At 38.9% G+C, this 288,358-nt stretch overlaps 9 protein-coding genes and 1 long non-coding RNA gene across 21 annotated transcripts in view; 8 read left to right on the top strand and 2 right to left on the bottom strand.

Moving 5' to 3' along the window:
- Window positions 1-7,765: 7,765 nt before the first annotated feature.
- Window positions 7,766-22,181, bottom strand: LOC137028854 (uncharacterized). Its single transcript, XR_010896210.1, has 4 exons — window positions 22,120-22,181; window positions 20,855-20,976; window positions 8,395-8,461; window positions 7,766-8,303 (listed from the first exon to the last, which is right to left on the bottom strand). It is a non-coding gene; the product is annotated as an uncharacterized lncRNA (long non-coding RNA).
- An 83,443-nt stretch (window positions 22,182-105,624) lies between these two features.
- LOC137027477 (fish-egg lectin-like) lies at window positions 105,625-107,753 on the bottom strand. The gene is made up of 6 exons (XM_067395642.1): window positions 107,691-107,753; window positions 107,549-107,610; window positions 107,250-107,477; window positions 106,679-106,890; window positions 106,035-106,159; window positions 105,625-105,919 (listed from the first exon to the last, which is right to left on the bottom strand). The coding sequence occupies exons 2-6, from the start codon at window positions 107,604-107,606 to the stop codon at window positions 105,775-105,777; spliced, it is 768 nt and encodes a 255-aa protein (XP_067251743.1). The 5' UTR covers window positions 107,607-107,610; window positions 107,691-107,753; the 3' UTR covers window positions 105,625-105,774.
- Window positions 107,754-136,737: 28,984 nt separating this feature from the next.
- nfkbil1 (nuclear factor of kappa light polypeptide gene enhancer in B-cells inhibitor-like 1) lies at window positions 136,738-139,689 on the top strand. The gene is made up of 4 exons (XM_067395641.1): window positions 136,738-137,155; window positions 137,234-137,346; window positions 137,475-137,583; window positions 138,819-139,689. The coding sequence occupies exons 1-4, from the start codon at window positions 136,882-136,884 to the stop codon at window positions 139,400-139,402; spliced, it is 1,080 nt and encodes a 359-aa protein (XP_067251742.1). The 5' UTR covers window positions 136,738-136,881; the 3' UTR covers window positions 139,403-139,689.
- Window positions 139,690-152,294: 12,605 nt separating this feature from the next.
- atp6v0a2a (ATPase H+ transporting V0 subunit a2a) lies at window positions 152,295-171,216 on the top strand. 5 transcript variants are annotated; one of them, XM_067395638.1, is made up of 21 exons: window positions 152,295-152,473; window positions 152,730-152,927; window positions 155,701-155,779; window positions 156,083-156,180; window positions 159,464-159,601; window positions 160,844-160,941; window positions 161,085-161,211; window positions 161,442-161,524; window positions 163,189-163,282; window positions 163,446-163,658; window positions 163,782-163,932; window positions 164,902-165,041; window positions 165,163-165,320; window positions 165,655-165,745; window positions 165,900-166,018; window positions 168,107-168,317; window positions 168,428-168,547; window positions 169,220-169,318; window positions 169,871-169,988; window positions 170,116-170,287; window positions 170,502-171,216. In XM_067395638.1, the coding sequence occupies exons 2-21, from the start codon at window positions 152,811-152,813 to the stop codon at window positions 170,602-170,604; spliced, it is 2,529 nt and encodes an 842-aa protein (XP_067251739.1). In that variant the 5' UTR covers window positions 152,295-152,473; window positions 152,730-152,810; the 3' UTR covers window positions 170,605-171,216. The 5 variants fall into 5 exon arrangements, with proteins under 5 accessions (XP_067251739.1, XP_067251737.1, XP_067251741.1 ...); XM_067395636.1 differs by having other exon boundaries at window positions 168,428-168,565; XM_067395637.1 differs by having other exon boundaries at window positions 152,308-152,434; window positions 168,428-168,565.
- Window positions 171,217-171,668: 452 nt separating this feature from the next.
- On the top strand, window positions 171,669-180,681 carry ewsr1a (EWS RNA-binding protein 1a). Of its 4 annotated transcripts, none has more exons than XM_067398161.1 (16): window positions 171,669-171,704; window positions 172,527-172,563; window positions 173,097-173,151; window positions 173,259-173,397; window positions 173,513-173,723; window positions 173,835-174,145; window positions 174,221-174,413; window positions 177,756-177,793; window positions 178,432-178,443; window positions 178,530-178,645; window positions 178,867-178,996; window positions 179,079-179,198; window positions 179,290-179,431; window positions 179,516-179,613; window positions 179,763-180,000; window positions 180,091-180,681. In XM_067398161.1, exons 1-16 carry the CDS (start codon window positions 171,689-171,691, stop codon window positions 180,128-180,130), a joined length of 1,896 nt encoding a protein of 631 aa, XP_067254262.1. In that variant the 5' UTR covers window positions 171,669-171,688; the 3' UTR covers window positions 180,131-180,681. The 4 variants fall into 4 exon arrangements, with proteins under 4 accessions (XP_067254262.1, XP_067254261.1, XP_067254260.1 ...); XM_067398160.1 differs by having other exon boundaries at window positions 173,832-174,145; XM_067398159.1 differs by having other exon boundaries at window positions 171,675-171,710.
- Window positions 180,682-181,481: 800 nt separating this feature from the next.
- On the top strand, window positions 181,482-211,804 carry LOC137028852 (oxysterol-binding protein 2-like). Its single transcript, XM_067398157.1, has 14 exons — window positions 181,482-181,639; window positions 185,102-185,307; window positions 197,487-197,737; window positions 197,875-198,043; window positions 198,331-198,454; window positions 198,941-199,007; window positions 201,592-201,720; window positions 201,811-202,056; window positions 205,042-205,162; window positions 207,291-207,394; window positions 208,349-208,444; window positions 208,583-208,767; window positions 210,552-210,772; window positions 211,419-211,804. Exons 1-14 carry the CDS (start codon window positions 181,482-181,484, stop codon window positions 211,559-211,561), a joined length of 2,220 nt encoding a protein of 739 aa, XP_067254258.1. The 3' UTR covers window positions 211,562-211,804.
- Window positions 211,805-214,830: 3,026 nt separating this feature from the next.
- On the top strand, window positions 214,831-228,284 carry slc35e4 (solute carrier family 35 member E4). 5 transcript variants are annotated; one of them, XM_067398154.1, is made up of 4 exons: window positions 214,831-214,964; window positions 219,487-220,100; window positions 220,450-220,476; window positions 222,594-228,284. In XM_067398154.1, the coding sequence occupies exons 2-4, from the start codon at window positions 219,506-219,508 to the stop codon at window positions 223,172-223,174; spliced, it is 1,203 nt and encodes a 400-aa protein (XP_067254255.1). In that variant the 5' UTR covers window positions 214,831-214,964; window positions 219,487-219,505; the 3' UTR covers window positions 223,175-228,284. The 5 variants fall into 5 exon arrangements, with proteins under 5 accessions (XP_067254255.1, XP_067254254.1, XP_067254252.1 ...); XM_067398153.1 differs by lacking the exon at window positions 214,831-214,964 and adding an exon at window positions 215,312-215,328; XM_067398151.1 differs by lacking the exon at window positions 214,831-214,964 and adding an exon at window positions 217,771-219,379 and having other exon boundaries at window positions 220,453-220,476.
- A 1,795-nt stretch (window positions 228,285-230,079) lies between these two features.
- Window positions 230,080-241,582, top strand: smtna (smoothelin a). Its single transcript, XM_067398156.1, has 9 exons — window positions 230,080-230,181; window positions 233,763-233,815; window positions 234,288-234,416; window positions 234,523-234,598; window positions 236,129-236,263; window positions 236,373-236,436; window positions 236,518-236,641; window positions 237,650-237,801; window positions 240,608-241,582. The coding sequence occupies exons 3-9, from the start codon at window positions 234,300-234,302 to the stop codon at window positions 240,756-240,758; spliced, it is 819 nt and encodes a 272-aa protein (XP_067254257.1). The 5' UTR covers window positions 230,080-230,181; window positions 233,763-233,815; window positions 234,288-234,299; the 3' UTR covers window positions 240,759-241,582.
- Window positions 241,583-241,768: 186 nt separating this feature from the next.
- Window positions 241,769-272,808, top strand: LOC137028849 (inositol polyphosphate 5-phosphatase K). The gene is made up of 13 exons (XM_067398149.1): window positions 241,769-243,042; window positions 250,078-250,746; window positions 252,317-252,424; window positions 252,644-252,752; window positions 254,955-255,071; window positions 256,855-257,030; window positions 257,835-257,946; window positions 258,741-258,850; window positions 258,930-259,140; window positions 259,313-259,450; window positions 261,063-261,128; window positions 261,392-261,496; window positions 270,766-272,808. The coding sequence occupies exons 2-13, from the start codon at window positions 250,082-250,084 to the stop codon at window positions 271,237-271,239; spliced, it is 2,391 nt and encodes a 796-aa protein (XP_067254250.1). The 5' UTR covers window positions 241,769-243,042; window positions 250,078-250,081; the 3' UTR covers window positions 271,240-272,808.
- A 6,742-nt stretch (window positions 272,809-279,550) lies between these two features.
- mat2aa (methionine adenosyltransferase 2Aa) overlaps window positions 279,551-288,358 on the top strand; it is a 10,649-nt gene continuing 1,841 nt past the window's right edge. Inside the window, exons 1-9 of the mRNA XM_067398146.1 lie at window positions 279,551-279,806; window positions 282,910-282,987; window positions 283,084-283,206; window positions 283,380-283,492; window positions 283,585-283,728; window positions 284,400-284,618; window positions 285,780-285,962; window positions 286,888-287,021; window positions 287,218-288,358. The exon at window positions 287,218-288,358 is cut by the window's right edge and continues 1,841 nt beyond it. Of these exons, the coding sequence (XP_067254247.1) occupies window positions 279,716-279,806; window positions 282,910-282,987; window positions 283,084-283,206; window positions 283,380-283,492; window positions 283,585-283,728; window positions 284,400-284,618; window positions 285,780-285,962; window positions 286,888-287,021; window positions 287,218-287,320 (1,188 nt within the window). The 5' untranslated portion in view covers window positions 279,551-279,715 and the 3' untranslated portion in view covers window positions 287,321-288,358. The remainder of the gene's footprint in view (window positions 279,807-282,909; window positions 282,988-283,083; window positions 283,207-283,379; window positions 283,493-283,584; window positions 283,729-284,399; window positions 284,619-285,779; window positions 285,963-286,887; window positions 287,022-287,217) is intronic.

Below are 288,358 nucleotides of genomic sequence, written 5' to 3'. Positions count from 1 at the left end.
TATTAACGTTACTGTAGTATGAAGCAGATCAGGACCGAGTGTTGCAGGAGCTGAACGAGGAGCTGGAGCGATTGATCAACACGCGCCTCACGAGCAGCGGGACTTTTATTATGACACAGTCGCCGGTGCCGCTTCCGCTTTTCCGGTCATTAGTTTACGGGAGCTGTCCTTGTCGACAGAGCCAGCGGCAGATGGTAAACAGTAATTATGTTCCATAAATAAGTAACACAATCCACCATAAAACGTGCAAGAAGTAAATAAGGAACTGCTTGAAGCAAGCTAGTGGTTTGCTGGACGCTAGACACTACTTCCGCATTTGTCCACGGCACTGTTGTCATGTGGTTCCTACGTCAGTAAAGGCGGTAACAAAGGGTAACTGACGTCATTGACAGGCGACTGTTGTCACTGTTTAGAATGGGAATTTTCTCATGATTTACAAGTAGTTGAAAACATTAGAGATATTGTTAGTAATCAGCTGGACAAAATATATAACACTATCCTAGTGTTTTTTGGATATTTTACTGCAAAAATTTTACATATTGTACCTTTAAGAGAAAAATCTGGTCTGTTTTATACATTTATGAAAATTCGGTCCATTTTGTATACTGCATGTTACATGCATGTTGTTCAGCTATAGTATTATCTAATGGTATAGATAATTTGTTAATAGCATTTAACACTTAAAACAGTTGCAGCTGATTGGAAAAATGTTTTTCCATGCATGCTTGAACTGACTACCCTGATAGCACACGTACATCTCGGAGACGTCTATTTGATGTGCGTGTTTACGTCTGGAAGACGTATTATTTAGGGTGTTTTCTCATCTGCAATACGTCTATAGGAGGATCTTTGTTGACATCTTTGTACGCATGCGCGAGTGGTGTGGCAACAAAACAAACAGTATGGCGGGCTGTAAAGACTTGACGAGCACTTTCAAGAGAGTTAGCGGGCGAAATACACAATATATAAGCACTTTAACATCTGAAGACCGGAGGAGGTTTGGAGAAAAGCTCAAAATTTGTATTGGTGACAAAATTGAAGTTATTCAAAGCCCCTATATGAGATCTGGGATGACAAAAAACGTTGGTCCGACTCGCCCGTGTCTTGGCCACCAATCTACTGGGGAGACATTTATTCTTATTTAATAGAAACCCCTGGACCCTTCACTCATGAAAGATTAAAGGCTTTCAAAAGTCTGGAGGCCTATGATTATTTTGTTTCTCGCAAAGTTGGGCTGATCTTTTCTGCCAAACAGAAAGCAGTGATCGTGCTAAAAGCAGAGGTTAGACCTGGCCAAGCAGAGTCACAGCGTGATTCGCATCTCCCGTGGGCGATCGCCAAAGAGAACGGCGAAATAATCACTGCGACTGCAAAGCCGGGTAAGTCTTCATTGATCAGTGTTCTTATTTACTTATTTATTGAAAATGTAGTGACTGTTGTACCAATTCAATTGTGTTCAGTGTGAGACTTCAGAACACGAAAACATATGACTCGGTTGATTTGACTCAGTTTTATTTATTTTTTATTTAATCTTCTATAAATACATAGTCACTAAGACTTACCATGAACAAAATGTGCCTCACAAACTCGATCAGAAGCTGCAGGAATCCAGGCTTTCTTCGGAGCGTCCAGGTTCAATCACCTAATTGCACGCAACCATTTCTTTCGTTTTTTGCTATCCTTTTCGGAGGGAATTCGAAAAAACTTTTTATCAGGCCCCCAACGAGCCGTACAATCGACCACACAACAAGAGTGAACCATCCTCTTCTCTAAATTCTCCTCCAAATGTGCAAAACAATCAAATTACAGGTATCTAGCGGTGTTTCTTGCCACACGACTCCCATGATGCAACGCGACAAACATAAACAATGACGTCACAAAAGATCCGCCTATAGGACGTGTCCTGTCAGATGTCAAATAGACGTTTAGAAGACGTCTTTAAGATGTTTATGATTTAGAATGTATGTAAAACTGACATCTTAAAGACGTCTATTAGATGTTTGTAAACAGCAGATGCTTTCCAGATGAAGTGATCTTTAACAGACGTCTTGCAGATCGCGAATATGTTGCCCGTGGTAGGCCTCGGCATGCTGGGCCGGTTTGTTTGGGCGAAGACCCGCGAGATAACGCCGAGGGATCGGCGGTGGTGCGGTGTGGAGGATAATCACTTTTTAGGCCAGAAAATTGAAGTAAGATTCCTTGAGGACGAAGAATTCTTCATCGGACAGACGGCGAGAGCTTGATTTTAGACCGGAACGTAGGGTGGGGCCTAATGCTGATAAAGTCTCAGATGAACAGAAGTCAGTCTGCTGAATTTATACCTTTGACATTGGTTGAGTTGATTAACTGAATGCTCTCCACCTGTGCTAATTAGGTTAATTATCTGAACTTGCTCCTCCCGAATTTTGTTAATAAAACATCATATAAAAAATTGACAAAAGACCCAACTAGATGGTATTTTCAGCATAAATGGCTGCAAGATGAAGAATTTGTGAAATATATAGAAAAACAGAAGAGTTTTTTGAAATCAATACTACCCAAACCTCTGCATGTACAAAGTGGGAAGCATTTAAAGCTTTAGAGGACATATTATTAGCTATACAAGCTCAAAATCAAAAAAGGCATGTGAAGAGAGATTACAATTGGAATATAAAATAAAAACACTTCAGGGTAAAATTTATGAGAAAAGTGACCCACAGGTGGAAAACAAGTTACTAATTTTGAGGGATGAATATGATAAGTTGTCAGCTTCCAAAGCCGCCTCTAGTCTTATGAGATTAAAACAATCAGTCTTTGAGCAAGGAGATAAATCGGGTAAATTACTAGCATGGCAAATTAAGCATTTGGAGGTCAAAACGTCAATCACAACTCTTATAACCAATGAGAAGGTTATAGTGGATCCTATAGAAATTAATGAAGCTTTTAGAAGCTACTATAAAGAATTGTATGATACAAACAAAGATATTAATTCACAAAACTTAAATAGATTTTTAGATGAACTGCCTATACCTCTTATACCAAATGCACATAAAGAAGACCTGGAGATGGAAATTAACAAAGAAGAAATAGGGAACGCCATTGATAACTTGAAGTTAGGAAAAAGGGCAGGGCCAGATGGTCTTCCAGTAGACCTATATAAAAAATGTAAAAATAAATTGTTAACTCCACTTTTGGAAATGTTTCTGGAGGTATTTCAGAAAGGCAGTTTTCCACCCTCTATGAATAGTGCTCTAATCATCTTACTACCCAAACCAGGTAAACCCCCTAACAAATGTGAAAACATGAGACCCATAAGTTTGTTAAATTCTGATCTAAAGATAATGTGTAAACTCTTAGCAAAACGGTTACAAAACCTATTGCCAAATATAATTAATAAAGATCAAAATGGATTCATAATGGGAAGGCAGGGTTTCCATAATGTAAGAAGGGTATTGAACATTATTCATACAAAGAATTATCAGATACGGCACTCCTATCATTAGATGCCGAGAAGGCCTTCGATAAAGTCAAATGGCCCTATCTTTTCAATATTTTAGAAAGATTTGGAATTGGAAAGAATTTCATAAAATGGGTTAAAGCAATATACAAAAATTCGACTGCAGAAATCTTGACAAATAGAAATATTTCAAAACCAATAAAAATCAGCAAAGGATGCCGGCAAGGGTGCCCACTCTCTCCTTTGTTGTTCACATTAGCAATTGAACCTCTGGCAATTGGAGTACGTTCACATCAGCAATTCTGTGGTATAAAGGTAGGGCCAACAGAACACAGAATAGCCTTGTATGCTGATGATGTTATTTTATTTATGTCAAATTTAAGTAAATCACTTCCAGCTGTGTTACAGCTAATTAAAACATTTGGTTATATCTCTAGATATAAGGTAAATAACACAAAATCTTCTATATTGCTGCTTAATTCAAATGAAAGAAGGAATCCGATCTCAGAGGTAATTCAATTCAATGTTGTAGAGCAGTTTAAATATTTGGGAATATAGATTTTGCCAGGACTGGAAAACATTGTCGATGCAAATCACGAACCTTTAATGATGGAAATGAATGAGTCAACTGATAGATGGATATCACTACTGGTATCTTTAATTGGGAGAATTCATATTTTAAAAATGAATATAATACCCAAACTACTTTATTTATTTCAAAATATTCCACTTCCACCACCTTCAGATTTGTTCTTAAAGATTAAAACATTGTTTGTCAGATTCATATGGAACAATAGAAGGGCAAGACTTCGTTTGTCTTTGTTGTATTTACCATTTGACAGAGGGGGCTTAAAATGTCCAATCTTATTATGGTATTACTGGGCTGCACAGCTGAGGTCTATTATGTTCTACTTTTCAACAAGTGAGTCTCCACATTGGACTGAAATGGAATCTCACAACATAACCTTACCTCTTTTCTCATACATATATTCAGACACAGCAAAAAAACTACGGAAACAAACTAAAAACCCAATTGTAAAACATATGTTAAAGATATGGTATGATGTACAAAAATATTTAAAAAACTCCAATTCGATATCTCAATATAGTCTAATTTGGGGTAATCGGTTCTTTGTACCTGGAAGAGCAGATGCTACCTTCAAATTGTGGCATTTAAAGGGACTCAAAATGATTCAAGATCTATATTTGATAGATTCTGATATTATGATGTCCTTTGAGGAGTTGAGGCTCAAGTTCAGCTTCAATAGGAAGCATTTTTTTCAAATACCTCCAGATCAGAAGCTTTGTTAAAGCAAACCAAGATAATGTACTTACTAGACCATTGCATTCATCTTTGGAAAAAATAATGATAAAGGATCATTTGAGAAAGGGTATCATATCTGAAATTTACGGGCTGCTGACATCTCACTCATCTGAAAACTCACAATATAAGTTGAATGCATGGATGGATTTCGGATGAGGATTGGAAAACACCTTGTATTAAGGCTCAAACTATGTCTATAAATACACGCCTTAAACTTATACAATATAAATGGTTAATGCGTACATATGTAACACCAGTGGAATTAAATAGATACAATAAAATATACCAGACATATGTACCAAATGTATGGAAGCTAGAGGAACTTGGTTTCATTGTATTTGGCAATGCAGACAAATTCAATTATTCTGGGACGAGGTAAGAGTAATAATTGAGAAAATAATTTTAAAACAAATTTTACTGGAACCTGTTACGACCTGCGTTCTTGTATTTGGTATGTGTTTTTTTTTTTTCTTTTTCCTTTTGTTTTGCCTGTGCTCCAATAGGTTGTCTAATGACGATCTCCTCTCTCTCTATTGGTGGTTCAGAAGAGGCGTGGTCTTTATAAGGACGCTGTTGGCGTTCAACATGGAGCTCATTTCTGGTTCGGCTGCGTTTGGGTTGGGAGCTCCTGGATCCCTCCTCTGGCTGATGATTAAACTTTTAGAGAAAATGTGTTTGAACAACCTGTTGACCATGTTCTATTGTTTCTGAAGTTACCCTTTAAGAACGTGGAGCATAGGGGTGTCCTGCCTTTTTATTTTGATATCCTGGTTTGTACTTTGTTTTTCGTTAGGGAGTTAGGGAAGGTAAATGTATCTTATTTTTATGTTCATGTAGGTTATTTAACCCCTTTCTCCTTTTCTTTTCTAGAGTTTTTTTTGTTTGTTATTTTTGCCTTTGGACACTGTCATTTACTCAAGTACAATTTTAAACTGACTACATTTTTACAGTACTTTTTACCCCTTAAAATTTTATTTCAACTTGAAAAGTACTCATGCACATTAAATATGGTAAATGGAAGCTCAAACATGCAGGCTTAAAGTGCGAGAACCAGTGATCACTGTTTTTGTGCATCAAGCCCACGTTTCAGCTTCATTTATAACTGGTGTACATATGTGCATTTTAAGACGTTTTAAGGCCAACAATTTGGATAACAATAGCTTTAAAACCATGTCAACAAATACATACATGCATGCACAATTTTGAGGCAGCTTTAATCGCATGTTTGGTAATTTCATGACTTTCATGGACTTATGACCATCGTGGTCGTAGTTTCTTTTGCGCTTTATTTGAGCTATTATAAAATAATTATGCAATTCTTGAATGCGCTCCATGAGCACAGTATACTGTAAAAATAAAAGGTGCCTGTAGGAACCTTTTGGGTTTCTTCACTTTGCCACACCGGCGGAACCATCTGTAGATCCTCTAGGCACCCTTTCAAAAGGGTTGGTTCTCTGAGGAACCATCCAGGTTTCCTGAGGAACCCTTATATGAAGCATTGTGTGGAACCGCTTTGGGTGCCTCCTTTTTTAATTATTAATTTATTTTCATGTTGGTACTATGGTTACCCTTAACTTCTATTATAAAAACTGTTTATTGCATATAGATGAATTTTATTACATACACTTTAAGGCACTTAAAAAAAGCAATAGGCTTAATATCAATACACATCTAAAAAATTGTGTAATACATAAGCAACATGAATAACCAACCATTTATAAACAATAGGCTATACAAGAATAGACATCTCAACAAAATGCATGGAAACACAAATGTCCCATGTAATAAATCAATGTTTAAAAAATGACATTAAAGTATTAGTTAGCCCAAAAATGAAAATTGTGCCATTAATTACTCACCCTTATGTCGTTCCACACCAGTAAGACCTTCGTTCATCTTCGGAACACAAATTAAGATATTTTTGATGAAATCTGAGTGATTTCTGTCCCTCCATAGACAGCTACGCAACAACCAATTTGACGTTTAAAAAAGTTCATAAAGAGATAGTAAAAATAATCCATATGAATTGAGTGGTTTTGTCCAAATTTTCTGAATAAACTCAATCACTTTAAATGGTAAACAGATTTATTTTAAGCTTTTATTCACATGTAAACATTGATCTGCGAAAAAAAACTCAAGCTCAACTGAACCACCTCATTGGTTCTTGCTAAAGCTCAAACTTGCTGTGTAACACAAGAATGAACCTCGTTGGTTCTTGCACGTTAAACAAACATGTTTAAGCTTCCATTTACCACATTCACACGCCAGTAAGACCTTCATTCATCTTCGAAACACAAATTAAGATATTTTTGATAAAATCCGATGGCTCAGTGAGGACTCCATTGACAGCAAGACATTTAGCACTTTCAATGCCCAGAAAGCTACTAAAGACATATTTAAAACCGTTCATGTGACTACAGTGGTTCAACCTTCATGTTATGATTTGTGCCAAAAAAACAAAATAACAAATTTATTCAACAATTTCTAGTGATGGGCGATTTCAAAACACTGCTTTATGAAGCTACGAAGCTTTACAAATCTTTTGTTTCAAATCAGTGGTTTGTAGCGCATATAAAATTGCCAAAGTCATGTGATTTCAGTAAATGAGGCTTTATTATGTGATAAGTGTTTCGAAATGTCAATGGTTCACCACTGACTTTGGCAGTTTGATACACGCTCCGAACCACTGATTCAAAACAAAAGATTCATAAAGATTCAAAGCTTCATGAAGCAGTGTTATGAAAATGGCCATCACCAGATATTGTTGAATAAAGTTGTTATTTTGTTTTTTTTTGGCACACAAAAAGTATTCTCGTCACTTCATAACATAACATTAAGGTTGAACCACTGTAGTCACATGAACTGTTTTAAATATGTCTTTAGTAGCTTTCTGGGCATTAAAAGTGTTAAATGTCTTGCTGTCAATAGAGACCTCACTGAGCCACCGGATTTTATCAAAAATATCTTCATTTGTGTTCTGAAGATGAACGAAGGTCTTACGGGTGTGGAACAACATGAGGGTGAGTAATTAATGACAGAAATTTCATTTTTGGGTGAACTAACCCTTTAAGGTGCAGTAAAATTTGCTGCTGTTTGGAGAATGTATTCCAGTAATTTCAATGGAAATCCACACAATCATTAATTTCATGTGTGGTCAAAAATGTCACTATGAGTCCAAGTTGGTTACTCAAATTCGCCAGATTTGACCAACAGAAAGCTGACTGAAAGTGACTTCTATATGAGCTCCATCATATAATACATCACTATATTGCTGATAATGATAAATTGACCTTTTTGCCTGCGTGATTTCACAGAAATGTCACAAATGTGACTGCACCTTTACTTGCGGCAACATAAAATCCAATCAATAATAAAATCTTCACAAGGTACATTTGAGGTAATTAATCAGAAAAAGTAAAAAGGTACAGCAGCTTTGTTTTCTGCTAGGCTTCTTTTTCCTCTTTTCTGGTGGATGATCTAGGCACTTCAATGATTTCCAGGTCTACAGGAGGATTTTTGTTTCAGTATACTAGGCCAAGATCCCTGCAAAGTACAAAATTTACTGTTAGTAACATTACTAAAGTGATAGTTGTAAAATTAAAATAAATTTCCTCAGCCTTGTAACATTCCAAACCTGTTTGACTCTGTCTGTGGAACCCAAAAGCAGATCTCAGGCATAATGCAGTCACCGTTCAATTTCACTGAATGACACACAAACAGAAAAAAAAAAAGTGTAAATCATTCATGAATCAATTCAAGTCTCATTCAATTCAATGCATCAATCTATGTAAAATGGATAAATATTCTAAGCTCCAAAAATGTCCAAGAAAAGATCCTAAAAAGTATCATACGAGTGCACAAATCATGTGTTATGAGTTGTGTTGTAAGTCTTCTGAAGCCACACAATATATTTATTTTTTCTTTGTTTTTATAAAAAAAGACTAAACTTGAAGATGTAATTTCAAGTTTTTCATATGTCTTAAATTCAAATGCAAATGATTAAGGCATAAGAAAAAAGGCATGTAGCATTATTGATGCCACACCTGTCATATTATTTATATGAGTAACGTGAATGAGATTTGAGAGCAGGAGGGAAGTTTATGTTTGGGCCCTACTTATGCTACAAACATCATAGATGTATGATGTATGGAGTAGCACAAATTACACAAAAATTTAAATATGCTTTGAGGTTCCTAGAACAAGTAATATTTCCCGGATCGTTGATCTAATTGGTTGAAGGACTATCCAATTGCGTGAATTATGCTTGTTGATCACGCCTCTTGTGCAGTAGGAAATACATAGCAAACTCCCCAGACCAATGTTCACTTTTAAATTGAGCTTGGTCTGATGATAGCCAGACTAAAACTTGACGGGAAAATGTGCGCACTTCCACGCAAACTCTGACCCGTGCGTACGAACATTTTGGAGACAGAGCAGTTTGGCCACACTGATGGTGAGCTGAGGGACTGACGGCAGATGAAGGAAAACCACTTTAAATACTCATTATAATCATAAATACAGTTCATGTTCACAATAACAGTTTAAATAAATAAAATAATTATTTAAACTCGCATGGAAACAAGTTTTCATTTGATAAACATTGTAACGTCTGGATGGATCCATTCGTAGTCAATAAACTTTGAAATTTTCAGAACGCTTGAAACCTGATGAACTGTGTTTTTAAATCACTAAATCAGCTCCGGCTGACTGCGACTTTTGGCATTTTTGTGAACCCGTGAGGTTAAACAGAAAACTCCAACTTCCTAGCTCTGGAGACTTCAAAAGGATCACCACCCTTTTGTGGGCCCAGAGACTGACCAGACAAATTCCACACACACACCCCACACAGACACACAAAAACACACAAACATGCTTAGAGATTGTATGTACAGCTACTCTTAAAATATGACTGTGCCATAGTGTACCCGTCACGTATATCAAGTGCATGTATGCTTCCTAGTGTTTAGACTTCGTTTAAATTACTGTATTTGTGCTAGTGTTTGTTTTAATGATGGAATTTTGTCTGTAAACCATAACTTCTTTTACGTGCTTTTCTTATATTTCGAGTTTAGATTCATTTTAAAGCTATGTCCACGTCTCATTCACCTATGGATATTACATGGCTGTTAAATGCATTGTTCTATTTGTTTAATGGTACTGTGAAGAAAGTACTACCCAAAACTGATACTCATAAATTATGCAAATTCAGTTAGGAGACAAAGGAACTTTGCCCGCCAAATAGTGCTACACATCTATTGGCCATTCCAACTCAGGAGGTGTGTTAGCTTGGTTTTCCATAAAAGCAACGACACACAATTTTTCCTTCGCCTCCTGATCGTCTCTCGATTACCCCTGAACTGCCTCAGGTGACAGCGCTGCAGTCACGCGCTCAGCTCCCCCCGGGATGACCATTTCCTTGGACTTTCTCGCTCTCTTCTTTCTTCTCGGCCATTTTACATGCCAGTTAAGCCTCGTTTGAAAACCCCGCCGGAGAAACCCTTCGTTGTAATTCATTCACAATATATGTTTAATTCCACCTTGGGTCAGTATGTGCATATATTGAGTCATAAAGCTTTATGACTTATTATATTCATATGCCCCACCCATAAATTGATTAATAACTGTACAAATCACTACATATTATTTGGTGGAGAATGTGGGCATGAATAAACAAATGTTATGAGCTTAAACCACTGTCAACTTAAAAGTGTGCATTTGATAATTCCGGTCAGAATACGACAGACGATGCGCATTTTGGTCACTAATTGCTGGCTTGTTAAATGCTGATAAAGTGATAGCTTGAATTGACTGACATCTCTACTGTAACTGAAAGAGTCTTGACACATTTTAGCATATGTTCAAATGGTATCAGTGTAAAGTTAATCTGATTTTAGTGAAGAAATCCTAATCAATAAAATAAACTGTTTGAATTGCTCTGATGTGCATTGGTTCCCATGACAACGACTTGTCACAGGAAGTGCTAACTCATCACCTTGTGACGCCATATTGTAAACAAACCAGGCTAAGTGGCTAAGATAACCCCACCTAACAGTCCTTCACCTCAGGCCAAGCTAACTAATAGCTTCTGCAGTTAGTGGTTAGCATCATTTACGTGAAGCCTTTAACTATAGCTTGTGAGTATACAGTGTGAACTGATCTAAACCAATTTCCCTTAACCACATTCCTGGTTTTCTGATTTCTCTCTTACCTTACCTTTAATTCTTCTCAGCTAATTTCACCTGCACTTAGGTGCATTTCTCCCTGAACACGGTTCAGCTAAATCTGCAGTTACTAGGGTAATTAAATCTAAATTTAATTACATGTAAACTGTTTAGCTAAAGAAGAATTCTATTATTTATTGAGATTTTATTGAGCTCCAAATTCTGTTTGATCTTGCATTAGTCTCTTGCCCTTACTCTCACTACAAGCATGCCTAAATGTTGCAGATGCTCAGCCTAACTGCCCAGATGGCAGACCAAAAGGACTGGCTAGGAACACCCTCCTAACCAGGGCTGCCGATCACTTGCAGTACCAAAGCCAAAAGCAACTGGTCAACAATGGAAGAGAACTAAAGGAAGATGACTCAAACCAGAGGTATGATCACAAAGATCTGACTGAGGTCATCTTCTTCCTGGCCCACAACCTCACATGTTTGAAACGAAGTAAACGACCTCAAATTCCAGATCGCAGGATCTCACAAGGAGCTGACACATGCTAAAAGCCGCATAGACCAGCTAGAGATGAAGCCTCAGGATAGACACAAGGACCCTGACACAAGAGTCACAGAAGAAAATCCACAAACTTCAAAAGGCTCTCATAGCTCCTCAGCAACGAGAGCAGCTAGAAAAGGCAGCCAGAGAGGACCTGGAAAAGGAACTCTTTCACAAAGAGTCACTGTTAAAAACTGCAAATTCTGAACTCTTGGACAAAGACGCCAGAATCAGGGCCTGTGAACGTCACCTGGACAACACCAAAGATGAACTTGACATTGCCCAAAGAGAACTGAGACTCTCTTACCTGCAGCAGAAAGAACCACAGCAGGAGAAATATCTCACTTCACCACACAGAATCAGCAGAAGAACCTCCCCCATCCAAGCACAGAGGTACCAAAGGGGGAGCCAAAGCCTTCTGCTGGACACCTTATCAGACAATTTCCTGAAATCTTCTGCAGCTTCAGAAGGAGAAGGATTAATTCAGACAGACCCTGAAATGTCACGTGAAGTGGCATTCAAAGACCTTCAACGAATAACCAAGCACATCCCTGCATTCACCCCAGATCAGACCACGATGTCCACGGCTACTTACGAGACCTTGACTTTCACCTGCAGTCTTTGACGAGTGCGACCCACCAAGATAGACTCTTTCTTCTCTGGATCACTTCCAGACCAGAGGTGCGGCACTTTTCTGGCCCGGCAGCCAGAAAACATCCAATCTGACTACCGGCAGTTGAAACAACCCATGGTTAAGGAATTCTCAGACTCAAAGTCTGAAAGTGGACTGATTGCTGCCCTAGACACCAAACAAGGCAGACATGAAATTCCTTACGCCTACTACCATAGACTGAGACAAGCCTACTTTGGAGCTCGCAATGAGTCTGGGATGGAGGAGGACACCAGCTTTAAGAGCCTTTTCCTCCGAAATCTCCATCCAATTGTAAGTCACCATTTAGGCTAGGGGTACTCAACAGGTGGCCCGCGGGCCGCATCTGGCCCGTCAGCATTACATTTGTGGCCCGCATCATGCTACATATAAATGTATTTTTATTATAATTTGCATTCAAAATTAGCATGAATATTACTTCGTTTTTTTACATGTACACAAGGGTAGGCGTACAGTGCACGTGACGCTGTAATCATCAGCAGAGATCGCGTATAGTGTACGCGCGCAGCACAGTTTTTCTAACCGCAAAGAACAATATAAATTGAAGGCACTTTGCACGCGCGCATTGAATAGTTTTTGCACTAATTTAGTTTGTCCACAAGGTGTCCACAAGGGCTGTTGTTTCAGTCTGAAAAGAAACGGAGAAGACAGAACAAGAGTAACAACAAACACCTACCGTGTTGAATAGCGCTCGTTTGAGGGGATTAAAAGATACCAGCAACTCTAATTTTAAAGAAGTACAAAGAGATTTTATTGTAACTATTTGAGCGAAAAAGACTAGACAAGCATTAATCTCTCTAGTGCGCATGTGTCGAGCACTTGTGTTCGTGAACGCCACCAAAGGCTCGAGACTGTGCGCGCAAGTAAAAAACAAAGTAACCTTATTTTTCCATGATGAAATGCAGTTGACATTCCTCAAACTTTGCAGTGTGTAAGTTGCCGAGCAGCATGAAAAACACACCTTTTATTCTTAATGTCAATGTGTTATAAATAGAAAGCAAGCAGTTAGCGCTCCCATTACAGATCTGTCATCACATCATTGAGCTCACGGAGAATATCTGATTTATCATGTTTACAACGTTGGTTATAGTTAGATACTTCATAAAATTGTGATTGAACATTAAAAAAAAGAAAAAATATTTTTGGATTCTGACCAAATTAAAAGGTAGGTAATAATAATACAAATAATAAAACATTTATTCTCTGAGTATAAACAATTATTTAACAATATATTTATTGAATTACCCATGAACTCACTTTATCAAAGTTCTGTTAACCCATCCCCCTAAAACTGCAACCAGCATCCCAAATGTAGCTAGCACACAGGCACAACTAGGTGTCCTGTTACAGATATATGATGATCAGCAAGAATGCTATAGAGACTAGTGACTCATTCTTTCTGAGAAGGACAAATAAACTCTCTTAATCCTAGGTATTCTCTATATAACCACTTGGGAAATGTATAAACATGTATCAAATTTTCCCATCTAATGACTTTCCTTTTATAGGCTTTGTTCTCTGTATTAACACTCTGGGGTTGGCCGTCAGGCCGGCGTGATCACCGCATATTTTTTCTAACTAGTGTGAAAGAGACTCAAAATACTGTGTCAATGTTGCACATACAATTAAGAGTTATACACCATTTTAATCTGTGGAATATTTTCTTTTATTTGTGTACACTCAGAGTAAAAACAAAATGTTGTGCTTTTTGTAAAATAAAGAAAACAAACATGATGCGTGATCTTTCGTCTCCCTCTGAACGAAGTCCAATCTGATAGTTCTCAGAAAATGAACTGTAACTTAGTGAATACTAATCACAAAAAAAATAGACTTGTGTCTAAAAAAAACGTTTAAATGTCAGGTTTTAAATCGTGTAAGTCAAATCGAAAACAAACATTCTGTGTTTATGTAATCTGTATGAAAAGAGAGCCATGTCAGCTCATTACCCGCTAATGCGGCCACGCCCACGGAGTCAGCGCCATTCAGACGCAAATTCTGAGTCAATACATGCATTCATCGTCTCAATCGTGTATTTATTGTCTTGAAAAGTGTTTTGAATAGCCATAGTTAGCGATCTCTGGCCTCTGTTAGTTCAGTTATTTCCTGGATTGCCTATTCTTCTTCAGTGCTCAGGCATTTGTGGACAAAAGGGGCAGAGCGCCCTCTGGCTTCAAGTATGAATTGTAAACACAGTATCCAGCACTCATTGTAATGACAATAAATCCTGAATATTACTCCTCTGTATAGAAAATTGACAAACATAAGAGAATCCATCAATATTTCTCCAAACGTGCATGCTTTTAAGCTAAAAGCCTATGAAATGCCATTGAGGTAACATAACTGTTCAGACACTTTGCATCACAGAAATACATTATATTTTAAAGAATATAATACAATACCATTATTTTAAATTGTAATAATATTTCACAGTGTTGCTGTTTTTTCTGTATGTTTGATATACACCATGAGCTTGAGACATGATCAATGTCTCACAGGTTTTTTCACAGCCTACCTGACTGAAAGAGCTCATTATTTATGCAGCTCATTAGAGCTCTTTATGCAATTCTTTTGTTTTCTAAGGTGAGAATCACCCATTATACATGAGGATTCACGCCTCCACGCATACTGTGTTTCTTGACCAAAGATGTTTTAGAAAATTTAAATCTCTCTATTGTTTTATATGAACAAGCAGGTAGCATAATTTTTACCTCATTTTGAAGCAAAAACTCTAGTCTACAACCTCAAATACCCAGAGGTCTTGTGAACAAAGATTTAATATATATTTTTTGGCCTTATTTCAGTGACTTAAGTATTATTGTAGCCTAGTTTGTGCTGAATACAGTATAATGACACTTTTTCCATTAATATGTTTATGAACGACTGAAGAATAAGATAAGAATCTAGAAGGTTCTTTTCTCATTCATCCAATCCAGTGTCTTTTGCTAATATCTTGCTTCATTAAGACAATATCAGCAAAGATTCAACGGAAGCCTCCACAAATTGCATCAGGGCAGTTTTAATTCAACTTGGAGAGACATGCAAGTATCAAACTTAGTTTCATTATTTGATACATTGAGTATCCTTACCCCTTTTAAAGAAGGGCCTGTTAAAACTAAACTGATGGTTTGCTCAAGGCTGTTGATCTGCTGAATGTCCAACAATGCTGTAACTTCTTGCTTTCCTGTACTCTGCTTTAGCTCTCTCTCTCTCTCTCTCTCTCTGTGCGAGTGCATGCTGGGAGTGAGTGTGGACGGAGCCTGTTGGTGGGAGTTTCTCTCTGTTTGAGTGAGATTTCTTTACTTTTTCTGTTGGTTTTCATAAAATTTTTCGTATAGTTTATAGGTTTCGTTAAAGGTTTCCTGACTTCGGTCAGTGAGTAGGGATAATGGGGTCGGAAGCGGGAGATTTCTCGCAGTTAACACTCAAACACGAGTGTAAATGTATGCCTGAGGCCACTGTGTCGGTGGAGGATTGTTTGATAGCCGTGAGTGAGGCTGTTGGTGGTGCTAATATTAGATCCACCTCCCGAATGAATAAAGCCATTGTGTTCTTTCTCAGTGAAAGCCAAATGGTGAATGACTTGATTGAAACTGGATTGGTAATCAAAGATATTTTCGTACCTGTTTTGCCTTTGTCAAGCCCAGCCAAGAAGGTAATTTTATCAAACATACCTCCGTTTGTTTAAAATGAAAAACTAGAGCAAATACTCCAAAGGTACGGCAAAATAGTGAGTTCCATCAAAATGATCCCTCTTGGATGTAAAAACCCAGATATTAAACATGTGATGTCTTTTCGGCGTCAGGTTTTTATGATTTTGAACTCTCAGAGTGATCCATTAAATTTGTCGGTAAAATTGAGCATTGATTGCAAAGATTACACTATTTTTATTAGTTCAGAGTCGATGAGATGCTTTGTTTGTGGTGAATTTGGACACGTTAGGCAAACTTGCCCGAGGCGAGACAGACCGATGGGCCTTCTTGCGGCTCCGGCTGCAGATGCGGAGAACAGCGTGAGGGCGGCCGGCGAGGATATTGTTGCGACGGCTGGGGAGTCAGAACCTCAGCCGGGCGAGGCGGTTTCGGCGCCAGGTGACGTGCCCGAAGGGAGACCGGTGCTGCAGGCCTCTGGAGACGGCCTGGCGGGGGCTGTTGAGGAGGCGGCCGGCCCGAGTCACATCCCCGCTGTATCGCAGGCAGAGACGAGTCCGAGACAGGTGTGTTTACAGTCTGTGATTGAAACTGATTTGATTGAAGGAAATCAAACGCAGCCTAATAAAATTGTGCACGATGCAACTATTGTTATTCATTTAAACAGAGTCAAGATGACTTTTTATCTCAAGAATCTGTGGATTTAATGGATGAATCTGGCAATGAACATGAGGACACTGAGATAATGGACAATGACGCGATGGATTCGGAAATTGTAATTGGAAGTAAGACTAAAATGTATTCTGTTCAGCAGATCAATAATTTTCTTGATACTACAAAAGGACTTCGTAAACCAAAAATTGAGACATATTTTCCAGATTTAAAACTGTTTCTGTTGTTTCCATTAAGTCAGTCACGTTCGACGTTACGTCGATACTGACATAATGGAGACCCCATTACGTCAGTATCGACGCAACGTCTCCGTTCCCTCCTTCTGGGAACGGGGGTTACAATAGTAACCTAGACGTTCCCATTCAGTCAGTCACGTTCGACGTTACGGTCTCTTTACTTGGAGTGGATTACAAGATTACAAGTGGATTACAAGATACTTTCGAAGTCCTTAACTAATAGAGTTAAACTCTACATTTCTTCAGTCATGTACCTGGGTGAAAATAAACTCCAATAGGGTGTCTGGGGCTAGGTTAGACAGAATTTAGATACCAATAAGTAAAAGAAATCTTTTCTCTAATAGCTGTAAATGTCCTACTGCTTTGTCTGATCACCATCTTCTATCTGTTGATGTCACTACTGCAGAGATCACGTTCAAGAATTTCTTTTGGAAGTTTAATAAGAGATTATTATTAGATCAAAATTTTGTGCACTCTTTCACTCATTTCTGGGAGATTTGGAGAGAGAAAAAAACACAGTACAAGTCCTTGAGCCAGTGGTGGGACATAGGCAAATCTCAAATTAAATTGTTTTGCCAAAGCTATTCTTCTTACAATAAAAGTTTTTTGGAAAAGAAGATGGCACAGCTTGAACAGGAAATACTTCTTCTAGATATTGAAGGGGACGTTGTCGATACCACAGAGTCCTTGAAACGCAATAATTTTCTTTTGCGGAATCTACTAGAGGAAAGAGCTCAGGAGACGCTGATTCGTGCAAGATTCTCTTCCTTCAATAGCATGGATGCTCCTACTTCTTTCTTTTTTAATCTGGAGAAGAAGACTGTGAATAAGAAGATTTTAAGCTGTTTGAGACTTCCAGAGGGGAGGAAAGTTACTGACTGTCATGGGACTATTTCTCACGCACTTTCTTTTTATGAGGATCTTTATAGCGCTGAACCTTGTGATGAGAAAATGGCTGAACTTCTCTTTCAGGATTTACCTCAGCTTTCGGAAGGGGAGAAATTTAATCTTGATAAACTATTGACTTTCGATGAACTATCTGTTGCTGTTAATGAACTGTCTTCTGGCAAATCTCCGGGATTGGATGGACAATGCAGAATTTTATAAACAATTTTGGTCAGTTATTGGAATGGATTTGTTTTCAGTTTTTATTGAGAGTTTTAAAAGAGGGACGCTTCCACTGAGTCTACGAAGAGCCGTGGTCACTTTATTACCTAAAAAGGGTGATCTTGAAGACATTAGATGCTGGCGTCCGGTCTCTTTACTTGGAGTGGATTACAAGATACTTTCGAAGTCCTTAACTAATAGAGTTAAACTCTACATTTCTTCAGTCATTCATCCGGATCAGTCATACTGCATTCCAGGAAGGACGATTTTTGATAATCTTTTTTTGATTCGAGACTTAATTTATTTTTCCAGAGTACAAAATTTTGATATTGGTTTTGTTTCATTAGACCAGGAGAAAGCCTTTGATCGGGTCGATCACATTTTCCTGTTCAAAACCTACTTTACCCTGTGGATTTTAGGTCATGGGTTTCTTTTGGTCTGGCATTGCTCAGAACTTTTGGTGGGTTAGGTGTTGATAGGCAATTGTTTTTAATGTCTTCTTATGATGGGAAGTTTTCGGCTGATGTAAAATTTTATACTTCTGTGTTAAACTCCTGGATAGGTATTAAATTGTTTAGAAGTGAAAATGATCATTTTGGTCTTGAAGAACCATTGTTTTATAACCCTTTTTAGGTGAAAATATCTGTACATCTAATACAATTGTAAAATAACTTTTAAAAAAAGGATTGACAAAAGTTTCAGACTTGATTGATATCTCGTCTAAAAGATGGAGATCAGTGAGAGATATTGGTAATCGGCTGGTATTAGATCAGTCAGGATGATAGAGGCTTATTGGGAGGTTAAAAACATCTTTTCCCTCCACACTCCTCATGTCTGTCAACTGTCATCTGTCTGGAGGTCCTTCTGGAGTTTTGTTTCCCAAGTTATGTGTGTCTCCCAAGGTTGGTTTGGAAGATGATCATGAAGGAAAGCTACTGACATTTAATAGACTACAAGAGCTTGATTTTCAGATGGTCGGAAAAAAAGATCTATATCAGTTATGAGTTAAAGTGGACCATTTTGAGTATATTAAGGGTAGAGAGGATACAAAATGGAGGGAATTTTTAACTGTTCCTAATGCTTGTTCACCTTCTTGGAGGCTTTTTTACAAAGGTCCCCTACCCAACGATCTGGAGACTTACAGTGGAGGTTATTACATTGTGCACTGCCCACTAATTCTCATGTTGCTAAATTTAACTTGAATGTTTTACCATTGTGTATTTTCTGCTCTTTACCAGAATCTGTATTTCATGTTTTTTCTGAGTGTTCTAGGTTGGTTCCATTATTTACATTGCTAGAACGTTTACTTGGAAACTTGGGATTTGTCTTTACAAAGATACTTATCATCTACGGTTGCAAGTATTCAAGAGCGCACAGTCAGCAATGTACTGTAGCAAATTTTATAATTGGACAAGCCAAATTAGCTATATGGAAGTCTTGTAGACTGGCTGCAGAAGGGCGAAATATAAATGTTTCTCTGCTATTTTCCGCTTTGGTGAAATCTAGAATAAGAGTGGAGCACAGTTTTTTTCAAATGACAAATAATTAAATTGAGTTTGAGTTTAAATGGTGTGTAAATGGTGCTTTACTGTCGCTTTGTGATGACGGAGAAATAATGTTTAAGGTGATGTAAGGTGGTTATATTATATTGTTGGTTATTTATTTATTTATTTTAGTTTATTTTATTCTTTTTTCTATTGAACGCTTTGCAATGTGTTGTGTGAGGTAGAATGACGTGGTTGTTTTTTAGAATGTTTGTTTTAATAAAGTGTGTTAAAAAGTCAAAAAAAGTCTCTCTCTCTCTCTCTCTGAGTGCATGCTGGGAGTGAGTGGGCGGAGCTGGATGTGTGTGGAGTGAGAGCGGTTACCTGCGAGTTGAGTGAGTTTTTTCATTCTTTCTGTTCTTTCTGGTCTTGCATTATAGTTGGGTTGCGTTGATGGAAATTGTTTCAGAGTTTGGGTACACTTAAAGAAAGTAAGGCGCTGTCGATCAGCGTGTGCTAATTGAGATGGCAGCGCCTGGACGTGTGAAGCTTGATCAGCTAACACGGCGGCATGGAATTAAAATTGTTCCCGCGGAACGCTGTTTTGTGGAGGAGTGTATTTTAGCGGTTGCACAGCTTGTTGGCCACAAAAGCATTCTTTCTGTCAGCATCAAGAATGAACAGTGCAATTGTTTTATTCTTAGATTATGTAAATAAAGTTAATGAGATCATTGTGAGTGGAATCGTCATAAATGAGGCTTATACAGCGGTAATGCCTTTAATGCAACCTGCAAAAAAGATTCTGTTGTCAAATGTGCCACCTTTTATCAAAGATGAAGTGATTGAAAGAGAACTGGCAAGGTATGGTAAAGTTGTGTCGCTCTAAGCACCCGATACTGGACCAGTGATTAGGTTTGTTACAGGAGGGTAAGTAACTGGGACACACAACGACACAGATAATAACTGGAAATGTCTTTGTATTTTGTTTGAGCAAAAAATAATAAAAACAATTGTAACACCGTCACAATAACAATTAAATAAAATAAATAAAACCAAATGAAATGATTGTTCCTTTTTAATGCCCTGTTGTGTTTTTTCTGTTTTTTATATCTTTGAGCTCTGTTTACTATTTGGTTCAAGTTATTATATAGTAATTGTTTATGTTTCAGTTGTTTAGTTCTAATTTAGTTTATATTCAGTTTCACTACTTTTAGTTTAGTAAGAGTTTTTCTTATCTTTGGGTTATTAGTTGTTGTTGTTTTTTTTTTTGTTCAACACTTTTATATTTTACTCATAGAAAAGATTAACCCAAATTAAAACAAATGAGGAAAGAAAATTACATCACAATAGTACAATTCGAACAATTCGAAAACAATTCAACTCTTCAAACAATATAACAGTCTGAATGTTCCTTTGTCAGCCAAAGTGAGAAAAAAAATGTTGGTGTGTGCAAAAAGTCTCTAAGTGTAGATGTAGATTAAGGCTGTATTTCAACAGTCAATAGTCGATGAAGGGAAGAAAAAAACAGATCCTACAGATCGGAATGTACTCAATGAAATAGATTCCACCTGATCAGCAGTAAGCACCAATCCAGGGGTGTGCACAGGACTTCTCTGTCTGTATCTCTCGTAGGTTGGTTGGGAGGCTCGCCATCTCGGTGTTCAATGAAATCACAGAAAAAAAACCTGACCTGTTTATACAGACAGCATCTTAAGTTTCAAAAGCATTTACAAAATATTTCCTTTGGAAAAAGCACAATATACACTACACATTCATCAATCTATATGTAAAAAGTTTTCAAAAACCCTTTTTTTCATATTCAACATATATAAAACATATATATGAATATATAAGAATATGTCATCATGTGCAATATATCATTAAAGTGCTTAAATGGAATATTATATTACATCTCACACTCCTTCAGAAACTATTACACACATAAAACACTTCAGGACATCAATAAACTAGGGCTGCAACAACGAATCGATAAAATTCGATTATTAAAAGAGTTGGCAACGAATTTCATTATCGATTCGTTGTGTCGCGCGACTATTACGCCTCTCAATCAGACGCGGAGATATTTGAGTATAAAAAGCGCGGTTGAGCGAGAAGCAGAGCGGAGCAAAAATAAATAAATAAATAAATAGCAGAGCGGAGGTAGAGGAAAGACCATCGGAGAGACCTGTAACATTGTTCTGTACAGGTGCGCCGTTGGCACGGGGGACAGGGGAGTCAGGACCTCCGCAGTTTTGAAAAGACAGAAATCGACCCCCGCACTTTTGATACGGGCTGCTTCAATCAGTCACACTATATCATCTCTTGGCCCTTGGATTTTTTTTTTTCAAATGAGACCATTTTCACGTTTCTGTGAGCTTTCGTTCATAAATAATCAACTATTTTGTCGCGGATGTGAACAGGAAATGCGCTCTCAAACGAGAAACACGCGATCTCCAAACAATCGATCAAAGCGTGCTAACGTTTTAGGACAGGTCGATGGTATATAAATCATGCCCGAACGTTAGCGTTTGTCAATCAAGCCAAACCGTCCATTCAGAAACCGAGAATTTGACCACTTGACAAGGTAAGGAGGCTGATCTCTCAGGTTGACGCGTGAGCTTGACTGAAGTTTTCGTGAGGATTTAAGGTTTATTGGGTTAAATATACTTTTAACATCCCGCATCGGATTTTACAAGGGTTCTCAATTAGTAGTCATCAGCGGCAATATCAACAATAACATTCTAAAAATAACCCAATATAGTTAGATAACAGGTCTACAACATATTATACATCATATTATTTGAATATTAGAAAGGATTATTTTGATATTTGCCTCAGATTGATCTTTGCTCACTCTCTCGTGATCAGCAATGCGTGTATCTCTCATTGCTCCCGCGTCTCGTCTCGATGACGTCACGCGCGGTCTCAATTTAGACTAAATATATAATTTAAGCAATTTGTCACTTTATCAATTTATTATTTCATTATTTCACACTGCAATGACTTTAATCAGCTTTATGTTTAATATTTTCAACATTTTATTAGAATTATAATTATTTCAAAATTATATTATTTACTTTGTTTCTTCTATAACTGAATTCTAACCTGTGTTACACTTTGACTGTGATTTATGTAACATCAGAAACAATGAAGTGTTTCAAGTGTCATCAGGATGGACATCTTGCTCGTGCTTGTCCAGAGAATGGAGAGCATGAAACATTTCAGAATAATGATGGAGAGGGACAAGTAGAAAATGTTGTGAGAGAAAAGCAACAAGAGGAGAATAGGGACAGAAATGAGGAAGGGGAAAAACGTGAGGATGGTGAAAAAGGTGAACATGGAACTAGTCAGGAAGAAAGTGTGAATAAGGAAAATGAGGAAAAACTTGTACAGGACACAGTTGAAATAGAAAATTATGTTGTTGGTAGTCTTGTAAAAGTGGAAACATCTAGAGACATTGAAATGACGGATGATGACAGTCTTTTTAAAACACCCACACTGAAATGAAAACTACAGGGAACAGAAGAGGAAAAAGAGCAAGGAAAGAACAGTTTCAGGAAATACAGTTGAAAGAGAAGATGGATTATGGAGTTGATTCTGATCATAGTAAATCTGATGAATCGGTAACAGAGAGTGAGTGTGAATCGGTGAGCTCAGTTGACTCAGCTTCTCTTAGGAAATCTGAAAGGAAGGCATACACTGTTGAAAAGATCAAAGCTTTTTTGCAAAGTACAAAAGGAATGAAAGGAGGTTCTTTCCCGATCGAAATTTGTTTATAGAGGCAGCAAGAGTGTCAATGAAAGAGGAAAGCTTGGGGGGTCTCACAGAACAAGAAATATACAGGCTGAAGAAAATTGTTCAGAAGTTGAGATCAACTATGTTAAATGATGAAAAAGCAATGCCATAATCTTTCTTTTTTCTTTGTTAATTTTTTGTTTTTTTTATGCTCAGTCTCTTTTTTTATTCATTTAAACATGAGTAATTTAAGGCTGGGAAGTTTGAATATAAATGGTGCAAGGGATCATAGGAAGAGAGCAATGCTGTTTGAGCTAATTAAGCAAAAAAATATTGATTTCATGTTTGTTCAGGAGACTCATACTGATGTGCAGAATGAAAATGAATGGAAAGTAGAATGGGAAGGGGAGGTGTTTATGAGTCATAAGACTAATATCAGTGGAGGAGTAGCCATTTTACTAAGAAAAAATATAATTCCAGTTTCCTTTGAAGTGGAAAATGTAGTTGAGGGACAGTTGTTGAAATTACAGGTTGAGTTTGAAAATTTTATATTTGTATTTATAAATATTTATGCACCAGTTCTGAGAGGTGAAAGGGTTTTGTTTTTAAACAAAGCTAAAGTTGTAATAGAAAAGTGCAAACCTGAAGAGTATTTATTTATTGGGGGTGATTTTAACTGTACAGAAAATGATAGCTTTGATAGAAACCATAAAGAACCTCATATGGAATCACAGTTTTGAGACAAATTACAAAAGAACATGATCTGTATGATATTTGGAGAGTGTTGAATGGAACACAGAGGCAGTATAAATGGACACAAATGAGAGAATATCATGTAACAATGGCTAGACTAGACAGGTGGTATTGTTTTAAACATCATTTTAATACAATTAAGTGTTGTGTGATTTCACCTGTAGGCTTTTCAGATCATTGTTTGGTCAGTTGCAATATTTTCATTAATAATGTTAAAGGAACACTTCACTTTTTTTGAAAATAGGCTCATTGTCTAACTCCCCTAGAGTTAAATAGTTGAGTTTTACCTTTTTCAAATCCATTCAGCCGATCTCCAGTTCTGGCGGTACCACTTTTAGCATAGCTTAGCATAGTTCATTGAATCTGATTAGACCGTTAGCATCGTGCTTAAAAATGACCAAAGAGTTTTGATATTTTTCCTATTTAAATCGTGTACTAAGACCAACGGAAAATAAAAAGTTGTGATTTTCTAGGCTGATATGGCTAGGAACTATGCTCTCATTCAGGCGTAATAATCAAGGAACTTTACTGCTGTATCATGGCTGGCTGCAGCAGTGCAATGATATTACGCAGCGTCTCTCACAAACGTCTCCATGGTTGCAAGGCACGTTCCCTGTGCAAGCAGGGGCTCACGGGCGCTTCGTAATATCATTGCACTGCTGCAGCCATGGAACGGCAGCAAGGTTCCTTGATTATTACGCCTGAATGAGAGTATAGTTCCTAGCCATATCAGCCTAGAAAATCACAACTTTTTATTTTCCGTTGGTCTTAGTTGTAATGTACCTTAGGTCATTTATTAGCTCAATTTAATTGTTACAAGGAATAAGAATTGAATCAACTGTAAATGATTCACTGTAAATGATTCAGAATTAATATTTAACACTTCATCAATTATTCGTCAAGCGAAAATTGAGGTTCCCTTTCAGTCGGTCACGTTCGACGTACGTCAGTAGTGACCGACGAATTGGGATATCGCTTAGAGAGCCCTATCAGCTTCGTGTAAACTAAAACAAGCCAATGGAATTGGCGTGCGATATTTGCATAATGCGCACCGCCCCCGACAGGTGTATATAAATAGGAAGCAGATGCAATCGCACTCTGTCTTTCGCTTCGGAGCCATTCAGTGGTGTCCTGTTTAAGAAGACTGTTTTGTGTGAACTAAACTGCCTCGAAGAGGATTCACAGCAAGCCGTGTGTGCCGTTGTAACGGTTGTACAGGTGTGTGTTGCGATTTGGGCCGGTTCCTCGGTGTGTCCAGGGAGTGGTGTACCTGGCACATCGCGTCACTCCCTGTGTGCTTCAGCACGAGCGAGTTGACTGTTTTCCCCTTCTAAAAGAGCTTTACAGACGAACCCTGACAGTATGTCACTTCGTCTGTGCGTTAATGGGTGCGGTCGTTCCCTGGTCCCTGCTGATGGGCACAATCGTTGAGTGGAACCCTCCACCCTGTCCCGGCCCATCTCGGTTGGACGATTGGTACTTGGGGGGGGGGGTTGCGCTGATCAAACCCAGCGTCCCACCCCAATGCCTTTCTTCCCGGAAGTACACGATGAGGTGACCAGGTCTTGGCAAGCTCCGTATAGGGCTCGTACAGGGCCTGGTCCCTCGTCCGCCTTCACCTCCCTGGACGGCGGGGAAGCCAGGGGATACGCGAGAATCCCGCCAGTCGAGCGGTCTGTTGCGATGCAGTTGTGTCCAACGGCCGCTGGCTGGCGCGGTGAGCCGCGTCTCCCGTCCCGGGCCTGTAAATTCTCAGCCGGTCTGACTGAGAAAGCTTACAGTGCCTGTGGGCAGGCTGCCTCTGCCCTGCACGCGATGGCCCTTTTGCAGGTCTATCAGGCAAAAGCGCTGTCGCAGATGCCCCAGGAAGGTCCTGACCAACAGCTGCTTGGGGAGCTGCGCGCTGCCACTGACCTTGCCCTCCGGGCAACGAAGGTGACAGCGCGTTCTGTTGGCCAGGCGATGTCTACTCTGGTAGTCCAGCAACGCCACCTCTGGCTGACCTTGGCAGACATGAGGGAGACCGACAAACATCGGTTCCTGGATCCCCCGTGTCTCCGGTCGGCCTTTTCGGCGACGCGGTGGAGAGCTGCGCCGAGGGCGCCCGCCTGCGTCTTCCTCCGTCCCTGCTAAGTCGGCAAAGCAGCAGCCTACACCAGCCAAACAGCAGGGTGCCGGTCGCGGCCCTGAGACGGGCGACCTGGAGCGGAAGGTTCCTGCCCTTTGGGAGAGTATTCCATCTGCTCTCCCACCCCCGGAGGAGGGCCGGGGGGATTTTGTGGCGTCTGTCCATCTACCGCCGCTGGCTCTCCGGAGTCCAGCGGTACCCACTTTGCCACAAAAAGAGCAGTTTTCTCAAACTCCAGGTCACAAGAGGTTTGCCAGTGTGCCATGCCCCGCCTCGCCACTCGCAACCCCCTCCCATTCCGCCAGTCGGCGGCAGTGTGATGGCGCAGACCGCGTCCCGTGCGCCATCTCCCATTCGCACTGCTGCCTCACAGAGTCCGACCTCACTCCGGGCCGCTCCCATGCCGTCCGAGTCGGGTCCCTCTCTGCCTTGCTGCCCCACCCCCGGTGCGTCTGTGGCGCCTTTGGTCCTGCTGGCTCGGAGTCTGGAGGCGTGGATCACGCTTCCCAGCCCGTCCCGCTGGCTCATTCGCACCATCAGACTCGGCTATGCGATTCAGTTCGCCCGGCGTCCCCCGGTTTTCAGGGGTGTCCACTTCACTCAAGTGTCGTTGGACAGTGCACCTGTTCTCCGGGCGGAGATTGCTGTCCTACTGGCGAAGGATGCAATCGAGCCGGTCCCTCCAGCCGATATGAAGTCGGGGTTCTACAGCCCCTACTTCATTGTACCGAAAAAGGGCGGTGGGCTACGGCCAATCCTGGACCGTCCCCAGGATTGGTTTGCAGCAACAGACCTGAAGGACGCGTACTTTCATGTCTCGATTCTGCCTCGACACAGACCCTTTCTCCGGTCTGCGTTCGAGGGTCGGACATGTCAGTACAAAGTCCTACCCGACATGGTTTTAGCTCAAAGCCGGTTGGGTCTTCGGGTCAACTGGGACAAGAGCAAACTCGCCCCCGGGCAGAGGATCTCTTATCTCGGTCTCGAGCTAGACTCGGTCGCACGGACTGCGCGTCTCACCGAGTGGTCACCAGTCGGTGTTGAACTGCCTGAGCTCGCTCAAGCGCAGGACAGCGGCTCCACTGAAAGATTTTCAGAGGCTCCTGGGGCATATGGCATCTGCAGCCGCGGTCACGCCGCTCTGATTGCTTCATATGAGACCGCTTCAACACTGGCTCCGCGGCCGGGTCCCGAGATGGGCGTGGCAGTGCAGCACGCTCCGTGTCCCCGTGACACCGAGCTGCCGTCGCACCCTTGTCCGGTGGTCGGACCCTTCGTTCCTGCGGGCCGGAGTACCCCTCGAACGAGTGTCAAGGCATGCTGTGGTCTCCACAGATGCCTCTGCCACGGGATGGTGGGCCACGTACAACGGGCATGCAGTGGCAGGTCTTTGGACGGGGCCTCAGCTGCATTGGCATATCAATTGCCTCGAGTTGCTAGCGGTTCGTCTTGCGCTGGCCCGCTTCAAGAAGCTGTTGTCAGGCAAGCACGTTCTAGTCCGCTCAGACAGCACTGCGGCCGTTGCGTACATTAACCGTCAAGGTGGTCTACGCTCCCGTCGCATGTCGCAACTCGCCCGCCATCTCTTGTTGTGGAGTCAGAAGTATCTGAGGTCCCTTCGGGCCACTCATGTCCCAGGTGTGCTCAACCATGCAGCCGACGAGCTGTCACGGCAGGCTCCACCCCCAGGCGGTCCAACTGATTTGGCAGCATTTCGGCGAGGCCCAGGTAGACCTGTTGCTTCCCCAGAAACTGCCCTATGCCAGTGGTTTTATTCCCTGACCGGCGGCACGCTCGGCACGGATGCCCTGGCACACAGCTGGCCCCCGGGTTTGCGCAAATATGCGTTTCCCCCAGTGAGCCTTCTCGCACAACTCCTGTGCAAGGTCAGGGAGGACGGGGAGCAGGTTCTGTTAGTGGCTCCGTACTTGCCCACTCGGACCTGGTTCTCAGACCTCATTCTCCTCGCGACAGCACCTCCCTGGCCGATTCCTCTGAGGAAGGACCTCCTGACTCAGAGATGGGGCACCCTGTGGCACCCGCGTCCCGATCTATGGAACCTCCACGTGTGGTCCCTGGACGGGATGCGGAGGTTCTGAGTGATCTCCCGCAAGCGGTCGTAGACACCATCACTTCCGCTAGAGCTCCTTCCACTAGGAGTCTCTACGTGTTGAAGTGGAACCTGTTCGTCGAATGGTGCGCCTCTCGCCGAGAGGACCCCCGATCATGTTCGGTCAGATCCGTGCTTTCCTTCCTGCAAGATGGGTTGGAGCGAAGGCTGTCTCCCTCCACCCTCAAGGTGTATGCTACCTGCAAGCGCTGCCCTCGGAGGAGGCAGACCCAGCCCTAGCTCTGCTCTGTTTACGTGGACAGAACGCGAAGCTTCAGGACCTCAGATCAGCTCTTCGTCTGTTACGGAGGCCAGCAGAAGGGAAAGGCTGTCTCCAAGCAGAGGATGGCCCACTGGATAGTGGATGCCATCGCCTTGGCGTACGAATCCCAGGGCGTGCCTTGCCCGCTCGGGTTGAGAGCCCACTCCACCAGAGGGGTGGCCTCTTCCTGGGCGCTGGCTCATGGCGCCTCGCTGACAGATATCTGTAGAGCTGCGGGCTGGGCGACACCTAACACGTTCGCTAGGTTTTATAGCCTACGTGTAGAGCCGGTATCCTCACGTGTACTCGCATCCACTAGTCGGTAGACGTGTTGTACCCGCTCTAAGTGTCGGCTTGCAATGCCATTCCCGCCACTGGCCGGATACGTGCATACTTTCACTCCAGTCGTGTTCCCCGCTTGGCGAACCCTGTCGAGTTCCTCCGCCTCCCCCTTCGGCTCGGACATTGCGGAGTGTCTGATGCCAGGCCTACATCCGTCGCTGACGCTGTCTGTTGGCTGGGGCCCATATGTCGTGACCCCTCTACGTGAGCGGTCCCATATGTGTAATTATCCACGGTTTAAAACTCCCTACGGGCCGAGTCCGTGTCTTTCCCTTAGCAGAGCCAGCTCTGCTGTCACCTGTCAGATGAGTCTCCCCCTACCAGGTGGAGCCATCCCAGGGACTCCATATGCGTACTGCCCCCCGGGCCAGTCCATATGTGTATTCCCACGTAAACTCCTCCCCCATTGGGTAGGTAGTGGTCTCCGCAGCGTCCCTTACGGGTTCGCTTCCCCAGTGTAGTCCAGTTTACTTAGTGGGTAGTGGTTAGACAGCAGTAGACGTCTCGGTGTAAGCTCGCCCCCTTCACCGCCAGCCGGTGCTATGGGCGGCTGAGCTTGCGCTGGGCGCTGGAAGGGGTTTCGTAACTGTGGCGCTTTAGTTGGGATCCCAATTCGTCGGTCACTACTGACGTACGTCGAACGTGACCGACTGAAAGGGAACGTCTCGGTTACGTATGTAACCCTCGTTCCCTGAAGGAGGGAACGGAGACGTACGTCCCGTCGCCACAGTTTCTGTACCCTCGCTGTAGCGCGGACACCATTTGTCTCCTCAGCGAAAAACAGAGTGCGATTGCATCTGCTTCCTATTTATATACACCTGTCGGGGGCGGTGCGCATTATGCAAATATCGCACGCCAATTCCATTGGCTTGTTTTAGTTTACACGAAGCTGATAGGGCTCTCTAAGCGATATCCCAATTCGTCGGTCACTACTGACGTACGTCTCCGTTCCCTCCTTCATGGAACGAAGGGTTACATATGTAACCGAGACGTTAGAGTATTTTACCAATTCTGGATAAAATATTATTCTGTGGCCAACAGTAACAATATTTTATTATGATTATTATTATTATAATTATTATATTATTATAAGCAAGAGGTAACTTGATCTTTTAAGTTCAAGGCAGTAATTTGACACACAGCACAAGAAACTCGTATATGTGAAAATCAAAACAAGGTTTATTGACTACTTCTAATGATTACAGGAAACTAAGACTAAACACACACACACACACACACACACACACACACACACACACATACATACATGCACACACATTCGCGGAGTTGATGAGTTATGAAAAGTCCCAAGTTCAGTGCTAACTTAACTCATAACCTGAGGAAAATCACAAAAGCAGAGCTTTGGCTTGATTCTTTAGGTTTAAAGGAGTTTCACCAGTTTCCAGCAAGAGAGAGAGAAGTTTGCTTGTACCTGCGTTTGCTCTGACAGCTGAGGTAATCGGGTTGTTCCGTGACTCGTGTACAGTGGAATCCCGTTCTGGATTGGCTGTCTTTCAGGTGACGTCTTCTCGGGAAGGCCTGTGGGTTGCGCGGAAGCTTTGAAGGATGTTTCTGTTCTGATCTGAGCGTCTGGCTTGAGCGGCTCTCTTCTTGGGAGACTTTGGTCAGATATTTCACAGAGGGTTTTGGAGTCTGGATGTGACGGCTGTTGAATGATCAGCGGCGTGGCTCGTAGTTGAAATTGGCGGCTGTTAGATGGAAAATCAGCCCCGATAAAGGATCTTCTCAACTTCTTCTGTTCAGCATGACCCAAGCAACTTTTCAGCCGTGGTCAAAGTATTTCTGACCGACTTCTGACTGGTTTCTGACTTCCAGCTTCTGACATTAGCTTGTTCGGACAGCATAGTTTTAAAGGAGCAATACTGGCTCCATCCTTCAGATGTGATCCTCCAATGAGACGTTGCTACAGAGATTAGACACGCCTCGTCTATTGTCTATTGATCACATCGCGTGATATCTGCAGAACATTCTCCTGTTTTATTAACAACTATATAAAGTTTCTTAATATTTTCCTGATACTGAATTTCAATGTTTCATTCACACAGAATTACAGAGAATTATAAACTCTGTATTTAGAGCTCAAACATGACACACTTCTTACACACATATTACTAGACTGACCTAATTAAAAACAATGATTACAAGAGAAAGAAAATGCATACGGGAATACAAACATACAATGCATTGAATCCAACATGTTAGTAATCACATCATATCAAGTGTTATTCTGGATATAGTTAATACTTTAAGTAATCGACAATTGTCCCTTTTGAGATTCAAGATTGAGTCCTTAAGCATTGTTTAAACTTTGACCGGAGTCACGAGTGACCGGGTCAGGATGAGTTGTTCAACACAAGGGAGGCATAGATAGGACAGATTCGTCTTTAAAGCCATTGATGGGTGTTTTCCTGTTCCGTCCGATAATACAAGAGGGTTTTGTGAGAGAATCAATAGATTTAATGTGATCAGATCCACGTGATGGGTTCTGATTAGTTTATTGCTGATGAGCTAAGAAGTCCTTTAGACAGAGTCCTTTGTTAAGAGAAGTCACGTCATCACTTCTGTTAAGGCTAGGTGTTTCCTGTCAGGAAATGGATCTTATTTGCAGACAATTGTTATTGTGAATAACCAAGAAGAGGTAGATAATCTAAGAGTATTAATTGATGACTTTGGGAAACTGTCCTCAGCTAAGGTAAACTGGACAAAGAGTGAAGCTATTGTATGTGGAAAGTGGGAAGGAAAATGCCTTCCTAATTTACCTGCTGGACTTGAATGGAAGAAAAATGGCTTAAAATATTTGGGTGTGTACCTTGGAGATGACTCAGTATTACAAAAAAATTGGGAGGGTGTTTTAGAAAAAACAAAAGGACGGCTTGAAAAGTGGAAGTGGCTGTGCCCCAAAATGTCATTTAGAGGCCGTGTAATAGTCATCAATAATTTGGTGGCTTCAACATTATGGCATCGCTTGGCATGTACTGAGCCTCCAAGTGGACTTCTTGCAAAACTACAAGCTCTCATTGTGGATTTCTTCTGGAGTAAGTTTCACTGGGTACCGCAGAGTGTACTATATCTCCCCAAGGAGGAAAGGGGACAAGGACTAGTACATCTAGCCAGCAGAGAAGCAACCTTTCGCTTACAATTTATTCAAAGATTTTTAATAGGACCTGAGGATCTTGTTTGGAGGAATGTTGCTAAATTTGTTTTGAGTCAAGCTGGAGGCCTGGGACTAGACTCTGCTTTGTTTTTAATGGACTCCAGGAAAATTTATTTGAATGGACTGACTCCGTTCTATAAAGGTGTCTTTAGAATATGGAGTTTATTTAAGAAAAGAAGGGGGGCTGTTGGATTGTCTTTATTTTGGTTATTAGAAGAACCCACTGTTTTGGAGCTAGATTTGATGTTTCAAGTGAAGCTGCATGTGGTTTTGAAATTGCAATGTGCAGAGCAAAAAAAGTTAAATTGTGTCATATAATAGCTGCTGGGGGTCCTGAGTTAAATAACTCACAGGAGGTTGCTGCTTGCATTGGAGTTAGATCAACAAGATTAGCAGGAAAATTACTGGATCTTTTAAAACAGAGGTTTACGGCAGAGGAAAAATCTCTCCTTAAAAGTTTTGGTGAAGGAAAAGTAGTTCCAAATGGAAAGGATCCCTTTCCAGAAGTTTACATTGTTCCTGATTTTAAAGGTGCAGATGGGGAATTGTTGAAGAATTTAGAGGACTTAATTATTAATGAGGCTAACAGGAAAAAGATGTACAGAAGTTGTGTTAAAATTTTAAATTCAAAAGTTTTAAATGGAAGAGTAGACACTGTTTGGAGAGATAAATTAGATTTAAATCAGAATATAAAACCTGTTTGGAGAGTTGGAAAATGAGCCTATTTTCAAAAAAAAGTGGAGTGTTCCTTTAATTCCTTTGTGCATGTTATAAGCCCTATTGTTTGTAATCAATGTCCTTTCTGTGGGGAAAAAGAGTCAATTTTTCATTGTTTTATGGAATGTACAAGATTATGCTGTTTATTTGATTTTCTTACATTGTTGTTTGGTAAGTTAGATGAAGTTTTTACTGTTCAGAGTTTTATTCTTGGATTTCGATATTCTGCAAAAAATAAGATGAAATGTCAACTGTTAAATTTTATTGTGGGAGAAGCAAAAATGGCGATTTATATAAGCCAGAAAAATAAAATTGAAGGGATCGAAGGATGGGAGGTTTTATCTATTTGTAACGTCTGGACCAATCAGCCACACAATTATTCATTGTATTTAATGAATTACCCATAAACTCACTCTCCCTATCAAAGTTCTCTGAACTCATCCCCCTAAAACTGTAACCAGCATCCCAATGTTGCTAGCACACAGGCCAACCTAGGTGTCCTGTTACAGTTATATGGTACTTTTATGATCCAGAAGAATTCTGGAGAGACTAGTGACTCATTCTTCCTGAGAAGGACAAATAAACTCTCTTAATCCTATGTATTCTCTATATAACCACTTGGGAAATGTATAAACATGTATCCAAGTTTCCCATCTCATGACTTTCCTTTTATAGGCTTTATTCTATGTATTAATTCTCTCTTTTGAACTATTTTGGTATTAATGTTCCATAGTTGCAAATGTATAGTTAACTGAGATCACATTGGCAGCATGCTTGGTATCTACGGACTCCAACTTTCATTTCCTATTTGGTAATTTATGTCACATGTTACTAACTCTGTGACACATTAGTATTATAAGAATCTAGAAGGTTATTCTCTCATTCATCCAATCCAGTGTCTTATGCTAATATCTTGCTACAGAACAAAGACTCGTAAAACTTCCCTCTGAAAGGGGAACTCCTTATTGGCTCAGACACCTCAAGAGGGTGTGACATCTTCACCCCTTATATTCACTGATCACAAGGAACCCCCTCTCTTCCTGCTCTTCCTCCTCTTCTTCTCTTTTACTGATGAATGCTGACGTCAAGATGATGCTTTAAGAAGCTAGAAGCTTCTAAGGAACCCCAAGCTTGTGCCAGGCCTCGGCCTAGACCTTCCATTCACCAAAGATCCTCTGAATCCAGCCGGTTCTCTTTCGTCAAGAAAATATCAGCAAAGATTCAACGGGAGCCTCCACAAATTGCATCAGGACAGTTTTAATTCAACTTGAAGAGACATGCAAGTATCAAATTTAGTCTCATTATCGGATACATTGAGTATCCTTACCCCTTTTAAAGAAGGGCCTGTTAAAACTAAACTGATTGTTTGCTCAAGGCTGTTGATCTGCTGAATGTCCAACAATGCTGTAACTTCTTGCTTCCTGTACTCTGCTTTCTCTCTCTCTCTTGGTAAACTGTATGCATGTATGTGTGTGAATGTTAGAGTAGTTTAAGTGTTTAGTCTAGTTAATAAAGTCTTGTTCATGTCACACGTAAGGTTGTCCGTGTTTTGCGCTCATGTACGGGAGTCCCTATTCATGTCGGTCCTGACTACAGGCTTTTAGTAGAATAAGATTGTTATTTCCCATAACCTGGAAATGAACATTTCTTAGAATTAATAAACAATTAACACTGTGTGTTCATTGAACAACAGGTTAATTGATTGTAATATTAAGTTTATTACATTCAGTTAATTTTATTAACTGATTAAAATATTAATTATTAATTATAACTAGTTATGATTAATTATTCATATTTATTTTGAGCTAATTTGCTACAAATGGTGGAGAATGCGGGGCATGAATAAACAAATGTTATGAGCTTAAACCACTGTCAACTTAAAAGTGTGCATTTGATAATTCCAGTCAGAATATGTCAGACGATGCGCATTTTGGTCACTAATTGCTGGCTTGTTAGATGCTGATAAAGTGATGGCTTGAATTGTCATCTCTACTGTAACTGAAAGAGTCTACTCTTGACACATTTTAGCATATGTTCAAATGGTATCAGTGTAAAGTTAATCTGATTTTAGCGAAGAAATCCTGATCTCAGTATTAGAGCGTAAGCCTGTGTTGATGAAGGAATCTCAGCTCAGCGGCATGTAAACTGTACCAGAATTGATTATTCTGCTTTGGTTGGAGAAATACCAATTGCAGTATTGCTTAACCTGTTTCTGATGAATGAATCTCAGTACAGTGTTATATAAATGTAGATTTGGGTAATGCTCCCCTGTTATAGTTAAGATTGATGTCATTCATCTAAACTTTGCCTGCACCTACAAGCATAGCTACCTTTTGACCAAAACTGTGTTTCACTCGCTGAAAGGAATATCAGTATTCATGCACAAGACGGACTTAACTATATATGCTTAAACAAGCTTTGACTTACAGCAAACTGTGTAATTACCCTTTAAACAAGTACAAGACGTTGTTTAAAGTAGAGAGAAGAGTTTACATGAGTAAAATTTGCAAATGCCAAAACATATTTGCATTTTACTGAATGTAATATCAAGTTTTTGAAAATCTGAAAGTATAAGCGTCACATTTTAACTCTATACGTAACTTGTTTGAAATGAGCAGACAGTCTCTATAAACTGTTTGAATTGCCCAAATGTGCATTGGTTCCCATGACAACGACTTGTCACAGGAAGTGCTAACTCATCACCCTGTGATGCCATATTGTAAACAAACCAGGCTAGGTGGCTAAGCTAACCTCACCTAGCAGCCCTGCACCTCAGGCTAAGCTAACTAATAGCTTCTACAGTTAGTGGTTAGCATCATTTACGTGAAGCCTTTAACTATAGCTTGTGTGTATGCAGTGTGAACTGATCTAAACCAATTTCCCTTAACCACATTCCTGGTTTTCTGATTTCTTTCTTTCCTTACCTTTAATTCTTCTCAGCTAATTTCACCTGCACTTAGGTGCATTTCTCCCTGAACACTGTTCAGCTAAATCTGCAGTTACTAGGGTGATTAAATCTAAATTTAATTACATGTAAAGTGTTTAACTAAAGAAGAATTCTAGGATTTATTGAGATATTTCAATAACACGTTGACTAAACTTCTGGGAGGGACACACACATGGTGTGGTCCTGAACACGCTGCAGCTGTGACCAACTATAGAGTGATTTCCAAAGCTAATCTAATTGTTAATCACTAGTGCTATTGACTATTCCCAATACCAGGTCATTCTGCTGTTTTAATCACTTCTTTAAATATTTTATTGATTTTAATTATAATAGCAGTCAGCTATTTGTTTTTACTAGTATTTCTTTCATCTATGTGATTTATTTACATTTTCCTGTTTAGTCTTGTGTGGTTTAATTTCCCAATATAACCACAAGCAACTAGACATACTCTTCTTCTTGATTTTGTTTATTTACAACAGTTGCTTCAATTTTATGAGCCAGTTACAAAGGAATCCGAATGATTGCTATGGCATAATTTTGAGCACCACTAATAAGCACAATCTAATAGGAAAGCTCTCCTCTTCCTCTCTCTTTCTCTTTTCCATTTGTTCGGAGGTCAAGCCTGTTGTGAGCCATCAGTAAGAAATACTAAGAAATAATCTGACCACAAGAACCATCTTAAGTCATTTATTAAAGCTAGCTGTATTTTATACACCTGGCTGCTCACTGTGCCTTTAGCCCTAAATTCTGTTTGATCTTGCAGTAGTCTCTTGCCCTTACTCTCACCACAAGCGTGCCTAAATGTTGCAGATGCTCAGCCTAACTGCCCAGATGGCAGACCAAAAGGACTGGCTATGTGTCGTGAGGAACACCCTCCTAACCAGTGCTGCTGAGCAATTACGGCACCAGAGCCAAAAGCAACTGGACAAAGATGGAAGAGAAGTAAAGGCAGACGACTCAAACCAGAGGTGTGATCACAATGATCTGACTGAAGTCAACTTCTTCCTGGCCCACATCCTCGCTGTTTTGAAACAGGAGGTGAACAACCTCAAACTCCAGATCACAGAGACTCACAAGGAGCTGATGCATGCTAAAAGCCACATAGACCAGCTAGAGATGGAGGCTTGGGACAGACGCAAGGACCCTGACAAAATAGAGACACAGAAGAAAAGAGAACTGAGACTCTCTTACCTGCAGCAAACAGAACCATTGCAGGAGAAACGTCTCACTTCACCGCATGGAGTCAGCAGAAGAACCTCCCCCAGCCAAGCACAGAGGTACAGAGGGGGAGGCCAAAGCCTTCTGCTTGACACCTTATCAGCCATTTTCCTGAAATCCTCTGCAGCTGCAGAAGGAGAAGGATTAATTCAGACAGACCCAGGTACCAGACCTACCACAGGGAGAAGCCAGGGATGGGAGCATCCTCTTCCTGCAGACACAGCAGGATCTCCAACAGCAGGCAGCACAAGGACGACTGGACACGCCTGCATCGGACCTGCAGGAGCTTCTAACGCTAGTAAGATAGCTCCTTGAACAGTTCTTACCTGAGGAGTACTCAGCAGTACAAGCTTCTGACCACTCACACAACACCAGCTCAGAGACCTGAGCTTGTCTACTGTCTACATCAACCGCAATGGAACGACCACCACTCCAGGAGACACATACAACCAGAGCCCATCACAGCCTGCCAGCCTTGTGTGCCAGTGGTGTGTCTGATCTTTCTACACCTTCAACGTCGCTCGCTGGTGTCCATAGAAAGAACAACAACGACCGAAAGGGGGATGTAACGTCTGGACCAATCAGCCACACAATTATTCATTGTATTTAATGAATTACCCATAAACTCACTCTCCCTATCAAAGTTCTCTGAACTCATCCCCCTAAAACTGTAACCAGCATCCCAATGTTGCTAGCACACAGGCCAACCTAGGTGTCCTGTTACAGTTATATGGTACTTTTATGATCCAGAAGAATTCTGGAGAGACTAGTGACTCATTCTTCCTGAGAAGGACAAATAAACTCTCTTAATCCTATGTATTCTCTATATAACCACTTGGGAAATGTATAAACATGTATCCAAGTTTCCCATCTCATGACTTTCCTTTTATAGGCTTTATTCTATGTATTAATTCTCTCTTTTGAACTATTTTGGTATTAATGTTCCATAGTTGCAAATGTATAGTTAACTGAGATCACATTGGCAGCATGCTTGGTATCTACGGACTCCAACTTTCATTTCCTATTTGGTAATTTATGTCACATGTTACTAACTCTGTGACACATTAGTATTATAAGAATCTAGAAGGTTATTCTCTCATTCATCCAATCCAGTGTCTTATGCTAATATCTTGCTACAGAACAAAGACTCGTAAAACTTCCCTCTGAAAGGGGAACTCCTTATTGGCTCAGACACCTCAAGAGGGTGTGACATCTTCACCCCTTATATTCACTGATCACAAGGAACCCCCTCTCTTCCTGCTCTTCCTCCTCTTCTTCTCTTTTACTGATGAATGCTGACGTCAAGATGATGCTTTAAGAAGCTAGAAGCTTCTAAGGAACCTCAAGCTTGTGCCAGGCCTCGGCCTAGACCTTCCATTCACCAAAGATCCTCTGAATCCAGCCGGTTCTCTTTCGTCAAGAAAATATCAGCAAAGATTCAACGGGAGCCTCCACAAATTGCATCAGGACAGTTTTAATTCAACTTGGAGAGACATGCAAGTATCAAACTTAGTCTCATTATCGGATACATTGAGTATCCTTACCCCTTTTAAAGAAGGGCCTGTTAAAACTAAACTGATGGTTTGCTCAAGGCTGTTGATCTGCTGAATGTCCAACAATGCTGTAACTTCTTGCTTCCTGTACTCTGCTTTCTCTCTCTCTCTTGGTAAACTGTATGCATGTATGTGTGTGAATGTTAGAGTAGTTTAAGTGTTTAGTCTAGTTAATAAAGTCTTGTTCATGTCACACGTAAGGTTGTCCGTGTTTTGCGCTCATGTACGGGAGTCCCTATTCATGTCGGTCCTGACTACAGGCTTTTAGTAGAATAAGATTGTTATTTCCCATAACCTGGAAATGAACATTTCTTAGTTAATAAACAATTAACACTGTGTGTTCATTGAACAACAGGTTAATTGATTGTAATATTAATTTTATTACATTAAGTTAATTTTATTGACTGATTAAAATATTAATAATTAATTATAACTAGTTATGATTAATTATTCATATTTATTTTGAGCTAATTTGCTACATATTTGTAAAAATAGGATAAAAGCAAGAGTATGGGTTGATTTTAAGTTTTACAAGATGATGAAAGACGGGTCAGTGGTGTTACAATGATGCTATTTGCTCTGTGGTTGATGAACTTTTATATTTTTTGTAAGGCCTGATTTTCCTGCTAAACAAAAACTGAGATAAAGCGTCCTGCAATAAAGTAATAAAACTTTAATCTGGAAAGAAGATCTCAAAGAAGTAGCAACCCAGGTAAAAAAGTAGTATACTTTAGTGTATTTGAAATATGAATGAAGTACATGAATTATAAAACAAGTATACTTCTACTTGTTGTACTTTATTTAAAGAGTATTTGATTTGTACTTTTTAAAAGTATACTTCAAAAAAGATGTAATTAAGTTCAACTTAATAGTCCAAACAGTAAGTATACTAATTTATCAGTAATCAAATTATTTTTGAAATGTACTTTTTGAAAGTGTACTTTGTTGTTAATGTATTTTAAATAGTATTGAAGTTTATTTTTTTTAAGTGTATTAAATTTGACATACTTAGAGTGGCAATTTAGTGTACTTATGGGAAGTATATATTTTTTGGAAATTAATTGTTAGTATACTTTTTTTAAAGTGTACTATGTTCTCACTTCATTAGAAGTGTGACTTCTGTACACTTTATACAGTACACTCTAAAATAAGTGTATTTTTAGTGGCATATCAGAGTACTCTCATAAAATATGTTAAAATACAAAAATGTATAGTGGTAATTTAGTGTACTTTTAGTAAGTACGCTTATTTGTAATACAAAGTATAATTTATTAAAGTGTACACTGATTTCACTTCATCTGTAGTGTAATCTTAGAGTCAGTCTGTTGTTCGTTATCTGGCCGGACTCGGTGTTCATCTTCAGTTCTCTCTTCACAGCAGTTCAGTCAGTGTACTGTTTGAGTACATGAATTACTCGGGGATATTGGTTTGTTTGAACTCAGAGGGAGTGTCAGCCACATTAAAAAAGTTAACAGCTTAAGTCATTTGTGGATTAATGTGTATTGGAGACGCGAACCGTTTAAAACGATTCAGTTCGATTTGGTGAACTGGTTCAAAAAGATCCGGTTACATCGAATGATTCGTTCGCGAACCGGATATCATCACAAACTGCTTTGTTTTGAACTCTCTCTCACAACAGATACGGAAAAGAAGACAATGCTGAATAAAGTCGTAGTTTTTGCTATTTTTGGACCAAAATGTATTTTCGATGCTTCAAAAAATTCTAACTGACCCTCTGATGTCACATGGACTACTTTGATGATGTTTTTCTTACCTTTAGAGCTCTCGGACTAAATCTAAAATATCTTAAACTTTGTTCCAAAGATAAACGGAGGTCTTACGGGTTTGGAACAACATGAGGGTAAGTTATTAATGACATAATTTTGCTATTTGGGTGAACTAACCCTTTAATTTGAAGAACATGCATGTTCACGTTATATCTTGGAATACAGACCTGACTTCCCAGATTACAAATTTGAAAATCCACTTAACTCTGCCATTTTTGATTTTCAAAACAGAAAAGTTCAAGTTCTTGTTTTAGCATGTTCATTTGTGCACTCAATACTTGGTTGGCAGCACATATTACAGCAAATGACTTGCTCCTAGCACAAATTACAGCATCAGTGAAGTGTGGCATGGAAGTGATCAGCCTGGCACTATTGGGCCTTCAGATCATCTGTATATTGTTGGATCGACTGTTTCTCATCTTTCTCTTGAAAATATCCCATAGATTCAGGTCAGGCATGTTGGCTGGCCAATAAAACACAGTAATATCATGGTCAGCAAACCACTTGGAAGTGTTTTTTGCACTGTGGGCAGGTGCTAAAGTCCTGCTGGAAAAGGAAATCAGCATCTCCATAAAGCTTGTCAGCAGATGGAGGCATAAAGTGCTCCAAAATCTCCTGGAAGATGGCTGCATTGACGTTGCACTTGATAAAACACAATGGACCAACACCAGCAGATGTCACGGCCCCCCAAATCATTACTGACTTCAGAAACTTCCCTCTAGACTTCAAGCAGCTTGGATTCTGTGCCTCTCCAGTCTTCCTTCAGACTCTGGGACCATGATGTCAACATGAAATGCAAAATTTACTTTTATCTGAAAAGAGGACTTTCGACCACTGTTCACTGTCCAGTTCTTTTTCTCCTTAGCCCAGGTAAGATGCTTCTGACGTTGTTTCTGTTTCAGAAGTGGCTTGGTAGTCCTTTTCCTGAAGATGTCTAAGTGTGGTGACTCTTGATGCTCTGACTCCGGCTTCATTTGACTCATTTTGAAGCTCTCCCAAGTGTTTGAATCGGCTTTACTTGACCGTATTCTCAAGCTTGTGGTCATCCCTGTTGCTTGTGCTCCTTTGCCTACCCAATTTCTTCCTTCTAGTCAACTTTGCATTTAATATGCTTTGATACATCACTCTGTAAACAGCCACCCCATTCAGTAATGACCATCTGTGACTTACTCTCTTTGTGGAGGGTGTCAATGATTGTCTCCTGGACCATTGCCAAGTCAGCAGTCTTCCCCATTAGTGTGGTTTCAAAGAACAAAAGATACCCGGAATTTATACTGTAGGGATGGTCATTTAATGAAACTCAAATGTAAATATTCTAATATTTTGAGATACTGGATTTTGGACTTTCATGAGCTGTATGCTCTAATCAACAAATTAAAAAAAAAAAAAAAAAAAAAAAACTTTTGAAATGTTTTACTTTACATGTAGGGAATCTAGTATAAATGAAAGTTTCATTTTTTAAAATAATTTACAATGAAAAAATGAACTTTTTCACGATATTCTAATTATATGACCAGCACCTGTAGATATGCATGTGTAGTAAGTTGTTTGCCATTGTTCTGTTCCCGGCATTTCAGAGAAAGTCGACTGTTCAAGGTTCCTCCTTTTGCCAATATCTGCTTTTGTGTGTTACTTTAGTGTTAATAATAAAGATCCTTTTCTGAAATGCAATTTGTAATCTGTTGATTTAATGTATTTGAACTGAATTGTAATGTAATACACTTGTAGTGTAATACCAACATTCATGCTTAAGTATAACAAAATGGGGATAAAATTACAAATGAAATGTACTTTCAATTTGTTTCTACCTTACACTATAATAACATTGCACTGAAAGTACGTGTCTATGATGTTTAGGTTGTAATTGAACTTCACTTCAAAAACATTATTATTGTCATAGTGGGACACTTTAAAAGCACTAAATATAGTTAGGAAGTGCATTTGTAGATCACTTGAAATGTTACAGAGGCATACTAAATTAACTGTTTATAGTAATTATAAGTATGATAGCAGTATGCACAAAATGCACTTAAACACAACTATAATTTGCACTGCAATGCCTTTTTAAGTGTATTTACATTAGAATAGCAATACAATGCAATTGTACTGTAAGTGTGCTTAATTGCTCATGAATCTTGATTTTCATTAGTGTATTTTAGTGCACTTGAAGTTTAAAAAAAGTTGTTCCATTTTAGTATACAATTTACACTAGAAGTGTAGTTAAATAGATGTTAAGTTGAAGTTAATACATAATTGAATACACTTAACTATACTTGGATTTGACGAAAATAGTACAAAATGTAGAAAATATACTTAGTACACTTTATTAAAGTATATTTTTAATATAATTCTTTTTCACCTGGGAATGGACAACGCCTTGCCCCAACTCCAAAAGGACAACGCCTCCCCCCACCACACACACACAGACACACACACACACACACACACACACACACACACACACACACCTCCCCTTCCTCTGGCTCAAGTCACTGAAAGTTATTCAAAACATATAATGTAACTTGTAATCTATTGTTTTTCCCTTTTCATGTTTGGTATCATTTAATTTGTCTCAGTGCGATTGGTAAAACGGTCTCAATTTCATAGCAGTCACTAGAAGTATGAAGAAGATAGAAAACTAAGGAAAATTCTGTCCCCTTTTTGGGTGGTGTCTCTTCTCCTCTCCCCCAAAACAGGTGTTGGTGTAATAAACATTTATGATCCTTTTGTTCTGGTTCTAGTATAAAAGGTAAAGAGCAAAGCAGTCATGGGGGATCATCTATAGGAGAGGCCCCCCCAGAGAGCGGTGAATGTCTGAGGACATTCACCCATCACTGTGTATATATGCATTTCTTTGAGTAATCGATGTTATGCATTTATCATTTCTGAATTGGCTTTAATTGGTTATGTGTGTAATTGACACGATACACTGTTACCTGACAAATAAAATGTTATATTTGATTTGCTCTGGATTCTCCTGATATCATTATTACCAGTAAATTATGGGAGGCTAATGCTACCGTAAATCTGTGTCCAGGGTAAAACAAACTGAAGGCGCATGAATGAAGGAGCAGTAGGCACTTCATCTGAAGACCTTTTGATTTCTGTTTACCGCTGATCTAGCAAGTTGTATGGAAGTGGCTAAATTAAAAAACACTTTTGTCCGAGTGAGCAGTAGGCAACCGACTAAAGGTATTAGCCAACTTATTACACCCTCTGACGAAGATCAGACTGGCGAGTTTATGTCCGTGAGTTTACCGCAAAATCCCGGGCGAGTATCTCTGTGCGGCATCGGGTCCCTAATGACTGAACAATTGAAATATGGAATATCCAGAATCATCAAATATCTAAACTAATGCATAACTAATGATGCATTTCTAATTGGAAACACAACCTAAGTGTAAGAATCATTTGAAATTGGAGTCAGATTAAACGAGTGAAATTAAGTGAACTTCATAGAGACGCTGAAAAGACGTACACGCTTAAATCTTCCCTGTCCTGTGGGAAACCGTCATTGGACCCATTAGGCGGGCCTTACATTTTCTTGTTCGTTACAATGATTGATCCCATTGTCAAATAGATTGAGTCATTATTGTGTTAGAATTGTTTTGAATGTGTTAAAAATTGTGAAATAAATGTTTGGTTAAAATTCAAATTCTCTCTCTCTCTTGGTAAACTATATGCATGTATGTATGTGAATGTTAGAGTAGTTTAAGTGTTTAGTCTAGTTAATAAAGTCTTGTTCATGTCACATGTAAAGTTGTCTGTGTTTTGCGCTCATATGCTGGAGTCCCTATTCATGTCGATCCCGACTGCAGGCTTTTAGTAGTACTGTACAATAAGATTGTTATTTCCCATAACCTGGAAATGAACATTTCTTAGAATTAATAAACAATTAATTGTGTTCATTGGACAACGGGTTAATTGATTGTAATATTAATTTTATTAACTGTTCCAAATATTAATAATCAATCATAACTAGTTATGATTAATTATTCATATTTATTTTGAGCTCATTTGCTACAACATTTACATTAGTATTACACTTTCACTATTGCCGATAAGCACTGAAATTACATTACGCAAGTTAAACAAAAGTGAATTGATATGAATTGAGATAGTAGATGTGCTACTTTCGATCACTTTTCCAGTGACACGCTGTTTTAATGACAGCGAGGAGCGCTGGGAGCACAATAATTCCTCTTTAAACTACACTGTAGATGTTATGACAAAATATTTTAGCGAGAACGATGATCAGTGATGCACACTTAAAGGGGTGGTTCAATGCGATTTCACTTTTTTAACTTTAGGTAGTGTGTAATTTGCTGCTTGACCATAAACAGTATCTGCAAAGTTACAGCGCTGAAAGTTCAATGCACACGGAGATATTGTCTTTTAAAGTTATGGCAGTTTAATGCCTACAAAAACAGGCGGTTTGGACTACAACGAGCATCTTCCCGGGTTGGTGACATCATAAACCCTTGCTATTAACATAAACACTGCCCCCGGGATCACGCAACAAAGTGGGCGAAGCCATGTGGCGCAGCATAATGAAAGCAGAAGAGTTGTTTACACCGAACGCGAGCTGTGTGACGCGGCGCGTCAAAAGATATAGAACCCATTATAATCTGTGATATTTTCTACACTGGATGCGGCGCTGAAGAAGCTTCCAGAATCTACACGAGTTCAATGCTGGATTTACACAAAGACTTTTACTGAAAGATGAAGCAGTTCCCACTTTAAAAGCAGAAGAAGTTGTTTATCGCTCCCGTTTTATTGTTTGTCTTTTAAACGTAATGTTATAGTTCTGTTGCTATTTTTAATGCATCAGGGACATATACAAAGAGCAACTCGTTTCCGCTAGCCAGTTAGCCAAGTTCTACTGCAACAAACTTCTATGTTCATAGACAAACAGTTGTTCATGCTATAAATTAAACGCTACCTTTACAAAAATGTGACAACTCAGGCATGTATTCGGCTACAGTAAAGCTTTAATCAAGATAAAACTGTATATTGAAAGCTAACAAACAGCAGTGACAGCATCTAAACACTTTGACACAAATACTAAATGAAATACCATTCATAAACGTCCTTTAAAAGCAGCGATTGCAGAGGTTCTGCCTGACCCTCTTCGTCTGGGTCTGATTTGGCTCAATTTGATACAGCAATATAGGCGCTATTATTTACTTTCCACCTAAGCACGTAACTACGAATGGTAAGGGGCGTGGCGTTTCCGGACGCTTCAGCGAATCACGACAGACTGGACCAGTTACCAATCTGCTAACCAATCTGAGCACATTGCGTATGTCGGAGGGAGTGGCTTCATAGAAGCAGGAAGTCAGACGAGCCGTTCATATGACAGTGGAAACAGAGGTGTAGAATTAAGATAAAATATATGAAAAATACAGCACTTAAAAAAAAAAACGAAGCATTAAGACATGTTAAACTGTGCCCCAAGAACACAATCAAGCCTAGAAAAAAAACACGTAACCACCCCTTTAACTTCGATATTATGGAAGACACTGCTTGATTCGGTGGTCGAACGGTCCGTTGTCCAGTTTGAATAGGTCCAATGATAATATCTTTCTGTATAACCGCAGCTGCAGGAGGTGTTGATGTCGTGTGAAGGATCTTCAAACAATTGAAAAAAAGGGGAGGAAACGGTAAGATTTGCATGTTTTCTTTTTAAAATACTTTTTCAGTGACGTGCCGAGACAGACGATTACACTGCAATAAATAAGTAGGCCTGTCTGTTTCCACTAAAAATAGCCGAAACTTCCTAAAAGATATGTTCACCTTATCAGCAAAACTGCATTTTTTTTTTTTAATTAAAACAATTAAAATAGAATTTGGCCAGTGGAAATGATTGAATCAGCTCTATTCTAAAACCTTATCTTAAGTATTTTATACAATTTTGTTTTTATGGATATTTTGATATATTTATTCTAAAACATAAAGAGGATATTGGATGATCTTTATGAATATAATGTGTGGCACAAATCAAATGGCATTTATAGTCCATTACTAATATTTTCCATTGTCTTCTACCTTTGATGGCGTTAACCATGGTGTCACATGGATGGCAGTGGCGGCTACTGGTCTGTCAGAGAGGGGAAGCTCATTTTCGGCCTACATCATAAAATTGTCTATTTATATAAAAGTAAATTCTGCCCTACGTTCCTTTTCAAGAAAATGGTCTGTGACCCTGTCGTACCAATTAGGAGTCTTTTCAAGTGACTTGACCAGTGTCCTCTCAATGGCCAGCAGAGCTAGGCTGCTTTAACGGCTATTTCATTGTGTTTAGCCACTTGAATGCGAGCACCTTCATTTATTGCATGCTCAACCCTGATCCTGCCCATGCAACTTAATCTTACACATGCACTCACATGTTCATTGCTCTGTTCATGTCTTTTATATGCCCTGTCAAAGTTAGACAGATCTCCAAACCCCACCTTTGACCAAACAACACATCCGTGAGATGGTTTCATCAAGAGGCATGGCCAGCAGTACATTTTATTTGGCACAGCACTTCCAGTCAGCCAGCTAACTTTGTCATACCAGGAGAGCTGAAAAGACCTTTTTTTTTTCCCCTATCTTTTGCACTAAATCAATCTTAGGTGTTGATCTGCCCTGCTGTTTAATTCTAAGTTTTTCCTCGTAAGGGAACACTTTCAAATGGCTTCGCCAAAATCAGGTTGACAATATTAGCACCGTCTGCCATCGTGCGCAGTTTCACCCACGACGCTAGCCTAGCCTACTAACGTTATATGAATGAATGAATGAATGAACGATCTAAAAAAAAAATTAAACTCTGTAAAACTGAAACAAGGAATGTGGTGTATAATTGTGTGAAATGTATGATGAAAATCAAGCAATTTCGCCAAGCAAATATCAAAGAAATAGGTTGCAGCAGTTTTTATTTCGACTGAACTTGAGAAATCCGCGATGGGACTGAGCGCGAATAGCTTCAGTGATTCCTTATAGTACAGAATCGCTGTCAGTCAAAAGGAGATGCAGTCTTTCGACAGACCCTCCCATCATCACGCAGAAGCTCGGAGTCCGGGCCAGCCCACTCCCCATTCACCCCCAGAGACGCTGAGCGTCCGTGGGCGGGACAATCGGTCCGTGTACGTTTTGATAGTTTGTTTTCCAATTTGAAATGAAATACGCAGAAACGAGAAAACGGTCGTTTTTCCCGTTTTTTCGTTTGTTTAAAAAAAACGGAAAATCGAGATTTTGACTCGATTTTCGTTTTTTCGGGTCACGGATAGAAAACGGAAACACGACTTCAAAACTCGTTTTCCACATGTGGGCGGTCATTACACGCCCCTTTCAGCCGATTGGTCAATCAAATCTGAGCCAGTTACATCATCTTCAGTTCATTCAACAAAATAACAGTCCTCTGCCGCTATATCGAAGATGTCATAAAATGGCTTTCTTCTGTGCAACCTAACGCGTAGGCACTTCACAGAAATATGTTTGCACAGATAAAAGCCGTTTAAAAAAACTACAGTAAATTTAATTAAGTCTGTTTTTAAGCTGTCATTGTGTTTTTAAAATGTAAATTCCTCTACATCTGTTACCAAGCGCATGACATCCTTTGGGCTACTACCACCGATCAATAGGCTATAATGATAGACTATTCTCTATTATAGATCAGTGGCTACTGCACTCATTTTTTTTTTTTTCTTCTTATTTTAATGTTGTGTTTATATTTTATACATTTAAATTCAATCATTTAGCAGATGCATTCCTTGCAGTAGTAGACTATGCAGTCATATTAGAAAATAGGCTATCCACTAGGTGGCATCAATAACGGTTTCGCCATCGGGGGGCTTTTTAGTTTTCCTTAGCTTAAATGGCCGTGCAGATTTTATCTCTTAAATTAAACACTTTTATGAACACAGTGAACATTATCATATGTCACAGTTTACTTGCTATCCTCACTTTTTCTGTCTTTCCTTCGCTTTTGAATGAATTAGCTACCCAGTAAACACAGAACGTTCCCCCAACGTTCCCATATGGTTCCCGTTTGGTTATTTTTTTGGGGAACCAAATAAGAACGTTCTGAGAACGTTCTCTATTGGTTCCCTTTTTTTTAACCTAAAGAGAACGTTCCCAGAACGTTCCCTGCAGGTTCTTTTTTTGGGATCATTTTACAACCTAAGGAGAACGTTCCCAGAACGTTCCCTGTAGGTTATTTTTTGGGTTCATTTTATAACCTAAAGAGAACGTTCCCAGAACGTTCCCTGTTGGTTATTGTTTGGTTTTATTTTTATAACCTAAAGAGAACGTTCTGGGAACGTTCCCTGCAGGTTCTTTTTTTGGGATAATTTTACAACCTAAGGAGAACGTTCCCAGAACGTTCCCTGTAGGTTATTTTTTGAGTTCATTTTATAACCTAAAGAGAACGTTCCCAGAACGTTCCCTGTAGGTTATTTTTTTAGTTCATTTTATAACCTAAAGAGAACGTTCCCAGAACGTTCCCTGTAGGTTATTTTTTGAGTTCATTTTATAACCTAAAGAGAACGTTCCCAGAACGTTCCCTACAGGTTATTTTTAGTTATGAATGCAGCTGTGTGATTTGAGATTATAATGCATTGACAAAGTTCAAAAGTAACCATTCACAGCAGCCGAAAATGAATCAAATTTGATGTGCACACTTTCTACAGTCCTTTAAAATGTTTTAAAAACTAAGATGTAATTTGTAATAAAAAATATTCACCGAAACTGTGATCAGTTAATTCAACAAGCCAGATATTACATTACCATTATCTCACAGTAGAGGACGCTCATGCACAATATTTTTTGTGTTTTGCTGTAAACATTTTCGGACGAAAATTAACTGTATAATATCCATCTGTATAATATGGTGTAAGACAGTACATTAACCAGGTCTAGTGTTCAAACAGCTGCACTACATGAATAAGTGGTCAAACATTTCTGTACTCAGCTCACTAGGAAAAAAAAGAAAAAAGAGGCAGTCAGGTAAGACAATGTAAATATTTGTGTTTTTTACCATTAAAAATCATTTTTGTATCACTACCCTTCTAATGCGCAACATGGGTCAAAAATGACCCGTATTCATTTCCTATGTAATTTCAATCATGGTTGAGTGTTTCTTTGCTGAATCTTTAAAAGAAATGTATTTTATCATTCATTTATTCCAGGTATTCCTTAAATATCTTGTTTTTGATTGTAAAAAATCATTATGTTCATTTTTTCTTTCTTACTTTATAAACAAACACAGTTTTTGTTTGTCTACATCAATTTTACACACATGGGTCAAAAATGACCCGTATTCATTTCCTATGTAATTTCAGTCATGACTGAGTGTTTCTTCGCTGAATCTTTGAAAGAAATTTATTTTATCATTTATTTATTTCAGGTATTACTTAAATATCTTGTTTTTGATTTTCTACGAATAATTATGTTTATTTTTCTTTCTTACTTTATAAACAAACACAGTTTCTACATCAATTTTACACACATGGGTCAAAAATGACCCATATAGAAATCTTTAAGATTTGCAAATTTTTGCAAGTAGGAACATATTTACTGCAGACAACTGTTCATCTGCCACACATTTCACATCTTAACAAGGCTACTTTTGTATATTTGATGGATGTAAGTCTTATTATATTTAATATATTAGGCTATATATTTCATAATTTTTAATTTTTTGTCATAAATCAATGCAATTGGTCATCCTTTATGTCTGTCAGCATTCCTGAAATGTAACAGTTTTGGACAAATACAACATGAGTCTAAAGTGACCCGAATTAGTTATTTTCTATATCGCATATATTACAATAAATTAATTTTATCATTCATTATTCCATCTATTACTCAATAACCAAATCCTTATTTTAATTTTTCCTTTCTTTTTGAATTAATTTTTTTGAATGTGTGTGTCATTACCTTTCTAAAGGCCAACGTATACCTCACTTTTTATGTGTACGTGAGGGTCAGCATACAGATTTTTGTAACTTTTTATAATTTCCGCCGGATTTCTGTAACTGTGTATGTGCAACCCTGCACATACACATTTAAATTGCGTTTGACTGTTCGCAAAGTACACTTTCAGCTTTTTTTACAGTGATTTCATCATCCACCTCAGTTCTGTTGAGGACCAGCCGCTAACACTCTAGATAAAGAAAATCAAAAGCACTGTTGATCGATTCACTTATTATATATTTTCACTGTTGGACAGAAACCTCAAAACTGTTACTTTTCAGGAACACTGATAGATGTAAAAGGTGACCAGTAGCATTGGTTTATGACAAAAAATACAAATTATGAAATATAATATACAGCCTATTATATGAAATATAATATGTCTTTCATCCATCAAATATACAAAAGCAGCCATGTTGAGACATGAAATGTGTGGCGGATGAACAGTTGTCTGCAGTAAATATGTTCCTTCTTGCGAAAATTTGCAAAGGTTTCTATATGGGTAATTTTTGACCCATGTGTGTAAAATTGATGTAGAAATACAAAACCTGTGTTTTTTTATGAAAAAAAGAAAGAAAAAATAAACACAATGATTTGTTAAAATCAAAAACAAGATATTTAAGGAATACCTGGAATAAATAAATGACAAAATACATTTCTTTCAAAGATTCAGCGAAGAAACACTCAGTCATGACTGAAATTACATAGGAAATGAATACGGGTCATTTTTGACCCATGTGTGTAAAATTGATGTAGAAACTGTGTTTGTTTATAAAGTAAGAAAGAAAAATAAACATAATTATTTGTAGAAAATCAAAAACAAGATATTTAAGTAATACCTGAAATAAATAAATGATAAAATAAATTTCTTTCAAAGATTCAGCGAAGAAACACTCAGTCATGACTGAAATTAAATAGGAAATTAATACGGGTCATTTTTGACCCATGTGTGTAAAATTGATGTAGACAAACAAAAACTGTGTTTGTTTATAAAGTAAGAAAGAAAAAATGAACATAATGATTTTTGTCAATCAAAAACAAGATATTTAAGGAATACCTGGAATAAATTAATGATAAAATACATTTCTTTCAAAGATTCAGCAAAGAAACACTCAACCATGATTGAAATTACATAGGAAATGAATACGGGTCATTTTTGACCCATGTTGCGCATTAGAAGGGGTTTTCATAGCTTGTGCATCAAAGGGTTAAAGGGTAAAAAAAATGTTTTAAATTGTTACAACTCACAACTAGGTGTTGTTCCATGAAACAAAAGGTCATACATGACTGGAGCAACATTAGGGAAAGTAAATTACAATTTAAGGTGCTATAAACACTGTTGTCACATGTAGTAATGAGTAAATTATATATAGGTTTATTTTTTTTGCAGAGAGTTTCGCCAAGAATTTTTGTAGCATATGTCCATGAGCCTGCAACGCTGGAGACTGACACTTTGAGGGCTCTGGAAGCTTTATGTTAAAATGACACTACACAGTCAGGCAGGATTAACTAGAAGCCAGTCAGATGGTTTTGCACATTTCCATGGACACTACAAAAAGTTCATGTTTAACTTAACCCTTGTACTTGTGTTGTATTTCTTCTGCCTGTTTTGTGTCATTGACCATTCAACCATCTGTGTCTTTTCTGTAATCCTTCCAAACCAGCCAAATAAGGAAACAGATGAACGCCTGTAAAATAATGATCGGAGATTAAATTAATAATGATAATCATCATCGACAGGTAAACAACAGGGGTTTGTTTTTCGTATGTGGATTAATCATCAGTATTTACAGTTGATGATTAGAGATGATCCAGGATTGTTAGATTCTTTGAAGTCATTAAGCTCAAACTTGCTCAGGAGCAGGCATATTTGACAGAAACATCTTTATAAGGTGAAAGTTTATCACAGCCACTGTTACTTTCTGAACCAGGGAAATAATTAAAAATATAAACTTACTTGTCATTACATACAGTTGTGCTCACAATTATTCATACCCTTGGTAAATATTACCAAAGAAGGCTGTGAAAATAAATCTGCAACCGTTTATTGGAGAATAAGAATTTTAAATGGTTAATAATACTAATAATATAATAATCTCATTATGAAATAAATGTTTTTTTCTCTAATACACACTGCTCACAATTAATCATACCCTTTTAATCTGTTTGTAACCTCTTTTTTTGTCAAGATAAGAGCTATGAAATGTACTGCTGGAATATTGTGGGCCTATTTTTCCGCCGGAGATCCTGGACATCTTGTTCAGATACATGGCATCATTGATTCTATCAAACAGCAAAAGATTTAAAAAAAAAAAAAAAAAAAAAAATCAACCTGACTGTCACTGTTAGAAGTCATATAATGGCTATCTTGGCAAAAGGAGGTTAAAAAAGTTTTGAATAAAAGGGTATGATTAATTGTGAGCAATGTGTATTATAGAAAATCATTTATTTCACAATGAGATTATTATTAGTATTATTAACCATTTAAAATTCTTATTCTCCAATGAACGGTTTGATTTTTATAAAGTTTTAAAATAAAAGATCAAAAGGATGAACAATGCAGATTTATTTTCACAGCCTTCTTTGATTATATTTACAAAGGGTATGAATAATTTTGAGCACAACTGTACATAATGTGTAGTCAATAGAGACAATTTTACTCATTGAGAGATTTATTTGTGAGTGAATAATTATCTTAATTTAATTGGAGCTTTACATTAAATACAGTTTGGATGAACCTTGCATTAATAATCTGAACGATGACAGCTATTATACTTTATGCAAAATGTAAACAATTAGGATAGTGGTTCCCAACCACATTCCTGGAGGCCCACCAGCACTGCACGTTGTCTCCTCAATCAAACACACCTGATTAAGGTTATCAGCTCATTAGTAGTGACTCCAAGATCTAAAATGGGTGTGTCAAAACAATCATTTACAAATTTTATTTATCTATTAAACATTTTATATTATTTTGCCAGCTTGGCTGTGTCCTATTTTAATTATATGATTTATTTATTTATTTTATTTTTTATTTGAATTAGGACAGTGCACATTGATCAACAAATCAGCAATGAGCATCAGTGTAAATATGCTGGAATTAGCACAATTTCATCCGTTGTCCTAAGGCAGGTATCATAAAACACAAAATACAGATTATTTACAAACATAACAACATACATGTAGACATATTACACAGAACAACAAAGACTAAGTACTGTAAACAGCAGTCACATAGAAGTTAAAAGGCCACTATGAACAGACATCCAAAAAGAAAATTATTTACATATGGGTACATCGCTGGTTTGATTTCAGCCATTGTTTAAGGTTTTTTTTTAAAGGTTAAGTAATTGTCACAATTCCTAACTTGAGCTAGACACCACCATTTGGCTAAATAGTTCTGCGCCATTGTACATTAAGTAAGTCGCCAAAAACCCTTGAGGGGTTTTAAGATGCTCTCAGTTGTATGAGACCAGATTGTATAACATTAAGTTATGTGAGTAAATATCATTGCATGCATATAAGCCTTTGCTGACTCAACAGTAAGAAAAGGCCTTATACGTTGGAAATTTGACAAGTTAAATTTTATAATATTTGTGATTTTTTTTTTTTACATGTTGCTTAAATGTCAGATGTGAATCAAAGACCACACCAAGATACTTAAATTGTTCTAACACATCTAGTCTATCTCCAATGACAAAGACAGATGGCTCTGGCCCCACTGCTGGCTGCCGTGAGAATACAATACTGTATCATCAGCGTATAATTGCATTTTTATATTTGAACAGACATTTGGTAAGTTATTAACATAGAGACTGAATAAAATCGGTCCCAGTATTGAGCCTTGTGGGACTCCAGCAGAACAAGTAAGATAAGATGACTGTGAATTTCCTATTTGTACAGCTTGTTTTCTGTCTGACAAATATGATTGCATCCAACAATGTGCTCTTTCAGAGAAATTAAAATAAGTCAATTTAGCAAGAAGCACATTATGATTAATGGTATCAAAGGCTCGTTTCAAGTCCAGAAAAACAGCCCCTACAAAGCCCGCTTTTTAAATTCTCAAGAAAATAACAAGTGGCTGTTTCTGTAGAGTGATGTTTGCGAAATCCAAAATGAATTGGATGGAAAGGGGTATCACTACTGTTTAGGTGTTCAATTAACTGTGAGGCAACCCATTTTTCAGCTATTTTGAAATTATAGGTAGAATGCTTATTGGACGAAAATTCTCTGGTTTTGACTTATCACCAGCCTTAAAGACTGGGATAACCCTAGCAGTCTTCCATGTTTAGGGCACTATTCCCTGTTTTATAGATAGATTTATCAGGTGTGCAATTGGGCTTGCAAGAGCCTCTTTATGGAGTTTTAAAAGATCATTAGTGAAACCAAAAGTATCTCTGGCTTTTGAACTTTTTAGAGATGAAATTATTTTTATAACGTCAGGAACAGATATATCCTGTATACTAAATATTGGTTTATTAGCATCTAGAGGCTTGTATGGGATGTTTGGGCATTTAAAATGCATTGTCAAATCCTCAACTGAGCTAATAAAGTATCTGTTAAAGCTATTGACGATAATGTCTAAATTATCAGTTAGCATACCTTTAACTTGAAGTTGCAGATCTTTGAAATTTATATCTTTATTTCGTCCTAACAGATCATTTAAATTTTCCCATATTAATTTTCCATTTCCATTTGTCCCTTTAATTATCTCAATAAAGAAATTTGCTTTAGCTTTACGGATCTGATTTACATTTTTAAAGTGATGTAAAAATCTGATGGTCACTTGTAATAAATTATATGATGTTGTTATGGTGCTTCCTTTCTGGGCATGTGACTTACCCAGAGGTGAACAACCTCATTCTATGCACCAGTGACACATGATAAGACGTCATGGCCCATCCGCTGTGCCATTCACCTGTCACCCATCAATGTCTTCCCAGTAACACTGCCAATTGGTCCCACCAAACCAGCAAACCTGGATTTTACAGAAGAAGCCATAAAAGACATTCAGGAACTACTTGAAAATGGTTTGGATGGAAAAGACATAAAAAAACAGATGTGTTGTGTGTGACGCACCCGCAAGAGCCATGGTAAAAAAATACTACGGACCAATGCCACATACCGTGCTGAAATGACAAGACGTCAGGAGAATGAAGACATTCCAATGTCTCCATTTTTGAACCTCCCACTGGACATGGTAGAGCAATTTCCAATCGACTACATGCACCAAGTCTGCCTGGGTGTAATGAAAAAGCTCATCACAGAGTGGGTTAGAGGAGACAGAAAGGTGAGAATGTCTGCTGGGCAAATAAATGAAGTGACCCAATGGCTGCTGTCACTCCAAGGGAAGGAGGACATTCCAAGCTGTTTTGCCCAAAAACCAAGGAACCTGTATACAGTGGTGCTGAAGGGAATTCTGGCGGACCAGTTGTACGAACATTTCATGGCGTTCAGTGTTGCCTTGGGTCTTCTGCTCTGCCCTACTCTGGCAGTGGACCACAACAGCTACTGTAAAGAGCTGATGACATACTTTGTTGGAGAAACAAAATAAATCACTTCATGGTGTACAATATACATTCAATGGTGCATCTTCCGGGACCGATTTTGGGAAACTGAAACGTCTCGTAAGGTCAGGAAAGCAGCCACTTACTCAAGTGGTCAAACGGCTGGGGGAAATGTCAAATTCCCCACTGTCTGTGGAGGCTTCCAAGTCCAAAATCAAAAGAACTCTATGGAGAAAAACAAAGTCATAATTTAGCATATGATATGCATTTTTCAGGCCACTGAAAAGGTGTCAATTTAACAATTTATTCATGAAATTATACTGAGATCCCAATATCTCTAGAATTAAACAGTATAGGGCCTTCAAAATGACAATAACAAAAGAAAGTTTAAGAACCAGAATCTAAAAGGATATTAAGATATATTAAATATTTCTTTAGTTACAGGTATGGGGTATTAAAATAGCAACAAATATTGCTAAAAACAACAGATTTTCCAAATAGACCTACCAAGCCTAATGGTTAGGGAGTCAAACTTGTAACCTGAAGGTCACAGGTTCGAGTCTCAATACAGGCAGGAAATTACTGAGGTGCCCTTGAGCAAGGCACCTAAACCCCAATTGCACCAGGCACCAAAAGTGAATGGTTGCCCACTGCTCTGTGTGTGTGTGTGTCTTCACTACTCACTACACCTAATGTGTGTGCACTAACTTCAATGGGTTAATAGCAGAGGACAAATTCTGGGTTACCATACTTGGCCTTCACATGGCACTTTCACCTTTTTTTCAATAAACAAAATTAATAAAATGATATAAAATCAATACTTGGTCTTCACTTTCACTAATGTCATTTTTACCCCCTGTAATTTGGGTTAATTTCAGGTGACATATTAATTTTCACCCCCTCTACAAAATATGTGATTAACGTTACTCAATAGCCATTATTTGTCATGGTATTCTTTGTAATAAACACCTAATAACATATAACTTCTCTGACACATTTGATTAAGTTTCAATAGTAAAGATAGATTTTAACAGTGATCCATTTTCAAAGTAATTTTATTTAGCGCGTGCATACCATAGACTGCATACACTGTGGTGCACGTCGGGGGGAAAACACACATATATCCCACAAATGACTACTACGATAAAATACAATACAATTTCAACATAACACATATACTACTTACCTCCAACCACTTGCACGTCAAAAACATCAAATGGTCCTACGCAACGTAGTTCTCTCGTGCATACATGCTTCTTCTCTTCCAGCATCTTTGACTAGCGATATCGCCACCTATGGGTTGTTTAATATTATATACATTATATACTATATTATACATATTTCCACATCCAGGTATCACCAAAACAATTGTTAATTAATTAATAATATAATATAATATAATACAATAAATCTAAGTTTATATATAATATACAAGGAATCAAAATGTACATTTTATATATATATATATATATATATATATATTGTCTTCATTTAAATTCTTACTCGCGTGCCAAGCCCGCGAAACCTGCCGGCGGGCATATATAAGCTGGGGTCTTGTGTCCACCGCGCGCAGAGCACGGTACCTTGTGAGAGGAAATCCCATCCTACGAGTTTTTCTCAGGTAAAGTACTTTTTTATTTAACCGATTTAGGTAAATTACTTTGTAATGTATAAATGACTTTAATGTAAATGTATGAACCCACTATAAATGTAAATAACATTTAAAACTTGAAGAAAGAAAGCAAATAATAAAATCTAATTATAGCCTATACTCAGGGTATACCACTAAATAACGGCCACTTTTACATAACGAACCTTTTAAATTGTCATAAAACTGATTAACTGTCATTTCCAGTAAATGTACATATATTGTTCACATAAACAATGGATTTCTGTCTTTTTATCCATTTATCAGCACCGTCAAATACCTGGTATAGCGTTAAATACCGTTAAATGCCGTTAGTCTGTGTGACGTCACTTGGGATAATAGAGCATATCCGCTCGGATTGAGAGAAGCTCTTTCATTTCAGAGTTATGTCTTTCCTGTTAACCTTGCGTAAAAAGAAATAAATTCTACAATTATAATATGTTCACTTTGTAATTATAATATAGGCCTATTCACTTTGTATGGATAGCGCCTTCAGGGCTGCGAGCGCGCACACGCGTCACTTCTAGAGCGAGACAAAAGCCGCTGTAAGATGAAAACTGTATAATGAAATTAAATATTGAAATTTTTTAATTTAATTAAAAAAAATATTATTATTGTTATTATTATTATTATTATTGATACTACTACTATTAATATTTCATATTTAAATATATTTAATTAATTAATGTTTAAAATTATTATATTTTAAATGATTATATTATACAATTATTATATTTTATTTGAATTATTATTGTTAACAGTATTAATAATAATAATTATTATTATTAGTAGTAGTAGTATAAACAATAATACTATTATTGTATTAATAAATTATTTAATGTTATTATTTTTATAATTCTTCCTATTAATAGGCCTATTATTACCACTATTATTGATATTATTTAATATTTAAATATTTAATCATTAATTCACTTTTGTAATTTATACTAATAATTATTCTCTTCTCTCTTTTTCAGTGTCAATTGTCGTCTGATTATTGTAAGTTATAATTCTACACATCCTGATAAGTCAGAAATCGCTGATGCAACTGAAAGCATTTTAATTTGTATACTCATGTTCTCGCCTCTTTCATTGTGTGTTAACAGCAGTTAAATACACCCAAAGGCTCTTTTAAGAGCCCAGCACAGAACGTTTTTGGCTTTGTAAGTATGTTTGATTTTTTTTTTTTAAGACGCATCCTGCATCTCTGATTTGTCATGCTCCTCATAACCTTAGTCATAAAACACTGATGAAACTGAATGCATTTTAATTTATATCATATTCAGACATGTTTCTATCCCCTTGTGTTTCTTACTTGTTATTTGGTTACTAGTATTAGTAATACCAATAATAATAATAACAGTTATTATGTTTTGTTATTATTTTAGTTTTAATAGTAATAATACAAATAATACAAATAATAATTAGCATATTACTATTGTTATTGTTATTATTATGATTATATTCAAGAATGACCATGTATTTTACTGACTTTATATGGTTTCTTACTTGTTATTGTAAAGTTTTATCAGATGCACTGCTGCCTGCAGTCTTCTCATCTTCATGCACTTTCAGAAGCTATTAATAGTTCAAGAGCCTTAAGTAACTTTTGTAATTTATACTATAAATAATTATTCTCTTCTCTCTCTTTTTCAGTGTCAATTGTCGTCTGATTATTGTAAGTTATAATTCTACACATCCTGAGAAGTCAGAAATCGCTGATGCAACTGAAAGCATTTTAATTTGTATACTCATGTTCTCTCCTCTTTCATTGTGTGTTAACAGCAGTTAAATACACCCAAAGGCTCTTTTAAGAGCCCAGCACAGAACGTTTTTGGCTTTGTAAGTATATGTATGACTAACAATCAGACATATTTGGGTTTCTTTAAATAACTGAAGATTTTTTTTTTCTTCTTTAAAATGCATCCTGCATCTATGATTTGTCATGTTCATCATAACCTTAGTCAAAAACCACTGATGAAACTGAATGCATTTTAAATCATATTCAGACATTTCTACTTTCTCTCCCCTTTCCTTGTGTCAACAGCAGCTACACAAGTCATCTTAGACTTTCAGGTAACTTCATATGTTTTAATGTTGTTTTACCTATCTAGACATGGCTGTTCAATAAAATATTTTGTTGTTTTACCCCCAACTCAAATCCATTTTTTTTTTTTGTTTGTTTTTTGAAATCTCAACTGAAAAGTTTACCCCTTGCAGAATCAGCAAAAAATGTTAATCATTTTAACAAAAAAGGATCATGAAAATTGCATGTTATCTGTTCTGAATAAAGTATTTCACATAATGGTTGTTTACATAAAGTGCACAAGAGAAAAAAAAAAGAGCAGAATTTATAAAAATGACCCCATTTAAAAGTTAACATAGCCTACCGTTGATTCTTAAAACTGTGTGTGGTTACCTGAATGATCCACGACTGTTTTTATGTTTTGTGATGGTTGTTCATGAGTCCCTTGTTTGTCCTGAACAGTAAAGCTGACCAGCGTTCTTCAGAAAAATTCTCCAGATCCTGCACATCATCTTCTTGTTCAAACGTTTTCACCCCTGGCCCTCAGTTGTCCTCAGTGTGAAAAGATGGATCTCAAAATCATTCAGTCACTGCTGGAGAGGGTTCAAATATGCAAAAGGTGCTGGTAAACTGAAGAATTTGCAGGACCTGAAGGTTTTTTTCTTAAGAAGGGTGGTCTGTTTAACTTTACAGGAAAAACTAGAGACTCATTAACAACCATCACAAGGTAACCACACACAATATTAAGAATCAAGGGTATGCACATTTTTGAACGGGTTAATTTTATATATTCAGCTATTTTTTGACTTAGAACTGTATATTCAGGACAGTACTATATCCAAATTACCCAAATAAGATGGGCTGAATTCTTCTTGTTCTATTTAATGGCAGGTCACAACTTAACTGTTATTATGGACACTTTCTGTTAGCAAGAACACTAATCTCTTCTACCCCCTCCCCTGTCTCTTGACCCATCAGTGCCAAAGCTTCAGCAAGCACTGTGTGCTCAGCTGCTCTGGTCTCCACAGTTCAGGGAAAGGTAAGAAGTATATAGAAATATTTGTGTTGCCCCAATACAGTTTTCTAAAATTTCTAAAAAAATAAATAATTTTTCAGTGATTTCAAGGCAAAAATTTTGTAATCGTTTAATGATTTTCAAACATGACAATGAGTTCAAGGTGCATATTTTTATTACACACACAAAAATGTTTATCTTTAACTTAATCATGACTCTTTTAAACTTCTCTTAACAAATGTACATGTGCCACTCAAACAGCAAACGAGGAGCAAACAATCATCTAAATCAGACTTTGCTGTGATAGTGCAACATTAAAGACAGTATCAGAGGTGCATATGCAGGACACATCACTTCAAGAAAACAACAACAACAAAAACAGAAAATATGATTGTGCTATATACCAAATATTATGTTGAAAATTGCTTTATTTACTATTTATGTTTAAATATGGTCTGAAAAATCTACAGAGAGGTTTAAAAAAGTATGGAAAGAATTTTGAAAGGGAAAGTTTTACAGGCATTTCCTCAATTGGGATCAAACAATTTCACTGTAAAATGCAAATCTCTTGCAGTTAACCATTATGCATGCGATAATATAAACATCACTGTGTTACTGATTTCACAGTTATTGCTTTTAAATAAAGCAACATGCAGCATAACATCAATATTTTCTGGCCCATGTTGAGACTTAAAGTTAGATGTTAAAGACATCTTTAATGTCTTCCTTTATCAATGCAGAAAAGTTTTCTGAAAACACCTACAATACTGAAAGAGAACTAAAATGAGAAAATTCAAGGGTCGATAGCCCAACTAAACCAAACACACAAATGAAACATTTTCAACCAAACATCAACATCTAAACTTCTGTTAATCTCAATAAGAAGATTGAAGATTGCCAGTGAGTGTGATGTTTAAGTGTTCACATTCTTTTGGCCATGTAGTGTAGGTACAGTGAAATACTGCAAAATATGCCATTACCACATTTTTATCAAGTCTAATATTTTTAATTTAGAATGGATTCAAAATCCAAGAGGCAGCGCTACACAAGGCAGTGGAAATATGCACGAAGATCATTGGCTGAAAGGTTTATAGGAGAGGAATCGTCAGAAACATCTGATCATCCGATAACACCTCATTCAATAACACCTCTTCCAATAGCACCTCAACACATCAATTCCATTGATGAAAACTTGTCAAGTGTTATTGAAAGTGTGCAAATTGGGGTCAGTGGGGAAAGCTGCAGTTCTGGACCTGGCAGTGTGGATGATGGGCTCAGTGAAGGAAATTTCATCTCAGGAACTGAGAGTGAAAAAGAAATAGCCTCAACTTCCCTCACAACATTTTTACAAGAATGGGCAACAAAACACTTAATCACACATAATGCCTTAGATGATCTCCTGAGGGGACTTAAAACAAATGGACACCCAGAGCTTCCATCAACAGCAAGGACATTGCTGAAAACTCCAAGACTTGTTAAATCAGTGATAAAGTCTGGAATGGAGTGTGTCCATTTTAATTTAAGAGAGACCCTTCACATGCAGCTGCAGCGCTATCCAAGGGAGGTAACAGAAGGAGTTAGCACTTTGGAACTATCATTTAATATAGATGGCCTGCCCATTTTTAAAAGCAGCAGGGCACATCTTTGGCCCATCCTCTGTGCCGTTCACCTGACACCCATCAGTGTCTTCCCTGTAACACTGACACTTGGACCCACCAAACCAGCAAACCTGGATTTTACAGAAGAAGCCATAAAGGACATTCAGGAACTGCTTGAAAATGGTTTGGATGGAAAAGATATAAAAATCAGATGTGTTGTGTGTGACGCACCCGCAAGAGCCATGGTAAAAAAGATCAAGCAGTATTCTGGGTATTATGGGTGCGACAAATGCACACAGAAGGGCACATGGGTTTCTGGTCGAGTGACTTACCCAGAGGTGGACAACCTCACTCTACGCACCAATGCCACATACCGTGCTGAAATGACAAGACGTCAGGAGAATGAAGACATTCCAATGTCTCCATTTTTGAACCTCCCACTGGACATGGTAGAGCAATTTCCAATCGACTACATGCACCAAGCCTGCCTGGGTGTAATGAAAAAGCTCATCACAGAGTGGGTTAGAGGAGACAGAAAGGTGAGAATGTCTGCTGGTCAAATAAATGAAGTGACTCAAAGGCTGCTGTCACTTAGGGAGGTCATTCCAAGCTGTTTTGCCCGAAAACCAAGGAACCTAGAAGACATCGACAGGTGGAAGGCAACAGAACTGCGTCAGTTTGCTGTATACACTGGCAAGATCGTGCTGAAGGGAATTCTGGCAGACCAGTTGTATGAACATTTCATGGCGTTCAGTGTTGCCTTGGGTCTTCTGCTCTGCCCTACTCTGGCAGTGGACCACAACAGCTACTGTAAAGAGCTGATGACATACTTTGTTGGAGAAACAAAAGAACTCTATGGAAGTCACTTCATGGTGTACAATATACATTCAATGGTACATCTACCGGAACAGGCAATGGCTTTTGGCAGTCTTGATGCGTGCAGCGCATTCCCATTTGAGAACTATCTTGGGAAACTGAAACGTCTCGTAAGATCAGGAAAGCAGCCACTTACTCAAGTGGTCAAACGGCTGGGGGAAACGTCAAATTCCCCACTGTCTGTGGATACTTCCAAGTCCAAAATCAAAAGGCCTAACAATGCCTTCATTCTTGCTGAAGGACATTGTTGCGAGGCCATCGAAGAGAGAGAAGAATTGGATGATTCAGGTTCCCAGATGCTGTTGTGCAAACTTTTTGAAAAAACTGAACCACTTTTCAGAGATCCGTGTGACTCAAGAATACTTGGCTGTTTCAAAGTGCAATCAAGACATTCAGTTATGAAGCTCATTCCAGAATGGCAGCTGACAAGAAATGCCATAATGGTAGAAAAGAGACAAGAGATGATTTTCTTAGCAATCCTGCATGAGCACTGATCACACAATCTCTCTCTCTCTCTCTCTCTCTCTCTCTCTCTCTCTCTCTCTCTCTCTCTCTCTCTCTCTCTCTCTCTCTCTCTCACTCACTCACTCACTCTCTCTCTCTCTCTCTCTCTCACACACACACACACACACACACACACACATTCTGGTTTATACTGCTGGCCCCACTAAGATAGTAAAGTCAGGAATTTACAACGTTGTGGTGAAAAGAACACACACAGACACACACACACTGCACTAGACTGCCAATGTTGAGATCTCCAGTTACAGGACATTCAGAGAAATCAAGGACAAGAAACAGTGAAGGTCATTAAATTTATAATGTTATAATACGCAAATACGCAATAATAAGTTGTTGAATAACTGTAATGCAATATCTTTATCTTTACATTTATTTATATATATATATATATATAATGTGTGTGTGTGTGTGTGTGTGTGTGTGTGTGTGTTTAATTTAATCTCAACAGATGGACACAAAAAAATATGCAGTGGTGGAATTTACAGAGGACAGTGCAGTGGAACTAGTCCCAACCTCGTGGTTGGAAGAGACCAAAGAGGTATGTTTTTGGTTTCAATAAGCTTTCGCAATCATTTACAGTATAAATGTCTGTTCAAGAATGGTAAAGCAACCCCTTTTTTTCTTTCAGGGAACGTTCTGTTACTGGACATTTGGAAACATAAGGCAGCTTGTAAAAAACTGCACAATGCCAGACAAAGGAAAGTGGAGGCGGTGTCTAATAAAAAAAATCTGGCTAAGAACAGGTAATTTAATAGTTTTTGCATTATTTAAATTAATCTACAGTATCTTCAGTACAGTGAGGATTGTTAAAATCATATCTAATTATCAAGAAAATTGCTTTAAAAAAAAGAAAAAAACTATACTTTACACCAACAACATATTTTCCAGACTCATACACCAAAGGTGTCCAGAAATGCCGGCGTGTTGTGGAGACCTCAAATATTGAAACAGAGGAAAGCTCCACAACGAAAAAAAAGAGTGCACACAAAAAGCCAACAAGATATCTGTCTGAAACAGATTCCTCCTCAGATGGTAAGTATTCAATAATGTTTTTGAGGATGAATTTTGTCCATGTTCTTAGCAGGGTCTAATCGTAATGTAAGATTATTAAAAAAAATTCAGCAAAAAAAAAAAAAAGATAAACTTTGACAAAAAGTAATTTTTATTCTTATAATTGTGATTTCATAATATTTAGATATGAATCCAACTGAAAAAAAACTTGTGAAAAGATATATTTCAGTTAGTCAAATAGCACAAATCAAAAGGTGGAGCTCTGCAGCCATTTACTGGTGAAAGATTTTTTTTTACTTTTAAAACTGCATTTTCCAAAAGATGGGCAAAAATCTTACACTAAACCATGTCAAATTATCCATGTTATCCACTTGAATGAAAGTTAGAAATGTGGGTCTTTTATAAAGTGATTTAAAGAAAGAACCTGAATGTACCCCAAACAAAGATCGCACAAGGGTTAAGAAAAAATATATATATTTATCTCAAACATTATGGAGTGCACGATGTGTCATAATTGTTTTATTAATTTCAGTTCTATTTGTGAACTCTGTTTTTAATTTTAGATGATAGCAGAGTTTTCCCAACTGAGAATAAAACCCTTTCAAAACCTCTTCCACCCAAATGTAAGTTGTTAAACATGTAACATGATTAACACATAACTTTTAACCAACCTATTAGATGCCTTTTCCTTTTTATTTTATATTCACAGATAAGCCATTCTCCAATTTTCAGCCTCTGGACAATGGTTTGTAGAATATACAAATATATTTTTAAGTATAAAGACATAATTAAAAAAAATATTTCTCTCTCTGCCTTCTCACTGGCAACAGATACATTTTGACTTGTCTCTCTTTTTTATGTATACTTATCCCTTCAACTTATGAATGCTAAGTCTGTTTGGATTTTATTTTTGCAGCAGAAGCATCACCGCCAGCATCCCGGCTATCGTGTATGGCACAACCCCTTCAAGGTATTTTACAAAATTTCATTATATTATTATATTATTGTATTAACCATTCTAGATAGAGTGATTTACTTCTAAACTTTGAAAAGTAAATTCTAATGTAATGCCACAGCTGCCTCACAGCTCCTCTTAGAAGAGCCCCAGTGTTCTTCAGAAGCAGCAACAAAGAGTAAGTCACGTTTTTGATTTTTCACACTATACTGTATTTTCAAGTACCAATCTGCAATATTGCTTTACAGACTATCGCACAAAAGTCTTGCAAAAACTGCAAGACATTGCAGAAACCCAGCAAGACATCTTAGCGATGCAAAGAAGCATACTGGCTGCTGTTGCTGGGACGGTGACAGTGACTGAGGAAGGGGGGGACATCCTGGAAAATGGACCATGCCAGACTGTGGATGAGCTGAATACGCTAAACACAGAACTGGGAAATAAGGACAAAAGGACCAAGCTGGTAATACATAAGTCACTTAAATGTACAACTATCTTTCGTAAGGTTGGTTAGGACCACTCTTAGCTGTACCTTATCACTGTTGACAGTCAATACAAATATAATTCTGAAGCTGTAATACACCCAGTGTTAGATTAGAATTATGGCAAAAAATAAACTGCAAATATTCACTGCTAAATTCATATATATAACGGCTCCTGATTTTTTTCTCTGTGATTAGAAAAAACACGCTTCAACTGATGCCTTTGTTTGCTTCAATTATAATGTCTGCTTCTTAAGAATTATTCCCATGGTGCGGAATGTACCAAGTATTGCCTTCTTTTGGTGTGGCATCTGCATCTTTGGCATCACCAACTTTAAAGACACTGTTCATAAATCTCAAATAGTCCTCTCTGTACTTAGGACTTTTCTCCAGTTTTCTTTTCAAATGCTTCAAATGAACTGTAGCATGCTGCTTATTGTTTAGTAATTGAGGAAGCTCTCTGAAAGGTAAGGGCATTTCCACATGTCCTTCTTTGTTGTGTTGAACCCTTTCATCCAACTGTTGAAGAAATTGAAGCAATTTTTGGTTTTCTTCACAATCGTCCAAAACTTCTAGACCTACTACATGAGGCATTGAATTTTTGCAGGAGATGAGGAAATCACTAAACTCCCTTAACTTCTGTGATTCCTTAGGTCTGATTTTTGGCCAATTACTCAGCTTTGCCCTGAATGCTCTTTCAACTACAAAAGGGTGTCCATAGCGTTTGATCAGGGCATCCCAAGCTTGAGTGTATGAATCCTCATCATTCCTATAAAAGGTTCCCTCTAGTACACTAAGTGCATCTCCACTTATGTACCTTTTAAGATAGAACAGCCTCTGCGCTGGGGTTGTGTAGTTCATTTCAATCAAAGCTTTAAAGCAAGTGCGCCATTCAGTGAACTTGAGTGGATCACCTGTAAACGTGAATGGCTCTGGAGCTGGAAGTTTGGTCATCATCAGGGATTCTTTTAATGCCTTCACTAACAAGACCTCATCTACTTTCGTCCCCAGCTCCTTTTCAGACCAAGGTTGAGCTAAAGTTTCTTGGGAAACCTTGATGCATGAAGGGTTATTGTGTTGCAGAGGGTGCTGACATGGAGGCAATGTGCTTCTCTCTTTAGTATCTCCTATTTCAGCGTTCAATCTTGATTCCACTTCTGCATACACAAAGTATTCAGCTTCCATGACTTCAAGATCCCTTTGCTCCTCCAGCATTTTTAACCTCTCTTGTTGGGCTAGCACCTCTTTTCTTTAAGCTGAGATTTCTTTTTCTCTCTTCAGTTCAGCACGTTTCGCAGCTAAGCGTGCCGCTGCTTCCGCTCTTTTTACTGACATATGGCTTCCCTGCTGACTATCTCGTTCAGCTCTCGAAACAGTTGATCCATAAACTGACCTGGCGTCATCTCTTTGAAGTAGCTGGAGGAGTGTTTCTTTTACAGCCTCCGCATCAAACACTTTAGTACCAACTTGTGCGCAGCCTCTTTTCAGTGCAGTTATTTCACTAGTAACCGAAGCGCAGCTATCCATTCTCCTTCTTATATCTTGAGATGGGACGTTCAATGCACGAATGCTCTCATATAACTCTGCTTCACGTTTTTCTGCAGTTACCATCATGTTGTCTAACTCGGTTTTAGAGCACTCTTCTTTCAGTTTAGATCTGATAAACTGAGCTTCAGCTTTAAAGTTTAAGTATGTGAACATAAACTTCCGTTCTCTTTTAACTAACTCGTCACGTCTCAACTCAAGCATTTTTTCTGTTGGACGCCTTTCTCTTTCTGATCACCTAACTTCTTGCTCAACTCATGATGATGATTCCTGGAGTCTCTTTTAACTTCCAGATCTGCATTAACTTCAGCTAAGCATTCTTCACATTTTTGTCTGTCTGAGACATCAATTTCAGTTTCTAATTTCTCCTCTAATTGTGCCTTTTCATCTTCAAGAGCTTTAATCACTTGGTCTAATCACTTGATTCTAATCACTTGGTCACTTGGTCTTTAAACCACACTATTATTCAGCTTTAAACACTAATAGCAAGCTGTAATACCACAAGAAAATGCTCAATGACAATTATTAAACAAGTTACACACTTCTATAAACTAAGCAAATATTTGTTTCAACCATTTGCATACAATTTCAACTATAAAAAAAAAGGCAGCATAAACCAAGAAATTAAATTTCAAGCTGAAAAGATATAGTCTGACCTGTGAACCCAAAGGTAGCAACTCTTATTGACAACCGAATTGTCATAAAACTTTGCAACGTTGTCGCCTTGTGGCTATCTCGTCACTGCAGCAATAACTTCTTGCGTTGCTCTTCTGCACGGCAAGGAATGCAGTCACGATAAACAATGGAGTTTCAATGCGACGAAATCGCGTTGCTCCCTGAATCTTCTCCATCACCAATGGCTGCAGTTTTCCAGCGGGGTCGATTGGATGCTCTTCACGTCGAAGTCTGACAACGATCTTTCTTTTTCCACGATGAAATCTGGCACTCTTCCAGGGAATGTGAATACACGTTTTTTCACTATAACGACTCCTGAATTTTTTCTCCGTGACTAAAAAAAACACGGTTCAACTGATGCCTATGATTGCTTCAATTTTAATGTCTTCTTCTTAGGAGTAGAGACAGTCGACATCACCCATCAAATGAACACCGTGAAAAAACTGAAAATAAATACAAATTACAATCAAATTTGTGAAGTGAATTTTGCCATGACGTCGTTCAATTAAGCCCATAGCTTATTAAACATAATACACACAATAGCTACCTTAAATTATGAACAAAATATAAGCAAACATACCGTGTGCCTTTCAATAAGGATCCAGGAGACATTATGAGACATCTTCTTATCAAATTCTCAATCTTTGTGTCAGATCAGATCACCTCTCAATTCGTGTCATCACCTCATGTTTTCCGTTGCTCACGCAGCAAAAAAAGTCACATATCAAACGCTAGTCATGTACTCCACTAGATGTCACTATTGCTAGTGTAGCGTGTCTGGACCGGTCTCTCTCTCACTCACACAAGGACCACACGAACACTTATTGAGATTCAGCAAAGAATATCTGTAATTAAGAGAAATAATCAGTGGAGCAACGGGGCGACAGCTTCTCCCACTCTGGTACACACAGGATAATTTTCCGGGGAGAAGAGAAAATCACATGCGTCATCGGCCTCAAACATGACTAGACTGAGGCAATCGCATGTCGCACAAGAGGAAACCCCGCAGGTGTGTTCCACTGATAACGTTCCCTCTCCACAAATTCCCAAAGAAAGGTTCTGCTATTTTAGTGCTATTTTCATTTGTGAACGATAATATAAGAACAAAATTTCGTGAAGTTCACTATACCAATCTTTACAAATATAGAAAAATATAGCATTTATAAACCGATTTAAGAGAAGAAGAAAGATAAAAATAATACAAATACAGAAAGAAATAAACAAGCAAGTTAGATTAAATCAATAAATTTTTCACACCAGTTACATTCTCCCCCCTGAACTTCACAAATTTTGACTATTACAGGGATAGTACACACTGGAGTCATTAGACAAACTGTTACCCAGAATATTGTGCAACAAAGAATGTTTCCCACTCGCAGGGAAGGTGAGTACGGCAGGTTGATCAGGCCTACTGCAATCACCCGCAAAGGGTGCCTTAAACACCATTCATCTCGGATGAGACTTCATCTCTGATCTGGAACAACAATGTACTGAGATACATTAACTCACAGATGTTTAATTGTACAACTCAAAATGATAGAAGAAAATAAAGTTCTAATGTACTGTACATTCTTATTTCAATAAAGATCTTACAACCCCACCAACTGGATTCAGAGATTTGATAGATTGAGTCATGTTCTCTATCAATCTGTTGACGGGTTTCACAATCCTACCCACTCTGGTCCGGACTCCCATTTCACCTTGACCAGGAGGTGGCTCAACAACTTCAGCAAGTGAAACATGACTGTCATCATGGAGAACTGCCTCAGAAAGCAAACTGCAAGAATCACAACTTTCGTCTGGATTGACTACATTGCTGCTCTCCTCGGTACAATCATCTTTTGACACAGGTTGCTCCTGTCCCGATGACTCGGGGACTATGTCCAATGATGCAGCACTATCAGGACTGCAGGAAAACCTCTGAGAATCCTCAGAAGCTGCGGTCTTTTCCACCCAACTGGCAACTCGATCAGACAAAGAACACAACTCGGATGCAGGACCAACATCATCCATGGACACACTTCTACTGCTAAGAACAGATCCGCCACTATACACAGATAATTCAGGTTCTCCCAACTCAAGTGGCAGGAAATTCGCTTGCAACAATAAATTGCGGTGAACAGTTTTCTCCTGACCCGTTCTGGTGTTACGTATGCGGTAAATGTGGCACTGGGGGTTCAACGCAACTACCCTATAAGGCGTGGACTCCCACCTGTCTGCCAGTTTTCTCTTCCCACGTTCACCTTTGTTGGCCAGCAGAACTTGATCACCCAACTCAATGTTACGACCCTTCGTCCTTTGGTTGTACAACTCTGTCTGACGTTGTTGACTGGAGTCTATGTTCTTCTGAGCAACAGTAAGTGCCTCTTTCAGGTCAGCTTTTAATCTCTTTACGTACTTGTCGTAATCAACAACGTCACAGTCTCTCTCGATGTTGCCGAACATTACATCTACGGGCAGCTTTGGGATTCTACCGAACATTAAGAAAAAGGGAGCGTAGCCGGTGGACTCATGCGCGGTACAGTTATATGCAAAGGTTAGAGTCTGAAGCAACTGTGACCACTTTTCTTTGGACCTTGGTGGGAGTGCTCTGATCATGTTGCCCAAGGTTCTGTTGAACCGCTCAACGCTCCCATTTCCCATTGGATGATAGGCAGTTGTTCGTGACTTTTTTACTCCGGCAACCTGCAGCAACTCTCGAATCAGTTGGCTTTCAAAGTTGGCCCCCTGATCCGAGTGGATCCTGTCAGGAAAACCGTACACACAAAAATAACGATCCCACAATTGTTGTGCTACCTGCTTTGCGGACTGGTCACGGCAAAGGAAAGCATGAGACATCCGAGAAAAATGGTCGGTCACGACCAGCACATCAACATTACGACCTTTTGAGCTTTCTGCTGTCCAAAAATCAATGCATACTAGCTCCATTGGACTTGATGTTTTCACGCTCTCTAAAGGGGCTCTGCCTTCGGGTTCAAGCGTTTTACTGACGACGCAGCGCTTACAACACTTAACGTACCTACGGACGTCTTGTTCCAACCCGACCCAAAAGAACCTTTGTCTGGCCAGGTACATAGTTCTACCTTGGCCCTGGTGCCCTGCTTCGTCGTGAACGCCTGTCATCACTTGCGTAATTAAAGAAGATGGGACAATGTACTGTAACCGTTTCTTTCCTGTCAAGTTATCTTTGCTTACGCGATACAGCACACCATCGAGTAACTTTAATTTGTCCCACTGTTTCAAGACTCTGAGCACCTTATATGTCTCACCAGCACGCTCACGACGTGAGGCTCTCTTGCCCCTATTGACATAAAACAGGACCCTGGACAGACAAGGATCGTTTTGTTGTCTGTCTCGAAGCTCGTCTAACGAGAAGACTGGTAACGGGCACTGTCCAGGAGGCAATAAATGTTGGGTGTCTTGGGCAATCCAGGAGATTGCCCTTGACTCAACTCCTGCTTCCCAGTCACTGTGACCCTCCAACACTGCAGACACTTCAGCACTGGAGAGTGGACAACGACTTGGTGTTACACAAGGAGAAAATTCAGCACTCTGGATACCAGCACTAAGCCTGAATGCGTCCTGCACTGTCTCTCTCTCAAATTGCTCTGCTTCATTAAGCAACACACTGTAAGGTTCATTCAGCAACCTCTGACTGACCCGGTTATGAACAAAGGGTTGACGGCTTAAAGCATCGGCCACTACGTTCTTACTGCCGGGTATATACTTGATACTGAAACGATAGGGCGCCAACTTGGAAACCCATCTCTGCTCACACGCGTCGAGTTTAGGCTTTGTAAGGATGTAAGTTAAGGGATTGTTGTCCGTCCAAACAACAAATTCGTGGCCTTTCAGCCAGTGGCTGAATTTGTCGCAGACGGACCACTTCAAAGCCAAAAACTCTAAGCGGTGAGCAGGATACTTCGCCTGAGCGCGCGTAAGGGCTTTGCTTGCAAAAGCGATCGGACGAGCTCTAGTCTCACCCTCTGCAACCTGTGATAACACAGCACCCAAACCGTCCATGGACGCGTCAGTGGACAAAATAAACGGGCGACAGAAATCAGGATGCGTGAGTACTACCGAATTGATCAGAGCAGCTTTTAACTGCTGGAAGGCCCTACTGTGCTCTTCCTTCCAGTCACCAGGACTCAGCTTTCTGAACGCAGCAGCACCCTTCCCCAGAGGCTTCTTGCCCCTTGGCGCAGCTGTCAAAGCAAAAAGAGGTTTCGCGATTGTGGAGCAATTTTGGATAAACCTCTGGTAATACAGCACCATACCAAGGAACGATTTGATCTTTCTTTGGGAGGGAGTTACCCCATCTTCCATCATTAAATCAGACTCTGTCACTGCTCCAATAGCGCTGACCTTATCTGGGTCAGTCGCTACCCCTGAACTGTCAATGACATGCCCTAAAAACCGCACGCTCCTCCGGAGGAAATGACACTTTTTGGGCGCTAACTTTAAACCATGCTCTCTGAGCCTACCGAACACTAACTCGAGCCTCTTAATGGCCTCGCTCTCGTTTGGGGCATACACAAGTAGGTCATCCAGATAGCAAAGCAACGTCAGGAAGTTTTGATCGCCGAAGATGTTAGTCATTAGGCGCATAAAACTGGCGGGGCTATTGCACAACCCTTGCGGTAACCGATTAAACTCAAACAGCCCCATCGGCGTTGTGAAGGCCGTAAGCTTTTTGTCCTCCTCGGCCATTGCGATATTATAAAAGCCAGAGGTAAGATCCATCGCGCTAAAGATCGCATTTCCGCCTAAGGCCGCCAAGCAGTCTGCTTGGTGAGGTAAGGGGTGAGCGTCTTTGATGGTCCGGGCATTAAGCCAGCGGTAATCAACGCAAACACGAAGATCACCACTTTTCTTCCATACCAGGACCAGCGGAGACGCCCATTCACTACAAGACTTTCGGATAATCTCTTGCTCTTCCATATCAGAGAGCACTTTTCTCAGCGTCTGATAATGAGCTGGAGGAACACGCCGATACGGAAGTCTAAACGGCCGGTTATCAGACAGGTGGATCCTATGGACAAATTCTTTGGCCTTACCACAGTCTAACTTATGTTTAGAAAACACATCTTGATGTTTCTGAATCAACTGCAGAAGCTGGTCTTTCCAATATGGAGTCACCTCGCAGGACTCAATGTCAAGATCACTAAGACCGAGCTTCTGCAGTGCTTCACGAATACCCAAGGAAGAACTCACCCCCACGTCTGCGCTAGAGGAGACGGACTGGCTCTGCACGTTTACATTCTCCAAATCACAGTGTTCGGGCAGCACGTCCAGGTCTTCAACTGCTAAAACAGGAGATACGTCTGCTATTTTAGTGTTACGTCTCAAAGTGACAGGCTTATTGGATGGGTTAATCAACTTAATCGGCACCCATCTATCACCAGGCAATGTGGCTATAACACGCCCGACAAGAACACCTTTCTTATGAGTTTGTGCCTTAGATGGCTCAACTAACACGGTACTACCCACAGAAATGATGGAACTGGTCGGGAGTCTGCCCCACACAAGGTGCTCTTGTTGAGGTAAAAGCGTGACAGCTTGAGTGAGCTTAGCGGTACCGACAACGGTTGGGATGTTACCACCTTCCCATCTGTCATGCCCAGACAGCATACTCAAAAACCGCTGAATTTCTGGTTCTCCTGTTGAGTTTGGCTGGTTCATAACGCGCCAATAGCTTTGGGACTGCTTAAGTTGACCGAGAACATACTTGATGACGTTAGTACCAACAATTAATTGGTCTTTTTGCCCTGGTACAACCAAGGTAGGCACAACGACTGAGAATCCATACACACACATCTTTAGCTGATGGATACACTTGGGTTTGACCCGAACACCACCACACCCTACAAGCAAAACATCGGCATGGGGCTGCCCAGACTCAAGAATCCCACATGTATCCAGCAACTTGCGCTCGATTTCCTCATTAATAGTACATGCCATAGAACCCGTGTCTAACAGGCCTTGGCAAGTGACTGTATCATTCACCAACACATCAGTATAAAACAAACTGTCAGCTTTTTCCAGCTTCGCAATGTTTTGGAACAAAATGATACTGCCACTTGACTCAACCTGACAAAGGTTGCTATATACGACCATTGGATCATCTTCGCTGGTGAGAGGCTGACTCTCAACACTCACACTGCCCTCTCCCCAGTGTGAGTGGTCTAGTTTCCCTGACCGTCGCTGGTCTGGGCTGCACCTTGGCCAACAACTCTGTGACACTGTTTACGCTGATGTCCAAACTCTAAACAATCAAGGCATCTTCTTTCTCTCATGCAGTGTGAACGGGTTGAATGAGATCGGTTTCCGCACACTGCACATGGGGATGCTCGATACCACGGTGACATACGAGGCTTTGGTTCTGAAACAGGTTGAGTTGTGCGTTCCAGCACCCTTTCTAGCATTTTCAGTACGCGCTCTAAAGTGCCCAATTCTGCGGCTTCACTTGTTTTAGGGTGTGGGCTTGCAGTACACGCAGCAGAGGTTACACCTGCACTTTCGCTTCCCACTGCTACCTGCATGCTGATTGGCTTTTCGGCAACAACAACCTGATTTACTGCAACTTTGGGCACAGATGGAAGAGGATTTCGTGACTTAAAGTCTCTCTCATGCTCGTCGATGGCCTCTTGGACCTCCTCAGCTGACCATTTGCTTATGGGCTTACACCTGAAAACATTGGAAAGATCAAGATTGGGACAGTTCCTGATAAACATCATTGCTATCTCCGAGCTCATATTTTCCATCTTGCTACCACATCTTTGCAGGTGAGCATCTGCTAGCTCAGCTGCCTCGTTCAACTTGACCCAATAGTCAACAGGGTGCTCGTTATGCTTCGGATGGGTTGCATAAAAATCGGCTAGCGGCTGGCACGAGCCAGGACTCTCACTGAAATAGCGCTGCAGTACTTCGTAGACAACTTCAGGGCTAAGCACAACAACCGGGCTACTTTTTAGTTTAACCTTGACAATGCTCTTTGCACGGCCACTGAGATGGTTCAGTATTTCCTCTACCCTGTCGACTTTGCTGCAGCCCTTTTTGGACAAATACACATTCATCTGTTCAATCCACTCTAAGATGGAACATTTGTCACTACCGTCCCCTCTGAACATTTGTGGTTCTTTAATGTCAGCTTTGACTATGAGGTTTAATTTGGACAGATCAAGGCTCGTAGAAAGGGGCATTGTGCTAGAGGGTTGCTGTTCAAATAATGGAACGGAACCAGGTGATGTTGAAGTCTGGTTTGTTAACAACCGTGTGACAATGGAGTCACCTATCTGGCTTCCGAGCTCACCAATAAGGTCACGCAGTTGCTGCGTAACACTGTCAGGACCAGCATTGGCAGGGGTGGAAGACTTTGGTTTACTCGACTCATTAAGCACAGTCGGATCAGTCGCAGAATCATAGACCAAGATACGTGGTTTGCCAACTACAGGCTCGGATACCCCAAACAACCCACGCCCCCTGCCAATGTGTGGCGTCACTAAATCTTCATTCCATCCCCCTTCGGCCATATTGCCAATTTTAAATAGTGATAAGCATAAACAAGGGAAAAAAATTAAGCCACCCCACAATTACTGTATACTTAAACAAGCAGAAATGAGGAAAAAAAAGTCAAAAAAGTGGAAAACAGTTCAATGTGCGCAAAGTGTAAAGTCCGATGTGTGTGTAATGTGGAACGAGAGCTCAGTTACTCAGTTCAGTTCAATGTCCAGACACCGCCACTAGAACGTCAACGATGAAGATCCTTCGTCCATCAGTTGCAGAAGCGTTGTGATCCAGCGTTGTGATCCAGCGTTGTCAAACCCCAGCGATCGGCTGCAGCAGATCTGGCGCATCCGGGTCACGGCACCAAATTATGTAGCGTGTCTGGACCGGTCTCTCTCTCACTCACACAAGGACCACACGAACACTTATTGAGATTCAGCAAAGAATATCTGTAATTAAGAGAAATAATCAGTGGAGCAACGGGGCGACAGCTTCTCCCACTCTGGTACACACAGGATAATTTTCCGGGGAGAAGAGAAAATCACATGCGTCATCGGCCTCAAACATGACTAGACTGAGGCAATCGCATGTCGCACAAGAGGAAACCCCGCAGGTGTGTTCCACTGATAACGTTCCCTCTCCACAAATTCCCAAAGAAAGGTTCTGCTATTTTAGTGCTATTTTCATTTGTGAACGATAATATAAGAACAAAATTTCGTGAAGTTCACTATACCAATCTTTACAAATATAGAAAAATATAGCATTTATAAACCGATTTAAGAGAAGAAGAAAGATAAAAATAATACAAATACAGAAAGAAATAAACAAGCAAGTTAGATTAAATCAATAAATTTTTCACACCAGTTACACTAGCTATCATGCAAATAAAATATACAATACCCAAACAAGTATTCAATTATTTATAACAACATTTATAACAAAAATAAACTTTCAAGTGACCAAAATATTCAGCGAGAAAATGCTCTTTATCTGCGACATCTACAGTGCTTTAGCGCTGATCCAGAGCCAGACGCGCGCTCCGCGCTTGACATGTATCACAACTATTCGGTGTTTTTAAGTTATAGTTAAATGGTTGGTGAATATTTTGAATTAAACATGAAAAAAACGATATAAACGCGATACCTACATGTCTGTCAGCTGCATGACGCGTCTCAAAGGAATTAAAACTGTTCAAAAATAACGGCCTTAAACTCAGGCTGATGGGGGCTCCGCGCCCCCAGAATATAGATAAATTACATTATAGATTTAGTTTGCAATTTGGATTACATTTATAACATCCCATGAGTCCCGATAAATGCAATTTCTACTTCTGAAGTGCTTCTTTTTATAAAGAACACGTATTTCTCACATAATGCAGTGAAGCAGCCCCTGTATAGAGTTAATTATCGATTCTCGAGCCATCGATATCAACCAATTCAGCACCAGCGCCGTGGACAGCACCTAACGTCGCAATTAAGAAGATATACCTTAAGCAACCTCCTAAGGAACAGTTCGGGGAACACGCCTGGAAACGGTAGCCTATATTCAGTTAAGGTCTACCTTTAGAGTCTTCGTAGCGCGCTAAGAAACAACGTTATCGGGAAATCCAGCCCTGATCTCCAGCTTAACTAGCATAGTAGCCTACGGATGCAAACGTTGGTTAATGATGTCACGCAGGTGGTGAAATAACTTATTTAAATTAATCTGTTTGAGATACAGATTTTTGCTGTATTTTTGCAGATTTTTGCTGCAAATAACAGACATGGCATCTGATGACTAATTCCTCAGTTATCTTATTGATTTTACATTTTTGCTCTTAGTAAACCTGTGCATGTCTGCCTTGTTGTGACGGAAACAAGTTGCGCGAAAGCCTTAAAATGAAATGTATTGATTTGTTTAGTTACAAACCCTAAACAGAAGTTATTTGTTAAGTTTAAAAGCAATTAATTAAAAACTATAATTACGATAAAGACATTTCAAAATAAAATATATTTGAACAGGTGTTGTTGCAAAGTACAGTAAATCTTAACAATGGAGATGAACGCGCTTCTGTCTCTCTTTCCCTTCCTCATTAAAAAACTTTCAACACATCGGCCATGGATTCAACAGTTTCCATTCATTCAAACAAACAAAACACTCTTTCAGCTGCTATCATAATGGCAAAATTCTAAATAACAGTGTTGTTTAATTATGATTTTTTGTTTGTTTTCTAACAGATGAACTACCTTCGATCGCTTGGAGGAACAAATTCAGGGGCAGCCGTGCGCAAAATGTTGCGCAAGGTTGCATCAAACAACGTCTTGAGTGCCTACAGTTTAAAAGGGAAAAAAGGGAAACTAGCCTTCAAAGACTTAATTATCTGTGATATAATTATAGGCAAGTTTTTTTTCCACAACTAATATCAATCATTGTTTTGTATTTTGCACTTTGAAATAAAATAAATATTGTTATGGTACCATATCTCAAATCTAACACCAATTTTCGCATAAATCAACCTTCTATGTTATTCTTTCTTCTAGGAGCAACGCAAAAGCTTTTTAGGTCTTTAAAGGCAGCTGACGTGGAAGACCTTATTTCAATGGTGCTAAAATTTGCCCCACACAGGCATTTAAAATGGTAAGCAATAATGCTAATTTTGTTTTGAGATTATCAATTATCAATGCTATGTCAGTAAGAGTTGGTGGTAGCCTACACCATTGTTTTGTCATTAATAGGCTCTTTTTTATTACTCAGTATGACTCTGACATTCAGTTTATATCATGGCATGACTCATCAATTCTATCGATTTATGACCTAAAAACTAGGCTATTTCTAAATATTCGCATATATAATAAATCTTAAACAAGTAATGAAAAATTAGAGACTCGTTTTTCTCAAATGGATCCACACAGTTATTAATAATTAACCCAAACACTGTATCGCGACTTCTGGAACAGTCTTCCTTGCTTTGTCATGTGTATATTTCTCATGCGCCATCACATCCAGCACATCTATGGCCACTAGCCTATTGCGCTTTTGCGCTACATTTGTAACAATTATAGTTAACTAACAAAAACTAAAACTATTAAAAACATTTATGCTAATCGAAATAAACCTGAAATATAATAAAATATAAATAATAGTTGAAAAACCTAAACTAAACGAAAATGAGAAATGTTGCCTTGTCAATATCCTTTCGTTTTTTCCCCCTGACTTTCAACCGACGCGATCATTATCCTTTCACCTTTCATTAACCGACAAGATTATGCTAAATTATAATTAAACAAAATTAGAATGAAGACAAAAAATCCAGGGGTTTAGTTTTAGCCTACAATACAGGCACAAATAGCAGAATAAACAACAGAACACGAGGATTCATATTCATCATCATCATCACGCACCGGCAGCGCTTCTCGGAGAAAAAAATAGGGTAAAATCATATAAAAGGAATAAACAGCCTATGCCTATACGCGAAATATATTTCACTTAAACGATTAACAGATTAAAAAAAAAAATGAAAGAAAAAACTGCGACAAGTAATAGACTATATGCTGAGTTTCGGTTCATTTTTGAGAAGCTCAAAGGAAAAGGAGACGGCCGAAAATTACTTTTGTTTTCTTTATTTTACAAGCAATGTTTTGTTTTTATTGTGAGTGTACAAAAATAATAAGCCTAACCCTTCACAGATTCGAATGAATGATGTTACTCTTATGACCATAAACTTCTAAGTATTTTAAGTTTTTTCCGCTTTTATAAGAAAATTCAAGTGATAGCGCCGGCGCCTCACGGGCACGCACAACATAAGAATTTTTAGTAACTTGACATTGCAGCCTGTTCATTGTCAAAATAAAATACAGTCAACTATATAAAAAGTTACACTCCTCATTTTAAATAGTCTGTGTACAATCACAGAGTTTAAATAATAGTTTAGCATCCAAATTGTAACCCTTGTTAAATAATTGTTTATGATTAGTATTATTTATTATAAGATTGCTTAAATAGAATATGATTATTCATATGGCAGAAATTCTTTATAAATATACAAATATATGTAAATATTTATATCTGAATTAAGTTAAGGAATGAGCAATGGCCAATCGGAGCGTTGCATTGTCAGCCCCGCCCCTTTTCCTACGGATCGCGTTGCACAGTTCAGATGAGAGACGGGGAGCAACGGAGAAAGTTGATCAGACGTGTGTGTGTTAAATGGTGAAAAATACGATTCCTAATAATGTTTAAGGTTCACATAAACTGGACAAATTAGAGCTCAACCTCAAGATATTAGACGATTCAGCATGATTGTTGATTTTGACTCGTGGATTATATCAGACCGCATGGTGTATTGAGTGTTCACTGCCGTTCGCTGACGCCATTTTGTGCGTGCCTGTGAAAGAGAAAAGAGAGAAAGACGTGAATGGACAGGCCAGGTTTTTTTTTCTGTGTGAACAATTTCCAAGTTGGATTTCCCTAATCGATGGCGAGCCTCCCACTTCGACCCTGAAAGGATCACGAACCTAGAGGAAAGAACAATTTTTCCATTCCGTTGTTTTTCTTCAGACACGTAAGAGAGAACACATTCCCAGAGACTGGTTCTTTGTATTTTTTTTTTATGGGACTGAAACATTTCAGTAGCACAATTGAGAAACTTTAAAACTGATCAATCTTTCAATTGATAAAAACTTTGAAACTAGACACTGATTTCAGTGTGGGTTATATGTGATATCACTGAGATTTGGTTTCATTTGTATTCACATTGATTGTGATTGTGATTACTGTAAATTAAAAGTAATTTAGAGGGTGCACCCAGGGTATATATATAGTTTATTGTATATTTTCTCTTTTTGTTTGTTGTTCTGTGAGTTGAAGAGAAAAAAAAAAAGAAATACTGAAAGGAAAAGAAATAACTGAATATTCAAAGTAAAGTTATTTTTGATTCAACTTACCTTTTGTCTCTGCGTTTTGCTCAGTATCACCGCCGCCTCCCTTTACGTACCATGCAGTCTTCTGATTGTATTTCTCTGGTCCATTAGTGAGTGAGTATATACCCGCTACAATTGTGGCGAGCCAGCCAAGGAGGTGACGCTGTTGCTGAGTATTAGCAATTGTGATTTTGAACAATTAAATTTTCACCTTGTGACTCTTTTTTAAAAAAAAAAAAAAAATGGATATAGTTGAAGCAGAGGGCATTAAAGTTCCAAACTCTCTGATTGTTAGTGGCTTAACTAACAGCGAGCGTGATGAAGAATTAATTGACCTTCTGAAAAGATATGGTTCTTTTGCCAGAACGCTTCTCATTAGCGACAAAGAGTCAGAGTTTTACCAGAGCACAATAATTGAATATAACAGTGGTCAAGCTTTACAATCTCTTGAAGACCAGCTGCCTTATACTCACCGGCTCTCCAGTGATCCAAATATCACTTACCACGTGAGGGCATTGTCTAGCGTCTTTACACAGCAGTTGGGCAGTAGCGTCACTAAATCCTACCTGGAAGGATTGAAAGAGATTGCAAAATTGAGTGGAACCAATTTTGAAGCAGTTTTAAGCCAGATGCTATCTCAAATGAGTGCAGAACTTACACCAGTGTCCACTGATCTTGCAGCTGGAGATGGAAACCCAAATGAGCCACCATCCCCAGCACTCCCTGACGAGGGCGTTGGTGCAGCACCTGTTAAGCCAAGTCAGGTAGATGAACCCCAGTCACAGTATACGCCTATTAAATCGAATGGGCCACCCCTCTTTACCTCTCAACAGGTACTCAATCCACCTGAAGTCCAGAAACTCATAGTTGAACACGTTGTGAGGAGTGGTGAAGTGGCTGCCCAGGGGCCTGTACAATCCCGACTCCGAGTATTCTCCGGTAAATGTCCCAGACCTGGTAACGAGGTTGATTATGATACTTGGCGCTCCAGTGTGGAGCTTGTTCTAAAAGACCCTGGCTTATCTGATCTGCATGTGTCCAGGAAGATAGTGGACAGTCTCTTGCCACCTGCAGCTGATGTTATAAAACATCTAAACCCTGAAGCTCCCTCCTCAGCTTACCTTCAGTTGCTGGATTCTGCTTTTGGAATTGTCGAGGATGGGGATGAACTCCTTGCAAGATTTATGAATACCTTACAGGACGCCGGAGAGAAACCATCCGCTTACCTGTATAGATTGCAGACAGCCTTGAGGGTGACTATCAAAAGAGGTGGAATCACTCCTGAAGAGGCAGACAGGCACCTCCTCAAGCAGTTTTGTAGAGGCTGCTGGGATAATGATTTAATTACTGATCTGCAGCTTGAGCAAAAGCGCAACCATCCTCCTTCTTTTGCGCAGCTTCTGCTCATGTTACGTACGGAAGAAGACAAACATACAGCGAAGGTCACTCGTATGAAACAACATCTTGGGTCTTCTAAACAGAGAGCCCTGATACATTCCCAACGAACGTGGGTCTCTGCTGAAATGGAGCAAAGAGAAACTTCAAATGTGGCTACACTTACAACTGAAACACAAGAGCTCAAGAAGCAAATAGCTAAGCTCCAAAGTCAGTTAGCCAGTTTCACGGCCAAGCCAAAAACTCATAAGAACTTCTCAATGCAAGAAGTAGTAAATAAACAGGACAAAAAGAAGACAGGAACTGTTGGTGCTGCAAGTGTGACTCCACTTAGTAAGAAACCAACAGGCAGGCCGAGGCCATGGTACTGTTTTTCTTGTGGGGAGGATGGCCACGTTGCATCTTCTTGCACTTCCGAACCTAACCCTGCACTTGTCACTACCAAACGTAAACTTCTAAGAGAGAAGCAGCTTCAGTGGGACTCTCAGAACTCCACCCCCAACCCTGATTTAAACTAGAGCCAGCCCTTGTTGAGGGACAGATGGGGGCTGAATTGAAATCAAACCGTCCCGCTGTTAAATGTATCTCAAACAAATGTCAATCTTCTAGGAAGCGAAGCATTAACCTGCCAAAGGGTTTGGTGGGTGCTAGATGCATTGCAGAAATCAGCATAGCTGGTGAAAAGTGTCATTGTTTATTGGACACTGGGTCACAAGTTACAACCGTCCCCAAGTCCTTTTATGAGCAGCACCTCTCTGAATATCCCCTTACCTCTGTCAATGACATCTTGGAAGTAGAAGGTGCCAATGGCCTTTCTGTCCCATATGAAGGCTTTGTAGAAGTGGACATTACCTTTCCAGAGGAGTTTCTGGGTGTGAGTGTTGAAGTACCTACTGTAGCCCTAGTAGTTCCTGATGTGAACCCTCACAATCAGCCTTTGATTCTAATAGGCACAAATACCTTGGATGTTCTCTACGAGCAACATTTGAACATGAATTCCCCAATGTTTCAACCATCTTCATTTGGTTACAGAGTGGTTCTGAGGACACTCGAGACGAGACATAAACAAAACACAAGTGGCATTCTTGGTCATGTGCGGTTGAGGAGTAAAGTACCTGAGGTCATGGCTGCAGGTCAGACTGTAGTTGTGGAAGGTTCCCTTGCAGTGCCCTGTGGGGTTGATAAGTGTGTCATGGTAGAGCATCCATCTAATTCCTCTTTGCCTGGTGGGGTATTTGTCAAACGCTGCCTACTTACCTTTCCTAAAACCCAATCTTACCGCTTACCAGTGGTGCTTACGAATGAAACTGAACATGATATAGCAATCCCGCCAAGGTGCACAATAGCTGAGCTTCATGTGGTTGACTCTGTACTCCCTCCGCCAATCACCCCTTCACAAAATAAACACTTACCTGTGCAGGAGCTTGATTTCACTTTAAATTTTGGCAATTCACCACTACCACAAGAATGGAAGGACCGTATCACTAAAAAGCTCAGAGAAATGCCTGAAGTTTTCAGTCAGCATGACTTAGACTTCGGACACACCCAAAAGGTGAAACATCGCATAAACCTTAATGACGAGACTCCTTTTAAACAAAGAGCACGGCCAATCCACCCACAAGATGTTGAGGCTGTCCGCAAGCATTTGCGTGACCTTCTTGTGAGTGGAGTCATTCGAGAGTCTGAATCACCCTTTTCCTCACCCATAGTGGTGGTGAGAAAGAAGAACGGGGATGTGCGACTATGTATAGATTATAGAAAGTTAAACCTCCAGACGGTAAAAGACGCGTACGCCCTTCCCAATCTTGAGGAAACTTTTTCAGCTCTGACAGGTTCCAGATGGTTTTCCGTACTTGATTTGAAATCTGGATACTACCAGATAGAAGTTGAGGAGTCTGACAAGCCCAAAACTGCCTTTGTTTGCCCACTGGGGTTTTGGGAATTCAATCGTATGCCCCAAGGTGTCACCAACGCACCAAGTACTTTTCAAAGATTAATGGAGAAATGTATGGGGGACATTAATCTGAAAGAAGTACTGGTCTTTTTGGACGACCTAATAATATTCTCTGACACCCCAGAGGAGCATGAGAGACGACTACTCAATGTTCTACATCGCCTCAAAGAGTACGGGCTGAAACTTTCTCTGGAAAAATGTAAATTTTTCCAAACCTCTGTTCGATTATCTGGGACATATTGTGTCGGAGCATGGGGTAGAGACTGACCCGGAAAAGATCCAAGCCTTAAAAACCTGGCCGAGTCCCAAGAATCTTAAAGAACTGAGGTCATTTTTGGGCTTCTCAGGCTATTATCGCCGGTTTATTAAGGATTATTCGAGGATCGTGAAACCACTCAATGACCTCACCTCAGGGTATCCACCATTAAGGAAAAGTAGTAAAAGGAGTGATAAAAAGGGACCGTACTACAATCCTAAGGAGCCTTTTGGGGGTCGTTGGACATCCTTTTGTGAGGAAGCTTTCCAGTCCATCATTGAGAAGCTTACTAGTGCACCTATCCTTGGTTTTGCTGACCCCAAACTCCCCTACTTTCTTCATACAGATGCCAGCACCAAGGGGTTGGGAGCTGCACTGTATCAGGAGCAAGGTGGGCAGATGCGTGCAATTGCATTTGCGAGCAGAGGGCTGTCACACAGTGAGTCAAGGTATCCTGCTCACAAACTAGAATTTCTTGCCCTTAAATGGGCAGTAACTGAAAAGTTTAGTGATTACCTTTATGGCAGCCAATTCACTGTCATCACTGATAGCAATCCTCTCACTCATGTTCTTACCACCGCAAGATTAGATGCTACAAGTTATCGCTGGCTAGCAGCTCTGTCCACTTTTTCATTTAAGCTGCAGTATAGGGCAGGCAAACTGAATGTGGATGCCGATGGTCTTTCAAGGCGACCTCAAGAGCCATTTCCGGAAAACCCTTTGTCTCAAAAAGAGCATGAAAGGATACAACAATTCGTACAGCATCAGCTTTCCAACGCAGAAGGTTCTGTCAGCACCACGGAGGTAGTTCGGGCCATCTGTGAGAAGCACCTCGTTCAGCAGTCAGCTGATGCCGGGCCAGGCATTGCTCTCATAAGCTCGCTTGCACTCCATTCCAATGCTGTACCCACCTGTTATGAACAAGAAGATAGTTCTGATTGGTTACCTGTTATACCTCACCTTTCAGACCTAGGTGACAAACAAAGGGCCGATCCAGTTCTTCAAGTGGTGATGTCACACTTGGAATCAGGAGAAAAACCTTCACCAGCAGTAAGGAAAGAACTTCCTGGTTTTTTTTTTTTCTTAAAAGAGTGGAATCGTCTTGAGTTAAAGGACGGAGTACTCTACAGAAGACGGAAAGACAATGATTCCATCACTTACCAGCTAGTGCTCCCTGAAGAGCTAAGATCCTCTGTGATGAGTAGTTTACATGACAGTATGGGTCACATGGGGATGGAGAGAACTCTGGACCTGGCCAGATCCCGATTTTACTGGCCAAAAATGGCAGCTGAAGTGGAACAAAAGGTCAGGACATGTGGTCGTTGTGTGCGAAGAAAGTCCTCACCTCAAAAAGCAGCACCGCTGGTCAACATCCAGGCCACCAGACCATTACAATTAGTCTGTATGGACTTTCTCTCGTTGGAACCAGACCGGAGCAACACGAGGGACATCTTAGTGATCACAGATTTTTTCACTAAGTATGCGGTGGCAGTCCCTACACCAAATCAAAAGGCGAGAACAGTAGCAAAGTGTCTTTGGGAGAACTTTATTGTGCATTATGGGTTTCCTGAACGCCTACATAGTGACCAGGGCCCAGATTTTGAGTCGCGCACAATCAAAGAACTTTGTGACATATCAGGCATTAAGAAACTTCGAACAACACCCTACCATCCTAGGGGAAACCCTGTTGAACGCTTCAATAGGACTCTACTAGACATGCTTGGCACATTGGATGAGAAAGACAAAACTCATTGGAGAGATTTTGTCAAGCCATTAGTTCATGCATATAATTGCACAAAGCATGAAGTTACAGGGTACACCCCCTACGAATTGATGTTTGGGCGCCAGCCTCGGTTGCCTGTCGACCTTGCCTTTGGATTACCATACCAGGACCGTCCACAGATATCCCATTCTGAATATGTCAAACATAAAGTCTCACCTGGAAGAAAGCTATTTGCTTGCTTCCCGTAGAGCATTAAAGAGTGTGGAAAGGAACAAAATCAGGTTTGACAAACATGTGACAAATTCCTCCTTGGAAGTTAATGATCGTGTGCTGGTGAGAAACGTTCGGTTGCGTGGTAAGCACAAATTAGCAGACAAGTGGGAGCCCGAGGTGTATGTGGTAGTAAAGCGAGCAGGAGACTTACCTGTCTACACTGTTCGTCCTGAAACAAAGGATGGTCCTCTCCGTACGCTCCACAGAGACCTTTTGCTTCCTTGTGGATTCTTGCCATCACCAGAAATTTCAAGCCCTACCTTGACCAAGCCTACCTCCAAACCTAGGACACGCCAGAATCCTGGTATTCAGTCATCTGATGATGATAATCCATTCCCTGACTCGGAGGATGAAGATCTTAATGGGAGGTATGATGTTTTTCCAGTTGTGGAAACAGTACGGTTCTCAGCGGTCCATGACATCGGTAGGTCAGACGGAGCTGTGGATATTTCTTCTGATGCTGACTTAACTAACCAAGAACCTCCAGATGTTGATACTGTGCAAAGACATCCAGTTGAACACCTACCTGTTGATCCTCCCAACAAATACTCACCTGTTGATCCTCCCAACGAATACTCACTTGTTGATCCTCCCGATGAACACTCACCTGTTGATCCTCCCGACGAATACTCACCTGTTGATGCTTCAGGAGTTTCTGAAACAAATAATGTACCTGAAAAAGACCAAACTGAAAAAGAAAAGGACCTACCTGTTCGAAGTGAAGATGAATTTGAAGCGACAAACGTTGCTAAAACTACTGTTTCTGTGGAAAAGGGAGAACAACAGCCAGGAAATGAGGGGAAACAGAATGCAAATATTCCACTCAGATGCTCTAGTAGGCAGAGAGAGGAACCTGAGAGACTTACCTACTTTCAGCTTGGAAACCCCCTGTCTTATGTTGTTCAATCTTTGTTCCAGGGGTTAAGTACTGCCCTTGTTAGCTCCCTCAATAGTGTTGAAAATACAGGCCCCCTTTCCAATTTACCTGATGCTTCACCAAATGTAGTGACTAATCAGCCACTCAGAGCATGCAAAGGGACTTGCATGATTTCAGGGGGGGAAAGTGTAACCCTTGTTAAATAATTGTTTATGATTAGTATTATTTATTATAAGATTGCTTAAATAGAATATGATTATTCATATGGCAGAAATTCTTTATAAATATACAAATATATGTAAATATTTATATCTGAATTAAGTTAAGGAATGAGCAATGGCCAATCGGAGCGTTGCATTGTCAGCCCCGCCCCTTTTCCTACGGATCGCGTTGCACAGTTCAGATGAGAGACGGGGAGCAACGGAGAAAGTTGATCAGACGTGTGTGTGTTAAATGGTGAAAAATACGATTCCTAATAATGTTTAAGGTTCACATAAACTGGACAAATTAGAGCTCAACCTCAAGATATTAGACGATTCAGCATGATTGTTGATTTTGACTCGTGGATTATATCAGACCGCATGGTGTATTGAGTGTTCACTGCCGTTCGCTGACGCCATTTTGTGCGTGCCTGTGAAAGAGAAAATAGAGAAAGACGTGAATGGACAGGCCAGGTTTTTTTTTCTGTGTGAACAATTTCCAAGTTGGATTTTCCTAATCGATGGCGAGCCTCCCACTTCGACCCTGAAAGGATCACGAACCTAGAGGAAAGGACAATTTTTCCATTCCGTTGTTTTTCTTCAGACACGTAAGAGAGAACACATTCCCAGAGACTGGTTCTTTGTATTTTTTTTTTATGGGACTGAAACATTTCAGTAGCACAATTGAGAAACTTTAAAACTGATCAATCTTTCAATTGATAAAAACTTTGAAACTAGACACTGATTTCAGTGTGGGTTATATGTGATATCACTGAGATTTGGTTTCATTTGTATTCACATTGATTGTGATTGTGATTACTGTAAATTAAAAGTAATTTAGAGGGTGCACCCAGGGTATATATATAGTTTATTGTATATTTTCTCTTTTTGTTTGTTGTTCTGTGAGTTGAAGAGAAAAAAAAAAAGAAATACTGAAAGGAAAAGAAATAACTGAATATTCAAAGTAAAGTTATTTTTGATTCAACTTACCTTTTGTCTCTGCGTTTTGCTCAGTATCACCGCCGCCTCCCTTTACGTACCATGCAGTCTTCTGATTGTATTTCTCTGGTCCATTAGTGAGTGAGTATATACCCGCTACAAAATACATCGTGATATAACATTTGGATTTGTGCCAAATGAGAGGTAGGTTAACGCCGGTTTCTGTTTCAAGTTTTAAATGAATTCATTTTGGCTTGACGTTTATATATTAGATTTTTCATTCTTGTTCTGTTCTGAATAATACTATTAAGTTTTAAAGATTTGTTGTAGTGTGAGGGGAAATAAAATAGCCTATGTAGTATCATATATCAGTATGTATTTTTACAATGCATATCATAATATCAGCGCATAACAATCAGTCCACAAGACATCGGCAAAACTGCAATGACATAACTATTACTCAACAGCACAGTGAAATGTTTATAATTTGACTCATGTCCTTTTCGTGTATTTGTTTTTGATTTGCAGATGATGGGGAATTGAAGATGTGTGGTGAAATATTTTTTTCATATTTCATTATATGATGTGTAAATATGTTGTTTAAATTAAAATGTGGCTTTCTCATGATGTATTTGATAATAATTAGTATACGATAATATAGCCCATTTATTAAATTATTATAACTCTAAGTTTTATTATATTCATGTTCATGATTATTACGTTCAATTTTGTATTTGTTGTTTAAAATATGTTCATGGTTTATGTATATAGATTATAGAGATTGTTTCTGTAAATACAAATTATATTTCTTTTAATAATATTACTATTCATGGTTCTTACGATTCTTATGTTTTCTGAACAATAAGCAACGACTATAGTTTCTCGTGATATATTTGATAATAATTAGCATATGATATATGACCTGTTTACATTTATTAAATTATTATAATCTCTTAAAGTTTTAGAATTTTCATGTTCATGATTATTACGTTCAATTTTGTATTTGTTGTTTAAAATATGTTCATGGTTTATGTATATAGATTATAGAGATTGTTTCTGTAAATACAAATTATATTTCTTTTAATAATATTACTATTCATGGTTCTTACAATTCTTATGTTTTCTGAACAATAAGCAATTACTATAGTTTCTCATATTTGATAAAAATTATTTTAATAATATTACTATTCATGGTTCAAACAATTATTATGTTTTCTGGACAATAAGCAATGACTATAGTTTCTCATATTCGATAATAATTATTTTAATAATATTATTTATGGTTCAAACAATTCTTATGTTTTCTGAACAATAAGCAATGACTATAGTTTCTCGTGATATATTTGATAATAATTAGCATATGATATATGAACTGTTTACATTTATTAAATTATTATGATCTCTTAAAGTTTTAGAATTTTCATGTTCATGGTTATTAATATGTTTTCAATGGAATTGTATGATATGTGTTGTTTAAAAAAATATGTATATGACTTATTTATAGATTGTTTCTGTAAATGAAATTTATTGTAATAATATATTCGTATGATTCTTTTATTTTTGAGCAATAAACTAAGTAGACTATTTTTTGTAGACTGTGTTATTTGAATATCTGGATGTATAGGTTAGGGGAACGTTCTGAGAACGTTCTGGGAACCTTCTAAGAACGTTCCCGGAACGTTCCCCGAACGTTCCCGGAACGTTGCGGGAACCTTCCGGGAACGTTCCCCTAACCTAAAGGGAACGTTCTATTTACGTAAAGAAAACTTTCCTGGAGAACCAACAGGGAACGTTAGAATCTTTGTTCTGGGAACGTTCCGGGAACGTTCTGGGAACCAGAAACGAACGTTCCCGGAACGTTCTGGGAACCAAAAATTGTTAGCTGGGTATAAATGGCCTTGAACATGTTACTTTCAATTTCGATTTAACGGCTATATTGGCGATTCTGCGTCAATTGCTTTAGTGGACAACAGCAAAACAAAAACTCTTGTATATTAGAACTTTTATTATCCTTGTAATTATTTTATTATCTTTTATCATCTTTATAATTATTTTATTTCGTAAATATCCGTGGCTTAAACAGCGGGAAAATTTACTGTATGCAGTTCTGTGGATGTTTTGAAAAACTTAAACTAAACGAAAATTATTGTTGCCTTGTCAATATAATTTCTGTTTTTTTTCCCCCTGACTTTCAACTGATGCGATCATCGTTTCATTAACCGACAAGATTATATTAAATTAGAATTAAACGAAATTTGATAAATGTCTGTGAATCAAAAAAAAAAAAAAAATCCAAGGGGGTTAGTTTTAGCCTACATGAACAAATAGCAGAAAAAACAACAGAACATCATTACCCACCTGCCGCGCTTCTGTGAACGAAAAAAAAAGGATTAAATTATATAAAAGGAATAAATAGTATATGCCTATGCGCGAAATTTATTTCACTTAAGTAATTAACATATTACTAAAATGATAGGGGAAAAATGCGACAACATGAGTGTCGGTTCATTTTTGAGAAGTTCACAGAAAGGAAACCGAGACTGCAGAAAATTTCTTTGTTTAATTTACGAGCAATGTTTTATTTTTATTGTGCGTGTATAAAAATAATAGGCTTATTTAACCCTTCACAGATTCGAATGGTGTTACATTGACCATAAATGTCTGAGTATTTTATTGTTTCCGCTTTTATAAGAAAATTCAAGTGAACGCGTCGCGCCTCACGCGCACAACATCAGTTTTAGTAACTTGACATCACAGTCTGTTAATTGTCAAAATAACATACATTCAACCAAATATATAAAAAGTTATACTGCTCATTTTAAGTAGTCTGTGTAGGCTACAATGAAAGCGTTTAAATAATAAATATAGTTTAGCCTCCAATTCGTGAATATTGAAACATTTGGATTTGTGTCAAATTAGAGAGGTAGGCCTATAACGCCGGTTTCTGTTTCAGTTCAGCTTTAAACTCGTTTTGGCTTAACATTTATATATTATTTTTGTCATAACTAAAATAGCTATGTAGCTGTAATTTTGATCTTAAATGTTTGATCTTTACATATTCCCTCAATCTTTTAACCAAAGGGTTATTAACATTAGTCTATATTCAGCAGGCACTAGGCCATATAAAATAAATAAAGAGAGATGAGCTATTGTTCGTTTTTCAAAATTTCTTACACTGCGTATTTATTGTGATTTATTCTATTTATTCAAAATAGAATAAAATAAAAACTGTAGTTTTTTTTTTTTCTGCTCTTTTCATCCGCTCCTCTGTGTGGGTAGTGCAGGTTCACTATGCATTACAACAGTCTGTGTGCTGATTAACATTTCTGAAATAAATATTCTGTGATATACGCGTTAGGTATTTCACGTTGCACAGAAGAAAGCCGTTTTATGACATCTACTGATATAGCGGCAAAGGACTGTTATTTTGTAGAACGAACTGAAGACGACGTCACTGGCTCAGATTTGATTGACCAATCGGCTGAAAGGGGCATGTAATGACCGCCCACATGTGGAAAACGAGTTTTGAAGTCGTGTTTCCGTTTTCTATCCGTGACCCGAAAAAATCTCGTTCCCTTTCGATACTTCACTCGTACTGCGTATGGGGAAAGGTCTCCCTTTTTCCCCGCTGCTGAAGCCTTTTTCAATAACGCAGTGTAACTGCACCGTCATTGGTTCACTCATAGACAAGTTGTTGAACCAATGGCGGCGCGGCATAGCTGCGCGGCCTATGGCGACAAAGCGCGCGAATGTTCCCGCCGAAATGGGCGGGGTTAAGGGCTATATAAGCGGGCGTTTCGCCATAGGACTTCAGTGTTTTCTCCTTCAGCGACGACCTCTACTTCTCTTCACTGATCTCCGCCTGAAGCCGAAGAAGCTCGCCGCCTTCCTGCTTTCGCCGCCGTCTGAAGAGGCTCCCGCAGCGGACTCGCCTGGACTCGCCGGTTGAGGACAGCGCCGGTGCCCTCGCAGACTGCAGCTTCCAGCGCCGTCGCCGAGTCGCCGCCTCCCGCTTCCCGCTCCCGGCCGCTTCCTGTGCGTCCCCTGCCGCCATCCGGCGCGCCGCCTGAGAGCTTCACCCGCGGCTTAACGCCGCTCTAAAAGAGCGATTTCAGCGGTTTTAACCGCTTCCAGAGCTTCCGCGGCCCTCGCCGCTCTAAAAGAGCCACCCAATTGCCGTTTTCACGGCAGCGGCGTCTTACGATGCCCCGCCACTCATGTGGTACGTGCAGGGCCCCCCTGCACGACGACGATGGACACAACGAGTGTGTCGCCTGCCTGGGCAAGCTCCATGCGGACGGCGCGCTCGCTGGAGACTCATGCCCGCACTGCGAGTGCATGAGTCTCGCTTCCCTGCGCTTGCGGGTCGCCTTCTTCACGGAGGGCGATCTCGCCGCTCGCGCCCTCCCGTCTCCTTCCTCCCGCTAGCCGGCTAGGAAGAGACAGCAGGGTAGAGCGACTCAGCGCCCGGAGTTGAGCGAGCTCACGCCGGCCCAGCCCCCGCGTGCCTCGCCCTCTCCTCCTAGGGAACTCTCTCCCGTTCTGTTCTCCCGCCCTGAGCAGCGTCCCTCCGCGGAAGCAAGTGACCTCGTCTCATTCGGGGGAACGGACGACGAACAGGATGACTCCATGTCGCTTGCGGCTTCCGAAGGGGAAGGATGGGCTGGCGAGCCGGAAGACCCCGCTCCACCACCTCCCTTGGAACCCATTGAGCATGGCCAGGGCATGGATGCCGAGCTCTTCCGCATCCTGTCTCGAGCCGTAGAGGAGCTGGACCTCGAGTGGGCCCCTCCAGAGGAGCCGTCTCGCAGCCGCCTGGACGAATGGTTCCTGCCAGGCCGCCGCCAAGCACCTCGCCAGCGTTCAGCGCCCTTCTTTCCTGAGGTCCACGAAGAGCTGACGAAGTCGTGGCGCGCTCCTTACTCTGCCCGCCTCCACACTACGCACCGCTCCGCCCTCACCGCCGTCGACGGCGCCGAGCAGAAGGGATACGAGCATCTGCCACCCCTAGACGAAGCGGTGGCTGCTCACCTCTGTCCTCCCGCGGCTGTGGGTTGGAAAACGAAGAGGGCCCTTCCTTCCAAGCCCTGTCGCACCACTTCTACACTGGCTGGACGGGCTTACACCTCGGCGGGCCAGGCTGCCTCCACGCTCCATACCATGGCCATATTTCAGGTCTTCCAGGCCAAACTCCTCCGCTCATTGGACGAGTCTGGAATCGACGCGCCGGCTTTCAAGGATCTACGCAGCGCCACTGATCTTGCCCTGCGAGCCACGAAAGCTACGACCCAGGCCATTGGTCGTTCCATGGCCAGCCTGGTCGTGTTGGAGCGCCACCTGTGGCTCAACCTTACGGAGATCAAGGATCTAGACAAGACGGCCTTCTTAGACGCCCCGGTCTCTCCTTCTGGTCTCTTCGGGCCTGCAGTGGAAGGCTTCACTGAGCGCTTTACTGCTGCGCAGAAATCGTCTCAGGCTATGAGGCATTTCTTGCCAAAGCGCTCCAGCTCCGCTTCTGCGTCTAGCCGCCCCAGGACTGCGCCGGCTCAGCAGAACAAGCCAGCCCCACCTGCAACACAGGCAGCGCCACCCCAGGAGCATCGCCAGCGCTCGCGCCCTGCGAAGCGCCCTCCCTTCCCGAGACGCCAGGGACCCCGGCCCAAGATTGTGCTGGACCCGGTGCCTCCGAAGTCGTCCTGATTCATCAGGAAGGAAGAGGATGGGGGATCGTCCCGTTACGACCAGACCGCCCCAAAAGCTCCCACGAGTAATTTCCCCTCCGCCTCGTTTATTTCCGGGCGTGGGAAACATGCTCCAAGTGACAGCTGGGCCCACACCTGTTGCGCCCACTCCAAACGCCGTTTTCACGGCGAACTATATTTTACCTCATCACAAAAAGAGCAAATTTCCTCTTCCACCCCTCTCGGTGTACGACCCCCTCAACGGCGGTCTGTCACCAAACATCATTCAACCCCTTGCCACTCGGGCCGAGGCCTGGCAGGCCATCCCCGATGTGTCAGAATGGGTTATGGGGATCGTAAACCAGGGCTACTCGCTCCAGTTTGCACGACGGCCCCCTCGCTTCGCCGGGGTGCTTCAAACATCGGTCTATCCAGACGACGCACATGTCCTCCGGGCCGAAGTTATGACATTGCTAAATAAGGGAGCTGTGGAAACAGTTCCCCCATCAGAGAGCGAGACAGGCTTTTACAGCCGCTACTTTCTGGTCCCCAAAAAGGATGCCGGTCTCAGACCCATCCTAGACCTCAGACTTTTGAATCACTCCCTCATGAGACGGAAGTTCAAAATGCTGACGCTGAAGCAGATCCTCGCGCACATCTGCCCTGAGGACTGGTTCTGCTCGCTGGACCTGAAGGATGCGTATTTTCACATCCAGATAGCCCCCCGTCACAGACGATTCTTGAGATTCGCATACGAGGGGGTGGCGTACCAATATACGGTCCTGCCCTTCGGGCTGTCTCTGGCTCCTCGCACTTTCACCAAGTGCATGGACGCGGCTCTTTCCCCTCTGAGGCAGATGGGAATCCGGGTTCTGAATTATCTCGACGACTGGCTCATCTTAGCCCGTTCGCGAGACGAGCTGGAACACCACAGATCCGTGCTCCTCAGTCATCTACAATGTCTGGGTCTCAGGGTCAACTTAGCCAAGAGCTCGCTATGCCCCACTCAACGAATCTCGTTTCTGGGAGCAGTTTTCGACTCGGTCCGTATGACGGCAGTAGTCTCGCCAGAGCGCGCCCTGGCAATTCAGCAGCTCACGGCATCTGTCACGAACAAAGCCTATCTCCCTCTGAAGTTTTTCCAGAGGCTGCTAGGGCTGATGGCTTCCGCCTCCCCGGTGCTGCAGCTCGGCCTTCTTCGGATGCGGCCTCTTCAGTACTGGTTGAAGTTCCGGGTTCCTCCCAGCGCCTGGCAGCACGGTCGCTTATGTCTCAAGGTCAATCAGGCCTGTCTTCTAGCCCTGAAACCTTGGATGGATCCAGTATGGTTCGAGCGCGGAGTCCCCTTACAGGCGGTCTCACGAAGGACGGTGCTCTCAACAGACGCCTCCAACTTGGGCGTCGTGGAGCCACGACGAAAGCCGTCTACACATCAACTGTCTAGAGATGCTAGCAGTGATGAAGGCCCTTCAGTTCTTTCAGGCTTACTTGACGGGACGTCATGTCCTAGTTCGGTCAGACAGTATGACTGTGGTGTCATACTTGAACCACCAAGGCGGTCTCTCGTCCAGCCGCTTATGCGCTCTGGCGAAACGTCTTCTGGAATGGGCTCTTCCGAGGCTTCAGTCGCTCAGAGCGACTCATGTTCCTGGCAGGAACAATCTGGGTGCGGACATGTTGTCACGGAGCAACATCCCCTCCGACGAGTGGATGCTCCACCCCCAAGTGGTCCTCAAGATCTGGGAGTTCTTCGGGAAGGCAGAGATAGACCTCTTCGCCTCAGAAGACAACTCTCATTGCCCAATATTTTTCTCGAAGGAAGTAGATGCTCTGGCCCACTCATGGCCCAGCACGCTCCTTTACGCTTTCCCTCCGATCGCACTGATCCCCCAGGTCATCAGGCGCATCAGAGAAGACCAGCACAGAGTCCTTCTGGTGGCCCCGCTCTGGAGGAACCAGGTTTGGTCCTCAGAGCTATTCAGGCTCTCCCTGGGAGCCCCGTGGCCGATTCCCCTGAGACGGGACCTCCTCTCTCAGGCAAACAGAACAATCTGGCACCCACAGCCGGAGCTCTGGGCTCTGCACCTCTGGTCCCTCGATGGGAGCCGACTAGCCTCCCCGGGGACGTCCTAAATACCATTTCTCAGGCTAGAGCCCCGTCCACGAGACGCCTCTACGACCAGAAGTGGTCGGTCTTTGTTGATTGGTGTTCGGCACGCAACATAGACCCTGTGGAGAGTGACGTATCTTCCATACTGTCTTTCCTCCAAGAGCGCTTGGGAATGGGGCGCACCCCTTCCACGCTTAAGGTTTACGTAGCAGCCATTGCGGCGTTCCACGCTCCTATTGCTGGCCAATCAGTGGGACGAAACGGGCTTGTGATCCGTTTTTTGAGGGGTGCTAGGCGATTGAATCCTCCCCGCCCTCTCACTGTTCCCCCCTGGGACCTCTTGTTGGTCCTCAGGGCCTTAAAGGGAGCCCCATTTGAACCAATGGGTTCAGCCGACCTCAGGCCCCTAACGCTAAAAACCGCTCTGCTACTAGCACTAGCATCGGTTAAGCGTGTCGGCGATTTGCAGGCTCTCTCTGTGAACCCTGCATGCCTCGAATTCGGGCCTGGTGACTCTAAGGTCGTTCTGAAACCTAGGCATGGCTACGTTCCTAAGGTGCTCTCAACTCCGTTTAGAGCTCAGGTCATTTCACTCTCTGCTCTTCCTCCCTCGGCGGACGAACTGGAGCTGGAGCTACTCTGCCCAGTCAGGGCATTGAGGACCTACATAGAGCGATCGCGGTCCTTTAGGCAGTCGGATCAGCTCTTTGTTTGTTTTGGCGGCCGCACCAAAGGGTCTCCGGTCTCGAAACAGCGCATCTCCCGTTGGATAGTGGATGCTATTAACCTGTGCTACTCCTCACTGGGTACTAACTGCCCCATAGGAGTCAGGGCCCACTCCACTAGAGCAATGGCTTCCTCGTGGGCTTGATCCAACGGAGTTTCCATCCAAGACATCTGTGAGGCGGCCGGTTGGTCTTCGCCGTCCACCTTTGTCAGGTTCTATCATCTCGATGTCCCGACCTTACAAGCTCGGGTTCTCTCGGTGTGATTAGCGGCCTCAGACGAGTTCCGCTTCACTCCATCCCAGGAAGTATCTTCCTTAAGTGTAACCATGGGTTCGGTTAGGCTTTGCCTTCTTGCTTGTCTTCTTGGCCCCTTCTTGGTTGGCCAAATGCAAGCTATATCGTTCCCAGCCGTGGCACGGCCTGGTTGAATTCGTTCCCCATACGCAGTACGAGTGAAGTATCGAAAGGGAACGTACTCGGTTACTAACGTAACCTCGGTTCCCTGAGATACGGAACGAGTACTGCGTCACTTGCCGTGCCACGAGGCTGCGGCTCAGGGTCGTCGCTTCAGTCGATTGACACTGAAGTCCTATGGCGAAACGCCCGCTTATATAGCCCTTAACCCCGCCCATTTCGGCGGGAACATTCGCGCGCTTTGTCGCCATAGGCCGCGCAGCTATGCCGCGCCGCCATTGGTTCAACAACTTGTCTATGAGTGAACCAATGACGGTGCAGTTACACTGCGTTATTGAAAAAGGCTTTAGCAGCGGGGAAAAAGGGAGACCTTTCCCCATACGCAGTACTCCGAGTACGTTTTTCCGTTTTTTTTTTTACAAACGGAAAAAATGGGAAACGACCGTTTTTTTCGTTTCTGCGTATTTCATTTCAAATAGGAAAACAAACTATCAAAACGTACACGGACCATAATCGCAGCGTTTATCCAATGACCGTCTAGTTTCGAAGCGCTGAAAAAAAACGTTCAAAGCAGCCCCACTGAAGTCCATGGACGCTGGGCTTCAATAGGGAAATGCACTGTGACGCTGCGGGAATGTATGAGAAGGAAATCGAGTCAGCCGACCTGCTATATGTAACTGATTCTGAACGAACTCGTCTTTGAGATGAACGTTTTCTAACGTTTTTTAGTCAATAAATGTTAATACAATAGTACATATTTGACCATTAATTTTGTGACATTATAAGGGAAGCCGAGCTTCCCTTGCAGTCTTAAAGAAATCGCCACTGGTGGATGGGTATGGAAATAATATGCAGATGAAGTTATGCATAGTAAAACAAGGCGTCGTAAGCTCCATATATGGTGATTTCGGGGAGGAGACAGGGTGGAGATGCATGTATGCACAATCTTCCGCTGACTGGGATTTATAAAAGGATTTGTGCGCAGGATCTAGCATGCGCATGGTTTTATAAATCAGATTTTTTTTTGTGCGTACGCAGAATTTAACTTTTGCGCGTACGTACACTTTTAGGATGAAATCTACGCAAAGTTTTATAAATGAGGCGATCAAAATAAAAGCTCAAGTGTGATTATGAAATCACAATGGCTGCAATTATTTTTTTAATACGCAGCTTGTCAATGAAGTATGGCTCCAAATGCTAATCCATCTGAAAGCACGTGTGAGTTTGAGTCGCTTATAATGTACATTTGAAAAAGCAACATGCGTCAAACATCTTTCCAGACATGAGAAACATTTATTAACATCTTGTCCAACAAAAGACAACATTTAAAGGGGTTGTTCACTGTTTTTTTTCTAGGCTTGATTGTGTTTATTTGGTGCAGTTTAACATGTCTAATGCTTCGTTTTTAACCCTTAGAGCAGTACGGTCCCACATATGGGATTTTTATTTCTGTGCCCCTGGGCGTATGGTACTACAAATGGGATTTCGAACGTTCAGCGACGTCACATAACTGCCAGATTCAAACTGTGCTTTCGCGCTTTGGCTGCGAGACGGACGCGCGCAGCTCTTGTCATATATCACAGCTATGCAGCGTTTTCAGCCACATAATGTTTCTTTTAAGGTTTCAGACATTTAAATATGCATAAGCACCATTAAAACAATACATTAAGAGTTTTATAAAATACACACTGATGTCCGACATCAGTGGAAGCAGCAATAACAAATATAATTTGCCGATATTTATTCATATCAGACGCACATAATGGGCCTAAGTAACTATAAAGTTTACTCTATTATTCTTCCAGTTCACCAGCCACTTACTTGCATATATTTCGGGAGAAATTGATGAATTCACCTGCTGTAAATCCGACTGACAGGACTCTGTGAACTGCAGCGCAAACTAAGATGGCGGCGCCCATCTCGCATTATAGATCAAGATAAAGATCATTTATAAAGGTTTTAAAACGACAAAGCACACTCATTTACACATATTTGAGAATCGGAATATCATATAGTTGATGACATGGTAAGCAATTTTGCGAATATTTAAAATATAAAATGAAAAACTAAATAATAGCGATCCATCTGTCATACAGTGTTATTGTTGCTGCGTTCAACGCTAGTGACACGCAAGACGCGTTGCCATGGAAACATTAAAGGCAAACGTTCTAAAATAACGGTCGCCTTAAAAAACTCACTCTGGGGGGGGCAGTTAGAATATTTTAAACTCACGCTCGAAAGGGTTAAAAACAACGCTGTATTTTTCATATATTTTATTCTACACCGCTGTCTTCATTGTAATTTGAACGGCTGGGTTTGACCAAAGTCCCTTTAAGACAAGTCATTTCAATCGGCAGCCATCTTTGAAACGCCTCTCGGGCATCCTGTGCATCATGCACTCTCTTTGTATGGGGAAATATCAAATTCTCCAAAACGATTCACCTTACGATTAAATTTCATATTTGAAATCAACAATGAAATCTAACAACCGGCTCATAAATTTAGTTTCTAAACGCTCGAATCATAACAAAAAACGTCTTGGTTACGTATGTAACCCTCGTTCCCTGAAGGAGGGAACGGAGACATACGTCATTAGTGACCGACAAATTGGGATATCGCTTAGAGAGCCCTATCAGCTTCGTGTGAACTAAAACAAGCCAATGGAATTGGCGTGCGATATTTGCATAATGCGCACCGCCTCCAACAGGTGTATATAAATAGGAAGCAGATGCAATCGCACTCTGTCTTTCGCTGAGGAGACAACTGGTGTCCGTACTGCGGCGAGGGTACAGAAACTGTGGCGACGGGACGTACGTCTCCATTCCCTCCTTCAGGGAACGAGGGTTACATACGTAACCGAGAAATTCCCTTTCAGTCGGTCACGTTCGACGTACGTCAGTAGTGACCGACGAATTGGGATCCCAACTAAAGCGCCACAGTTACGAAACCCCTTCCAGTGCTCAACGCGAGATCTAGCCGCCCATAGTACCGGAGGAATGGAGAAGGGGGCGAGAAGTTTACTGCTGTTTTACCTAATACCCACTAAGTAAACTAGACTACACTGGGGAAGCGAACCCGTAAGGGACGCTGTGGAGACCACTACCTACCCAGTGGGGGAGGAATTTATGTGGGAATACACATATGGACTGGCCTGGAAGGGCAGCACGCATATGGAGTCCCTGGGACGGCTCTACCTGGTAGGGAGAGACACGTCTGACAGGTGACAGCAGAGCTGCCTCTGCTAAGGGAAAGACACGGGCTCACCGTAGGGAGTTTAACCGTGGACAATTACACATATGGGACCGCTCACGTAGAGGAGTCACAACATATGGACCCTAGCCAACAGACAACGTCAGGGACGGATGTAGGCCTGGCATCAGACACTCCGTAATGTCCGAGCCAAAGGGGGAGGCGGAGGAACTCGACAGAGTTCGCCATGCGGGGAACACGACTGGAGTCAAAGGATGCACGTATCCGGCCCAGGGGGCGGGAATGGCATCGCAAGCCGACACTTAGAGCAGGTTCAACGCGTCTACCAGCTACCAGCGAGTACATGGGAAGATACCGGGTCTACACGTAGGCTATAAAACCTAGCGAACATGTTAGGTGTCGCCTAGCCCGCAGCTCTGCAGATATCTGTCAGCGAGGCGCCATGAGCCAGCGCCCAGGAAGAGGCCACCCCTCTGGTGGAGTGGGCCCTCAACCCGAACGGGCAAGGCACACCCTGGGAACCGTACGCCAGGGTGATGGCATCCACTATTCAGTGGGCCATCCTCTGCTTGGAGACAGCCTTTCCCTTCTGCTGGCCTCCGTAACAGACAAAGAGCTGGAGAGCGCGGACGGGACAGAGTGAAGCTAGGGCTGGGTCTGCCTCCTCCGAGGGCAGCGCTTGCAGGTTCACTACCTGATCTCTGAAGGGAGTGGTAGGAACCTTGGGAACATATCCAGGCCGGGGTCTCAGGATGATGTGAGAATCACCGGGCCCGAATTCCAGGCATGATTCGTCGACCGAAAATGCATGCAGATTCCCTACCCTCTTAAGGGAAGCCAATGTAACCAGAAGGACAGTTTTAAGAGACAATACTTTCAGGTCGACTGATTGCAAAGGCTCAAAGGGATGACCCCGGAGAGCTGAGAGAACCAGGGTCAGATCCCAAGAGGGAACGGAGGAAGGGCGAGGAGGATACAGTCTCCTACACTAACAGAACCTGCTCCTCGTCCTCCCTGACCTTGCACAGGAGCTGTGCGAGAAGGCTCACTGGGGGAAACGCATATTTGCGTAGGCCCCGGGGCCAGCTGTGTGCCAGGGCATCCGTGCCGAGCGTGCCGCCGGTCAGGGAATAAAACCACTGGCAGTGGGCAGTCTCTGGGGAGGCAAACAGGTCTACCTGGGCCTCGCCGAAGTGCTGCCAGATCAGCTGGACCGCCTCGGGATGGAGCCGCAACTCGCCCGCAAGTGGAGGCTGCCGTGAGAGCTCGTCTGCTGCACGGTTGAGCACACCTGGGACATGAATGGCGAAGCGACCTCAGATGCTTCTGACTCCATAGCAAGAGATGGCGGGCGAGTTGCGACATGCGACGCGAGCGTAGACCACCTTGATGGTTGATGTACGCAACGGCCGCAGTGCTGTCCGAGCGGACCAGTACATGCTTGTCTGACAGCAGCTCCTTGAAACGGCCCAGTGCAAGACATACTGCTAGCAACTCCAGGCAATTGATATGTCAATGCAGCTGAGGCCCCGTCCAAAGACCCGACACTGCATGCCCGTTGTAAGTGGCCCCCCATCCCGTGGCAGAGGCATCTGTGGAGACCACAGCATGCCTGGACACTTGTTCGAGGGGTTCTCCGGCCCGTAGGAATGAAGGATGCAACCACCGGATGAGGGTGCGACAGCAGCTCGCTGTCACAGGGACACGGAGCGTGCCGCGCTGCCACGCCCATCTCGGGACCCGGCCGCGGAGCCAGTGTTGAAGCGGCCTCATATGGAGCAATCCGAGCGGCGTGACCGCGGCTGCAGATGCCATATGCCCCAGGAGCCTCTGAAAATCTTTCAGTGGGGCCGCTGTCCTGCGCTTGAGCGAGCTCAGGCAGTTCAACACCGACTGGACGCGCGCCTCGGTGAGACGCGCAGTCCGTGCGACCGAGGCTAGCTCGAGACCGAGATAAGAGATCCTCTGCCCGGGGGCGAGTTTGCTCTTGTCCCAGTTAACCCGAAGACCCAACCGGCTGAGGTGAGCTAAAACCATGTCCCTGTGTTTGCACAACTGCTCTCGCGAGCTGGCCAGGATCAACCAGTCATCGAGATAGTTGAGAATACGAACGCCTTGTTCCTTGAGGGGAACAATGGCCACCTCCGCAACCTTCGTAAAGACGGGGGGTTGACAGTGCCAGCCCGAAGGGTAGGATTTTGTACTGATATACCCGACCCTCGAACGCAAACCGTAGGAAGGGTCTGTGTCGAGGCAGAATCGAGACATGAAAGTACGCGTCCTTCAGGTCGATCGCTGCAAACCAATCCCGGGGACGGACGCATTCGAAAATGCGCTTCTGCGTGAGCATCTTGAACGGCATCCTGTGAAGATACGCAGATCCAGGATTGGCCGTAGCCCACCGCCCTTCTTAGGTACAATGAAGTAGGGGCTGTAAAACCCCGACTTCATATCGGCTGGAGGGACCGGCTCGATTGCATCCTTCGCCAGGAGGACAGCAATCTCCGCCCGAGATCTAACCGTGATCCTCAAGTCACCCTTCCTATACGCCGCCGGACCGTTTTTTCCGGCTCCGGTCGGAATGACGGTTCGGCGGCGTATAGGAAGGGTGATTTGAGGATCACGGGGCATAGGGGAGGGGACCCCCGCTTCCTGAGACTTCAGGAAGGAGAGTCTCGACCTCAGCACTGCGATAGTCATATTCCCGCAATGGGAACATGAACCATCCACAAAAGCTGCTTCAGCGTGCTGAACGCCCAAACACGAGATGCAGCGATTGTGCCCATCAACAGGGACCAGGGAACGACCGCACCCAGTAATGCACAGACAAAATGACATACTGTCAGGGTTCGTCTGTAAAGCTCTTTTAGTAGGGGAACAGTCAGCTCACTCGTGCTGAAGCACACAGGGAGTGACGCGATGTGCTCAAGTACACCACTCCCTAAACAGGAACCGGTGAAAAGGGATATTTATATAAAATTTTATATAAATATTTTATATTTATATAAAATATTCACATGCAGATTTACTTTTATGTATTTCCCCACCGTTGAAATCAGGCACATATAAATGTCATGAAACACGACTCCTGGATGCATGTCGATATCCATGGATTAGTTTTATTTGACAAATTGTAAGGAACACATTCCAACCTTTAGTGTAATTTGTTAGTTTTACTCGCGTTTTCGCAGTTTTCTCTACTAAATCCAGTCACGCAGCAGGTTCTTTTGCCACTCAGTCCAGCTGAGTCCAGTTTACGTACTTAATGCAACCAAAAATAGCAACAGAACTATACATTTAAAAGACATGTACAAAACATACTTATAGGTTCAGGCCCATAAACAGCAGCTTCTGCTTTTAAAGTGGGAACTGCTTCATCTTTCAGTAATAGCCTTTGTGTAAATCCAGCATTGTTTGAACTCGTGTAGGTTCTGGAAGCTTCTTCCACGCAGCATCCAGTGTAGAAAATATCAAAGATTATAATGGGTTCTATTATCTTTTTGACGTGTCGGGCCGCGTGCATCTAGTGTGTTTCTCTTCCATGGCCTCACCCACTTTGTTGCGTGTTCCTGGGGGCAGTGTTTATGTTAATTGCAGGGTTTATGATGTCACCAACCCAGGAAGAAGCTTGTTGTAGTCCAAACTGGTCATTTTAAACTGCCATAACCTTAGAAGACATATCCGTTTGCATTGAACTTTCAGTGCTGTAACTTTGCAGTTACTGTTAATGCGCAAACAGCAACATTACACAATAATTAAAGTTAAAAAAGTGAAATTGCAATAAACCACCCCTTTAATAACATGTTTTTACTCCAAACTCACTCATAATGACAGTAGAGTGTCCTTCTGTGAGATGATGCGGCTTCTTACACAGAATAAGGCAGTCGTGTGTTTATTATTTTATTGTACTTTATTACATTACGTCTAGAGGAACAGTTGTAACTAGTCAGTGTATAAATTTAATCAATTTACTTCTGTCTTTTCTAATACTGATTCTTTATTTTGTTCAGGAAGAACCAGCCACACTATATCCCACTGCAGATTTTGGGAATGTCTAACTGGATACAGGTCATCAGTGAGAAGAGAATCTTGATGGGAAAATGAGGGATCTGAAATTTGTCGAGCAGCTGAGGTGTACATTTTGGAGTAGAGCGCCGATGGTGTGAGGACCCTATTGTAATTGCCCAGTTAGTTATTCTTCTTCTCTGAAATGAATCACATTTTTGATGGCCTAGACATGCTAAAAAACTCATGAAACTTTGCACATGCATCAAAAGTGGTGAAAATTCACGTCTGATATGGGTTTCAGAATTAGGCGTGGCAAAATGGCTCGATAGCACCACCTACAAAATTTCAATTAAACGCCCTTCGCGCCCAATACCTACAAAAAAGCCTGTGGGTACAAAATCTGTAAACCCAACAGGAAGTGAGATATTTTGAGTTTTCTCTGCAAAATTTTTTGCAGTTTTTGCCATTTGCAGATGTTGTACTTTAACAAACTCCTCCTAGAGCTTTAATCAGATCAACATCATATTTGGTCTAATCTAAAAGCCTTTGTGACATTAAATTGCAAAGATCTAGAGTTTTCGCTGAAGGGCGTGCATGTGGCAGCCTGACAAAGTTCGATGTTTTGCCATGAAACAGGAAGTTGTTGTAACTTGGGTATACAGTATTGGCCTGAAGACATTTACATGGCAACATTCAGTTACAGTCATAGTCAGTCATACATCTGTGGGCAACAGGAAATGTTATGTTTTACACTCTGATTAACCCCTTATAAAGATTTAACCAGAACTACATCATATTTGGCCAGTCTAAACTTAAGGCCTTAGCAATGTTAAATTTTGAAGATCTTGAATTTTCGTTGTGTCCATGGGGCCTGACAAAGTCTGATGTTTTGCCATGAAAGAGGAAGCTATTGTAACTCAGGCATACAGTGTCCTATCTGCCCCAAACTTCACATGTGTGATAAGAGACCTGGCCTAAAGACATCTACTTGACAATATTCAGTTTGTCATAGCACCATCTGCTGGCAACAGAATATGTCATACTTTACACTGTAATTCATTCCCAGAAACACATTTCATTATGCCACGAATTACCAAACATACTAGAAACATGTTAAATCATGCAACACTTGGCTAAGTGCTAATGTATGTGAATAATGCCACGAAACAGGTTGTTGTAACTCAGACATGCAATGTCCAGTCTGCTCCAAACTTCATGTTTGATAATAGTCCTGGCCTGAAGACATCTACATGGCAAAATTCAGTTACAGTCAAAGCGGCACCTGTTGGCAGCAGGAAGTGGGGCATTTTGAAATGACTTCTCCTGTATTTACTTGCTTACATGCATGTCACCCACTGTTCACTGTTATCCTAAGGCCAAAGGGTGATACACTGTTAATTTGAAGTCTTTATTGTAAACTGGAAAGATGTATTTACAAGAAATATTTTACTGTAAGTTGGAACAGTGTTTGTTTAAAATTCTAATCAAACATTAGATATAAAGCATGAACAATTTGATTAAAATGTAAACAGTGTAAATTCCACTGTAATGCTGGGCCTCCAGTTTGAGAACTACTGAACTAAATGATACAAAAAACACAACACTGATAAGATGCTATCATAATGCTTTATTGATTCAACAGCAAGAAAAAGAGAAGAAAAGAAAGATTAAGATTAATCAAGCTTTTATAGTTTTCTGTTAATAATATTTGATTACTTTGAGATTTCTGTTAATGATTGAGCTCCTCTGTTGCTTCAGTGATGCATGACAGACTATAAAGTACATTTACGGATGGAGCCATCAACACAGACGACCCACAGCAATCCCAGGTCAAAGCTCACATGCTTGTGGCCATTGGGACAGGCAACCATCGATAACCAGTCTGTGCCAGCGGGGTTGGACTGAGAGATGCCAGTTCTGCAAAATTATGGTTTCTTGAATGCAGTATTTGATTTATATGTGAAAGTTATTCTTGAAAAATTCATCATTTTGTTCATAAAAAGTTTTATTAAATGATGACTGTTCATTTCACCTTTGGAATAAGGCCCCTTGAGCATTGACACCAAAGACACTGCCATCAGTTGATACTTCAATCATGGACAGAAGTCCAGGAATATTCACAAAGCCGGACCCGGAACAGGTATTACCAGACACACCCTGCACAAGACCGAAAGAAACACAAACCAGTCAGCCATAACCTGATATTGCTGAGTTCAACATGTTCCTGGGTCAACATTTTTGTTGATCCTGGAACAACATTCAAATCAACCAATCAGATTTGAGGGACAAGTTTACAGATTATGTAAAGTTTAGGCGTACAATCATGAATTGGTGCTTCTACATCAGTGTTATTCATCTATCATTTCCCTCTGATTTTTGGGATAACTTACGGGTAGGGTTAGGTTTAGGGGTAGGAATAGGGTTAAGACTAAATTTTCAGACTAGAATGTTGTTCCAGGATCAACAAAATATGTTGACCCAGGAACACACCTAACTCAGCAATATCAGGACGTGCTATCATCATATCAAGAATTTGTTTGCTGCTTCCACACCAGTTTCTTTATTTCTTATATGTCAGAAAATGCTTGCGTGATGTTTACTTTATTGTTGTACTTTTAAAAACCTGGTGTATATGAACTTGTACTCAAGCCCCTGTATTTAACACTGTGACATTACCTTCATGATCCAGATTTGGTCAACGCTGTTCACTCCCCAACAGCTGTACGGGCCACAGCTGTAATACTTCAGTTTTCCACCAATATGAACCCAAGGAACAGAGTTGGATGGCAATTTGTTGTTAGCATCCATGTTTAAACAAAATATGTCATCATACATATTGACACCTGCAGTGATCTGATCTCCTCCAGCATCCACCTGTTTGAGAAGGCCTAAAAGTACAAGCAACAGTTTGGATGAAAGAGTTTAACTGGAAGAATAACAGTTACACATTATTTTACACATAAGTGTACTTACAGTGTACTTACCAAAGAAAGTACTGTAATACAAGCTAAGTACATGGGTTAAGGTTATGTTTAGGGGTAGGTTCAGGGTCAGTACCTAGTTATAACCCAGTTATTGTAATTTCTACAGTATAATAAGTACAAAGTGTGTACATGCAGAACAGGACTGTAAAATAAAGTGCTACCAGAATGACAATAAGCTGATGTCATTGGTACTGTGATTTTAAAACAATGACTCCAAACTAAAATCACATACATTAATAACAGATTAAACACTGCATCTTCACCTGCAATCTGCACAAGGCTGCCACCCCGCACCTTGAAGATGTTGTTTGCTGTATCCACCCCAAACTGACCGGCAGGACCAACACTGAAGTGCTTTAGAGACGTAAAGACCTTTGTGAAGACGTTATTATTCAGGACGAAGACTTCATTTTGATTATTCACTCCAACCACTGAGCCTGCCCCAGCGTCTATCTGCTTCAGGGTGCCACAAATCATTTCACAGTTTAAAGCTGTGAAAACATGGTGCAAAATAAGTACAAATAGACACTTTTAAAAATGAATATGTACAGTAGTAGCTTACCCAGAGTGTGAATGAACTGGCAGCTGAAGAGTAGCAGGACGCTATGATACAGCTTCATTGCTCTGTTCATAACCAGAAATCATTTATATAAGTAAGTAAAACATAATCAATATTAAAATAACAGCAATTAAATGAAGATTACCTTGTCTTGATAAGAATTCAGCAGTCAGTGTGGATTCTCCTCTTCTGAGATACAGAAACTTTCATCCAGTGTTTGCAAATGCTGTTGAGGGATCATTTATATAGCCAAAATGTGTTTCGGGGGGGGGGACACACAGACTATCTCTGATTCTCATTCAAACATTCAACTTGTTTGGAGTGAAAAAGAGACAAGAGACCAGTATTTCCCTGTGTCTACAGAAGTTCATTATCTGTGTCCACAGATAATTTCCTGTAGTATATTTTCCCTAAACATATTTTCCCCTACTCTAATCAGATTAAGGTGAAGTATGTATATATACTTATCTATCTGTTACAAAAACCTTGCTACGTGTACTGTACTAGACTATCTGGGACTAGTCACAGCACTTACATATTGTTGCCCTATTGCTGATTATAAAAGCGTCTGCTAAATGATTAAATGTAAATGTAACTCCTGGCTTATGGAGAGCCAAACCTGCAAAAACAATAAATAAATAAATAAATAAATACATAAATATATGAAGAAATTTAAAAAAGGATAAATAAATAAGTATTTATGCTTTTATTTTCTCATTTATTTATAATTGTATTTTTTCCACATTTCATTATTTATCATTTATGCATTTATTTATTTATTTTCCACTTTTATGTTTTTCCACATTTATTTATGTATATATTTATGTCTACATTTATTTATTTCCACATTAATTTCTACTTTTATTTATTTTCACATTTATTTATAGAGTAGTGCAGGTAAAAAAAATCCCAATAAGATTTTTCCATAGGCTTTTGGATTATCGCAAAAAACAAGCTCTGTGATCAACAAAAGGTTTATGATACTTATACATTTTGTCCATCAATATAATTTTGACAGAATGACACAACTTTTATGAAATTTGAAGCATAAATGCAGTTGCAGAAGTAAAAAGCTAAAGGTAGTGTTAATAAGGTTACTAAAAAGTTACTATATCCCATGTCAAACCTAAAAGGAAAAAAGAGAAAGAAAATTAAAATGCACATGTAAACAATTTTATTGATTTATTTTAATGTTTAAAAAATTAAATATTGTTGAAGACATGCAGAAAATGTCAATGTCACAACAAATTGAAAAAATAATTAAATTAAACAATTAGGAATAGCTCCACCCTTAGTGGGTTGCGTGAAATGGCCACTTGAGCAGTGATGCATGTCAATCACAGTTCTAAAGTCAAGAAAGTAAGTGAGAAACACTAGATTAATTATTGAAATGCATAGTTTGAAACATCGTTAACAAGAATGGATTAAATGATAAATTGAGCTGATTCGTCTGCAAAAACTGCATAAAACAGATTATTTCTTATAGTTATTGATTTATTCTTGGTGAGTGAGTTCATGAATCACCATCAATGGCGTACGGGACACCACCGCAGCCCCTGTGGTGCGCGGTACATTTCATTCAGTCCATCTGCTGACCACTACTACTGCTCACTCGAACAAAGGTGCATTTTTTTATTTTAGCCACTTCCATACACCTTGCTAAATCAGTGGAAAACAGAAATCAAAATCAAAAGGTCTTCAGATGAAGTGCCTACTGCTCCTTCATCCAGAGCAAATCAAATATAACATTTTATTTGTCAGGTAAAAGTGTATCATGCCAATTACACAAATAACCAATTAGAAGCCAATTCAGAAATCATAAATACGTAACATCAGTTGCTCAAAGATAACTCTAAGAGTAACAATTGCATATACACAGTGGTGGATTAGTGTTTTTAGGACACTCACCCATCACTGCATGGGGGTTTCTGGCTACATAAAGATCTCACATGACTGCTTTGCACTTTACCTTATATACCAAGACCAGAACAAAAAGGATTGTACATTTTTATTACACCAACACCTGTTTTGGAGTGGGTTTTTCAGATATCTTGAAGAAACACCACCCAAAATGAGGACAGAAATCTCCTTAGTTTTCAATCTTCTTCATAATACCAGTGACTGCTGTGAAACTGAGACCATTTTACCAATTAAATGACATTTAAAATAATACCAAACATGAAAGGAAAAAACAATAGATACACAAGTTACATTATATAAGGCACTGTCCTATGCTATTTCTGAGATCTTCTCTCCAGGTGAGTTTTATTACTTTATTGCAGGGTGCTTGATCTCAGTTTTTGTCTGAGCAGGAAAATCAAGTCTTACACCTTGAATGCTATGCAAACTCTGTACAGTCTTTACCAGCTCCTCAGTGATGGACGTTAGCCGAGTGAGCTACTGTTGATGAGTAGCCAGAATACTCGCTTGGGTAGAGACTTCGGTGGATAGCCGGTAGATAGAGGTCTGGCAAAGTCTTCTGGGAGGCAAGGAGGCCGGAGAACTACTGGCGCTGCACCAAGGTAAACAAACCGTGGCCGAGTTTGCCCTCACTTTGCTCAAACTGTGTTTGTGGCTTAAATAGTCCAGATAATGTGCTGCAGCAGTATGTGGCATTTGGTGATTGGTGGAGAGAGTGCAGGTGATTGCCAGGGAGGATTGTGGGAAATGCAGTCTGGGAATGACTGGGAACGTGACATGTATATACAAAAAGAAAACATATTCAATAATACAAACAGTCAGCACCATAAAAGAAAAGCACTTAAGACACAATAAAACAGTAAAATAAAGCAGCTCTCGCATAGCATCGAACGCCAGACTGTAAAAATAAGTTTTTAGGCCAGATTTAAAGACCTCAAGTGTTTGAGCCTGTCTGATGTAGAGAGGCAGACTGTTCCAGAGCTTCAGGGCCGCCCCTGCAATGGCTCGGTCCCCCCTGCTCTTCAGTTTTACCCTTGGAACAGCTAAAGGCAAATGGTCAGCAGACCTTAGTGCTTTTGATGGAGCACACAGATTAATCAAATCCGATAAATAACTTGGCACTGAACCATTAAGAGATTTAAAAACAAGCACCAAAATTTTAAAATGAATCCTATAATGGACAGGTAGCCAGTGAAGAGACGCGAGAATGGGAGTGATATGTTCCCACTTTCGTGTGCCCGTCAATAGGTGAGCTGCCACATTCTGGACCATTTGCAGTCTGGAGAGAGAGGCCTGACTAATACCTAAATAAAGGCTATTACAATAATCAAGGCGACTTGAAATGAATATATGCACAACTCTTTGAAATTCTTTAGAGGACAAAAAAGATTTCACCTTGGTGAGTTGTCTCAATTGAAAAAAAAACAAGATTTAACTACTAAATTAATCTGTTTATCCAATTTAAAATCACAATCCATAACAACATCCACATTTTTTACATAGGGCTTCACATATGGATTCAGCTCACCGAGGTTTAGGTCTACTGTCTCACGGGTCACATCACCACAGCAGGAAAGGTGGGGATTAGTAATCCCCTCCCCAACAGGAAGGAATAAAAGCTTTCTCAAGTGAACAAACCCTTGTTCTGAGTTTCTGACCTGACGAAGGAAAAACAACAGCACGACCAAGGTGAGACTCTTGCGAGTAAACCTTTCACCACACGGATCTTCAAGCAGCCCAAGTGCTTCTGCAGAGGACTTTGACTCCTGACCTGCATAACTCAAGTACCTCCAACCTACAGAAGATCCTACGGACTGACCACCATCTGACCTACAGTTCTCTGGATTACACAAAGAACTCCAGCAGTCAGTGCAGCTCTGCAGCTGTTGGAAAGCAATCCAGTCTCCCAATGCAAACGGAAGGATACCAGTGGACAACATTTCCCATGCCTGGACTGATCACCTGACCAAGTGAAATGTAAATGTAAGCTAACCAAACCTTTTTCCAAAGGCCTTGGCATTAGGTTGTTGCTAAATGAGATTGCTATTTGTGTAGAGACTGTTTATCTAGGGTCAGCATATACAGATAGACACATTTGTAGGAACCGTGGACGAACCAGACAAATGAATCATTCAGATGATTCTTTCAAAACATAATTCTAATTCAGAATCAAGGTTCCGACTCCAGTTTGTCTACAGAGAAAACCAACGTTAATTACTTTTATAACCCCCATGCCTCCTGACAGCAGGAGAAGTGACAAACCAAATGGTCATCCAAGAAGATAAAGAGTCTTTGATCACCAGATCAAAAGAGAAAAGTGAAACAATGCAGACCCTTTTGGTTTCTTTTGATTTAGGGACCTAAAACTTTACAGAAAACCCCAATGAAGACTGTTCTGCAACTACAACTGCATCAAAATTGTTCCAAACTATTTTAAATAGACTTATCAAACATCTTTTAACTACATATATTTTACATCATGTGTCCACAAGAACACTCACAATTCATGTAAATGTGATAACTCTTGAATGACTGACTGAAAGTATGCCTTATTTGGACTTGATTTAACCCTCTGGCCCTCTTTGGTCATTTTTGACCAAAAAATTTTATATTTTGAAATGTTTAAAATCGTGGCTTCGTTGGAATGAGATGACACTTGGTGACTTTTGTCACATTAGCAATATGAACACACACAAAAAAATCAAGGACATGATTTGGACATGTTAAGGGGTCGTAAAAAAAATAGTCACACTTACCTTATTTTCAGTCAAAAATGGCAGACAGGAAATTAATGTGAAATACGAAAAAATACAAAAACTCAGAGAATCTTTTGTTGGTACAAACTACAAATCAGACACTGTGCAGAAAAAAAAGTGCACAGCACTGAAGGGGGAACACACTAAAATATCAAGAGTGCAAAATAGACACACCCAACCCCCCACCCCCCACACACATATATATGAACGAGCACGACTATAAGACAGAGTAAGTTTATGCAAATGTGTGAAATAAAATAAAAAATTCAGCCACAAAGCAGTAAAAAATGAACTGCAAGAAAGAGGTTACACTCTAAAACACCAAGAGTACAAAATAGAAACACCCACTCAAACACACACTCATTCACAGACATTCACAGACAAACACGCACACAACACACCATTAAACTATACAAATGAACCAGTGTGGCAGTAACAATATGGTAAAATTGAGCCATAACTCAAATAAGAGGATGAAATCAGATCAGACACAGATTTATTAAGCTGTTATAAAACACACCTATTCATTTTTGTTATATTTTTTTATTGAATTTTGATGTGTGACAAAATGTCCTCCTCTGTGTTCAGGTTTGAATGTAGTAAAATTAATGCAAAAACCGACACTTTAAATCAACATTTAAAAAAAAAATCTAAACCTTGACAAAAAGTAGTCTTTGAGAATGTCTAAGTATAAATCCATATCCAAAACTTAATAAAAATAAGTGTTTGTGTCCAAAAAACCACTAGAGAATTTATAAGCCACTTTATATAGAGCTCTATAGGAATCTAGTGGTTACAACATGGCATTGCATAAGTTTTTCTTTTTTTACTCTCACCAAATGGCACTAATCTACCTTCAAAAAAATATTTTAAATGCCTTGTCTCTATTTTTACATGGAATACTGCTTTAATTGAAAAATAATTTAAAAATATGTTAGAAAAAAATGTATTATTATTTTCAATGGGGAAAAATAGTTAATAAAAATTGTATAAATATTGCATAGTATCATAAAATACCCTCAAAATTTTAGATAATAATCAAAAAATATTATTGAACAAGAATATTACATTGGTTTTCCTGAGGAACAAAAAAAGTTACTTTCCAAGGCTTCGGTCACCTTTGACCGTAAAGAAGGCAAATATGACACCTAAACGAAGATGGCCAGAGGGATAATTATTTTCCTCTTTCCTAAATCCTGGATTGAATGAAATCAGTTTAAAATGTATCATATTCCATTTAATAGAAAATGGTACTCTCAGCTAAAGCAGAGATGGGAAGTAACACCTATTCATGATTGGGGGCAGAGAAAAGCTCTTTTGAAACAGGATGATATCTGATTGGCCAAAACTCCTCTGAGGTGTGACAAACAGGGCTGGGGAGTAACGAAATACATGTAACAACGTTACGTATTTAAAATACAAAATTTGAGTAACTGTATTTCGTTACAGTTGCATTTTAAATAGATGGTAATCAAATTACAGTTACATTCAAAAAGTATTTTAGATTACCAAAGTGATTACTTTGAATTTTAGTGTCATTTATTTAATTTAATAGGCTATTAACATAAGCTGTTTGATGCTTTGTAACCAACGAGCCAATTGTTGATTCTGCAGCTCTGTTTAAAAAACACCCGCGCGCAGCCTGTTCAAATATTAGCAACCTGCAGAGTCATCAGACATGAGATCGCATGCAAAAAAATGGATGGGAAAACAGGGCATAACACATTTCTCTAGTGGAAATTCAAAGACAGTTTTACTTATAAACATAAAAAAGGACGTACATCATAGTGCAATGCAAGCTATGTATGTCTATTAATAAGAATTAGGTCTTTGAAAAATAACTCAAAATCCTCATAGAATTAACATCCACTTAATCATGCGTTAAATAATGTTTTATAAAGCCAATTTCTTGGTGTACTTTACAGAGAAACTTTAAATCTTAATAATTCACTCCAAATGTTTAGGTAACTTAGGCCTTTATGGCGCGTGTGCGAGTTCATGATCAAAAATAGAGATGCAGTAGTCCACTGGTCATAAATCCAAAGGTTTTTTAGTTTTAGTTTGGTCTATCTTTATTCCGGGCTTGCAAACAAACTGCTCTGTAATAATTTCCCAAAATTTCAGGAAATATTTACTAAGTCTGTCAACAGGCATACGCTGAATATGGACACAAAGAGAACAGACGTGCCAGCAGAGTATTTACTGCACCATGCACAAGCTCACTGTTCACGAAATACAGGAAGAATAATATAAATATAAAATTGGGGTTGATATGAATGTATCTCTGAAGGGAAATGTCTTTAGAAAAGTTTTGATGTCTTTTCCTCTTATCTCCAGCACAGTGCTGCTGTGTATGTAGTGGTAACCATGGAAATACCATATCACTGCTGTTCCACAAGCGCCACCTACTGTCAGAGAGTGAATTTACATTTCATTCAGTCCATCTGCTGATTGTGTTTTGTGCAGGTGTCTTATGTAGCATCATTTCACAAAGCTAAAGTCAGACCATGCTGTTTTTTCTGTTAATCTTAAAATTATACAATAATTTAAATGAAAAACAATTGATCATGCTCATTTCATTACATCTTTGTTGGGACTTTGATAAAAATGCAGTGTTTGTCTATAATATCAAAGAGCTACACATATTTTTTGAACAAATAAACAACAAATACATTTTCTTTAAAAAAAAAAATCTGCAACCAGTATCAGAATCGGCCAATTTGCTTCTTTTGGCCATAAAAAATCAAAATAGGTGCATCACTTTTTTCCGCTGTTTGTTGTTTATATGGTTAATATTAATGCAGCTATCAGTGCACTAAGGTTAAATATTAGTATAAACATATTTATACTAGGGATAGTTCACACAAAATGATCATATTTTTTTTCCCAAACCTGTAAAATGTGGTGGTGGAGAGATGCAAAAAAACTATTGAGAAACCATAGGTGTGTCAGCTTTAAATATATGCTTTCTCTCGAGAAGATTATTGGGTAGATCATTTCATGTCATTTTCTTAAACATTATAAATGTTACAAACAATCTTTGTTAATAAAACTATTTAAACCACTGTGTCAATTCGACTCTATACACCTATAAAACAACCTATATTGTTAACAATATTTTTGTTCAGAAGAGGACTGGCTTCTTTGATTTAGATAGTTTGTGGATCGTTAGGTAGAGCTCACAGCGGGTGATCGGTCAGAATCAGGCAAGATTTCTTAATTGGTAGTATTTATTAAAGTTTACAACTGCATGATTGAATATGTACAGTGATGGGTGTGGTTCTGAAACAAATAAAGGAATAAAACAAACAATTATTTGAATGCAAATGAATGATTATCATGCAACAAATCTCTATTTGTATTAACTGTATCCTATTCTAACAATACAGCAGAAATAAAATACAATGATATTTTAACATGGCCGAAACTGGCATTAAAGAATGAAAATGGCTGTGCTGTGTCTAAGCAGCTAACTTACAACTATAACAATGAGAAAGGATAAACCATTCGCAATACGCGTTCTTCAGCGATCTTGAGTCCTTGTGTTCTTGCTTTACGTCATCATCAAACGCCGAAGTTCATTCCAATACTCAAGAACGCAAGAACGGAGGACGCATGAAAGTACCCGGATGTGTTCTTGATATCGAGGATGCATCGAATGCAAACTTGAGGGAATCGAACCGTTAAAAATCCCAGAAGACGCTGCGGCGGTCGACGTACGGAAGCCTGTAAGCTTTGAAGTTCTTGTGAGATTCCAGCTACAAGCTCGCAAATACGTGACGGCTTGTGAAAGTAAACCGTTTGTTTTGCTTAATTTTAATAAAATGATAACCTGAAGAAAGCCAGTATTTTTATTGACATATAAAAAATAATCTTAACATTGACAAAGCATAACAGCCAAAGGCTACTCATTTTCATAAATACACGCGGTGAAATAAAAAGATAATTATATAAAAACAATGTCTATAATTATATGAAATATTTTTTTTGAACAGGTTATGACATTTGTTTGTGATGTTATGTTGTATTTACTGTGCATTAGCCACTTATAATATGCTGGGACGGTCAGTTGGTCAGTCGAGCAACAAGATCGCAGCACATCTCAATTCTCAAATGATGCGTTCTCTGTCCTCGCGTCCTTCTGAGATCGATCTTTCAAGGTCGCCTGGCAAGACCGGACTCCATGAGAACGCAAGTCCGTTCTCTGCGTTCTTGGAATTGAGAAACAGCTAATGGCTCCCTCTTCTGGTCGCATAAATAACTACACCAGGCTGCTCCGAGAGGTGTCACGTGACAACCAGTGTACATGCGGGAGGTGCGTGCCCTATAACCGATTAACTGGATTGAAGGCGAATATCATCGCGATAGCTTACAAACTATGTGCAGAGGGTGCTTAAATGGTATTCAACAATGTGTAACCAAAGAATGATGTCAAAGTGGCAACCTATACATCGATAGAAAGAAGCATCACGATACGAGGCCTAACTGGGCAGAAAAGCCTGATATTACATTTAGCAACACTAAACAAAATACTACCAATATAGCCTTAGCAATTACAGTAAAAGAACAACAAAATACTGATTCTTACTTGTAAAGACGCACACAGAATAAAGCAGTTGTATCAAGGCGGGTTGTAAGCCCGTGCAGTTAGTGTACACTACTGGCAAAAGTCTCAGACAGAATGCTACCAGCGTGCAGCGATCCTCAGTCAACTTGTGATTGGCTAAGAGTCCAGATGAAGCGAGGCGTCTTTGTCACGATCACCGTCTGCCCCTGTCAAGTTCCGGACTACATTTCCCATCATCCCCCCTGTCAATCACATGCACTCACTCCACCTATCACCTGTTGCCACCCTAGCACACCACACTGATCACCACACCCAGCTGCAGCTCATTATCAGGACTATAAAGGACACACACACACACTACCTCTTTGCGAGGTCTTGATTACTCTTGTGTCAATTCTGAGCGTTTGTATCCTGTCTGCCTGTCTGTTATTGATCCCTGCCTGTTTCCGGTTTATGATTCTCTGCCTTCTGCCTTTGGACTGTTTATTCTTATCTGGACTGTGAACGATATCTGCCTGCCCTGATCTACTGCCTGTACCCTGATTACGATTCTGCCTGTCCCTTGCTGTTCCTGTTTGTTCCTGATTGACCCTGCCTGTACGACCACGCTCACTGTAAATAAAAGCTGCAAATGGATCTCTGCCTCAGTCCCGCTTCGTTACAGAAGACCTCGCCGCCACCACGATCCAGCAGCTTTCCCAGAGAGCATTTGCACGGTATGGACATGCAACTATTATTATGGAGTATGCAGGGCACGCGTTCGTTAGAGGAATATGTGCAGGAATATCTAGACATTGCTTACCTCTCTGATCTTCCGGACTGTGCACTGATTGACTTTTTTTGTGATGGCGTCAACCAGCCTCTCCAGAATAAATTAAGACGAGAGGGACCGCGTTCGTCACTTAGCAGCTTCATAGACTATGCTTTATTGACTGTTGGCTCTCTGTTTACTGTGGGTGTCGCGGAGGAATGCGACACCTCGCTTAATCATGTAATGGCTGCCGCGCCAAAGGACACTCACAAGATGGCGGCTCCCATAACAGCAACACCAGTCGCCCAGAGTCACGTCACGTCGCTGGTCCTGCCCGAGAGCGGAGAGGATTGCGATCCAGCACGAATGATCCTCCACTGATTACAGCATGAGCAGTTGGCATTCCGAAACTCTCAAGCCAGCCGGCCGCTTCGCACTCAAGTCAGCTGGCCGCTTCGCTCTCAAGCCCGGCGGCCGCTTCGCACTCAAGTCAGCCTGCCGCTTCGCACTCAAGCCCGGCGCCCGCTTCGCACTCAAGCCCGGCGCCCGCTTCGCACTCAAGTCAGCCGGCCGCTACGCTCTCAGTTTCGTCTGTTTCAACGCTCTCAAGTTCGTCTGTTTCAACGCTCTCAAGTTCGTCTGTTTCAACGCTCTCAAGTTCGTCTGTTTCAACGCTCTCAAGTTCGTCTGTTTCAACGCTCTCAAGTTCGTCTGTTTCAACGCTCTCAAGTTCGTCTGTTTCAACGCTCTCAAGTTCGTCTATTGCAACGCACTCAAGTTCGCCGGTTACTATGGACTCATGTTCACTGGTTGCGACACACTCAGACGCCCTGGACGCGAAGGACAAAAGGGCTGCTTTGCCAGTGCCCACGGGCAAGATGGCCGCCCCTGCGGTGCGTAAGGATGCAGGGGAAGTTCCAGCCACTGAGTTTGCTCCAGAACCTGCTCCAACCAGTGAACCATCGCCTCACCCTCAGAAAAGGAGGAGGAGGAGAAAGGCATCCTCCTCTCCTCAAGATGCAGACGCCCTTCAAGAGGCCGCTGTGGGCCTGGAGACCACTCCAGAGGTCTCTCTTGCTCCGCCCCTGCCGGCGCCGCCTGTGCTCCTCGCCCTGCCGGCGCCACCCAAGCTCCTCGCGCTGCCAGCGCCACTCAAGCATCTTGCCCTGCCAGAGCCACCCGAACTCCTTGCCCACAAGCCCGCAACATACACCGTTGAAATCCCCAAGAACTTTTTTGGGGGGGGGCAGTGTACCTGAGGGTGGGGAGCTTGTGGCTGTCATGGCCATTTATGGACTATAGCCCACTAGGGCCATTCATGGACTGTAGCCCACTTGGGCCATGTATGGACTGCCCAAGCCGCCTGACCTGCCGTGGCTGCCCGAGCCGCCTGACCCGCCGTGGCTGCCCGAGCCGCCTGACCCGCCGTGGCTGCCCGAGCCGCCTGACCCGCCGTGGCTGCCCGAGCCGCCTGACCCGCCGTGGCTGCCCGAGCCGCCTGACCCGCCGTGGCTGCCCGAGGCTCCTGACCCGCCGTGGCTGCCCGAGGCTCCTGACCCGCCGTGGCTGCCCGAGGCTCCTGACCCGCCGTGGCTGCCCGTAAACCCTGACCCGCCATGGCTGTCCTGGAACCTGCATCGAAGATTCCGTTCCTTTCAACCGTCAGATCTCCAATGCACCCACCCCCCCTCCCTTATTGGTGTCATCTACGGCGCGAGGACGCGCCTTCTGGGAGGGGGGCGTTATGTCACGATCACCGTCTGCCCCTGTCAAGTTCCGGACTACATTTCCCATCATCCCCCCTGTCAATCACATGCACTCACTCCACCTATCACCTGTTGCCACCCTAGCACACCACACTGATCACCACACCCAGCTGCAGCTCATTATCAGGACTATAAAGGACACACACACACTACCTCTTTGCGAGGTCTTGATTACTCTTGTGTCAATTCTGAGCGTTTGTATCCTGTCTGCCTGTCTGTTATTGATCCCTGCCTGTTTCCGGTTTATGATTCTCTGCCTTCTGCCTTTGGACTGTTTATTGTTATCTGGACTGTGAACGATATCTGCCTGCCCTGATCTACTGCCTGTACCCTGACTACGATTCTGCCTGTCCCTTGCTGTTCCTGTTTGTTCCTGATTGACCCTGCCTGTACGACCACGCTCACTGTAAATAAAAGCTGCAAATGGATCTCTGCCTCAGTCCCGCTCCGTTACAGTCTTCCAGTAGGAGAGAGAGAGAGTCACAGTAAAGTGTCTGATGCTTAGCGGCCACAAGGGGGCCTTTTTTACAATTTTATTGTTGTTATTTAATATTTTGTTATCCCTCTGATGCACATCTTTACAAATATAATTTAGGAATGATATCAATAGTAATTATATGGATGTGATCTTAAAAGAAACAAATATTTTCATAATTGTATATCAAGATATTGAAATTCTTTACCAACACATAGGTTGTCTAAAAAAACTGTAAACTTAAAACAGAACATCAAGTTAATATGGTCATTCGTGTTAAGTATTTCAAAGTATTCCAAAGTATTAAGTTACTAAACTTGAGTACTGTAACGAAATACGTTACTGATTACTTAAAGCATGTATTTTGTAATCTGTAGTGAAATACTTTCTAAAAGTAACCTTCCCAACCCTGGTGACAAACAACTAAGTTTAAATAGTCATATCACAAGATAGTGGACTAATCAAAACAAAAGACGAAGACAAGTACCAAGAACCATGGAGTAACAAGAAGAACAGACAAGCACCTCATTTAAGCCATCCAACTTTCACTCACTTTTCTTTTTTTTTACATTGAGAGTCTCATGTTCTAAGTTTTGCCACAAAGTTCAACAAATGACTTTTTCCGCTTCAACTTTAACTCCAGCGACAAAGAGACTTCCTTTCATTGTTCCAGCAAGCTCAAACGTGATTGGGTTCTACCAAACACAACACGGATCTTTAAGATCCTGCGACAAATCATCGACTTGGAAAACCCTTCTCTGCACGCCGACGATGGAAATTCACATTTAAAGTCGACGCAAGCAAGTACCTCCAAATTAAAACTGAACTGTGCATTTAAATTAATGATTCATGGTTCGTTCAGGTCAGATCTTCTTAAGTGCATAATTTTACTCGGAATTCTGTTCATCATATCACTCCGTCTCTTAAATCTTTCTCTATCATTTCCTTTCTTACTGCAACACGTATGTATGAATGAATGTGTGTATGTGTATGTGTATGTGTGTGTGTTTGTGTAGTTTGTGTTAGAATAAATAAAGTCTTGTAGATTTTAAAAGAAAGTGTCTTGTATTATGTGCTTCTAAAATTTAATGTCTTAAACTGTGGATCTTAAAGTTACCGTGCTCTAATCAGTGTTTTCACGATTGTTGGATATTCATATCTGCTACAAGAGCTTATTACGGCTCAAACAAATGAACGCTGGATGACTCAGTTGCTCGGTCGTAAAGTAAACAACTCTTTATAATTCCCTATAAATTATTTCATGTGAGCTAATTTTACTTCCTAGGGTGTGTTCCCTACAGGTTCAAATGTACTATAAGTAGTATCTAAATACATTTTTAAATACAGAGATAGTATATTAAAAGCACATTTTAGTTCATATCGATTTCATGCTGTCTCAAAATAGCACAGTTGAGTACACTTAGATGTTCTTAAGATGATCTTAAGAAGTACTAAAGAAGAATTTTTTGTATATTAAGTACAAAATTAGTGCACGAAAATAGAGCACTTTAAGTATATTATAGAAATGTTCTTTTTTTTCACCTCGTGTATACTACATTTAGTCAAGGTGGCTATCTTCTACATTTAGTCAAGGTGGTAAATAATCTTCCTGATCAGTTTCATCACTTTAGCATACCAGACAGCTTAGAAGACCTTGATGTTGCAACAGAAACAATTGCCTCTGTCTTTTACGCCATGGTACCATGAGCACACTTGGGCACTAAAGGCAGCAGCCAGAAAAATGGAGCACAGCTGGAAGAAAACAAAACTAGAAGTATTTCACATTTTGTGGAGAGAGAGAATGATTGAGTACAGAAAGGCCTTAAAAACTGCTAGATCTGCCTATTTTTCAAAACTTTTAGAAGAAAATAAACACAACCCTAGGTATTTAATTAATACAGTGGCTAAATTAACAAGAAATAAAGCTTCAACTTCTGACATTTCCAAAGAGCACAGCAGTAATGACTTTATGAACTTCTTTACTTGCAAGATTGATAATATTAGAGAAAAAATTATAACTATGCAACCGTCTACTACAGTATTGCGTCAGACAGTGCATTGTAGTGTCCTTGAGGAAAAATTCAATTCATTTACTTTAGGAGAGGAAGAATTGTCTAAACTTGTTAAATCATTAAAATCAACAACATGTATGTTAGACCCTATACCGACTAAGCTATTGAAATAGATGCTTCCAGAGGTCATAGATCCTCTTCTTAATATCGTCAATTCATCTTTATCACTAAGATACATACCAAAAACTTTTAAGCTGGCTATTATTAAACCTCTTATTAAAAAAAAAACATAACTTGATCCTAGAGAATTAGTCAATTAAAGGCCGAACTCTAATCTCACTTTTCTGTCAAAAATACTAAAAAAGGCAGTATCATCACAACTAGAACCTTTTTAGAAAGAAATAGTATCTGTGAAGATTTCCAGTCAGGATTTAGACCATACCATAGTACTGAGACTGCTCTCATTAGAGTTACTAATGATTTGCTCTTATCATCAGATTGTGGTTGTATCTCTCTATTAGTGTTACTGGATCTTAGTGCTGCATTTGACACTATATTGATCACAATATTCTTTTAAATAGACACGAAAATTATGTTGGCATTAGTGGAATTGCATTGGCATGGTTCAAATCATACTTATCTGACCGTTATCAGTTTGTAGTAGTAAACGATGAAATGTCATATCAATCACAATTTAAATATGGAGTACCGCAAGGCTCAGTACTAGGACCGTTGCTTTTCACTCTGTTCATGCTATCCTTGGGAGATATCATTAGGAAGCATGGCATTAGTTTTCACTGTTATGCTGATGATACTCAGCTCTATATTTCTTCACACCCTGACGAAACTTACCAATTCACAAAATTAACGGAATGCATAGCTGATATAAAAAATTGGATGACCAGTAATTTCCAACTACTAAATTCAGAAAAAACAGAGATTCTAATTTTTGGACCGAAAACTTATTCACGCAATAATCTAGAATACTGTCTAACACTTGATGGCTGTTCTGTTAAGTCTTCGTCGTCAGTTAGGAACCTGGGTGTGCTCTTTGATACCAATCTTTCATTTCAAGGCCATGTTACTAGCATCTGTAAAACCGCATTCTTCCATCTTAAAAATATATATAAAAAACTACGACATATGCTCTCAATGAAAAATGCAGAACAGTTAGTTGTATAAACTGAACATTTGACTTGACATTTGATATTCAACAGTGCTTTGATCTGCCTGCATTGACACCATTTTCTTTAAGAGCTTGTTTAGTCCTTGTTCTATCCTCCTTTGTAAGCTTTTCTATTCACGTTTACAAGACGGCAAACTCCGTGAAAAAAGACAGCAAAATGGGGTTTGATCTTTTGACAAATTTTATGATGGATATATTATCAGGGATTCCCCAAGCTCCCTAAAAAATAAAGTCGTGCCATAGAGGGTTAATGCACATGATTATAATTTTGAGTCATTGTTTAAGCCAACAAAGCTGCAACAAAGCTTTGCATGAACAGACTGGATTTGGTTGTCTGTCCCAATAGCCACAAGCATGTAACCTCGACCTGGGAATGCTGTGGGTCATCTGTGTTGATGGCTCTATACGTAAATGTACTTTATAGTCTGCCATGAGTCACTGCAGCAACAGAAGAACTTAACTATTTATTCAGTATGGTAAATAGAAATCTAAAAGCGTGACTGTACTCTCTCTTCTCGTGTTTGCTGTTGAATCAATAAAGCATTAAGACAGCATCTATTTTATCAGTAATTATTTAGTTTAGTGGTTTGCAAACTGTAAACATCAGGTGATATGCAGCTCAACCAAGGAAATTAAATTAAATTTCATTCAAGTTGTTTTATTTCTTAGGCCTGATTAGAGTGCATAAAATGTATAAAAAATGTAAAGCACACATTTTCAGAGGGTGTTAATACCAGGAGTATAAAATACTTGAGTAATTTTACTTGATTACTGTACATAAGTATTATTTTTGAGGAGCTGTCATTTACTCAAGTACAATTTTAAACTGACTACATTTTTATAGTACTTTTTACCCCCTAAAATTTTATTTCACTTGAAAAGTACTCATGCACATTAAATATGGTAAACGGAAGCTCAAACATGCAGGCTTAAAGTGCGAGAACCAGTGATCACTGTTTTTGTGCATCAAGCACACGTTTCAGCTTCATTTATAACTTTCATCAGGGAAATATCAGGCTTTCACCATCAAATCTGAAGCATACTGAGGTAGTCAAGTATCTTCTTCCACAAAGAAAGTTTATTAATTATTTTTTGTCCGATGTGATAGCTGTTAGCAGTCAATGTACAAACACCATTTCCAGAAAAACTGGGGCATTTTGTAAAATGCAGTAAAATGCAGAATCTGTGATTTGTTAATTCTCTTGAACCTTTACTTAACTGACAAAAGTATAGAAAAGAAGAAAATATTTCCAATGTTTTCATTGAACAACTTTATTGTATTTTGTATAAACACATTTTGATTGATGGCTGCAACACACTCAAAAAAAAGTTGGGATAGAGGTGTTTACCACTGTATTACACTTTTTTTGTGGTTTTTTTTTTTTTTTTTTTTTTTTTGAAAATGTAAAATTACTCCTTTTAATTAAGTCTTCACTGCTTGACTAGCAACAAGGGGGGGAAAGAATGGGAAGCTGTGAAAAATGTGGACAAAAAAAAAAAAAAAAAAAAAATGATGAGAGAATTTTCAGTTTTAGGTGTATCCCTTAGTGTAAATAGCATCTAGTTGCTATTTGCACAGTGTAAATAGTCACTGCCAAAAAAAAAAAAAAAAGCCAGGTGATGAATGTTTGGTGTTGAATGTTTGCTCCAGTCCCTTCAGATGATCTGTCAAGATCCTGTCAAACCAGTTTAAGATTTGCCTGATATTCAAGCAAGTTATGAACTAACCTAACATAGTGAAATAATTTGAGCTATATTTTTATATTTCCAACCTTTTAGCAGTGAAACATATACTGAGATTTGTTGTGTTATATGTTCAAATAATTGATATTTGTGACTAAAGAAAATCACTTTATATTAAAGCAAGGTGTATTTAAATGAAAAACACAAAGCCATTTTTAATTTAAAAGAAGACAGAAGCCTCAAGTTTATAATTTTTAAATAATTTAATTTATTTACTAATTGTATAAATGATGGAACAAAACTGATAAAAACAGTCCTTTAACTTTTTTTTTTTTTTATCAGTTCAATTGTGTCATAAATATTCTCTTTCTAAAGTTGTCATGCCTGTATCTCTATAAGTATTCAAGATATCTTAATATCCTTCTAGATTATAATAAACTTTCCTTCAGTTAACATGAATGAATAATACAGCATTTATTAATCTAATTAATGTTAATTTCAACATTTACTAATACATTGTTAAAATCAAAAGTTGTGTTTTTCATTAGTTAATGCAATGTGAACTAACATTAACATTAACTAACAAATATATTGTTCATTGTTAGTTCATGTTAGTTAATATATTAATGTTAATGGAGGAATCGATATGCTTAAGGCTTTGGTAAGAAGTATATTTGGAGTATAAGTTTTATTAATTAGTGAATGATACTGACTTTTTTTGGGGTACTGAAAGTATTTTGTTAACCAGGTGAAGAAAGTGATTATAATGTATAATGTAAATTCTAATTATTTTTATATAGCCTATGTATATGTATGTATGTTTTTAAGAAGGCTTGATGTTTCTTGTGTAATGTAATGACAATGTTTTTATGTGTTTGTAAATAAAAGAGTCTTAAAAGTCAAGTCTCTCTCTCTCTTCCTCCCTCCCTTCCTTCAGGTTATGTACTAACCTAATAGAAAATTATTATATTCCCGACCATTTTATCACTCTACTGCACACATGTCGATGGCACATGAAAAAAAAAAAAAAAAATTCCACATAATTTTTTGGTTCATTTGGGAACACATTGATAAAAAAAAAAAAATTGCCCCCACCCTCACCCAACCACAAATTTTTTTTGTGTGACAGTGGAACAGAGTCATAGAGAAAATTGTCATCAAAATCATTTTTTTTTTTTTAAATTCAAGAAATCATTAAGTAAAAATGGAAAAACACTTGAAAGACATTGATATATTGAATTTGATACATGCATATGTCTGTATCATGTAGTGTGCTGCTATGTCATGTACTTCATGTACTAAGATTTCACTCCATTCAAACTTCAAAAAGCACTTCTTCTCTGCTGTGAAATAGAGGTGTATGTTACAATTTTTTGCAATTTCTGAACATGCAGAAATTCAGATTCCATTCTTCTTCTGATGTAACGAGTACATCTGGTGTTATAGGAAGTGTTCCCGGTTCCGGCTGACCTAATTTATGCAGCCTAATAATCCTTTAACGGATTTGAAAATATAAATATATAATGTGTTATGTGTATGCCAGGTTAAAGAGATGCGTTTTTAGTCTAGATTTAAACTGATAGAGTGTGTCTGCTTCCCGAACAATGCTAGTTGTTGTAGCGTTGTAGCGTGACAATGCTACTCTTTTTCCAGAGTTTAGGTGCTAAATAGGAGAAGGATCTACCACCTGCGGTTGATTTTGATATTCTAGGTATTATCAGCTGGCCTGAATTCCGAGATTGCAATAGACGTGAAGGACTATAATGCATTAAGAGCTTGCTCAGGTACTGGGGAGCTAAACCATTTAGTGCTTTGTAAGTAATTAGCAAGATTTTAAAATCTAAACGATGTTTAACAGGAAGCCAATGCAGTGTTGACAGAACTGGGCTAATATGGTCATACTTCCTAGTTCTAGTAAGAACTCTAGCAGCTGCATTTTGTATTACACTTCTTTTTTTGTTTTGTTTTTTGTTGCAAATTTACAAATTACACTTTTTAATTAAGTCTTCACTGCTTGACTAGCAATAAGGGGAAAAAAGAACGGGAAGCTGTGAAAATGTGGACAAAAAACAAAAAAATTATAAGAGAATTTTCATTGTTAGGTGTATCCCTTAGTTAAATAGATGCGTTTTTAGTCTAGATTTTTAGTCTAAATGGGTTTAATTTGCACTTCCTGCTTCGTTACTGTTCGGACGCTCTTGCCTACAGCTCCACGCTTTGCTCTATTGCTTTTATATTTTATCTCTTAATTTTAACTACAGCAAATAGGCACAGTGCTCAAACGGCAAATCTTGGCACCAACAATCTTTTTAACTGGAAGAATTGCTACAAAAAAGGGGAATTTTTAATCCAACCAGCCTCCCACTGACGGCAGCCATCAGCTTACATTCCGGAGAAGGGAAACACAGCTGCCTACATCCAAAGGGATTAGAAATAATATGCCTCCTCTGGTTGAAGAATCTACCTGCTGCACAAACTGCCACAGACTTCTACAAAGGATTGCAGTTCTTGAAACAAAGTTACTTGCGGGACTACCTGTCACGATCACAGTCTGTTCCTGTTCACTCTGGACTCCATTTCCCATAATCCTCCCTGTCAATGACATGCACTCACTCCACCAATCACCTGTTGCCACATACAGCCATGCACACTCCACACTAATCACCACACCCAGCTGATACTCATTACCAGGACTATAAAAGACTCACACACACACCACCTCACGGCGAAGTCTTGATTCACCCTGTGACAATTCCGAGCGTTATTTCCCTGTCTGCCTGTCTGTTACCGTTCTTGTCTGTTTCATGTTTATTGACCCGTTGCTGCCTGTCCTGACCCTTGCTTTGTATACCGACCTGTGAGTGATATCTGCCTGCCTCGAACTTCTGCCTGTACCCTGACTACGATTCCGCCTGTTCCTTGCTGTACCTGTTTGCTGTAATCTGACCCCTGCCTGTACGACCACACTCTTGCTTTAATAAAAGCTTGCACATGGATCTTATCATGACTCCCGCTTCGTTACACTACCAAACCAGAAGGAACACACAACAGAGCTTCATCATGGACGTCCTCAGCACACAGTCAGTGAGTCCCATGAATCTAATGCCCCTAAACAGACCGTACTGAGTGCCGAAATTGATCAACATATTAATAAATGGCACACACAGGGAGCGAGACCCAAAGGCACTCGAGACATCAGATTGTCACGAGGCACACATTTTAATGCAGTAGCATCCTCTACCCCAAACAATAGCTCCCTACCACCACCAATACATCTGGAGAACAGATTTGAAGTGTTAATGAATGTGGGTGAGGAATCCCCAAACATGATCGGCCACAGATCAAATCAGCCAGCAGCTAACACCGATGCTAACTGCCGCTCAAGGTTGAACAGCCAGCGGCACTCAGCTCAGAGAGCAGCCGAGCCCAGGACTCTGATAGTGGGTGACTCTGTTATCAGAAACATTAGCAGCAGGGATACAACTACATGCTGCCTTCCACAAGCAACAGTTTCTGATGTAAACAGGGAACTTAAGAGCATTCTGATGAAATATAAAACTGCAAATCGACTAATCATTCATGTGGGGAAGAATGATATTCGGAAGGAGCAGTCAGAACTCTTTAAGAGGGATTTCAATGAACTTTTTGAAATGCTTAAAAGACTAAAAGTTCAGTCGTTCATCAGTGGACCACTCCCGGCAAGAGGAACAAATAGATTTACATGGTTGCTTGGTCTTAACACATGGCTGCAAAAAACCTGCAACTTAAAAGGACTGAATTTCATCGACAACTTCAATCTGTTCTGGAGTCAGAGACAACTGTTCACTCATGATGGCCTGCACCCAAACAAACTGGGCTCAAGAGTGCTAAAGGACAATATCTACTTCTGCCTCCATCATCCTTCAGCAATGTGTGCAAATCCACTCAACCTGAATGGCACAAACACACCTGGACAGAGTACAACTGACCACAGGACTTCATTTCAGCACCTGAATGGACATGCGGTTGACACATCTCACAAGGTCAATGATAACACCACGCAGCCACAACAACCACTGCTCACGCACACAATCCTGACTGAGCCCTGCCCACAGAGCTCACCGGGAGGCAGTGACGTGTTAGAACTGCTCCAAGATTCAGCACCCAAGGACGACTTTCGGGAAAACAGCCAGGGAAGCCAGGACAACATATTACAGCCTCCGGTAACACCAGAGCAACAGCCCCTCTCACCGGACATGTTATCCCTTTCTCCAGCATCCCCTCTTTTGTGCTTCTCAGAGAAAATGGAGAAACTGGTGTATGCTGGAACCAAACTCTCCCACTCTTTTGCTGCGAGCCCCCAGATATCTACAAAAAAGCGCCAAGCCCCGAAACCACCAAAGCCTGTGGGCCCAGCTCGCCCTCCTCCTCCTCCTGTGAGAGCTCTTCAGCCCCTGCCACAACGCCAGGCCCCTCAACCTTCTCCGTCTGTTCTAGGTGAACCAAAAACAACTGATAACAGCTCTCAGTGATGTGTGTCAGGTCCCCGCTATGATAACAGTGACTTTATCAAATGTTTACAGAACAAGTGGGAACCCAGTGTGCCTGTAGCTTTCTCTATTTCTGTTTTATTATGTTATAGAAAGCCTAAGGCCTTCTCAAACCGTTTGGCAAACCCATTTAATCTGCTACCTATTACATGTCAAACTAAGATTACTGTAGAGACAGAATGTAAGACTGTTAAGTTAGCACTTTTAAACATCCGCTCACTTAAAAATAAATCACTTCTAGTCAATGACTTAATAACCACAAACAACCTAGATTTTATTCTTCTAAATGAAACATGGCTTGAAGACAGTTGCAGTTAAACAATCCTGAATGAAACAGCCCCTCCTAACTTTACTTTTATGAGTGTCTGCAGAGCTGTTAGGAGAGGTGGAGGTGTTGCTGCTCTATTTAATGTCTATCAATGCAAGCAAGTGTCATTTGGTGATTACTTGTCTTTCGAATACTTGGGTATTATGTTAAAAGGTGCTCCTCGCATTCTACTTATAGTTATCTACAGGCCTCCAAAATACTCTCCAGCCTTTGTGGAGGACTTTACAGAACTGTTATCAGCAATTTCTTCTGAGTTTGACTGTTTTGCTATTACTGGGGACTTTAACATCCACATAGAAAATGCAGAATCCAATATGGCAAAAGAAATCATAACTGTTTTGAATACTTTTGATCTGACTCAACATGTACATGGGCCTACACACAATCGTGGACACACTCTAGATTTAATTATTAGTAAGGCTCTAAACATTTCATCCATTATCATTAAGGATGTAGCGCTATCTGATCATTTCTGTATTTTCTTTGATTTATTGATCTCTCCAACTGTTGAAGCTAGATCTATATCGGTCAAAAAGCGATGCTTAAATGAGAATACTAGTGCACTGTTCATGAAGGCTATATCTTTAACACCAAGCATATCTGCAGACTCTGTTGATTTTTCTCCTTGATTTCTTTTAACTCAAAAGTACAGAATGTCATTGATAACATTGCTCCTGTGAAAGTCAGGAAGAAGAGTGGCAGAAAAAAAGCACCGTGGAGAAACTCAACAGCAGTGCAAAATATGAAAAGACAATGCAGAAAAGCTGAGCGCATGTGGCGAAAGACAAAACTTGAAATCCATTATAACATCTATAAAGATATTCTTCATGCTTAGGCAAAGCTAGAACTTTTTCTCAAATATTATAAACAAAAACTTAAACAACACCCGCACTCTTTTTGCTACTGTAGAGAGACTAACAAACCCCCCCAAGTCAGATTCCCAGTGAAATGCTCTCAGACAGCAAATGCTGTGAGTTTGCTTCCTTCTTCTCTGAGAAAATTAATAATATCAGAAAGGCGATTAGCACATCCTTGAGCTGCACTGGGGTAAAACAGATCAGATCACAACATCAGAAAGCAGCTATTATGTCTGTTTTCGAAGCAATTGATGGTAAAATTTTGGAAGAAACAGTACAGCACCTTAAAACATCAACCTGCGCCCTTGACACACTTCCCACGTCTTTTTTCAAAAGTGTGTTTAACTGTTTAGAAGCCGATCTTCTAGAAGTGGTAAATGCCTCACTTCTCTCTGGGACTTTTCCAAAATCCCTGAAAACTGCAGTTGTCAAGCCCCTCCTGAAAAAGAGCAATCTGAATAACACCATATTGAGCAACTACAGGCCAATTTCAAATCTTCCTTCATAGGCAAGATCATTGAAAAAGTTGTTTTCAATCAGCTGAACAAGTTCTTAAGCTTGAATGGATACTTTGACAACTTTCAATCTGGTTTCCGACCGCATCACAGCACAGAGACAGCACTCATAAAGATAATAAATGATATTCGCCTTAACACAGATTCAGGTAAATTAACAGTGCTGGTTCTACTCGACCTCAGTGCTGCGTTTGACACTGTCGATCACAACATTCTTCTTGACAGGCTGGAAAACTGGGTTGGGCTTTCTGGGATGGTCCTAAAATGGTTCAGGTCATACTTAGAAGGGAGAGGTTATTATGTGAGTATCGGTGACCATAAGTCTGAGTGGACATCCATGATATGCGGAGTCCCTCAAGGTTCAATTCTTGCACCCCTCCTGTTCAACCTATATATGCTGCCACTGAGCCAAATAATGAGAAAGAACCAAATTGCATATCACAGCTATGCAGATGACACCCAGATTTACCCAGCCCTATCACCTAACAACTACAGCCCCATTGACTCCCTGTGCCAGTGCATTGATGAAATTAAAAATTGGATGTGTCTAAACTTCCTTCAGTTAAACAAAGACAAAACTGAAATCATTGCGTTTGGAAACAAAGATGAAGTTCTCAAAGTGAACATGTACCTTCACTCTAGGGGTCAAACAACTAAAAATCAAGTCAGGAATCTTGGTGTGATTTTGGAGTCAGACCTGAGTTTCAGTAGCCATGTAAAGACAATAACTAAATCAGCGTATTATCATCTCAAAATATTGCAAGAATTAGATGCTTTGTCTACAGTCAAGACTTAGAGAAACGTGTTCATGCTTTCATCACCAGCCGGGTGGATTATTGTAATGGGCTCCTCACTGGTCTTCCCAAAAAGACCATAAGACAGCTGCAGCTCATACAGAATGCTGCTGCCAGGATTCTGAGCAGAACCCGAAAACATGAACACATCACACCAGTCCTCAGGTCCTTGCACTGGCTTCCAGTCGCATTTAGAATTGATTTTAAAGTACTGTTACTTGTTTATAAATCACTCAATGGCCTAGGACCTCAATACATTGCAGATATGCTCATAGAAAATAAACCTAACCGATCACTCAGATCATCAGGATCAAGTCATTTAGAAATACCAAGGGTTCACTCAAAGCAAGGAGAGTCTGCTTTTAGCTGTTACGCCAGCCACAGCTGGAACCAGCTTCCAGAAGAGATCAGGTGTGCTCCAACTGTAGCCACATTCAAATCCAGACTCAAAACACATCTTTTTATCTATGCATTTGTTAATTGAGCACTGTGCTATGTCCGAACTGTTTGCACTTTATTTTATACGTATTATCTTTTTATTCTTTTAATTACTTTTCCTGTTTTTATTTCATTTTTAATGTATTTTATATATTTTATGTATCATCTTGTTATTCTGACTTTTAATGCATTTTAAATATTGCTGTCTGGTTGAAAGAACTGGGAGAATTAGGAAGAAAGTGATTAGGTTCAAATTTGGTAAATTTGGATAAGGAGACAAACCATGGGGAAATTTAAGCTGTAGTGCATGGTTAAGATATCTCTGGATTACAGTCAGGACACTTTCCAAAGGGGGAAATTTCCAAAGGGGAAATTTGAACTGCGTTGCATAGGTAAGATATCTCTGGAAGGGGGATTAGGGCTGTGTGGTGCAGTTTGAGGTATCTTGGCAAAAGGGGAGATTGAAACTGTGTTTATCAGTTTGAAGTGCCTTAACAGGTAGCAGTCCTGTTGGATGAGGAAGATCCATTCTGATCCGCTCTGATGAATAGATCCGTTTAGATCCAACTCTGATGGACAACAACAACAACAACAACAACAAACTCCCTGAGACTTCCTAGCTCTTCCATCCAGATAGCAAAATTCTCTGTTTTTACTTTTATTTCTATTCCTTATGTTCTATTTTTATTATTCTTTTTTATGTAAAGCACTTTGAATTACCATTGTGTATGAAATGTGCTACACAAATAAAATTGCCTTGCTTTGCCTTGCCTTAGTGTAAATAGCATCTAATTGCTATTTGCACAGTGTAAATAGTCACTGCCAAGAAAAAAGCAAAAAAAAAAAAAAAGGCAGATGATGAATGTTTGGTGTTGAATGTTTGCTCCAGTCCCTTCAGATGATCTGTCAAGATCCTATCAAACCAGTTTAAGATTTGCCTGATTTTCAAGCAAGTTAAACTAACCTAACATAGTGAAAAAATAATTTGAGCTATATTTTTATATTTCCGACCTTTTAGCAGTGAAACATATACTGAGATTTGTTGTGTTATATGTTCAAATAATTGATATTTGTGACTAAAAAAAAATCACTTTATATTAAAACAAGGTGTATTTTAATCTAATTAATGTTAACTTCAACATTTACTAATACATTATTAAAATCAAAAGTTGTGTTTGTCATTAGTTAATGCAATGTGAACTAACATTAACATTAACTAACAAATATTTTGTTCATTGTTAGTTCATGTAAGTTAATATATTAATGTTAATGGAGGAATCGATATGCTTAAGGCTTTGGTAAAAAGTATATTTGGAGTATAAGTTTTATTAATTAGTGAATGATACTGACTTTTTTGGGGGGGTACTGAAAGTATTTTGTTAACCAGGTGAAGAAAGTAATTATAATGTATAATGTAAATTCTAATTATTTTTATATAGCCTATGTATATGTACGTATGTTTTTAAGAAGGCTTGATGCTTCTTGTGTAATGTAATGACAATGTTTTTATGTGTTTGTAAATAAGAGTCTTAAAAGTCAAGTCTCTCTCTCTCTCCCTTCCTTCAGGTTATGAACTAACCTAATAGAAAATTATTATATTCCCGACCATTTTATCACTCTACTGCACACATGTCGATGGCACATGAAAAAAAAAAATATTCCACATCATTTTTTGGTTCATTTGGGAACACATTGATAAAAAAAAATTTTGCCCCCACCCTCACCCAACCACAATTTTTTTTTTTTTTTTGTGCGACAGTGGAACAGAGTCATAGAGAAAATTATCATCAAAATCAATTTTTTTTATTTTAAATTCAAGAAATCATTAAGTAAAAATGGAAAAACACTTGAAAGACATTGATATATTGAATTTGATACATGCATATGTCTGTATCATGTAGTGTGCTGCTATGTCATGTACTTCATGTACTAAGATTTCACTCCATTCAAACTTCAAAAAGCACTTCTTCTCTGCTGTGAAATAGAGGTGTATGTTACAATTTTTTGCAATTTCTGAACATGCAGAAATTCAGATTCCATTCTTCTTCTGATGTAACAAGTACATCTGGTGTTATAGGAAGTGTTCCCGGTTCCGGCTGACCTAATTTATGCAGCCTAATAATCCTTTAACGGATTTGAAAATATAAATATATAATGTGTTATGTGTATGCCAGGTTAAAGAGATGCGTTTTTAGTCTAGATTTAAACTGACAGAGTGTGTCTGCTTCCCGAACAATGCTAGTTGTTGTAGCGTTGTAGCGTGACAACGCTACTCTTTTTTCCAGAGTTTAGGTGCTAAATAGGAGAAGGATCTACCACCTGCGGTTGATTTTGATATTCTAGGTATTATCAGCTGGCCTGAATTCCGAGATTGCAATAGACATCAAGGACTATAATGCATTAAGAGCTTGCTCAGGTACTGGGGAGCTAAACCATTTAGTGCTTTGTAAGTAATTAGCAAGATTTTAAAATCTATACAATGTTTAACAGGAAGCCAATGCAGTGTTGACAGAACTGGGCTAATATGGTCATACTTCCTAGTTCTAGTAAGAACTCTAGCAGCTGCATTTTGTATTACACTTCTTTTTTTTGCAAATTTACAAATTACACTTTTTAATTAAGTCTTCGCTGCTTGACTAGCAATAAGGGGAAAAAAGAACGGGAAGCTGTGAAAATGTAGACAAAAAACAAAAAAAAATGATGAGAGAATTTTCAGTTTTAGGTGTATCCCTTAGTGTAAATAGCATCTAGTTGCTATTTGCACAGTGTAAATAGTCACTGCCAAAAAAAAAAAAAAAAAAGCCAGGTGATGAATGTTTGGTGTTGAATGTTTGCTCCAGTCCCTTCAGATGATCTGTCAAGATCCTATCAAACCAGTTTAAGATTTGCCTGATATTCAAGCAAGTTATGAACTAACCTAACATAGTGAAATAATTTGAGCTATATTTTTATATTTCCAACCTTTTAGCAGTGAAACATATACTGACATTTGTTGTGTTATATGTTCAAATAATTGATATTTGTGACAAAAAAAATCACTTTATATTAAAGCAAGGTGTATTTTAATCTAATTAATGTTAATTTCAACATTTACTAATATATTATTAAAATCAAAAGTTGTTTGTCATTAGTTTATGCAATGTGAACTAACATTAACATTAACTAACAAATATTTTGTTCATTGTTAGTTCATGTTAGTTAATGCATTAATGTTAATGGAGGGAGGGGGGGGGGGGGGGGGTACTGAAAGTATTTTGTTAACCAGGTGAAGAAAGTGATTATAATGTATAATGCAAATTCTAATTATTTTTATATAGCCTATGTATATGTATGTATGTTTTTAAGAAGGCTTGATGTTTCTTGTGTAATGTAATGACAATGTTTTTATGTGTTTGTAAATAAAAGAGTCTTAAAAGTCAAGTCTCTCTCTCTCTCCCTCCCTCCCTTCCTTCAGGTTATGAACTAACCTAATATTAGAAAATTATTATATTCCTGACCATTTTATCACTCTACTGCACACATGTCGATGGCACATGAAAAAAAAAAAAAAAAAAAAAAATCCACATCATTTTTTGGTTCATTTGGGAACATTTTACTGATAAAAAAGAAAAATTGCCCCCACCTTCACCCAACCACATTTTTTTTGTGTGCGACAGTGGAACAGAGTCATAGAGAAAATTATCATCAAAATCATTTTTTTTTTTTTTTTTAATTCAAGAAATCAAGTAAAAATGGAAAAACACTTGAAAGACATTGATATATTGAATTTGATACATGCATATGTCTGTATCATGTAGTGTGCTGCTATGTCATGTACTTCATGTACTAAGATTTCACTCCGTTCAAACTTCAAAAAGCACTTCTTCTCTGCTGTGAAATAGAGGTGTATGTTACAATTTTTTGCACATCACTTTGGGTGTTCCTGCACACCCAGGAACCCTGCATATTTCCTTCTTATAATATATTGTTGCCAATGTGAGTTATTATGGTTATTGTCCAAAACATCCCCGAAAAGTACCCCTTATCGTACAACGTTGCCCTGAGGCAATGAAAAGAAAAACTGAATTTCTGAACATGCAAAATATAAAAAACTTAATAAAACCTGACAAAAGGCTTCTCTACACCTTCATACACACACACACACACACACACACACACACACACACACACACACACACACACACACACACACACACACACACACACATTTATATATTTTTTATGTACAGTTCATGTCGTTTTAAATAAGATTACTAAAGCAAATAATATTGTCGCCTTCTCACGCCATGTGCTCCTGTGACCATGTGTCAGAACAGGACCTCCCACCTTTAAATGGTGCTTGATATTGACTCCAACACCTTACTGAACTGTTCTTTGGTACTTTCTCGACCTTTCTAATTGGTTGTTATCATTTAAAGAAAAATTTACTAAACATAGGGCGAAAGAAAACTGTCCTCTGCCTGAGGGCAACGCTGTGCTGTAGAGGGTTATCAGTGAAAAATGAGATTTGTTGTGAAACAGTGACACCTGCTGGTTACCGTGCAAACCTGAGTAACAAAAACGGAACTATTGTGTTCCTCCGGAATGATTTCGCAGACGTACTGCATTGGTGTCGTGTAACGTTTGTTGATGTCCGTAATTAAACCATTGACAGGACGGACAGGACATCTCATGGTCAAATGTGGCATTAAATACATACATATATCCATAGTTCATAGCGATAATGTTATCCTGATCTTAATATCTGCATGTAGTCCCGATGGTGAAAGGAAAGCAGAGAAGAGTTTTGCGCTATGTGGAAGAGGGGAGTCTGATGAAGTTAAAGTCATTCCTTCGTAAACACAAAGATCTGGAGCTGAACTTCACCCAGGGGAAGAAGCACAGAGGTCCTTTACACATTGCCTGTTCTCACGGGGATGATGCAATTCTCAGACTGCTGCTAAAACATGGAGCAGATCCCCTGCAAACTGACCGGAAAGGAGAGACACCTCTACATCTGGCAGCAAAAAGAGCCCTCAAACATGGCAAAAGAGGTATGAGACCGTGCTCTCTAATACCAAGAAACTTGTATTTTCATCTGTGTTTAATGCTGTTCACATTATCAATCGCAGCTTATGATGACCTGTTGGTGCCACTACGAAAAAACTGTCCAGAAGCCATGGATATTGCCAATAAAGCAGGAGTGACTCCTCATGACCTCCTCCAGTGGATGAAGCCTGAGCAGGTGCTGAGAAAATAGAGACATGATGAACTAATGGTTTAGTTAAATTAAGAACAGATTGTGCTGTCATGTTGAGTAAAGCATCTTCATGTGAGTTTATAATATGTTCTATATTAATTTAATTGAAACAGGGGAACGTCAAAAATGAATCCTCGTATGTTGATCCAGAGCAACAATGGAGAGAGAAGCTGCTAGGCGAATGCCAGGATGAGTTTTTTGAGACATTCGGACAGTATGATGGTAAGCTTGTACATCCTGAACTATTATTTACATTATATTTTGTGAAATGACTGGTTATCCTACATATCACAGTCCTTTATATAGGCGTGTCATTTAAAGAAAAGGAAACACATCTAATTTAAAACACACGTATCAAGTTCTTTGAAGTTTACTATGTATTCATGTTGGTTTCTAATGGTTTTGAAAAAAACTTATAATTTTTTGAAGAAAAATTTCAATTTAATGACTAAAAATGTCATGTTGTATAAGCATTAAAGTATAAAATAATAACATATTTCCCTTATACCTTGAATACATGTGAGTGTAGTGTACACATCTTAATACTTTCATTTTTAGGTATTACAAAATATTTTGAAAAGTGTTATTGGTAACACTTTACAGTAAGGTCTCATTAGTTAATGTATTAACTAACATGAACTAAAAATGAACAAAACATTTGTTACAGTATTTATTAATCTTTGTTAATGTTAGTTAATAAAAATACAATCATTCATTGTTTGATAATGTTAGTTCACAGTGCATTAACAAATGACAAACACAACGTTTGATTTTAATAATGTAGCCTATTAGTAATTGTCGAAATTAACATTAATTTAGATTAGTAAATGCTGTATAGGTATTGTTTATTCTTAATTCATGTCAGCTAAAGTAGTTAACAAAGGAAACCTTATTGTAAAGTGTTACTGTGTTATTTAACAAATATTATACATTATTATTAATTCACAATATCGTTAAGTTTCTGGGGAGTCGCACAGCTTGACACTTTACAGCCTGCTTAAATGATCTGATCTGAACTGATTGACCTTGACACACAATCATGAAGGTCTTCTCTACGACATCACTTCCTATCTTTAGACATTTTGGGTGCATCACATGACTTTCATTTTGTGGACATATTGTAAAATATTAAACAGTTGGGGCTAAACAATTAAGCCAAAATACTTAATATTTAAATCATATTTCTTGTCAAGAATTGTATAGGTGTATTTAAGTCAATGTATGTACAAATTGCATATTTAATGTATTTTTGAATCAAATTAGCAAACATATTAATTGATAAATATTTAATTACTTTATTACTTTGACTACAAATGATCATGAATTGACTATTTTTTTGATACTTTTAAACTGTAGCCATGTGCTGTTCCCCCTTCCCAGACCTTTGTGTAACTCCTGCCAATCAGATAATTGGTCCACAGGCAAATAATGTATGAATATGTCCCTGTTCCCTCCAGGTGATTTCTTATGGGATGAGAAAGATGAGGAAGACTTTGGAAACTGGGCGGATCGGATCAGGCGAGAGTATTTTACTAAGCAAAGGGCCAGAGAACAGAGACAAGCGGCTTCCTTAGGACACAAGAAGTCAAAGGGGCGGAAGGAGACGGAGGAAGATGAGAAGAGCCGTAGGGAGCTGAGAGCCCGTCTGGAGCGGGAGCACGAGGAGTACCTGCAGCGTGCCGTTCGTAAGGAGGAGGAGACACGGCAGGGGAGGAAGAAGCGCTATGAAGAGCGCTGTGCCGCCACATTTCACGGCTCCTCCAGCAAGGGACCTGAAGGACTGCTGGGATATGATGACATCCCGTGGCCTGCTCCCCGCGGGTCGCTGGAGGACATGGTGGCCGTTATGTTGCACGGTGCTGACCGATCTAATTTATCCACTTTCCGAAAGGTGCTCCGTCGGCAGCAGGCCCTCTGGCACCCGGACAAATTTTTCCAGCGATGTGGAGGCCGTCTGGTGGACTCTGATAGACAGAGGATCCTCGACACAGTCACTGGACTCTCACAGGAGCTCAACAGACTCGCACAAAACCTCAGATGACATTGATTCTATGCTTTGAATTAGTTTCATTTTCAAGCTTTTATGTGCTTAACACGCCTTTTGAACATTCAAATAAAAATAAATTCTATCTTAACCTAATTCAGTTCTGTAATAGTTTATTATATATTCTAAAATAGCTTTATTGTAAGTAAGGGTGGCAGAGCGAGGAGGGACATTTCTTTACAGTAATTCATTACAATATTGCGAACAGATATTTTTAGAATATCATGCAAGGTCAGCAAAAAAAATCTTAACTAAATTCATCATGGTTTAAAGTGTCACAAAAAATCTTTACATTTTATTATTAAAGGAACACTCCACTTTTTTTGAAAATAGGCTCATTTTCCAACTCCCCTAGAGTTAAACAGTTGAGTTTTACCGTTTTCGAATCCATTCAGCCGATCTCCGGTTCTGGCGGTACCACTTTTAGCATAGCTTAGCATAGTTCATTGAATCTGATTAGACCGTTAGCATTGCGCTTAAAAATGACCAAAGAGTTTTGATATTTTTCCTATTTAAAACTTGACACTTCTATAGTTGCATCGTGTACTAAGACTGGCGGAAAATGAAAAGTTGCGATTTTCTAGGCTGATATGGCTAGGAACTATACTCTCATTCCAGCGTAATAATCAAGGAACTTTGCTGCCGTTCCATGGCTGCAGCAGTGCAATGATATTACGCAGCGTCTCTCACAAACGTCTCCATGGTTGCAAGGCACGTTCCCTGTGCAAGCAGGGGCTCACAGGCGCTGCGTAATATCATTGCACTGCTGCAGCCATGGAACGGCAGCAAAGTTCCTTGATTATTACGCCTGAATGAGAGTATAGTTCCTAGCCATATCAGCCTAGAAAATCACAACTTTTTATTTTCCGTCGGTCTTAGTACACGATTTAACTACAGAAGAGTCAAGTTTTAAATAGGAAAAATATCAAAACTCTTTGGTCATTTTTAAGCGCAATGCTAACGGTCTAATCAGATTCAATGAACTATGCTAAGCTATGCTAAAAGTGGTACCGCCAGAACCGGAGATCGGCTGAATGGATTAAAAAACGGTAAAACTCAACTGTTTAACTCTAGGGGAGTTGGAAAATTAGCCTATTTTCAAAAAAAGTGGAGTGTTCCTTTAAAGGCACAATATGTAAGATTTTTTATTAAAATCCAAAAAACACTAGAACAATGTTATATAGTGTGTAAATATATATATATACAAACCCGATTCCAAAAAAGTTGGGACACTGTACAAACTGTGACTAAAAAAGGAATTCAATAATTTACAAATCTCATAAACTTATATTTTATTCACAATATAATATAGATAACATATCAAATATTGAAAGTGAGACATTTTGAAATGTCATGCCAAATATTGGCTCATTTTGGATTTCACGAGAGCTACACATTACAAAAAAGTTGGGACAGGTAGCAATAAGAGGCCGTAAAAGTTAAATGTGCATATAAGGAACAGCTGGAGGACCAATTTGCAACTTATTAGGTCAATTGGCAACATGATTGGGTATAAAAAGAGCCTCTCAGAGTGACAGTGTCTCTCAGAAGTCAAGATGGGCAGAGGATCACCAATTCTCCCAATGCTGCAGCGAAAAATAATGGAGCAATATCAGAAAGAAGTTTCTCAGAGAAAAATTGCGAAGAGTTTGAAGGTATCATCATCTACAGTGCATAATATCATCCAAAGATTCAGAGAATCTGGAACAATCTCTGTGCATAAGGGTCAAGGCCGGAAAACCATAGTGGATGCCCGTGATCTTCAGGCCCTTAGGCCGGGTTCACACCGCAAGCGGCAGCAGAGCAGAAGCAGCGCGTATTTTTTCGACATCCATGTTAACAGATGAGAGCGTTCACACCGCACGCAGAGGCTGCGCGGCAGTGCGGAGCAGGAGCAGAGCAGAAGCAGCAGTGCCGCGATTGTTTCGCCGCTGGGTCTATTTTTGCTGCTCTGCTAATGCTCAATTAAAGTGAAAGTACACCTTTGATGGACTAAATAAAAGTGATTTCACACAAAAAAAGTACTCAAAATGCACAGAATAAGCATATCTAGTGTGTTTTAACAAGAACTGAAGTATGTCAGGAGAGAAAATTAATATTAAAAAATATTTATAGAAGATTTACTCATTTAAACGTGTTTTTAATTATTCAGTTTGGGTTAAAGTATGGTTTATTATAGAAAACTAAACTAAACTAGCCAGAAAATATGATATATAAACATTATTTTAGTTATTACACAGACAGCCATATAGGCTCTTGCATACCCAAATCAAACCCGAGTTTGCTGTCTTTTTCGCCGAGTTTGCAGTCTTGTAAACATGTTCATGCGTCAGATGATGTAAAACACAAAGCTTACCTCATTCGTTTGCAGCAATGGATGACAGGAGGCTTTTATTTATTTATTTTTATTTAGGCTTTATGTTTATATGTGAGTGTTGTACACCTTGCATGTTAACAAACTTTCAAGACTATCAAGTTTAAAAATGACCAATTATAAAAACACATTCATAGCTGTCTTTGTAAAGAAATGCTCACTTTATATGCAGCTTCGAGCCGCTGCTGTGACGCTGTACAAACGCTTCCAGTGTGAACACTCGCGCGTCTCTGCAGCTGCAGTTCCCGCTCACGCGCTGCTTCCGCTCTGCTGCCGCTTGCGGTGTGAACCCGGCGTTAGACGGCACTGCATCACATACAGGAATGCTACTGTAATGGAAATCACAACATGGGCTCAGGAATACGTCCAGAAAACATTGTCGGTGAACACAATCCACCGTGCCATTCGCCATTGCCGGCTCAAACTCTATAGGTCAAAAAAGAAGCCATATCTAAACATGATCCAGAAGCGCAGCCATTTTCTCTGGGCCAAGGCTCATTTAAAATGGACTATGGCAAAGTGGAAAACTGTTCTGTGGTCAGACAAATCAAAATTTGAAGTTCTTTTTGGATAACTGGGACGCCACGTCATCCGGACTAAAGAGGACAAGGACAACCCAAGATGTTATCAGCGCTCAGTTCAGAAGCCTGCATCTCAGATGGTATGGGGTTGCATGAGTGCGTGTGGCATGGGCAGCTTACACATCTGGAAAGGCACCATCAATGCTGAAAGGTATATCCAAGTTCTAGAACAACATATGGTCCCATCCAGATGTCATCTCTTTCAGGGAAGACCTTGCATTTTCCAACATGACAATGCCAGACCACATGCTGCATCAATTACAACATCATGGCTGCGTAGAAGAAGGATCCAGGTACTGAAATGGCCAGCCTGAAGTCCAGATCTTTCACCCATAGAAAACATTTGGCGTATCATAAAGAGGAAGATGTGACAAAGAAGACCTGAGACAGTTGAGCAACTATAAGCCTGTATTAGACAAGAATGGGACAACATTCCTATTCCTAAACTTAAGCAACTTGTCTCCTCAGTCCCCAGACGTTTGCAGACTGTTATAAAAAGAAGAGGGGATGCCACACAGTGGTAAACATGGCCTTGTCCCAACTTTTTTGAGATGTGTTGATGCCATGAAATTTAAAATCAACATATTTTCCCCTTAAAATTATACATTTTCTCAGTTTAAACATTTGATATGTCATCTATGTTGTATTCTGAATAAAATATTGAAATTTGAAACTTCCACATCATTGCATTCTGTTTTATTCACAATTTGTACAGTGTCCCAACTTTTTTGGAATCGGGTTTGTTTATATATATAGTTGACTTGTGTACTTACATTATCCCAAATGTTTCCAAGAATGTTTAAATCCAGAGAAATAAGTCATTTTTACATAGGACACGGACCATGTCCGTGCGTAGCCTTTCAATGACATCATACCCGCGTTACCCTCGGTTTCCGGTTTTATTTTTTAGAAACCATAGAAAAACCAAAGACGCTTTAATATATTATGTGTTTTATCAGGCAGGTGAGCAGCTGTTTGGATAGATACATTCATCGACATAAAACTAATTGTGTTATATAGCTCAACACAGTATGTCTTATTGTTTAAATCTTGTTTTCTTGATTTACCACGATTACCATGTTTTACCATGCCTAATATCGATCAAGCTTACTGCAGTGGGCAACAAGTGTCTCACGGTAGCTGCTGAGCGAAAGCACAGAGTAAGTGGAAGCAGCGACTGTGGCATAATAAAATTTCCGCTGCTTTTGAGAGGTGTGCCGCGCTCTTCTGTTAGCAATCGCTCAGAGGCCTCATTTCTGCTCACACAGCACTCGGCCCTGCTCTGCGTCATACTACAGTACCGTTATTAATCTCATTCATGAACATGATTTCTGCCCAAGTCCCATCCTGATTCATTCCCACTGGCTGTAGACATGAAGACAACACCTCCCATGATTCCCCGAAATCAAGGTGTCACCAAGCTATGCCTTTGTTTTGTATAAGCGACATCTAGCAGTGAAAATTTACATATTGTGCCTTTAACACATTCATTGTCATTATTTTTTTATTTTTTTATAGAAGCAAAATACAATGGATATTTTAAAAAATATTTACTGATCATGATTCATCTCTAAATTGGTATAAATTAGAGGTTTTCAACCTTTACAGAAACTGGGAACAGAAAATAATCTGAAATAAGTTTAAAGTGAAGTACTGAAATTATTAACTGGAAATAAATAAGTAACTGGAAAAAAAAATTAAACCTAAATAGCAATAATAAAAAAATTAATTATAATAAAATGTCAAAAGCACATAATGAAATGACTAAAAATTAAGCTAAAATTGACATAAAAACTAAAAATATAAAAACAAAAAACTAATTTAAAATATTAATAAAATTAAAAAAAAACGTACTCTGTTACTAACGTAACCTCGGTTCCCTGAGATACAGAACGAGTACTGCGTATGGGGAAAAGACTCCCTTTTTCCTTGTTACTGAAGCCTTTTTCAATAACGCAGTGTAACTGCACCGTCATTGGTTCACTCATAGACAAGTTGTTGAACCAATGACGGCGCGGCATAGCTGCGCGACCTATGGCGACAGAGCCCGCGAACTTTCCCGCCGAAAGGGGCAGGGAAAGGGGCTATATAAGCAGGCGTTTCGCCATAGGATTTCAGGCCATATCGACTGAAGCGACGACACTGAAGCCGCAGCCTTGTGGCAAGGCAAGTAACGCAGTACTCGTTCCGTATCTCAGGGAACGACATAACTTGTTTTGGACACCGAGAGGGGACCATGACAACAAGTAAGAAGGCCGAAGCCGGCGTTAACCCTTGTTACACTACAAGAGAAGATAACTCCTGAATTGGCATGAGGCGGAGCTCGAGAGAGGCCGCCAGGTCACACCGAAAGGACCCGAGCTTGTAAGGTCAAAACGTCCAAATGATAAAACCTGACAAAAGTGGATGGCAAAAACCAGCCGGCCGCCTCACAGAGGTCTTTAACCCTCAGGGGTCTGAGGATTTTTGGGACCCTGGAGAAGTTTTCACATGTCCTGGCATTTGTGCTTTTTTCAGTTCATAAACATATTAATGGAAAAAGTGTCATTACACTGTATTCAGAACAAACTAGGCTACAATAATACTACAAAACTCTGGGTATTTGAGGTTGTAGACTAGAGTTTTTGCTTCAAAATGAGGTAAAAAATTATGCTGCCTGCTTGTTCATATAAAACAATAGAGAGATTTACATTTTCTAAAACATCTTTGGTCAAGAAACACAGCATGCGTGGAGGCATGAATCCTCATGTATAATGGGTGATTCTCTCCTGAGAAAACAAAAGGATCACATAATAATGACCTGAAATTATTTGCATATTAATGAGGCCTTTCAGTCAGTTAGGCTGTGAAAAAACCTTCTGTGATCATGATTCAAATCTCATCATGGTGTAAATCAAACATACAGAAAAAACAACAATACTGTGAAATATTATTACAATTTAAAATAATGGTATTCTATTATATTCTTTAAAATATAATGTATTTCTGTGATGCAAAGTGTCTGAAAAATTATGTTACCTCTATGGCATTTCATATAGGCTTTTAGCTTAAAAGCATGCACATTTGGAGAAATATTGATGGATTCTCATGTTTATGTCAATTCTCTATACAGAGGAGTATTTATTCATCTTTTATTGTTGTCACTGTGAACGCTGGAAACTGTGTTTACAATTCATACTTGCATCCGGAGGGCGCTATGTGCACTTTTAGTCCACAAATGCCAATGCTAAAGAAGAATAGGCAATCCAGGAAATAACTGAACTAACAGAGGCCAGAGATCACTAACTATCGCTATTCAAAACACTTTTCAAGACAATAAATACACGATTGAGACAATGAATGCATTGACTCAGAATTTGCGTCTGAATAGTGCTCCCTCCATGGGCGTGGCCGCATTAGCGGATAATGAGCTGAATCACGGATTTCTGACATGGCTCTCTTTTCATACAGATTACATAAACACAGAATGTTTGTTTTCGATTTGACTTACACAATTTAATACCTGACATTTCAATGTTTTTTTAGACATAAGTCCAATTTTTTTGTGATTAGTATTCACTAAGTTACAGTTCATTTTCTGAGAACTATCAGATTGGACTTCCTTCAGACGAGAGATCATGCATCATGTTAGTTTTCTTTATTTTACAAAAAGCACAACATTTTGTTTTTACTCTGAGTGTACACAAATAAAAGAAGATATTCCACAGATTAAAAATGGTGCATGACTCTTAATTGTATGTGCAACATACAGAGTATTTTGAGTCGCTTTTAACACTGGTAAGAAAAAAAACGCGGTGGTATCGCCGGCGATACCCTCAGACCTCAGAGTGTTAATGGAAACTCGATTGGACCAGGCCCAGGAGGAAGCCATTCCTCTAGTGGAATGGGCCCTGACTCCTATGGGGCATTCAAAGCCCATGGAGGAGTAACAGAGGTTAATAGCGTCAACTATCCAACGCGAAAGATGTTGCTTTGAGACCGAAGACCCTTTGGTGTGGCCACCAAAACAAACAAAGAGCTGATCTGACTGCCTGAAGGGCTGAGATCGCTCCACATAGGTCCTCAATGCCCTGACAGGGCAGCGCAATTCCAGCTCCTGTTCGTCCGTAGAAGGAGGAAGAGCAGAGAGCGAAATGAGCTGAGCTCTAAACGGAGTAGAGAACACCTTGGAAACGTAGCCATGCCTGGGTTTCAGTATGACTTTAGAGTCATTAGGCCCAAATTCGAGGCACGCAGAGCTTACAGAGACGGCCTGCAAGTCGCCAACACGCTTGACCAATGCTAGTGCAAGTAGCAGAGCGTTTTTTAGCATTAGAGGCCTGAGGTCAGCTGAATGCAGTGGCTCAAAGGGATTTCCCTTAAGAGCTCTGAGGACCAGCGAAAGGTTCCAAGTGGGAACAGTAAGGGGACGAGGAGGATTTAATCACCTAGAACCCCTTAAGAAACGCACCACAAGGCTGTTTTGACCCACTGACTGGCCAGCGATAGGAGCATGAAATCGCGCCCCAAATCTAAACGCTCTTGGAGGAAAGACAGTATCGGAGATACGTCATACTCCACGGGGTCTATGTTGCATGAAGAGCACCAATCAAGTCAAGTCAAGTCACCTTTATTTATATAGCGCTTTTTACAATGCAGATTGTGTCAAAGCAGCTTTACATTGATAACTGGTACATAATTTGGCTGCACAGCAGCTCTTAAATAATAGTGTCAATGCAGGCAGATCAGAAGCACTGTTGAATAAATGTCAAGAATACTATTGAATATCAAATGTAAAGTGTCCCCAACTAAGCAAGCCAAAGGCGACAGCGGCAAGGAACCCAAGCTCCATCAGGTGACATCAGGTGGCAAACAAGTGGCAAATAGGTGTTAAAATGGAGAAAAAAAAAACCTTGGGAGAAACCAGGCTTAGTCGGGGGGCCAGTTCTCTTCTAGCGAACAGTGCTTTGTTACAATCAGGTTGCTATCATAAGTCTGATAGGATCGCAACAATCAAAGTATTTATTTCAGTTCCATCCAGTTGAGGATCTTTCAGTTCCATCCAGTTCCATCGTATTCATCACGCCGGTATGAACGTGCTGTTGAGGAACTGTGGTACTGGCTGTCGTGTCAATGAGGCCTTCACAATGGATGATCCAGTTGACTCGAACTCTGCTGATACTTCAAGGCTGCGTTGTGGTCGTGTCCAGTTGAGGATCGTATTCATCACGCCGGTATGGACGGTCTGTTGAGGAACTGTGGCACTGGCTGTCGTGTTGATGATGTCTTCCCAATGGATGATCTAGTTGACTCGATCTCAATCAACAAAGACCGACCATTTCTGGGCATAGAGGCGTCTCATGGACGGGGCTCTCGCCTGAGAAATGGTGTTTAGTACGTCCCCGGGGAGGTTCCCATCGAGGGACCAGAGGTGTAGAGCCCAGAGCTCTGGCTGTGGGTGCCAGATCGTTCTGTTCGCCTGAGAGAGGAGGTCCTGTCTCAGGGGGATGGGCCACGGGGCTTTCGTGGAAAGCCTGAACAGCTCTAAGGACCAAACTTGGCTCCTCCAGAGTGGGGCCACCAAAACTCTGTGTTTGTCTTCCCTGACTCGCCTGATGACCTGCGGGACCAGTGTGATCGGGGGAAAAGTGTAAAGGAGCGTGCTGGGCCAGGTATGGGCCAGCACATCGACCTCCTTTGAGAAATAAGTTGGGCAATGAGAGTTGTCTTCTGAAGCAAAGAAGTCCACCTCTGCTTTCCCGAAGAACTCCCAAATCTTGAGAACCATCTGGGGATGGAGCATCCACTAAGTGATAGCATATCCGCTCCCAGATTGGTCTTGCCAGGTATGTGAGTCGCCTTGAGCAACTGAAGCCTTGGCAGTGCCCATTCCAGAAGACGTTTCGCCAGAGCGACTAAGTGGCTGAACGAAAGACCGCCCTAGTGATTTATGTACGACACCACTGTCATGCTGTCTGATTGGACTAGGACGTGGCGTCCCGTCAAATGAGCCTGAAACGATTGAAGGGCTTTCATCACTGCTAGCATTTCGAGGCAGTTGATATGGAGATGGCTCTCCTCGTGGGACCACGAGCCGAAGGCCAGTCTGCCCTCGCAAAGAGCGCCCCAACCTGAGTTGGATGCATCCGTCGAGAGCACCGTCCTTCGTGATACCGCCTGAAGGAGTACTCCGAGATTGAACCAAGCAGGGTTCATCCAAGGTTTCAGGGCTGAAAGACAGGCCTGATTGACCTTGAGACACAAGCGGCCATGCCACCAGGCATGTGGAGGGACCCGGAACTTCAGCCAGTACTGCAGAGGCCCCATCCGAAGAAGGCCGAGCTGTAGAACTGGGGAGGCGGAAGCCATCAGCCCTAACAGCCTCTGGAAAAGCTTCAGAGGAAGATAGGCTTTGTTCTTGACGGAGGCCGCAAGCTGCTGAATGACTGCCGTCATGCGGATTAAGTCGAAAAAAACTGCCCCCAGGAACGATATACGTTGGCTGGGGAGCAGCGAGCTTTTGGCCAGGTTGACCCTGAGACCCAGGTATTGTAAATGGCTGAGGAGCACGGATTTGTGGTGTTCCAGCTCGACTCGCGAATGGGCCAATATGAGCCAATCGTCAAGATAATTCAGAACCCGTATTCCCATCTGTCTCAGAGGGGAAAGCGCCACGTTCATGCACTTGGTAAAGGTGCGGGGAGCCAGAGACAGCCTGAAGGGCAGAACCGTATATTGGTATGCCACCCCCTCAAATGCAAATCTCAAGAATTGTCTGTGATGGGGGGCTATCTGGATGTGAAAGTATGCATCTTTCAGATCCAGCGAGCAGAACCAGTCCTCGTGACAAATCTGTGCGAGGATCTGCTTCAGCGTCAGCATTTTGAATTTCCGTCTCATGAGGGAGCAATTCAAAAGCCTGAGATCTAGGATGGGTCTGAGACCACCATCCTATTTGGGGACCAGAAAATAACGTCTGTAAAAGCCCAACTCGCACTCTGAGGGGAAGACTATCTCAATAGCTCCTTTCCTCAGCAAAGCCATGACCTCGGCTCGGAGGATGTGTGTGCCGTCCGAGTTCACTGAGGTTTGAAGCACCCCGCCGAAGCGTGGGGGCATTCGTGCGAACTGGAGCAAGTAGCCCTGCGTAATGATCCCTAAGACCCAACTTGACACTCCGGGGATGGCCTGCCAGGTCTCTGCTCGGGTGGCGAGGGGTTGAATGGTGTCTGATGACAGGCCGCCGGGTAGGGGGCCGTACATCGAGAAGAGTGGAAGAGGAAATTTGCTCTCTTTTAGAGGAGGTAAAAATGTGTTCGCAGTGAAAAAGGTGTTTTTGTGTGGATGCAACATCCGTGGGCCCAGTTTGAACACATAGCATTTCTCCCACGCCCGGAGTTAAACGAGGCAGAGGGAAGATTGCACGAGGGAGCTTTTGAGGTCGTCCGGTCGCAAAGAGACATTCCCCATCCTCTTCCTTCCTGGCAGATCAGGACGACTTCGGAGTCACCGGGTCCAGCACAATCTTGGCCAGGGGTCCCTGGCGTCTTGGAAAAGAAGTCTGGCACTTTGCAGGGCGAGGGTGCTGGCGATGCTCCTTAGGCGGCGCTGCTTGAGAGGTAGAGGGAGCGGGCTTGCTCTGCTGAGCTGGCGGCAGGCCTGGGGCGGCTCGAAGCAGACGCAGAGCTGGAGCGCTTGGGCAGGAAATGTCTCAGAGTATTCTCTGGTGGGAGAAGGTGAGGCACGCGGGGGCTGGGCTGACGTGAGCTCGCACAACTCTGGGTGCTGAACCACTCTACCCCGCTGTCTCTTCCTCGCCGCTGTGCAGAGAAGCCAGGCTCATGCACTCGCAGTGCGGGCATGAGGATCCAGCAAGCGCGCCTTCAGCGTGGGACTTGCCCAGGCACGCGACGCACTCGCTGTGGCCGTCAGAATCATGTGTGGCACAGCATTTGCAACAACGCCGCCATTATAACGCCGATTGGGGGGCTCTTTTAGAGCGGCGAGGGCTGCAGGAAGCTCTTTTTGCTCTGGAAATTTGCTCTTTAGAGTGGCAATAAACCGCGGGAAAATGCTCTTTGAAAATGCGCCGAATGGCGGCAGGAGACTCGCTGAGAAAAGCAGCCAGAAGCGGGCATCTCGAGGATGCCGCTCTGGGCGGCAGTCTGCGGCTGTCTCTGACCGGCGAGCTCAGCTGGGTCCGCTGCGAGGGCCTCTTCAGACTGCGGCGAGAGCTTCTTTTCCCCGGCGGCGAGCTTCTGCAGGCTTCAAACGGAGATCAGCGAAGACAAGTGTTGTGGTCGCTGAAGGAGAAAGGACTGAAATCCTATGGCGAAACGCCTACTCATATAGCCCCTTTCGGCGGGAAAGTTTGCGCGCTCTGTCGCCATAGGTCATGCAGCTATGACGCGCCGTCATTGGTTCAACAACTTGTCTATGAGTGAACCAATGACGGTGCATTTACAATGCGTTATTGAAAAAGGCTTCAGTAACGGGGAAAAAGGGAGACTTTTCCCCATACGCAGTACGAGTGAAGTATCGAAAGGGAACTAAAATAACACCTAACAAATTCTAATATATCAACTTTAAAGTTCATGATAACTCTGGATTTATTAATCTACACTTGATGGGTTGCTTACCTACTTTGTAATCTAAACCATTTTGACCTAAATAGATGCTGCGCCATATTTCAAACTAATACTGTCAGTCACTTTGCACAAATTGCATATAGTATAATCAAACACTACACTTCTTAGCTATTATGACTTCTAGCATTTTCCTATGATAAATATCAGAACAATTAATGGAACATAAGAAAATATAAGCAAATTTGTGGTTTACTACATGGTGTGAGTATTTACTATAAGGAGGAAGCCAGTGGGCTGAATGACATTACTGTCACATCAGGACCTTTACAATCTCATTGCATCTTTAACTTGTTCGTCTTATTGCACTGGTGGTGTTTATTATTAAGAACTTTTAACAAAGGTTTGTTTTGCCCTATAAATTTTCTCATTTTCAGGCATTTAAACAAAGGACAGACAGATGGCCTGCCCCTGGTCTGAAAGAATACGCCACAGAATATATTAAATGATGATGTGGTTGCCAGATTGCAGAAAACCCCTAACCTGCTTGCTAAACAATCAAGAAATTAGAAGACAAATATGTGCACTACACAGTTAAGGATATATTATTATTAGATCTATCACATACATTTTCTAACACACATCGGTCACATACTTTTCTAACTTTCTATGTATTTCAAAGATGCTTTATTTTTACTTTATTATTTTATTATTTTTTAATTCAAATTTTAAAACTGCCAGTGCAACACAAAAATGACTGAGTGGACATTTAAACATAAAATAAAGCTGTGGGTTTGTAGAATAATGTTCATATTATTACAGTGGCATTAATTGTATCATTATAATTTTATTAAATATAGTTACACTTGACGGAAGGCATGCAGTGTTTTAACAAACTAAATAAAAAAATATATAATGAAATTAATATTACATTATTAAAATTATATTATTATAATTTAATATATTAATCATAAATTAAATACACCATGTTGCAATAAATACAAGTACAATTAGGTATGAAATACAGCTATTTGTTTTTTCATTTATTTTAATATATTTATTTAACTTTATTATTTATTAATTTAATTCTGTTAAATCACACCATACAAATGAAGCTAATACAAATGTGAGATTATCAGTGCGTTTTGTAAGGGAACGGTTTGCTAAATCATATAGTAATATATATTACTACATATTTATGCTGTTTCTATTTTTCAAAGCAATAAATATTTCGTTTTCAAAGTTTAAAATGTTTTCTTAATCGAAGAAGGGGGATTTGTTAACAAAGTACCTGGCAACACATGGGCGCAATCTGTAACACCGGCAGGGTTTGGGCTTTACGGCAGTGATCTTTTTATTATGCGATTCATTTCAACATCAAGGCTTCATTGTATTCGTACATTTTATGGCTAGATAGTGTTTAGTTGTTTGTTTGCTGTCAACATCCCTTCAGTAGCCTTAAATCTCTCACGCTATTTCTGTCGTTTCAATGGCAAGACGGCAATTAAAGGTACAGACGCCTATCGATTATTATTGTCCAGCCAGCTAGGTAAGACACTTTGTGAATATTACATCTGCAGTTCAATTTGTATTATGTACATACTTTGCATAAGAATGCTGGGATATTCACTAGGTTGCTAAAAATAGGATTTATAGGTTAATCATTTTCGGCACAATTTAATCCTGTCCCGGCTCAGTCAGACATAAAATCTTCAGTAATTCAGAATGCGCGCTCACAAGTCAACTATAGTCAAACATATTGAGACTGAATGCGATTTGTGTTGAACATTTGACGGTCGCGGCAGGTTGGTCGTGCTGTATCAAAGTGAATCGCAAAGGCCAGAGGCGGATTGAGTGATCAAGGTGGCCGAGAGAGGAGAGAGAAGATGGGCTCGGGCTTTCGGAGTGAGGAGATGTGTTTGGCGCAGCTGTTCCTGCAGTCCGGTTCGGCGTACGACTGCATCAGCGAACTGGGAGAAATGGGACTGGTCGAATTTCGAGATGTAAGTTTGCACTCAGCGGCTGTGTATCAAAACCTAGTGAGCTGCCTACCTAGACAACATTTCTGTGGCATCAGAGGCACTTTTCGATTCAGCGATGCTGCATGCAACTGATGGCCCAAAAATGCTGTCTAAGTAGAATCTGAGCCACAACCTTAATTCTCAGAACAGGCAGATTAGAGTCAATGAATTGACCGTAAATTATCGGCGTTACCTGGCGACCCTTATTGGTTTGCAGCCTGTTATGTTTTGAATTGCATGTTTAAAGTGAGCTCATTTTGGCCTGGTCAGATAGGGAGGCCGATCTGTGTAAAACAGGTTAATGTCCTGGTTACAGCTGATGAGCTGAATCAATTACTTGCTAAGAAAAATAGAGCAAGTCTGGTTAAAAGCCTGTGTTTTCTATTCACCCTGAGGATGTTTGACATTCATTAACAACTTCATGTAGGCCCTGTTTTGGTCATGTATGTGTGTGACCTACTGTTTTGTTGGCATCAGTAAGGGTAGTTAAGTATTAAATAATTGAGTTTTTTTTTAAAGTTGTGCTAATTCTATAATGAAGCATGTAGCTTATATATTTGTTACATTTAAAAAAATAAGTGTGTTGTTGCTGTAAAGTATTAAAAATCAGTTTCAACAATTCAAATAAAGCTAAAATAAAATATAAATATTAGTCAAAAAACACATCAGAATAGAAATATTGCCTTAGTTGGCACCTATAACTGAAATAAGATAAGTTTAAGTACTAAAATTGCCAAAAGTAAAAACTAATTAGAAATATTAAAGACATATAACAATAATTAAAATGACTAAACTTAAACTATTATTAAAATGCCTAGTTAAAATATTAATAAATACTATAATACACTGCTCAAAAAAATTAAAGGAACACATCAGATCTCAATGGGGAAAAATATCATGCTGGATATGGACTGGGTAATGTGTTAGGAACGAAAGGATGCCACATCATTTGATGGAAATGAAAATGATCAACCTACAGAGGACTACAAAGACACCCCGAAAATCAAAGTGAAAAAATGATGCAGCAGGCTAGTCCATTTTGCTGAAATTTCATTGCAGGAAGTCAAAATGGTACTCAGTAGTTTGTATGGCCCCCACGTGCCTGTATGCGTGCCTGACAACGTCGGGGAATGCTCCTAATGAGACGATGGGTGGTGCCCTTGGTTATTTCCTCCCAGATCTGGACCAGGGCATCACTGACCTCCTGTACAGACTGAGGTGCAACCTGGTGGCATTGGATGGACCGAAACATAACGTCCCAGAGGTGTTCTGTTGAATTTAGGTCAGGTGAGCTCCACGGTGCCGGGCAGTGAGCACAGGGCCCATTAGAGGACGTCAGGCCCTCAGGCCACCCTCATGAAGTCTGTTTCTGATTGTTTGGTCAGAGACATTCACACCAGTGGCCTGTTGGAGGTCAATTTGTAGGGCTCTGGCAGTGCTCATCCTGTTCCTCCTTGCACAAAGGAGCAGATACCGGTCCTGCTGATGGGTTAAGGACCTTTTATGGCTCTCTCCAGCTCTCCTAGAGTAACTGCCTGTCTCCTGGAATCTCCTCCATGCTCTTGAGACTGTGCTGGGAGACACAGCAAACCTTCATCCTGGAGGAATTGTACTGCCTGTGTAACCTCAGTAGGGTACAGGTATCGCCTCACGCCACCAGTAGCGACACTGACCCTAGTCAAATGCAAACCTAGTGAAAACAGTCAGAAAAGATGAGTAGGGGATAAAATGTCAGTGGCCTCCACCTGTTTTGGGGGTCGTCTCATTGTTGCCTATCTAGTGCACCTGTTGTTAATTTTATTAACACCAAAGCTGCTAAAACTGATTAACAACCCCCTCTGCTAGTTTACTGACCAGATCAATATCCCAGGAGTTTAACTGACTTGATACTATTCTCTGATTTAAAAAGTGTTCCTTTTTGAACAGTGTATTATATAAATAATACTAAGATAACACTGGTTCTGAGACATACACTTTTGCATATGCATTTGTAAGAATTGTATCATCATCTTCTTGTTGTTTCAAAATCATATGACTTATTTTCTTCTGTGCATTAACAAATTAATTGTTTATCCTTATTCAATAAAAATGAGTGAGGACTGGGGCTGTAAATCTCCAAAATGACAGTAAATAAATAATTCAAAGTGCACATTCTTTTCCAAGTCTTCTGAAAGTTTTGTGTGAGGAACAAACCATGTAAAATATTATTAAATAAACATCTGATCTAATCTCAGCTAATATGTGAATGAAATAATCATTCCTTTGAATCTGAACTATTCAGTGAATCGATTGATCCAACTCATAACCGTTCTGAATGATTCATTCACAAATCTATCTGATCCTGTTCTTGAGTTCAACTCACTGACTCAGTGGATCGGGTCTGTGTTTTTGCAGTACTACAATCTACTTAGACGTTTGGGAAATGCAGCCCTGGTTGGTTAACAGCTCACTGCAGTGTAACACAAAACTATCATATGTCTTCAGAAGACTTGAAATACAGTGCACGAGTTGTGTAATGATGATTTTATGTTGGTTTTTGTCCTTTTTGAAAAGCTCCATTCCTCAGTCATTGCAATGAAGCTGTCAGTTGATTTTGTAAATTACACATAAACTTCTGTCAATCAGCAAAGCGGACCTGATTATCACCCAATGCTGCAATTTCAAAATGACCAAATATCATTTGATTACTGTAATGCTCACAGCTTTGTCTTGTTGCGTCTAAACACGCAAGTCATAATCTAATGACCTGTTCCAGCTCAACCCCAGCGTCAGCTCCTTCCAGCGACGCTTCGTCAGTGAGATCAAGAGATGTGAGGAGATGGAGAGGATTCTGGGTAAGGGATCTTTATTGAGCACTCTGTACATTTTAGATCAAGCCAAAACCTCTCCTGCAGAAGATCTTTGAATGTCAAAATCTACCTGTAAGAGTGCTAACTATTAGGCTAAAACTACTTTTCTTTATTGTGTGATACATTTCCTTCCATCTTAGCCTTACAGGTATGTTGCTGCACAGACCAATAAAGTTAAAATGAAGATAAAAAAATAGCATAATTATACTGTAGTTTTGCTGGAGTTACACAAGAAACAGTATTTGATGAATGTTTAAAACAACATTTGTTTGTTTCCGTTGCTTAAAGGGTATCTGCTGAGAGAAATTAAGAAGGCTAATATTGCAGTGCCAGAGGCTGAAGTCCCTCCTGTTGCTCCTGCACCCAAAAATGTCTTAGAGATCATGGTAGGTGCTGAGATATACAGATATTGACTGTTTTAGTAGACATGGTGAATGTGCCAAATAGGCTTTTATCAGTCCTCATAAATACTATCTTGGGCCTCACTTCTGTTAATTCCGTTTTCGGATGAATTCATTTTCGCATGAGGATGAAAGGTTTCCCCATGCAGATTTTGCAATGGCCACATTTCACCACATTCACCAACTGAAAGCTGCTTAGTTTGAAAGTGACTTCTGTGTGAGCTGTGCTTTATACATCTCTACACTATAGAGTGGTGCAGGGATGACATCAAAACCCGGAAGACTGATTTGCCACTGGTTCCTTCGAGATTTCTTTATGGGTTTTTATAATGGGTTTTTTCAAATTATGAGTAAAAGAAGGTCTGTGGTAAACAAATGTTTTGCTATACAGCATAAATTACACACACCCATACTGAAAATGCTAATTCAGAAGCTGTTATTTTTATTTTTGAAAACGTATCTTTCTAATAAGTAACTAGATAAGAATGTTTGGGGTGTGAGTGTATGCGGTTTACATTGTAGAACAAAATGTCCAAGTTATGTTTACCACAAGCTTTATTTTACTCATAAATTGAAATAAACCCATTATAAAAACCCATAAAGAAATCTTAAAGGTGCCCTAGAATGCTTTTTTACAAAATGTAATATAAGTCTAAGGTGTCCCCTGAATCTAAGGTGCCCCCCATAGATGTTTTTTAATTAATTTTTTTAACTGCCTATTTTGGGGCATCATTAAATATGCGCCGATTCAGGCTGCTTCCCCTTTAAATCTTCGCGCTCCCTGCCCCTCCCTGAGCTCGCGACTCTAATACATTGCATAAACAAAGTTCGAACAGCTAATATAACCCTCAAAATGGATCTTTACAAAGTGTTCATCATGCATGCTGCATGCATGCATCAGATAATGTAAGTATAGTATTTATTTGGATGTTTACATTTGATTCTGAATGAGTTTGAGGCTGTGTTCCGTGGCTAACGGCTAATGCTACACCGTTGGAGAGATTTATAAAGAATGAAGATGTGTTTGTGCATTATACAGACTGCAAGTGTTTAAAAATGAAAAATGCGACGGCTCTTGTCTCTGTGAATACAGTAATAAACGATGGTAACTTTAACCACATTTAACAATACATTAGCAACATGCTAACGAAACATTTAGAAAGACAATTTACAAATATCACTAAAAATATCATGTTATCATGGATCATGTCAGTTATTATCGCTCCATCTGCCATTTTTTGCTATTGTTCTTGCTTGCTTACAGTCTGATGATTCAGCTGTGCACAGATCCAGACGTTAATACTGGCTTGTCTAATGCCTTGAACATGAGCTGGCATATGCAAATATTGGAGGCGTACATATTAATGAGACCGACTGTTACGTAACAGTCAGTGTTATGTTGAGATTCGCTTGTTCTTCTGAGGTCTTTTAAACAAATGAGATTTACATAAGAATGAGGAAACAATGGAGTTTGAGACTCACTGTATGTCATTTCCATGTACTGAACGCTTGTTATACAACTATGCCAAGGTAAATTCAATTGTCCGTGCACCACACTACTGACAATGTACCTTTTTTGCCTACAAAATTTTGCTAAAATTTCACTAATTACTCTGTAAGGGTGTGGTCACATTTTCTGTTACTCTGCAAAATTTCATGGGCCAAATCCAGCCATTTCAATAGTTCGTGTAAGGATGAAACATTTCCCTACACAGATTTTTTTTGTGTGTGTGAGCGGTGCTTCATACATTGCTAAACTACTAACAGTGGACAATTGATGTGTTTTTTTTTTTTTTGTGAGTTAGAGCTGCCGATTAATCTTTAAAAGATCTCGATTCAAACACATATGCAATCTTATTCCTAAATGACAATGATTCTCTTGTCTATTAAATCTTTACAAAATCACACCGGAACAATCAAATCTGTGTTTGCGCTGCCGCTGATCCAGAGAGAGCAGTTATCATCCATGTATAGTTAAGAAACTGAAACAGGTCTTTTCAATCACGCACAGAATATTAATTTTTCTGTATTACAAATATAATATATTCATATTATCAGAGAAAGTACTGGGAGAAAAGTTTAAATTTCGGAAATAAACACTGATGTCTACAGATTAAAATAGAGTAAATCACCTTTTGAAGTAACTTTACACTTCAAATAAAGACGGTATCAATTACATCGTTGCACTAGTAGGTGGCAACATGTGACTGTTAAAAATGAGTCATTGAATCATTTATTCAAACAGGTTTTTTAAAAATAATTCATTCAGATTAATTGGTAACACTTTACAGTAAGGTTCATTAGTTAATATATTAACTAACATGAACTAACCACGAGCAATACATTTGTTACTGTATTTACTAATCTTCGTCAACGTTAGTAATTGAAAATACAGTTGTTCATTGTTCATGTTAGTTCAACTTCACAGTGCATTAACTAATGTTAACAAGATTTTAATCATGTATTAGTAAATGTTGAAATTAACATTAACAGAGATTAATAAACGCTGTAGGAGTGCAGTTCATTATTAGTTCATGTTAACTAAGGTAGTTAACTCATGTTAACTAATGAACCTTATTGTAAAGTGTTACCGATTAATTAAACATTTCAAATGCAGCAATTAACATTTTGTCAGAAACTCTTGTAAATTACAAGTTATTTTGTTATTTAGTTGTCTGTTTAGAATCATGGGAGAATCGTGGTCTCTGTTTGAAACAAAAAAAATTATCCAGAATCGTGAGTAAATTTCACTGACATTTCAGAACTTTTTATTTTAGTCTAAAGTGAGTCTATTGTGAATATAAATATTACATAATGTAACACAATTTAAGGTTATAGACCTCTAAAAGAGAAGGAAATGAAGATTTGTTCAATTACAACGTGTATATTTTTGGTTAAACGGCCATGTGGTCAGTGGTAATTGATTGTATATAAGAGCGTCAAGAACCAGTGCTGGTAATTGACCGTGTCAAGTTGCCTAGAGTGATTGATTGATTGATGTTGTGAGAGAAAGCTTCCTGTGAATGGAGGGAATTGATTATGCATGGCAGATTCATCATGTGTGGCTTTCTCCTGTTTTTTTTAATGGTAATATACCCATGACTTTTTTTTTTATCAAGGCCTGTTTAGTGTGTTAAGCATTGTTTTGTGTCATTATGTGCTGAGTTTTATTGATTGGTTTGTCTCATTTGGAGACCTTTATAAATATTGAATGTGTAAGCATGATGTATTTTAACATCACTGACAGAAAATCATTGGCTGTTTTTAGGAGCAACTGCAGAGGCTGGAAGTGGAGCTCAGCGAGGTCGCCAAGAATAAAGAAAAGCTTCAGCGGAACCTGCTCGAGCTGACCGAGTACACGCACATGCTGAGAATCACACGCACATTCGTGCACAGCCGCTCCAGGGTGTGTACCATACACTAGTTTAACACTCACTAATGTGGTCTATTCGACATGTTCAGTGACTTTAAGTCCTGTTGTTGTGAGTATATGGTGAGCAAACACCATAAAAGCTTTGGCATCCTGAAAGTCATGTGATGTTTATGTTGGAAAAACATACAAGCCCAATTTTCTGTGAGAAGATCGGCTTAGCTTTCCTTTATGTGAACATTTTATGGTTGACCAGTGACCTATAAAGTAGTGTGCTAGATGCTCAATACATATTTAAAAAGTATTGATAGCAAATGAGGTGCTTAAAAATATGTATTTTACACGTTTTTACACTCTTAAATTTTTTTTTTTTTTACAAAATTCACAAAAATGTGATATAATACAATTTAAAGGCAAATAGGTTGAACAAAATTGTTGAATATATTGAAAATATTATTATTATTATTATATAGTGTGTAAAATAATTACTTTTTACACAATATTTTTATATTCTACAGAATTCACTAAAATGTGATATACATGTATACACAGAATTCACTAAAGAATATACACAGAATATAGAATATATTCACAGAATATACACAGAATTCAATAAAATGTGATAAACAAAAATTGCTGAACATCTGAAAATAAAAATAAGTTTAATATTTTAATGTTTAATAGAGATGAACAAACATTACTCAATGCATTTTAATAAGTAATTAAAAAATGACTTTTTTACACAATGTTTTCTGTAATAATTTACAGAAATAAAACAAAATATGATATAAGGATAGTACAATTTAAAAGCAAATGAGTTAAACAAAAATGCTGAAATTTACCAAAAATACTTAATTTTTTAGATATTTTAACATGTGCATAAATTTGGGCTGTCAAATCGGAAAATTGTGATTAATCGCATTTTATATATATATATATATATATATATATATATATATATATATATATATATATATATATATATATATATATACAGAAACTACTATTAATCGATTTGACAGCACTACTTTAAATATATATTAATATTTGTATGGCGTTTGTTACATTTTGAAATAAAACGCAATTCTGTTATTTAGTCAACTGGATATATTTATCAGTCAATACTAATAATTTTACAATGGGTTTAATTGGTTTAACCGATTAATTAATATATATTGGTCGATCACAGTTTAAGTAATATTAAAATAAACATTTTATTTGTGGAAGATGATTTTTCAGATTTGAATCGAATGTGTGAATGTGAATGTATGCGTTTAGCATGAAGCCCTGGGCCCTCAGTATGAAGAGTTCCCGTCGCTGGACTCTGAATCAGTGACAGGCTGCACCAGTATGCAGAGACTAGGCGCCAAACTCGGGTGAGTCATAAAGAGCATCTCACTTGTCATAGTACACACTCTCACAGCGGAGATCTTGTATCTTTTATACAGATCATTGCATCTCACTTTAGATCCACACAGCTGCCTGTGTTTTATGAGTATGTGATGTTTGTGTGCTGCAGGTTTATCTCAGGACTGATTCAGCGGGTGAAGGTGGAGGCGTTTGAGCGTATGCTCTGGCGGGTCTGTAAAGGTTACACCATCCTCAGCTACGCAGAGGTGGACGAGAGCCTGGCTGATCTTGATACTGTATGCAAACTTTGTGTGTAAACAATGCTGAGAATGCTGAGATCCATCAACAAAAAGCTGTAGTTTATCAAAATGATTTAACAGAATATGCTGCATGGTGCAAACATGCCTCTGTGTTTGTTTCACAGTTTTAGATCATGCTCATCTGCCACAGCCAAAGCGTGCTAATGTATTCAGAGTGATGATTCAGTTTGTTTACGGAGGCTCTGTCTTGTGTTTATGTGCTTCAGGGGGAGATCAATAAGAATGTAGTGTTCCTCATCTCCTTTTGGGGTGACCAGATTGGGCAGAAGGTTCAAAAAATTTGCGACTGGTGAGTGAAGGCCTAGATGGAAACTTTCTTCTTCTTATTTTACCTTTTTAGGGGTCATTCACACATGGCACATCTTTGGACACATATGTCACACTTTATTTTATTCACCTTTATATTTGATTTAATATTAATGTTAGGGCTGTCAATTAAACAATTAATTTTAATTTAGTTTTTTTTTCTAAAAAAAAAAAGAAAAAAAAAAGGCAATAAAAATTAAAGCATTGTCTCCTGAACACTTTTTTTTGTGCTGATCTATTCATTTTCTTCTAAATTATATTAAAAATGAAACTCATAAAATTATAACGCCTCATTTAAAGGATGAAATTCTTAAAGAAATCCAAAAAAGTTGTTTGTCATAATATTTTATTATTATTTCTTTAAAAAAAATTTTTACCAAATGTGCTTTGTTTATTTTTATTTGAAAAAATAAGGTAAGATTAGCTCAGGTCATAAAATATATCACTCCCAAAAATCTTTAATTGTAGTGATAATAGTTTTACCTTGAAAAATATATTTAATGTTTCTTTCAAATAACAATTATGATGTGTACACATCATCCTGCTAGAGCTGCATGATTCTGGATAAATTGAGATGCATGCTTTTTTTTTGGCTTTTTTTTTTACGATTCTTACATGATTCTGAAGAGACAACTTAACAAAATAACATGTAATTTAATAGAGGTTCTGACAAAATGTTAACGGTTGCTGTCTATATTCAAAGATGTAATTAATTTTTTTTTTTTTTTTATGGGTTTGAATGAATTAATCAATGACTTGCTTATAAATACTTCACATGTTTCATTACTGGATGAATCAGCATTTTTGAACACATCTCTTGAATTAATGATTTAATGACAAATACATTTAACAGTCACTTGTTGCCACCTACTGGTGTAACAATGTTTGATACAATCTTATTAGAAGCATCAAGTTACTTTTAAAAGGTGATTTGCTCTAATTTGATCGCCACAGTAGACATCAGTCAGTGTTTATATACGAACTATAAACATTTATCCCAGTAATTCTGTGATAATTTGAATCATTGTAAAACAGAAATAATGAGACTGTGAGGCTGAAAAGACTGTTTGTGAAGCTGTTTCATAAATATATATGACAGCTGCTCTCTCTGGCTCAGTGTCAGCACCAATGTAAATTTGAATGTTTGCTGTGATTGTACCTGTCAAAGGTTTAATAGACAGAGCCGAATTGTTGTCTTTTAGGAATAAGATTGCTTAGGTGTTTTATGGAAATATGTATGACATTTTAGAATTATTTTCGAGTCATTTTTACATGAAGAGAAACATATAAAACCATCATGAATACAAGTAGTACATTTCTAAGAAATTGGCACATGTGTTTTTAGATTTTTAAAAGATTTGTCCAAGATCTTTTCTGCATCTTGAACACTGACCCAATTTGTCACTGACCTAAAAATTGAACCGTTTTTAACTTGACCTACCATCTTAAAACGTGGCACTTATGGTGCGAAACCCTGAAAACAGTGAGACGCTATGCGATAGTCAAAGACATCCATTTGAAGTATGTGTCTGACCATTAGTGAAAAAATGAAAGTATTTTGCAGATGGTATAAGAGAGCATGTTTTGCTCTTAAGTCTTCCTTCATCAAGTTGGATTTTGCTATATGATTTTGCTTGTGTACACCAGTTACCACTGCCATCTCTACCCCCACCCTGAAACGGACGAGGAAAGAGCCGATGTGATGGACAGCTTGAGGACACGCATCCAAGACTTACAAAACGTACGTCTTCTGCTTTCCCATCTCATTGATTATTGTACGCTGTTATTGGTTTGTCCTCTGCAAAATAATGCTGACGTTCTCACATTCGCCAGAGGATTAGCATAATAATATTAGCCTGCGATGTCATAATTGAAACATTAATGAAGTGATCTTTGCTCATTAGGTTTTGCACCGCACTGAGGATTACTTGAAGCAGGTCTTGCATAAGGCATCAGAGTCAGCGCACTCATGGGTGCTGCAAGTGAAGAAGATGAAAGCAATCTATCACATCCTCAACCTCTGCAGCTTTGACGTCACCAACAAGTGTCTCATCGCTGAAGTGTGGTGTCCGGTCAGTGACCTGGCGAACCTGAGGCGGGCGCTGGAGGAGGGCTCAGTGAGTAAAATCATTCTCATGTCACGGTAGTCTGATTTTATCCAACCAATTGATGCAATTAAGAAGTTTTAGTGTGGCTTCTAGACAATTATACAGATAAGCCTCTTTTAACTTTCTTAATAGAGAAAAGGTGACGCCACCGTCCCATCCTTTGTGAACCGTATCCCAAGCAGCGACACTCCGCCAACACTTTTGAGGAGCAACAAGTTTACCTCGGGCTTCCAGAGTATAGTGGAAGCTTATGGAGTGGGCGACTACAGGGAGGCCAGCCCGGGTGAGTGCAGACCACCAGCTGTTATTTATCAGCTTGATTGAGAAGGCTTTCACTGGGAATTAAAGCAATAGTTCACCCTAAAATAAAAATTCATTTACTCACCCTCATGTTGAAGATATTTTCAAGAATGTTCATGCAGCTCTTTTCCATACAATGAAAGCATGTAGTGACTAGTGGCTGTCAGGCTTCATAAAAATGGTCCATATTGCTTGACATTGGTCATACACTACCAGTAATATTTTGTATACAGTAATATTTTGAAATAATACTACCATTTAAAATAATTGTTTTATATTTTAATATATTTTAAAATGTAATTTATTCCTGTGATCAAAGCTGAATTTTAAGTCCAGGCTTCAGTGTCACATGAACTTTCAGAAATAATTCCAACATGCTGATTTTTAATGCTCAGCAAAACATTTATTATTATTATCAATGTTGAAAGCAGTTATGCTGCTCAGTATTTTTGAGGAAACCATGATACATTTTTTTTCAGGATTATTTGATGAATAGAAAGTTCAAAAGAACAGCATTTATTTGAAATAGAATCTTTTGTAACATTATAAATGTCTTTACTGTCCATTTGATCAGTTTAATGCATCCTTGCTGAATTTCTTAAAAAAAAAAAAAAAAAAAAGTTGTACTAACCCCAAACCTTTGAATGGTGATGTGCACTGTCTTTATGTGCGGAACAGACCAAAATTTCTCATACACTCTTAAAAATAAATGTCCCAAAAGGGGGTTTTCACAGTGATGCTAAAGAAGAACCATTTTGGGTTCACCAAAGAACCTTCCAATGAGCAGCTCTTAAAAGAACCAAAATAATATATCTGAAGAACCTTTTTCCATTAAAAAGAATGTTTTGTGTAATGGAAAAATTCCATGGATGTCCTTCATGGAACCATCGAGTCTAGTGTTATAGTCAAGGTCATTAATGAACTTTATTTCTTCTTCTTCTTTTCCACACAGCTCCTTATACCATTATAACCTTTCCCTTCTTGTTTGCTGTGATGTTTGGAGATCTTGGTCATGGTGCAGTCATGACACTTTTTGCTTTGTGGATGGTATTGACTGAGAAGGACCACACACGGAGGCGACCTGGAAATGAGGTCAGAGTTGTAACTAAATTTAATGGAAGTAATTGCAATTAGCCTTTGTCTATTGTGATTATACATTGCCAGAACAAATGTGTCATGTTGTGTTTTTGAATACATTTTTGTCTCTCTTCAGATCTGGACGATTTTTTTTGATGGCCGGTACATCATACTGATGATGGGATTATTCTCCATATACACTGGACTCATTTATAATGACTGTTTCTCCAAATCCCTTAACATCTTTGGCTCAGCCTGGAGCGTCAAGGCCATGTTCACAGAACAGGAGTGGTCGTAAGACACAAAATACACAAATCTTATAAGAAACCATTTTGTTTGTCTGCAAAGCATGACTGTAATGTAATTCTGCTGACTTTTTAAGACCCAAGCACTGAAAGTCATAGCATCAAGTCAACAGGAAGTGTGACACTTACAACAGACTTGGAATAATCCTCTTATATTTGCTTGCGTGTGTATAGTTTTCCTAGAGCCTCCAGGTGCAGTGGCACCACAGTGCTTGGGCCCGTCATTGCTGCTTGCCGCTAAATTTGCATTTTTATTTTAAGGTTCCAAAATAATCATACACATCATTGCATGCTATTGTTTTCCTTCTTTTACTCTGGAATAGAAATGAAACTCTACAAATGAATACTTTACTCACCTTGGATCCCAACGTTTCTGGTGTTTTCTCTGGACCATATCCACTGGGCATTGATCCAGTGAGTACACACAGTCTCACAATCTCTCACATTAGATTTATAAAGCAATCTTCTGTGGGTGGCAGCCATGTCCTGAAATAGTACATTACGGCTCAGAGTAATTCACTGATATTGTTTGCAGAACTCTGATTTGTCGTGTTCGATTGACCTGTAGATTTGGAACATGGCCGTGAATCGCTTGACTTTCCTCAACTCCTATAAAATGAAGATGTCTGTGATCATTGGAGTCATCCACATGAGCTTTGGGGTGGTGCTCAGTGTCTTCAACCACTTGTGAGTGAGCAATTTATTTTATAGATGTGTTGGTGTGTGTAATGGTAAAGGTTATGTTACTAATTATTGTATGAATAAGTAATTTAGCACAATTTAGGGTTTACAAAATGTGGTCTGGGGACTCCAAGGCAGTGTTTCAGTATCATTGAGATACTCTTATTGTTTGATAATATTTTGAATTAATTTTTATTTTTATATTTTCCATTTTCATTTTCAGTTAAAGATTTAGTAATTTAGTAACACTAAAGTGTGTTTGTAATTTTTATTAGTCTGTACATGTTTTTATATCACTTTTAGTTGTTTTAGTACCAAGTTAAACTAAATGAAAATGAGAAATGTTGTCTTGGCAACTAGTTGAAATAAAATAAGTTTATGGTTTATTTTATTTTATTTCAGTTAAAATTTATTTCAAGTAACAAAAATGTTTTTTATGGTTTTAGTTTCTTGACTAAAACGACCCTCTCCCACGGGGCAACACGTGTGTGTTTATTAGTTGTCATTTAATATAATTTACTTATTTATTAATCAAATATTTAATACCATCATTTTTAAATCTTTTGAAGTGAGTACTTCAAAAGGGAGTGAGTACTTCACTGAAAGTGTGTGAGTACTTGACTTTAAAAGTGTGCGAGTACTTCACTTAAAGTGTGAGTACTTGACTTCAAAAAGTGTGCAAGTAGTTAACTTCAAAAAGTGAGTACTTCACTTAAAGTGTGTGAGTACTTGACTTCAAAAAGTGTGTGAGTAGTTAACTTCAAAACGTGTGCAAGTACTTGACTTCAAAAAGTGTGCACCAGTCCCCCTGTGTATTCTACGCCTACGAGTGCGAGTACTTCACTTAGTGTGTGAGTACTTGACTTCAAAAAGTGTGTGAGTAGTTAACTTCAAAACGTGTGCAAGTACTTGACTTAAAAAAGTGTGCACCAGTCCCCCTGTGTATTCTACGCCTACGAGTGCGAGTACTTCACTTAGTGTGTGAGTACTTGACTTCAAAAAGTGTGTGAGTAGTTAACTTCAAAACGTGTGCAAGTACTTGACTTAAAAAAGTGTGCACCAGTCCCCCTGTGTATTCTACGCCTACGAGTGCAAGTACTTCACTTAGTAAGTACTTCACTTTAAAAAGTTGTGAGTACTTCACTTCAAAAAGTGTGCGAGTACTTGTCTTCAAAAAGTGTGTGAGTACTTGACTTGTAAAAAGTGCGTGAGTACTTCACTTTAAAAAGTGTGGGAGTACTTCACATTAAAAAGCATGGGAGTACTTCACATTAAAAAGTGTGCGAGTACTTCACTTAAAGTGTGCAAGTACTTGAATTCAAAAAGTGTGTGAGTACTTGACTTGTAAAAAGTGCATGAGTACTTCACTTTAAAAAGTGTGAGTATTTCACTTGAAAAAGTGTGTGAGTACTTGACTTGTAAAAAGTGTGTGAGTACTTCACTTTAAAAAGCGTGGGAGTACTTCACATTAAAAAAGTGTGCGAGTACTTCACTTAAAGTGTGCAAGTACTTGAATTCAAAAAGCGTGCAAGTACTTCACTTCAAAAATTGTGCGATCACTTGACATTAAAAAGTGTGTGAGTACTTGACTTTAAAAAGTGTGCAAGTACTTGACTTAAATTGTGCAAGCACTTCACTTCAAAATGAAATTTAATTTGCTAGTTTTGAAAGTGACTTCTGTGTGATCTGTGCTTTATACATTGCTACGCTATTGACAATAGACAATAAACCTTTTCTGCAAAATTAGAAATTTCCCTAATGTGACCTTTTTTTTTTAAAAATAATTTGCTTTGGCTTCAGTACAGCATGCAAATTAATTCATTTTGCCAATTATTTCATGCTGATTTCATGTTTATATTTTTCTCCCTCAATATAAATTTATACATGAAATTATAAAGCTACTTTCATATTTTCTATATATATATATATATATATATAAAAAGATCCTTATCAAAAAGTTCTCTGACATCTTATGAAAAATGATGAGAAGCACATATAACATCAGTTGTTACGCAAATACTCTCTGCATTAAGCTCTCTTTGCTCTTATACTCTCTAAATTCTTTCTTTGCTCTTTTCCTCTCTGTGTTTACAGGCACTTCCGACAGAAGTTTAAGATCTATCTTCTCTTTCTTCCTGAGCTGCTCTTTCTACTTTGTCTCTTTGGGTACTTGGTCTTCATGATCTTTTACAAATGGCTGGCGTTCTCAGTGCAAGACTCACGGCTGGCTCCAAGCATTCTCATCCATTTTATCGACATGTTCCTAATGCAGGGGAATGCCACTACGCCCCTGTACCCTGGGCAGGTGTGTGTGTGTGTGTGTGTTTGTATTTGTTTCTGTGTGTCTGTGCACATGTGTGGGAGTACTAGTCAATCTGCTTGATATCTGCATTTGTGTTAATCCTCTTGTAACAGATGGGACTGCAGGTGTTTCTAGTCGTGGTGGCTCTGCTATCGGTGCCAGTGCTGCTACTCGGGAAACCTCTTTACCTCTACTGGCTGCATCATGGCGGGAAGAGACTGGGGGTCCACAGGGTTTGTCTGTGTTCTTGTGTATGTATGTGTTTGTATCTGATGTCAAGATATCACATGGTACATTCATAAATTATTAGGGCTATGGATCGTTCTTAAAAAAAAAAAAAAAAAAAAAAAAAAATTAATTTATGTGATTAATCATGATTAAGCATTCAAATTTGTAACTGTCATCAGTGTATTTACACAGTTGATCGCCAAATAAATGTAGAATCGACATAAAGTATATTTTAAATAATATAAGTAATTTAAATTTGTTTTATGGAATAGTTTTACTAAGTACTATCATAGCTAGTACTGACAATACCAATACCTTTGTAAATCTTTTTTTCTTTTAACTTGTTTTACTTTTCTTTTTTTCTTTTTTTTTTGAAAAAGATACTGTTTTACACTAATGAAAATGTGAAATTGAGGGGAACTGTGCTTAATTGTCATAAACATATAGAAAACCACAATGAAAAACACATCTTAATCCTAAAATAGATTTTATCTTCTTTATTCAAATTATTTATTTTTTTATGATTTGAGGTTAAATGTGCCCCACATGTTATTGTAAGATTGACCCAAATGTAGTCTTCAGATTTATGTGGATATGTGTGTAACATAATATGTATACTGATATATTGATGCATGAAGACCTGGTAAAGAGGCTACATCATATTACTTTGTGTGTAGGGCTACGAGAGAGTTCGGCGTGTGAGTGAAGAAGATCTGTCACCGTCTGTAGTCCATGATGAAGAGGAGGGACTAAGTGACTCAGGAAAGCCTCAGGAGGTTAAAGTTGACCTATCTCACATAAAATAATCATTATAACACAGTGGTTCTCATTGACTAATAATTGCCTGGATTATTTTGTATTTTGTATGCACAGTACCGCTTCTCACAAAAAATTCCACTTAATTCACAACATTTGTTGTTAACCTCGTTCTAATATTAATGAATTTGGAGTGTTCTAAATGAGTGACCACGTGCCTGAGGTTAGTCATTTGCACAAAACACTCCAAAACCATCTCCATATAAGGGCATTCCTCACAACCTTTTGTCACTTTTAGAAAACATGATGCAAAAACACACACACACACACACAGATCCTTGAGTTATAAAAAATGTGCCGTCCTCAAAGCCAGTTTAAACAAAAACACCTTAAATACAGACTCGGCTGTAGATGCATACACTTATTTGCGGAAATTTAGAGAATGGTCGCGCACAGATTTTATGCGCAAATATGTGCATACATTTATGCACACGCACTAAATGAATCAGACCCAATGATATTTTTTTACTCATTATATAAATGTCACTAACAGCTTATTTGTTCACTGGCAGTTTGATTTCGGAGACGTCTTCCTGCATCAAGCAATTCACACCATAGAGTACTGTTTGGGCTGCATTTCCAACACCGCCTCTTACTTGCGTCTCTGGGCCCTGAGTCTCGCCCACGCCCGTAAGTGTCTGGTTGTTCATACGGAAAACGCATTGAAATACCTACAGTACATGTTTAATTGCATCACGGGCATATGAATATCTTTTCGAGACTATTTGTGCATGTGTTGCGTTTGTGTATATATTAGAGCTGTCAGAGGTACTGTGGGCGATGGTGATGCGTCTGGGTTTGAGGATGAGCTCCAGACTGGGTGTGCTTTTCCTTGTGCCTGTGTTCAGTGTCTTTGCTCTGCTCACTGTCTCCATTCTCCTGATCATGGAGGGTCTGTCTGCTTTCCTCCATGCTCTGCGTCTTCACTGGTGAGCACACAGCCTCAGATATTGGCAGGGTTAATTATCAGAAGTGGTTTGTGGGATAAAAAAAGTCTTCAATCTATAACTCTTTTTAATATTTTAATGTTAAATATGTTGTAAATTTAAAGTTAAAATAAATATTTGGAAATATTATAATGCCAACAATATTTTAAAATATTTTCTTTTTATAATTTAATAACTTTTTTTTTTTTTTTTGCAGGGTGGAATTTCAGAACAAATTCTACAGTGGAACAGGAGTCAAATTTGCCCCCTTTGACTTCTCTCTGTTACCTTCTGTTTTTGAGCAAGATGGGTTACTCTGACTGTAACCCACGACTCTTTGAACAGGACACTGTAGCTTAATATGACCTACTGAACTTTGGGCACCGGACTGGTTGGATCAGTAGACTAAACCTATTTGCACCAATTCATATCAGGTGTTTCTGGTGCGGGATAATCAGCTGTGGTTCCGTCATGCATTGTCATTCGAGGAGTGTCAACAAAGTCCTGTTATTATATTTATCTTAAGAGATATGACTTGTATTTGGTATTGCACCTTCATAAGCATCTGCTGTCATATCGATTTTCAAAGTGCCATAACTATTTTTCAATGTACAGTTTTGTATGCTACACTAAATTGTACTTTTGCTTGCTTTAGCTAGGTCTTACACATAGAAAAACTTTGCAGGTAAATTATGCTGTAGGTAATGCTATGTAATGCTGTGCAATGAACATGCCAAATAACAAATATAATTTCCAATGTGATATTAAAGCATAATTTACAGCATTTAGCGTGTAAAGCAGTTTTCCAGGGTAGCATTTTGATTTTAGGGTGGTTCAAAAGTAATTATAAGACAATGCTTTATTCATATTTCAAATGAAACATTTTTAATATTTGTGTTTATGGTTTAGGAACTGACAAACCAACAGATGTACATGGGATTACAGTTTTGTTTGCCATATTTTTCATCAGCATTTCTGTAAATTTACATTTGTGTTTCAGTCACTTATAAAAGAACTTTTATTATATAAATAGCGCAGAGTTGTGCTTATAGTGATGCAGTTTAAGACCATTTTACACATTGATATACATCATACATGACGTCCCTGATGTGCAGGATTTATTTAAATGGAATCTTTTAAGTAGGTCATTCCGTAGACCCTCAGGACGAATCCACTAACAGCAATATTTAATTTCTGTATATTAAGCTTTTTTCCTTTATGATGTGCTTTACCAAACAAAGTGCATCAAATATAACGTTTAGACACATACATAGCATTTCATATCAACTAATCGCGAAATGATAACGTTTGTAATAAATGTCCACCCCCGCTTAATTAAATGGTAGCGCCTGAAGAGTGTCATCCACGCATGCGCAGTTCGCAACAGAAGGCAAGGCACACGAAATGGCGTCTGCTGCAGGTAAGGGTAATGTAAAACCTTTTGTACTTTTTTATTGAATATTAGAGATTTTAGAAAATACCATTGTGAATATATCATTTTGTATCGGGTTATAGTTATCGTAATTTATGTTACAGTGTTCCATAAAACGCGTTGAGACCATAAAATATTCATTTTATCATGTTCGCCGGTGTGGTTCAAGCCGGTTCGGTCCGTCTGCGTTGGAAATGGGGGAGGGGATGAAAAACTGCGGAATTTTACATTTTCCTTTGCTTTTGACACATCCAAATAATTTATTTAGCTAATATCACACAAATTTACTTAAAAATACGCCGCTTACTTCAGTTTTAGCACCAATTTACACGTGCCGGTCTGTTGCTTGGCAACGCTTGAGCTAAGAAGCGGGCTAAATGTTATTAGCACGCGAGCTCGTATGTCTGTGGTTAGTGGTGTTCAGATGTGTCGTATTTAAATAATCCTTTGATACTCTTAATCCCGTAAATATTAATCACAATATGTCTTTCAGCATTTGGTATAAAATGTGAAAAGAGAATCATTAATTCCACTCCCCCTTTCCGCTCATCGAAACCCAACCCCCTCTCCCCCTTTCTCTCAAATTCTCTCAAGAATGTACTTTTTTTTTTTTTTTTTTTTTTTTAAATACTCATTTGACTGTTTTTCGTACATTATTAGCGTTTTGAATGAACCAACATGAGCAGTGTATATGACTACCTGTCTTTTAATCGGTGACCCATTTCCACAGCCTTGCTTTTGTTCCAAAGCTTTGCTCTAGCTTTGATAGACTTGATATTTTAAATTAATCTTAATGTTGTTTTCTCGCAGATTACAACAGTTACGGACAGGCTGGAGGCCAACAGGGGTATGTATTACAAATCGGATTCCCAGAGTAAAAAAGGAAAGCTTATTTTAGGCAATTTCCATGGAAGTTTGTCTACTATACATTTTTCTAGTTATACTGTGATTGCAGTCTCTACAAAGTTTGTTTTACTTTAAAGGGATAGTTGACCCAAAAATGAAAATTGTTACTATTTACTCACCCTGAAGTTGTTCCAAACCTGTAAGTATGTCTGTCTTCTGCTGAACACAATTATATCTTGAAAAATATGGGAAAGCAAACTGTTGATGGGCTCCATTGACTTCCATAGTAACTTTTTTTTTTTTTCCATCAATGGGGGCCCATCAAATGTTTGGTTACACACATTCTTCAAAATATCATATTCTATTCAGCAGAAAAAATAAATTCATATAGATTTAAAATAACATGACGGTGAGTAAAATATGTAAATGTATAATCATGGAAATGTTTGTCAAATATACACATTCTTGCATAATAATAGTTGTTTGTCATTTGTCAGTGATATAATTAGGAAATAATTCATCTTCTGTTATCAGGTATGGCTCCTATGCGGCCCAGCCCTCACAACAGGGTTATGCACAGGGCACTCAGGTAAACCGTCTCCTTTACACACACCTATTCTTTTCTGCATTCTGTTTGTTTGGATAATTTACTTAATGTATATGCTGTTTTGTGTGTGTGTGTGTGTGTGTGTGTAGCAGTCCTATGGTCAACAGCAAGGCTATGGTTCATACAGCCAACCGGCTGACTCGACCTACTCTCAAACCAGTGGTTCCTCAAGCAGTTATGGCCAGCAGCCATATGGATCATCCTATGGACAGCAGCCACCAGCCAGCGGTGTGTTATTTTTGACTTTGGTCCATTTTTGTGTTTGTTCGAGCAGCACTGAATTTCTCCAATCTGTAAGCGATTCGCATCTATTCAATGACTTGTTGATTTTTACCTTTTGTAGCTGGTTATAATGCTACTACAGCTGCACCGCAGGGCTACAGTCAGCCTGTGCAGGGTTATGGAGGCAGCAGCTACGATTCCTCCACTGCCGCCGCTGCTGCTGCCACAACCACCAGCAATAACCAGACCTCTTATGCTGGGCAGACCAGCTACGGTGCCCAGTCTGCATATCCTGGATATGGGCAACAGCCTGCATCTGCTGCACCACCCAGGTATTGGGCTTATTCTGTTTTTCATAGTTTGTTCAACGTTTGTTAATGAATTTGTGATGGTCACTGATTGTAAATTGTATTTATTCATTTATTTAATTTTCCCTTCAGCAGTTACAGTTCTAGCAGCCAGCAGGCCTCTGGATATGAGCAGAGCTCATATTCCCAGCAGCCTCAGCAAAGTTCCTATTCTCAGCAGCAGCAGGGAGGATACCAGGGACAACAAGGAGGCTACGGACAGCAGAGCTCCTACAGCCAGCAGGGGGGCTATCAACAAACTCCTCCCCAGCAGCAGCAAGCTCCCCCTTCCAGCTACACTGCACCTTCTGGGTCATATGGACAGCCACCTGCTAGTCAGTACGGACAGCAAGGCAGTACTGGAGGAGGCTATGGCCAGTCAGACTACAAACCACCCAACCAGTATGGTAAGTCTGCTGGTAGTGACTTGGTAGAGACTGTTAGTCAAGTGTAAAAACTTAATTGACAGTTTTACTTCACAGGCAATTACAGACAAGACCATCAGAACGGCATGGGCGGAGGTGGCTACTCGGGCCCTGAATCCGGAGGATATGGGGGCCCTGGAGAGGGCCGAGGCATGGGAGGGGGGGAGAGCCGCGGGCGTGGCCGGGGTGGGTTTGACCGGGGGATGATGCGAGGAGGTGGTGGCATGCGAGGGGGCCGTGGAGGCATGGGGTAAGTTTGCGTTTGTGCAGTCTCACCTCACCACTTCTCTTTCCCTCAGACAGGAGCTGAAAGAGGCCATACAGAGCTGAGAGCTGTGCTATATTCATAAATTGGCAGTAATGTTACTATTTGTTTTTTGCAGCCAAAGCTTAGGTTATATGCTGTAATTTGTCTTGTAACAATTCAGACTTTTTTTTTTGACACATTACAATCTTAAGTGTTAAAGATTTTTATTTATTTATTTTTATTTGTTGGTCACAGTTATTCTGACAAGATGCCAAACTGAATTAAGTGCTGCTGCTCTCAGCTCTGCCTCATTATGGTTGGGTTGTAACGGTATGATAACCATCTTAGAAAATATTAAGGTTTCACGGTATATGGTATATTAAACAATCAATTATTATAACTATCACCAGTTGTAATGACCCTTGAATGAAAACAGAGAGGGTTTTTTGGGTTGAACAAATACTTTATTATAACAAATTTGAAACCATTTGTTTTGTTTATTAAAATTTCAATCAAAAGAATGTCTAATCAATTAAAATTGATTAGATTAACTTATGGTATTAAATATTAATAATAAAATAATTAATAGTATAATTATTATTAATACTATAAGTAGGCTATAATGGAGTCCTATAAAATGTATGTTGTTCAGAAATTCTGGTCTGTCTGTTTTAAATTTTTCTGTATTCTGTTCATTTTAATACATGATCCAAAGTGTTGGTAATCAAATGAATGCATAAAACTTTAACAATTTAATTAGTTTTAAATAATTATCTTTTATTGCTGCTTTTTTAATTTTGATAAGTACATTCTATTGTACAGTAGAACTATATTTATGTAATCATTTTTTCAACATTTTTGATGGGTTGTAGTGAAGACTTTTGAAGTTCAGAGTGTATTTGACAATGGTTTTTCTCAAAATGACGAAATGCTCATTACGTTTTCTCAGAGCAGTTCTGGAGATGTCCATGTGTTCATGTCCTCATATTGTGAGACGGCAGATCAAAACACCATGAGCATCATGCATACTTGAGTGTGTAGTAGATGAAATGGCACCACTCATTCTTAGAGGCACACAGTACAAGCAAACTATATTTATAAAGAAGTCTTTTTGCACTTTATTCACAGACAATAGACTTTATTACGATTTTAATTTACTTTACGACTCTACTTCGGATTCAACCATCCATCAAATTGAGCTAAATACTCAATTTGATGGATGGATGAATGAATAAATCCAAAGTAGAGCTGTAAAATAAATTAAAATCGTGACCTCTGCATTATACTGTATATTCCATTTTCACGACCGGATTCTGAGATTCACTTTGCAATTCAGAAATCATACAGCCTTAAGTTATAAATGGGACACACCTGCACAGAGGGATGGTATTAGGCGAACATGTTCGATTAATTTTCTTCCCAAAATGCAATTTTTTTGACGGGGAATAGAGAAAAAGGCTGTTATGCAAAAACATTTTCTCTGTTATACATGTGGGTGGAGCAAGTTGAGAGTCTAAGCAGTCAAGTGGAAAGAGGTTGCGTATGCTCTGGTGAGATTCTCTGTCTGGTTATTATTTTTCCTCCAATATCGAAGATAAGGAAATGTGTCATATGGTAATCATGTCATACCGTGATTTATCATACCAGTATACCGTTACAACCCTACATTATGGCCTAAGGTAAGATGATAGAGAATGTGCTTTGGGAAAAAATATAATTCTCATTTATACAGCTTATAATAAATATATTTGTGGGATCTTAATTTACAAGAAGGACTTAATATGCTAGAAAAGGGAACAAGATAATTAAACATCGAGAGGGCACAATTCAAAAGATCTGTGCTCCAAGTGGTTGTAATAAGATTGTCAATGCATAGTATGATCCTTTAGGATAAATTCAAAAGGTGCATTAGTCACTCAACGGTAAGTGAAATTTAGGGTTATTTTTGAAAGACAAACGTGTTAACATGGGTGATATTTACTAGCATCCACGATAAATATCAGTTTACTCTGCAGAGTTTGAAAATGATTTTAATAGGCCTGGTTTGCATAAAATTAAGTGTTTTTATAATCAAGAATATTGGTTCCCAAAGACTTCTTATAATGCTGCCAAAAGCAAGGAGCTAACGCAAAACCAATATGAAAGTGAATGCAGTGATGCTTGAAACAAAACTTAGTACAGAATGTCTTTATCCCTTCGTTATTTTAAACATGCAGGCGTTTTTTTTTTTTGTTTTTAATATCTATTTGTAGCTTTATTTAACAGTGAGGTTGTACAATACTACTTTTAAAGTAAGCTATATTTATGAAGCTACGTTCAAATCCATGAAAATACACTGCATTCATTTTCCCTATTAAAGGGTATGTTTTCTTTATCTGTCACACATTTGGATTGCAATTGTCTTGTGCATTATGAAACTTTTTCTTTAACATGCTTTGTCGCATTTATACGCTACAGGTAACAAAGTGAGAGCCATGTAAACACATCAATACTTTTACAGTACCACTCAGTTCTGAGTCTGGGCCGGCAGCCTTTTGAAATGGGGACTTAAAGTTGGTGGTGTCAAGAGGTGTTCCAAAAGTGTTTTTCCAACAGGAATGAGAAAATCATGTTTTGCAACCAAAGAAAAATTGTAATAATTATCTGAACATACAAGTTGACTTTTTTTTTTTTTTTTTTTCCCTTTTTTCTTTTTTTACAAAACTTTTTTTTTTTGTGTTGTGTAATTATAAGAAACATTTATGTAAAGAGAAAAATGGTGTTAATGGTTTACCTGCTTTTTCTTTTTTATTTGACTAAAATGCATGTACCAGCTTTATGTAAGCAGATTGTTTCAGATGCAGCCACAAATGGGCTACTCCTGCATTTTGAGTTTTTAGCTCCTTAGTGAGGATCAATTGCCATATAATATCAAGAGTTCACTTGTATAGTTTTAAATATTACACAATCGCATTAGTCTTCACCTAAAGTTGGTAGCAAGGCTGCATCTGACACAATTAAATCCCAATTTCAGTGTATAAATTTCTGGGTTTTTCCACTTACAGTAGTAATAAAGATCAACCCTTACTTCTGCTTCATACAACCCCAATACTGTTCAGCCACTAATGTCATTAATTTGTAAATCGAGCAAGTCAGGCCAAGGGCAGAGACATTGTAATGCTACAGCACCCCAACTGAGTGTTACTCTCAGAAATACTGTGTATTTATAAGGGGGGCTTAGGAGTTTTTTTTTTCAAGGGTTAAGAGTCAGTTAGAACTGTGCAAATACCCCCATTACCCCTTTTGTGGTACCGAAGTGGCTGTTTTAAGGGATATCGCCTTCATATCTTCGCTTATTCCCCCCAGCATCGCTGGAGACAGAGGTGGCTTCATTAAGCCTGGTGGTAAGTTTAATGAGAATCACAAGACCATACACTAAAATTCTCCACCTTTTTATGGGTGTTTTACAGAAGGGAAATAATTAATGCCTTGCAAAACTATACTGCCGGCTAAAATTTAAGAGTTCAGATTTTTCCAGTGGTCATATAGGAATGGTTCAGTCCTATTTTTTATTGGTTAAAAATCCTGAGTGTGGACTCCAATGAAAGGTTATTTTTGCTCTCATATTTAGGAGTTAATGGTAAATGGCCAACCCAGCCATGTAGAGCATCACCGTTTCAGTGTTTACTACTTTTTCAATTTTATATATCATCAGGTATGGAGTCCAATTTGGGTCCTTGGTTTTTCAAGGGTTTTGCAAATATATATTTTTCTATTTAAGGCACACTGGAATGAAAACTAGGTAGCTTTTGAATAGTTTCCTCTTAATACTTTTTGACAATCAAACCATTCTTGGGTCAACAGCACCATGGTATTTTGTCTTTTTATGTCTTTGAATGGTCAGAGCAAGTGTGCCGGGGCAGTCTTGACCAAGAAATGGTAGCTTAATGTTGTCAGGTGCTTGAGGAGCTCAGCTTGTAAACTAACTTGTTTCTCACTTTCTTTTTCTCCTGGTGTCCTGCTTAATGAAAATCCGGAACAGATGGTGACATGGGTAGGTTTGGATTTGGGGATATTTGTCCTTTTCGGTCCATTTTTATCTCATTCTTCTGCTTTTAACACCCTGTGTGTTCTCTACAGGACGGCCAGAGGAGCAAGATGACTCTGAAAACAGCACTATCTATATCACTGGGCTGACTGAGAATGCTACTTTGGAAGAAATGGCTGAATTTTTCAAGCACAGTGGAATCATTAGGGTACTTGATAGGTTTTTTTTTTTTTCATTGAAATGACTTGATTTAGCTTCATGATGAAATGACTTGGAAAAGATGGATGGCTCTTCCCCCCCCCCCCCCCTCCCCCCTCCCCCCTTTTTTATGTTACAATTGGTCTATTACTGAAACCATCTATTACATCATGCATATTATTGGATTTCCTGAAGCTTATGATTGAATATTGTTTCATTTTTCTTTCTAAGATAAACAAACGGACGGGCCTGCCTGCTGTCAACATATACACGGATAAAGACACTGGGAAACCTAAAGGTGATGCCACCCTGTCCTATGAGGAGCCTCCATCTGCTAAAGCAGCTGTTGAGTGGTTTGATGGTATGTTCGTCTTTACTAAAATCAATCCTGAATGTCTTTTCCTTCAGTCCTTTAGATAACTGAAATTGTTTTTCCTCATTAGGAAAAGATTTCCAGGGGAAGAAGCTAAAGGTGTCCATGGCCCGACGCAAGCCCATGATGGGAATGATGCGTGGAGGCATGCCAATGAGAGGAGACCGAGGTGGCATGATGGGACGAGGAGGTGCGTTGTTTCATTGCTATTTTAGAAGCAACAGAAAACTGCATTTCTAAGCATTTTAAGTTGAAATTTACTTCTTTTTTTTTTCCTGCAGGAATGATGGGTCGCGGTGGTATGGGCAGAGGTGGGGATCGAGGAGGGTTCATGCCACGTGGAGGTCCCAGAGGAATGGGCCGTGGAGGACCTACTGGAGGAAACATGCAGCAGAGGGCAGGAGACTGGCAGTGTCCAAATGCGTACGTATTTCAGTAGTGGTGCAATGATACTCAACGATTCATGTATTCCATTCAGCCTCTGATTTTGAGTGTTTGATTTTCTAGGGGATGTGGAAACCAAAACTTTGCCTGGAGAATGGAGTGTAACCAGTGCAAAGCACCCAAACCTGAAGGCTTTGGCCCTCCTCCCTTTCCTCCTCCAGGTTACTGTCTTTTTATATTCTCATTTTATATATATATAAAACATAATTATAATGTTTTTATATATCTCATATAGCTTTCAGGACCGAAATAAGTGGTGGTTCAGATGTTTGCATTGTTAATATTCAAATGCTGTCTTTTGGGGATTCAGGTGGTGATCGTGGTCGTGGTGGACCAGGTGGCATGCGTGGCGGCCGTGGTATGGACCGTGGAGGGCCAGGGGGACCCGGCGGCTTTCGTGGGGGCAGAGGTATGGACCGTGGAGGCTTCAGAGGAGGCCGTGGCATGGACAGAGGTGGTTTTGGAGGAAGAGGTCGTGGTGGCCCTCCTATGGATGACATGGGAAGAAGGGGGCGAGGAATGGGACCACCTGGCAAAATGGATATGAAGTGAGTATGAAGAAACTGATATGAAGTGAGTATGAAGGTCTTGTAGCCACAAAACGGAACAGTAATGTGGTTTTTGTTTTTATTTTGCAGGGGAGACCATCGCCAGGACCGGAGAGAGAGACCATATTGAGAGACTATACCTCGCTGGTCAACATCTTTAATCTTGTTCATTTTCAAATGATTTTAAAGTTGCAATTCCATATTTATCAATGGTTAGTATGGAACTCGTTACTGCTTTGCCGTTTGTCCTCAGTGAACGTTTTATTTTTTTAAAAACTTTTTGTGTTTTGTGCTTGCTTTTCTGGTCAAGAACTGTCATTGAAACCAGATGCACATGTAAATGCAGGGTGTTCAGTGTGCCATTTGGATGTCAAAAACGTATTTGTGGAACTTTGTGAGGTTATTTTTTTAAATTCCCAATACCACACATTTGCTTTACTCATGTTTACTCTGTTGAATAAACATGAAAACCATTTTGTTTTGGTTTTTTGTTTTTTAAATGCATGGCTGAAAAAAAAAAAAAAAAACTATGCCATGTATTTGTTCTGCATTTATTGTCATTACATTACCTGAACAGTGTGGCATCTTGTGTAACTGAATAATGTAAATAACTGATGCTTTTCAGCCCCCTATGTAATTTCAAGCAGTGTTAAAGAGTTCACCTCAAAAAAAATAAAATTCTGGAAAAAAAAGTACTTGCCTTCGTTCTTGAACTGTATGATGTGGTTTCCCCCCTGCATTGAACAAAAGATAATTTTTGGGTCGTCTTCACTCTGCTAGTTCACTGTGAACGGTTGATGAGCTCTTATGAAGCCATATAGCGATCTTTGTGTGAACAGGCTTTAGGAGTTTATTCAAACCTGCTCCTCATGAAGGGTTGCCAGGTCTGCGCAGCAAAACTAGTCCAATGGCAAATCAAATATTATAGTTATACGAAAAGAGCCGCGATCCTTAATTCTCTCTTTGTATTCCACAGGGGGAAAAAATGGAACATGAATGCGAGTAAATAGTAAAGACACTGTTTGCTGTATTCATTGTAGCGCCACCTTGCGGATAGTATATCGAACTGCGTTTAAGAAATCTGTTCATGACTTGGCAACACCAAATGCCATAATGCAAGGATCAAGAATTTAATCGATATGCAGCCCTGCATTCATCACAAGCTTATCTCGGGATGCATGCTTTAGCTTTTAAAAGCCTGCGCATCCTCGCATCCGCTCTCCTCACTAATGTCTTTACGTCATATAGCAGATTCTGATCAATCTGTGCGTCCGCGATGCATCTACGTCACCCACTGTGTTTCCCCAAGTAGCATCAGTTTTCCATCATCTCTCAGAAGCGCCGCCTCTCTTCGCTGTGACCGCAAATTTGACTCCTCGCTCATACCCTAAACGTGTTGCATACATGCGAAGGCAGGTGTCTGGCGCGCGATCCGCAGAGGTGAGACAGCAGCACTCGTATCCCAACGGTGAACGGTTAATATGACCGAACTCGTGGTGCGGACCCTTCCGTCTCCTTCAGGTGTGCAGGGTCCCGGCCCGGACACTTATAAAGGATGGCTCTTTAAATGGACCAACTACCTGAAGGGCTACCAGCGCCGGTGGTTCGTGCTGAGCAACGGCCTCCTGTCTTACTACAGGTACGTGCACTGCGTTTCATTTGATGCGCACGAGGAGCACTCGAGACTCTGGGCGCGCGTGACTTTGCTGTGTCACCGCTTTCACCCGCGGTACATTATCTGTGTGGTTTTATTTAGGGTAAGAGTTGCTCAGAAGTTTTAACCAAAAGGCCTCTTACCTGTGTTGGCACCTGTGGGCACCACTGACATGTCATTTATTAGCTGTCCATGCTGCAACAATGCTTCTCCTGTTTATAATTAGTAATGGGGACATCTGAAGCAACTAGCCTAGATCAAGTTTCCACCCTTCTGCAAAGGCCTAACCGAGAAACACTATTTAATACACATTATACAGTGTGTTTATGTAGTGGGGTTCTAACTTAAGAACACTAGTGACAATACCTAGTGACAATGTTTTCTCATTTAATACAAAATTGTGCATTAAAAATATCAGCAAATCAGTTTAAGTAAAATAATAATAATAATAATAAAAGGACATGAATTTCACAATTAATTAGTATTTGGAGTCTCTTTTAAGCGGCATGAACTCTTGAAGTTTGTGTAAAACCTGATGATCATGTTCTCCAGCATGGTCTGAGTAAGTTCTCAAGAACATTTGTCCATCTGTATGAAGCAGTTTAAAGGCTCAATATCATAAATTTGCCGTAATTTCATTACAGACCTTTGGGACATTATGTTTTCCTGAATTAAAAATGCCTGATTTTAATGAGTTTTGCATATTGTATTTTGAATGCTATTACCAGAGCTATGTTGTACTCAAGCGTGACTCTAATGCAGCTGTAAATGATGCCTTGCTGCTGCAGTGTATCTGGATTTTGTATGGATTTGATATTAATGACGCTCTGATTCAGCACTCATGAACTCAGAAATCCTGCAGTTATTTTATTGCAGCCAGCATATAGTATTTGACCAGTATGTCAGTCTGGGATTTTCAGTGGCTAACGACAATGCTGATGTGAGCGGGGTACCAATAATGTAATAAAAATAAAGGATAAAATAGAGTGTAATAGCAATGTGATGAACATTGCAGAAATACATTAAGTACATAAAGTAAAATAAAATTTAGCATATTTAGTATATTATATTCACTTATAATAATAAAAAAAATACAAATGATGTTAATGATGTTATATTTTACTCAATAATCACTCACAATAATAAATTCAGTTATAATAATAAAATAATAAAAATAAATTAAATTTAGTCTTAAAATAATAATAATAATAATAATATTTTAAATAGTATAACTTTCTCATAGTTTAACTTTTTTTTTACACAATAATTTACCACTATAATAAATTCCTCTAATAATAAAAGTAAATTATGTTTTACAGCATAATTACTAACAATAATATACAGTGCCCTCCACAAATATTGGCACCCTTTATAAATATGAGCAAAGGCGGCTGTGAAAATAAATCCGCATTATCCTTTTGATCTTTCATTGAAAAAATTCCCAAAATTCTAACCTTTTATAGAAGTAAAACAGTTGAAAGCAGGGGGGAAACTCACATTATGAAACATAAATGTTTTTTTCTCCAGTACATGTTGGCCACAATTATTGGCACCCCTAGAAATTCTTATGAGTAAAATATCTTTTTTAGCACACCAGGGTGATCATGAACATGAAATTGTCCAGCCATGACTTCCTGTTCGACAGGAGTATAAACATGAGGAAACACAAAGGCCAAATTCCCTTAATCATTCATCACAATGAGGAAAACCAAAGAATATAGTTCTGATGTGCAGCAAAAGTTTGTTAAACTTCACAAAATAGAAAATGGCTAAGAAAAAAGCTAAAGCATTGAAAATCCCCATTTCCACTATCAGGGCAATAATTAAGAAGTTCCAATTAACTAAAGATGTTACAAATCTGCCTCGAAGAGGACGTGTATCTAAATCATCCTAATGCACAGTAAGGAGGAGAGTTTGAGTGGCCAAAGACTCTCCAAGGATCACAGCTGGAGAATTGCAGAAATAAGTTGATTCTTAGGGTCAGAAAGCCTAAAAAAAATTTACCAAACAACACCTACATCACCAAAAGTTGTTTGGAAGGGTTTCAAGAAAAATCCTCCTCACTCATCCAAAAACAAACTCCAGCATATTCAGTTGTCAGACAAGACTGGAACTTCAAATGGGACCGGCTTCTATGGTCAGATGAAACTAAAAAAAGGAGATTTTTGGCAGCAAACCCACCAGATGGGTTTGGTGCACACATGGATAAAAAGTACCCCATGCCCACGGTTAAATACAGTATACTGCTGGATCTTTAATGCTGTGGGCCTGTTTGTTTTGCTGGAGGTCCTGGACATCTTGTTCAGATACATGGTATCATGGATTCTATCAAATACCAACAGATAAAAATCAAAACCTGACCACTTCTGCTAGAAATCCTATAATGAGCCATGGTTGGATTGTCCATCAGGACAATGATCCAAAACAAACATCAAATCAACACAAAAATGTGTCACTGGGCACAAAATGAAGCTTCTGCCATGACCGTTCCAGTTCCCTAACCTGAACCCTAAAGAAAATGAGTGGAATGAACTGAAGAGAAGAATCACCAACATGGATCTGGGAATCTGAAGGATCTGGAGAGATTCTGTATGAAGGAATGGTCTCTGATATCCAATCAGGTGTTCTTCAAACTCATCAGGCATAATGAGCTTTTCCCCACATTATCAGTTGTTTAACTTCAATGAAAGGATAGAAATTTGTGAATTTTTGTAATGAAAGATCAAAAGGATAAACAATGCAGATTGATTTTCACATCCGCCTTTGCATTTATTTACCAAGGGTGCCAATATTAGTGGAGGACACTGTATTCACTCATAATAATGAAATAATAAAAATAAATTAAATTTAGTCTCAGAATAATAATAATAATTTAAAATAGTTTAAATAGTATAACAATATGTTGGCTTTCTCAGCTCTTATTTTTATACAATAATTACTTACAATAATAAATCCACCCAAAATAATACAAATATAAAAGCAAATAATAATTTGTTTGTATTATTATAAGTGAATTTATTATTGTGAATAATTATGCTGTAAAGAATTCTTTACTTTTATATTTGTATTATTTTTATACAATAATTACTTGCAATAATAAATCCACCCAAAATAATACAAATGTAAAAGTAAATAATTCTTTACAGCATAATTATTCACAATAATAAATTCACTCATAATAATACAGTTAAACATTTATTTTACACAATAATAACTCTCAATTATAAATTAGTTCATAAATATTTGCACAGAAAATGTGCATGAATTATTGACAAGGCTGCTGGTGGATGTTGGAACTGATACAATTATGTTAGTCAGTCTGGTTATATCAGTCTATCACCAGTATATGGTGTTGATCTGTGACTCTTTTCCAATTACTTTCAGCTAGTTTGTTGCTCCTTTAATCCTTCTCATTGTGTGTTTGTGTATGGGTGAATTTGTCTTTAGGACTCAGGCAGAAATGGCACACACCTGCCGAGGCACGATTACCTTGGCGACGGTGCACATAGAGATAGGCGATACCTATCACTTTGTGTTGACAAGTGGAGGGCGGAGCTATCACCTGAAGGCATATTCAGAGGGAGAGTGTCAGCGGTGGGTTTCTGCTCTGCAACAGGCCAAAGCAAACGCCACTCAAATGATGCCCCATTCAGGTGAGTCCTGTCACAGTGCCAATGAAAAGCACTCCAGGATGCATCTCATAAGGCCAATTCACACTGCACTGCACTGACAGACGCAGACCAATGCTGACAGCCACCAGATTACAGTATGTCACTTCTCAGACATTCCAAGACCAATATTAAATCACAGACGGCAGCGGGTAACACACCGATCCAACAAACCTGACAAAACGTCTGTTGCTGTCTGTCCAAGGAGGACGATAACTAAAGATAAAGATATAGCTCTTAAGCTATCTTAAAGGTGCCCTAGAACTTTTTTTTAAAAGATTTAATATAAGTCTAAGGTGTCCCCTGAATGTGTCTGTGAAGTTTCAGCTCAAAATACCCCATAGATTTTTTTTTATTCATTTTTTTAGCTGCCTATTTTGGGGCATAATTAGAAATGAGCCGATTCAGGGTGTGTGGCCCTTTAAATCTCGTGCTCCACGCCCACGGAGCTCACGCTTGCCTTAAAACAACATAAAAAAAAAGTTCAAACAGCTAATATAACCCTCAAAATGGTCCTTTACAAAGTGTTCGTCATGCAGCATGTCTAATCGCGTAAGTACAGTGTTTATTTTGATGTTTACATTGATTCTGAATGAGTTTGAGGCTGTGCTCCGTGGCTAACAGCTAATGCTACACTGTTGGAGAGATTTATAAAGAATGAAGTTGTGTTTATGAATTATACAGACTGCAAGTGTTTAAAAATGAAAATAGCGACTGCTCTCGTCTCCGTGAATACAGTAAGAAACGATGGTAACGTTAACCACATTTAACAGTACATTAGCAACATACTAACGAAACATTTAGAAAGACAATTTACAAATGTCACTAAAAATATCATGTAATCATGAATCATGTCAGTTATTATTGCTCCATCTGCCATTTTTTGCTATTGTCCTTGCTTGCTTACTTAGTCTGTTGATTCAGCTGTGCACATCCAGACGTTAATACTGCTTGCGCTTGTCTAATGCCTTTCATATTGTTGGGAACATGGGCTGGCATATGCAAATATTGGGGGCGTTCAGCCCGACTGTTATGTAACAGTCTGTGTTATGTTGAGATTCGCCTGTTCTTCAGAGGTCTTTTAAACAAATGAGATTTATATAAGAAGGAGGAAACAATGGTGTTTGAGACTCACTGTATGTCATTTCCATGTACTGAACTCTTGTTATTTAACTATGCCAGGGTAAATTCAATTTTTGAATCTAGGGCACCTTTAAAGGATTAGTTCACTTCAGAATTAAAATTTCCTGATAATTTACTCACCCCCATGTCATCCAAGATGTTCATGTCTTTCTTTCTTTAGTCAAAAAGAAATCAAGGTTTTTGAGGAAAACATTCCAGGATTTTTCTCCATATAGTAGACTTGGTACAACGGGTTGAGGGCCAGCATTGAAGTTTCAGTGCAGCTTTAAAGGGCTCTACACGATCCCAGCCGAGGAATAAAGGTCATGTCTAGTGAAACGATCAGTCATTTTTTTTTATTTTTTTTAAAAAAATGTAACCAAAAATGCTTTTCTTGCACTGCTCTGCGATGCGCCATGCATTATGTAACCATGTTGGAAAGGTCACGTGTCACTTAGGGGAAAGTACCGATCCAGTGTCTAAGCGAACTTGCAAAGACTAAGTCAAACAGCCTTTATAAAAAAAAAAAGGTAAAGCAACGATGTCGGATGGTTTTGAAGTTGGAAGAGAAAATAAGATTTTCGCCTTACTTCCGCCTACCCTACGTCACACGTGACCTTTCCAACATGATTACGTAATGCGTGGTGCATCTCAGAGCTAGTGCAAGACGAGCATTTGTGGTTAAAAAGTATATATTTTTTTTTAGGAAATGACTGATCGGTTCTCTAGATAAGACCCTTATTCCTTGGCTAAGATTGTGTAGAGCCCTTTGAAGCTGCGTTGAAACTGCACCTTCAACCCGGTGAACCCCACTGAAGTCCACTAGATGGAGAATAATCCTGGAATGTTTTCCTCAAAAACCTTAATTTCTTTTCGACTGAAGAAAGAAAGACATCAACATCTTTGATAACATGGGGGTGAGTAAATTATTAGGAAATTTAATTCTGAAGTGAACTAATCCTCATTAGAATCAGTTTCAGAACAATTTTTTCCAGCTAATGATAAAAACATTGACAGCCAATCAGAATCCTTCCTGCTTTAAAGGGCTCAGGCATTTTAAGCAGCAGACTACATTACTGCAGCATATGCTTATAATGTACAAAACGATATTGCCGCTGGTGTGGACGCTAATATAGTCGCCTTTATAGTTATCGTTTTTGGTGCGAACTGGCCTTTAAGGCTGATGTGCAGAGATGTAATCTATAGGGTGGGCCACTTTGAAGATGATAAAATATAAGATAGTTTGGATTAGTATCTTATTGATAGTTTAGATTAATTTTATATTTTTGCTCACTTGATATAATTCTCAGTTTTTAAGTCTTTAATATTACATTAAAATGTGTCAAATAGTTCTAATAAAGAAGAATCACAAGGAGTGTGTACCTGTCCGATTGTTAATCTGTCTTGTTATTAAGGATTAATAATACATTTATCTCAGTCATATACATTATTGTTAAACAGGGCTGCATTCTTATCTTCTCATAACCTTTAAGGCCCGTTCACACCAAGGATGATATCTATGTATAAATAACAATATAGTTCTGAAATGAGTTCACACCTCAATTATAACCATAAAGGCACAGAAAAACAATATTGTTGGAATCACTTTTAAAACGATTTTTATTCCATCTGATAGATAAAAAAAACATTTACAGCCAATCAGAACCAATAGTGATTTAAAGAGCTTGAGCATTTAAAGTGGCAGAAAGATAACGTCTGGTGTTGTATATAGTTGTTACGTTAATGGTGTGTAGAAACACGCACGACTAGGAGAATACGATCAAAGTCCAACTTTACTAGATAATCCAAAGTAGCATACAGGGAACACAGGAGATAAAACACACACTAGCATACAACAATTACCAGCAAAGACAAGAGTGCAGGGTGAGTGGTAATATACAAGTCCTAATGAGTGCTGATGATGATCGTCTTCAGGTGCGTGTGATGGAGATGACGTGCAGGTGCAGGGCAGAGGGGATGCTGGGAAGTGTAGTGCAGGAACCGGTGGTTGTAACAGTACCGCCCCCCTCCGGCAAGGCGCGTCCTCGCGCCGTAGAGGAACATCCAAGGGGGCAGGCCGGAGGGGGTTCAGGAGGTGGACGGTGAGGCTGGAGGATGAGTCTGATGGAGGCCCAGTCCCCAACCAGGATGCTGTACATCGGCGGCGGCGCTGATGAAGGGAGGAGCCATGGTGGTGAAGGCATCAGCACCACCTTGGGGACGAACGAAGGCGGCCGCGGCGATGGAGGAGGAACCCACGGCGCAGATGGACGACAGATGGAGCGGCTCGATGACGACGACCCAGGCGACCGCGACGGAGCCACAGCGACGACCATCCGAGGAGGATGCAGGGATCCTGAGGGCTGAGGTGTAGCTGGAGCGACCGAGGGCTGAGACGGAGCCTGAGGGAGGGCGGAGCTAGCTGGAGCAGTAGGGGTGGAGGGCCGAAGAGTAACGGACGGCCCGTAAGTCCGTTGCATAGGCGGTGTGACGTCCGACCCAGGTGCAGTTGACGGTCCGAGGCAGCTCCGCGAAGCCGATGGCTCGAAGGTCCCAGCAGACGACGAGGGAGGGAGGAGCGTAGGTGAAGGAGTCAGGTCGATGGGTTGAGGAAGAGAGACGGGAACAGATGTTGGAGGCGGAGCCACGGGAACTTCATGCCTCGGAGGAGATGGCTCACAGTGGTCCTGCGGTGTCACCACGTCACTGAGAGGAGGTGATGGTGGTGTAGCGGGACTGATGGGAGACAGCTCGGGAAGAACAGCGGACTTGGTTGGGGTCAGGGAAGGCGGCAGAGATGGAGATTCCAGTAGAGGATGTGGCAGAGAGAAGCCGGTAGGAATAGATAAGTCCAGTAGAGAGTTTTCAAACAGCGGAGAAGTAGTATTGTAGTCGGTGGACTCACTCTCAGTGACGGGCGGGTGGGCGGGGCTTTTCTCCAGCTCGACGTCCTCAACACCTACTCCCTCGACGCTGACAGGGACCCCTGACTCGAACTTCTCAGTTGGAAATACCTCAGGCTCCGAGGTGATGTCAGGCTCGGTCGCTCCTCCTGGCGTGGGCTCTGACGTCACGGTGGGGTCGTCGTTTCCATCGGCGGTGGGTCTCTGGTTGGGAACTGGGTACGGAGGGGTTCCGGATCGGGGCCGCTTGAACTCCATGCATTTAAGCATGGCTTCCCTCCAGTTCAAGCCGGTGGTATCAGGCAGCACACAAGGTCCATTGTAGCTCGCCCCGATCCGGTATAACTTCCTCAATTCCTCATCCTCCAGCTGACTGTTGACGGCAAAAAGGAAAAAACGTGAAGAAAAAACAAAAAAGTCAGGGCTCTCCTGAGCCAAGGCGATGAATTTAGCCCATTCATCCATTTAGGGCGGCCGGTAATTCTGTTACGTTACTGGTGTGTAGAAACACGCACGACTAGGAGAATACGATCAAAGTCCAACTTTACTAGATAATCCAAAGTAGCATACAGGGAACACAGGAGATAAACACACACTAGCATACAACAAATACCGGCAAAGACAAGAGTGCAGGGTGAGTGGTAATATACAAGTCCTAATGAGTGCTGATGGTGATCGTCTTCAGGTGCGTGTGATGGAGATGACGTGCAGGTGCAGGGCAGAGGGGATGCTGGGAAGTGTAGTGCAGGAACCGGTGGTTGTAACAATAGTAGAAGTAAACATGAATTTCCTTTTATATATATATATATATATATATATATATATAAAAATATTTACAGCAGATTTGCCAACAGTTCTAATCTAATCTCACATGTAGAGGCTGAGATTTTGAGTACACAGTGAAATTATCTCCTACATAAACCATTTTTTCCCTTTATGTTCGTTTGATTTATCTGGCTTGACTGAGTTCATCATCAAAATTATACATAGAATAATACAAAACTTGTATAATAAACAACATTTTAACATTTAAAACAAAACTTTGTGACTTTTTTTATTATTTTTTAATAAATTATTATGTAATTTATTATTTTTTTAATCAAATGCCACTAGGGGGTAGCATTGTTCATGAATTTTTGAAGCTTATTTTTCCTTTCATATTTAAAATATTAATAAATCCACAATTATATACAAAGTAATTATTATTTCCTCATAAATATTATGTTTTAAATGTGTTCTTTATGTGTGTGTTACATTTAATTGACAGGTTTCATTTGAAATTAAATAATACAGTGCATGTCTTGCTTTTTATTTCTATCCTCAGAATTCTGTTTTTTTTTTTTCTCTCTCTTAACAAAACTCATAGTCTGGGAAAACACAATTTATTATAATTATCTTTGATATTTTAAATGCACAGATAATTTTGCCTGTTTTTTTGACTCCCCCTACATTATTGTATTTACATGAGCTTCTTTTATCCCAAATGTGATTCATTTGCATACTGCACACCTTCCCATTTGGACGATTTCATCTGATACTGAATGAAGTGACGAGCATTTTAGCTCCGCCCACTGTGCAGGATGAAGAATGTGAGGGGAAAGAGGGAGGGTGAGAAGGAAAACAGGAGCGAGAGGGATGGGAGGGAAGCTTGGAAGGTGACCGAGAGGGAACGCTGCTTCACGCTTTCATTCAAAAAGATTTGAACATCATCTTCACTGCGTAAGCATTTGCTCTGTATTTATCAGTGATTCAATCCTGTCGAGAACAGGTAGGACAAATTATAAATTCATATGTTTGAATTCCACTTTTGTCTTAGTGAAAAATAAATTCTGAGTTCATAGATGTTTTAGCCAGTCTTTTATTTGAGTACTGGTGGAATAGTCTGCTTTATATCCTAATTTCAGCCTTGATTTCAAAGTAGCTTTTTATGATCAGTTACAGGAATGAGTCTTATTTTTATGGATGCTCTGATGCACATTGTGGCTAGTGTATCAGTCAATTCCTATTTAATATAATAACTTGTTGATGTGTTCACTTGCCAAATACATTTAGCGCTTCCAGCTAAATCTCAGGATTTGGATTGGGAACCCATTGAGATAATGTTTGACTTCACAACAGCATGATTCACTGTACAGCCTGCATTTACTACATTGTAATGCAACTACATTTTTACATTCTCTGATAAATGTGCCAGTTGTGGTGTTGTGGTTGTAAAGGCATTGCTAGGGTAGCATGTTCTTGGTGTCAAAACCCCTAAGTTTCTTTGAGTCTGGTTCATCAGCACCTCATTACTGTGCAGTAGTGTGAGAAACGTCCAACAAATCAGATTAGCTGCGATACAAATTAATCAGGCTGATGGGCCAGTGAACTTTACTGTCGCTCAGTTTTGAAGATCCTTCCAGCATTTTCCTCGCTGCACCTCCATTTATGCTCATCTCCATACTTTGAATCTTCCCTGTTCTGCGATATGCTGTTAGTCTAGGTGTGGTTAGTCAAGGATGAGTCACTTGTCTCTCTCCAGCAGGTCAGGGTAGGATGATCTTTGATTGATTCTCCAGAGCTGGTGCTTTCCTTTTACGCCCACTGAGGCTGAGCGAGCCTCTCTCACTTGCTCTATTTTTATTCCCCCAAATCCCACCTTCAGGACTCCCTCTCGCTGCAGATGAGGCTCTGATGGAAGATGTGAGGCAGCTGAGCACCTTTGGCAGGCAGGAGTCACAGGCACACAATAGCTCTATGTAGCTCATCAGACTGGAGGAGGTCTCACTCTCTCCTCTTTGATTCTGCTCTCTAGAGAGCCACACTAATCCACTTCTTCTGATTGTTTTCTTGGCAAGCATAAAATTGCAGTCTTTTGCTTGGATTGGGTTGAAGATGCTTTGGCTTAGATACAGTTTGGATTGAAAGATCGAAGCAGACTGATCAGTGATCATGTAATCTTCGCAGCTGCTTGGTTCGGCACTATAAAAAATTCAACTTTCAAAAAGTTCTTCTAACAAATGTTAAAAAAAAGTAGCTTCAACAACATTTTTTTTTAGTAGGATTCAGCTTACTATTTTGGATGAACAACAAGAATACTCTAAAAATCTTTGTTGCTTTGTTTACCTGAGATATCTGTTTGTTCAAAATGGGAATCTAAACAGTATAGTATTCTTTGCTTTATTGAGCTCATTGTTTCTGCTTTAAATTTAGATCGTTTAAACTAAAACATTGTTAGCTAACTGCATGATTTGTATATGTATGATTCTGAAATGCATAACTTGCATAACTGTTACCTCTGATAACAGATCACTGTAAATTGTAATGTAGACTTCATGCAATTTTTGTAAAGCTACTTTGAAGTGATTTGCATTGTGAAAAGCGCTATACAAATATTTAATTGAATTTAAAAGAATACAGTAAGATTTTTTTTTTTAAATTGGAAATAAAACAAAGATTATTTGAGTATGTTTTACAAGAAAATACTATTTCAGCCTTCCTACTTAAAAAAAAAAATGTTTCATTTAATGTGTTCTTTGTAACTATTTGTGAAATTTACTGTGTTTCAAAAACCGTAAAGGGAAAAGTGTTTCACCTGACTGTAAGTCCTGCACCATTTTTTTCTTTTTTGTATGTCAGTGTATGTTGCAAGGACATGCATTATTTTATTATAATGAATGGACTTTATTTTTTATAGGTATTTTTTTAATGATTATGGCCAATAAGATACAGATTGTTTTTATGCTTAAATTTCCAAAGACCAGTATCCAGTAATTATTATTATTATTTATTTATTTTTTTTCAAAATAAAAATAAAACATTGGTATTCACTATTATTGTTATTATTATTGCAATAATATGAAAAGTTGATATGTAAATGACTGGAAATTAGTTTTTGTGGGGTTTTTTTTTTTTTTAGAGCTGTTAAGCTTACAAGTAATATATTATTATTAACATATTATTAATTATACAATATTTTAATGTTTTCTTATGCTCACCAAGGCTAAATTTATTTGATTAAAATATGATAATATCATGAAATATTATTACAATTTATGGTAACTGTTTTCTATGTAAATATATATTTTCAAATGTAATTTATTCCTGTGACGTAAAGCAGAATTTTCAGCATCATTACTCCAGTCTTCAGTGTCATTCTAATATACTGATTTGATCAAACTTTTGAACAGTATACGTATATAGACCCATAAAAAACGGTCACCTGATGATCTGATCAGGATGCAGCAGGTCATTTAAAGGTCACACTTCTACCCAATTTATCTCCAGTAACTGACATACAGATTGACTGAGTTTCAGTGAACAGTGTGCCAGCATGTCGACTGCTGGTTTCTGTGTAGCTGCCTCAGGCTTCTACAAGCAAGTGCTTCCAAAAATGTCTTTCGCCACACAAGAGGCAATTTACAGCCTGTGCTCGTCTATTTGCCAGTGAGTGATGGCCATGTTGTGTGAGAGAGTAGGCAAAGCGAGACGCATTAGCCCGTTTGGGTTTTTTCATTCTCTTTATAACTTCTAAAAATAGCCGTCCTTCCGATTGCGTGGGACCTAGTTTCCATGGTAACCATGTTCATTCACAGAAATCTGGTGTTTGAATGGGTTGTTGGTTATTATGACGCCTCTCTTTCACACTCACTCATTCCATCACCTACTGCCCACATTCAATTGTGATGTCCTTCAGCTCTCCAATGACATCTAAATGTGGATCTTTCTCCCTCTGATGGCGCCTTTGTTGCTTTCTTTCCGTTTGAACATATTATCTTTCTCTCTTTCTTGCTGTCTCCAACGGCCATCTCCTCTCATTACGGCCTCTGTCCATGTCTTTGGTCATTTTTCAACATCCGTTTAAAGCTTAGTTGAAAAATATGTTTGTATTTGAAAAGACCTCCACAAAAGGACAGTTTTAGTTCTCAGCTGTTACATCAGACCCCTCCAGCCTCTCCAGCCTGTGCTATTTATAAACTTATTTTAGTTGAGCCTGTAGGACTGCAGTGAATTTGATCATCTCTATTGGCTGCAGAACATCAAAACACAAAATAACTTCACTTATTTAAAGTAAATGTGCCATACTTTCGATTCCCACAGGAAGAAATTTTGAATCGTCCGTTAACTGGAACAAGTGTGAATTCATGCCAGTCTTACTGGCTGACGGCAATCCGATGACATCACATGGAGTGCCCGAGCATACAAAAGGGTGCCTGTGTTACACGTCATCAGCTTTGTTGTCTTCGGGAAGCCTCTTTGTTTCTATGTGCGTGTGAAGATAAGAGATTGGTTCTTGCTCGATTTACTCTCGAGGGAGAGAATAAAGCATTTGAATGGAGCGCATTAGGCTCCTGAGGGTGTTGGATTCACTCATAGTTATGCACTCGCTGTGGGTAGCTACAACTTTGCTTGACTCTCTCTTGAGGGATGAGAGTCAAGCATTTGCACTTCATGGTTTGGGGCCCGCAGCTGTCGAGACGGTAAGACAGGATCGATAGTTGGGATTGTAGGCAGAGCATGGGGAGGAGTCTGACAAGAGTGTTCTCTTTTTTTGGGTTTCTCTTGATAGCTCCATTGCTCTCCATTTTTGGATTTGGAAGCTTGCTTTGCAAATTCTTACGATCCAAAATAGAGATTTATTAAACCCATTATTCTCATGTCGGATCTGGAATCCCACTGTGCGGCCACTTCTGACCTGACTGTGAGCATTTTATATGGTCGTAGAGTTCTGAGATAATAGATGTGCAGAGAGAGTTGAGGCGGATGTTTTCGATAAATCCACCTCCTTCGCTGCCCTGCATGTAAGTCTATGAGTCTTTCATTTGTCCGAGATCTCCATATTGAGGTGTCGAGATAATGGAGGAATTGGCTCACATAGTGTCTACCACTCAAAAGAACTATTCGTGCGTTGAGGGGCTGTATGATCATCAATATGCGAGGATGCCCTAAGTTGAAGAGTTGTTTGTGAGCTTTCTCTCCCTAGGTGCTGCATCCATTTTGAAGGCTCTCGCCTTGCCAATGGGAGTACATTGGGTTCTTGAAGGAGCTGAATTCACTCACTGTTAAATGCAATGAGGATGCTCTGCTCTCACTTGGCTCTTTCGTGAGGGATGAGAGAGACAGAGTCAAGAGTCTGCACCTTGCAGTCCAAGCCCTGTGTCTGCTAAACCTGCTCAGTGGTTTCAATCATGGGATCACAGGTGGGTACAGGAGAGGCAGGTATTAAAATGAATCCACCTCCACTGCTTCAACACTTTGTTGCTAATGGCAAGGCATATGCGGTGGTGGGAGTTGAAGTAGGGCTGAGCTCCCTGGCAGGGGCTGAGCGCGAGTAGAGCTTGACAGCTGAGATTTAGTATAGGATATTCCACTCTCTCACTTGTCATTCTCCCCAATTTGTTATATTGGGTATTCAAACAGGATTATGCTCCTTGTGAATGGGTTGATCCCCATCCTCAGGCTACTCGATTGTTGGAATGGGGCTTTGAACAGGTCGGACTGGTGCGACCCATTCCCTGTTGCACTCCAGCTCCCTTCAGTACGCTTCTCCCTTAGGTTTGTGTTCAGGTCTGATAGGATTATAAGTAGAGTTGCTTTGAATGACTCCATACTTATTCTATTGCCTGGTTCGGCTGCTAGATGTAGTGCTGTGGACTTAGCTGAGGTTATGTCTATAGTCTCCTCTGGTAGTTCTGCTCTTAAGGCATGGTGGTTTGCACACCAAGCCGATGGTTTTCTCAGTGTGTTCTCCACATTTGGCTGAAATTGGCCCTCGTCTGCTTTTTTTCAGCCGTTTCGACATGTGGAATCGGCGTCGGAGCTCGGTCCGTCAGGCCATCTGATTATTCTGATTGTCTGTTCAGCTACTGCCGCCTGTTGGTACGGAAAAGCATTTCATCTCACGCAGGCACAGAACTGACGTGCTGCTTGGCTGTCGGCTGTCGAGCGTCGGTTTGGTGTGTCAGGCCAACTTTGAACCCAGACGCTGTCAACGTGAGCCAACCCCACAGTCTGCTTTCGTCGCCACTAGTTTGTCGGTGTCTGCTTGGTGTGTTCCTGCCTTTAGGGTCTTAGGGCTCTTAGCTGTCCTGTAGCTGTAGCTTACTGTTCTAATGCAGGAATCCCCATTTCAGAAACGGTTGAGCATGGAGGCTTAAGGGCTTTTTCCTAGTGCCTGTAAAACTGAGGTTTTTAGTGAGTAAGGCTGTGGTGTCACAGGATGCGCAAGTACATATCAGATTAAGGGGACATCTCCAAATATTTCTGTGGTAATCGAAAGCATGTCATATGCCTGGGTTTGTGAACTCCGGTCCTGGAGAGCCACAGTCCTGCAGAGTTCAGCTTCAACCCTGATAAAAATTCACCTGCCTGTAGCTTCCTGGGCTGCATTCCACTCCAGTTTTAGACACTGACTCACAAACTTCCCTAAACACTTCCCCTCGGGGGAATCCCTGCCGGCATTTTGAAGTGCGTTCCACTTTGTGAAGTGGACGAGGGAAGTTTACATGGACAGACCCTCGCTCCCCCGATTTTAACTTCACATGTACACTTCAGGCAGCTCCATAACCCACAATGCAACACGATTATGATGTCACCGCATATCGCGTTTAATTTACTCTACCACAAACAGTTCTATGATATATTAATTATTTTTTTAAACATTTAAAACACACATATATACATATAGGATGCTGTATTAAACAAATTTGTAAGGGGAAAAATAAATAATAAATCAGCTCCATTGTGTATTCCAAGTGATCAAGGGCTTAGGACGTTCCAGTTCAGCCCATTGCAAGGTTCCGCCAGAAGTGGGCACTCGTGCAACGTAAGCAATGACATACATCCGAGTCAACGAGACCGAGGGAACTTAGCGAGGAACGGGCTTTTAAAAACCAAACTGGAACGCAGCCCTAGTAACCCTTCAGACCTTGATTAGCTTGTTCATGTGTATTTGATTAGGGTTGGAACAAAACTCTGCAGCACTGTGGCTCTCCAGGACTGATGTTCGCCACCCCTGTCATATGTTGTCAATGGACATTTGTCTGCAAATTTTAAATTGATGTAAATGAAAATGAGGCAGGCAGGAACTAAGCTTTACTTCACTTATAACATCTTCTCATTCATTTGCCGTCTATCTCTCCATTTATCTCTTTTCTGCAGATGACTCTGGTGACGAGGGTCCACTAGCCCAGCCGGATCGTGCTCTGATCCAGGGGGCGCTCAAGACTCTGGCCAGCAAGCTTGAAGACCTCAGCACCTGCAATGAGCTCATAGGGAAGCACGGTGCTGCCCTCCAGCGCTCCCTCAGTGAACTGGAGGACTTGCGCACCCCTACCGACGGCGCAGATAAGCTGAAGACCGTTAACGAGCGAGCCACTCTCTTCCGCATCACTTCCAATGCTATGATCAATGTGAGTCTTATAGTTGTAGTCAATGCATATTAAACTGGAATGAGACATTTTTAGCACAAGAAATAGACAATTTATCTCTAAAAATGTCTGAATCTGTACCTAGAATGATAAATCTAAATGATTGATTTTTGAATCAGGCCTGCCAGGACTTTGCGGATCTAGCGGAGGCACACAGCCGGCGGTGGCAGCGTGCGCTGCAGTATGAGAGGGAACAGCGCCACCACCTGGAGGACACTATCGAGCAGCTAGCCAAACAGCACAACAATCTGGAGAGAGCCTGGAGAGAAGCGCCCAGCACACACAATAGTGAGTCTTTTTGACTTTTATCTTCCGTCAAGCACAAAAAGAGTTCTTCTCTCTACAATGAGCGTGAAGAGTAAACTAGGGCCATCATGCTCCAAAAAGTATAAAAAGAATAGAAAACAGATATTTTAAATTGTAATAATATTTCACAATATAACTGTTTTTAATGTATTTTTGATCAAATAAATGCAGTCGGTGTACATAAAAGTCTTCTTTTCAAAACATTAAAAATCTTACTGTAATAATGCTGACCTAGCATTAAATGAGATTTTCTATGTGTTGCTCTTCAGAAGGGGTGGAACGAACACCAGAGGGGGAATCCAGTGAAGAGAATGAAGACATAGAGTTCTTTGATGCCATGGAAGATTCTCCAGCCTTCATCACAGTGCCTGCTGATGATCACTCACAGCACAGGTTCATATATAGATCACATAATAGTAATCACATAATAGACTTTTTCTCAATGAACCTGACGGCACACCCACATTCTAATCACTGACCAACTTATGCATATAAAATGGCAAGAACTTGATAAAATAACAAGATCACTTTTGCTGTTTGGCTGGCTGTTCGCAATTTCTGAGAGTTTTATTAGCTCACTTAGACTAATCTTCAAAATGTACAATTTTTTTTTTAGCTTTTTAAGTTAATTATCATTTGTGCACTGAAACTGCTGCACTATTATTTTAATATTTTTAGTTGTCATTGATTTCAGATACCTGCCCTAAGCGGTGTGTAAGTAATCGTGAATATTGTGAAACAATTGTTTTTCATCATTTATGTGTTTATCTACACTGTGTCTGTATAATGAATGATCTTCCTCCAGTATAGTACATGTTTACAGTAAGAGGCAAATGATGTTTCATCCCTCTTTTGTGTTTTTCTGTGTGTGTCTCTCAGACACTTGAGTAGTAATAAGAGCGTGACCAGTGGAAGTCTATCCAGTAATTGGAGCCAGGATGACAATGTGAGTTTGGGCTTTTGTTTAACCATAACATATCCAAACTGAACCACACATGACAAATAAAGTTAAACATCTTAAAGGATTAGTCCACTTTTAAATAAACTTTTCCTGATAATTTACTCACCCCCAAGTCATCCAAGATGTCCATGTCTTTCTTTCTTCAGTCGAAAAAAGAAATTAAAGTTTTTGATGAAAACATTCCAGGATTTTTCTCCTTATAGTAGACTTCAATGGGCACCAAACAGTTGAAGGTCAAAATTTATTTCACTGCAGCTTCGAATTGTTCAACACGATACCAGATGAGAAATAAAGGTCTTATCTAGTAAAACCATCGCTCATTTTCTGAAAAAAATAGAAAATAGAAGTTTTAACCAGAAATGCTCATCTTGAACTAGCTCTCTTCTTCTTCTCCTCTATATGAATTCCAGCAGTGTAGACACTGCTAAGCGTAATACTGCCCTCCACAGGTCAAAGTTTGAACTAATTGTTATATATTATTGAAATAGCATATTGCATATAAAAATTAGTTCAAACTTTGACCTGTGGAGGGCAGTAATACATTTAGCAGCATCTACACTGCTGGAATTAAAATAGAGGAGAAGAAGAGAGCTAGTTCAAGATGAGCATTTCTGGTTAAAACTTTTTTAAAAAATGTTCTTTCTTTTTTTCAGAAAATGAGTGATGTTTTCTGTAGATAAGACCCTTATTTCTCATCTGGTATCGTGTTAAACAATTTGAAGCTGCAGTGAAACTAATTTTGACCTTCAACTGTTTGGTGCCCATTGAAGTCTACTATAAGGAGAAAAATCCTGGAATGTTTTCATCAAAAACTTTAATTTCTTTTCGACTGAAGAAAGAAAGACATGAACATCTTGGATGACATGGGGGTGAGTAAATTATCAGGAAAAGTTTATTTAAAAGTGGACTAATCCTTTAATTGAAGGGTTATTTCACACAAAAAAAAATTCTGTGATTATTTACTCACCTTCATGTTATTCCAAACCCATAAGACTTCATTTTCAAATTGAAACACATCTGTTCACCCAAACCTCTGACACTTCAAAACATTCATAAAGAGATCATAAAAAAAAATCCATATGAATCGAGCGGTTTAATCCAAGACTTCTGAACAGACACGATCGCTTTATATGATGAACAGACTGAACTTAGGCTTTTATTCACATATAAGCATTGATCAGTGAACATAAACAGAAGCTTAACCCTACTTGCTTGATACACGAGAACAAACCTCATTGCTTCTTCATTGCTCATTGCTCAAATGTGCTACGTAACACATGAGAATTAATCTCATTGGTTCTCACAGAAGCTCAAACGTCCTGTGTAACACATGAGAATAAACCACATTGGTTCCTATGGAAGCTCAAACGTGCTGCGTAACACAAGAATGAACCTCTTGCGGAAGCATAAACGTGCTGCGTAACAAGAGAATGAACCTCATTGGTTCATGTGCTAGTGCAAACGTGTTGTGTAACAAGAGAATGAACCTCATTGGTTCTCGCAGAAGCTCAAACGTGCTGCATAACACACCAGATTGAACCTTGTTTGTTTTTTGCGGAAGCTCAAACATGCTATATAACACAAGAATAAACCTAATCGGTTCTTGTAGAAGCATAAACGTGCTGCGTAACACACAAGAATAAACCACATTGGTTCCCGTGGAAGCTCAAATATGCTGCGTAACACCCGAGAATGAACCTCACCGGTTCTCACAGAAGCTCAAATATGCTGCGTAACACCTGAGAATGAACCTCATTGGTTCCTGTGGAAGCTCAAACCTGCTACGTAACACAAGAATGAACCTCACCGGTTCTCGAAGAAGCTCAAATATGCTGCGTAACACCCGAGAATGAACCTCATTGGTTCCTGTGGAAGCTCAAACCTGCTGCGTAACACACAAGAATAAACCACATTGGTTCCTGTGGAAGCTCAAACCTGCTGCATAACACAAGAATGAACCTCACCGGTTATCGCAGAAGCTCAAATATGCTGCGTAACACCTGAGAATGAACCTCATTGGTTCCTGTGGAAGCTCAAACCTGCTGCGTAACACAAGAATGAACCTCAGTTGTTCTCGCAAAAGCTCAAATATGCTGCGTAACACCCGAGAATGAACCTCATTGGTTCTTGCAGAAGCTCAAACCAGCTGCGTAACACCCGAGAATGAACCTCATTGGTTCTTGCAGAAGCTCAAACCTGCTGCGTAACACACGAGAATGAACCTCATTGGTTTTTGCGGAAATGCAAACGTGTTGTGTAACAAGACAGTGAATCTATAAACCTTTAGCCTGTAAGAAATTAATATTTTTATTCAGCAAGAATAGATTAAATGTATCAAAAGCAACAGTAGAGACATTTTTAATATTACAAAAGATTTCTATTTAAAAAAAATTATTTTGAACTTAATCCTGAAAAAAATGAATAATGGTTTTCACAAAAACATGAAGCAGTACAACTGTTTTCAGCATTGATAATAAAAAGAAATGTTTTTTTGAGCATCAAATCAGATTTCTAAATGATCATGTGACACTGGATTTATTTCACTAGAGTGTTTTCTCTGTATTCACAGGACAATTCTGGAAATTATTTGCGCAGGGGCAGACGCTGTCGCATCCCAGATAAGCCCAACTACTCCCTGAACCTGTGGAGCATCATGAAGAATTGCATTGGCAAGGAGCTCTCTAAGATCCCCATGCCTGTAAGAGTAGTCTCAGATCTGGTGTGTTGTGTAGCTGTTGATGTCTGCATCTTGACATGGATTTGCGTGTGTCTGAATCCTCACTTCCAGGTGAACTTTAACGAGCCACTGTCAATGCTGCAGCGTTTGACGGAGGATCTTGAATACAGCGAGCTCCTGGACCGGGCGGCACGCTGCGAATCCTCTCTCGAGCAGATGTGTCTGGTTGCTGCCTTCTCCGTCTCATCCTATTCAACCACCATCCACCGCACAGGGAAACCCTTCAATCCTCTGCTGGGAGAAACCTATGAGCTGGACCGCGTGGATGAGTACGGATACCGCTCCATTTGCGAACAGGTCCGAGATTATATACCTCATTGGTTACATAGTAGTAATAATAATAATAATAATAATAATAATAATAACTTGGATAAATTAATTATTATAATAATATATGAATTAATAATATTACATACTAATACTAATACTAAAAGATTTCTATTTCAAATAAATGCTGTTCTTTTGAACTTTCTGTTCATCAATCCCAATGAAAAAAAATCACGGCTTCCACAAAAATATTAAGCAGTACAACATTTTTTTTCAACATTGATAATAATAAGAAATGTTTCTTGAGCATCAAATCAGCATACACTGCGTTCCAAATTATTATGCAAGTGACATATCAGTAAGATTTCAGTAGAATAAATATTCAGATTTTAGTTTTTCTCAGAAAATGTATGTTTGTTTATTTATCCATGTCTTTTTAGAGAACTGGTATCAATCTCAGACAAAATAATTTGCCAGGTCTATGGAAACCCTACTTAGAGGTTGTTCCACATTATTAAGCAAGTCACAGTTCTCATGCAATATGAGGAGGAAGAAAGATCTTTCTGAAGATGAAAAGCATGAAATGGTCCAATGTTGTGCAAAAGGCATGAAAACAACTAATATTTTGTGAAACTGAATGGAGATTATCAAATTATCATAAGATTGATTTGTCAAATAAAGGCTTATTAATGAAATTTCCTGTCAAAAAAATTAATTGTATTAAAAGGGCAGCTATAAAAAAGCCAGTGTTGAGCAGCAAACAGGTATTTGAAGCTGCTGGTGTCTCTGGAGTCTCAAGATGCTCTCCATGCAGGCTGGCAGTTGTGCGTAAAGATGCATTTCAGCCATCACTAACCAAACCTCACAAAGAGAAACATTTACAGTGGGTGTAGAAATACATTTTCAAACAGTTTTATTGCTGTGGTGTTTTTTTGCAGCATGGGATAGTGCATTGTATTTCAGAAGGCACTATCCTCCTTTTTATATCATAGCTGAAAATGACCAGTTATGAACTTCACATATCTTGCAAAAGTCATTTTAATACCCTCAGAGACCCTAAAGGGACCTTCCATCTCACTTCCCAGTATTCCATCCCAAATCATTACCCGTCAGCTCCTTGCTGACATTGCAGTCTTGGTGGAACGTGGTGGCCATTCACCAACCATCCAGAAATCCATCCGTTTAGAACATCTATTGTAGTACAGCATTAGTCAGTGAATAAAGGTATTTAAAAAAATTAGTTTTCATGTATTTCTACACCCACTGTTAATGTTTCTCTTTGTGAGGTTTGGTTAGTGGTGTCTAAAATGCTTTTTTATCTTTACTGCCAAAATTAATTTTTTTGACAGGAACTTTCATTAATAAGCCTTTATCTGACCGAGTTCTGCTGTGCTCTAAATCACTCACAAACCTTATGATAATTCGATAATCTCCATTCAGTTTAACAAAATATTAGTTGTTTTCATGCCTTTTGCACAACATTGCACCATTTCATGCTTTTCATCTTCAGAAAGATCTTTCTTCCTCCCCTTATTGTGTAAGAACTGTGACTTGCTTAATAATGAGGAACAACCTCTAAGTAGGGTTTCCATAGTCCTGACAAATTATTTTGTCTGAGATTGATATCTAAAATCAATCTAAATCAGTTATCTAAAAAGACATGGATAAATAAACAAACAAACATTTTCTTAGAAAAACTAAATTCTAAATGTTTATTCTACTGAAATCTTACTGATATGTCACTTGCATAATAATTTGGAACGCAGTGTATTAGAATGATTTCTAAAGGATCATGTGACACTGAAGACTGGAGTAATGATACTGAAAATTCAAGCTTTACCATCACAGGAATAAGTTACATTTTAAAATATATTAAAATAGAAAATAGTTTTTTTAAAGGGGGGTGTATAATGCTATTTCATGCATTCTGACTTATTTACACTGTTAAAGAGTTGCGATACTAAAGCCGAGAGATTTTTTTAACAATGTCTGTGTCCCAATTCAGGGGCTGCACCCTTTGAAGGCTGCATACATCATCGAGGCAGTCTCATTTAAGAAAAATAAGTGTTAGATTGCAACGTAAGAAAAAAATTACAGTATTTTACACCTCACAATAAATATGTACATTTTATTACGGTTACTTTTCTTAAATATGACATCCTTGATGAAGTATTCAGCCTTCAAATGCGACCTCCGGAGGATGCAGCCTCCGAAATGAGACGCAGCGAAAGATAACCTTTTTCAGCTTCCCAAAGAACCCAGCGTTAAAGGAACAGAGGATGAAGTTTGTTTTTCCGGGGCAGCAACAGAGTTGTGCATGTATGTTTGTTTGTTCCCGGGAATTCCGTGATGAATACTTTGTAAACAAGTCCCAGTTCGGCACTGGATTTGCAGATCAGAGATTGGTGATTAAAGCTGCAGCAGATGTCTGTTTTGTTGGCAATCGGCACACAAGTGCATATAATGTAAACAACACGAACATTTTTGTTCCCTTTTTATTTATAATGATGTCGCAGCTAGCATGCGATCTCTAGGCAGAAGCTGCGCGCGCTTGTGACTCTTTAGCTCCGCCCACGGCACTGACGGCAGACATGCCTCCAGGATCTCGGCTTTTTTTCGGAAAGACTCGGTTTAGCGTATCCATCTTTTATAAATATGACAAAACTAAAGACTTTTTGGAGATATGAAGGATGCATTGTTACTCTATATGTGCTCAAGATTAAAATGTGTGTGATACCCCCCCTTTAAATTGTAATAACATTTCACAATATTACTGTTTTTACCATATTTTTGATCAAATAAGAGGCTTCTTTTAAAAACATTTAAAAATCTTATTGACACAACTTTTGAACAGTAATGTGTATATATAATTATTATTAATATAAAATATTTCACTTACTGCACCTATTTATAATTAATGCATTAAAGTTATTGTTAATGCATGAAATGTTGTCAGTGATTGCACACTCTTTGTTTGATGCATTGATTAGCTCTTCCTTTCTCTCTGTCTCACAGATTAGTCATCACCCTCCAGCGGCTGCCCACCACGTGGTATCGCAGCGAGGCTGGACCCTGTGGCAGGAGATCACCATTGACAGCAAATTTCGTGGCAAATACATCTCTATCATGCCACTAGGTGATCCGTCATTAGTTATGAGTCACCTTTAATTGACATTCACATCACTCACACACACACATATATAAATACACCCTATTGAATTCCATGGTTTTCCGTATCAGGACATAAAAAAAAATCATCTGGTCCTTGGCAGGTCTTAAAATTTGGAACACATGACATATCACACAGTGTCATTATTTATTTAAAGGGCTAGTTCACCCAAAAATGAAAATTCTGTCATTTATTACTAACCCTCATGCCGTTCCACACCCGTAAGACCTTCGTTAATCTTCAGAACACAAATTAACATATTTTAGTTGAAATCCGATGGCTCCATGAGGCCTCCATAGGGAGCAATGGACACTTCCTCTCTCAAGATCCATAAAGGTACTAAAAACATATTTAAATCGGTTCATGTGAGTACAGTGGTTCAATATTAAAATTATAAAGTGACAAGAATATTTTTGGAGGGCCAAAAAAACAAAATAATGACTTATATAGTGATGGCCGATTTCAAAACACTGCTTCAGGAAGCATCGGAGCACAGATGAATCAGTGTGTCGAATCTGCTGTTCGGAGCGCCAAAGTCACGTGATTTCAGCCGTTGGCAGTTTGACATGCGATCTGAATAATGATTCGACACACTGATTCGTTATGCTCCGATGCTAACCCTTTAACAAAAATAAAGCCAAGATTGAAAAGCCATGGGTGACAAACTAAGGACACCCTATGGCTCACAATTCGCTTATAGATCCACTTTTAACAGCAATTATTTTCTGTATGACTTTATCAGTCTCTCACATCATTCTGGAGGAATTTTGGCCCATTCTTCTATACAATGTTGCTCCAGTTTGTTGAGGTTTGTGGGCATTGGTCTATGCACAGCTCTCACCACAGCTTTTCAGTTGGGTTAAGGTCTGGACTTGACTGGGACATTGCAACACGTTTATTCTTTTCTTTTTTCAGCCATTCTCTTGTAAATTTGCTGGTGATCTTCAGATCATTGTCCAGTTGCATGACCCAGTTACGGCCAAGCTTTAGCTGTCAGGCGGATGGCCTCACATTTGACTCTAGAAAACTTTGGTATACAGAGGAGTTTATGGTCGACTCAATGACTGTGAGATGCCCAGGACCTGTGGCTACAAAACAAGCCCAAAATCATCATCCCTCCACCAGCATGCTTGACTTTTGGTATGAGGTGTTTGTTCCGATATGCTGTGTTTAGTTTTCATTGTGCATTATGGCCAAACATCTCCACTTTGGTCTTGTCAGTCAAAAGTACTTTGTTCCAGAAGTCTTGTGGTTTGTTCAGATGCAACGTTGCAAACCTAAGCCGTGATGTCATGTTTTTTTAGATAGAAGAAGCTTTCTCCTGGCAACCCTTCTAAACATGCCATACTTGACCCGTCTTTTATACTATATACATTTAATTGTACTGTCATGAACTTCAACATTTAAGATGTTAACTGAGGCCTGTAGAGTCTGAGATAGAGTTCTTGGGTTGTCTGCAGTTTCTCTGAGCATTACACAGTCTAAAATTGGTGTGAATTTTCTGGGATGTCTTCTCATGGGAATCACACTAAAGATCAATCGATCAAGAATCAAGATTTGATTAGAAGTGCCTGACTGCTACATACCCTCTTCAGTCCTATGGAAACAATAAGGAAACAATGTCCTTAGTTTGTCACCCATGGCTTTTCTAGTTTTTGTTAAATAATTAATGACATGGTGTGATATGTCATGTGTTGTAGTTTATTGTTCATTGTCAATTTTTAAGACCTGCCAAGGACCAGATGATTTATTATTATGTCCTGATACGGAAAACCAAGGAATTCAATAGTGTGTCCTATATATGGATATATTCTAATTCACATTACATTTTTTAATAACAGAAGTTACCTAGATTGACTTTGTGCACAAGTAAATGTATATATAGATGTGCTGCTTCCAGCATTACTTCAAAGGAAGATTTCATTTGTAGAATGGTTTCTATTTTCACAGAGCCTCTTATACTAATGTTTATTGCAGCTCTCCCTGCAGCTTTGAGCTATATTTAGAGTGAATCAACCTTGTTTGTTTTCATTTCCAGGTACATTTCTTTCTCATGCTATTATTTGCTCATAATGCCTCTATTTGCTCTCTGCAGGCAACATTCACCTTAAGTTCCACGCCAGTGGGAATCACTATGTGTGGAGCAAGGTGACCTCCACTGTGCACAACATAATCGTGGGCAAACTATGGATTGACCAAGTATGTGCTCGGCCTCGTCGGCTCTTTTCTCTGATTTTTCCTTGTTTGTGATGTGTTCATATTACTCTTCTGCTATGTATTACGCTCGTTTTAATGTCGTTCCAAATCCATGACTAAATCACCATAAAGTATCATTGAAGTAATCAATAAGCTCATGTTGTATATATTTAGTATTATGTATATGCAATTATAGTATTAATTATTTTAAATTATCATTTTTATTTTATATTTTCAGTTTTTATTTTAGTTTATTTCAGTAATTTTATTGTGCTTTTGTCTTTTTTTTATTTATTTTTTTTATTGAGTTTTATTTTATTTCACTTTTAATTTCCGTAATTTTAGTTTTTTAAGTTTAGGTTTTTCATCTGATCTATTTCATTTTATTTCAGCTTTATTTCAATTAACAGAAACACATTTTAATAGTTTTTTTATTTAACAATAACAACACTGCTATATTCCAAGTCTTCTGAAGCTGTACGATGAATTTTTCACAAACAGATTAAAATTCAAATCATTATTTACTAAAATTCTTTATTGTTGCTCTCAAATCAAACATGCCACCATTTTGTGCATTATATCAGATTTGATGGAAGAGAAAAAGTCATGGGTTTGCAGCAGCATGAGGGTGATTGAATAAATGATGAATTTTCGTTTTTGAGTAAAATTTATGGTCTGTGTCCTCCCACGTGTTGTGGCATTACTCATCCTCGACACTATCTGTCAGAGAAAATTCACCATCGACACTGTTCTTCTCCATCTGTCTTCCGCCCCATCATTCCCACTCCAGAGGAAACAGGAAGCAATTATTACAGCTCTAGATTGTGTCAGTGCAGTTTACCAAAGCATGACTTCAAAATAGTTCATTTCATGTCACTTTATTCTAATCCAAATAACTGCTCTTATCACTGCAGCTCTGTCATTATTATTAATGTATCACTCTTTGCCCCGATGCAGTCTGGGGACATTATAATAGTGAACCACAGGAGCAAGGACACATGCCACCTCAAATTCTCCCCTTACAGCTATTTTTCCAGGGATGTTCCCCGCAAGGTCAGTCCATGCATCAATCACCTCTATTCAGTCAGAGTTTTCCAGCATTAGAAATGCAAGGCTGTGTGCTACTGCCCTCTGCAGGGTATTAAGTGTAACCACGAGTGTTTGTGTTTGTTTGCTGTTTCCTGTCCATAGGTAACAGGCGTTGTGACAGACGGTGAAGGCAGCGCCCACTACATTCTCTCTGGAACGTGGGATGATAAAATGGAAAGCGCAAAGATCATAGAGAGCAGCCATGGCTGTGGGGGATCTGAGGGGAAGCAGAAAACTGTCTATCAGACTCTACCACCAAAACTACTGTGGAAGAAATACCCTCTTCCGTAAGAATCAAACTATATGTCTGTCTATGGTTTTCTATCTTATCTATCTATCTATCTATGTTTTTTTTAATCTATTTATCTATCTATCTATCTATCTATCTATCTATCTATCTATGGTTTTTTATCTATCTATCTGTTTATCTATCTATCTATATCTATCTATCTATCTATCTATGTTTTTTTATCTATCTATCTATCTATCTATGTTTTTTTTAATATATCTATCTATGGTTTATCTATCTATCTATTCTATGTTTTTTAATCTATCTATCTATCTATGGTTTTCTATATATCTGTTTTTCTATATCTATCTATGGCTTTTTATCCATCTATCCATCTATCTATGGTTTTTTATCTATCTATCTATGGTTTTCTATCTAATCGATCTATCTATCTATGGTTTTTTATCCATCTATCTGTTTTTTATCTATCTATCTATCTATCTATCTGTTTTTTTATCTATCTATCTATCTATCTATCTATGTTTTTTTTATCTATCTATGGTTTATCTATCCTATGTTTTTTAATCTATCTATCTATGGTTTTCTATATATCTGTTTTTCTATATCTATCTATGGCGTTTTATCTATCTATCTATGGTTTTTTATCTATCTATGGTTTTCTATCTAATCGATCTACTGTATCTATCTATGGTTTTTTATCTATCTATCTATCTATCTATCTATCTATCTATCTATCTATCTATCTATGTTTTTTTATCTATCTATCTATTCTATGTTTTTTTAATCTATCTATCTATTCTATGTTTTTTTAATCTATCTATCTATCTATGGTTTTCTATCTGTTTTTCTATATCTATCTATCTATCTATATGTTTTTTTATCTATCTACCTATGGTTTTTTTATCTATCTATGGTTTATCTATCTATCTATTCTATGTTTTTTAATCTATCTATCTATGGTTTTCTATATATCTGTTTTTCTATATCTATCTATGTCTTTATCTATGTCTTTATCTATCTATCTATCTATCTATCTATGGTTTTTTATCTATCTATCTATCTATCTATGGTTTTTTATCTATCTATCTATCTATCTATCTATCTATCTATCTATGGTTTTTTATCTATCTATGGTTTTCTATCTAATCGATCTATCTATCTATGGTTTTTTATCTATCTATCTATCTATCTATCTATCTATGTTTTTTTATCTATCTATCTATTCTATGGTTTTTTATCTATCTATCTATCTATGGTTTTTTATCTATCTATGGTTTTCTATCTAATCGATCTATCTATCTATGGTTTTTTATCTATCTATCTATCTATCTATCTATCTATCTATCTATCTATCTATCTATCTATCTATCTGTCTATGTATGTTTTTTTATCTATCTATCTATTCTATGGTTTTTTAATCTATCTATGGTTTTCTATGTTTTTCTATATCTATCTATCTATCTATATTTTTTCTATTATATCTATCTGTTTTTTCTATCTATCCATGTTTTTTAATCTATATCTTTTTTCTATCATCTATCAATCCATGTTTTTCTATCTATCTTTTTCCATCTATCTCTGTTTTATCTATCCATCTGTTTTTTTCTATCTATCATCTGTCTATGTTTTTTCTATCTATCATCTGTCTATGTTTTTTCTATCTATCATCTGTCTATGTTTTTTTCTATCTATATCTGTCTTTCTATTTATCTGTTTTTCTATCTTTTTATTATTTATAATATGTATAAATTATATTTTTCTTTTAATATCTTTTTAGTAAATGTATCTTTCTATATTCTCTTTTTTCTGCCATAATTCCAGCGAGAATGCAGAGAACATGCATTTTTTCTCTTCTCTGGCCTTGACTCTGAATGAGCCTGAGGATGGTGTGGCCCCTACTGACAGCCGTCTACGACCTGACCAGCGGCTGATGGAGGCGGGTTTGTGGGATGAAGCTAATGCTGAGAAACAGCGTCTGGAGGAGTGTCAGAGACTGGAGAGGAGGAAGAGAGAAGCGCAGGCCACCCTCGCACTAGAAGAAGGCAAGACAGAACCTCAAACACTCATATTGTTTCAAATACTTAGTAGGCAGTCTCATGTAGCCAGACCTTCAGACTCACGGCAGAAGGTCTGGACTCTATCGCAGCTTTCACTGGCCAAGGACCGCGCAAGAAGACGTTTGACTGACATGTAACGCAACCAATCACAATTCGTTTTGCTCCGCGCGTGTCAATGTCCCAACAATAACAGTCCGGTGTGCGTCTAATAAATTATTCATTCAAGAACGTTGTGCAAGTTTACTGAAACGGTGGAGCCACGAACTTCACAAACTTTAGCGTTTAGTTGATCCTGGTAAGCGCTCATTGTCACAGTTGTAAACACAACAGCGTTCTTCTTCCACGAGGGGGTTTGGCGTCACGGCATTTGTTTCCAGGGGGACCGTTAAAGAATGTGACTCTCATCTCCCGGACATCCTGTAGAATTCAACCAACCAGATGACGACTTCGAAAATCCTGAAGTGTTTCCAGTTAAGCGTGCCATATGCAACAGACGTTCAGCCAGCGGTCCATAGGCGTGACGTCTGAGGCTGAGACTACTTAGTAGGCAGTATACAGTACAGACAGCGCAGTAGGTAGTAGGCAAGTGTTCCATTATCTCAACAAATATGTTTTGTCCTGTATTTGACAGGAAAAGAAGTGGAGAGCTACCAGCCATTGTGGTTTGAAAAAAGGACTGATACAGAGACAGGTGAGAGCAGCTACCTGTACAGAGGAGGCTACTGGGAAGCCAAAGACAGACAAGACTGGAGTCAGTGCCCTGCCATCTTTTGAGGCCTCTCTTCCACCAGGACCAGCTTGCCATTCCAAATCATCTTGTATTAGGAAAGCTGCTTACCAATGTTTCCCATTCCAAGGAGTTTCAAAGATGTGGAAAATACTGATTCTATTCAGTCTCTTCTAAGGCACCCACATGTATATAAAAATATATCTTAATTTCGAGTGTATTCATGGGGGCATTGGGACACCTGTATTGTAGCAGGGAATATTCACATTGCATGGGGGGGGGAAACACATTTTAAGCACAATAGACAGAGGCACTTTATAAATGTCACAGTGAAAGACACTAATAACATTAATGATCTAGGGAATGTAAAACTTAACCAGGGATAAGATTCTTCCTCAAAGCTTTTACTGATTGTTTCAGGTTAACTGTATGATACCCATGAATTATCCACCGTTGTGTGAAAAAAGACATGTAGACCGAATGCCCTAAAGACTGTGTTCCTCCATTGAACTGTAGTGTAGATTAAGTGCTGTGTAGTTTCAACAGTGCAAACATGCTCCATAAGCAACCTAGATAGAATCCAGATCAGTGAATTGATGTTGCTTCTTCAAAATAACAATTATTAAAGCTAATTTATTAGATATATAATGCGAGAATTCCTTTTTAGCTGCCTGTTTAGTTATTTAGCACAAGCGTAATGTAAATGTCATTGTGTAGGTAATAAATTAATTCTTAATTGAGATTCTCCATTTAGAGTCATAGTTAAATGTGCAAACATGCTAAAACATCAAGATACAATTCAACTACACATTTATTTATTTAAATAGATGAATTAATAATACATTGCACATCGTTTAGTATGACTCATCTGCATGCAGTGCAGATTTTTTTTTTTATATAATTATACAAATTAAGCATACACTTCAACAGATGCATTCATATATTCCCAGGAAAAAAAAAAAAAAAAAAAGTACACTCCTATAATGTACTTAAAGTGTTCTATTTCCACATACTAATTTTGAACTTGATATACTAAAAATTCTTCTTTAGTACTTCTTAAGATAATCTTAAGAACATCTAAGTGTACTCAACTGTGCTATTTTGAGACCGCATGAAATATGAGCTAAAATGTGCTTTTAATATACTATCTCTGTATTTAATAAATGTACTACAAGTGGTAACTAAATACATTTTTTAAATACAGAGATAGTATATTAAAAGCACATTTTAGCTCATATGTCATGGTGTCTCAGAATAGCACAGTTGAGTACACTTGGATGTTTTTAAGATTGTCTTAATATACTAAAAATTCTTTAGTATTTGTTAAGTACAAAATTAGTGTGTGAAAATAGAGCACTATAAGTACATTATAAGAGTGTACTTTTTTCCACCTGAGATTGTCTAACACTCACAGGAAGGTACACAGTACCAGGTCACATTTTAGGGTGTTTGCAAACCTTTGGCCTTGACTATGTTGTTAATAACTAGCATTTTGTAGTGGCAATACTTTCTAGTTTCCAGTATTAGCTGCATAAAGTACATTAACACTACATACACCATTCATGCTGCAAGGAAAAATAGTCTGGAATACTGACTGTAAACTGTAACCAAAATGAGGATGAAGGAAACTCATATTTAGGCATTAAAAACATTCAGAATATGAGCAGACCAGTGTTATATGTACACTTTAAATTAGAGTATATGTCAGAAACTGTGTTAGTGCATTGTGCAAAATGTAAAGGACTGACTGAACTTCATATTTACTGTCTGTTTTTGAGTTTTTCAACAAAAAGCAAGTCTCTTCAGAGATCAGCACCATAAGAACTGCAAAAATGACACTTTCCAATGTAGGCTACGCAAAATTCTGTCAATTAATTACTCACCCTCATGTCGTTCCACACCCGTAAACCTTTGTTCATCTTCGGAACACAAATTAAGATATTTTTGATGAAATCCAAGAGGTGACTCGTCCATAGACAGCAATAGAACGACAGATGTGGGTGTGGAACGACATGAGGCGGGTGAGTATTTAATGACAGAAATGTCATTTTTGGGTGAACTAACCCTTTAAGCTGATTATTATAACTATAGAAATTGATTAAATATGATTCCGATATGGTGATGTTGAATGTGTTGGATATTGCACTCCAAGGACTCTTATTGAAGTTCGTCACTAAAATTTTCACTGTAAATAATGATGTGAATTTGTCTTGGTTGTCAAAATAATTTGAATATAATACAAAGCTAAGAACAATAATTATATGTTTAATATTTCAAGGGTTGTCAGTACTGGTTGGTTTTGGTCCGTTTTTGTTGTTGTAGCATTTCAGTTCTCATCACGGCCAGTAGTTGGCGCCAACGTACTTGGAATAACTCTGGACCATAATTTGGTAAAATTGTCAAAATACAACATAATGGTAAAATACAACACATCATTGTTTTAACCTTCTAGAAGCAATTTAGTTTCCAGGCAACAAAATATCCTAAAATCTACCGAGTGAATATAAAAGTGAGAATTTTCTGATGTAGATGCACTTAAATGTTTTATTTGCACAATGATACAAGTACATATGATGGGTGGCAACATTGCTCAGTACCATTTGTTGCACACTGAACACGTTTCTTAATGGAAGATCCTGATCCACTAGTTCAGAAGGGCAGACTTAAAGGGATAGTTCACCCAAAACTGAAAATTCTGTCATTATTTACTCACCCTCAAGCTATTCCAAACCTGTATACATTTATTTCTTCTGATGAACATAAAAGAAGATATTTTGTAGAATGTGGGAAACTGAACAGTTCTGAGGCACCTTTGACTTCCATAGTATTTTTTTCCCCCTACAATGGTGCCCCAAAGCAGCCTTGGTTACAAACCTTCTTCCAAATATCTTCCTTTGTGTTCAGCAGAAGAATGAAACTCATACAGGTTTGGAATAACTTGAGGGTGAATAAATGACAGAATTTTCATCTTTGGGTGAACTATCCCTTTAACCAGGCTAAACCTGCAATCTAAAATAACCATACAAGTCTTCATCTTGCATAGCCTACTGTATGACATTGTAAAATGTAGCCTAGATGTGAGTGACATTTTTGACAAAGTCATGAAAAATAAAAGCTTTATTGGCAGTATTGTTTACCTTTTTTAATTTGAGTTAAATATAGAAAACAATACAGTGGTTATAAAATGGAGGGGGGGGGGTATTTATTATGTTCGCTAGAGAAATAAATAAACACGCATTCTTTGAGATGCTCGAGCATTTTTATTATTTATTGTGAAACTGATTGTCCACGTGCCAGCACGGTCACCTTTCAGCAGGCGCACTGAATGAACAGAAGGGTGACGTATTGCACAGCTGATCTGGCAACAACTGGCAGTTCACAGAAAGAGCCGCATGTGTCTCCGCGCAGGATATAATTAAACGCATTTAGCTTCAGCAGTGCGGGAAAAAGGTAAGTGACGACAGAAATGCATTTGATCATGTTGTGCCCTGTTTATGATTGTATTATACTCTGTTGACGCGGACTGGTTTGTTTGTTCCTCTGTGAGGGTCTTACTAGTGTCATTTATGAACAGTTTTGCTTCCACGGTTTACTGGAGGTGACAATAAGCGAGAAGATCAAGACAAGTGCATCCTTGATATGATTCGACAGTCGCATTACCAAGCGAATATAAGGAGATATTAATATAAAACAAGGAATATATGACACGTTTAGGCTGGAACAACCTCCGTGGAAATTACACTTAGAAACGGGACATGAAATATACCGATGCTGCGGTGACTCGACGTCATCGACCAGCGTCATTTGTACACATGTACGGCCTTGTTTTATTACGCAATGCATTTAAGTCTCTTGTTATTGTTTAAACTGAAATCTTTGTAATTTGGCTTGGCTGGATAGTCGTCGCAGTTTCTGGCACCCCATCACGGGATCCCGGATGAAATAAGCCTCTATGGACCACAGAGCGACCATTTGCTGCGCTGTCAATCTAGAAGCCACCGACAGCAGTGAAGTCCGCGACAAAAACATTCAACGACTCGCTATCCCGACTATTTATTTAACATAGCCACTGATTTGTTTAGGATTTGCTTTTACTGAACCATTTTCATAGAGTATTTTGAATAAATAGGGGGGCACCAATCCAAAACCGGCAGCGCCACGAGCCGATTTCTGATTGGTAGACTTGGTGGATTAATTTCCCTGCGTTCCCCCGGTGTCGTGAGAAAACAGGTCCTCCCTTGAAATTGGGTCTCTCTACTAACTAAGTAACGTTACACATAAACAACATCAAAATATGTATATAGATGCGTACTATAGTGCATAAGAAAACAGATTAGACAATGTAATATCTTTCACTTGATAAACTGTTAATAAATAATAGCCTAATAATAATGATAAACAAATAATCAAACCTGATCGGTGTTTTTATAACTTAATTATGTGGATATTTTACATGCATTTTTACATTACATTAAAGATTGTTGTGAATACACATAGGGGTAAGTGGAAATGCACAGTGTAAGATAAGCTATCAGGCTAATCAGGTATCTGTATGCTACATTAATAAAACAGTCATTAATGGTCATTATAAAATTACATCATGAACAACACATATCGTAATGTGATTTTGAAGGAATTGTAAACAGGCACCTATTGCAGGTTCTTTGAGCCAACGGGATCACTTGGGGATCAGATTTGACACTGGTCTGGTCATTACAGTAACTCGAATAATTTGCTGATTCGTTAGGCAAGCCTTTGACTAAATTCAGTAAAGCATAGGCCTATTACTCTTTCAATTTTAGCAATATAAATATTGAGACATTGGCAGAAATAGAAGGGCCCAAACTTGCAGTCTTGGCCACTTGAGAGTGTGTATTCATTAGAAAAGACATGCAACGGCTCAGTTCACTTAATCTAAATCCACACTATGGGTGCTTCTCAATTCTTATTTGTGCATCCTCGTTTCCTTTCCTTGCTTCCTTTCCTCGCGTCTTAGCTCCACCCCTTCAGGATGCGAGGGAAGGACGCAAGGAAAAGACGAGAGGACGGAGGAATTGAATCAAGTGAAATGATAAATTCTCGCTCCCTTTAGCGTCACTTCAAAGCGTCGTCAGCTACACTCGAGGGATCTACCCACATGTTGTTAAAGTTTGGTTATTTAAAAAAATATAATAAATGTGAAAAAAGTAGGATGCCTAGTTGAAATATATGAGATATAAAGTTTATTTAATCTGTAAAAGTAAAGCATACATTTAAATTATTGTGACAGATTAGCCTGACTTCGTCATACTCATATTCTAGGCAGAATGTGAGTCTGATACTGCTCCATTGCACTTGAATTATGGGGCGTGTCTTAACCGAACCAGTAGAAAAAAAAAAAAAAAAAAACTCTGAATTCAATTGGATAGATCTACAACCAATCAGAGCCACGCAGTAAGTGACGTATGTTGAACTTGTACTTAAACTTTTGCCGAATCCTGTTGGAAGGACGGCAAACACATCTTTCCCATCGACAAATGCCTTGATTGCGGTTCTTTGTTCGTCTTTTAAAATGAATGCGCTGTCGATTTCTTTTATTACAGACGTGATAGCGGAATCTAAACATCTTACTTCTCCAGCAGTCATCGTTGGTGAAAACCAATTCAACCCAAGCGCTCTTTGATGACGTGGGTGGTTACATAACCGCAGATAGCCTGTCCATCATCGATTAAAGCCCGCCCTAGCAATTTGATTGGCTCGGCCTTCTGGGAGCCGAGCATAATTACTCCATAATGGATCGAGTCCAGACCGAACTTCCCGTCCAAAAAATGTTGTGGGCGGGGTTCGGGCTGGCACCCAGGCTAGTGACAGATAAGAAGGGGGAGGAGAATTTATGTGGCGTCAGGATGAGAAAGACGTCCGCAAAGGATGCACCTGTGTATCCTCGCTCATAACTCCTCAGGAAGCTTCCTCACTCCTCGTTCCTCGCCTCCTCACGGTGCAATTAGAGAATTGAGATGTCCTTCAAGATGGCTGAGCTTGATCGTTTTCCGGATCATAGGATGGAGGACGGAGGAGTGAGGAAACAAGGAGGGATATTGAGAAGCACCCTTTGTCTAATACCACTTCGGAGTGATATTTGAGGCCAAGCCTATCCCTTATGGACCACAAAACCAGTCATAAGGGTCAATTTTTTGAAATTGAGTTCCATATGTCAACTGAAAGCTGAATAAATAAGCTTTCCATTGATGTATGGTTTGTTATGATATGATAATATTTGACAGACACAACTACTTGAAAATCTGGAATCTGAGGGTGCAAAAAAAATCTAAATATTGAGAAAATCGCCTTTAAAGTTGTCCAAATTAAGTCCTTAATGTATATCCACTCACAAAAATAAATGTTTGATATATTTACAGTGGGAAATTTACAAAATATCTTCATGGAACATAATCTTTACTTAATATCCTAATGATTTTTGGCATAAAAGAAAAATCGATCACTTTGACCCATACAATGTATTGCTACAAATATACCTGTGCGACTTATGACTGGTTTTGTGGTCCAGGGTCAAATATATCATTCACATTCATCGTGTTCATAAATTCACATGCCCTAAAAATCTCACGATTTTGAGGAAAACTTTACATTGTATGTTAAGTTAATTCGATATTACAATAGCTATAATTTGGTAGAAAACCGTGAAGTTTTGCACATTTTATTGGTGCAGAGATGAGTGTGTGTATTTTATAAAACATTTGCATCTGCTTTTTATCACTTAAATAGAAGCACTCCAGACTGGAGACATAGAAGTTTATGTATACAGGTAATCAAAAGTTCTATACACACTTGCATTCTTCATGCCTACTTGCACACTCGGGCAAAATACAGGTAATACGTCATGAAAATGCTGGCATACACTACACTACTTTTAAAGTTTTAGAAACACTAGGCATCACACACTTGCTGTCTTTGTAAATGGTCACAGAGAAAACCTGAACATCATATACAGAGGATTACACACTGTTCCAGACTTTAAAGCCATTCCAAAAACAAACTCAGGCAGAAACATGCAGCATTTTGCTAGAAGATGCGTGACGACAAATGAAAAAAAAGTGTTCTAAAATCAGCTCAAAATATCAAACATGTCTGTATAGTCTGAAGCAGAAGAAACAACCTAAACTACCTGATTTCCTGTGAAACTGGTCAGCTGTGCCTGCCCAAAATTTGCAGTCTTTTTCTGAACCACTGTTGACTTGTCCAGACTGCAAATTGTGGCAAAAATCTGTACAAAAGTCATGTAAGCCTTAAAGTCGGCATAAGAAGTTGCAATAGCCCTTTCTTCACTATTGTGACATATTTCTGAGTAAAATGGCTTCTTGAATAAGAAAAACTGTGCAGGACTTGAGTTTGTCCATGGGGAATTGATTGGATCGTTGGAGAAGAGAAGTTGGGAAAGTTGTTTTGATTAAAGATTAAGTGCGCACATGAATAATGATGTGCATGGTTAAATCTTATATAATAAATACTGCAATATTCCATAAAAAAAAAGAATTGTCGATTTTGATTACGGTGACTTGAAGTAGACAAGTGATCAAGTGCAAAGACAGGCAATGACAGGCCCTAGGAGTATGCTATTTCGAATCCAGCCAGAGAGTCAAGATTCATTCAAAAGAACCGATTGGTTCACGAATGAACCGCCACTACGTCTCATGCCCAAAACAAGCGTCCTTGCCTGCCCTTACGTCACAACCCAGACAGACCAACGACACATAATAACACGTGTAGGCAATCGGAATGTTGTTTCTGTCCGCTTCCAAAACACACGGTTGCTATAGGGCGTTAAGACAGGACATCACACCCGGCTTCAGTTCCTTCAATAGAGAGTGAACAAACATCTGACTCGAATACTATTGCTACTCCCTTAGTTTTTTTGATTTGCGGAGATGGATTATTTATTTACGTTGTGAACTAAGATGTGTTTACCCTGCAGGTGCGAAGATGAAACGAACATGATTAGTACCGATGGCCCCTCCAACAAGTGCGCGGAGACCCGGGACACCGAGAAGGGGAAGAAGCAACCGCCAGAAATGCTGCACCTCATGTTCGCTGTCTCCGTGTGGCTGGTGACGGGCACCACCATTTCCAGCCTCAACAAATGGATATTCGCCGTGTACAATTTCAGATACCCGCTGCTTCTGTCAGCCCTCCACATGCTGACGGCGATAGTGGTGGACTACGGACTGATAAAATGCAGGGTTATCCAGCACAGAGGTATCGGCGAGCAGAATTTAACAAACAGCGCCAAATTCAAAGTATTCCTGTTGAGTTTGACATTCTGTGCCAGTATCGCGTTTGGAAACGTGGGACTCAATTATGTGCAGCTTTCGTTCGCACAGATGATCTACACCACAACGCCGCTGTTTACACTGGCTATTTCCACGCTGATTCTCGGGAAGCAGCACCACATCCTGAAGTACACCGCGATGATGCCCATCTGTCTCGGGGCGTCGTTCAGCATTATGGGCGAGGTGCAGTTCGACCAGACCGGCTGCTTGTTTGTGTTCGCCGCCACCATGTTAAGAGGCGTAAAAACCATTCAACAAAGTAAGTGATAGACAGTTGGGAATGAGATTCTTTTAAGTGGACCCATTCATTCGAATCGTTGTAGTGAACTAGACTGGTTATAACTCAGCCGTGTAGCCATACATTTCGCAGAGTTAGTTCTATTCAGGGTTTTCAATGTCATTTGAAACCTGTAAACATTAGGGAATTTTAACTTGGTGTTTCCAGACCTAGCTGGAAATGTCATATAGTATCAGTTTGACAATAAAACATGTGTTTATAGGTTTAGAAAGATATTTGAAGCTATATCTAGATTCATTACCATAATTTATAAGGTCAGTGGCTCTTTTATTGACATATGAAAATATTCTTAACCAAATTTTCCTTACAGCAGAGTCTATTCTCGTCTCTCCATCAGGCTAGTTCACGTTTTTATGTTCCACACTGTTGTAACTTCCTAGTGTCTGTCTGAATCAGAGTGGAAAACGTCCTGTCTGCCAACAGCTGGCACATCCTGTTCCCGAGACTCACCCATGAGCGGTTACATGCTGCTGCTGCTTCTGCTGCTGTTGTTCTAACCCGATTTCCCCAAGTAGCAAATGAACTCACAATAACAGATGTGCATTGGCTACTTGACTGTTTTTGATTTCTTAAAATGAGTGTCAGCTGAGCTCCATTACACTAAGTGACCTCCTCCCTAGAATAATTATGTTGGTGTCTGGGAACATCAAGGAACCAGGCTGGATAAGAGGGCAAGAGTCTGTGCTTTAGTTTAGTGGGAGAACCTGTTTTGTACACATTTAGTCTTTTTATGACTTCATATCTTGTCACAAACAGCTGCAACCACATATGCTGATGCTATTCAATGCAATGCATGTCAAAGAAGATTCTTAGTCATTGTACGGTTGCATAACATAACCTACAGTTTGCATGCAAGCTAAATGGGCAGTGCCTTGTTTTTAACAAACTGTTGTTTAACCTTTTAACCTTTAACTGTTGTTAAAGGTTGTAATTAATGTACTCAGCTACTTTGCTTTCTTGGTCCAGAAAAGTTACTCCATGTGGACTTATCTAGGTCATCAGTTGGTGTTATGTTTCAGTAGTCTACTATTTTAGTTGTGACCATTGCATCACAGAGGTTAAGGTTGTTTACTATATGCGTCACACTATAGCTCAGCATGCGCTTTCATAAATGACAATCCAGATGGCCAAAAAAAAAATGTCAGTAGAGTGCAACAGTCGGGATCCAGAAGTAAAAATTCCATTCAATTTCTCTATAGTCAAATAGATTTTTAACGGCAACTTATAAACCTTTAAAGACAGCCTTACTGTGAAACTACATTATCCACGATGCTGTACAGAAAATTCCACCAATCCTACGCTCTTACATTTTTTTTTGTTGTTGTTTTTGAAAGAAGTCTCTTCTACTCACTAAGGCTACATTTATTTAATAAAAATACAGTAAAAACAGTAATATTGTGAAATATTATTACAATTGAAAATAATTGTTTTCTATTTGAATACATTTAAAAAATATAATTTATTCCTTTGATCAAATCTGAATTTTCAGCATCATTACTCGAGTTTTCAGTGTCACATGATACTTCAGAAATCAATCTAATATGATGATTTGATGCTCAAGAAACATTTATTATTATTATCAGTGTTGAAAATGTTGTTTTTTGCTGCTTAACTCTTTTTGCAGAAAAAAATATACCATTTAAACATTTGTGGTAATATAATTTATGGCAAATAATTTAATTCTGCAAGAATTTATTAAATTGATCAAAAGTGAAAGTGTAGACATTTATAATGTTACAAAAAATTATATTTAATAAATGCATATAAATGCTGTTCTTTGAACTTTATTCATCAAAGATTTCTGAAAAAAACAGCACAACTGTTTTCATTCAATAATGATAATAATAAGAAATGTTTCTTGAGCAGCAAATAATCATATTAGAATGATTTCTGAAGGATCATGTGACACTGAAGACTGGAGAAATTATGGTTTGATGGTTTTAAAATTTAAATAAACAGTTTTTTTTAATTTATAATGATATTTCTCAATATTACCGTTTTACTGTATTTTTGATTAAATAAATGCAGCCTTGGTGAGCATAAGAGACTTCTTTCAAAAACATAAAAGAATTGTAATGTTTCCAAATTTTTAACAGGTACTGTAACATAAAACCAACATTTTTAAATGAGTCGATTATGCTGTTTGCAAATGCTTCATGGGATTGTAGTTCTTTCTATCACTAAAGCTGTTAAGCACTCAGTCTTGTACCTATGTATTTTTGTCATTTTTCAAATATTTTTTTGCTTAAAATCAAAGTTTTTAATGTTGTGATTCACCTTGTAGCTGGCTGGCTCATTCATGGCTTTAACAAAAACTTCTTCGAAATCCCTATGGGAGAAATTAATGGAAAAAATACTCACAGAACCAGCGCTGCTGAAAAAGTGGGCGGGCACTGTTGCACTCTATAATGGCTAAATTGCACCACTTTTTCTTTGTATATTTGTAATTGTCAGGCATCTTGCTCCAGGAGGAGAAGATCAACTCTATCTTCCTACTGTATCTGATGTCCATCCCCAGCTTCTGCATCCTGGCCGTAGCCGCCCTGGTTCTGGAGAACTGGGCAGCGCTGCAGTCCCCTTTCCAGTATGACCATCACCTCTGGGGTTTCATCTTGCTCAGCTGTCTGGGTTCAGTGCTGTACAACCTGGCCAGCTGCTGTGTCATCACCCTGACCTCCGCTGTCACACTGCACATCCTGGGCAACCTGAATGTGGTGGGGAACCTGCTGCTCTCCCAGCTGCTGTTTGGGCACCAGCTGACGGCTCTTAGCTGTGCTGGAGCTGCACTCACCCTCTCGGGCATGATCATCTACCAAAACTGTGAGATCATTGTAGCTTACCTCGACGCACGTAGAGCCAGGACACCAACCGGTACCAGTGGAGAGGACGTGCGAGGAGAGGAGAATGACTCGAGCATATCAAAGACAACTCCAGAACCAGCTACACAACCTTGTTCAGAAGACGACTCATCTGCAGAACCAGCTCAAGAACCTAACGAGAGGACAGAGGATCAGATTCATGAGAAAACGGACTGAAGAGACTGAAGAAAGGCTGTGTTCCAAAACCTAGTGAGCTGCAGTGCGGTCTATTGCCAAACTCTGGACTTTTTTTCTTGCATGGAGAACAAAAGAATACAATAAAAGTGAAAGGTGAACACAGATCTCCAAACACTTTCGTTAGATAGAAAAGAGCAACTTGGACCAGGGTTGTAATAGGTAACTAAAACAGAAACTAAAACTAAAAACATAAAAAAATAAACATTTTTACCATTTAAAATAAATGCTAACTAGAATAAAATACAAACATTTAAAAAACCTAAGCTTTTTTATTTCACATTTCTCATTTTAATTTAGTTTAATTTGCAATAAAATGAATCAAAAAGATACTAAATTTGAAACAAACAACAAAATTAAAACTTTTAAAGTTTAGTTACTTTTAGCTAAAACTAAATAAAATTAAAGTGCCCCTATTATGCTTTTTTGAATATTACCTTTCATGCAGTGTGTAATATAGCCGTTTGTGAATGTAAAAGATCTGCATAGTTTTAAATATCAAAGTGCACGACAAATATAGCTAGCTATTGTATCCTAAAAGAAAGAATCTATTCTGAACTACCGAAACGAGTCGTCAGCATTTCCAGCCTCACTTCCTCTTACATACCTACGTAACAATGTAACAAATTTGCATAATGGCAGCCTATGGTCTTCATTGGCTGCCCGCCAACAACGTCTACTTTGACCCTCAAGTTGTAGTTGTAGCTGAGGCCTGAAAGAGCTTGGTTTGTGTTGTCAACATGTTGAGAAGACGCTATTCTCAGCCCTGCGAATCCAATTTGCATGCACTTCAAAAGGATGAGAACTTGAATTGATATGGAAAAGGTGACGCAATCGTTTCTGTTAAACCTATTGTAGGAGACCTCAAAAACAACATGAGGAACCTTTAAAATAGCATAATAGGGGCACTTTAAAATAAAAAATGCAAAATAAAAATAAAAACTGATTAACTATATAGTATAAACTATAATACTATCTCAGTGATGCTAAAATAACACTGGCTTGGATTGATCTTTTAAATATCTCTTTGTGTTCTACAGAAGAGAGAAAGCCATACGGGTTTGGAACGAAAATAATGATAGAAAAGTTTATTTTGTGTGAACTATACCAATAACGGAAATTGGCCCTCATAAGTGACCAATTTAGAGCGCTTTACATAGGCAGCAACTTTGCGTGTCATACAGATAGTGCTCCTCACACACATGAAACTCGCCTCACGAGTGATTTTAAATTATACTTTAAAGTATATACTTCAGTTTTGACGTGAATATGCATGGCCCTTCAAATGGTACTTTACTGTGTACTGTACATATAACCTAGCATACACATAAAAACCGAAGTATAGTTTGGGCTTAGAATTTGCTGTTAGCATGTTGCTAAGCTAACACTGTGATGCTCTAATAAGCATAAAAATACATAGCACACACATATTGGATAAAATAGTCTATTTTAATTAGACTGATCTACTGATATTTTATTTATACTTTTCACTACTGAATGAATTAGGAGTATATTTATATTCAGTTTTTTGTTTGAATATCGACAATTCACTACGTTTTGGAACAGAATACTAAGCATCATCCAGTCTGAATATGGAGTCTGATAAGATACGAGGTGTCCTGGTTGGCGATGATGATGATATTGGAGGTGTAGTTTTCCCCAGTACCTCTTCACTGTGCCAATATTTTTATTTTAGTCATTCTTCCAATGGAGAACCACCAGAGCTCTGAGACTGACAGACTGAGCATAAGCCTTTTTTTAAGCAGATGCTGACCGCAACAGTTTGTTTGGATTTTATTACCTCTGTTCTGCCAACACGCACTTATAAGTTCGTAAAAACTTGTGCATGAGCATCAGGAAGATCTCCAATATCCTGCCATATTCATTCTTTGACTGTGTCTATCTAATGCACTGTGAAAAAAACAACTGCTCGATTTGCTCTGACCCTCTTTAATGGTCAGTATAACTGTTTTGGACTTGTTCGCACTTTTTAAATATTAGAGATGGGCACAAAAAAAAAAAATACATAGGAGTAATGTATTTTAGATACTGTAACTCAGCCGTCTGAATTTTGGTGATATGGACGGTACTTTTAAGGCAGCTTTCTGTAGGGTGCCATGTTTGAATGAGTATCTTATGTTTGTTACAGCACTATCACTCTTCATCTAGGTTACGTTTACATAATGGAGACGAGCAAGATTACTGGATCCTCATTTGGGTGCACTTTTCTTTTCAGAAAATTGATTTTATACCTCTCTGTGTTATTGAAAAGAGCTAGTAGAAATAAGCTCACAAGGAAGATATCTAGGTTGTATTTCACCTCAAAATCATTTACAAAGTCATTTTTTCTTATTACCTTATCTCATAACTGCAATGCATCTGAATGTTTTGCTTGTGAGTTTTATAATTGTCATTCTCGTTGAGGCTTCTCACTACGGTAATATGTTACAAATATCATTGTGTATAAATAATGTACAATTTTAACAATATATCATTTATTTATTTATTTTTTCACACACTGCAATAATAGGAATTGGAGGAATAAATGAAGATTTTCTCCAAAATCAGTTAATAATTCAAGAAGGGAGGAAATGTGCTTAATTGTAATGAAAATAATGTCACAAATCAAAACATAAACATAGGCTTCATTTTATTTATGCAAAATATAATTTCATAAGGTTTTCTTTTGCTTTTGGAGTGATATACGACCTGGAGGTGTGCATGACAGGCTTGGGTGAGATTCTCCCAAAGTAACCGTTGAGAAAAATGGCTCTTTTTTAAGTAATATTATGAATGTGATTCTGTCCCATCATAGGCAGGCAGGCATAAACTGGTGCGTCTGATGTAATTCCCAATGCAGATAATTATTAATAGGTCTCTCTAAGGAGTCTCATACATCTTTTAGCACACTATGATCTCTTAGGAGAAATCAAAATGATATTTTCACTCTCATTGTCCTCTTTAAATTCTCCATCAAAGGCTTCCTTGCTCTTGCCTGTCTCCTGAGTGGGTGCTCATCTTTTTTTATTTGTTTCTTCTATTTTTTTTATCGTTCTTGTGACGCCTGCTGGACAGTATTATTTTCTCTCCAATTTGAATTGTGTGTTTTGATGCTGTAAGAAATTGACACTAACAGAGGTTATAGACCAAGGTACATAGCAAGGTCATTCCCTCGAAGAGGTTTTGTTGCCATCTGCTGGATAGAAAGCGGATTAGCATTTATTATATTGTTACTTAACCTGCGTCTCAATGTGCATGCTATCCATCATAAATAGTAAGAGACATTATTAGTAATATTTAATACTATTTAGGGTGGATAGGATGCAGGGTTAGTTTTTTTATTTTAACTAAATTGAAGTGCATTGGATGCAAATATCAGGCAGTTCTGTTTCCCAATATGATGGGAATTCATAGATTTGGTTAATATATTCTCATAAAAACTGACTCATTTTGGGTTCTTAGAATTGGGTAACTGGAAATGTACAAGAATGTGAATGTATCTTTGCGGATGTTGAGGTGTAGGCAGTCTTATGGAGATGATAAAATCCATGATAAAAGCCTACACTAACTCAAGTGTGCCTACCTGAGGGCTGTTTTCATAAGGAAACACCAGCCTTTCAAGCTTTATTTATTAAGGTCTCAACTGTCCATCCATGCTTCAATGTTTTCACTCATTACATCATTTCTAGTGAACAGCATCATAGGAAAGATAGACCGTACTAAAGATCAGCATGTCTAATTTATTATCAGGATTCATTTTGACACAAATTTTACACTTTTTTTAGGCTGTGTTATCAGTTATTAAGGCTCAAGGGGGCGCCAACACTATTAATCGGCTATGCTTGCATAGTTATCGTTAACTATGCCGATCATTTCAAAATGGCCCATTAAACGATCTAGCTGATATATCAGTCTATAGGTGCCATCATATTTACTGATCAGCAAAATTTTGCTATTTGAAATTTTGTGCCAATTTGGAATGGGAACTCTCAATAATATATGACCGCACCTTATCAGTGAAAGTGACAGGGTATTCACATTAATGTTCATCCAGTCTCTCTGTACCATAAGCACAGCGGTTCACTTACTTCAATTAGTATAAAAAAATTATGAACAGAACCATAAAAGTCTGTTACTTTTTACTCTTCACCGCCAAAAGTGAGGTGAGGGTTGTCCGATAAATACCTCAGATGTTACTGCTTATTCTTGTGATGATGTTTTACTGGGACACTAGTGTACTGGATGATGTTTTCAATGCTGAGATCTCTTAACATTGAGTGACAGTCGCGGTATTGACGGTTTTAATGTGTCTTGTATTGGTTGCAGCGCAAAACTGCGCTGACGATTTGCGTAACTCTCTGGCTCCTGTGTATATGGTTTCTGATGTCAGCAAAATATCAGATGTAAATGCTTATTTTATTATATTTATGTATTTTACATTCATGGAAAGCTGGACAAATACACCGGTTTAAAAAAAAAAACACTGTCTGATGTCTTTTTTCTTATGTCTCATGCTATCTCACATTTTAGTATGTAAAAATGTGTGTTTGCTATTTTTATTGTTCATATACTAGCAGTATTTTAAAACATGCTAGCATGATGGTGGTCTAATATGCTCAGAGATTTTATTTGTTGTCCTGTCTTCATCTGTCTTTGTCTATCTGACAATAAAATCTTCAAGCCTCAAGTCTTAAAGCCATTTCATACTTTCAGGCCTGGCTTTGTCAAGTCAGCATCATTAAACTGTATATAGCTTTCATTTGTTCCTTTCAAAGTCAGCTTTACGGTGAGAAACTTACAACGGAAGTGAATGGGGCCAATTTGGAAACATAAAAAAAATATATATATTTTTTTCTGTGTAAAGTTATGTACTACTTTGTTGATGTCAACCCTAAAATACACAAGTTTTAACAGAATAATTAATGTAAGTGCATTTATAAAATAATAAGCTTTGCATTTCTCTATTTAAATTAGCTCTGTTTACTTAATGATGTTTTATTAACAAGGTTCGGGAGGAGCAGTGCATATAATTAACCTAATTAACACAAGTGGAAAGCTTTCAGCTAATCAACCAACAACAAGAGGTGTATATATACCTCAGACACAACTCTGTTCATTGACAGTTCTTCAGCTTCCCTCCACTACCCCATCTCCACACTTCTAGTGGTATCTATTATTACCACGTCGAGGGGGGAGTACTCTGGGTTCGGGCTAAAATTCTGAGCTCAAAGCCCTCCCCCCGGACAGCACACCAAATACGCATAACTCTATTTAATTAGATGTAAACTTGTGAAAGTACCATTGTAAGTACCACAAGTGCCTCAACCCAACCTTAGGAGCAACGAGTCAAAATTCTTTTTTTGAGGTAAAATGAACAATGCTACAAATGCTGTCAACTGAGCTTAACTTGTATTGAGCCTTGTATTTTCATCTAGATGTTGATTAAATGGTTGAAATGTCATAGATTTATGTTGAGCCATATCTAGAGACCAAAATATCTTAAGAGACTTGAGTCAGTAAACAACCACAGAATACCAAAGAAATCACAAAGCAATATGCTAACTGCCATTCAGAACACCATTGCAAACACACAACAACAGTTTAGCTTGGAGTGTGAATTATGGAAAGGAGGTGTGTGGGGATTGAGGTGGTTTACAATCACAATAAGTGTATTGTCAATACATTTGGAAACTAAACAGAATTTCATTAAGATTAGTGACAATATGTTACAATGTTTACATGGTACAATTGACTGGTAGGCTACTGTTTTTATTAGTTCTTGACACAAATTTCACGATTTCAATTCATAAGCTTGTGATTTGATTCCTGATTTGATTCCTATCTTGATTCAATATAATCAATATTCATTTGGATACATATCAGGCACAGTAGCTACATGTTAAATTTTCTCAAGGAAAACATCTCTCAAATAATGCTATAAACATACAGCTGGTATAATAATAAAAGGTTAAAATTAAAAACTCAAATTAATATAATACATTTTCAATGACCTGGTAACCACCCACAGAACCCTACCAACATAGTGGTCAGTTATGTACAATTTAAGCAAAACTAGCATTTTCTCCATGTTGAATGTTATGAAACGTAACATTATAAGTGTCTTTGTATGACTTTGTCGGTATAACTGGACCACTTTAGTATAATTAATATGCCACTTTAGTGAATGACTCACTGAACATCCAGTCTAAGTCAAGGTTTCCTTCACCCTCAATGTTTCCATGTGTCATGCTAGCTCTCTTCTGCCAGCAAATGTTTGACATAACCATCAGCCACCACTAGGTGGAGCCAAACACTCCTTCGTTAAACACACAGAACGTCTCCATCATACTGTAATGGTGTGAGTGAAAATATGCATGTGCCAGTGACATTTCTGGTCTCAGCTTTTGCAGATAAATGCTGCGACAAGCGTGTTTATGTCTGCAGAGGAGAAAAGGATGTGTCTGACCTGTGTAAACAGGGAGCCGCTGCTAGGCAACATCATTCTAGTTATGCCTTAATAAGGCAGTGTTCTCCGTCTGTCCACTCATTCACTGTTTAGTTCTGCGTAGAGCCAGGCCACCTGCTTATGCAATCACTGTCAACACAAAGCATGCCGGATGAACACCATTTATCTCAACGTTTTCCTTCCTCTGGTTTTCAAACATATAAAAACCCTGATACCACTTTTTAAAATGACAGTGTTTAGATAAAATTATGATGCATTGTTATCTCCTAAGTAGTAGATACACCAAAGCTGAGTGGGTAAAGATCAGGACAAGCAGTCCCAAAATACATCACTAATACTTAATGTCCCGTTCTACTAATTCCACATGGTCCCTTCAAAAGAGGGTGATGAGGGTCGGGGTGGGAGTGGTCTCACGGTGGCTCTGAAAAACTCACTCACTCCAGCATCAGAGTTGAGTTGAGTGTATGTGACCTTTCCAGATCAGACCGCAAGACCTTACCTCTGGACAGCTGCAGCAAGATTGGTGAGCTCTATCTTTATGTTTTTTATTTTGCGAGATTTTACTTTTGTTGTTTTTCTGATGAATTTCCATTTATCTTTCAGTGCAATGATTGCGTGATTACATAACAGCTATTACACCAGTGTAAGAGCAAATTGTTATTGAGCGGTTATATAAATTCCGCCAACATTATTATGTGTTATTAGGGTAAAACTGTATTATGGCATCCAGAAACAACATTACCCATTCTGCTAGCTTCAGCCCACACATTATTCCCAACACATGCTAACATACAGCAGCAGCAGCAAAGAGCATCTGGACTTGAGGCATCTCACTCAAATGCTGCCAGATCTTTTATCAGGACTAATTTCAATTTTTGCATTGACTTTTAATTAACTGGTCAACACAGTTGTCCTATCAGAGTAACCACATGAGCATCATCCACTAATGTTTCACAACTATGGAGACCCTAAAGGGACATGGTGATGGGGGAAAATATGAGATAGGAGGAAAAATTATATTTCAGTGCTTTTGTGTTTGCTCATAAAAATGTTGGGTAACACTTTATTTTGATGGTCTACCAACAGACGTTCTACTAACTTTGCAACTACATGTCCTCTAGCAGTCATTAGACTATTAGTAGACGGTCTGCTTAATATCTGCTAACACTTTATTTCGATGGCTCACAACAGACATTTTGCTCACTATAAGGAACTTTGCAACTACATGTCAACTTATTCTACTTACTCGAACCCCTTGAACACCAAACCCTACCTAACAGTCTACTAATACTCTAATGAGATTTATTATTATTTCACATATAGTTAATAAGTGACTAATAGTTAGTAGAATGTCTAAAGTGGACCATCTAAATACATTTGAACCAGCTTTTGTGTTCCCCCAAGAAACTTTGCATTTGCTCACAAAAGAATGCACAACTGTTTATATATATATATATTATATATATATATATATATAATAAATATAATTTATTATAATTTGTTTGCTCACAAAAGATTGTTTATATAATAATAAATATAAATATAAATATATATATATATATATATATATATACAGGGTTCCTACACATTTTCCATTTCAAAATTCCATACTTTTCCATACTCAAATTTCCAGACCTCCTTCCAAACGATTTCTGCCATTGGTGAGCCTCGGTCTCCTTTTCTATGTTTTTTGGCGCACCAAAAATATCCTCGTGGCTTTATAATATTAATATTGAACCACTGTACTCACATGAACTGATTTATGAAATATGTTTTTAGTACATTAACGGATCTTGAGAGAGGAAATGTCACTGCTTCATGTTTGTAGTCCGGGTCCTACAGTCTTTTAGTGATTTTTAAATTAGTGTTTGATTGTTGAAATAAAGTTTTGTATTTAGTATTCACGTCTAGGCCCTCTTCTTCTTAAAAACCACATACCTGTGTGATTTTTGTTGGGGATTAATCTACAAGTACTAATATATTCCCTGTTTAACAAGTTGGCATGACTTAGTTTGTTTCCCTTTCCAACCATACCACTCACTACATAGGCGTGAATATTTAATTTGTCTATTAATTTGATACATTTACTTTATAGACATCCTTCTGTGATTTATCCATTCTGCTCTGTGTTCGCTCTGTTCTCGACATTGGTTGTTGTTATCAAAGCATTTCTATAGAGTAGCCTACGAGTACGAGTAGCACAACTCGTATGACAGTTTCCATAATATTTTCGAAATTCCTAACTCTATAAACATATTTGCAAAGTGAAGAGAGGTGAAGTAGACAGCTGTAGGGGGGTCTGGGGGCATCCTCCCCCAGGAGAAGATTTTTGTGATTTTAACATGTAAACGAAGCATTCTGGTGCACTCTGAAAAGAACATAAATGGAAAAAACAACATTTGCTTCAAGTAAAAAAAAATAAAAAAATTTAGCACCAGGGCTGAGCATTGACAAATTTCACAATTGAATGCGATTTTGATTCAGAAGCTTGTGATTTGATTTTGATTTAATTACCTTTGATTCAGTATTGATTAATTTGGGGCCTATCAGGTACAGTACATGGCAAATTTCCTCAAAGAAAAAAATCTCTCAACTAATGCTGTAAACTATACAGGGAACCACAGCTGGTACATCATTATAATATTAGGTTAAATTGATTGTAAGCTACTTACATATAGGCTAAATTACACATAAGGAAGTTTTTATAATTACTTTATAATACAAGTGACAATTATTTTTCTACTCATTTTTTTTTTTATGTAGGCTTAAACATTTAAATGGTGGCTGTCATAAATTGGATTTATATATTCAATATCGAAGCACATGTTAAGTACAAATACAATTAATATGTATTAGCCTATAGAGCATATATTTAGCAAAATGCTCCTCTCAAAGTTCATTTTTGTAGCTGAATAATGTGTTTTTGGACATAGAAAGGCTTTTCTGAGGTAGGCTAAATGTGACATTTTTACAAGCTGTTTTATTGACGCCTTTCTGAGATTGAAACACTGATTGATCGATTGCATGTGACATGATACAGATTTCGGTAAGTTGTACTGTATCTTTCAACATACCTTTGGATGTTCAATCATGTTTATTTTGTGTTGTAACTAGTAAAGCCGAAGAGATGGCTGGTTCACGAGCGCTACAGCGATCTATCATGCCACAGAGCACCAAGAACGACCGTGACTCACTCCAGTCTATGGGAAAGTATTCCATTTGCAATTCTTATGAGAATCTTGTGACACACACTCACTCACCCCGAAAACCACAAAAGTGACTAGTTTTCACCACAAAGTGACTAGTTTGCAGGTATAATAAATTAGAAAACTGAATAAAGGCAATAGTCTGGAAACACAAATATTTTTCCATACTCTGATTTCTTTTTTCCATACTTTTCCAGACCTGGAAATTACTCAAATCAAATTCCATACTTTTCCAAACCGCGTAGGAACCCTGTATATATATATATATATATATATATATATATATATATATAAACAATCTTTTGTGAGCAAACGCAGTTTGAAAAGCATTATAATTTTCCTCCCTTTTCATTTTTTTTTTTTTCAATAACCATGTTCTTAGAGGGCTCCACAGACAAGCGCAAAATGCACAAATACTTCATTTTAAACAGTATATATGTATTGTTGTATCATTAAAACCTAAGAAATTATCACTTTTTTTGCTTAAAAAGTTCACTTGTGCTATCTTTCTTTGAAATAAATGCCACTTGATTTGCTAATGCAGTGGCATTTATACAGTTTTATGTCTTAAAGAGATCGTTCAAATAAAAATGAAGATTCTGTCATCATTTCCTCACCCTCAGCTTGTTCCAAACCTGTATGACTGACTTTCTTCTGTGGAACTCACACAATGAAAGATGTTTAGAAAAATTTCTTAGTTTTTTTGTTTGTTTGTTCTTTCATTCAGTGAAAGTCAAATGGGTCCAGTGTTGTTTTGGACCACATGAATTGGATAAAAATAGTTTTCATTCTTCAAAATATCTTTTGTCATACAGGTTTTGAACGACATGACAATGATGACAGAATGTTCATCCCCGCAAATAGCCTCCACTCATAAAAAGCAAATGTTATTCCACAGATCTCTTGGTTTGCGTTTGGTTGCCAGTTGGTTTACAGGACTTCGGGCAGAAGGTGCGGGACACATCCTCCTAAGCTACTGCATGGTTAATGTCAGTGCCAACCAACATGGTTTATGTTGAGATGAATGTTTGGATTACTGCCGTTTGGAATGTCTTTTTCCATATACGGATGCACACAGTTATTATTAAGAGTGTGGCTGGAAGCAGCATGACATTTAATCTGTGAGAAAAACACACAAAATATTTTTTATTTATAAAAAAGTTTTGTTCAGAAGCCGCTCAAACCAACAATTTGGCTGTGACTAGTTATATCAGCGTTTAGTAGCTAGCTACAGACTAGCTTACTAGCAACTTAGGATGTCTTCAAATATCCTAGTACTAGAAGTTCTCACATGAAGCTTTCAGAAAGAATATCTAATTTTTCCTTTCCATAAACATACTCCCTCATTCCCACGCACACATGGAGATATACACATCTCGTAAACTGGCTCCATCAACACCTCCTGTTCTTCCTTCTGTCCCAGCTGTCACTAAAGATGGAGGATGAGAAGGGAACATTAGAGGCAGGTACCAAAGAGCAAGCTGATATGGCAGGTCCACTGACAGTCGAACAGCTGGCAACTATAGAGGATGAAGAGATCCTCAATAATATGGTAAGAGGCAACTATAGGAGCTACAAGCAGAGTGGGCTTGTTATCGTGATTTGTCTTGACCATATTTAGGAAAGAGTGTTTCCCTTCTGTTTATTGCATTTAATAGCTAGATAAGGCTGTGGATTTCGAGGAGAGGAAAATGATCCGGGCTGCCATGAGAGAACTGCTCAAGAGAAAGAGGGGTGAGGAATGGGTCATGTCCTTAATGTCACATATTCAATATATATATGGCTCAAACAGGGTCTAATGTGATTCCCGCCATGATTTTGTTGAATCTCAAAACCTGTCAAGAATCTGGATCACATTTTAGTCTAAAGTCAAAAGAAAAAAATGTGTTGCGTAAAGAAAATTAAGCATATTTTCCCCTCAGTTTCACAGACAAGGTTTAAGCCTAGGCTCAGACTAATATGCATGAGCTGTTTTAACTAAAAGCAACTCCCACTGCAATATCTTAAAATATATCAGTGCCATTGTTTTGTCTCAAGGTGCACACCAGAAATGTTTTGTTTCCCAAAGGCATTTATAAAAGCTACTTAAATGTCCTGACTGAACTAAGGCCTGATCCTGGCTTAATCTAATTGTGAGTTTTTAAGTAAATTTAAGTAATTTTAAGCATTTAAGCATTTTTTTGGTGGCATTATTGTAAGCATAAGTAAGCATTGTAAGTATAAGTATTATAAAATTATATTTAAAACAAAATTATTAATATAATGACAATTTTGGGTGGAAATGTGATAAATTGTCATGAAAATATTGTCATAAAAAATAATATACAATTTAAAAAAAACTATTAATCTTAATCTTTGAGTTTCTTTGTAATTCTCATTCTCAGTGTTAATTCTCATTTGAGTCTCATTATCAATATCATATTAATTATGACTAATACAATAAATTCAAAATTAAAATCAGCATGAAAAAGTTAAGACAGTAACAAATATGTAAAAAACTATTTTATAATATATAATGTTACAAAATAAAAATAAAAATCTTTATAGTTATAATTTTTTTTATTGCAGTAAATAAAAATGGACATTGGTGTTTTTAATTACCACGAAAATAATTTAACAATGCAAAATATCTTAATAATTCTGAAAATAGGTTGTCATTGTCTTAATATAATTTATTTATAAGAAACAACTGTTTTCTGTTTGAATATACAGTCATTTAAAATGTAATTGTGATGTCAAAGCTGAATTTTCAGCATCATTAGTCCAGTCTTCAGTGTCACATGATCCTTCAGAAATCATTCTAATATGCTGATTTGATGCTCAAGAAACATTTCTTATTATGTTGAAAACAGTTTTGCTGCTTAATATTTTTGTGGAAACGCAAGGTTTCTTTGATGAATAGAAAGTTAAAAATAGGATTTATTTGCAATAGAAATCTTTTCTATTGCAAATTATAAATGTCACTTTTGATTAATGCATCCGTCCAAAAAATCTTACTGACCCCAAACTTGAAAAGAAAAAACAGTAGTGTGTTAAATATAATCCAGACATGTTCTTGGCGGTTTCATGAGATTCCACCTTTAAGAGTCATTACTATTACACAAACAACCACAGGAAGTAAACTCAACGCAATAAACTTCTACTATTTATTTAACTTTTCAATTCAGAATGAAAAACACAGTAGTTTATTGTTTTGTTTTGGGGGGTTTTTTTTGAGTAAAAAACATCCTCCTCCTCCTCTCTCTCCTCATCTCTTTCTCTCAGAACGGCGTGATAGGGAGCGGGCGGCCCGAATGGAGAACCTGCGTCAGCAGGGTGGCGGAGGCAAGACAGCTGCTGGACTGAATAAGGACCAGAAACCCATTAATGGCCCAAGTGGCGCTCAGTACAACGCACACAGTGAGTAACCATCACTCTTGAGGATCTGTACACTATGTAATTTTACTGCGGTTCTAACTGCAAGGCTTTGATAAACTCCCCTTTCTCTTTTTACTTCATTTCGGTACAGAGACGGCTCAGGCAAAAACGTCTTCAACACCAACCTCTACTTTCTCTCCAAAAACTGGGAGCAGGTGAGTCATTCCTAGAGGCCTAACAGGATGAAAGCATGGGATGAATCCCATTGACTGATTGTTTTATTTTTCCTCCTAAAGCCCTGCTCAATCCCATGTGGCCAGGGTTAAAGTGCCGGGCGGCTCGGCAGTCGGGGGCCCAAACACCAAAGATGTCAAACAGATGCTGCTGGACTGGTGTCGTGTCAAGACCGAACCATATGAGGTGGTCCTGAAGAGACAAAATAAGACCAAATCAACCAGATTCTGTTTTGCTACATTTCTCTCTGCTAGCCTCCCTGTGTGAATCGCATGGAAACATGTCCAGTTCACATTTCACCCCAAAATATAAAAAAGAAAAGAAAGAATTTTTTTTTTTCATTATAACATTATTTTTATGACAATTAAGCATATTTTCCCTCTCATTCTCATTACTGTAATTCTTCCATATTTGTAAGACCAGTTATTCTTAATGATTATTTCCTTTTTACTGTATTACAGCCAAAAATACTGTTTTTTTTTTGTTTTTTTTTATCTAAATCAGCATAAATGGTTTAACAACATATGCTTGATGTATAAATATTTTATATCTTTTTTACTTGCTTTGTTACAATGCAAATTAGGATGGTGGTGGGAAAACCTGAAAATAAATAAATAAATAACCTAAAGGTCCAGATATACTTCAAGCGAAATCGAAGAACCAACTGGTGTGACATCATTTCAGACAAAATCGGGCCAATGTGAAGTTCGTTTGAAATTAATTTCAGGAGAAATTTCCAGAAATGTTTGCTCTGGCTGGTAAACACTTTGAACTACCACTGGTCCGTGGTGATTACATAATAGGTGTGTCTCTGAGGCTCTGCCTTTTTTGACGTGTAAACCTTTCCTGGTTCATTGTTTAGTCCATCGAGGTCATTCACAAGTAAAAAAAAAAAATGAAACCACTGGAGAGCTGCTTTATAGTAGAAACTGATTTGGATGTTTGCACGATGATCATTATGATCAAATGCTTTCTTAACTACTGTTTTCTCACTACTGTCATTTTAGTTGTGTTTATTTTGTTATTGAGAGGAAAGCACACAGCACATATTCATCTAAATGTGGGCACTGTTAATTCTTTTTACCCCAACTTGGAAAATGAAAAAGAACTTTGCCACTGCCACTTTCTTTCTCTCTTTTCTTTCTTGACAGTTTTTTTTTAAATTCACTGTCTTATACTTGTTTCTATGTTTAGGGTGTGAACATCCAAAACTTCTCCTCTAGCTGGGCAGATGGTCTGGCGTTTTGTGCCCTGGTGCACAGGTTCTTCCCTGAGGGCTTTGAATATTGCACTCTCGACCCTTATGATCGCAGGGCCAACTTTGAGAAGGCATTCAAGACTGCAGAGTAAGACTTGACACTATTTATTGCATCCTCATTTGCATCTCATAAAGAAATGTCTGGGCCATATTTTACCCAAAAATAAAGAAATTTTCATCATCATGTAAAATAATATTATAATACACAATAAATATCATAATAATTACTTATACATTTCATTATTTAATATATTAATACAATGTATTTAATAATTTAACTATAATTTTTATAGTTATTTTTTAATTATAATTAAATTATATTATACTTAAATTATAATGTATTTTTTAATTAATGAACTTTTTTAATTAATTTTTTAATTAATCTAAATTACTTTTAAATCATTATCGCATCCAGCCTTTTATTTCAATTAAAAAAGCCTAAATTAAAGACGGCACAACAACTGTACAATTTGATCATTTACAAACCCGATTCCAAAAAAGTTGGGACACTGTACAAATTGTGAATAAAAACAGAATGCAATGATGTGGAAGTTTCAAATTTCAATTTTATTCAGAATACAACATAGATGACATATCAAATGTTTAAACTGAGAAAATTTTACATTTCTTGGCATCAACACATCTCAAAAAATTTGGGACAAGGCCATGTTTACCACTGTGTGGCATTCCCTCTTCTTTTTATAACAGTCTGCAAACGTCTGGGGACTGAGGAGACAAGTTGCTCAAGTTTAGGAATAGGAATGTTCTTCTAGTTGCTCAACTGACTTAGGTCTTCTTTGTCGCATCTTTCTCTTTATGATGCGCCAAATGTTTTCTATGGGTGAAAGATCTGGACTGTAGGCTGGCCATTTCAGTACCCGGATCCTTCTTCTACGTAGCCATGATGTTGTAATTGATGCAGCATGTGGTCTGGCATTGCCATGTTGGAAAATGCAAGGTCTTCCCTGAAAGAGACGACATCTGGATGGGACCATATGTTGTTCTAGAACTTGGATATACCTTTCAGCATTGATGGTGCCTTTCCAGATGTGTAAGCTGCCCATGCCCTCATGCACTCATGCAACCCCATACCATCAGAGATGCAGGCTTCTGAACTGAGCTCTGATAACAACTTGGGTTGTTCTTGTCCTCTTTAGTCCGGATGACATGGCGTCCCAGTTTTCCAAAAAGAACTTCAAATTTTGATTCGTCTGACCACAGAACAGTTTTCCACTTTGCCACAGTCCATTTTAAATGAGCCTTGGCCCAGAGAAAACGCCTGCGCTTCTGGATCATGTTTAGAAATGGGTTCTTTTTTGAACTATAGAGTTTTAGCCGGTAACAGCGAATGGCACGGTGGATTGTGTTCACCGACAATGTTTTCTGGAAGTATTCCTGAGCCCATGTTGTGATTTCTATTACAGTAGCATTCCTGTATGTGATGCAGTGCCGTCTAAGGGCCCGAAGATCACGGGCATCCAGTATGGTTTTCCGGCCTTGACCCTTACGCACAGAGATTGTTCCAGATTCTCTGAATCTTTGGATGATATTATGCACTGTAGATGATGATAACTTCAAACTCTTTGCAATTTTTCTCTGAGAAACTCCTTTCTGATATTGCTCCACTATTTTTCGCCACAGCATTGGGGGAATTGGTGATTCTCTGCCCATCTTGACTTCTGAGAGACACTGCCACTCTGAGAGGCTCTTTTTAGACCCGATCATGATACATTTAACTTTTACGGCCTCTTATTGCTACCTGTCCCAACTTTTTTGGAATGTGTAGCTCTCATAAAATCCAAAATGAGCCAATATTTGGCACGACATTTCAAAATGTCTCACTTTCAACATTTGATATGTTATCTATATTCTGTTGTGAATAAAATATAAAAGTTTATGAGATTTGTAAATTATTGCATTCCTTTTTTATTCACAATTTGTACAGTGTCCCAACTTTTTTGGAATCGGGTTTGTAAATAAAACATCAGTATTTATTATTTACAGTAATGAGAAATACATGGTGGGATGAGGAAATGTGCTCTTGTTAATGTATTTTGGAGGAAAAATGTGTTTAGGGTTAGTTCAGCCAAAAATTAAATTTCTGTCATTATTAACCCTTATATCGTTCCAAACCCATAAGACCTTCGTTCATCTTCGGAACACAAATTAAGATATTTTTTCTGGAATCATAGAGCTTTTTGACCTCCCTATAGACAGCAACGTCATAACCAATCCCAAACCCAGAAAGGTAGTAAAGACATCGTTAAAGTAGTCCATGTGTCTGCAGTGATTCAACCTTAATGTTATGAATCAATGAGAATACTTTTTGTGCGCAAAAAAAAAAAATGTTTATTTACATTATTGGCCAGCTCCTGCATCAGAATCACACGCATGTGTCGTGCTGCTCATGTGTACAGTGTCGGCCAATACTGGGTCGGTGTTCTGATGAAGAACCCGGAAGCGCTACACTGTCTATACAACATGAATAGCATAGGAGAATGACAGGGAAGAGAAGAAATTGTTGAATAAAGTATTTTTTTTGTTTGTTTTTGAGCACAAAATGTATTCTTGTTGCTTCATAACATTAAGATTGAACCACTGTAATCACATGGACTATTTTAACGGTGTCTTTACTACCTTTCTGGGCCTTGAAAGTGATATGACATTGCTGTCTATAGGGAGGTCAGAAAGCTCTTGGATTTCATCAAAAATATCTTAATTTGTCTTCCGAAGATGAACGAATGTCTTGCGGGTTTGGGACGACATGAGGGAGAGTACTTAATGACAGAAAGTTTCATTTTTGGGTGAACTAACCCTTTAAGTCATGAAAATAATATAACAAAAAATCATAATAGACCTAAAATAGGCTTCATTTTCTTTATGCGTGTGTGTAGGAGACTAGCTGACTGTCCTCCCCTACTGGACGTTGACGACTTGATGCGGATGCGAGAACCCGACTGGAAGTGTGTGTACACGTATATCCAGGAGTTCTACCGCTGCCTAGTAGAGAAAGGCCTCGTCAAGACTAAAAAGAAGATGCCATAGGAACATTTTGAGAGTTTTCACTATAAATGACCAAAACAACAACAGGCACACAACATAGCGCACATGTGACCTGATTTGCAGTTTTTACCTAAGATCAGATAGTCTATTATGTACTCATGCTCTTCTCTGTTTCATAAACACACATGCAGTGGATGAGGATTATAACCTGTGTGTTTACCACAAGGGTACAGCTGGGGCTCTGAAAGTGCATTCCAGTGAGATTACACAAGCATTAATCTCAGTCTATGCTGAGAGATTGTGTGAAAGTGTGTGTGCGTGTATATGCAAAAGGCTTTTTATGGTACTGCTACTCCCCGTTTTGAATGCACTCCAGCACAGAGACATCAGGCTTATAAGGGCATGAGATCTAATGCAGAATTATACTTAACTCAGAGTTACTGTTTGTTTAAAAATATAGACGGGGCACTTTTACTAAAAGAATTCAGAAAGGACAACAAAGTTTTAAAGCCTCAAATGTCTCTTTCGTCTCCTTCAGAATAGAAATGTCACCTACTTTTGCTTATAGGGTGAAATATGACGTTTTTAATAGTTTTTAGTTTCTCTCATCTTGTTCAGGATCAGAAGTCCATCGTACTGAGCACTTGCTTGGTACTGAAAAATGACCCTAGAACTGCACTAAGAGAGATTAGGTCCAATAGAAACTCTCACTCAGGGATAGACAGGCACTCGAGGCCTGTAGGACGCCTGTAAGTCTTGTTTCAGAAGGCCAATGGTAATTTTCAAGTGCTGTTTAAAATGGTTTGATTAAATTATGGGTGTTATTTTCCTCCCACAGAGCCTCACCAACTGTTTGCCAAGTATTATTAAATGTGATATTCTTCTCTGTGTATTTTTCTCTTTACTCACACGTACACACACACACACACACAATTATTTAATATATTATTGGATTTTAGTGATAAACCAAATAGTACAACAAAACATCACAAAATTCATCAGATCAGTTGCTAATACTTTACTGATGGTGGTGCTGTTATTTTCTCCCTGAAAGACGCCACTTCCCTGAGGGATGATGTAATTGGCTTTTGTTAGTTAAAGGAAAATTACAAAAAAAAAAAAAAGGATGGAAGGTGATATTGTGGACACAAAATAAAACTATGAATTAATTACTAATTAAAACACTATTCTCAGGAAAATGTGTTCTGTTCATAATTAAAAAATAAATTAAATACCTCAAATATTTCTTAAAAAATTGTCAGTTTTTCGAGTTAGAATTCAGTGCAGCACCAAGTGACATGACAAACATGGCAATATCCATTCAAATAAAAGTCATGAAATTACTTCAAATCCATTTTTATGTTAAAAAAATAGTATTGTTGTGATAAAAGAAAACTAAGAGCCTAATATGAATCCATTTTTTAAGTCGGTATGAAACGGAAGTTGCGAGAATATTGTGATTCAAGTATATCCACGTGAAATGGCTTCTGAGACAAGCAAAATTTTGGGCTGTACTTGATTTTATCCACGGGGAATTGATTGGATGGTTGGAAAGTTGTGGTTTGCTATATTGGACAATACTCAATTTTAGTAGAAACAACGCAGTTAAATTACATTCATGTAGTTACATGAGTTCTTTAAGTAATGTGAACAAGGGTGGTTTGAGTGAAACTAACAACAGTGAAAGTTAATTTTTTTGAGTGTATTATATGAGTGACAGGTTGTCCTGCTCTCGCGCCAGTAAACATATCATCAGAGAAGAGATCCTGTGCAAGAGGGAGGGTAAGTTATTTTGACTAAAGATTATGAGGGCACTTTAATTTTTTTTAATAAATAATAATGTGCAAAGATAAACCATTTAAAATAAATACTGAGTTTAACACTTTATCCAATATTATATATTATTAGTCAATGATGGTGCCATAATAGTAGTAATATATAGGTGGAATGAGCCGACCTTCAACATCACAATTTTTGATTGGAGTGTGAGGAAAGTTCTGTTGAGTTGTGTGGATATATTCCGTCCTCACCCCACGTGTGAGAGGACCGCGTGCCAGCTGGACATTTTCTATTCCGCGCACGGCGATGCGGCTGATTTTACGTCGCCTTACGTCATCTTTGGTCAAATATAGTCACTACTAGTCAAGTGTCTGCTGGAGATATTTCACTCACAGTTTTCGCTACCTCTCCTCGTGTCCTCTTGGGAGTGACGTATCCGCTCCCCATCACTCATTATCACAAGAGTGAAAGTGTGTGTGTGATGTGAGCGTCTCTACAGGACACACACACACACACACTCTTGCGCCGGTGCAGAGAAACAGGACAGGTAAGAATTCTTTCGATACCAAAAACAGACAACTTAATTGTGCTTTTAAAACGACACATAGGTCGATGAGGCAGTCAAAAAATATTGGAGATAGTGTCTTACCGTGACGCTCATCTGTTTAAAGCGCGAGAGATGCGCGTGACATCCTTCACCTCGACACACTGCAGCGTATAAACTAGTGTTGTCGCCGGACAAACAACTTTGAAAAGATCTAACCAGCCTGTCTGTCAAATAGACTCGTATTCATTTCTCGCTATTTCGTTAACGTAAGATGTCAATCCCATCAGCTTGTCAAACGGTAAATTATCTCATACGCCGCGCGTGCTGACTCTTTAATCGGTCTTTGTCAGGTGACGTCACACTCGTGAAAACCGAAGTGCATTATGGGTGTCGCCGCCATTTCTGAGGTATCCAAACAATCTCTGTATCAGTGCAGAGTTGTTTCTTCCTTGGCTACTTTTCATTGTAAAAATGGCACACTTTTGTTGTGTGAAAAGCTGCAATAATTTGTCCCACGATAGAAAATGTCAAAAACTTTACTACGAGATTAGATTTAGTCGGTTTCCTACTTGAAAAAAGGCTGTACGGAGAGTATGTAGAGGCAATAACAGAGGCGCCAGATCGCATGGGTTGCCGCGGTGAGACATCACTTTCGTCAAGATATCTCCATTCATGTATGTTTGCTTTCTACATTTCACAAAGGTAAGTTAGAGGTTTCTGTTTTCTAAAGTAGAAAACGTTATAGCAACGCATTGTTTTGGATTGTATGTGCTATGAAACAAGTCAATTTAAACTGAATCCCTTTACTTGAATATGTCTACATTTTTTTCTTAATTTTGCTACAGCATTTTCATACTTAAGGTACGACATTTTTGCTCTGTATCCATTTACTGATTCTTATTTTCTGACTACTTTTTACAGCTGTGGTCTGTGGACCTTTTCATTTCATTGCAGATCAGCCTGCTTAAAGATTATGGAGACTGACCCCAACTGGACACCATCCCTCCCTACATTAAGGCCACATCAGCATTAAACACAGGCTGTGTCTCAATCAGCTCCCTAGTTCATTAGTTAGGGCACTGATCAGGACGGTCTCAGTCACAAAATTTGTATACACAATATACTGATTCAAGAGCTCAGAGCTGATTGAGATGCACACACAGACGTAAGGAAAAACAATCCAGTCAGCTACTTGGGTAAAGTTGGTTTTATATTTGCACATTCAGACTTCTGATAAATTGAGACTTTCCAATAAATATGCAATAAATTAATGTTTGCGAATTTTAAGCAGCGACATGATATTGACAACCAACGATTGTCAACTTATAACATTTTTCACAGTCGATCAAAATAGGCAAGTATTGTTTAATGACATATTTACTTGTGAATGTCCACTGAATGTCCAGTTTAGTGTGATTAACAAGGCTATTGAATACGGATGTGCGAATATAAAACCAACTTTACCCAAGTCAGTCAGCTAACACTATGGTCCATCAGGCTGGAGAGAGTGATCATCTTCACACTGAGAAGATGCAGGAGGCTGGAGGAGATGGTGATCTGCATGTGCAGAAGTAAACCGACTTGATATGTACAGGATGTCTGATGTTTGTTTTGGAGATGATGATGTTAATGTACTATACGGGTCTGCCAAACCTGGGAACCTTTATGGCGTTATTACAATTTTTTTTTTTTTTTGTGCCTCTGCGCATGTTTGAATCTTTTGTAGAATTGTAGTGTAAAAATGTGCTGATGCTTTATCCAGTCTTGCATGAACAATAGAGCATGTATAATAAAATTTTTCAGGGTGATTTGTAGATTTATGTTATATGCACTTATAGTATTAATAGGATAATTAATAATATACACAATCTGTAAATCAGATATTTAACTTGCATGACATATCTTTGTTTTTATTATTATTAAGGCTTTTGGACAAAAAAAAAGACTCATAATGTCATTGACCCAGACAACACAGAGGTAGATGGAGGACAGTAATTTACAAATTATTTTGGCTCTAAAAGGTATACTATATCAGAATGTACTATAATAAAATACACTATTAAATTCTACATACATCTCTGATGATGCCTTGTTTATTGGAACAATGTTTATAGTGTTATACATTGGTTTATGTACTTAATGCAATAAAGAAAAAAAAATGCATGAAAAAAAGGGTAGTATTAGTTCAAAATTCTTCCTGATAACACTAAACCATCCTTAATCATGCACTTGTTATATACGGTAGTTAACACGAAATCATCATCATTATCGTTACTATACTGTGTTATCGCAGTCCTTCCTTCAGAACATAAATAAATCCTGCACCCATTAGTGAAATATCTGTGAGCTTCGAGGGATTTATAGTTTTTAAATTGTTCACTATGCGTTTATGCCATAAACAAGACAGTTAACAATATTTAAGTATGATGATTTAAGTAGCAATGCGGGGTCAGTAGCACTCCAACTTACTGCAGTCAGTTCGTACAGATCTATGTTATGAATGGATGGAAATTTCTCCAAATAACGGTCCCTGGCATCTTTGGTGAGTTTATCGCGATATGAAATTTTAACTTTGTTCTTGTGCTTTTTCATATTTGCGAGTTATTTGCTTGTTATCTCAACTCGTGTAATCTCTTTCATTCTCACAGTCAGCAGGGATACCACAAATATGGCGCCGCGGTGACGTCACACACAACAAAATCACGTGTCTGACAAAGACCGATTGACACGCGTGGATATATGACCTTGTTCATGATAACGGTTCGTTAGGCGCGTGGCTGATCGGAAATGACGATTATTATATACTCTAGATTTTATTTGATGTCCAGCGGGCTCTCTCTATATAAATATTACTTGCGACACATGACTCACTGATTCTTGAGACAAAACCAAATAAAATGAAAATAAAAGTATATATATGATTAGCATATAATAATTATTTAGTTTTAATCTGTTCAGTATATTCAGTTTGGGTTAAATCTCCAATTTCTTTACAGTGTTTGTGATGGAGTTGAAATATCATGATTGTGACCCAGACAATATAAGCAAAATTACTTATATTACTTAAATATACTTATAAACAGAAGTATATTTATCGATCTTTAAAACCCACCAGTGCATATGACCTTGTTAAACTCATATCAAATGAAAAATGTCCATGTCCATTTTTTATATATATTTTTAGTGACCTTTTGTGACCCCAAAAGCAGAGCATGTTGTCACGTAGGCTTTTCTGAAAAATTAAAACAATAATGAAACAAAACAACAGCAAAAGTGTCAAAGGTAACATACACAAATGCCATCAACCAACAGAATTTGTAATGAAAAAAATATAGAACATGTGTGACAACTAGTCCCGGTCTCATTTATAAAATGAGCTGACACCATGTGTGTTTTTAGTATCTTAAACATAGTTGGACAGATGTGTCATGTTGTTGTTGTTTCCTGTGATTATATTTTGTGAATGTATCGTTCCACTTAATGCTGTCGAGCCATTGTTATTATGTCATCATTATAAATTTTTAATGACCTATTTTCATTGTGCCATCCTATTATTGTGCACTAAATACTGTGTGAACAGGTTAGATCTTATATTACTTCAATGCATTGAACTTTATGGGAAAAATGTTTTTTTTTTAATTGATATCCTTTACTAAACATTATTACTATATATAACACTTGATTGTTGTAAAGTACATTAATGCGTGACATTTGTGTTGCATAGCATTGTTTTGCTTTCCAAACATTACAGTTAGGATTTGCATAGAATATATCAGCCATAAACATTCCATCTCCTCAGCATTGCCAGTTTGTAATTTGAATATGATTTGTTCTGTGTTTTATTGTAAATCTGCATTTTTAGACTGGCTATCTTTGCTAGACTGTGTATAGCATTTTCTAAGTTATAAATCGTTACTTGAGATAGCATTCTGTCTTTTTCACCAATGTTCTGTCCCAAGACACCAATGTGTAAGAGCTCTGAGCTATTAGTCTGCAACAGATGGAGACAGAGGCATCATTGCTAATGCTATGTGATGGCCATTATCCCCAGTACTTTCTTCAAAGATTGCCATATCGATCAGAATCCTGTTTATTAAAGTAAATATACTGGAATTTTAAAAAGAAGTAATGGAAATGTTTGGGGGGGTGGAGGTGTTGGGACTGAAAGTTGTTGCTAAGCAACAGGAAAGTAGATCAGGACTGCGGGGAGGGTATATAGTTGTCATTTGAAGAAAAGGATTGATCTTGGCTGATTGTAGTTCACTGATGTCAGCAGTGACGTCCCAGGAAAAGCAGAGTGAGAGGGGACAGGTACATAGTGAGGACATTCAGCCCTGGCTACTGTCCAGAGCTCTTCACACACTCATCCATCCACTGCAGACAACAAAGGTCTGTCTTTGACCAAGGGAGAAGGCAGAGGATTGTGAAGGACACACAAACCTAGGTGTCTTATCTTACTCTGCATTCACAGCATCTATTTTCTGGTTTAGTCACCTTTTCCGTTTTGTCCTTTATGCTTTTGTCTCTATTTATTAAAGGCATGTTCCGGGTTGGAGTCAGTGGCTCATTTTGCCCAAATCTATTAATATAAGTCAAGGTGATACAACTGTCATGATAAAAGAAAAAAGAAAAAGTCTCATTAAAAGAATGAAATTCTCAAAAAGCAAACCTTATTGAGTAGGGCTGCAAGATTTATCACGATTAAACCGCACATGATTTGGCAAAGGCTGCGATTATTTTATGCGCAGCTTGTCAGAGCTGTACGGCTCTGTGATCAGTAGTAAATGCTTCTCCATTTGAAAGCCAGAGGACGCTCTCCTGCAGAAACTCTAAATATGCCCTGCTGCAGAAGAAGATAACACGCATCATATCACTGTAGCTGAATAAACAGAAGATTGAAATGCTTTGATTGAACATGGCTAATAAAAACACGACTGCCATATTCTGTGTAAGAAGCCACATCATCTCACAGAAGGATGCTCAACTGTCGTTATGAAGTGAGTTTAGAGTAAAAACATGTTATCAAATGTTGTCTTTTGTTGGACAAGATGTTAATAAATGCTTCTCATGTCTGGAAAGATGTTTGACGCATTTTGCTTTTTCAAATGCACATTATAAGCGACTCAGACTCACAGTGCTTTCAGATGGATTATCGTTTGGAGCCATACTTCATTGACAAGCTGCGCGTAAAAAAAATGAAATAAATAACCGCAACCTTTGCGATTTCAATATCGCACTAAGTTCAATATCGCATTTAAGTTCAATGTTATTTTTCGTATCGTGCGATAAATAGTGCAGCCCTATTATTGAGTAGTTTTGCATAATCTTTATGAGAAAAAAAAAACTTGTCAAAATCATGTGGTACAACCAACATACAGAAACACGCAGGAAAACAATGTAAATGATTAAAAAATAATAATAATACATAAATAAATAAAAATCGCAGAGTCAATAAGTCACTTATAGGGTTAGTTAACCCAAAAATTCATTAATTACTCACCCTCATGTAGTTCAAAACCTTTAAGACATTCTTTCACATTCCGAACACAAATGTCGATCTTTTTAATGAAATCTGAGAGCTTTCTGCCCCTCCACTGACATTCTACACAACTACCACTTTCATGTCCCAGAAAAGTAGTAAAGACATCACTAAAGTAATTCCATGTGACTCCAGTAGTTTAACCTCAATTTTATTAAGCGATGCAAGTGCTTTGCTTGCACAAAAAAACAATTTCCCATTTTATTTACAAAATGTTAATCTCTGATGCACATTCACAAAACACACATGCAAAGTAGTGCTCTCGTGAAAGATTGGAGGTTAAATTTTTTGTAAATAAAGTGGTAAATAATGTTTGTTTTTTTGCACAAACAAAGCACTTGCGTTGCTTCATAAAATTGAGGTTATACAACTGGAGTCACATGGATTAGTATTTTATTATGTTCCTGGGGCAGTAATGAAGGATGTCAACGGAGGGACAGAAAGCTCTCAGATTTCATGTCATGTTGCGTGTTGTCGAGAGGCCAGGGAGGAGTTAGGAAGGCTTTCTCAAAGGAGTGGTTTTCCCAAATGCCAGTTGTGCTATATAAGCATTTCAAAAAACAAGTGCAGCCAACAAAGTACCAAAAAAAATAAAAAATTTAATTCAACTTATACTTGTGCAAAAACACAAAGAAAAAATGCTGTGAGCAGCAAAACCTGGCAGTAAACAATACCTAGTGGGACATCCACAATATAAACTGCATGTCTCACCTCAGACAAACATGTTCAATCACTTGCACCATACACAGAATGCCACACCAAACATACTCAGACAATGGATTAAATAGACCAGTTTCCCGCCAAACCCTAGTGGGACAATCCATTGTCACGGGGTGGAACCTTTCCCTGCAACACTTCTCACAGTATTTCATAGCATAACAATGTCATATAAATACTAAAAATCCATATTCAACAACTCATTTCTTACATTCAATCACCATAATACAAACAAGCACAACATATAAACACAAAAGAAATCATTTAACATCATAGTATTCACATCTCTCCCCATATTAGAAAATGGTATGACCGACCTTAAGGCAAGTTCTGGCTACGCGCGCTACCAGAGCCAACCCCTAAAATACTGGCCCCGAAAGGTAAGGTCTAACCTGTGCTATAATATAAAGAACAAACAAACAATAAACAAACAAAAAAACAATAAAGAAATACTTTAAAACAAACAATGACTTTTATATATACCATATTGTTGGTATTATCCAATACCTATTATCTCAATACATACATCAACATGCATTAAATAATTAACTTTTCATAAAATCAGTACAAACACACATTAAATATTGAACGCTGATGCTCTAGTGATGATGGCATTGTCCAGGTTCATCATCACATTTCATTAAAAAGATCTTCATTTGTGTTCTGAAGATGAACAAATGTCTTATGCGGAATTAACCCTTTGATGTTGATTAACAGCTAAAAACTTGCATTGAACCTGAAAAGTTCAATGGTTTTCTGGGTCTCTCTCGTTTCTCCAGGTAAATGGATCCAATGCAGCCCATTCAGAGCTGCTCTATGCCAGAAGGACCTACTGGAGTCTTAGGACTCCACAACCCCCCAGTCTCAGCCCTGCTTGGAAACCCCTGCAAACTGCCTGCATCCTCAAACTGCCAGATGGTCATGACTGGAAACCCACCAGTGCTGGGACAGACCCCGGCACTGCAGACAAATCCAGCCATTCAGGAGAGAGTCAGACCAGACTCGACCGCACAATCCACAAATTGCATCAGCATCAGTCGACCCAGGCCTACGGCACTGGGTACCAAGGCAACAATCAAAGTCTCCAAACCCACTGATCCTTCATTGCAGGTTAAAGCTATGGGAACGCCCAGCTTCTTGTCGCACTGCCCAGCCGAATCACCATTGCCTTATTGCAACCCCCCAAACCCACTGAGCCCCACTTCTCAACTCGGTTTTAACCCACCATCCATTCCTCCAACACTTCCAAGCCCTCCATCACAGCCCATCCGTGCAAAGACACAAAATAACCTAATCGCCAGGCCAGTCCCCAACCCAAACCCAAACCCCAGTCCCCTGTCTAACCACATTCCTCAACCAATCCTAAGTCCTGAAACACATGTACCCAACGCAGGAGACACTACTGACAATAAGATGAACAAGACCATCTGTGAAGAGGGTGATTTCAGGTGAGATGTTATATACCTTGATCATATTTATACAACAGTTATTTCTGGTTCCTTAAATCTGATTGGTCAGCTTTCCAAGAGTGATGCAACAATCCAACAGCAGTGAGAATTTTCACTGCTTGCCTGTTTTTCACTGACTGTCAGTCTGTGCATCAGTGCTGTGGATTTTTCAGTGACTCTTTCAGCAGTGTACATAGTTAAAATGCCAGTAGGTGGTGACAAATCACTGCATATATGAGTTGTTCATTCAAATGATTCATTCAAAAATGCTGATTATGCAGGACCTAAACAAAGGACTGGCTGAATTATTTCTATGTCAAAAATAGTAAGAGTATTATGCTAGTATGTAGTTCCGAATTCAATATGTGTTTATGAGTGAGTCACTGAATCATTCATTCAACCAATTTGTTCAAAAACACTTGCTGAATCTGGAACCGCATGCAAGCATTCTACTCTTACTATTTCTGCCACATAATGATGATATGGTAAAAAATTAAGGCTAGTATGCTAGCACATGGTTCCAATTTTAGCAACAATAATGGAACAAGTGGCTATATTTATGAGTCACTGAATGTTTCATTCAATCAGTTTGTTTAAAAAAACACAGATTTATTCAGAAACAAAACAAGTGACTGTCTTTATGAGTGCTTCATTGAATTATTCATTCAACGGATTCATCGAAAAATGTTGATTCATTCAGGAACAAAAAAAATGGCTTTCTGGTTGTGGAGAAGTTCATTGGTCACTGCCAATAACATGAAAGTCCACCCCGGTTACAGCCTTAGATTTCAAACTTGACATTTGGTCAGAGGTTCATTAACTGTTAACTTAAATGCTGAGAAATCGGCTAGTGGAATGGCTGCATAATGGACCTAAAGAACGCATGCTAGCAGAGCATTTTCTCATTCCTTAAATCAGCATAATATTTCTCGCAGAGCCTGGTGACAGAATGGACATGGGTGTGTTGAGCTGGCAGCATTCCTAGACACACAAATGTGTCTTGGATCCGTTAGCCTGTCATCTTTGACAATACAGACAAAGCCCTTATAATGCGTAATGCTGTTTACTCATCGTGCATGTGGTCTAATTAGTTAAAAGCGATTAGCATGTTTTGGAAGCTATTATATACAGCAGGTGACATTTATTGCAGGCTTTTTGATTTGAGTAATTTTTTGATGACTCATAATACCATGATGTAATGTAAAGGAAAGTATGACCATGGATTTGAAACTATAGCTCTGATCCAAAACCTAGTGTAGCACCACACATATATCTATAATATTTTTATCATCACTTTTTAGTATCGACTAGTATTTATGGTTATCAAAATATTATTTACTGTATTTATTGCTATTTCCATATTGTTATGCACTGTTTGTAAGGTGTGTGTGTGTGTGTGTGTAATTGCTGCCTATGAAGAGTGTTTAAAATAATTTATGAGGTTCCATTCCATTTCAGTTGGAAAGCTTCCTTAGAAGATAGCTGCCTATGTAGGAAGTTTACAGCAAGTAATTAATGCAATTTATTTTAAAATTTACATTAAAGGCACAATATGCTTTATTTCTTTTAGAGTGCACATTGTCACATGGAATGTTGGCTCCGGTATACCACCTGATGACATCACTTCCTTGTTTGGGCCTGGTGTTGAAAATGGGAGCACTGACATGTTTGTTGTTGGGTGAGAATGTCTGAAGTGTTTCATAGTGCCATTTTCTTACAAACCTTCCATCATTGTTGATGAATTAATTAACCTTCCTCTGCATTCTCTGTGCTTTCTCATTTCCATGTCCTTTTTGTCATCTCGCTTTGTTTGTCCTTGTTTTAAAGGTATTCTTCTACCCGTCTTTGTCTCCTCTGTCTTTCTTTCTCTCTGCTCTGTCCTGTTCTCTCTCTTTAGACTGCAGGAAGTAAACTCTATGATAAACAAGCGGCTTAAAGACGCTCTCTTCACAGACCAGTGGAGTGAGCTCTGCATGGACACTCTCAGTCGTTTTGGATATGTGTTGGTCAGTATGAAATCAAATTTCTAGTTCAGTCATGAAACTCTAGATGGTGCAGGCTGATAGGTTGTTTACATGCACTTTGCAAGGTATCAAGCTGATTGGTCTTTGCTGATTCCGCATCCAATGAGCGTGCTTGCTCAACATTTAAAAAGTCTGGTTCAGTTTTTGCAATAGTCTAGTCCTACTGCGAGCTATTAGAGTTCCTCTGAAACCCTCCACCTCCCCCAGCTCCACCTGCCTAGATCTGCTACAGGCAGGGACGTGCACAGACATTTTGGGGGGCAGGGGCTCAAGTGGAAAAAAGGGCACTTCTCATAATTATTTATTTAAAAAATAACGAACCCTTAAATATATTAAGACAACTTTGACTTCACTTACACTCATCCAATTGTTTTATACTCCACAGATTTCTACAAAATAATCAGTTCACACAGAGACCATGGTCTTCTTTAGTATTTATCACAAGAGAAATCAACAACTATTTTCAAGTAGCTATATATATTTAGAATAAATGACTGCACCAAGGAGAGGGACATAGTTTCACTAATAATTTATTTTGCACAAATCAATAAATCGTTTTAATTTTTTGGTGTTATTGGAATACTTCTTTCATGAAGTGGACAATTTTAAGATTTTACAATTTTAAGGTCCATTTTTGCTGCCAAGTCTTTCACTCTAATGGAAAGAAAACTTAACCCTAACCCTACACATTTAGATGGAGTTTGTTTTAAGCCTACTACCCTCCGTCTGTTTGCATCTGTAGATTTCTTCTAAATTAACCAAAATAAGCTAATCTGCATATTTAAACACATCAAAAAAAAAAAAAAAATTCCTGAACTGTTAATACATTATATGTTATAACAAATGCCTGCAGAGGGCGCCAAAAGCCTGCTGATTTTTGTTGTTAGACAGCACAGCACGATTAAATCCACGATCAAAGCCAACCATGATTAAAAAATATATATATTTTTAGTTAAATAATAATATTCGCCCACTTCTTTGTGACAGAAATGCTACAGCCACTGTAATTTCTTCAACAAGAATATGTGGACATCAAACATGCAAAGACAGAGCGAGAGTTTTTTTTTATTGATGTATTATCCTGTGTAAGCTTAGATTTAAGAATAGCATTATGTAGCTGATGCTGTATTATGATTTTTAAATAGTTTTAATAAACCATGCATCCTTACAAAACTGTCTAATAATGTGGTTCATGGATGTGCGTCCATGGAGTGCTCCTCTTTTTAGTATTGACAGCCCAACCTATCGGTCAAGTGTTTACCATGGTTCAAAACGCAATGCATAGCACAATACAATACAATAATTTAAATTATAATATGACATATATTTCATTAGTATCAAATCAGGCAGATGTGTTGATTGTGGTCAATCTATTAATGCAGCGTTAAATGTATAAATAGCCCTTAAATAGACAAAACTTTCAGGTTTGTGAACATAGGCTAGCCTACCTGAAAGAAATGCACGGGATGCATCCATCTAGGGCTTTTTTCTTTTTCGCTTCTTATCGCCAGACAGCAGTTGGATTTTCGCGGGAATAGTTTGTCACAAGTTTTCAGCCAGCAGCAAACTCGAGGTGAGGTGGGGTGGGGTGTGGCGCGCGTGCGTGCGTGCGGGGAATGGCGTGTCGCGGAGTGAGGGCATCTGAACTCGACAATCTGACCTGATATAGTATTTTTTTATTTGTTTTATACAGTAAATATATTTGTTTGACAGGGGAAGCTGTGCGCAAACAGGAATATATATTCATTTATTTAAAAAAAAAAAAAAAAAAAAAAAAAAAAACACCCCAGAAAAAAGGGCACTTTCTCCCCAGGAAGAAAAAGGGCAGGTGCTCAAGCCCCTTTTTTGTCTATGTGTGCACGTGCCTGGCTACAGGATTTATGTATACGTATTCATGCAGCAGCAGCATATCTTACATGTCTGTGTTAGCTGTTAAAAGATATATGCAACTCTGGTTAAACAAGCAAGATATCAGTGATAACTTATGAAGAGAAATAGAGGAGACACTGGATGAAACTTTCTGGCATTCATAGTAATATACAAGTGTATAGGCATACCGTAGCACATGCATAAAACTGATGTATACTTTGGGCTTTAGGGGCTTGTTCAAATTGAAATAGTGATGTTTGCTTTAGTAAAGAACATAATGAGAGGTTTAACTTGAAATATTTTACATTCCTCTAGGTGGCCTCTCAGAGGATGCAGGGGGTTTTCTTACTGGTGTTTTCCAAATTCTGCCACCTTCCCTTTCTCAGGGGAGTACAAACCCAAAGCACACGCACAGGCTTGGGTGGCTACTGGGTAAGTAAAGTGCGCAAAGACCTTTGGGAAAGAGTGAATAATTTCTAAACGCTTATGTGATTGTTGTGCTACATTAATACTTTAATGTCGAACATCAAACATCTGCATAATGTCGCGTCCCCCTGCCGTGTGATGTCTTTGATGATTACAGGAAAAGCGGAGTCAAAGAGAGAACATGGAAATTAGGCTGCGAGCGTGTTTTTGTGTATGTGACAGTGAGCGTGTATGTGCGTGTGACCCTGCTGTGTGTTGTTGTCAGCATGGCTCCAGGCTCATTCTGCAGTCTCCTTTGAGTAGGGCACAGTAGGACACGCAACAGCTCTGTTTCTGATCTGTCTCGCAGTGCACAAACACACACATTAGTTTCATCTCTGCTAGATCAAATACAGACTCAACACACACACAGCAGCTCTCAGTTTTCCCCAGTGCGTTACCAAGAAAGAGAGAGCACAACCCATGGGAACTGCAGCACCAGCACTGCTAATAAACTGCAAGTCTCTGCACAGCCTATTTCACCCTTGACTAGGCAGCACACCTGTCCTTCTCAGCACAGTGTTTAAAGGGAAAGTTAATTTACAAATGAAATGCTCATTTACTCATCCTCATGTGGTTCCAACATTAGTTCATAGTGATCACGTCTGTCAACCTCCAAAACATACAAATTGGCAGATAAAAAAAAAGTAGTGGTGGGGATTTTGATAAATTCTGGTGACTTGTATCTTTTTAATCTGTTCACCAAAAAGATTTGTTCAGCGATTCATTTAGTAACTCCTTTTGTAGGTTAAATTGTTACCCAGTAGATGGCGACAAGCGAGTGTTATGAGTGAGTCGTTGAATCATTTACTCCATAATTAAGTAACAGAATGAAAAAAAAAGATGAAAGGATGATACATTTACTAAAAGGCTCCAGAAAGTGTTTTTGAGCATCATCAGCACACAGTTACAGTTACAACAAAGCAGATCTATACTTTTTGCTTCATTTTGTAAACTGCATGGTATAACTTTTTTTTATCAAGCTATAAAAAAGACAACAATAACAGCTAAATAAAAATATAAAGTATTAAATAATCTTTACATCATTGTAAATGTGTGACTGAATTACATGCCAAATTGAATGAACAGTTTTCAGTTGAGTTTTCATAATTTCGTTATGTGTGCTCGTCATTTTTTATGTTTAATTTTTTGTAATATTTGTTGTTGTTGTTGTTTTTTAGCTTTAGTCATTTTAGTAATTTTACTCAAACTAATTTTATTTCAGTTAGTTGCCAAGGCCGTAATTCTGTGTTTTTTGTTTTAGTTTTTATAGATGTTAGATAACATCTATATTTTATTTATTGCAAAAATTACACAAAAAAAAAATATTTTGAATAGTTTTAGTTAACAAACAAGATTAATTCCAGTATGTTCACGAATGAGACTTCAAAAGCCACACAATTGTTTTGTGTGAAGAACAAACCAATATTTGAACCAATGTTTATTCTATGTTAGAGTTTGACAGCTGTGATCATTATGAACTGTTATTGTATAGAAAAGAGCTACATGAAGATTAAAAATTTAATTTTTTCCTTTTGGGTTCCATGGAAAAAATAATAGTGTAATAGTTTAGATCAACATGAGGGCGAGTGCATAATTTTTGTAATAATGTTGTTTTTTCTTTCACCATTAGGACAAAGTAATGTTGTTTTTTCTTTCACCATTAGGACAGACACTTTACTATAGAGTGCAGAGCTGCTGTATTATTAATGTGAACCCATTATCCTCTGCATTTATTTGTTTGTCTCAGGGGAATAAAGGGGGTGTGAGTGCACGAATGATGGTTTTCGGACACCCTGTGTGCTTTCTCAACTGCCACCTGCCGGCTCACATGCGTAACCTCGAGCAGCGGATGGAGGACTTTGAAAGCATCCTACAGCAGCAGCAGTTTGAGGGCAGCACCGCTGTGGGCGTGCTGGATCACGAGTGGGTACCTGGGAAAAAACAGATCCTTGATGCCTAGCCTTACTTTTGTACTATTAATGCTGCACTATGTAACGTTTTGGCCCCCTAGAGCTTAAAACATAAAACTGCACGTGTCCTGCAGAAGATCTTTTGCTTGTGCTTCAGCTCTGAATGTGGTTTGAGGCACTAGTGTACACTAGTGGATATGGACGAATTAAATATTAATAATTTCTTTGTTGGAGGAACCAGTGATTCCTCTGAGGTTTGCTGCTTTGAATGATCCATGTTCGATTTTTTCTTGTTTGGGGCTACTTTTCTCTGTGTACGGATATGACGTAACATGCAAATTATGCATGTGTGATATGCAGTTTCTCTGCAAAATCCATCCCGACCACTTTAAAATATTCGTATTATAGTAAAAGTGTATTGTTTTAAAGACATTGTTTGGATGATGCATTTTTGCACTCTCATTAATGACATTTTGTTTTGTTTTTATCAAAAAAGTTACATAGTATTGCTTTAAATAATCTTTCATATAATGTGCAGTCAGCCAGTTATCATCACAAAATAAACCCTGACTGAGTGAACTGAAACCCTGACACAAATGTTATTACCACATAAATAAATAATTGGATATGAAATAATAATTTGAAATTATATTATTATGTGATGCCTTTTTTTCTTAGACCATTGCATAACTGTTGCATATTTTGTTGGTTTTTACAAACTGGAATTTTTATCTTTATTTGAGCATTAATCTGAGTTGTTTTATGGTTATGAACTTTGACCTGTTAGGTTCACTGGAATTTATTGCATTCTTCACAGTGTGGTGTTCTGGTTTGGTGATCTGAACTTCCGAATCGAAGGTTATGATATTCACGTGGTGAAAAGTGCAATTGAGAATGACAAACTGCCTCTACTGTGGGAAAAAGATCAGGTAAGAGAGCAAACATTCCAAAAATGTGAAAAAGAAATGTGTTTAATTATATTGAATGTGCACTTGAAGTTAAGTAGACAGTAGAAGTAATTATGAAATGACATATAAAGATGATAAATCCTATTTAAGTGGATCAAAAAAAGCACTCTAAATAACACGCAAAAAAGTGTTGGGAAAAAAAAATCATTCAGTTTACACTTACACATATTAATTAAAAGTGGAATTTTCCATAATAAGTACTGACCTTTTTGGAGAGTAAGCTAAAGTGTACTTTTTTTCTTCTTTTCTTTTCTTTTCTTTTCTTTTCTTTTCTTTTCTTTTCTTTTCTTTTCTTTTCTTTTCTTTTCTTTTACAATGGAGGGCCTGTATCAAATGCTTGCATAGTGCTCATAAACACTCTTTTGAATCATAAAATGAATGTAGAACGAGGCTTCAAGTCTAAATCCCCATTTGGAATGGGGACTGATTGCTGAGGTTCATGTGATTTCAAGGGTATGAACAGATCCAAATGCTGAATCAACGTTGGACACAGAAAATTATCCTTGTTTTAGGTACATAACGCCAGGTGTCTCTGTGCAGATCTTGGCAATACTAATTTTTCAATCTGTTACCACTAGAGGTCAGTGTACTACATCTATAAACAAAGCGGCTTGATTCAGCCCTTTAGAAAGTCCATGTGCACTGAGATGCAATATAAAGACCCTGGATTGTATTGTGTTGTCTGCTGGATTGGGTTGTTGTTAAAAAGATAAAGTGAAAGAACATTTCGTCTTTTTGTTTTGTCTTTGTTACAGCTCAACCTGGCGAAAAAAAGTGAATCTATTCTGGAGGGATTTATGGAAGGACCCCTGAAATTCCCGCCAACTTACAAGTTTGATGTGGGGACACACACTTATGACACAAGGTGTGGGATTGTGTTATGCTTTTCTTCATGAGTCTTTCTGTTTCTCTGGGCTCTCGTTAAACCTGGCTTTCTTTCCTAGTGCAAAAAAGAGGAAACCTGCATGGACAGATCGCATTCTGTGGCGTCTGCGCAGGACGGGCTCCCCTGTGCCGTCTCATTATTCCGCCCTGCAGCGGGGTCTGACATCATGGCTGGGTGGCGCCACCAGAGTTTCCCAGCACTTCTACCGCAGTCACAAGGGGTTCACTATTAGCGACCACAAGCCGGTGGCCGCCCTCTTCTCTTTGCATGTGAGTCTAAAAATGGCGGGAAAGATACTGGATAGTCTGTGAGCCTGTATTTTAGGCGTACAGTTTCATGTGAGATATTTATTATCCTGACACTTCCACTTTTAAGAGTTACTTTTTTTTTTTTTTTTTTAAATGTTTAAAAAGTTGCTAAAGTACACTTCTGTCCCATCAGTTTCCCTATAAGGTGAACCTACCATTAGTGACACTGGAAGTGGAGAAAGAATGGACCAAGTTCTCTGATGCTACAGCCAAACTCACAATGGCACACGGCTTTCAGAGGAGTTCATGGGACTGGGTGGGACTGTACAAGGTAAAACATGAATGACATATTCAGATAAAACTAAATTTAATTCAAGTGGGTACATTTCATTCCATTTTTTACTTGGAAAATTATACGCATTATGTTATTATAATAATTAATCACAATGGTTTTCTAATAGGTGTCATTAACTCTATTAACCTCATTTAAATCAATGTGTTATTTATGCTCCACTATCATCAAAAATAATTGCTAAAATAAATTCCTGCCTACTATTGGTCAATAAATGGAAAGTCCTGCCCACAAACTCACGCCATTGGTTGAGCAATTGTTGCTATGTTGGGCTGGTCAGGAAACTCAAACAAATGGAGCAATGTATTGAAAGGACCACAGAAACACAATCTTTCCACTTTCAAGGAAATTAACCTATAATTATTTTTGTATACTTTTATTATAGAAAAACAGGGTTAGAGGGTTAGTTTACCCAAAAATGAAAATTCTGTCATTTATTACTCACCCTCGTGTCGTTCCATATCCATTAGAATAAGACCTTCGTTCATCTTCGGAACACAAATTAAGATCTTTTTGATGAAGTCTCTCCATAGAGATCCAATGCAACTACCACTCTAAGGTCCAGAAAGGTAGGAAAAAGACATCATTAAAGTAATTCATGTGACTCCAGAGGCTTAAACTCAATTGTATGAAGCGTCGCAAGTGCTTTGTTTGTGCAAAAAAAAAACATTATTCACCACTGTAACAATATTGATCTGCAATGCGTGTTCATGAGAGCATCACGACGCATGCGTTTTGTGTTCAGACTCCTCTCGGACTTTATCAAAAAGATCTTAATTCGTGTTCCAAAGATGAATGAAGGTCTTATGGATGTGGAACGGCACGAGGATGAGCAATAAATGACAGAATTTTCATTTTTGGGTGAACTAAACCTTTAACAAGAAAAAAACATGAACAAAATAAATGACAAATTATTTTGATAAAAGTTTTCTAGCCTAATTGTCTGATACAATCTAATTTTTAGCCAACACTTATTCAAAAGCACCACATCAAGCAACAGACACAAGAAGATTTTTCACATGATTTTTTACATGAACACTGTGACATATTGGTTATCTGAGACTTAACTATGTGATCTGTCCAGCTTTATCATGCTGTTTTCTTTAACTTTCATTTACACAATAGAGATCATGTTTTCATGTTCTCATCTGGACAGTTTATGAGTACAAATGTACTTTACTTTTTCTTTACTTAACTCTCACTTTACTTTAAATCATTACTAGAACATGTGATTTGGTTGACATTTAGTTGCCTAGCTCGCAACCTGGTCATGCTGTATTTGTTTGTTGTCTATACAGAAATGTTCAATCCAGTGTTTATATTTACATGCTGTGATACACTGCATATATTTCATTTGTATTACTTACTGTATTCATTTCAAATGAATAAGTTTATATGTCCACTATTAATGATTTAATGATCAATTATTAAAAGTTCAATCTCTCACTAAATTCTTTTAAAAGTTGATGACAAAAAAATAGATGCACACGCCCATACCACATGGGTGACGTGGGGTGCAAATCTGCACCTATATATTAAATTAAATAAATTATTTATATACTTCATGTTACTTTTCAATTGTCTTTTTTAGATGGGATTTAAGCACTACAAGGATTACGCTGCGTATGTGTGGGCCAAATCTGAGCATTCGACGCAGGTAGGACAATACATTTTTAGTCGTGTGTGTAAGATGTTTCCTGGAGATCTGAAAGATATTAGCAGCCTGACCCTGACCTTTACGTCTCTCTGTGTTAACTGGACAATACTTTAATCCCAAAATCAAATCATTCCTGGGTAATCTTGGATTGAAAGCTTTAAGATCACTGAACAGTATTAATACTAACAAAGTAGATTTATTGTGTAGCCAGTGCTGACTCTCATTATCTAACTTGTAACTTGTTATTTTTTCATGACCTTAAGGTGGCATTTTCTGAGGAAGATTTGCCTAGAGACCCAGGGGAATATATTCTGGGATATTACAGTAACAACACGAACAGCATCGTGGGAGTGACAGAACCATTTCAGGTCAACACTTCTCTCACACAGCTACATTCTGATTCAGCACAAATGCAAATATTAGTTTGGTTTGAACAAGCAGCTCAGTAGCTCTTAGTGTGTTAGTCCAAGGGCATGATGACTAGGTCATTGCAATCTGGGATCACTATTGTCAACATTTGAAGTATTGATTGCAGCCTTGATTTGTATTTGAGGCTGGATATCCACAAATTACAAACATAGACTCAGTTGTCATTTGAATTTCAAACTTGATGCTAGACACACCACATAATGCAAGCACACACAATGGAAATAAGACACCATGTACAATTGCACAGTTTGAAGTGTTAACATGTTATTCCCCCCCTATACTGTTCACTTTGGCACAAGGTGCTTCTACACGTTTCACTTCGGTACTATGTGCATGGGGGGAGAAAGTTAGCGCTTGCACAGGTAAGGGGGAGTTGGTGAGGCGGCAATGGTAAATATGTGTAACTTTGCTGTGCACGAAATAAAGTGAGTTAACTATTTAAGCGTCTTATTTATTTGGAGTAACAATGGTAGCAGAGGATGGTTAAAGAATGGCAGCAAGTTATAAAGTTCTGCCGAATTTTGATGAAACCAGGCCATACGAGTGTTGGAAAAATGTTAATAGTTCATATCTGGACACGGGTTACCGACCTCGACAGAAAGAAATAAGCGCTTGCTGTCACCTTGGGACTTGAGGGGAGAGCCCGTGAAAACCTGCGGAGGATTTGGATAGTGATAACGGTATGGCAAATGTTGATGGCAAGGCTTGAAGCCTATTCATATTGTGATGGCATAACGAAGAATAGTTCAGTTTCCACGACAGACTACATAATTGATTTCGAACAGCGATACAACCGGATGAAAAAGTATAATATGATGCTACCTAATGCAGTGCTTTTAAGCTGTTAGACACTGCTTGTCTCGACGAAAAAAGCAGGCAGCTAGCATTGATGGCCTGCACCGAGTTGAAGTTTTCCTTCATGAAGTCAGCTCCAAAAAGGAAGAGGAAAACGGAACACATTGTTTCAAAGTTTTCAACTAAAGCAGCCATTACTGGGGACTAATCCGCTGGATAAGTTCAGTAAGAGATCCAGATGTGCTATTTGCCAGTGCACATTTCATTGGGCTAAAGACTGTCCTCGTGAGAGTAGCTGAAGATGCAAGTGTAGAGGAATGTAACATTTCATTATTTACAAAGGACTCCATGTCAGACGAAGAGATATTTATGACTGAATCATTGGGATCAGCAATTATTAACACTGCTTGTACCTATACAATGTGTGGTGAGAAATGGCTGGAAAGCTATATTGATGACCTAACCCAAGATCAAGTGAACATGTTGATGCAAACAAAAACTCCCAGTTGCAGACCATTTCGGTTCGGAGATGGGAATTCGGTATACTCCACAAGAAATGTGAAACTACCAGCTAAAATAGGACTGACAAAATGCCAAATTGAAACTGAAGTTGTCAAGGTTGACATTCCACTCCTGCTGAGTAAAACCTCTCTGAAGAAGGCAGGGACCATTTTGGACATGAAGAACGACAGTCCAATGATGTTCAAACAATCCATTCCTCTTGAATTTACGAGTTCTGGACATTACTGTGTCGGTATCAGAGACAAAGAAACTAAAACAGGACAAACAATAGAGGAGGTCCTAAAAGTGACAGAAAATATGTTTCCAGATGAAAAACACAAAGTCCTCCTGAAGCTCCATAAACAGTTTGGTCATGCGTTGGCAGATAGGCTACAGAGGCTCATTCGCAGTTCAGGAAATAAGGACAAAGAATGCTTTACTATTTTACAACAAATAGTATATGACTCTGAAATATTCCAAAAGTACAAAAAGACAAAGCCAAAGCCTGCTGTGGGCTTGCCCTTAGCTTCGGAATATAATGAGACAGTGGCGATGGATCTACATGAGTTGGAACCAGGTATATGGTATCTCCACATCATCGATCATTTTACACGTTTCAGTGCTGGAAACATTGTGAAAACAAAAAGGTCATCTGAAATTGTCAACACCTTCATTCACGTTTGGATTAGTGTCCATGGCGCCCCCCAGAGGTTGTACATTGACAATGGTGGGGAATTCAACAACGCAGAGATCAGAGACATGGCTGAAAACTTTAACATTGAGACAAGAACAACAGCTGGATACAGTCCCTGGAGCAACAGACTACTTGAGAGACATAATCAAACACTCACCGAGATCATCCAGAAGGTCAAACAAGAAAATGGATGTGACTGGCACACTGCCCTTGACTGGGCCCTCATGGCTAAGAACAGTATGTTGAATGTTCATGGCTACAGTCCTTATCAATTAGTGCTTGGACAGAACCCTAACCTTCCTTCTGTATTAGTTGATAAACTACCTGCTCTAGAAGGCACCACTGAGAGTGCTAGAGTTGGAGAACACGTTTCTGCTTTACATGCTTCTAGGAAAGCATTCACTGAAGCAGAGTGTTCTGAGCATATAAGAAGGGCACTACGCAAGCAGCTCAGGCCCACAGATGACATTTATTTGACAGGAGACAAGGTATATTACAAAAGAGCAGACTGAGTGGAAGGGACCAGGGGTAGTTATTGGTCAAGGTGGAGCTGTTGTATTTGTAAGAGAAGGGGGGACTCTCGTTAGAGTACATCAATCCAGGCTCTGTAAGATAAACACACAGGATCAGGAATTTCAGGAAAAGCAAATTGTGCAAGACAACAACCAGACACCAAGTGAAAAAGGCAGTTTAAACAATGCAATAGGAAGCTCAGATAGTGCAGAAAACCCAGACAGTTTTCAGTGATGCTTCCCTTGGAAATCTCCCTGATGGGGGCACACAAGGAGGTACATTGATTGGTCTCATGGGAGGAGGAGGGAAGTTTTCTCCTCAGTTGGCAATCTAAGAGAATTAGATGTACTCTAGGAGTACTCTGGCAGGGGAAATGCTGGCCCTGTCAGATGGAATAGATAATGCCATTTTTCTGGCTAACCTTTTTTCTGAGCTCACAACTGGAAATGTTGAACTTTAATGCTCCTCTGTTGGTCTGTGTGACAGACAACCACTCCCTGTTTGATGCCCTTAAGTCAACAAAACAGGTCACTGAGAAACGACTTTGACTGGAAATAAGCAGCACAAAAAGGAGCTCATACAGAGTAAAAAGATAAAGAGGGTACTCTGGTCAGACACAAAAACTCAACTCGCATCTGCTCTGTTGTTATTGAAAGCACTCAGTGAAGGACTGTGGACACAAAGCTAAAAAAAAATAAAATAATAATAATTATTATTATTATTATTTTTTTTTTTTTTTTTTTTTTTTTTTTTGCATATCGTACATGCGACTGGTGTTTTGTTGTGCTAACTGTGGCCTTTGTTATATGTTTTTAAATATATAACATTTATATTTATATATTTGTTTTGTTTTGTTTTTTTTGTTTGAAGGAGTATAGGGAGTTAACATTTTCCCCCCTATACTGTGCACTTCAGCACAAGGTGCTTCTACACGATTCACTTATACTATACTACACGATACGGTACTATGTGCGTGGGGGGAGAAGGTTAGCACTTGCGCAGGTAAGGGGGAGTCGGCGAGGTGGTAATGTACACTGGGTAAACCCAGCCTGATCTGCTGGCGATTTGATTTTGCCCGGCAACTCAGTCTGGAAACCCGTACATACATTTCTACTGATTCTGTTACACTTTTGCGGGAACCAATCACAGACTGGTTTATCAACCTTGCTCGCTATTGGCGGGTATAACATGCTGACAGAGATAGGATGACACGATGATAGAGAAGCGACGGCAAGCATGACCGTCAAACCAATTCCTTTTAACCTTTCGACGATGCTGAATGACTTCTTTAGTTTAGTAAACAAAACGCTCGAGTGGGTGTAAATATCACTCACTTTCATGTTTTGTTTTGTTTTTTGCACAACCTGCAAAAATCGCTCGATGCCATTGCTGCTTCTTCAAAGTGCTGATCAATGCTACAAACCAATACAAACTAAACCTGTCTGGAGTTTTCACGTCGCTCTGCAAAGTATGTCACCCGGATCGTTGATCTGATTGGTTGAAGGACTATCCAATTGCGTGAATAATGCTTGTTGATCACGTCTCTTGTGCAGTAGAAAATACATACAGACTCCCCAGACCAATGTTCAATTTTAAATTGAGCTTGGTCATGGTGAATATGTGTGCACAAAATAAAGTGTTAACTATTTAAACGTTGTGTTTATTTGGAGTAACATGAAGCACAATATTCCAGAGTTTCAAAGAGGTTTTTATTACTGAAGTTGGTATTAGTAGAAACAAAACCAAAATCAACATGGCAAAAATATTCACAGACGTTCTCTACATAAGATATGTCTTGCAAACCTTCTTCTGGTCAAAAGAATGCCCACTTAGACTGACAAATAAAGTTAATGATCACAGTTTGTTTTGTTTTACATGCTGATTAAGGGATGTTAAACCAGAAATCAGTGATACAACAATAATAGACTAGCTGAATAGAAATGAACTGAAAGGTGTGTAGACTTTCCAAAGGTAGTAAGCAATCATTATTTCACAGACTGAAAACTCAAGACAAGAGTTTAGTTGTTACTAAGTGCCTCAAACAAAACTCTGAATATCCCAGCTTTGATGACATAATCCTCCCAAATTTCTTTCTTCACTGGACCTCCAGAGGAGTTTTGAAGATGGTGCCAATTTCGTCATGCATTTGAATGAATGCAGACTGAAGCTTTCAAAGAGACAAAAGTACTTTAAATGTTCATGGACCAGTTTTTTCCAAGTTTTCTGAAGTCATGTGAACCAGTGTTGTAGTCGAGACCACCTCATTTGAGCCTGAGTCAAGACTGAGACTAGAATACAGTCGAATCCAAGTCTAGACTGAGACCAGAAGAGGGCTGAGTAAGAGTCAAAACTGAGACCAGAAAAGGCTTGAGTCCGAGTCTAGACCAAGACCAGAAGATGGCTGAGTAAAGGCCCTGGTATACTTCAAACGAAGTTCTTTTTCGTTCTTCGTTTAGGTGTAAAATGAAGTTCGAAATGCGTGACCAGCGATATACTGTAAACGAACATCTGACGCCGCCCACATTGCTGTGATCTACTTTTAGATGAATATGTAAATATTTTTACATATTCTTTGTTTTGGCCTGATTTTGTTCGAAATGATTTCACATCAGTTCGTTCTTCGATTTCGTTTGAAGTATACCGGGGCCTTAAGAGTCAAAACCGTGATCAGAAGAAGGTCAAGTCAGAGTCAAGACCCACACCACAAGAGGCTTGAGTCCGAGTCAAGACCCAGACCAGAAGAAAGTTGAGTTTGAGTCCAGACCAAGACCAGAAGATGGCTGAGTAAGAGACAAAACCGTGACCACAAGAGGGTCAAGTCAGAGTCAAGACCCAGTCCAGAAGAGGCTTGAGTCCAAGTCAAGACCCAGACCAGAAGAAGGCTGATTTTTGGGTCAAGACTGAGACCAGACACAGTGTCAAGACCAAGACCAGAAGTGTGCTGAGTTAGAGTCAAGACCAAGACCAGAAGAAAGTCAAGTCAGAGTCAAGAGCCAGACCAGGCAACGGTTGCATAAACTGCTAAGACTATTCTTACAAATTAGCCATCATTATTTTTTTCTTTAATGCCTTGATCAGACTACTCGTAGGGATTCGTAAACGACAATGGGTGTCAGGACACAAGATTAGATCATTTCAGCTCGTGTAACGTGTCATTGTGGACGACAACCAATGCCGCGTCTGCGATGCCTCACAATGTCGCGACAGAAAGAATAGCATGTTTAATTTCTTTCTCAGTCATCGAAGACGAGTTCCGTCACATGTGTGACACTGGCCAATAGAAGCACAGAAGCTCCTTCCTACATGCTTTCAAACAAGCCAAAATAAGAGTAATAAGACAGAGCAAAACACACTGCTAGCCATTGTTTGTTTATACTCACAGCACCTTCTGTCAGTCCATAGTCCCGCCTTCTCTATGACAGCATTCGATGAATGGTCGGGTAGCAACAGGTAGTCTGACTTGTTTCTTGTCCAAATTGTATAATCTGACACAGTGTCTGTCGTGACTGACAAAAATATTGTGTAGTCTGAACCCGGCATAAGACTGTTCATAAGTCAGTTACATAAAAACGTAAATTGATCTAATTTGACACCGAAAAGTAAGACTGATTACACATAACCAACTGATAGTTGTTCGTAGTTCTTAAGACACAGTCTCAACATAATGGCTATGTTTATGCAACTAGCCCCAAAAGAAGGCTAATTCAAGACTGAGACCAGAACACGGTTGAGTCAAAATCTAGACCAAGACCAGAAAAGGGTCAAGTGAAAGTAGAACGAATTTAGATTGTGAATATCTCCATGATCTGCCTATCGTGTTACAGCACACATTCTATCAGTTGCAGTTCTGTCGCCCCTGTCCCAACATACTTTACAGGACAAGACATTCACATCACGTATTTAGCAATGCAGTGGTAGGGTTATGCTCACGTGACATCACAGTTCTTCGTCATCATAAAAGTTTATTATTTCCATGCTTTTTACAGCCTTGCCAGTTAAACATTTTATTTGCATGCTGTTCTGGCATAAGCTTTTCTAAGTTCATACTCCTGAAGCACACTCACAAAAGCGACAACGCGTGAGTAATGAACTAAGTTCTCTTTCGCATCTTATTGCGCTTAAACTGTTAAATACTCACAATATTTACACATAAACACAGTTGTTTATATTTTGAATGGATATAAACATTTCAGATGCATGTCAATATATTAGATCCGTGCATTCCATCTTAAAGTGACAGCAGCCTAATAAACCTGCCGCAGTCTCTGTCATTAGTGAAGTTCCTAAACGTAATTTTGGGAGGAGTGAACCCATCTAATCTTTCAGGTAACTGCTGGAGCATATAAGCAGCCACTCACCTTGCTCCAGAATCAGCTGTTTTGGCATCACGCCATCTCCCCAACATAAACCAACATAATTTAGGCATCTTGCTACCAGACTCATCTTCCAAGCATTAGCAGTCCCACTAGGGGATATACTGTATCTAAGCTTGTGTTGAAGCTGCTTCCTTCAGCCCCTCCACTTTAAGTTTTTTTACTTTGATAGCTTAAAGATTATGGGCCCTATTTTAACGATCTAAACGCAAAGTGTAAAGCGCATGGCGCAGGTGCACTCAGGGCGTGTCCAAATCCACTTTTGCTATTTTAACGATGGAAAAACGGTCCGTGCGCCGGGGTGCATTTTTGAAATGGTTTGTTCCTATTCTCTTAATGAGTAATGGGCGTAACGTTCAATAAACCAATCAGAGTGTCATCTCCCATTCCCTTTAAGAACGAGATGCACTCGCGCCATGGCAGATTGCTATTTACATGGCGGAATTTGTTGGCGGAAAAGCTGAACGTTTTTCAAGCGAAGAAACCGATCTGCTCGTGCGCGAAGTTAAAGCGGGCTTGCAAATGCAGGCTTTCAAATAGCTCCGCGTGATGAGTTAGTTAATATATATGTGTGTGTGTATTTGCATGATTGTTCAATTAATTAGCCAATTTCGTTCATCATTATTAGTAGTAATAGGCTGAATTGAAAATAGGTAGCCTAATTCTATTACACGCAATGACTATTCATCATTACATTTTTATATTTATGTAGCCTACACAATAATATGCTTTTACACTGTAATCCCTTTGTTTTTAATATTTGGCATGTTTGTGTGATGCGCATCCCTGTGTGTAATAAGCAAAGTCAGTGCGCACTGTGGACGCGCCTAGAGGCGCAGTTTGTACCAACACGCTCTAACAAAAAAATATTGCGCCATTGACTTGACTTGAGCTTGAGTTGGTCTATGGCGCAGTCTATTTTCAGCTCCTTAAAATAGCAATGCGCCGGCAATGCGCCTGAACACACCTCTTTTTTAGACCAGCACTAACCACCATGGGTGCACTAACTGGCGCAAATGCATTTACTAATTTAAGGACGTGGCGCTGAACGGTAAAACGCGAACGGCGCCGGATGCAAACTAGCAAACACACTTGCGCTGCGCCTTGCGTCGCATTGTGCCGGGTGTATTATAGGACCCTATATGGGCAAACAAACTCATAAAATGTTAATCAAGCAACAAAAAACAAAGAGATAATCACTCACTGCTCTTGACTGAATAACTTTATTAGTTGTTAATTTATGAATAACTGAATAAATTTAATTACATACAATGAAGTCTATTTAATGTTTTATTTTTGTATATTCAGTTTCTTACTTGAATGCTACTGTTAAATACACCTCCTAGCTGAAAAAAATTAAAGCACTGTTTATATCATTTGTGTCTTATGTTGTATTTGTTCTATTTGTAATTTGCATATTTGTTCTTATTTTTAATTAATTATAACAAGATAAAAAGATAAATTAAAATAAAGTGAAATAAGATTTTGGTTGTAATCCACACCTCTAGTTAAGCCCAAAATGGTCTGTCATTCTTTATTCTTTTGTTACCTTGTAAGGTGAAATTTTTAAAATAGGAAAATTAGTTTGGCTTTTCTGCTCAGCGAATTGAAAAATTGAGTACGAGTTAAGACTAGGACCAGAAGAAGGTTGAGTTTGAGCAAAGACTATAGATATATAAAGACAGTTCACTCCTATTAGTTATGAATGGGAGAAACTGCAACGCGCAATATGGCGAAATACGTGAGACTCACGCTTAGGACTGCACATACGCATTGGCTCGTCTAGCCTGAAAAATAAGCTTTTTAACGCTATAAACACCACTTCCCTTTGTCAGCAAAAGCCTCTAAGTCCACAGAAGAACCAACTGGAAGGCGCAAAGTGAATCATATGATTTCAAGATGAATGACGCTGTGCAAATGAGATGACTTTTAATTGCAGAGCTGCAAGTTATTGTGTTTTGTCCATCGTTACAGTGGCAATGACAGGATTTTGCGAGCAGCAAGTAAACACAACAGTGTTCTTTTTGCTGTTGTAAAACAGAAACTGATGTTTTACTATGTCTTGTTTTCCAAAGAGGTGGACTTTGGAGGTTTTTGCAAAAAAAAAATTGTTAAATACCAATGAATTGACTAGGGACGTTTTTGAAAATAAAGACTGATAACCTTTTCATTGCCATTGAAGTGAAATTACTGAACCTAAACATAGGAGGCTGGTAAAAAATGCTCATTTTAAAGAAGACATGTCAGATGGACTTTTGCAGTTTTTTGCAGTGGAACTCTTCACATTCTTTGTCTGTATATTTTCATTCTCTGTGTATATTTTTTCTCACAGGTGCAGCTTCCCATGTCCACACCACCTGCACCAGCATGTCGTTCACACTCCGACAGTTCAGATGTCAGCTCTGAAGATGACAGTACACTGGTCCTGTTGGCTCCCTGCTCTCGTAGCCCCAGCCCTGGAAACCAAAGCGGCAAACGGCATCACCACCAGAAGCGGCAGCGCAGCCGCAGCCCCGCTGTACCTGCACTCTCCACAACGCCCCTTCCCTCCCTGCAGTCTCTCAGCCTGTGCCCACGTCCCCGTGACGGCCCCACACGGAGCTCCTCCCCGCACCCTTCAGCCAATGCCAAGAAAGAGCGTCTGGTTTCTCCAGACACATTAACCTCACCCTCCCTCAGTCCTCTTAGTCCACGGAGCCCTTTGTCTCCCGGGAATGGAGTCAGTGCTCCAGAGGCTCTAATAGCGGCCATTTTAGGAGAGCCCAGGCCCGCTCCAATAGGAAAAGCAGGGGATGTGATTCTCTGACCAATCCCCCACCCCTTCCTTTCGATTCATTTCTAGACTTTAGCAGATATTGTAATGCAACTATAGAGAAATGGCCTGTTTCAGGTCGTCCTCTGCCGCTTTTAAGACCTGCAGCTGTTTGTGATCTCATGCCTTGTCGTGCTTAATCATTCACAAACTCTTCCTTGGTTCTCAGTGGGTTTGCCAGTAGAGATTCAGCTGGCCAATCCACTTTACATTATTTATTACTGGCCCTGTTTCCACCTGGTATTAAGATGCGTTTTGGTCGGTCAGATCACAAGTGGATGTACAAATTACAAGTGTAAACGGGGTGTAAAATGTTTTGAGCTAGTCTGCTTTCGACCACTTCCAGAAGTAGTTGAAAACACATTCGACCGGATTGCCTTATGCTTATGTGGTCGAATGTGTTCGAACAGCCACTAAAGACCGCCTACTCTCCGCCTACTGATCTAATGCGTAAACATTATGGGAAACGTGCTAGCCAGACAGGATTTTAACTTTCTTGGCTGAAGAAGTTTGTTTTGAAGACGAAAAACATACCAAGCACAATGTTCTCATACCATTTCTAACACACACTCACTGTGTTCACTGTCGTTTTGCATCTGTCAGAGCAGAAATGCTTTTCCATCCCCCCCTCAAAGAAATCAGGACAGAAGTGGTTGAAATTGGACAAAAGAGACAGATTAAAATACTAGGTGGAAACGGGTATGTGTCTCCATCGTCTGTTTGTGAACCAATCGATTAAAATTCATCTTAATACCAGGTCGATACCGGGTCAATTATAGATTGTAAATGGTGACAGTACAACAGTGCACATTCGCCTTATAGTGCAGGACAACCTGACCCAAGGTGAAACTGTGCTGTTACCGTAGAATCAAAGCAAACATTGATGTCAGCATACATCTCAGCCTTTACTCTTAACTTAATGGTTGGCTGGATTTTAATGCCCAATGTCTAGAAATTGTGTATTGTGGAAAATTAACAAAAATTTCCTTTGTTAAAATATATTGGTTTGATTGACTTCAACAAGAAAAATATGGGACGTGTTTTATCTTCCCTTTTTGAAGTTGGTAATCCTGTTTATTTTATTGTTTTAACTAGTTTGCAAGCCACCCGTTGAGAACCATTGATCTAGAGTCACTAAAATGTCTATATAATGTAGGGTCCAAAAGTCTGAGACCACACTGAAAATCTGGGATTCAAATTCTAATTTAAATCTGAAAGCTAACAAAAAGTTTTAAGATTTGATAAAGACTATATATGTGACCCTGGACCACAAAACCAGTTATAAGGGTACATTTGTTGAAATTGATGTATGGTTTGTTAGGATAGGACAATATTTGACTGAGATACAACTATTTGAAAATCTGGAATCTGAGGGTGCAAAAAAAAAAATCTAAATATTGAGAAAATTGCCTGTAAAGTTGCTCAAGTCCTTAGCAATGCATATCCACTCATAAAAATATTTTTTTTATATATTTATGGTAGGAAATTTACAAAATATCTTCATGAAACATGATCTTTACTTAATATCCTAATGATTTTTGGCATAAAAGAAAAATCGATAATTTTGACATGTACAATGTATTGTTGGCTATTGCTACAAAATACCCGTGTGACTTATGACTGGTTTTGCGGTCCAGGGTTACATACATTATACAACTTGTGTGTGTGTGTATGTATGTGTATATATATATATATATATATATATATATATATATATATATATATATATATATATATATATATATATATATATATATATATATATATGAAATTAACAAAATAAAAAAAAAGAAACACTTTTACTGGTGAACTCCACTGTGTGTGTGTATGTGTGTAGTTGGGGTCAGTAAGATTTTCAAAAGAAATTAATACTTTTATTCAGCAATGCATTAAAATAATCAAATTGACAGTAAAGTCATTTACAGTATAGTGTTACAAAATGTTTCACTTTCAATTATAAATGCTGTTCTTTTGAACTTTTTGTTAATCAAAGAATCCTGAAAAAAATGTATAATGGTTTCCACAGAAATATGAAGCAGCACAACTGTTTTCAACATTGATAATAATAAGAAATGTTTCTTGAGCATCAAATCATCATATTAGAATGATTTCTGAAGGATCATGTGACACTGAAGACTGGAGTAATGATGCTGAAAATTCAGCTTTGACATCATAGAAATAAATTACATTTTAAAATACATTAAAATAAAAAAGTTATTTTAAATTTTAATAAAATATCACAATTTTACTGTTTTACTGTATTTTTGATTAAATAAATGAAGCCTTGGTGAGCAGAAGCAGAAACAGAACTATACTTTTAAAAACATTTTTTAAAAAATCTTTCTAATAATTGGTGCTATATATACATAATAAAAACAGGATACATACAGTGATTTTACCATGTGCTTAAAATCTTGTTTACCATGGTAAAATCACTGATACATAACCTTTTAGGCTTATAGTTTTTTGAAAAAAGGAACAACAGCAATATGACAAAAGACACCAATGTTTAACAAATAAAGCTGCAACGTGATCATACATAAGAGTTACATCCCCCTATATAAACTAAAACCTTGCCAGGTACAAGTCTGTCTTTCCTTAGATAAACACACAGTGTGGATTTATTTAAAAAGACAGATAAAACACAATGTTTTGTCTAACAGAATTTATAACATTCCTGCAGAACTTTACACTTACAGTAGCAACGGCCTTTGTGCCAGACTTGCACAAAGCTACTTATTCAGGATTTAATTAAGGTTTCTGTGGTTATTTGTTACATAAAATTCTCAAAAGCTTATTTAAATTATAGTATAAATAGGCTATAAAAAAAATATAGTACTGCAATACAGTAAAAACACTGAGGATAAAAATATCATAATTTACTGTTTTACTGTATTTTTGATCAAATAAATGCAGCCTTGGTGAGCAGAAGACTCTACTTTTAAAAACATTTTTAAAAAATCTTACTAATAATTGGTGCTGTATGTACATAATAAAAACAGGACGTCATACATACAATGATTTTACCATGTGCTTAAAATCTTGTTTACCATGGTAAAATCACTGATACATAACCTTTTGGGCTTATAGTTTTTTTTTTTTTGAAAAAAGGAACAACAGCAATATGACAAAAGACACCAATGTTTAACAAATATAGGTTGCCTGTAGGCTGTTTAATGTTGTACATTTATAAATTTATAGCAGCAAACAAAGGAACATATTTTAGAGATTATTTTCAAATTGACAAGAACTTACACTTTGCACAAGTATAAGAACAGGCAATGATAAAAAGGCCAAATGTCATGAGTACACATATATATGTCAGAGGTTTTGCACATACTAAGACAACAATCCCTAATTTTAGAATACGTTACTCATTAACACCCATCAAGCCTCTCCTGAAACAGAGCAAACCTTTGACATGAGCAGCTGATTGAAGACAAAGCTCTGCTCATTTATATTATTTTGTGTCATTATTTAATCTGTTTGAGCTGAGTGAAGCTTGTGTGTGGTGTGCGTGAACGCATATCGATGGTGAAAAAATATACACCGCAAGCTCATGTCAAAAGAAATGTCAACTTTACTCTCCTCAAAAAACAAAAAAAAGTCTATTTTTTGTCTCATATTTGATCATTTATCTGAAAAGCAAAGAACACTGAGATTATCTAAAATCATTGATTATCAATTCTACATATTATCTTTGTTTTTGTTTTTTTAAAGTCTAAGTCTAATGTTGTCCTGTGGTGTGATTGTCCTCATCATTAACTGTACAATACAGAAGCGTGTCAAAATCATCAATGAGGACCCAATATTACTTTAAAAATTAAAGAAAAAAATCTATGCAGTTTTGTCACCAATTATTGAACTCACAAAGTCAGGTTTTAAATGGCCAGTCTCTTGAGAAACCTTGAAAATATTGCTAAACAGGATCATTATCATGCTTGTAGGTTAAAGATGATGGTATTGACTTTTCAGTTTGATTTTTCTCTGAACACTTCTAGTCTGACTCCTACTCTGTTATGAGCTCTGAGTTTAGCCTTATTTAGTTTGGAATGAGACCTGGAGGCCATTAGACACATTACGAAAGCAGTGTAATCATTATGAAAGTTCAAAAGCCAGAGCCAGACAGCAAAAGAGTCTGGTAATTTATTGCAAGGTGTTTGACTCATTCATAATTGACAGGAAATGTTGTGCAATTGAAATTCATTTCGAAAGCATCTCCCTCGAGCAAAACAATCACCTGGCTACAACTTGAACATACATAAGAGTTACATCTCCCTGTATAACTAAAACCTTGTCAGGTGCAAGTCTGTCTTTCCTTAGATAAACACACAGTGTGGATTTATTTAAAGACAGATAAAACACAATGTTTTGTCTAACAGAATTTATAACATTCCTGCAGAACTTTACACTTACAGTAGCAACGGCCTTTGTGCCAGACTTGCACAAAACTACTTATTCAGGATTTAATTGAGGTTTCTGTGGTTATTTGTTACATAAAATTCTCAAAAGCTTAATTACATTATAGTATAAATATATAACTTATAGTACTGCAATACAGTAAAACCACTAGGAATTGCAGAAAAAAACTCAAAAGTAAAATGCTAATAAAAGAAAAAGAAAAGCGTACAAACAAATCACATAAAACAGTTTTCAGGGCTTGTCTTGACACCACTTATGTGATTAGGCTAATTAGACGGACTATGATAATATAGCCACATCTTATAAGAGAGGCCAATGTTTAGAAAAGTGGCATTGATGGCTGATTTAAATCCCAGAGCTTGTTGTTCACAAACATTTGCAAATGAATTCCGTCAAGGAATGTTGTTCACTCTTTACATAATAATGTATCAATTTACAACACAGAGAGCAATAACAAGCTGTTGTAATCACTACTTCCTGGAATCAAATGCCAACGACCAAATGGCCTCGTGTCTAATTCTCCTACATCACATTTATTTAATGTTACAGAATTATATATAACTATAATTGTGGCAAGGGGGGCGGGGTTCAATGAAGTCTGCAGCGGGAGAAAGAGACAGGTGTTTGTTATTTGCGCTTAATCCACTCACTCACCGCGCCTCCTGCCTCTCTCTCCCGCTGCAGACTTCGCTGAACCATGCCCCCCTTGCCACAATTACGTATTGGGATGAAGACAAAAAATAATTTAAGGCCACACTGAAATTCTGGCTTTATTTTTTTATTATCATTACATTTAAACCTGTACGTAAACAAAAAATCATGAGGGTAAAATAAGAGCTATTTACATTTAAATTTATTTGAGGAATAATTAAAATTTAAAATAATTGATTGATATAAAATTCTGCACTTATAAGCCAATAATAATTTTGTGACACTGATCATGTGAACTCTAAGTCAGGAGATCATGGCAACACAATCTCCTGGCAATTCGTAATTATTTTAAGTTTTGGCGAAGTGGTGGCTAATTCGTAGGATCTCATTGATGCGTTTTTGTGCAATCTGCTTACAGGCCCAGTGGCAGTTAGGTGAAGTGGGGTGGAGTTAGGAACTTCATGCTTATTTTTTTCTAAACTAGGGGCGTTTCCTCCGAGGAGGCAAGGGAGGCAGTGCCTCCTAAAAAAAAAAATAGGATGAGAAAATAATCCATATTACATATAAAACAAAACAACACAAATATTACAAATTATGACATTAAAAGAGCACAAGTCACTCGTATTTCTTAAGGAACACTGCCCAACAGCGACACCCGCAGGTAAAGTTACAGCAGGAGTCATGCCTCCCTTTCCACTCATGGAAAACCATAGAAAACCATTCTAAATATATGTTCACATAGTACAAATTCATACGAAAACGCCACCTCATAAAGAAGTTCTTATTTCCCGTGAAATATGATCATCAGGTTTTGTACACACAGCTTAAAGCAACACCGTGGAATATTTGATCATTGTTCCCCCATGTGGTTGAAGCGTAATTGTCTGTTACCAGTGTTGTAAATACGGTCGCTGTAAAAGCTTCCCCGTGGGCAGTGCAATACACATGAATAGTTGACTAAGCTGATAGAAATGGCAAATGTAGAAGCCTTGTTTGGAAACCATGTCCACTGACCAGGTAAATGGTGGTGGTTTTGAGACTTGCATATTAGATCATTTCGTCTTATAGTTAGCTGTCTCGTCTTAACTCATTCAGAATCAAATGTAAACATCCAAATAAATACCACACTTACATGATCTGATATGCTGCATGATGAACACTTTGTAAAGATCCATTTTGAGGGTTATATTAGCTGTGTGAACTTTGTTTATGCAATGTATTATATAGTTGCGAGCTTGAAGGCAGGGAGCGTGAGCATTTAAATTATATTTAATTCTGCCCCAAAATAGGCAGTTAAAAAAAAAAAAAAAAAATCTATGGGATATTTTGAGCTGAAACTTCACAGACACATTCAGGGGACACCTTAGATTTATATTACATCTTGTGAAATAGGGTTCTAGGGCACCTTTAAGGTCGAAAAACTACATAGTGTTGCTTTAAGTGCTGCTGTCATTAAGAAAAAAGGGGCAAACGACATTCCAAAATTCATGTTAATTTTTTAATTCGACCTTTCACTCGAATTCTCAAAATGACAAAAAAAAGTTGAAAAATGCAAAGAGGGACATTTTGCAAGTTGTCCCAAACTTTTGGACCCCATGAGCACATCTGAGGTTAGATATGGATTGACGGACTCAACGACCTCTAAGTTACAGTCTAAAGCCCATGGCCCCTGCACCTCCTGGCACTTGAAGAAATTGCAGATTAGATGGGATAAAAGAGGCCCCAATCTGAGTGAAAGTGTGTGATAGTGCAACATGAAATTAATGAATGGTTATGAATGGTTATGCACAGACTATACAGTAATACAGAATATATATATATATATATATATATATATATATATATATATATATATATATATATATATATATATATATTCATTCCTTTGTACTTAAGTACCTAGCAACTTCACAACACACAGTAATTAGCAGAGTAGTAAGACCGGCTTAGCAGCTTTGCCCACAAGCTACTCACATTTAATACTCTCATTTAATATGCTGCACTACAACAATTAAAGCTTTGCTCAACCAAGTCCAAAGTGCACCTCACAATACAGACAAACATTCCTAATGTAGATTAGAAATTCTCACCTGCAAAACTGTATTACATAATCATCTTGCATCACAAGTTAATATGTTTGGAAAGACACAATTATGTGATACAAATTCACTGCAGAACAATGCATCTTAAAATTTAAGCTAAGAGCAGACAGAGTGAAAATATTATATAAAACATATTTGACACTTAAAGGAAAATAAGGAATACTTCAAGCATATTTTCTATACATTTCTATGAGACTTTTTTTGTAAATGTGTCCTGAATTGATAAATTGCGGAGGTGAATTTTGAATTTCACTAATGAAGGGCAATGTAAAGCATTAGATCAACCAATGGTCAACCAGTTCTCTAAAATAGCTCAGAGGTGCTCTCATGAAGCTTCATTTGGCAAGCATATATAGGCAGAGCACAATACAGAGTTCTGACAATGGAAGAACAACAAGGAAACAAACAGGGTCGACAACCGCGAAAAAGAAGAGTAAGGATGCATGGTGAAAGGGTACAGAGGCAAAACAGTGGAAGAGGTAAAAGAGATCAAGATTGTAGACATGTTTCTGATTAAATAAGTCGTTATTTTGTTTTTTTGGCACATCAAAAATATTCTTGTCACTTTATAATATTAATATTGAACCACTGTACTCACTTGAACTGATTTAAATATGTTTTTAGTACCTTTATGGATCTTGAGAGAGGAAGTGTCCATTGCTCCCTATGGAGGCCTCACAGAGCCATCGGATTTCAATTAAAATATCTTAATTTGTGTTCCCAAGATTAACAAAGGTCTTATGGGTGTGGAACGGCATGAGGGGAAGTAATAAATGACAGAATTTTCATTTTTGGGTGAACTAACCCTTTAACCCCATTTTGAGAAACCCTGTGTCATAATGTAATGCTTAATGCATTTCATGTTGTTTATAAGAAAGAATGGAAATATTTTATTTCTCTTTGTTTTTTATATATCAACATGGTACACAATAATCCCAAACAGATATGGTTTCTATTTCTAAATATGTTGTTGGGCAGGCCAAAAGCAGGGCCTTCTTTTGTCTGCTCACCGTTTCAGAGCCTAACGACGTTTCTGATTGGTTGACAGGAAGACGGACGGGGGCGCGCCCGAGTGACGTTTGAGTTTGGAAAGAAGTGGGAGGGATATAAACTAGAGGACCGGCTCGCGTGATCATTTGAGGTCAAGTCTACACACAGCGCGTCCGCGGCAGAGCATCACCAGAAACATCCCTTTAAGACCGACGTCTGAGAAGCAGAGAGAATCTGAATCTAACACGCTAAAACTAGCGCGAGAAATATACACCGATTTAGAAAAGCGCAAGAGTAAATCCAACATGAACGGGCAAATAAACGGTTTCCATAACTCCCTGATTGATGAAGACTGCTTTTTGTTCACGTCGGAATCTGTCGGTGAAGGACACCCTGGTATGTATCACAACACTCTTATGTTTATAATAGGATTTTAGTCTCGCAAGGTCGTGCAGAAGGTAAACACGATCTAGCGCGATACCACACAGCTAGCACGTGCTAATAGCTTCTGATCAATATTTTACATTTCTGTACCTAAAACATTTGCCATCATGACAATATTGTATCATACTCGCATTATGTGACAGGTAAAATACGTTATTCGTTAATGTACGCTGAGTTTGTTAACCTGAGGTGTATTTTGCCTCCTTGGCCACGCGCAGCGGAGTCACCAGATTTTCGGCCCATAGCTAATCTTGCGAAAATAGGCCATGGACGCCTTAAACGGCTTGTTCATCATTTTATTTTCGGTTTTATATAACAAAATTATGTTTTATTATTCATTATATATTGGCTCTTAACAATTATGCCTATTTCCGTTTGAAGGGCTGCCCGCGCGTGGTGGCCATGTTATCGGCGGGCTCGCGGAACATGCGTTAATGTGCAATGCGGACTGCGCGTGTTGTTGTTCTGCCGGTTTGCCCTGTTTGCATATTCCACACGTCAAGACAGGCCTTTAATTTGTTCCATTCCACGAATATTTTATCACCATTACTCGTACTACATTTCTTTATAAGCCTTATGCAATGGCCTATGAGAGCAGCGACTGGTTTTGTACGTTACCCGCGCAGCGCGTCACCATGAGCTGGTGAAATCGTTACTAAATGTTTGTCGACGTTTTGTTCGCTGACTATAAGCCGCCGTTTGTATGATTTTTGTCGACCTTGGGCTTTGACACCCCTGCACGTGGTGTAAACTTTCCTTCTCGCTCAACTGCCGCGACTATTGCGTCAGCGCACCTTTTAGGCCCAAAACATGCATAAAGGCAAACGCGGCAAGCTGCGCAAAGCGTTCATAAAGTTTAGGGCGTTGATACAGCACGCGTACTTGAGTGCGGTTTGCATGGATTTCTTTTTTGTATATACATATGTACTTGATGGACATCTTCCACCGCTGCGACGCGTCTCGCGCCTTTAGCGCTGTATTTAACGCAGTACGTCAAAAGAGTACGCAGTATTCATAAAACAGTGTGCGAACATTATCCACATGGAAATCTAAGCGGATGCAGCAGGTCAAGTATGCAACCTATTGATGCCTTTTATTTCCGCAAGACCACAAAATGAGTTTATAAAAGATTAAAAATGTAAAGAAATATAAAGAACTGTTTGACGGGCAGCTGTTTTCATGTGAGTGCTGTAGGTATCAAGAAAATTGGGATTAAACTACTTGTTTAACAACACCCGAGTCCATAGTTTGTCAATACTTGTTACATCACAGGTCAAAGAGCACACTGGCCATTGCAGATAGATAGCGTGTATTTCCAGGAATGTTGAAGCCGCACATCTCTATACTTTGGCTACGGTCTGATTCTTTTCTGAACAATATGGTGCATTCACGTCTTGTCAGAATTACCAGTGCCAGTGAAACGGTGCCCGTCCACTTTTTCAGAAGCATTTTTCCTATAGATATTTTTAAAAAGTCTTTGTTAAAGAGATGTAAGCCATGAACCGAACCAAACCAACCAGATACAAATTGAATCACAAAATTACAAACTTTGGTTTAAAGTATTTGAAAAATTTAGACAAAAAGACCAAGGTGCAATACTGTGTGTTGTGTATGTTTTTAATGAGGGAAAGAACTACAGTCCCATGATTACAAATTATATAATGGAAATGAGGAATATAAAAAGTGTGTTGTTATATATATATATATATATATATATAAATATGTGTGTGTGTATGTATGTGTAGTTTGAGTGTGTAGGGAGATTATTACTTTATATTTTTTAAAAGGTTGGCATTAAAAATCTATTCCCCTATGGAGAAAATAATGGGATTTTTATTTCCGGAATCTGACTCTTGCGCACTAGTACAAACCTCTCACCATGAATATAGCCATAGAAGCTGGCATGTTGTTAAAAAAGAAAGATGCACACCAGTACAGGATGACAAGTGAGGGCTCTGTTTTTGAGCACTCGCATCCTTGTTGAATTCATAGTCAAGTCTGATGCCTTTTAATTACAATGATTTTGACATGGTGTGGGTGCACTATTATTGAAAAGGAATTTAATAGCCTTTTTTTTTTTTTATTCTCAAGCATTTAATTGGACAGATCTGTTAGTGCAGGATGTGTCATCAGTATTTAGATTTAGCAGTACACTGACATATTGATAGCCTCAAAGCTAACGGACAAAAGCTGTTTCATCGGACCAGTGATCTCTATCAAGTCAACCACCGTCTTGAAGTGTGTGTCGGTGGAGTCTTGTCAAGCAAGCACCTAGTTCAGTGACGCGTGTTTGGGTAGCTGAGGGATGTTGCCGCTACAGCAAAGAAAGAGTTAACTATGTTCAATGAGATGACATACTTGGCCACACATTTGTGTACTCTCGTAAAGTTTGCTTGTGGACAGGTCATGCTTTAATGCATAAATGCCTCACTCATTCATTCATTCATTCATTCATTCATGCTTTGTCCATCGTATCATGTTTTAGTCATCCGTGGACTGGCACCTGTACATGTGGCGTGAACTTTCCCCTCTCGCTCCACTGCCCCCGACTACTGCGTCAGTGTGCTTTCTAATGAGATGAGGTCTAAGTTCAGGTCTGATGGTGTGGGGGAGGGTTAACAGCCCTGCTGCAGCTGATTAGCTTGGCTTACCTCTGCCCTAAATATAGATTACTCCAGGGGCTGCAGTGGAGTGGCAGCATGGGCATTCCTGCCTCGACTAGAGAGGCCGTACTGCAGTAAGCGAACATGCTCCACCTGTTGTATGACTGCGGCAATAGCAACTTCCTTGTCTGCATCACATGAGGAGGCTTGTAAGCCAATCATGCATTGGCCCTGATTTCATTTTGAAATTTATATCTATACTTTGAATTTATTTCCTGTCACATCCTAGTCAAATGCAAATTTCAAGCCTGCTATTTTACCATGCGTCAATCCATGAATCTAGTTATGCCCTTCCCTTGAGGCGGTTTGTTGTTTACATTGAGTCTCGTTTAACTGGAATTCTACACTAAATGGCTGATATAAATGTTAGAGCACTTGTTCCTCTTTTCCAGATAAGATTTGTGACCAGATCAGTGACGCTGTGTTGGACGCCCACCTCAAACAGGATCCTGATGCCAAAGTAGCATGTGGTGAGTGTCGAATTATGCTTTCCTGCACACTTTTCTTCATGCTTGCAACTTGAGTCTTTACAGTGTGTCCTAACCCCCATCATTCTCTCCTGGCAGAGACTGTCGCCAAGACTGGAATGATCTTGTTGGCCGGTGAGATCACCTCTCGTGCTGCAGTGGACTATCAGAAGGTTGTCAGGGACACAATCAAGCACATTGGCTATGATGACTCTTCCAAAGGTATAGCGGCACTAAATGTCAAGGGAAAGAGTGCTACTCTCTGTGCCGTTTTCTGAATGCATACTTGAATAATTTACTACATTTGCATAATTTATACTGGTTTACTGGTTTGAATAAACTGTCATTTGGATCTAGGGTAGAATTGTTTAATCAGCATTTTATTGTACTTTTAGGGTTTGACTACAAGACCTGCAATGTGCTTGTGGCTCTTGAGCAGCAGTCACCTGATATTGCTCAAGGGGTTCACCTTGACCGCTGTGAGGAGGATGTAGGAGCTGGAGACCAGGTAAGAGCTGGATTACGACTTTGGTTGTTCATATGCAAAGACGTGAGTTGAAAGAGAATCGAGATCTTTACTGAATTGACTTTGCTTCTTAGGGCCTGATGTTTGGTTATGCCACTGATGAGACTGAGGAGTGTATGCCTCTCACTATTGTCCTGGCCCACAAGCTGAATGCTAAAATGGCTGAGCTACGCCGCAATGGCACCCTGCCTTGGCTCCGACCTGATTCCAAGACCCAGGTAAGATGAGACCTAAAAATGTTGTTAAAAATAAATTGGGGGAAAAATAAACTACTGTTTAAAAGTTTGGGGTCAGTAAGATTTTATTTTTTGAAAGAAATTAGTATTTTTATACAGCAAGGATGCATTAAATTGATAAGTGCATTTTATGTTACAAAAGATTTACATTTTTAAAATTACTTTTAAACACTTTCTATTCATCAAAGAATCTTGAAAAAGTAAACGTAAAGTAAAAGGAAAATATATAATTTTTTTTTTTTTTTGGAAACTAATACATTGATAAATGTTTCTTGAGCAGTAAATCAGCATATTAGAATGATTTCTGAAGGATCATGTGACTCTGAAGACTGGAGTAATGATGCTGAAAATGTTCAGCTTTAACATCACAGGAATAAATTTCATTTTAAAACCTATTTTAAGAGAAAATGGTTTTAAAATTGATATTTCATAATATTACTCACAATATTATTCACAACTTTTAATCATTTTGATCAAATAAATGCAGCCTTGCTAGGTATTAGACTTCTTTTAGAAACATTAAAATTCTTATGTTACTGACCACTAACTTCTGAACCATAATGTATTCCTATTGTAGGACTGATGTTGTGCTTCTGCATCTTAAAGAGATCTGAACCTTTCAGTTCATCTTTTGATGTTACATTTTGCTCTAGGTGACAGTCCAATACAGGCAGGACCGTGGAGCCATGCTTCCTGTGCGTGTGCACACCATTGTAGTGTCTGTTCAGCACGATGAAGTAGTGTGTCTGGATGAGATGCGTGATGCTTTGAAGGAGAAGGTGGTGAAAGCTGTGGTGCCCAGCGTCTACCTGGACGATGACACCATCTATCATCTCCAGCCCAGCGGACGCTTTGTCATTGGAGGCCCACAGGTTTAAACTACAACAACAATATTGCAGTTCTCTTGAAAACAGGGTTCCCATGGTCGTGGGAATGGACAGTTGGTTGTACCAATTTAGCAGTGAGCTAAAAGTTATTTATTTATATATATATATATATAATATACACTCATACTCATACTCTTTGGATTTTAGTTTTAGTTTTTTCCAGTTTTTCAGCTTTATTGCAATTAAAAATGATTTTAATATCTTTCATTAAACAATAACCAAGTCAGTCAATCATTTGCCAATAGATGTGGGAACCCTGGGAGTATTCTAAAGTGTGTCTGTGTGTGTGTATATATATATATATATATATATATATATATATTTGGGCTGTCAAGTGATGATCATTTTCAATCTAATTACACTGTGGAGATTTATCTAATTAATTGCGCATCAAATTTGGCTGAGAAATTACCCCCAAAAGATAATTTAAAGTCATTGTGTTAAATGAGAAACGCATCAAATAGACATTACAAATGGTAGCTTTAGAATTTTTTTTTATTATTATTTTTTATTTAACATAGAATTTATTACACAACTTTTAGGCTTCAATGGCCATGAGTGTGAGTAAATGACCCTTTTTTTTATTTTTTATTTTTTTATGATACTCTAATTGAGAAACTAAAGCTGCCAATAGGTGGCGGTAAATGTCTAAAGTCATTGAGTCATTCATTCATTTCTGAATGAATCAGCCATTTGAAAAGTAAAGGCTCTCTTTGTGAATGGGCCAGTGAATCATTGCTTCACCTGATTTGCTCAAAATGTGGATTAATTCAGGAGATGCACAACAGTTCTTCTCTGGCTTTATAGGTAATATTTTCAGTGGCAAAATTGAGCAAAATATCTAAAATGTCTAAAATAACACAATATTAACTTAACTGTTGTAAAACTATCACACTGGCACTCGGGCTTTTTGGGACAAAAACGTCACTTGTGTGATATTGCTTAACTATATCATGATAGAAATGTGAGAACTTGTATGGGTCATTTTTGCTGATTATCTTGAATTTTAGGGAATTTTAAATGCATCCTTATGTGTGTGTGTATATAGATATCTAATATGTGAGTGTATTTATTTACTTTTTTACCACTTTTTTTATTTCCCCAGCTATGGTTAAACACTAAGATTTGTTTCATACTGTTTTACAGGGAGATGCTGGTTTGACTGGCCGTAAGATCATAGTTGACACTTACGGAGGCTGGGGTGCTCATGGAGGTGGTGCTTTCTCTGGGAAGGATTACACTAAAGTTGACCGCTCGGCTGCCTATGCAGCACGCTGGGTGGCCAAGTCTCTTGTGAAGGCTGATCTGTGCAAGCGTGTTTTGGTCCAGGTGAGCATTTTCTTGTCTTTCGGTTAGGGCTGGATGATATGACCTAAAATCAAAATATCAATTAATTGAACATTTTACCTCGATTACGATTAATGAATGAGTATTTTATTTTTTCATAGTTCACTGACAAGGTTTGTACTGTAAATATGCTTGACTATTAAAGGTGGGATTTTCTTTCCTAATGAGAGTTCTCTGAAATAACGGCTCACTCTCAGCAGTTATTTTATGGTTCGTTACATTTCTTAAGATTTCTGCTTGTTGTAAATCAGATACAGATAAATTAGCACAGTACCAGCACATTTATTTGAATGCCTCTCTATTTATTGTAACAGTGAGTTGTAAGTAGTTACTTCAAAAGTAGAAAAATATATGCTATAACTTTTGAGTTTCTGAGCTACTTTAGTGATAAATCACAGAACAGCGTTGACATCGAATTTCAGCGCTCCTCTCTGCACGTGATCTTCAGCTACAGCTGCTGTGCAGTTACGGTCTGTATGAGTGCTTGTGTGCCGCAATGCATCAGCGCAGTAGCTTAATACAATAATGCAAATCCGGTCTAAAATCGCTTGAATGTCCAAGCCTTAAAACACATCAAAGTTTAGTGAAGACGCAAGTGATCTCACTTCGGGGATCACCGCTCACGTGCTGTCTGTGACTCGCTGTTTGTGTCCGCCTCTGTGTTGATTCCATGCCACTGACTGGACTGGGAGGAGTCGCGTGACTCCCCTTAAAAACCTACTACTGTGCGTGTAGAGTATTAACGGGATTAAAAAACTAAATAACCAACATGAACTACTCAAAATTACATTCGTTAGAGGTTCTGCATTTCGGTTTCAATTACTTTTCATTTAATCGTCCAGCCCTGCTTTCGCTTGTGTAATATTGAGGGAATAAGACAGTTGAAGTCATTTTCCTTTTTCCTCAGGTGTCTTATGCCATTGGCGTGGCTCACCCCTTGTCCATCTCCATCTTCCATTACGGAACCTCCCAGAGGAGCGAGAAGGAGCTGCTGGAGATCGTGAAGAAGAACTTTGACCTCCGCCCAGGTGTCATTGTCAGGTAAAGTGTGATCCTCAGGGGCGGCCCAACCACCGCCTCTCGGTTTGTCGGTTTCCCAGTCATCTTTGTGGTATTTGCTCCCGTGTTTCCAGAGTCTGGTCTTGCACAGTTAACGTTAGAGAGGTTAATTGAGTTTGACTGAACGTCCTTCTTTCTGTGTGGCAATTGTCTCACTCTGTCTCCTGTACAATTCCAGAGAGCTGGACCTGAAGAAGCCCATCTACCAGCGCACCGCTGCCTATGGCCACTTTGGCCGTGAGTCCTTCCCCTGGGAAGTTCCCAAAAAGCTTAAATACTAAATCTGTAACCCCCCCTCCTTTCTTTGGGCGGTAGGTGTACATTACAGAGAAACCTACTCAACCCACTGGAGGGGGGAGATGTACCAAACCCCCTCACTCCTAACCTGACCCAAAGGTAATTCCCTTCCCCATACGACTCTCCCTTCAATCCTGTTCTTTGCTGTGTTGTTTTCGAAAGATCTGTGGTGGCTGTTAGATTTTTATTTAATTTTTTTTGTTCTGTTTTTATGCGCCCTCTTCTCCACCCATCTCTCTTCGGCCCTTCCTTCCTTCCTTACCTACTTGCTTGAAAGATCAAGTGATGGCACAAATGGGGTCAAAGGTTGTTCTGTGATGCTATGCATTGCTGGCTGAAGCACTAACCCCTCGACTTTTTGTTTTACCAACTAAGCGAACCAATGCTTACCATTTTCCAGGTCCACCACTTTGTGTACCATCCCGAATGGGATAAAAACCTCTCGTGAAATGTCGAAAGCCTGTCTTTGGTCAGAATCAACACGAATGCGTTTAAGTTACGTAGTGCAGGGATTGGATTGAGAAATTTTAAGAGACTTTTTACATGAACATATGTGTACTGTCATGATGGTTTCGTCCTGGTCACCGCAGGCCGTGTTGTTTTATTTCTGACGTGTTACAGAGAAGTCAGAAGCTGCTACCAACCCTGTGCGTCTGCGGGACTGGCGACGCAACTGTTCCCCGAAACCCCTTCTCCGTGGTCTCAATGGTGATTCCAGATTAACCCTCCTGGTAGCTATTATGTGATTATTCTACTAGACCACGGCGGAGGCAAAGCACTCCCTCTCTGTGATCGGCGACAGCGGGCGTAGCTACAGAGAAGCCCTGCTCCCTCGCCGTCGCAGAGGGGCTGCCTCCGCCTCTTGAATCGCTCCATACTTGAAAACTCAACCTAATTTTTGCTCGGTGATCCTCTTGAGACTTGGCGTAGGTACAGAAAAGCCTGGGATCTCAAGGTGTGACTGCCTTTATTACTTTTTGTACATGAATGGAATTGTTTTTAAAGACAATGAATACTTGTTT

Source organism: Chanodichthys erythropterus, chromosome 10, assembly GCF_024489055.1.
Source record: "Chanodichthys erythropterus isolate Z2021 chromosome 10, ASM2448905v1, whole genome shotgun sequence".
In the NCBI taxonomy this organism is placed as follows: Eukaryota; Metazoa; Chordata; class Actinopteri; order Cypriniformes; family Xenocyprididae; genus Chanodichthys; species Chanodichthys erythropterus.
Note: the sequence above shows the minus strand (reverse complement) of the source record. Positions and strands in the feature narration are given on the sequence as shown.

Coding starts and splice junctions, on each gene's coding strand:
- LOC137027477 (XM_067395642.1), bottom strand. CDS start 107,606: ATGAAGCTGTATCATAGCGTCCTGCTACTCTTCAGCTGCCAGTTCATT. Junction 107,478..107,548: donor CCAGTTCATTCACACTCTGG/GTAAGCTACTAC, acceptor ATGTTTTCACAG/CTTTAAACTGTGAAATGATT. Junction 106,160..106,678: donor ACCAAATCTGGATCATGAAG/GTAATGTCACAG, acceptor GGTCTTGTGCAG/GGTGTGTCTGGTAATACCTG.
- nfkbil1 (XM_067395641.1), top strand. CDS start 136,882: ATGGTGAAAGGAAAGCAGAGAAGAGTTTTGCGCTATGTGGAAGAGGGG. Junction 137,156..137,233: donor CCTCAAACATGGCAAAAGAG/GTATGAGACCGT, acceptor TATCAATCGCAG/CTTATGATGACCTGTTGGTG. Junction 137,347..137,474: donor AGTGGATGAAGCCTGAGCAG/GTGCTGAGAAAA, acceptor TAATTGAAACAG/GGGAACGTCAAAAATGAATC.
- atp6v0a2a (XM_067395636.1), top strand. CDS start 152,811: ATGGGCTCGGGCTTTCGGAGTGAGGAGATGTGTTTGGCGCAGCTGTTC. Junction 169,319..169,870: donor ACTCAGGAAAGCCTCAGGAG/GTTAAAGTTGAC, acceptor GTTCACTGGCAG/TTTGATTTCGGAGACGTCTT. Junction 169,989..170,115: donor CCTGAGTCTCGCCCACGCCC/GTAAGTGTCTGG, acceptor TGTATATATTAG/AGCTGTCAGAGGTACTGTGG.
- ewsr1a (XM_067398158.1), top strand. CDS start 171,689: ATGGCGTCTGCTGCAGGTAAGG. Junction 178,646..178,866: donor AGCACAGTGGAATCATTAGG/GTACTTGATAGG, acceptor TTTCTTTCTAAG/ATAAACAAACGGACGGGCCT. Junction 179,614..179,762: donor TCCTCCCTTTCCTCCTCCAG/GTTACTGTCTTT, acceptor TTGGGGATTCAG/GTGGTGATCGTGGTCGTGGT.
- LOC137028852 (XM_067398157.1), top strand. CDS start 181,482: ATGACCGAACTCGTGGTGCGGACCCTTCCGTCTCCTTCAGGTGTGCAG. Junction 185,308..197,486: donor TCAAATGATGCCCCATTCAG/GTGAGTCCTGTC, acceptor TCTTTTCTGCAG/ATGACTCTGGTGACGAGGGT. Junction 198,044..198,330: donor AGCGCCCAGCACACACAATA/GTGAGTCTTTTT, acceptor GTTGCTCTTCAG/AAGGGGTGGAACGAACACCA.
- slc35e4 (XM_067398150.1), top strand. CDS start 219,291: ATGTTGTTTCTGTCCGCTTCCAAAACACACGGTTGCTATAGGGCGTTA. Junction 219,380..219,486: donor TTCAGTTCCTTCAATAGAGA/GTGAACAAACAT, acceptor TTTACCCTGCAG/GTGCGAAGATGAAACGAACA. Junction 220,101..220,449: donor CGTAAAAACCATTCAACAAA/GTAAGTGATAGA, acceptor TTTTCCTTACAG/CAGAGTCTATTCTCGTCTCT.
- smtna (XM_067398156.1), top strand. CDS start 234,300: ATGGAGGATGAGAAGGGAACATTAGAGGCAGGTACCAAAGAGCAAGCT. Junction 234,417..234,522: donor AAGAGATCCTCAATAATATG/GTAAGAGGCAAC, acceptor TGCATTTAATAG/CTAGATAAGGCTGTGGATTT. Junction 234,599..236,128: donor ACTGCTCAAGAGAAAGAGGG/GTGAGGAATGGG, acceptor TCTTTCTCTCAG/AACGGCGTGATAGGGAGCGG.
- LOC137028849 (XM_067398149.1), top strand. CDS start 250,082: ATGGATCCAATGCAGCCCATTCAGAGCTGCTCTATGCCAGAAGGACCT. Junction 258,851..258,929: donor ACACACACTTATGACACAAG/GTGTGGGATTGT, acceptor TTTCTTTCCTAG/TGCAAAAAAGAGGAAACCTG. Junction 259,141..259,312: donor CCGCCCTCTTCTCTTTGCAT/GTGAGTCTAAAA, acceptor CTGTCCCATCAG/TTTCCCTATAAGGTGAACCT.